A 287,500-nucleotide genomic window follows, 5' to 3' on the forward strand; every position below is an offset into this window, starting at 1 on the left:
AGAGAAAGAAGAGCGCCATGTGGCTATATTTTCAAGCCCAAAATGATACAACGGCAAGCTGTAGAAGTTGTAAAATGGCTGTAAGGTACTGTGGTAACACCTCAAATTTATATAAGTACATGAAAAATCATGCAACAGCGACCCACAGAAACTGAGCGAGGAGGAGAGAAATCCCACACCCAATTACCCTGCTGCCAGATCCCAAGCCAGACGCAAAGGTCATTGGCATGACAGAGAATATCCAGGTGTGGATAATAGTGTTGGAAGTAGTATTTTAATCTTTGGCATTAGTTAATGCTCAAAGTAAAACTTTTCATTTGTTACTTTATCCAACTTGAAAAGTAGAAATTATGTTAAGACTTTGCTGTAATGCATTGATCTCAATTAGATGTTATTTAAACGAATACATTTACTGGAATTGAAACAAATATACAGAATATAATACGGCTCAGAAATTATTGAATTTTATTACCCCTTTGTGTTAACTGTGAAAGAGATACTGTATGATTACTGTATTTAAACTACACATATGTAGATGTGCTACATTCTTATTTATTTTATTATTTTACTTTAATAATAATAAAAAGAAACATCATAAAAACACTTAAAGGTCATTTGGCTTGTGGTTAGTTTTGTTTCATGTTTCCTGTGTTCCATGTTGTTCATGTCGTGTGCTCATTTAGTTATTGTGTCCACCTGTTCTCGTCAACCTACCTTGTGTCGACCAATCAGCTCCCTCCAGCCACTCGCGTCTTGCCCAGGTGTTCCTCTTTGTCTCAATCAATCTGTTTGTACTTAGTTCCCTGGTTTCGTTCAGTTCTGATCGGTTCATTGTCAGGTGTCATTGTCTCTGTCTGTGCCGCGTCTTAGTTACCAATCATGTTTTGTTTTCTGTTTTAGTTTTTTTCAAGTGTTTCTTTGTTACTTTGGTTATCTGTTGTGGGATTTTGTTTAGTTTGCTTTATCCATGTTCCTTGTTTGCACTTTTTTGGAGATTAAGTATTATTGTTTTGAGACTCCTGCACTCCTCCCTTGCCTCCCTGCTTTACTGCACTTGGGTCCTCCACCTTTTTGCCTTGCCTTCCTCGCCGTCGAAAACCCTAATCGTGACATTCGTGATGCATCTATCTTACTTTTTGAGAAGTATTGGGAACGGCGATACTGGCCCTGTATTTACTTATCAGATCGATACCAAAATATGCAGTATCACACACCAGTAGTAGCAGATGTGGACTCTGTAATTATGTTTGATTAAAAGATGGCTGTGTGAATTGTAAATTATATAGGAGTTAGTCTATTTTTATTTATTTATTTTTTAAACATGCTGGACCAGGTCAGCCTGGAACGGACCTACCCCTTTGGAAGCTGTGCCGAAATTCCCATTTACCACCCTGCCCCTGGTGTGTGGTGTTTTTAAGTGCTTTTTAAAATAAGTATAACCACATCTCCTAGTGTTGTTAAACTTGTTTCTGAAATTTACAAGGTGGCGTTGTCTGACAAACCGTCATAGTTGCATGTACTGCCACAAATGCTAAACTGTAACAAAACTAAAATCTGTGCTCAGCTGCTCTCCCGGCATGACATTTTATACAGTAGATCAATGTTAATCCTAGGTATCATCTTCCTTATCTTAATATTGTTACATCTGCCAAGAATAGTTGTCTGTTTTTTTTTGTCTTATCTTCAGGCACTGCATTTTGTAGGTACAGCTTGGCAATTCGAATTTCATCTGTTCTGCCTTGGTCTCTACTTGTATGCCTGTTTTCAGTGCACCAAACGACCAGATAATTCTCTCTCTGTCTCTCTCTCTTTCTCATTTAATTGTATCATGTTCACACAAACTGCTATATTCTTCATATTAAATAGATAATCTCCGAGCTGTAAATATGCATATCAGTTTATCTTCATCATTCTATAATGCTACATTTATATTCTGTTCCAGGCAGCCACATCCATCATGTTTTCAAGCCACCATAGACAAAACAGGACTGACATGATACGTGACGTACGAGAAAATGTGACAGGCCAGATTTCTAAACTGTTCAAAATTTTCCACGTATTCATGGTGCGAATGAGAAACCTATTCCACCCTAATAAAGTTAGGTGAACGTGACAGTACGTAATAGCGCGTCACAAGGTCCTTTCAAGTTTTGTCACTTTCTGTCGTGTGTGATGGGTGTTTTTTCACAGTTTTCACAACAAGCTCAGGAGTATGGTAGCCATTTTGTCCAGTTCATTGACAGTGTGTCCTGGCCTGTGACGGTTTTCGGGCTTGGCGTGATACGTGTCATGATCTGTGCCCTGCGGAGCGTGGGTGGTGCTTTGTTTTTTCCCTCTCTCTCCAGCACTAATCACCTCCTGGCCTGCACACCTGGTTTCAATCAGCACTCATCACAGCCTGCACTTAACTTAAGCTTGCCAGTTTCAGTTTTCCAGCGCCAGAGTATTCTTGCACCTCTGCGGTACACCGTCTCCGGATTCCCAGATTACTTGTTTTTCTCTTCGTGCTCCAGTGCCTTCCTGTGCCTCCGTCTCAGTCTGCTTTTGGGTCCAGTCTAATACCATTTGGTTGCAAACCGTCACAATATGGCCAGTGTTGGGAAAGTTCATTTTCTACACGAACTGGTTCAAAGTTCAGTTCACTCTTTCACAAAAGGAACTAGTTCAGTTCATTGTTCACAATTCAAAATTTTAAGTTTAAATGAATATTTCAACCCCCCCCCCCCCCCCCCCCCCCCCTAATATGTTGCTGACGGGCTAGTTCCCTCAAAATACTGACATTTCATTTCCTAATTGTTGACACTCATTCAGTCCACACTATTAGCCAGCAGCAGCTTTTACCCTACAATCTCACAAACATGAGTCAAAACGTCATGCTGGAATTGTCTTTTTTTTTTTAATGAGGAAATATCATCGCCAAACTCTTCTCCTTCAAGCTTCCACATCTTAGCGTCTCGCCTGCCATCTGCCAGTGGATATATAGCTTCCTGACGGGCAGGACACAGCAGGTGAGGCCACCTCATCTCCACGCACCATCAGCACCGGGGCGCCCCAAGGTTGTGTCCTCCCTCCGCTTCTCTTCTCTCGCTACACAAACGACTGCACCTCAATGTTCCCGGCTGTCAAACTCCTGAAGTTTGCAGATGACACCACTGTCACCAGCCTCATCAAAGACGGTGATGAGTCTGCGTATCGACAGGAAGTGGAGTGGCTGGAGCTGTGGTGTGGCTGACACAACCTGGAGCTGAACACGGTAAAGACTGTAGAGATGATCGTGGACTTCAGGAGGCATCTTTCACCACAGCTGCCCCTCACGCTGTCCAGGTGCCTTGTGTCAACCGTCGAGACCGTCAAGTTCCTGGGAATTACAGTCTCTCAGGACAAAATTCAGCAGGACAACGCACTTCTGTGGCTGCCGAAGGGTGCACTAAAAGCGGCCACAGCAACGCGCGACGCACCGTTCCCCCTGGATGATTTTTTTTCCTCTTCTCCTCACCCTGCGACATTCAGCCAGCAACTGTGAGGCTGACGGCCATAACGCTGTTGTGTTGGACGCTGTTAACGCTGTTCCGCCAGCTTCTCTAACTGCTGTCAGGCTGGCGATGGGTAGTGTAGCGGCGAATCCCGTCCGATTTTCCACTGCCTCACAACCCAACGCATGTGGGACCAGACAGCAAGACACTTTAGCCCAAATAACACAAAACATATTACAATTTAGGAAAGATGTATTTTTTTGAGTTGGTTCAGGTTAAAAGGAATTACGAAGTGGGGGAGGGGACTCATGCCAGAAAGTATACACCCCAGCCTGTTGTCATCATGAGGCTAGTTTTTAGTGCCGCCAAAAAAAGTCAGGCCAAGAGATCAAGAAAAAGAGTCCTAAGCTGTATCTCAACAATTCCGTACTAAATTCTTCTCAGTCTTTTCACATTTTCAACATTTACCTTCAAACATATTTAATGTATTAAGAAACAAAACATGACAATGAGTTTATTTCAACTTTAAAAATGTATATTCTATAGCTAACAAACAGACATACATGTTTAAGACTGTAAGGAGTAAGCGGGAGTGCAACATGCAGCCTCACGTTAAAAAAAAAACCCAGCCCAGGATAAAAGCAGATACAATCTTGTCTTCCCTTTTGAATCTTAATTTTTGTTTTAGACTTTAATAAATGGTGACCTGCAAATACCATTCATCTCATTCCAAAGTCCTTAAACATGGATCTGTGGACAACGAAAACTATTTTTTATTCATGTTCAAACACCTAAAAAAATATTTTATTCATAAATGTTTGTTTATAAATGATTTTAATTAGAATAAGTCAGCATACTATGATAACAGGGTGACATAAGCATGGGAGGAGCCAGGTGGCAGCCATAGACTGAAGGGTGGACTAATAGTACGGTTTGTCTGATGAAGTGCACTGTGCTCTAAAAGTTCCCTTTTGTGATTCCACTCAACATTTGACATCAAGAGGTGAATATTAGACAGGAGATTAACATAATTATTTTTTTTGTCCTGTTTGGCTGTTAAGTCAAGCAAAACGGAAGATCTGCATCCCTTTTATGCCAGAACAGTTTTATTGTGTCACAGTGGAGTTTTTAAGCTGCCGCTGTGGTTTCTTAGTATTATCCATCCATCCATTTTCTGAGCCGCTTCTCCTCACTAGGGTCGCGGGCGTGCTGGAGCCTATCCCAGCTGTCATCGGGCAGGAGGCGGGGTACACCCTGAACTGGTTGCCAGCCAATCGGAGGGCACATAGAAACAAACAACCATTCGCACTCACAGTCATGCCTACGGGCAATTTAGAGTCTCCAATTAATGCATGTTTTTGGGATGTGGGAGGAAACCGGAGAAAACCCACGCAGGCACGGGGAGAACATGCAAACTCCACAGAGGCGGGGACGGGGATTGAACCCCGCACCTCAGAACTGTGAGGCTGACGCTCTAACCAGTCGGCCACCGTGCCGCTATTAGTATTATAATGGTTATTTATTGAGAATCAGAGTCGATCAGTCAAACAACAAAGCTTCTAGAGGGGAGTGAGAAAAGAAGACAAAATACAAAGCACTAATTGTAAACAAGATGAGAAAAGTAAATCATTACACATCTAGAACAATGAAACATTAGATATGAGTTTTGTATGGGGCAGTAGTGCCACACCCTGTGAGGGAAGGAGAGGACAAGATAGGACAGGACAAGGACAGGAGAAGAAGCATGGAGGACAAGGGTCGTGAACCTGGCTGTACAACTGAAGTGTGGTGGGAGTGACTATGTATATTACAAAAGTCTATAGGACGAGAGTGTGATTGAGGGGATACCCAAGCAATTCGCATATCTGAATCATAATCAGAATCATCTTTATTTGCCAAGTATGTCCAAAAAACACACAATAAAGACTGACAAAAAAACAGTCACTGAGCAATAAAGGGTTGCTAGTTATCTGGTAATGCCAGTACAATTTTTATTTATTTTTTGACAATTGTGCAAAAAGATGCAGAGTCCTCTAGCACTTAGAGCAGTTCGAATGACTAATATAGCAATAGTCCGATACAATGACCATTGTGCAAAGGGCGCCAAGACTTCAAGGAGTATATGCAGTTTAAAGTGACAAGTAGTGCAATAATCTGGGACAATGTTGACTGTGCAAATGTTGCAGATACTCCTCAGTCAGTGTGCAAATGGGGCCGATGCAACTTTGGCATGAGTGGCCAGTATTGGTCAACAACAGATATGCAAATAGTGCAGCGTGGCGAAACTACTACAGTGAGTGCACAAGTACTATATAATTGGCCCAACAGAAATGTGACAACAAACTCAGACAAAAGAAATTGGCAGCATGTTGCAATGGAATTGTAAGTTAGCTGTTTAAGAAGTTGGTTGCAAGAGGGAAGAAGCTGTTGGAATGTCTGCTAATTCTAATTTGCATTGATCGGTAGCGCCTACCTGAGGGAAGGAGCCGGAAGAGCCGGTGACCGGGATGTGGAGGGTCCGAGAGGATTTTGCACACTTGTCATTCGTGAGTTATTGTGAGTGGCCCCACACCAAGCGAAAAAGTGTGGCTGCGGAAACATACAAGTGAATTGACACCATTTCGCATACACAATGACTGACAGAAGTGTCCTGTAATTGCTGTGCCTGGTTTGGGTTGTGTTTAGTTTTGTTCCATGATTTCCTGTGTTCCATGTTTGTCGTGTGCTCATTAGGTTGTTGTGTCCACCTGTTCTCGTCTACCTTGTGTCGACCAATCAGCTCTCTCCAGCCACTCGTGTCTTGTCCAGGTGTTCCTCATTGTCTCGTCAATCTGTTTGTATTTAGTTCACTGGTTTCTTTCACTTCTTCTTGGTTCATTGTCGTTGTCACATGTCTTTGCCATGTCATAGTCGCCAGTTGTCATTATAGTATGTCATTGTGAGGTGTCATTGTCCCTATCTGTTCCACGTCTTACTCACAGGTCATAGTTTGTTTCCAGTTTTAGATATTCAAGTGTTTCTTTGTTACTTCGGTTTGGTTGTTATCTGTTGTGGGACTTCGTTTAGTTTTGCTTTATCCAATATCCTTGTTTGCCCTTTTTGAAAGATTAAATATTATTTTTTTGGAGACTCCCGCAATCCTGCCTTGCCTCCCTGCTTCCCTGCAATTGAGTCCACCATGTTCTTGCCTTGCGTTCCTCGCCTTCGCCCAAACCATGAACGTGACAGAGTGTGTGTAATTAGCTCATAAATGTGCTTCCCTTCCACAATTCTAATAGAATGAAATATTGATGCGTACCTGAGAGATGGGACTGACCACTCCCCCTGGAGAGGACTTGACCGCAGCTTCTTAAGTGCCCTTGCACCCTGAACTGGTCGCCAGTTATATATATAGGAAATATAAATGTTATATAAATAGCATGCAAGAGAAGACGTATATGTACAAAAAGTACTTTGCACAAAAGAGAAACCGAAATTATTATCCATTCATAAACTATTCAATTTTATCTATCAGTAATGTTTGTTTGCAAAAATGGAGTGTTGAGTTTCCATTTTGACATTTGAGAGCTGATTAATCTGCTTTAATCGACTCGCTTTGTTACCAGGATTGAAAACTAAATTGGCAAAATGTGAATTAATCCATAGACACAAATATTTTTGATAATGTTTTGGAGACAAAGTTAGAGAGAGCAGACTTTGATGGTTTGGACACATCCAGAGGAAAGATAATGAGGATGGCGCTGCCAGGCAAGAGAGCTAGAGGAGGACCAAAGAGAAGGTTGATAGATGTAGTGAGGGAAGACATGAGGACAGTTGGTGTAAGAAAGGAGGATGAAGGAGATAGGCTTGCATGGAAAAGGATGACACTCTGTGGCGACCCCATACTGGGACAAGCCAAAAGGATAAGAAGAAGAAGGTCGAAATGTCATATACTGGTACTTTGATTCAGGCTGCAACTGTGTCCGACATTACAAAGTTGATGTCATAAAAACATTAAACTGACAAATATTGAAGCAGTAATTTATTAACGATTATGATTATGACTGTTGCAAGGCAATGTTCCTCGACCAAATTTAGAAAATATGGAAAATCAGACAAATTTGGACAAATTGTCTAAAAATTTTATAGGTTGGCATCTCTGAATTCCCATTACGACATCGTCCACTGCAGGGGCAGTCATAATTTAGCCCATTTATCTCAGACTAGATGGCAATACACCGCCATGCAAACATCCAACAATTACACAGAAAAAGAATCAAGACTGTCCATTTACTGTGCCTCGTGAAAGGTTCAAATTCTATTTCAGTTGAGACATTTTATAATGAATCATGAATGACATTTTGCTGTGAAATCCATACACTGCCATTGAAAGCTAAATTTAAATGTTAAAGTACACGTAGCCTACGGGATTGGTGTGCCACCATTTAAAAAACAAAATTACAAATTACAGTAATACAAAAATACCACTGCCACTGTGTCAGCATTGCAATACAAAGACAAACCACAACAGATATTTTAAGGTTTCATAAAATCTATGTATTGGATGACAATTATGATTATTTGGCAGGTTGCAAGGTTGCTCCAACCCCCTTGTGGCAATCTTCGTTTTGCCCAAATTTTGCATACATTCACCTTTTTCATCTTCAAATGAGACTTGCTAGATTGTGCAATACTACCTGTATATTAAAACGTTTATCACACAAGGGCTGTGGGGTAAATGTCACTGCTTTAAAGCGTCATTGATACCTTGCCTGTTTCAGCAACTATCGTGTACTTAAATGCTTGGCATGTCCTTCACTGTTTCTTGTGCAGTAGTCCTCCACACAGCAGTTATTGGATTCACTGACTTTTTTGCTCACAGACCGGAAGGACTCAGAGGCACCTTCATGCTGTAAATAGTAGATGGTGAGTGGTTCTTTTGTTTAGTTTTTTACCATCTTGTGTAGGCAGATGTTAATTGCACTCTGACTCTATTGACATGTCTTGTGGTTAGGTCTATTGCTTTCACTAAACCAAGAGGAGATGTAAAGTGTTCATTAGAGGGTTTTATGGGTAGCGGTAGGTGGATTTTATGACCAATGTATGGTGTCAGGGGAGTTGTTTATCCTTGATTATGTAGTAGTAGACCATCACATCTGACATTGCCAACAGTGTGTGTGCCGGTTTCCTCCCACATCCCAATAACATAACATAGGGTCCAGCAGCCCGCGAACCTAGTGAGGCTCAGTGGTAAAGAAAATGGATGTATGGATGTATTCCAGAGGGGAGAACCTCAGCGATGTTATAGATTAGATTTTCAACTCCCCCACACTGCAGAAGACCATAAAAAGATTTTTGGGGGACATGTGACAGTTCTTCAGTAGTAAATCTGTGCCAAAAATGTCCTATTTTGATGGTGGTAGTTTTTTCTGTGAGCTTTACCATCATTTAAAAGGAAGTTTTATGTCAACAGCAGTTGGCAGTAGTGTCCATTTACTGGGCGTTAAATGTATACTTTGATAACGTGTCAGTCAAAAATAAAGAATATTTCTTATGCTTGAATTGTTTGAGTATCTGTGAACTGTTGCTGCATCGTTTGTGTTCAAATATCCGTTGCTTCTAAAACCGCAACTATCAGTGCTAACTGTGAGCATGTGAACGGCGTTTTGCATTGTTTGTTAGCATTAAGCTAAGTGGACTCTATTGTTTTAAATACACAACATGTAATTTTCTGTTTTGTTTAGTTTGAGAGTTAACTTCAATTGGTCGTGGCATTAAACACATTAAAGCCTCTTTTTAAAGAATTATTTACTGTTTGCCAAGCTACTGCTTATTGCAGAAAGAGTTGAATTGAGTTCAGTGCCACCCTACTGTGCTCTTATGTCAAGTTTGTACTTCTAAATCAAAGCAAAAAATCAGCCAAATGACGCCATATATCTTGAAAAACTCGTAAGTCAGATCACTCCTACTGTATCTCAAGGCACAGTTATACTGTATATTAAAACCAATTATGAAGTAAAACTACACACCTTTTGGAGATACCAGGAATACTGTTAGCTAGTGTTTTTATAGGTAGTGCTGAAATGAATAAGAATGGTATGGCCATCAAAAAAGATACAGAAATATTTAAACACACTTAAAGGGAACCGTGATTGTCATGACAAATACATCTTAAAATAAAACCACTGACATCTACTTTTGAAATACAGTGTTACATATAATTATTATTTTTTTTAAGTTAGAAAAATAGTTTTTGTTTGTGGCTGCCCTTTTTGCGTGGCCAAAGCTTTCTGGGATTGATGACATTTAATGGTTACTGTGTGCTGCCGTACATTGCTGCCCTCTCTTATTTAAATTTCTCTTAGTTAAATGTTTAAACTTGTACTGAATTTCCACACTTGTATTGTAAACCGTCATACATTGCAATGAAGTTTAAAAATTATTTTTTTTTAAAAGAATTGCTGCCCTCTGCCGAGCTAAACGTTGCCACACACCTAGGTCGCTTACAGCTAAATGCTATTTACTGTTCATGATTTTCGAAAGTTGTATCTTATTGTTCTGTTAAAGAGGTCATATCAACCAAACGTCATTACAATTGGATTTCTTTTTCATACTTTCTAGTCTTATTGAACTGAAGTCCCACTAAACTGGCTGATATAACATGATGAGGATTTGCACTCTAAACCATATTTTTTTCAGAATATTTTGCTATAACTGTCAATTTTGGGGCATTCAACACTTCGACACCACTGTATGTCCTTTTTTAAAGGATTTTTAAAGTATTTCACAGACGAACCAAAAGAGAGCAGATACTTAAATTGTTAAAAATTTCAAAAGAAAGCACTTCACAATATAAATTGCATGTAGAAATGAGATAATTTAGTTTTACATTCACTGCCTTGTTCAGTATAATTCACAGTAAATGTGTCACAAAAATGATAGCTGTACAAGTGCTATCACTGAGATTGTATTGACTGGATTTTAATGGCTTAGTTTCTTCGGGTGCAACAAAATTGTATTTATCTGAATTCAAAGCAGCAGCAGAATTATCTGTTTCAAAACTATAAGTGCCATTCTCTTTTCCCAGGGGCTTCTTTGTTCTGTTGGAAGACAAGTACAGTATAATGGAAAAATGTTTTTCTCCATTAGTCCATTTGGTAATGTGAAAAGCCTTGCCAGTGAATCATATCTTTATTATCATACAGTTTATTCTAAGAGTACATCTTTTACAGTGGTGGGAGATTCCTTGTAGTGAAGCGGAGGCAAAAACGCAAGTGGACCAAAGCACAGGAAAGCAGGCAAGGCAAGGTAGGAGGAGTGTGTGGTAGTCTAAAAATAAATAAATAAATAAAAAAAACATTCATTGCAAAACGGCAAACAAAAGTGGCAGGATCAGAAATCATACGGTAGACCCAAAAACTGAGATGACAAAACAAAAAACATGGGGCGACAAGACTCATCACCACCAAAGACAGGACCTATGACGAGCAACATACAGCGATGAGCAGAGATATCGTGCATGGAAACGGGGAACTAAGAACCCAATCTCACTGGCCTGGAGACTTGATGGCCACTCCAGTCCCCGCTGGTTGCAGAGAGGTCTCTGTGATGTCTCCTGGAGTCTCTATGTCAAGTCTGACTTTTGTTACCATGGTGACTGGGTGTGGAGCTAGAGGGATGTGACAAGAGGAGTGGCTAGCACTTGTGGAAGCAGCAGCCCAGAGCACTGACTCCCAACCACAGTACCATGCCATATTTGTCAGGTGTGCCACGGGAAAGTATCCAGTTTCACTTAGCCATGAATTATTTCCTTACTACAAATAATTTATCTTTGTTCATCTATCTATGCCAGCAATCTATATTGACAGGTAGAACAACTAAATGATATTCCATTAGATGGCAGAAGGTACAATTAACCTGTCCAATCAACTGTTGCCTTTCATGCAACAGAATATTAGCTCTGTGTTCAACTAAATGAGCCCTGATTTCACAGAAAGTAAATTTAAATGAGATTATTATTATTTCAGTTATGGTATATGTAAATGTTTTTGTGACATTTTTGTTTGGTGGTGTCAGTGGGGTGCAAAGGTTGTGTTGCAGAAAAAGTTGGTGATGCCCCTTGCTAAAAACAACTCTTCAACGGTGATGGGTGAGTACTGACAGTAAAAAAAATAAAAATAAATAAAAAACCAACAGGGGTTGGAGCGGTGGATATATATCCACTTTTAATGAGAATCCACATTCAAATGTTAAACAAGGTAAGTGTGGTACAAGAACAGAGCATATCGTTGCTGTCCAATCACTACCTCACAAATCCACTTTGACATTTGTTAATATACTAATTTAAAAAATTCCACACTAAATATTTTTGGGAAAAATCTCCCCTTTGTCCCAATGGAAGACACCTCCAAAAGGTGGTCCAGAACGGCCAAGCTAAGATCTAGTGGAACTTCCACACACACACACACACACACCGAGGAGCTATACACCCATGCATTCATTTTCACCCCTGACCAGTTTCTGGCCAATCTCAAGGACCATAGAGACATGACCGTTCACACTCACATTCACGCTGTCACTGAATGGGAACTGAACCCATGCTGCCTACACTGAAGACAGGCGATTGTACCACTACACCATCAGTGGCACCAAGGACCTAGTGAAGGTTAATAAACAGGACATTGTGGTGGCTGACAAGAATGCTGTTATAGTCAATGTAGCAATCACAAGCAGCGGCAACATCAAAAGTAAATGCAACAGTGGTGGTAATTGAAGCACTCGGGCAGGTGTCGACAACACAAAATTTTGAAAGAGCCATATTGGATGAAATCTGTGTGTGAAATCTGTCTGGAACTGCAAAAAATTAAAAGCCTTATATAAGCCTTATAATGAAGGCAACACATGCTGTGTCTATATTAGCCTACTATCCAAATGACATAATGAGCATTCATGAATAAATGCATATTTTTCCTGCAGCGCATCACCACGTGACTACTCTGCTGCACGATGGTGTTTTAAGTTTAACTTCCATTATTGATGTGTTATGTTTCGTTGCATTGATGCAATTATAGAAATATAATAAAGAAAACGGATTTTTTTTTAAATGTCATTTTTATTTTGAAGATTCAAAAAAACAAAATGGAACGTGACTCCTGTAATTTCAGACCTCCCCATGGAAATAAAATGCAATGTTCAATCCTCAATAATACAAACGGCTATCTATCGTTCTCTTTTTCCCTTTGCGATCCAGGGCCCATCACACATTTGTTTGCGACAGCCACCTGCCACGCCAAGCTCCAAAATGCGCCCGTCGCAGGCTATGATGCAAATCTTCGTTGACAGAAATGCTGAAATTTAATATTTATTCCACGCATTTTTACAGCATTGGAAAACGTTAAGAATGTCATGTTTGTCCTCCTACAGAAACCATATTATAACAAAAAAATATATTTTTTGTCATCTTTTTCCATTTTCATAAATTTTTTAAAAAGCTCCAGGGAGCCACTATGGTGGCGCTAAAGAGAGAGCCGCGGGTTGCCGACCCCCGCACTAAGCGCTGTGATTCCGTCACCGGTCGAGTAACTCCCAAAATTCCAGGAAGAATCAAAAAGCTGCACAGCTAAAATACTAAAAAACTCTCAGGCTCCCAGATCTCTGGTAGAGAAGACATGTTTTATCCTCAGTGGCGCCAGGCTTTGTTTTCTGTAGTGTCAGTCATGTTTCCTTCAAACACTTTACCACAATATATTTAAAATATTAGGCCATAAGCATTCAGCGATATCCTCGACTTCACCTTTTAATTCTACAGTAGGTGTTAAGACTTGTAATTGTGAGAAATGTAACAGTGGCAGAGCACAAGCAGCTGTCAGGATTTGCTGATAGAGTAGTTCGATGCAGCTGCGGCATTCAGCAGCCGATCCAGCTGCTTTTTTACCTTGTCCTCATGTGCCAACAAAGCCGTTCGTAAGTCTTTTAATATTTGATGGCTCAACGGAGGCTGCTGGAGCTTTGCCCAGTGCTGAGGTGCTTGATAGTGTAGAACTCACCAAAGGCTACTAGAGCATAGCTCCAACATCTGTTGAAATAAAGTTTGGAGCAAGAATTTCATTATGTGCACAGGCTACTGGGTTCAGTAGGATTGTACATGCATGAATATAACCAGCATTTTAATGTCTTTAGCATTCATCTCTTCTAAAATCCTCAAAAACAGACCACTGACTAACTTTATATTTACCATGGACATCACATGATCCGTTTCATTTATAACTATATTAACATTACAGTAATTTGTTAGCCTACCAGTAGTCTAAATTGAATGTCAGTGTGTTATGTGCTGTATATAACGAACAATAATAAGAGCCAAACATTTCATGGCAGTGAACCGATCAGGACCTTTCGGCAGAACAGCGACACAAAGCACAAAACACTGGACTGGATAATGTATTGAACTTTCAACTCCACATCACAAGATTGGATGGCAGTTTAGTTTCTTAACATAATTAATTTAATTTGTTACCATGAATATTGCAGTATCAATTTGCTTTTGATCGCTACAATTCCTTTACTTAACATTATCGTTGATGATCTTTGTTTTAGTTGTCATTGTAACCTTTATTAATAACTTCAAATACGGTTAGGCGTAAGATTATGAGAATGATATGAAGAGAGAATTCATTGACACGAGGAAACGTTCCCAATTTCAGGGCAGTACATAAGGTAATTTAGAGACAACACCTCCACACACAACAATCAACTCAGCATGGTGAATGTAGCAGGGGAAATAAATACATTCAAGATGAGGGTTCAAGTTATTGGGAGAAGAGCAAGTTCCCCAAAATACGTACCTGAGCCCCCACAAAGTGCCCTTGAGGCCCCATAAGGTGGGTACTTCCCCAGCTTTTCTACAATAGCAAAATTATTGAGCAGGCCAAAGCGTGCATAGCTAACATCCTTAAAGACAATTGGTCAATTTCAAACAATGCGCCATTTCATTTGTGGGAAAAGGGTTTTACGCCATACTCTTTTATGTAAAAGGTTATGATTTGCACATAAATTGACCATTTCCTTCCTCCCAATTCTTACTCTTGTAGTCTTAATTTATTTTGACCACTTCTGTATATCTGAATACTGTACATTTATCTGTTGCACCTTTGGGGTCATTGTCCATTGAGAGTTATTTCCACTGTAAAGCCCTGTTGGTCGCATGTGAGTTGCAGAATTCTTCCCAATTGGGTGGCAATAAACTGAGCATTCAAAATGCTTAAGTATGTGTTTGACTGGTGGATTTTATTGTCTTACAGATTGTGAATCCTAAATTACAGTCTGCTTAGATTTTGGACCAAGATGGACAATGACCCGCCAGACCAAGGAAATGGCACTGCAGTTAAAAATACAAAAAATCCTGTGGGTGAAACAGGAGAGTGCAGCGCTTTGTAAAGGAATATGGTCAAGTATATTAGTCATTCGAACTGCTCTAAGTGCTAGAGGACTCTGCATCTTTTTGCACAATTGTTTTTTGTCAATGTCTTTATGTCTCCAAAGTGTTCTGTAAATTGACTGTCTGTTGTACTAGAGCGGCTCCAACTACCGGAGACAAATTCCTTGTGTGTTTTGGACATACTTGGCAAATAAAGATGATTCTGATTCTGATTCTGATTATAGCATCGTATAGTAAGGAATACAGGTTTTGGAACGAGCAGGTTCAACATTGCAGGGAAATCAGTGGAATCTTAAAACACCATTGAATTTAGATGAGGATGTGCACATTGGAACACAAAAATGTTGATGGTATTGTTTGTGCTGCTTTTGGGGAAAAAAAGGATTGCTCTGTTTTAAGGCTTATACTCAGCTATTTACTCGAGACTGAATACATGAGTAAGCCGTATGATGCGCAACGGATGGGACGTCATGGCGTTGTGTACAAAGGGCCCATTTCCTTTGATTGGAGAAATGAGCGAGTACCCATATCTAAAAAAGAACCAGAGTGCAACAATACAAAACCACCATGGTACCGCTATTTTGTTTCCAAAGAATTTGAGCGATATGTCCACATACCTTTACATTTTACATGAAAATAAAATCCCGAATACAATATTCTGTGCTTTCCTATCAAATCAAATAAATGTGACTACATATTTTCGAGTGAGTCACATTAAAATGGGTTATTTGTGTGTGTGTGTGTGTGTGTGTGTGTGTGTGTGTGTGTGTGTGTGGACACTGCACACGTCTCTGTACTGGTGCCGAATATGTGACACTGCTGTGCCACTGACATGCTGCAGAATATAATATACTGTTTGTCAAACTCTGTGTCACTTTGCCAAATTAAATCACCGACATTGCATTGTGAAGTGGAAATTTAATTAATTACTGTTCCTACAAAAACAAGAGCTCATGTCTTTTTTCAAAAGTTACAAAATATTTATAACAGAAACCAGAAACATTTCAAAGTAATACTTGTAGAGTTATTTATTCATTTCTACCAGAAAATGCCTTCTCTTCTCATCATTCTACCCATTTTGTCAGATGCTTTTGTTTATCTCTAATTAGTATTTATTTCTAGGAAGAGTTTCCAGGAGCTGAGGACATGCAAGTCTCATAATTATGTGTGAACTTTGACTGTTGCGACAGTCTTTGATGCTTCTGTCAGCTATTTCTCTCTATTAAGGGTGAAATACTTACTTTCACAAGTGTCCAGAGGAGGAGAAAAATTACCAAGTAAGAGCTTACAACACACCACTTGATATAAAACTAAAATAAGTGAAGTGTTGCAGGCAACGCATTAATCTTGAGTTGCTCTTTGCGGGCAGGAAGTGTGAATATGTGGAATCATTCATAAGAAGTGGTAATAAAAAAAATGTTGAATCTAATGAAAGGCAGTTTTACCCTCTATAGATACTGTATTTGTTTAAAGCCCAGAATAGACATCGATAATCGGGTATATTTGAAGCCTAATTGCTCTCTTCAGACCAAAACCAGCAAATGCCAGACTATTTGATGCCTCTAGATCAGCGGTACTCAATAGGCCGCCCCCAGGCCACATCCGGCCCCCTCCCTATTTGTAGCCCCCAAACTGTTTCGGCCCGTTCCAAGATCAGATGACATCGGGCGTTCTCATAGTAGTGGGGTGTGCCAAACTTCGCTTTGCAGAGCTCAGTATGCAATTAACCAGCCCGTTCAACGAGTATGTGATGCTTGCATGCAGAGTTAGGCCCCAGGCGCATGATAGGTGCGCCTTAATTGAAAAATATTTCGGGACCTGTCTCCATGCCAATTATCAGGCTTGGTGAGTAACGGAATACATGTGCAGCATTATGTATTTAGGATTAACAAAAAGGTAACTATATTCCGCTGCAAAAAAAAAACATGTAATCAGATTACAGCAAACTTTGCCTTCATAAATTTAACTTTTCATTTTCGCTCATCATGACACACTTGGTCATGTTGACTCAGTCATGTTTCAAGAACACCATTATGAGCATGGTGGAATAGTGCTTCTGGATTCATGACAGGTCATATTTTGTTTCATTTAACCATTTATGCTCAATTTATGTCAAAATAGAAACCCAGTCCAAATTATTGGTGGGGTGGGGGGTAGAGGGGGTAACTCTTTCCAGTTTGGGGGCTGGAACAGCAAAGGCTCTGTCACTCCTGAGTTTCAAGCTTGTTCTTGGGTTGACAAGAAGTGATGTGTCGGCAGACCACAGAGACCGTGCTGTAATATACTTTATGGGTGTAAAGGTTTAGAAAGGTAAGTTAGAGCCAGCTCATTCAGTGCTTTATAAGCAAACAATAATATCCAACCATCCATTTTCTACACCGCTTTTCCTCACAAGGGTTGCACCTATGCTGTTTGAAATACTCCCTCTGCTTATTTTTATTTTTTTTTATTATTCTGACCAGTAGCTCAAGTTGAGCAGCAGCGCTCTGGATTGTAATCAATTGTAATCAAAAGAGCGAAGCCCGGCTAAGGCCAACGTAGAGAGCATTGCAATAATTAAGTTGATTAGAGACAATAAATGAATGACCCTCTCAAAATTACTGAAGGGAAGGAAAGGCTTGCCCTCAGATAAAATCCTCATTAGAGAAAAATCAACTGGATTTTATAACAGAATGTATCTGTTGATTCATTCCAGATTAGTAACAGTGGGTTTGACTTTTAGAGCAAGGGAACTCAGGTCAAAAGGGGCATTAGGGGTACCACAGGGTCCAAACATTATGACTTTACTGTCATTGAAATTGAAAATGTAAAGAGCCATCCAAGCTTTTATGTCCTTCAGGCACTCTAACAAGGGTGCAACACATTTAGAGACATTTGGTTTCAGATTTTGATGTTGTCTGCATAAAAATGGAAATAACATTTTATTTCAGTTTGAGTTGTTGTTGTTTGAAATGAAAATGACTTTGAATATTCCAGTATAGATAATCCATCCCTCCATCCATCCATATTCTGTACCGCTTATCCTCACTCGGGTTGCGGGCGTGCTGGAGCATGTCCCAGCTATCTTCAGGCGAGAGGCAGGGTCGTCAGCCAAAGTATAGATGATAATAATAATAATAATAATCAACCAGTAAATCAATTATTAAAATCATTGTTGCAGCCCTACACAAATATTTACACAATCAGCTCAAAGCACTGGTACAGATATCTTGTTGATGTTAGTACAGTATATTATTTTTTAAACATGTACAAGAATAACTTGACAAGCTCATCTACATTGTTCCACTCTCTTGCCCCCCCCCCCCCCCCCCCCACAAACTTTACTTATTTTTGTTAGCGGATGTATAGATATTAGTTATTGATATTCATTGTTAAGAGATGTACAGTGCGCATTACACATTTTTTATAAAAGCAGCACTCCTAATACTACTTTTTAAGTTTACAGCTTTTTTCGTCAAATATAAGACTTCATTCCAAGATTCCAAGATGGCCCCTACCAGTGTGGTCGCCTCGGTTACGCGCTCTCTGGTTCTGATTCTGATGCCTTACGGCAACAACTTTTTTTTACAACTTCTTCCTTGTAAGATTACAACGTTATACTTGCAGTGTAATTTTATTTGATTGTTGGGGGATTATACAAAACAGGAATTACATGCAATTTGACCATCCTTGTGAACATTGATGTCACATGTACTCAATCAATAAAAAGAAAATTGTAATCAAAGTAACATTAGGATCTATGCTCATTGTTAGATTAGAAGGGCGAAAGTATAACAGTGCATACTAATGGACTGCCAACATGGTCAGAGTTTTACCTGCTGAGCCATCATTGAGACCCCACCTGCACGAACAGACTGATGTGCTTATAAATACGTTTTCGGCTGCCACACATACAAGATGCCTATTGTTTTGTTGTTATTTTGTTCGAGAACAGGCAGCTTGTACACAGTGTGGTGGGTAATTAAATTGCTCGTAATTGTATATTGATCTGTATCTTTAATGTCAAAGATCTTGTGTTTAATCAGTGCATATCAGTCACTCATCTCATTTACAGTAGGAGAGAAAAAGAGAGGATAAAGAGTTGCTGCGTACATTCGTTGGATTCACCATTTACTGAATACCTCTTCAACAGTCGGAATGAATACTAATTTAATTTTAATTCATTGCACTTATTTGTGTCCCTGAAGGGGAAATTCATCTCTGACCCCGAAGTATACTTTGTGTTGCACACCACACATTAAACCAGTTCACACGCATGCAGGCATTCAAAGAGTGATTCCAAGTGAAAGAGGTGCAAGAGAGTACTGCGCCACTTGAGCTGTGGCGGTGGGGGACAATGTCTTGCCTAGGGGAACCTCGACAGTAGCCAGCAAGCAGACGAGCATCTCTCCAACAACTAGTTGCCATTTTTACTCTTTGTGTCCGTAGGAGTGGGACTTGAATCCATGTCCTCAGACTCCAAAGCCCAAGTCCCCAAAGACTGAGTTACTGCATTGGCATCGTTATAAAGGCAGGGTTTGATACAGGTACGGGTATTTCATGAGATCTCCTTTGGACAGGTGTACCGAATGCTGGTCTTGGTGAAGGCAGTTGTCCATGTTTTGCCATCCAGCCATCCATTTTCTGGATCGCTTATCCTCACTAGGGCTGACTCAGGGCGAGAAGTGGGGCACACATATACAAACAACCATTTGCATTAACATATACCTATAGGCAATTTAAAGTCTTCAATCAACCTAACATCAGACTCAGATAATAGACCTTTATCCTTGGGGTGGCCAAGGGGTGGCCAAGGCTATTTCAGGGGGTCCAGAGACTATGACAATTTATTTGTTTCTCGACCAATGAATTGCAATCAATCTCTAAATGTTGCAATGTACATACTAAGCACACGGAAGATGAGGTTTGTGTGCATAAATTAAAGTTTATTAACAATGTTTACAACGCAATGTACACACAAACACAACTTCAACAACTGCAACAATTCACACAGTTATCTAGTCACACACACAGACACCCTGCCGCTCTGTCTTTTCATTTCTCAACGGACCCTATGAAAAAAAAAGGCCAGTTTTGTAACTCTTAGCATGACTTACAATTACACAATGTTATCAAATCCCCACTTCAAGCCTAAAAAATGTCACTGTAGATGGAAGTTTCATATTCAAACTTTCAGCTACTCAGTGGTTCCCAACTGGTTTTGCCTCAGGAGACAAAATTTTACTTAGTCATTAAGTTGCAACCGACATTTTTGACATTCATTAGCAACTCAAATTTATTTCGTAAAAAAATAGCCCAGTAATACAAAAGCCTTTATGCACAGTTGAAAACATGAAAACAGTTGATATATATGAAACATGAACAAACATGACAAACATGAAATATGAAATAAAAAGGCATACTTTTTATGAATAAAAAGGCAGACTTCTTTTTTTTGTAGTTGAAAAAGGCAAACGTCTTGAATCAAATAATAAAATAAAACAGACAAAATACTTAAATAAAAAGGCATAATTCACTTTAATTACAGGTAGGCTATACCTATTTTAAACAAGCTAAATTGGTGATACTGGTGAAATTTCAGAAATCAAACAGAAATATAAATGTAGAATTAACTTGAATTACAGTATTTATGCTTTTTAAACAAGTTACACTTGTGAAGCTCATTAACAGCACTTTTGTGATGCCCTCAACGCCTGACGTTTTCTTTGAAAGCACTCTCCTAGTTTGTCTTTTTAGTGTTTTTAGCTAGCCTGTTCTGCAGTACGTTATGCATGAAATAAGATGCTGCATAGACGGAAAACAATGCAACAGCAACACTTTTGACACTGTAGCGGTGTAGTTTTAAAGCTTTTAAGCAAACGTATCAGTATACCAACAGTTTAGAGACATAACAAAGGGCAAAACGTGACGGATAATTCCCCACCCTCCTTCACGTTATATTTCATTTAAGGCAACAGAGCATAAAACAGCTAGTTGGCCGATTGTTTGCTAGTTTCATTCCTCTGAAATCATTGGAGAAACACGTAAATATAAGCAGCAACCCGAATGTACACGTTAATGCGGAGTGGCCGTTGGAAGCTGACACTGGTCATCTGGAGACGCCATGAGATGTAACTTGTCCATGTGCCCGCCGTGTTTGTGTGTGCACTGGCTGCTTATTGAAACACTGCATGCGCTGGGTGATACGTTTTCGTTTTTACCGCCATGAGATGTAACCTAATGTTAACTTTAGCTTGATACCCGTGGCTGCTAGCAAAACGTGCGGTGCCGTGATATGTCAATCTTCTGGTGTGGGGGCACCTGGGAGGTCCAATCAGATTTCAGGGGGGTCCAGTGCTACCCCGGCCTCGCCTCTGATTCCGCCCCTGCCTACCATGCATGTTTTTGGGACGTGAGAGGAAACCGGAGTACCCGGAGAAAACCCACACAGGCACAGGGACAACATGCAAACTCCGCACAGGCGAGGCCGGATTTGAACCCGAGTCCCCAGAACTGTGTGCCAGACATGCTAACCCTTAGAAAACGGAAGCCCTCGTGATCTATTTTAGATCATTTTTGTAGTCAGTTTGGATGCGTAATTTGCTCATTATGTCCACTTCAGTGTTTGACCTTAAATGTGCAGAATGGTGGAGTCAGCTACTGTTTGAAATTTGCTTCTTGTCCCCCTTCGTACTTGACTACAGAGAGAAAAAAAACATTCACATTCAGCAGAAAAGCTGTCATGCAGGAGATCGTGAGAGGTGTTGGTAAATCATGCAAAACCTAAATTTAGGAGGCATCAAAGGATTAACTCTGCTTAACCTGATTTTTATTTGGCTTTTTTACAAACCTATTCCAAATAAGGAAGGTCCGAACATGTGAGGGTGTATATGTATATGCAATAAAATAATGATACAAGAGAATGAATTCCAAATATTAATATAATGTATTATATTATATATTACAAGCATAAACGTGAATATAATAAATGTTTTTATTCAATATGATTAGAGTCAAAAACGGCTGTATAACTGCATAAAGATGAAGATAAACATACAAACTTTGAAATGTCAATTTTCTTTGGCATTTCACCTCCATCACAAGTATTAGCAGTTTAATGTGATGGTTTGCTTGTTTGTCTGTCGGACGATTCAAGTCAGGTGATTGGCTGGGCCATTCTAGCACCTTTATTAGCACGCCCACAACCCTTGTGAGGATAAGCAGCTCAGAAAATGGATGGATGGATGTTACGGCCCGACGTCAGCAATATAGTATTTAGAACCAAAACAGGAGCTTTCTGTCCTAAGCTGAGCTTGCCGTCACGAGCACGCTCTTCTTTTCTCCTGCCTTGCCATCCAATGTAGAAATGTTATTACTGTAGTACAATGCAGACAAACAACAAAGTCCTTGTCAAATGTTCATATTAGTCTATGCCACGGGCCGCTAAAAAAAGGATGGCCGCAGTTTGGATAACTCTGATTTAAACAATGCAAACTTTTTTTTTTTTTTTACCCTGACCCCTAATAGAATCAGGAATCAAGAATCATTTGGAAGTGGAGTTGAAACGGGGAACCTGAATCAGAACCGGAATCGTTCAAATTCGTTCATTCAAATGATGCCCAACCCACCCATAACCTCTGCTCAATGTGGATTCTGAAACATCCATCCATCCATCCATTTTCTGACCCGCTTATCCTCACAAGGGTCTCGGGCGTGCTGGAGCCCATCCCAGCTATCATCGGGCAGGAGGCGGGGTACGCCCTGAACTGGTTGGATTCTGAAACATTATATACTAAAATGTGTTAATTTTTTCGGTCTTGAGAGATAAGTGAAAGGTTTTGGAAAAGCCGATGAAAAGTCACAGAAAAATATGAATATACAATATGCATTTTTTTCTTTATAATTTTAAGGATTTTTTTCAGTATAAGGTTAGCTACTTGAGGCATGCTCACATTCAAAGAAGCAGGAAATTACTGTCACAATGTGCATCAACTTGTTATCAAAGTATTTTTTTTCCTAGAATTATTATTTTTTTTAACTTGTCAAACTAAACTTCGCTTGTCAGAATCAGAATCAGAATCAGAATCAGAATCATCTTTATTTGCCAAGTATGTCCAAAACACACAAGGAATTTGTCTCCGGTAGTTGGAGCCGCTCTAGTACAACAGACAGTCAATTTACAGAACACTTTGGAGACATAAAGACATTGACAAAAAACAACAACAAACAACAATTGTGCAAAAAGATGCAGAGTCCTCAGTTGGAATGGCTAATAACGCAATAGTCCGGTGCAATGACCATTGTGCAAAGGGCACTGAGACTTCAAGGAGTGTATGCGGTTTAAAGTGACGAGTACTGCGATAGTCTTCCATTTGTCTATTGCTTTGTCATCCACAAAGGACTTTCTCTTGCACCTAACATGTACATCTACGTATAATACATGCGACTATTGCTCCCACCAGTTATTCATGATAATGGTTACTTTGCATAGTAAAAATAATCCATGAAGTCAAAGCACACGGTGTGCTTGCTCATTCATGAACACACAGACACACACCGGCATGCAACAGGGACGTCACTAATAATTTATGCAATTATTTCTCATTATTAATGAGTTGCAGAAGTTGCCTTACAAAGTGATGGCACACACAAACAGGGGAGGGATACAATACGTTAGAGCTGACCTAATTTAAGTGCACTCAGAACAGGTCTAACATAATGATGAACATCTGGAAGCTTCTATCAGGGTTTCATTATCAAGTTCCACACCTGATTACAGTACACTTGTGAGTAACACAATGCCAAGCCTCTCACAAAAAAGTGCTAACCATTGAAAATGTTTAGTTGGCTACTGAAACAATATTTTTGTACAAAACTAACCGACCATTTGTTGAAAAAAAAGGACGAATGTGTTGTTCAGATGATAAGATTAGAGCAAGGTGTAACTAAAAATGTGTAAGCAACATTATGGTCTGTAATTTTGCATTTTAAGACTATCAAAAGAAAATAAATTACTTTGTAGTTAATTAAAAGTAACTAAAGCAACATCAACCCAACGCCACCAAGTCAGAGCAGAAATGTCTTACATCAATAATACAAATGCACACAGATTACAGCGGTGTGAGAAAACAGGAGCTAAAGTTGTTCATCAACAGATGGGCGACTTAATGGTCATATCTATGTTGCTAATAGATGACCCAATAAATGCAGGCACTATAACTGCAGAGGCTTTAAAATGTAAGCTATGACACAGTATAATCAATTTCCATATCCAAGGGACACATGTTGATCAAAATGTGTATTGGTTTCTACAGTAGGTGTGTTTAACTAATGAGGTTGATCCTGCCTGCACTATAGATGAGCAAGCTAGAAAGGTTGATTCATAACAGATCAGCATATTTTTTTATCAATACAGCCACTGCAGGCCTTGTCAGCATGCTGACTTTACAATGTAACGGCCAAATGTGATGAAAATGAATCTCGTTATAGCCGACCCTAGTGAGTAAAAGCGGTACAGAGGATGGATGGATGGATGGATTTGGAAACCATGCCATGCTTTGCTACAATTTGGGAGTGGTCCTGAAACTCCTTTCAGTATGTGGATAAGTGTGGTAATGGTAAAGGCAGTGCCCTCCAGCTGACTGGCGACCAGTTCAGGGGGTAGTCTGCCTTTCGTCCGAAATCAGCTGGGATAGGCTCCAGTACCCCGTGACACTGAACAGGTTAAGTGGTATTCAGAATGGATGGATGGATAGTAAATGCAGTGATCATGTGACAGGAGCTATAAAATATGTTACCCCGAAGGCACCAAAATTACCAAGAACTTTTAGTTCTGGGAAATAAAAAATCATGAGGCCCATTGTTGAGTTGCATTTATATAGTGACATTTTCGTATATCAGACAGATGACACATAAAATTCAACATATTCTTTGAATCAACATTCCAGAGGAGATTGAAGTGCATGCAGATTTTATGCCAAGCCTGTTCTGCACGTGTTACAACAGTGTGACTTAGTAGTAAAAGAGTGCGACGACTAGAATGGCCTGCCAGCAGTCCAGACCAGTCTTCCATTGAAAATGTGTGGTGCATTATAAAGCGCAAAACTCAACAACGGAGACCCCGGGATGTTCAGCAACTGAAGTGGTTCATCAAGAAAGAATGGGAAAGAATTCCACCTACAAAGCTTCAACAATTAGTGTCCTCAGTTCCCAAATGCTTAAGTATTGTTAAGAGTGGTCAACATGCCCCTGTCCCAGATTTTCTGGGAACGTGTTGCAGGCAAAAAAAAAAAAAAAAAAAAAGCCCCAAAAAATAAAAATAAAAAATCTAAATGAGTAAATATTTGCAAAAAAATACAAAAATATAATAATACTAAAATTTAAAAATTAAGGTTTATCAGCTGGAAAATTAAATATCTTGTCTTTGTAGTGTATTAAATTCAATACAGGTTGAAAGGATTTGCAAGTCATTTTATTCTGTTTTTTGTTTCACACAATGTGTAAACTTCATTGGAATTGTATGTATGTATGTGTATGTGTGTATATATATATATATATATATATATATATATCCATCCATCCATTTTCTGAGCCGCTTCTCCTCACTAGGGTCGCGGGCGTGCTGGAGCCTATCCCAGCTGTCATCGGGCAGGAGGCGGGGTACACCCTGAACTGGTTGCCAGCCAATCGCAGGGCACATACAAACAAACAACCATTCGCACTCACAGTCATGCCTACGGGCAATTTAGAGTCTCCAATTCATGCATGTTTTTGGGATGTGGGAGGAAACCGGAGTACCCGGAGAAAACCCACGCAGGCACGGGGAGAACATGCAAACTCCACACAGGCGGGGGCCGGGGATTGATTTAAAATGTAATATATATATATATATATATATATGTATATATATATATATATATATATATATATATATATGTAGGTTTGTACACTATATTGTCAAAAGTTATCGCTTACCTGGCTTGACTCAGATATGAATGTGAGTTACATCCCATTCTTAATCCATAGGGGTTAATATGACATCGGTCCAACCTCTACAGTTATAACAGTTTAAACTCCTTTGAGAAAGTTTTCCACAATGTTTAGGAATGTGTTTATGAGAATGTATGACAATTTTTCCAGAAGCGCATTTGTTAGGTCACACACTTTTGTTGAACGAGAAGGCCTGACTCTCAGTCTCCGTTCTAATTCATCCAATAGTATTCTATCGGGTTGAGGTCAGGATTGTGCATGCCAGTTAAAAGTTCATCCACATCAAACTCATCTGAGTCTTTATTAACCTTGATTTTTGCACTGATGCACATTCATGTTGGAACAGAAAGGGGCCATCTCCAAAGTGTTCCCACAAAGTTGGAAATGTCCAAAATATTAGCCCCTGAGCTCCAGTAAAAGGAACAGCATACCAAGAGATTTTGGTCAGTCAAACAGTTTGGGGATTACCCCTTCCTGTTCCAACATGTCTGTGCACTGGTGCACAAAGCAAAGTCCATAAAGACATGGATGAGACAATTTGATATGGGTGAACTTGACTGGCCTGTACAGAGTCCTGCCCTCAACCTGATAGAACACTTTTGGGTTGATTTTGAGTGGACAGTGAGCCGGGCCTTCTCATCCAACACCAGTGTGTGTCCTCACAAATATCCTCCAGGAAAAATGAGCATTAGTACTGATAAATCACTCCTAAACCTTGTTGAAAGCCCTCCCGCAAGTGTTGAAATTGTTAGAGGTGCAAAGGCTCGGCCAACATCATATTAAACCACATGGACTTAGGCTGAGATATCACTTAAAATCATATGTGAGTCAAGGCAGGTGAGTAAATACTTCTGTCAATATAGTGTATGTATGTATGTGTATGCATATTAATTCAAAAAAGCTAATCAATGTTGAATACAGTGTCGGTAACGCTACTACCCAAAACTGCCTAATCGGCTAATGCGCTCAACTTTCCACCAGTAGGGATGACAGCGGCTTGATCCCAGGGCTGCTGCGCACTGTATTTTATTTTATTTTATTAAAAAACATCAAATTATTTAGGTGTTTAGGAATATTTTAAGGGGGTTGAAGCCTAAAATAGGCCTAACAATGCCACTGCTAATATGCGACCATCATTCTAATATTTGTATCACATTTCAGATGCTCCCAGAATACACAGACTAGACAGCTATGATACTGTGACAGACTAAACTGTGTAACAATTTTAAAGATACTTCTCTAACCTTGCTTAGTTTGTTAATTTCTCTCCCTGTGTCACTCCTTTGAGCGGAACAAATTAACCATAACATGTTGTGCATACAACATTCTTAAAACACCATAAGACCATGGAGGTGAAGTTGTTTCAATTCTAAAATGTGAATGCAACATGCTTTTTCGATTTCTGTTGTGATGAAGTTCTACGATGTTATTTTGACTGCGTAGTCATCCCCACTATACGCTAAATAAAGCATCTGCCATCATTTACTGTATGTTAGCAGTTTATTTGATGATGATTCAAGTGTGGCTTGACATTAGGAGACCTACCAGTTAGATGTTATAATTTTTAATAAATGCAATCCTATATTACAACAGTCAGATAAAAATTACATGAGTGTCAGTCATTTTTCAGCCTTCTGACCATGAAATGGTTGAAATGAATACATCTATCACTCCAAGATGATTTTACACCCACCATTAAACATCACCTCATTGATTCGGATAGTAAAACCATTAGCTGGGGTAACCATAATGTCAAGTAGTATCACCTTTAATGTACTGATTTATTGCACATCACATTTTAGGACTATGTTATAAAAAGGTTTATTTCTGGTAGCCGTAGAGTTCCCTTCCCAGCAGTTTACAATCTGTCATGAACGGAACAGAGGATAGGACCCAAAAATGCACGACTCCAAAACAAATGGACAGTTTCCAAAAAGAGAGGTTTAATAGACGGGCATAGGTCGGTACACAGGCAGGGACTCCAGGAAAGGCAACAGTATCCCAAAACATGAGCCAAAGAGGCAAGGTCGATAATCGGAACAGGGTCAAGTCTTACTGTGAGCCTGGGACGCGGAAACAAGGAATGCTGGAACGCGACGACAAGGTACAACAAACTGGAATGTGACACGAGGTTAAATACAATAGGTAATTAGGGTGAACGAGGCACAGGTGGTGAAGATGCTCACAGTAGCAGGTGTGTGTGAAACAGGGGGGAAAACAAAACCCGGAACACACACACGACAACAAACTATATATAAACTTATATAAATGAGAAGCAAGATTGAATTGTTTACAAAAGAAAGAAAATCTAATTCGAGGGCTGTATTTGCCATATTTGAGTTTTAACATGGAAAAAAATGCTAAAATGCGTGTAAAATATTTTAACTAGTTTAGTTTGATAATAGCAATTCATTCAAGTATTTTTTTTATTCATAATTTAATTACAATGAATTAACCAGTGATTTAATAAAATGAATACCACATTATTAAAGGTACAGTATAGATAAAATAATGTTGTACTGCACTGTGTTTTTAGGCCACAAAAAGTGCTTCCGTTTAACAAACAATCTGATTTTATTCGTCTGTTAAAACGAGGTACCACTGAACACAGTATATTGTACTTTACCACATTACACCATAAAAAGGGAGTGGACGGAAAGAGGAATACGACAAGTTTCTGGAGTCTGGAACATGCTAAGTTTGGTACAGTAACAGTTTTTTTTTTTTTTTTTTTTTCAAGCCGTTCAGCTAAGCCACAAATGTCAAACTGGTGGCCCGGAGGCCAGATCCGGCCCGCCATGTCATTTTATGTGGCCCACAAGAGTGTGCATTGACTTTGTGTTTCTTAGGAAAATACCAAAATTGCAAATCAGCTTCACTTTTAAAAATGTTGAGATATTCTTAAGCAATTTTTTTTTTGTTACCAACCCCCTTTTTAAAATGAAATTTATTCATACTGTAGTTGAACAAACAGTTTTTACTGGCTTCTGATTTCAAACGTAATTGTCCATTAATTTGTGTATATGTAATAATATGAGGCAATCATATGGGTTTGCTGCCAGAACGGCCCTCCAAGTGGAACCATAACTGCAACAAAAATGATTTTGACACCCCTGATCTTGGAACCACTTATTCTTCTCAGTTTATGACAAGTATATCAAACAATGTCTACATAGAGCACACCGGCGCTAAGATTCGATACATTTTGAAACTTTTGAAACATTTTCAAACTTTTCTATATTTAATTACAATAACTATGTACTGTACTCTGTGTTTTACTCTATGAAAAAAAATACAAAACATTAAATTTGTACTGTACAATAATATAATGGCATATGGACAAAAAAAAAAAAAAGTCTGTGTTTGAATGTCACGGACAATCGGCTATAATGGACGACCCCGCTCCTATGAGTCCGTTTTATCAAAGTTCCACTGTATGTACCGCATGGACACATTTTGGTCACAGGTTTCACTTTTTTCACACACAGTCTCATTAGAAATTATAACTATAGTATTGTTGTAGAACACAATATTTCTTGCTTCATATACTGTATTCATATGGTTTGGGGATGGTGTGGCAGCCATTCTGTCTCGTTCATTTAAAACCCGGAAATCTATTTTTTGCATGAGTGAAAGTTTAAGTGCATTTGGATTGGCTGTAATCTGCGACGCTGCGTCTCTGTGATTAAAAATTTCAAATCACAGAAAAAACAGTGGCAGCCACTCATGAAAAAAGCCAAACCACGCACACTGTGCAGCAGTTCAGTCAGATTCGTCGCTCGGTGTGCGGCAGCCTTTCGGGTAGATGGAATCCTTGATGGCGGCACGGTGGACGACTGGTTAGAACATCTGCCTCACAGTTCTGATGACCTGGGTTCAAATAAGGCCTCACCTGTGTGGAGTTGGCAAGTTCTCCCGTGCCTGCGTGGGTTTTTGTCCGGGTAATCCGGTTTCCTCCCACATCCGAAAAACATGCGTGGTAGGTTGATTGAAGACTCTAAATTGCCCATAGAGGTGAATGTAAGTGCGAATGGTTGTTTGTTTATATGTGCGCTGCGATTTGCTGGCGACCAGTTCAGGGTGTACCACACCTCTCACCTGAAGATAGCTGGGATAGGCTCCAGCACGCCCGCGACCCTAGTGAGGAGAAGCAGAACGGAAAATGAATGAATGGATGGATGGAATCCTTGATTGTCCCCCTCTACACCACTAAGTGGTGGTTCATCATACTTTTGTAATTTGTGTATTGTTGGAATACAATAACTGTGCATTGCAGTACAGACAAAACACAGAAGTGCAAGCTTCAGACAAATATTCCTCTAACTACTTTAATTGTATGTGGTGAATATGAAACTTTGACAGTGGCCAAACATTCAGCAGGGTTATTGGGATATACGGCCAAGAGAACAACAGTTGCTACAGCTTTGTCAGCAGCATATTCATAAAACAAATGTCCTGCCCCATCATCCCAAAGGTTTTCTACTGGGTTTGCGATATTGCGGCAGTGGAGGCCATTTAAATACATTGAGCTCATTGTGGTGATCAGGAGACCAGTATGAGATTAGATGAGCTCTGCGACATTCTCTGCTATTATCCTTCAAGTAGCTATTAAAATATGAAATCTCTGAGGTCATTACGGGATGGGTATAGTCAGCAAAATTACTCAGTTGGGCAGTGGTGTTGAAAGTTATGTTCACTGAGTGCTAAGTACTCACATTATTATGTTAAAAACGCAAGTCAAATCAAATGTTATTACCAAGAAGAATGACAATTAAAACAAAGTCATAAATGCACAATTTGTTGTTAATGCCTATTGTGGAGCCAAGCATCTGCTGGCCAGATGAGATAAAAAGTTATTTTCTGGTCGGATCGCTCGCTTTCAACTCTGAATGTTGCTCAGAGTGCATTTGAAAAGAAGATCTAAACACAGATAAATGGCACAGAGGGCAACATAGGCACAGCAGTCATATCTCCAACCGTCAGCCCCCAGAGAAGGAAAGCCAAGAAAAGGAAGGAGCCTCCTGAATAAAAAGATCCTCGTGATCCCCTTTCTACTCACAAACACGACCAGGCATGATATTCCGCTCTATGTTGACACAGAAAAAATACAGTGCATTAACTTTGACTGGAGTCAACAAAAACAAGCAGCAACCACAGGCGAGAGCGACACCTCTTCTATCCCTTTCTTTTGTTCAGTAGGTGTATAACAAGATCACAGTTGGTTCAGCCGATTAGCAAATGCATTCTTTGTCATTTCATGCATTCATTCCCCTTGTCTGACATTGTACTAGTCTCCCACATGTAGCCTGGGGGTGATAACCCCAAGCAGAGATGAGCTAGAGGCTTGGACAACCACACTTTTATCAGAATCAGAAACAGAATCATCTTTATTTTTCCAAGTATGTCCAAAAAAAAAAAACACACAAAGAATTTGTCTCCGGTAGTTGGAGCCACTCAAGTACAACAAGAACACTTTTGAGACATAAAGACACTGAGAAAAACAGTCACTGAGCAATAAAGGGTAGCTAGTTATCTGGTAATGCCGGTACAACTTTTATTTGTTTTATTTTTTATTTTTTGGGGGAAAATTGTGCAAAAAGATGCAGAGTCCCCTTGCACTTAGAGCCGTTTGAAAATTAATATAGCAATGACCATTGTGCAAAGGTCGCCGAGACTTCAAGGAGTGAATGCAAGTTTAAAGTGACTGATAATCTGGAACAATGTTCATTGTGCAAATATTGCAGATACTCCTCAGTCAGTGTGCAAGTGGTACAGATGCCACTGTGGCATGAGTGGCCAGTATTGGTCAACAACAGATATGCAAATAGTGCAGCGTGGCGAGACTACAGTGAGTGCACGAGTAATGTACAACCCCAATTCCAATGAAGTTGGGACGTTGTGTTAAACATGAATAAAAACAGAGTTTTAATAAAAACAGTGAACAAGTGCATGAGAAAATAGTCGAACAGTTTAAGGACAATGTTCCTCAATGTGCAATTGCAAGGAATTTAGGGATTTCATCATCTACGGTCCATAATATCATCAAAAGGTTCAGAGAATCTGGAGAAATCACTGCATGTAAGCGGCAAGGCCAAAAATCAACAATGAATGCCCGTGACCTTCGATCCCTCAAGTGGCACTGCATCAAAAACTGACATCAATGTGTAAAGAATATCACCACACGGGCTCAGGAACACTTCAGAAAAGCAATGTCAGTAAATACAGTTCGACGCTACATCCGCAAGTGCAACTTGAAACTCTACTATGCAAAGCAAAATCCATTTATCAACAACACCGCCAGCTCCTCTGGGCCCGGGCTCATCTAAGATGGACTGATGCAAAGTGGAAAAGTCTTCTGTGGTCCGATGAGTCCACATTTCAAATTGTTTTTGGAAATTGTGGACGTCGTGTCCTCCGGGCCAGAGGAAAAGAGGCCACACCTAATTAAAAACGCATCAGCACATGCATGTACTATAGAGAGTGTGTGTATGTCATAAAACCAGGGGCATATGTTGATCAGAGTTTCGATTTACGGTTTTGGTGGGCCTTAGGATTTCAAATTGACTAACTGGGTCAGTGTTTCCAAACATGTCAGAAAATAGGCAATAATGTTGATCACTTTTCCAAAAGCTGAAGTCTTTGATTGTCTTGTTTTTTTTTTTAAACACAAAGGTAACTTGTTTGCTTTGACACACGACTAAGGTGATCAGAAAGTAGTCCAATTTGACAAAAACAAATCTGAGGATTTGAAATATTAATTTATACTTAAAAAGTGGTTCGATTCCTTTTCAATTCCCTTTCAATTCCTTTCCATCTCGTGTCATCATTGGACAGTTGTGATTTAACTTCACTGTATTTTAATTCTGTAGAAGTTGTACAATTTTCATTAATGCATTTTCCTTTTATGATAATGGTTTGGTAAATTCAGCCAAGATCAGGAGTGTATTGTTGAGACATTTTATTTACCGTCCTGCAGAAAGTGCTTAATTAATGTCAAATTTTACACTGTAAAAAGAAAAAGAAAAATCTATATAATTGCAAAGTAATTGAGGGCAGAGACGCAATGCTATGCTGTGGATGGAGAATGTGACGTGGACCACCTTCTAAAATTGTGTTTCATTGAAAACAATGAAACACGGTGGCACGGTGAATGACTGGTTAGCACATCGGCCTCACATTTCTGAGGACAGGGGTTCAAATCCCTGCCTCGCCTATGTGGAGTTTGCATGTTCTCCCCGTGCCTGCGTGGGTTTTCTCCGGGCACTCCGGTTTCCTGCCACATCCCCAAAACATGCACGGTAGGTTGATTGAAGACTCTAAATTGCCCGTAGGTGTGAATGTGAGTGCGGATGGTTGTTTGTTTCTATGTGCCCTGCGATTGGCTGGCGAGCAGTTCATGGTGTACCCCGCCTCTCTCCCAAAAATAGCTGGGATAGGCTCCAGCACGCCCGCGACCCTAGTGAGGAGAAGCAGAACGGAAAATGAATGAACGAATGATTGAAAACAAAAAGAGTTTGAGAGAATAAATCCACTAACATGTACAGAGCTCCAGACATGACATGGGAATTTTATTTTGGCCACAATATAGTAGTAAAAATTTTTAATATTTGACCCCAAAATAGGTGTAATTTGCACACAAAATACTAATTGGTGGGTTAGTTATCATTCCAATTAACAACTCAACAAATGGTACGCACCTTTGCTAGGAACTGCAGTTCCTGTCTTTTCGTATTCTGTTTTCATGAATAACATGCAATGCTCTGCTAAGGCGTTTCAAACTCTTGTTCCTTTTGACTTTGAGCACCTGCCCCTCCAAAACTCTGCATGCCCCTGGATTAAACCATTCTATTATTATTATTATTGTTATTATTATATTTTTGTTTCTTGACATTGTCTTTTATTATGATTAATGTTTTCGTATATTTTTTTGTGTATAGTACGTGTATGTATGTACGCACACACACACAGACACAAATGAGAGAGAGAGAGAGAGAGAGAGAGAGAGAGAGAGAGAGAGAGAGAGATTATATATTGTTGTTGGTAGTGGTGAAGAACTACTCCATCACACTGAGCGATATTAATATTTGTGACACTCTGGTAACGAATTAAGGCAACTAAAATATTGGAGAAACCAGTTGTCATTATGATGCAGTGCAGTTCAACACCACTGAAAACTATAAACCTAAACATGAAAGAAAACTATTGTTCAAATGTGGCTGACTGCGTTCTGAGCCGTTTCGGGGATAACTCTGTCTTCGTCTCATGCCGACTTGAACCTGTACTAAGGTTCATCGAGGGAAAAAAAAAAATGTGTGTTTTCAGGGAGCTGTTCGCCGAGTAGGCTACAACAGATAGTATACCTGATTGGCTACTTTGTCCCCGTGAATGCTAAATACCGCTAAGAAGACGCTAATCCGCGGTTGCTCCTTAATCTTCTGCGCACAGCACGACACTGCGGGCTGTGGAGCGTGCAACCGAGCCGTCTCCTTTACGCACAGTCACTGCGCACTCTCCCCGCCTCCGACAAGTATTTGCGTAAATGCGCTCCTGTGCGGACTGACCTGCCTGCGTGCCCGTCCTCCCAGCAGCTTCTGAGAAATTTCCCAGTGCTCCGCCTCGGTTTATCCGCCTCTACCATTGCAGCCAACTAACTTTTGCATTCTGTGGATCTAAAAGAGGGGGAGACCATTCCACGGACATGTTGTGCCCGTAGTATACTGCACCGCAAAGAGCTGCCATGTAGCAACCTTCCGAAATCACACCGACCATGTACTTCTTTTTACTTGAAGGGGAAACCACAAATGTAATGTGAAGCTCTCGGTCGCAGCTCGGCTCTCAGCAAGTGCAGCTTTTCAGAGCGTCACAGATCTTGCCGGTGACATCTTCTCTTTTTTTTTCTTTTTTTTGTTTTGTTTTTTTTTTCGATTGAGGAAGCCAATGTGCTGTCGGTGGTTCTGCAGTTCGGTTCGGATCTTGGATTGAGTAGATGGACGAAGGGAGCGGCTGGAGCCCCGAACCAGGGCAGCTGAATCCACATTCATAGAGCCTGCGGTGACATGTCACGGATAGTTGTCCGTCTCCAAAGGTAGGACAAAAAAAACCCAAAACCTGATGTCCGAGAGTTCTCTCATGCTGTCTTCACGCTGAAAAGGATTTGATATGTATTACTGTTTCGAATGCTGCATTCGACGTACACTCTTCAACTCGCTGATGGAAAACAGTATTATTATTTTTTTTCTTGCACGCAACGCATTTTGCATTGCCAGGCTTGTTTTGAAATGTGGCTCATGCTTGTTAATAATCACAAGTAACCCGATTGCAATGGGGACAGTCCAGCGGATCGTGCTGAGCCTGTCCGAGTGAGTTCCAGCGGGTCTTTTTTCGCCCCCCGAGTTCTCAATGTGGGGGGGGGGGAAAGGTGCTGCGTGGCTTTCGATCTATGCGATGATGCTTGCGCCCGACGCATACTAATTGCGGGTGCGCTTTGTGGGTCTGCAAAATGTGTGTGGACGTGAAAGAGGAAAGGAGGGCAGGGGCGGGTAACCCAATTGCTTTTTAATACCCCTCGTGTGATGAGAGTGACCGACTGTGTCTATTCAACGCATGCTCTCCTCGCAGTCTGCGTATGCGACCGGTTGATCGTGTTGACAAACTTGAGGTCCCAATGGAATCTCAGGCTAGTTGCGCGCAAGCATAATCGCTTCGACCGGATGCGAGCGTCTGATAATGGGATCGATAGCCACACCGAGGCTCCGTGGGGAGCCGTGTTACACGCACCCCCGCCCGCAGTAATCACCGCCTGGTGGATTACAAGCAGTTCCTTGAAGCTCCGAGCCCGGAGGTCTGCATGGTTTTACAGAACCATGGAGAGCACACAAAAGAGTGTGGGCTGCAGTGGGAGGCATAGCACCTGACTCCCTCAATGGGGCATTCATCTTTCCTACGTGTCGTCCCTCACCTAGGAAGAAAAAAAAAAAGTCTGTGTGAAGGGTTCGTTTCCTGAACAGATTTCCCGTCAAAGCAATTAAGGACCCACAAATTCATGACAACATAATCCGTATGACGCAAAATGACTCACTGACAAGTGCACTGCATGCAGCGGTTTAGTGGTCGTCGTTGTGATTTTGAGTCAGTAGATGCTGAAGTCAAACACGAAAAGGAATAGTCTTTTGCTACCTGTTCAGTGCAAGGCAGTGGGAGCAGAAGTCGCCGTCACGTGCGAAACTGCTACACATGTTCTGGGATGTGCAAATAAACTGATATTATTATTATGTCAGTGTGAAATCATTGGAGGTTTTAAAGCTATGTGTAATGTCACATTGTTGTGTTTGTTAACCAAGAAACCAGCAAATTTAGAAGAAAGCCGACCAACAGCTTTGTTGTTTGAATTAAAAATGTCAGCACTATAATTTGATAAATATTAGGGTACACAAAACAGGAAAATGTCAAGGCTGAACTGTTGACAAAAGAGGGGGAAACAAATCTTGCAGGTATTTGTGTTTGTTAGTTAGCATGTGACTTCCTTCTTCATGAAGGTTAGTGAACAGACTGGGGGCACAGTTGTGATTTTCAGGGGTGGGTGGTTCCATTGATGCCATAATGACCCATTTGTTCAAAATACTGTATTTTGATTTACTTTCACCTTTGTCCAGATCCTTACTAAATTTTGCTCTGTTCCTCCGAGCTCCATATGCCCCTACAATGTTTTTGAGGGATTGGTTTTACTGTATGTGTTTTGCGTAACATATTACAGCTGTGTATTCATTATGGACTTTAACTCTTTCAATGCACTGAAAAAAAATCATGGAAAGGATTGCCACATTTTTTTTTCTTTAAGTATTAAACAATTCTGTTGTTCCATCTTAAAGTAAATGTAATTTATTATGGATAATTGAACTTAATTACTAGCATTGGGGACAACTTAATTTACTTAAAGACATTTCAAGTATTCAGGGTAGTACAATTTATTTCGTAGGTATTGTCCTACTTAGTATAATGGGCTTGGCCGAACAGAAATTACACTATTAAAGCTAACCCAGATAAATTGAATTCACCCAATTATCGTAGATGGTTAATCAGCTACAATAAATTGATTGGACCCAACCCAAGAGCATTAAAGTTGGTCGAATTGTATTGCTTAAATGTTGAGAGAAGACCATTTACTCAAATGGAATTGCGTTCAATGACCAAGTTCAGTCAATGAGCTACTATCGAGTGTAAACATTAAAATAGAAATACGTGTCATGAAAATATTTACAATGAACAGTACCTGAAACATAATTTATGTTTTACACAGTCTAAAGCCCATTTGGTGTCAAGGATGAAAATATAACATAAAACAAACTTGAGTGCAATGAAATTGGATTGCTTTAAAGAGGCAATCATATTTAAACACTGATAGGCATTTAAGTGCTAACAGAAATATTGCAGCACTTTGTACTTTATCAACTGTTAAAAAAATAGGCCTAAATGTAAAAAACAAAAAAAACAAAAAAAAGTTAAAAACTGAACTCTAAGATGCAGTTTGGAAAGCAGGCTCTTTGTACTTCCATTTTAACATTTGCACAGCATTCATTTATTTTCCCTACCGCTTATCCTCACCTAGGTCGTGGGCGTGCAGGAGCCTATCCGAGCTACCGTTGGCCGAGAGGCGGGGTACACCCTCAACCGGTCGCCAGCCAATCGCACCTGCACTTTGGTTTAATGTGCTGGTGAACAACCCAAACTCCGGAGTTGACTAAAACCCTGTTTTCCACACCGCAAAAGACAAAAAAATGTTCCTGACTGTTTTTAAGCCACCTGTAGGCAGTCTCAAACACTGTCTTGTTGAGGACAGAAATTGAATTATGCTATAAATGTAAAAAAACAAACAACCCTCCCCCAAAAAACAAAAAACAAAGAGTCAGTGTAAATATTGTTTGTGATCGGACACCATCAGCTGGGTTCAGACATTTTTCTTCCTATGGTAAGATCCATCCATCCATTTTCTGAGCCGCTTCTCCTCATTCGGGTCGCGGGCGTGCTGGAGCCTATCCCAGCTGTCATCGGGCAGGAGGCGGGGTACACCCTGAACTGGTTGCCAGCCAATCGCAGGGCACATAGAAACAAACAACCATTCGCACTCACAGTCATGCTCACAGTCACAGGCATGACTGTGAGTGCCAGTCATGCCTACAGGCAATTTAGAGTCTCCAATTAATGCATGTTTTTGGGATGTGGGAGGAAACCGGAGTGCCCGGAGAAAACCCACGCAGGCACGGGGAGAACATGCAAACTCCACACAGGCGGGGCCGGGGATTGAACCCGGGTCCTCAGAACTGTGAGGCTGACGCTCTAACCAGTCGGCCACCGTGCCGCCCCTATGGTAAGATGATTCTCATTTAATTTACTAACATGATGGGAATGTTTTAATATCTGGCACTTTTGTGGCTAGTTTATTTCCATCTAGTTCCATCACAATCTTCTGCAGAGCTTCAAAGGTGTATTTCAGTTCTGGAGGGTAGCTCAGGTTTAAAATATCCATAATATCAAGCAACACTTCCACGGCTAAAGGCATGTCATCCAGTACTGCTCCCCCATCCAGAATGATTCCATCAGCAGCATCACTGGGTGCTACACCATTGTGTCGTATGACAAAGATTCCCAAGACAGTCTCTGTCATGGCCTCCGAAATGCTTTGATCAACGCTCTGTGAGGAATTTTTTTTTTTTAAATGAAATTATTTGTGGCGGCACGGTGGAAGACTGGTTAGCACATCCACCTCACAGTTCTGGGTTCAAATCCGGCTTTTCCTGTGTGGAGTTTGCATGTTCTCCCCGTGCCTGCGCGGGTTTTCTCCGGGTACTGCGGTTTCCTCCCACATCCCAAAAACATGCATGCTAGGTTAATTGAAGACTCTAAATTGCCAGTAGGTGTGAATGTGAGTGCGGATGGTTATTTGTTTCTATGTGCCCTGTGATTGCGTGGCGACCAGTTCAGGGTGTACCCCGCCTCTCGCCCGAAGATAGCTGGGATGGGCTCCACTATACCCGTGACGCTATAGTGAGGATAAGCGGTGTAGAAAATGGATGGAAACGATTTGTCACTGCTTGCTTTTTAACTACCTTACTTTCCTTTTTTATAGTATTACAGTTGAACAACTATTAAAAACGCAATTCCTGTAATACTGTAGGAAAAAACGATGATTGTTTTATATTGAATTCCCCCACTGAGCTACGGTGCACTTCTTTAAAATCTAAATTCTACCAGTGGCTCTTCTTTTTTGTCATGAGTTCAGTGGTTGCCATTCTATAATTACAATTCTGTGTTATCAAAATCTTTGCTCTGCACATTTAATTTCATTTTCCTTCATGATTTATCTCTTTGTCATTCCGACATAGGCGAGCAATATTACAGAGTGGGGTGCTTCTGCAACATGTGTCTCATGCTAGCATTTTGTATTGTTGGCATTTGATCTGAGTATTGGGCAAAACTTGTCTAAATCATACATGTAAATGCAGTGGTCTAATCTAAGGTTATTCCTTGAATGGAATACGGATTTTACTACCCAGTCAAACGTCACAAAGATTTATAAATGAAATGTGTTCATTCAATTCCATTCATGCTTTCTATCGACCTCTTAGTCCTCTATTCCCGGGTCGCTGTAGGCTCTGAGGAGGAGAGGCATCAGAGGAGAGGCAAAGCCTTGGATTGTAGTTAACAGCATTTTTTGTTTGCAGTTATTTTTATTTTTCAAGTCAGTGGCCGGAGTCTCGGTGTAGTAGTGAAATAAGGAGGTCAGATAGACCTGCAGCCTTTGTGACTTCCCTCCCATACTGGTGATTACATACATAATTACATAAATACATCATTACTTCTCGTATTGAACAGACGTTAAATAAACACACTGAAGTCTGTGATGCAAATAGAATTAAATTGTCATGCATTTGCAATTGTCAAGGCTATCGACTTAGTGAACTAGGCAGTTTGCAAACGCGTTACATCAAACCCAACCGCCTGAAACTCAGGCGAAAAAAAGAGCTCCAAGCTCAAACTTAGAGTGGCGAGTAGCAGCCAGAGTAGCGACAGTAAAATCAGGGAAAATAGTGGCAACCCATCTCCCACAAGCAGGAATATCGTGAAGAGCTCTAAAAAAATCATTTTCTCAGTGGATGGACTATAACGGTGCCCTAATAATAAAACTGTGACTATAAAAAACCCCACCCTCCCCCCAGAATATATATTCACACTCAACCAAATATCTGTACAGGATGATGCAAGTTGCATAAATATCAGTCAACAGAGCAGTACTACATTTGAAAACCAACATAAAACATTTCGATGAACTTACTTTTTTTGCAGTTTCTCTGTTGAAGGTGGCACAGAAGTAACTGTCGGTGGTCACAAAACTCGATTATAGTATTTAAAATCAACACAATAAAAATACATGCATTTTAATCCATCCATCCATTTTCTTATCCTCAATCGGGGATAACTCGCGGACTGCTGGAGCCTATCTTAGCCATCTTCGAGCGGGAGGCGGGGTACACCCTGAACCGGTTGCCAGCCAATCACAAGGCACAAACAACCATTCGCACTCACATTCACACCTACGGGCAATTTAGAGTCTTCAATCAACCTACCATGCATGCTTTTGGGATGTGGGAGGAAACCGGAGTATCCGGAGAAAATCCACCCAGGCACGGGGAGATCATGCAAACTCCACACAGGCGGGGCCGGGATATGAACCCAGGTCCCCAGAACTGTGAGGCAGATGTGCTAACCAGTCTTCCGCCGTGCCGGCTCCATGCATTTTCATTTAGTCCCAATTCACCCAAAAAGTACTGCTTACGTCGCTCAACAGATTATGGGCATACTAGCTTTTTGTTTCTGTTTGTTTTTGTTCTTCAAACTGCAAATTTTTGATAGTATAACTTTAATAGCAATGCCCTTGTAAAAAGGAAAAGAAAGGAAAGGCATCAGATAGTTTGATTCCTTCACATTCAGTGTGCTTGCATAGTTATTCGTTCATTGTCGCCAATGTTCGTCTGATATGTGGAGATCACGACTTTCAATGTATGATGCCAAAATGATGCTTCAGGGTTAATGCCCTGTGTTGAGGTTGCACAGTGAAATTGATAGGCCTGCGTTGACAGATGTGATAACCAGCTATCACAGGCAAATGCAATTTACGGGTGCGACAGATGGATGCAGAGGATGCTCTCTGAAGTAGGCCAATTTTACCTTGGGGAAGACTACATGCAAAGAAGGCTCTCAGATAATTTTACAAAGTTGTTGTTTCGCATGTGAAATTATGCGAGAGGGCAGAGACGAATGAGGACACCTACATTTTCCTAGCAGGCCATTTTGGTTCAGTTCTTGTATCGACAAAACTCAATAGACAATTATTCTATAGATATACATTGTAAAAACACCTAATGCTGTGTTCTGCACAATCTTTCCTTTTATTCTGCTTTGTGAGCAAAAGCAGAGCTTAGTTTATTTTTGCGAAATAAACTCCTACCCTTCCACCCACAACAAAATAAAAAAAAGGAAATGATTGGTTATAGGAAGCATGTGAAGGCATTCAGGTGTGTTTGATCAGTTGTAAAATAATGAATATATTGCAGGCTGCTTAGGAGCTCTGCTGCAGGGCATTTTTTGTGTATTTCCCTCCGCCGCAGATTGTTGTGCATTAGAGGGAGACATTTCCCTTAAGGAGACTAACTGAGCCTCCTGCCATCAATTGGTCATCAAAATAGAAGACTTTATGTTAGGAATGGCAGTTCTTAACGAAAAGCACCACCCACCCCACCCCGATAATTAATATTTTTTTAATCGTTTTTTTATATGCATTAATTTCTTTTATTCTGAAATAACAACATAAGATAGATAAAACTGTGTACATTACATATACGGTACATGTAAGGTCTTTTAAAAACAAATGCCTTATATTGGCAGTGATAATGAGAACAATTAGCTCAGTGCAATTGATTTTGAGTGGAAGGGGGTTCATACAGTATGTTAACCATGCATTTTCCAATGGCTTTTTTTTGGGGCATGTTATTGTAACATAATTGAAAGACACCTTCATGACATTGAATGAACCATGGCAAAGTGTTTGGATTTGACTTTACACCGATTTTATCGGGCTGATCGGTATCGGCTGATATTTAGCACTTTATGCTGATCGGCTTTAATGTCATAATACGAGAGAAAAGACATTTACTCCGCGTCGCCGCATGCACAGTATATTTGAATCCAAAAGCTAGTTTATTTTTAGCCTTGTTGCGTGTCTTTTGATATAGTACTGTAAATATCTGACGCCCGATGAAGTTATTTAAAAGAAAAAAAAAACATGTGGGACAGACAATATGTAATGCCCGGATCAAACTACAAGACAAATTTGCTCTTTCACGTCAGACTACTGCAATAAAATCTTGTATTCCGCATCCCGTTTTTTACGATCATTGGGCTTTATCTTGTCAACTCAAATGCGACCGGATACACTCGTAACCGTGGCGACGACAACAAGAGTGGAGCGAGCCCGCTCGACTGTAATATAAGGACAAATTGGGGGAAAACGTGTGTTGGTGGTCACCGGTGCTTAGGACAGGAGAGGACGTTCGTTTAAGGCTTGCTTGAGGTATGTTCACGTACTTTTAATATGATACGCCTCACAAGCAGGCAATATAATGTTATGTAGCCTAGCAAGCTACTGCTAGCACAAACGGTTGGACGTAAACATGCAGCCGTTCTGTCGAATCATGCTCTAAAATTTTGGTGTGAGTGAAGTCATTGAATTAAAAATAAAGTAATTTAATTACAGTATGTTAGCACCCATTATTTCTGTCATGTAATGTTGGTTTGAACTGACTGATTAGAATACACGATCTGACTAGAGCAGTGTTTTCCCACCTTAATGGAGCCAAGGAACATATTTTACAATTGAAAATCTCACGGAACACCAACAAATAAAAATGTCACAAAAAGTGGATACATTAATTACTGTATTTACTTCCTGTCATCTAATAGAAGACCATTCATTTGTTCTGTCTCTCACTATGCCTCACTGGTATAAATAGAGGAACAAAGCTACATTATTGTAAATATAACTTTTTGTAAATAAAATTATTATATTATTATTGTAAGTATATTTTTTTGAGCAATTAAGTACACAAGTATATACAGTAAATGAACAGGTAATTTAAATAGACACATTCCTCCATCTTGTGATCGGATCGGTGATCGGTTATAATTTTTTTAAACTCGCTGATCGGTGATCGGCCCCAAAAATCCTGATCGTGTAAATTCTAGTTTGGATATAATATAACTAATTTTCGAGATGGGAAAATCGGTCTGATGTCAGCAAAAAAAAAAAAAAAAAAATCGAGTATCGGATCGGCGGCACGGTGGCCCGACTGGTTAGAGCGTTAGCCTCACAGTTCTGAGGTGCGGGGTTCAATCCCCGTCCCCGCCTGTGTGGAGTTTGCATGTTCTCCCCGTGCCTGCGTGGGTTTTCTCCGGGCACTCCGGTTTCCTCCCACATCCCAAAAACATGCATTAATTGGAGACTCTAAATTGCCCGTAGGAATGACTGTGAGTGCGAATGGTTGTTAGTTTCTATGTGCCCTGCGATTGGCTGGCAACCAGTTCAAGGTGTACCCTGCCTCCTGCCCGATGACAGCTGGGATAGGCTCCAGCACGCCCGCGACCCTAGTGAGGAGAAGCGGCTCAGAAAATGGATGGATGGATGGAGTATCGGATCGGACTGGATCTAAAATCTCCGATTTGACCACTCTTATACAAGCAGTCCATTCCATTAGCCACTCCAGCACTTTTATCCAGCAGCACAAGGAGTACGAGTGAACATTGCTTGCCAAAAGTCGATTGACACTCCAGTTGAAGTTCACTGTAAAACTAAACACATAAAATTACACCTACTGAATATTCAAATACATAACAGACTTTTTTTCTTTCTTCGTTTTTTACTCACAAAAAGTTCAAGCTAACATACAATGGATGAAAAACACCATTGACAAGCTCACGAAAATTAGCATAGAACTTGCGGCACTTATATCTCCAAATATTAATATTGGTACACAAACGTATAAACACATACAAACAGGCAAAACAACACTACTCTACGGCATATATTCTTCAAATTCTGTGAAAAATGAGTTATATTGACAATATTCGATTGTGACTTGTTTTTGCAAGTTTGTGTGCGTGCACCACACTGCTCCTCAGAGGCCAGGACGTGCAGAGGAGGAACAGCAAACCCAACGAGGCACACCCTGATTGCTAAGCATCTCGAGCCTCACTACATGATTCCAAATTTCTGATCTGCCACAACATTTTCAAAAATTAAACCCCTGTTGTAACCAGTAGGTAAAAAGTGTATTGTCGCACCTGTGGAGAAAACAACTGAATAGAATTTTAATTGTTATTTTGCACTTTAAAAGTATAATTTGTGTTTATTATTTAGTGCGGTTATTTTTCATGGTTTTCAAATTTTTTTTTTGTCTGCTATATTTGAATGTAGAATATGCTTATGTTTAAGTTAAGCAGTGGTTATGTTGCAATTTTAAAATAGATTTTTGTTATTGGTTTTAGTAAAGTTATTTTAAGGATTTTCTGATATAATTTTAATTTATTTTATTCAATTGTAGTACATTCTAATTGTTAAAGTTACTTTATGTAAAAATGGGCCAGTTTTTCTTCATACCTACTGTTGCTGATTATTGTTCTCTGTTTGAGTAATATCACATGCACAAGCCTTTTCTAACCGCCCATATTACAAAATAAGCAAAGTGCGTATGATTATTGTTTATTGCTTGATGTTGCACATATAACCGGAGATTTTAGCAATGAATCTTGGGCAAATGGTTAATGCTGTTTATCTAAATTATACCTGCTAAATATCAGCGTTCTCTTGGTATGTAAAATCATTACTGGTGTTGAGTTGACCAGAGAAATAAAAAAATAAAAACAATGCAAGAAAGTTTAAAACACACTTCAGCAATTTTAACTGATGACTGAAGAACCCATACATTTATTTTTTCTCCAATTGTGTCTCATGTGAACTTTTACAATTGGCCAAAGGTAATACAAAATGGTAAATGGAGTGCACGTACTGTATATAGCTCTTTATCTACACCGTCACGGTGCCCAAAGCGCTTTACAGAGACTCACATTCATGTACACATTTATGTATTCATCCACCAATGAGCAGCTGCTGCCATGTAAGGTACTGCCAGGCCCACTGGGAGAAATGTAGGGTTCAGTGTGTAGCCCAAAAACACTTTGACAGCAGACAGTCGGAGCTGGAATTTTAATTAATTAATTAATTTATTTTATTTTATTTTCAGAGCTGGGATTTGAACTGTCGACCCTTCGGTCACAGGAAGATCAGTTCTACCAACAGCCAACTGAGCCATGGCCGCCACAAGATTTAACATTTATTTGATCTAACACATGGCTGGAGGGCGGCATGGTGGATGCCTGGTTAGAGCGTCTGCCTCACAGTTCTGAGGACTGGGATTCAAATCCCGGCCCCTGCCTGTGTGGAGTTTGCATGTTCTCCCCATGCCTGCGTGGGTTTTCTCCAGGTACTCCAGTTTCCTCCCACATCCCAAAAACATGCATGGTAGGTTGATTGAAGACTCTAAATTGCCCGTAGGTGTGAATGTGAGTGTGAATGGTTGTTTGTTTAAATGTGCCCTGCGAGTGGCTGGCAACCAGTTCAGAGTGTACCCCGCCTCCTGCCCGAAGATACCTGGGATAGGCTACAGCACTCCCCTGACTCTTGTGAGGATAAGCGGCTTGGAAAATGGATGGATGGACATGGCTGCAGCTTGATGTGGCTTTCAGTCTTCCCAAGAAGCACTTGACTCCAGAGTACTTTAAAGTGAGCAAGACACTCTTGAGGGCTAGGCTATTGTTGAACCCAGAGAAAAGACTGGGATGTTAAGGTAGGAGACCTCTCCCTTCCTGCGTGAAACTTCTTTCATATTCTCGCTAACCAGTATGACCACAGGGACACAGATATGCTGCCTCAGCCAGGATATGGAACTTGAGAACACGTAACGTAGAGTGTAGGGAACATGTTCTTGATCAATATTAATATGCCCTTAAAATTAAAAGCACAAGAAACTAAATTGTGTTTTCTTACTTTCTTTTATTTCCATGAGGTTCTTTTTTTCCAGATTCAATAGGTTTGTGAGAAGTGACAGCTATTGTTTAGCTTTTTCTTTGACCTATCAGGCTCTCCCACATGAATTCTGTTGTTCTTGTTACCGTTGGACCCCCGTTAAATTGGGGCTGAAAAAGGGTGATGGGAAAAGCATAGTTGGAGGGGACGAGTGAGGAAGGTAGCCTGAGCTTCTGCATGAGGTTCTCCGCAAAGGTTGAATCAACTTTATTGTTCTTGTTTGTTGAAGACCTTTCACATTTAGTCCAAAATGCTTCTTCAGTTCTAAAAATTTAGGCGTGGAGTCTCCCTAATAATGTCTCGGTGAGTTTTTTTCCTGGGGGTGGTCAATAATAGAGTGTTATTGTTGTTGGCCGGCTTGGTTAGTGAAACGATTTTTTTCTGTGCCTGCATTTCTGAAGCAGTTGATTTAATCTGTGTACACTGGTTTCATAGTTTCACATTGCTGGCAACTTTTACTGATCCCAGAAGATGCAGTTGAATATATAGCAACGAGGATGAGACTGATCACATCCATGACTCTCAGTTAGAAAATGGATTGGGTTGCACCCTCTGGATTGGGACTAAAGTTTTGCCTCAAGTGGATGTGTTTAATTATATGTGGTCTTGGAAAAACAAGTTGGGGAAAAAACGATTTGCATGATTGATAGACGCATTGGACGGGTGCCTGTGATGGGGGGGAAAAAACAGTTGAGGCCAGAAAACAGCCCTCAGTTTATCAGTCGATCCAAGTACCTGCTTTAACATATTCCCACAGGTTCTGGGAAGTGACAGAAATTACTTTTGATTCTACAGAGTGGCTGGCCTCATTTTCAAACATACTGCAGAGTGAGGAGCTTGGTAATCCAGGAGAGAGTTGCTAGAGATGCTGCTTCTGACTGTTGAGAGGAATAATTGGTTGTTTGTTTGGGCATCGATTTCCTGATGAGGTGTTCCAACTACTTTGAACCAGGATGAAGCATGTGAACAGGTATTCCCTCCCAATCCCTGCACATAAAAGCAGAGGACAATGGATGGATGCTTTGGATTTTAACACTGATTTTAACCCTGATTTTTCCACTCTCAAGGAAGCAAAGGAGTGGAGCAATAAAATCAAACCTCATATTACAAATTGTCAAAATAATCATGATCCATCCATCCATTTTCTATTGGGTTGCAGGTGGGCTCGAGCCTTATGCCAGCTGACTTTGGGCGAGCGGCAGAGTATATCCTGGACTAGTTGCGAGCCAATCACTTGACACGTGTAGACGTTCACATCACAATCACATTCACACTAGAGCCAATTAAGAGCCTTTAGTAAGGTAGGGGAGTATTTGGAGAAAACCCACAGAAGATTAGGAAGAACATGAATACTGAAGGCTGGAGCCCAGATTGGAACAAACATGAGGCAGAGGGACGAACAACTCTATCACTGTGCCATCCATCCGTCCATTGTCTTCCGCTTATCCGAGGTCGGGTCGCGGGGGCAACATAACATACCAATGTATTTCAAATCCACCAACACTCAGTGATCGAGGACCCTGCTGAGGGTGAAGAGCTGGTCCACTGTTCAACGGCCAGGACGAAAACCACACTGTAGTTGGAACACACGCTCCTTTCCCCCCTTCTTAAAATGGGGGACCACCACCCCAGTCTGCCAATCCAGAGACACGACCACAAAGTCGATCATTGAACGGCGACCGAGGGTGTCCTGGTGCCAAGTGCATGTGTGGACACCCTTATGCTTGAACATGGTGTTCGTTATGGACAATCCATGGTGATCACAGAAGTCCAATAACAGAACACCACTCGGGTTCTGATCGGGGGGCCTGTTCCTCCCAATCACGCCCTTCCAGGTCTCACTGTCATTGCCCACGTGAGCATTGAAGTCCCCCAGCAGAACGATGCAGTCCCCAGCGGGAGCGCTCTCCAGCACCCCCTCTAAGGACTCCAAAAAGGGTGGGTACTCTGAACTGCTGTTTGGTGCATAGGCACAAACAACAGTCAGCACCCATCCCCCCCACCCGAAGGCGGAGGGAGGCTACCCTCTCGTCCACCGGGGTGAACACCAACGTATCACCCTGCTGCCCTGTAAAAATCTATCCACCAATTTACAACACCGCTTATCATGGTTAGGGTCGCAGGGCGCTGGAGCCTATTTCAGCTGACTTCGGGCTGGTGGACTACACCCTGAACTGGCTGCCAGTCAGTCGCAGAGCACATATAGACGCAGACAACCATTCATACTCACATTCACACATCACTGAGTGGGAACTGAACCCATGCTGCCCGCACCAAAGTCAGGCGAGTGTACCACTACACCATCAGTGACATCTATCTATCTATCTATCTATCTATCTATCTATCTATCTATCTATCTATCTATCTATCTCTCTCTCTCTCTCTCTCTCTCTCTCTCTCTCTCTCTCTCTCTCTCTCTCTCTCTCTCTCTCTCTCTCTCTCTCTCTCTCTCTCTCCCAAAAAAATCCAGAGCTTTTCATGAGCTGTACTCTGAATTGCATGTTTTGGAGTGTCTTTTTATTGTGGGCAGTCTAAGGCACATCATGCTGTCTGATCATCGTCTTGATATACCAAACCTGAGGTGGATTATCTCCGCAAAGGAGAAGTGCTCACACACACAGATGTAGACAAATTTGACTGATATAGCAGGAGCAATCAAGTCACAGGAATTTAAAAAATATATATTTTAATATATTCAATATAACAGAAAGTGGTCCAATTTTCGTCACTGCTACTTAGTGATTACTTTGTGAGGCCAACACACTGTCATCTGTGACACTTTTTTTGCACTCCAAAAATTTCAGTAGCTATGACAAGTGTGTCCTACTGTGTGCTGACGTGTGAATTCATTTGCGAACTAGTCACAGATGAATACATTAACTGGGTACTTAACTCTGACACATTGCATGGATACTTTGGAAATAAATATCCTTTTTTTTAAACACCCAAGTAGCCACACGCACGCACGCACACATGCAGTTTAATGACTTTGTGTCCCAAACTAGACTAATTTGGAGACAAACAATGGATACTTGAAACTGTGCAATACTTTTTATATGCCTATTCATTGATTGCTCGGATCAAAGTCACACAAGAATGTATCCCTTTGGAGTTAAAACTACTACAACTACAACTGCATCTCACAATGCATGGCTTGCCTCGTTAGATCAGACATCCTATTTGGCTGTGGCAAATATTCTGTAGCTATGTACTTACACTAAATAATAAAAAAAACAATAAAAGGATATATTTCACCCATAATCCTTTACGGCAGCAATATTTAAAGCAACAGGACACCGACGAAAGTCTAAGGCATTCAAGATTTTCACGTTAGAGATTTATGTCAGCAATACTCGCCGTTGCATGATGACGTCCGTTAGGAAAAGGAGTTGAACAATACTGCCTTTTCCTATGTTCAAAAGGAAGCACCTTTTCACCTCACCTTGAAAATTAGACACATTTTAAAGTAATAGATTATTGGGTGGCAGAGTACAGACTTTACAAAATTCAAATTACAAATTAAAATTCCCACCTCATGGTCATGAGGTTGTGGGTTCAAATTTATTATACAGGATCTATTAACAACAAAATCTCAAGACAAAAAAAAGGAAAATTTTTCTCAATTTTATAGCGAATTAGACAGCCAAGTGGAGCTATATAATGTAGCAAAACTCACTGAAGAATGGAGGAAATTATGATTGCACATTTACCCCACTTGCATTAGTAAACCCACACATACAGCAGCAGCATTTTAGTTGTGCTCGTTTCCTTTTCATGCTGGTGATCACTGGGGCCCCAAGGTTAGAAAAAAAAATGCTTTCGCTCCAGCGATCTAAAATGAAGAGGTCGTCATGCCGCTGTGGAGTGATAAGATTCAGGCTCTGCTGGGGATGTCACGGCTGTGAAGAAGCTGTAATTTATAGAGGATTTGAAAAGCTTATCTTCTCAGACCCCTGGGCAAAATGAAGAAATATTGGGCAAAAGAGACAAATTCAATATGTCATTGTCTTTGGTGAAGAGCAGTGTAAACATGCTATGGATGAACGATCTGTAATGTCACAATGCTGCTTATTATTTTATATTTGAGACAGTGAGTGATTCTGTAGAAGTAGCACTACAATGGCAAGATGAATATAAATGTGAATTACCGTAATTTCTCGTGTATAATGCGCACCCATGTATAATACACACCCCCAAAGTTGACCTCAAAATTCTGGAAAACCCTTCTACCTATGTATAATGCATTTTTACAATGCATGATTTTGCTTCTACCCATGATCAAAACATGAAGTATTATCTGTATTTTGTTAGTTTTTTCAAAGAATTATTCTGAAGTTAAGCACTTTATTAGAACACATAATACCTTCTATTTACTTGCTCTTATGTTGAAATTCACAGCCCTACATTTATTTAGTAAATGAGAAAACACAAAGTTGTGCTCATATGTTTGATTATCCAGGCAAAATTTGTAAGATGTGTACCATTCTTTGAAGAAAACATGAAGGACCATGCGAAACACCATCCATTTTCTGAACCGCCTCTCCTCACTAGGTTCGCTGGAGCCTATCCCAGCAATCATCAGGCAGGAGGCGGGGTACACCCCGAACTGGTTGCCAGCCAATCGCAGGGCACATACAAACAAACAACCATTCGCACTCACATTCACACCTACGGGCAATTTAGAGTCTCCAATTCATGCATGTTTTTGGGATGTGGGAGGAAACCGGAGTGCCCGGAAAAAACCCACGCAGGCACGGAGAGAACATGCAAACTCCACGGGGCTGGGGATTGAACCCTGTTCCTCAGAACAGTGAGGCTGACGCTCAATGGGATTCAAATTGAACTGTAAATGATTTCAGAAAAGCATTGTCATTAAACAAAACATAACCATAAAGAAATTAATGATGGTTGTTGTTCAGTCATCAGTCGTATTAAAAAAGAAATAAATAAATATATAAAAATATTTCACAAATTCTGCCTGGTTATGTAAACATATGAGCACAATTTTACATATATGCAGTCATATTTACCCCTGTAATATTGGAATGAAATTGTAGGTTACACATTTTCATAACCTCTAGGTGGCATACTAGAATGAAAGTGTACAACTTTTTCATAACCTCTAGGGGGCGGTGGCACATTGGAATGAAAGCATAAAGCTTTATCATAACCTCTAGATGGCGGCATACACTTATAAAATGGGAAAGTCTTTTTCATTTTCTCCTATACCCATGTAAAATGCGTACTATTGACTTTTGACAATTTTTGGGGGAAAAAATGCACATTATACACGAGAAATTACGGTACTTGGTAGGTAAGTCAGAATGTATGTGTTCGCATGTGTGTGTGTGCGACTACTAAACATCCCAGAAAATGTTTGAGGTTGGGGCTTTTTGGTCAAAGGGTCAAGAGCCAAATATGCTGGGAAGAAGATGAAGCACATCTCTAACTCGAACCTCTATCTGTAGAGGGCCAAGGTCAGTAAATTCTCAGGTCAGGTCAATAAACAGCACTCATGTGACCTGAAGCTCTCAGACTGGTTGCTTGTATTTATAGGGGAAAATCTATGTTCAATTCCACCATTTAAGTTTTACACTACACAATTAGTAGGGTAAAATTAAAGTGGCAGATTTGTTCTTAAATATGTTGGTCCTTCCTCATTAGCCGCTTTAATTTCAATTAAGGGATACAAAAAAAAACAATTTTTTTCACAATTTAAAACAAAACAAATTGCGAGTGTGGCTTTGATTACCATGATAACTGCGCTTAGGGTGAAGTGAAAGCAACTCAGTGTTGCCACTGTGACTTTTCCTACCTCTTCAGCAGCTATTTTTTGAAACAGTGAACAGCAACAAATCAAGTGACTTTTGGTGTCGTTATTGGAGACTTGTAGAGACTCTGATACATTCTTCATAGCAGGGATGGTCACCCCTCTGGATCCAGACTGTAAATGAAATTTATCACCATTGGCAATTTTTTAAATTTGTATTTTCAATCATGGGGAACGCAATTCAGCAACAAGCCACCCAATTACATTTTGCCAATTTGTGTGTGGATCTGTGCATGTGGCCTAGCAGACATATTGTCAAAAACAAATAACCACACATGTAGACAACTTACCTGCAATTGGCTGACGACCAGTTCAGGGTGTATCCCGCCTCTCGCCCGAAGTCAGCTGAGATTGGCAACAGCACACCCGCGACCCTTGTGAGGATAAGTGTTTCAGAAAATGGATGGATGGATAGACAACACAGTCAGACATGAGTATGTGTCAATAACACTGTTAGTTAATCTAACACTGCAGTTTTGTTTAAGCATTCATTCATTCATCTTCCGTTCTGCTTATCCTCACTAGGGTCGCGGGTGTGCTAGAGCCTATCCCAGCACTCATTGGGCGGGAGGCGGGGTACACCCTGAACTGGTCGCCAGCCAATCGCACGGCAGTTTTGTTTAAGCATTAGGCTTTAATGTGATGGCCGTCGCTTGACAATGGAAGATCTTTGCCCATCCTAGCTACCAAGTCATGGGTGGAGAAACCTGATGTGGCATGTTTGTGATGACACAATTTGCCAAACTTAGAACGGGTGGGTCACAGACACCGCTTCAGAAATAGGCAGCTAACAAAAGATTTACTCGCTTCTTGAATTTCATACATGATGGGTGGTGGGGGGGGGGTCGTCTCAGCTCTAGTGCTTATCCTCACTACGGTCGCGGGCGTGCTGGAGCCTATCCCAGCTATCTTCCGGTGAGAGGCTGGGTACACCCTGAACTGGTCGCCAGCCAATCGCAGGGCACATATAAACAAACAACCATTCACACTCACATTCACACCTACGGGCAATTTAGAGCCTTCAATAAACCTACCTGCATGTTTTTGGGATGTGGGATGAAACCGGAGTACACGGAGTAAACCCACGCAGGCACGGGAAGAACATGCGAACTCCACACAGGCGGGACCGGGATTTGAACCCCGGTCCTCAGAACTGTGAAGCAGATGTGCTAACCAGTCGTCCACCGTGCCCCCCCCACCCAAAATCAATTAAATTAAATTACCCATAATATGATCACTTTTAATAGTTTTCAAATGCATTACAGATCATCCTGTTGGATGTATGTTCTGGATTTGGACAGTATCCATTTCCAACACTGCTGATATAATCTTTAATATATAAAAACGGCACCGGTTCGGCTTTGAGTGCTCAGTTTGGGTCTTAAAGTTCCAAATGCTTTTTAATAATTTGCCGTCGTTAGGAATAAAATGTTCCAATTCAGCTTTAAAGTTGAAGTACCCTCTCAGAAGCAGCATCTTTGATAAATTGATTGCAGCTCTTTTAATATCAGTGTGCTCTTCTCACAGTTTATCTGTGTTGTGTCATTGTCTCACATAAGCCAGTCTATGCACACACTGTTCTTCTGGTATCACTTTTCAACGACAACTTTATAATTGTACCCATTTATGGTCCATTTAGTTCAGGAACATTAAAATACATTAGATTTTGTCATCTGTTATAGGTTGTTGAACAAGCACACACAATTGCAGTTTAGTGTAATATATTAAACCTCAAATTCCACTGAAGTTAGGATATTGTGTAAAACGTAAATAAAAACAGAATACAGTGTTTTGCAAATATTTTTAAACCTATATTAAATTGAATACACTTTTGTTAAACATTAACAAAAGTTAATGTTTAAATTATTTTTTTTGCAAATATTCAAACATTTTGAATTTGATGCCTGCGACTCTTTCCAAAAACACTGGGACAGGGGCATGTTAACCACAGTGTTACATCACCTTTCCTTTTAACAACACTCAATAAGTGTTTAGGGAACCGAGGACATTAATTGTTGAAGCTTTGTAGGTGGACTTGTTTCCCATTCTTGCTTGATGTACACTTTAGTTGCTCAACAGTCCAGGGTCTCTGTTGTCGTAGTTTGTGCTTTATAATGCGCTAAACATTTTCAACGGGAGACAGGGGGGGGAATGCTGGCAGGACAGTCTAATGCTTGCACTCTTTTATGATCAAGCCACACAGTTGTAACATAAGCAGAATCTGGCTTGGCATTGTCCTGCTGAAAAATGCAGTGACGTCCATGAAAAGATATTGCTTGGATGGCAGCATATGTTGCTCCAAAAGCTGAATGTATCATTCAGCATTAATGGTGCCTTCACATATGTCCAAGTTAACCATGCCATGGGTACTAACAAACATACATACCGAGAAGAGGCGTTTCTCTGTGTTGTTGATTAATGGATTTCACTTTGCATGATAAGTTTTAACTTGCATTTGTAGATGTAGTGATGAATTGTGTAAACTCACAATGCTTTTCTGAAGTGTTCCTCAGCCCACGTGGAAATATCCTTTCCACTATGATGCCGTTTTTTTAAATACAATACCGTCTGTGGGATCGAAGGTCACGGGCATTCAATGTTGGTTTTCAGCCTTGCCGCAGAGATTTCTCCAGATTCTCTGAATCTTTTGATGATATTATGGACCGTAGATTATGTAATCCCTAAATTGAGAAATGTTGTTCTTAGTATTTGTTCACGCAGTTGTTCACAAAGTGGTGAACTTCGCGCCATCCTTGCTTGTGAACAACTGAGCCTTGCAGGGATGCTCCTTTTATAGCCTGTCATAAGACTCACCTGTTTCCAATGCACTGGTTCACCTGTGTTCGAAACAGGTGTTTTTTCTTTTTGTTTTTTTTTGCATTGCCAGTCTTTTGTTGCCCATCTGAGGTTTTTTGTGTCCCAGGCATCAAATTAAAAATGAGAGAATATTTCAAAAAAAAAAAAAACAATGTTCATCAGTTTGCACATTAAATATCTTGTCTTTGTAGTGTATTCAATAGAGTATAGGTTGACAAGGATTTGTCAATCATTCTATCCTGTTTTTCTTTACGTTTTACGCAACACCCCAACTTCATTGGAACTGGGGTTTGTATGTATGCATTTGTAACTAGTATTCCTCATATACTGCAACCTAAATTAGTCACTAGTGTGCACTGGTAGTGTGGTGGTACATGATGCGTCAGGAAGGGCATCCGGCATAAAAACTGTGCCATACAAATCATAGGAGTGACTTGCTGTGGCAACCCTTGATTGAAGGTTTGATGAAAGTTGCAATCGTCAATATTGCACTGACATACACAGCATCATATAAGATGAAGATGTGTCCAATGCTGACATGGTTTGTACTGTTTTAATCAATATACAGTTGTACATTAGAATATGATGTAATATACAGGGCGTTGAATATTTTTGTGGAAGATATGTTTTAAAGTTCAACTGAATCATATGTGATGTTGTCATACCATCATCATACTTTAGGAGACCAGTGATACCAGAAGAACAGTGTGTGCATAAGTGCTGTGTATACTACTGTTGTGAGCTGATGCCTGCTGCACCCCAGTCGACAAAATTTCGGCTAGCACCAAAGGATTAATTCTGGGGTTCAGGAAATTATGTAATGCCTACATCAGACTACAGGCGTTTAGCCCCGATATTGGCCCGATTAGCTATCGCAGCCTATTTTCCAGATCGGGCCCGACATATTTTGTCGGGAAGGACAAAAATTCTTGTAGTGTGACATAATCCACGACCAACGATTTGACCCTACAATAGCCCTACGACACCAAAATGAAAAGTCTAGCAAGTTAGATTTTTTTTTTTTAATATCTTCCGTGTAGTGTGAAATATCAGCGACAACTGTCCGACAGCGCACCTAGACGTCGACCAATAGTATTGTGCATTGTGACCGGCGGATCGCCTCCCGTGCTTGCCGTTGTCAACATACTTGCACGCCGCTGTCAACATTTATTCCCGCGCACAAACCGATGATTCGACGGAACGTCGGCATGTTTACGTACAAACGTATGTGTCAGCACTAGCTTGCTAGGCTACATAATGTTTTGTTGCCTGCTTGCGAGCCGTATCCTATTAAAAGTATGTGAACATACCTCAAGCAATCCTTGAATGATCGTTCTCTCCTGAGCACCAGTGACGAACACCACACGTTTTTCCTCATTTTGTCCCCCCACACTCACTCACACGCACACACACACAAACTATACATCGGTGCGGCGCATTGTTGTTTTCATCGCCATGGTAACCAGTGTATCCGGTTGCGTTGACCAGAGACACGGTTTCTGCTTCCACCTCTCTGACAGTGTTTGATTTGACAAGATAAAGCCCAGTGATAGTAAAACAGGATACGGTACTATCGGAATAAATGTTGTGTAGTGTTGCCACTGTCTGGCCGAGAAACGGAAAGATTTGATGGCCAGAGTCAGGAAAGACCCCCATTTGTCTTGTACTCTGATCCAGGCGTAATGTTTAAGGAGGAGCACAGTGAAGATGAAGACTGTGTCTCGTGCTAGCTTCTGTTGAGTGGTTAGCTGCCATATACTTGTCACTTGTGATCAAGAGGAATGTTAACATTGGATTAATGGTTTAGTTCATTTTATACCTTTGTGACAGTTGTGTTAAAGTAAGATGTGTGTGGTGTATCAATGACACTGCGATCAAGTTATGAGATTGCTTAAATTGTTTTTATTGTTAACATAATTATATTACAATGGTCAATATCTGTGTAGTATGCTGCAATCATAATCATGTTAGCATTACAGAAAACATGTGGAACAAATCATTGCTAATATAATTAATCTCAATGGGAAAATTCACGTCAGATGTTCTGTCAAATGTGAGCACAGAAGTCATTTTATTATGCTCCTTAAGTGAACCTAAGATGTGTTGTTCTACAATTCCACCATGATAAATTAAGTAGAATACTTTTGAAGCAATTACTGATAATAAACTCCACTGCAGTAAATCCTGGCATACTGGGGAATCTTCTAAAATTAGGAAAATTAAATTAAAAGAATGTTCCGCTGTATCCCTTAAATTCTATTATTATAAACACATTACAACGTATTTTAGGTGTACTGTAAAATTAGTTAGTAGATTATATTCTACAAAATCAAATGTCAAGTTTTATTGTGTGGAGGAAAAGCTGGGAAAAAGGAATGAGTCTTATCATCTTTCAATGTTGTAGTTTAACATATTACATAGGTGCTTCGTATTTGTTTAATGACTGCCATGTTGTGGCCACAGGCAATTAACATGCACTCTCAGATCCTTATTGCTTTCAAGTTGTCACGTATACAAATGAAATTTGCTAAAATCCTTGCTGCTGCAGTGTTTTATAGGACATCTGAAAGGCCATCATTCAAAATAAGTGAAAAGAAGCCATGACTTTACTGTATCATACCCCACTGTTGGCACCAGTTTCAAGGCTTGAAATATTTTTTTTTTCTTTGAGGAGCAGTTTTGCTAATCATTTCTTAATTTTGGAAGCAACTTTCTGATTTTGAGGAGCAATTCTTTTTACAGTTTAATCGCACAGGGAATTGAATGTAGGACTGCAGCTATCAATTATTTTAGTACTGCAGTATCCTCCAAAACCCTCTTCTGTTTGGGTACATAACCCATTTTACCCGTTATTCATCTCTGACCACATTTCTCCACGTCACCTACATGACTCAAAAGTGTACAGATGGTAGTACACTGGCCATATGTCACAGAGTGACTACACTGAGCAAAACCTTTAAGCACCCTGTACGTTAAGTAACGTCAGTGTTGGGAAAGTCCTTTTTCTGCACGAAGTAGTTCAAAGTTCAGTTTGCTGTTCCCAAAATAAACTAGTTCAGTTCATAATTTGTAATTCAAAACATTGACGTCATAATTTTAATTTTTTAATTTTAGTTTTGATTTTCAATGTGTTTTATGAGGCTCAAAATACAAAGTTTGACTAAAAAATAACGAGACCGCTTAATTTGAGCCCTGAGTTTAGTTGTCATACCTTCCTGTGAGAGCAAATATTTACTTTTCCCCAAAAAGATTGTCGATAATTCAGAGAACCAAAACAAATTTTACAAAATGTTACATATTTTGATCTGGCATTGCTTTTACGGGTCATGAATGCACATGCAATAGGACTGGGATGGCAGTAGTAGTAGTAGCAGCCCAAATTCCAGTTCATGGAATACTGTTGTTGTTGTGTGTACGTGTGTGTGCATATCTTGGATCTATACAAATGTAGCATTTTATAATGAAATGGGGTAAACTCCCCCTTGGGGCCAAGTAAGGGTCGTAATTCTTTAAAGTCAATTAAATATTGTATTTGTTTCTAACTCTGGCTAGCCTAGGGCTCAGCCTTTTCATTGTAAGGCGTGGTTTCATGACATTGCAGCTGAAGGGAATAATTATTGTGCTAAACTACGTATCCTTGGTTTGTAGTAGCTGCTCTTGTCATTGCGATTTTGTAATGTAAATTATAAAACGTTTCCCCCCTTAACAAAAATAGGAAAGGAGACCAATGGCCAAAGAATCCTTGTCTAAAATAACTACTGACGAAGTCATATGACCAAAATTTGGAACATACTATAATGGTTTAACCCAGGGTTCCCCAACCACCAGGCCACTCACCATTACCAGACCACAGGCCATTTGGTACTACACAAAGAGACTGAAAAAAATGTTTTTCTTCTTTCTTGGTTTATTTTATTTTATATATGTGCCTGCATGGGTTTTCTCCGGGCACTCCGGTTTCCTCCCACATCCCAAAAACATGCATGGTAGGTTGATTGAGCACTCTAAATTGCCCGTAGGTGTGAATGTGAGTGTGAATGATTGTTTGTTTATATTTGCCCTGCGATCGGCTGGCAACCAGTTCAGGGTGTACCTCGCCTCCTGCCCAATGATAGCTGGGATAGGCTCCAGCGCTCAGATAATGGATGGATGGATGGATATATATATATATATTTTTGTGGAACCTGAGACTGGGCTTAAGTAGTGTTGTGTCATTCGCAAATGATTTGTACACGCTGAATGAAATCATTTCATGAACTGATTTCTTCCTTTCACACTTAAGCTGAACTCAGCAGTGACACAAAAAACTTCGTGAAGTGAAAAAATATGGACAGGGGTTTAATTCGTGCGAATGACAACTGTGATTGCCTAATGTGTGAAAAGAGGTGGGTCTTGGGGTTACACACCGCAAGACTGCGCATTCAGAGGCCCATGATGGAAAACGTTTGAAAATGGGGAAGGCGGCATCTGCAGCAAAATCTGCAACTAGACATACGTCTCTTCTGGAAAGTTTTAGTAAAGGCAAAGTGTACCAGGGTACGATGTTTGAAACTGTTTTAAACACGTCACTGATGATGTGGTGCATTCGCCTGACTTGGATGCAGGCAGCGTGGCTTCAGTTCCCATTCAGCGACGGTGTGAATGTGAGTGTGAGTGGTTGTCTGTGTCTGGATGTGCTCTGCGACTGACTGGCGACCATTTCAGGGTGTAGTCCGCCTTTTGCCCGAAGTCAGCTGTGATAGGCTCGAGCACCCTCAACAGAGGAGTGGTATTGAGAATGGATGGATGGATGTTTGAAATGCAGACAGCTCATGAGCTATACTGCAACTTTAACATATAGTAGGCAGTGATGGACACGACAGCACCTTTTAAACCTTTCCACACACTAGATATTCACACACAATATATTATTTAAACAAAGTGTGTGTTTGTGTGTGTGTCTGTGTGTGTGTAGATGCGTGCGTGTGTGGCGTGAATAAAGAGAAAGGCATCATGCTCAGTGCCATTTTAGCAATATGATGAAGAGGCTCTTTAACTTTTTATTTGCATGACGCAAATAATGTAATATTATTTATGTAATGGAAATAAATGGCTAAAACTGATATTTTTTTATATTATTGGGGAAAAAAACATGACACAAAGTATCGGTCTCGGTATTGGTGTCACGGTCGGATGGAGGCTGGACCCAAGAGCGGGCGGAGGTGGAGAGGTTGTGATGAAACGTTTATTGAAAAAGGGGAGTGGAGATGGTCCTTGAGATATGCTGGCGGGTTGTTGAGGCATGGAACGTGTGGCAGGCGGTGGCGAGGTCAGACGGCTGGCTGCCGGTGTGGATGCAAGGAACACGGAGGGAACACTGAGGACAAAGAGAGACAGAGGGGTCAGAAAGGACACGAGGAATTGAGTATAGGCTTACGTGGAGACTGAGGAGCCGTGGTACCGCAAGAGAGCGTTAATACTCCAGCGAGAATTTCCGAGATCTGGCAGGCTTTTATGCAGGTGATGATGAGGGCTGATTGATGAAGGTGCTGATTACTGTGAAGAGAGAGAGAAATACAAGATTTTATTGTAGTAGTCTGACATAGTGCAATTGTGAAAGACCAAATTTGTTTCAATATTGTCGGTTAAAAAACAACGTCATTGGTGTGGGACTATTTTGCAGTGTCTCAGACAAACAACACGTAAGTTATTTGTAGTCTGTGCACAACTGAAGTACGTTGTGGGCAACGTCATCTAAATGCTTCAACACAAATGTGATCGGGCACCTGAAGAATGTACACAAGGAGGAGCATGCCGCGCTCAAGCAACGCAGCGTAAAAAAAAAAAAAAAAAAAAAAAAAAAAAAAAAGGCCAAATGGACGCAAACTCTGGACAACACCCGTCCATATAGCCGGGACAGTGAGAAAGTTAGAGTAAGCATGTAATGAACAGTATTTACTAAAGTAATTTTATTGTAATAAAATAATTTAATTACAGTAAGTTAGCACCCATTATTTCTGTCATGTTGTAATGTTGATCTGACCTGAACTTATGTCAGTGGCCAATCCTTGAATGCCCCATAGAGGTCATTGATGTTTTAACTTTTGTCTAAAGTGCTAGAGAATAATTTTGAGCTGGGATGGGCTCCAGGACGCCCGTGACCCTAGTGAGGATAAGCGGAACAGAAAATGGTTGCTGGGTGGATACAGTACTCAGTATATAGTACACAAGAATTTACAATAAATGAACAAGTCATGTAAATGGACACATTGCTCCATCTTGTGATCGGATCGGTGATCGGTTATGTTTTTTTTAAACTTGCTGATCGGTGATCGGCCCCAAAAATCCTGATCGTGTAAAGCCTAGTAACAAGGTACATTTTATCTTCCATTGTGTTGCATATGGCATACGAAACATACTAAAAACCAAAACCCGCTAATAAGTAAGGCATCATCTGTCATCCATTCAACACTAATGCTGAAATCTATCACAATAGCGAGCCATAACAGGCAGGCAAACAGAAAAAGCAAGATTCGGAATGATTCACTGAGGTCTTAGTTGGCACTGGCCAGTTCATGCTTTACAAATGCTAAGGTGGGACTGTGAAATAAAGAACACAACTCAAAGAGGGACTCCAGGAGTCACAAGGATGATAGTTGTAATATGTCCACTCTGTCTCTGTGGATGCTTTTTCACTATCTGAGTAAATAGAGCAACTGATCTCTGGCAGGTCAGTGCTTCAAAATGCTCGAGCCTTTTAGCTAGTATACATTAAATATAAGACATCGATTGTGGTTAAATGAACGGGTTTTTTCAGAGGCTGCAGCAAACCCAGACATCATGGATGACAACAACACAATCGCAAGATTGGTCACAACAAAGCTGTTGATGTACTTTAATGGCTGTCCTCGTGACATCTGCCAGAAGGCCTTGCAATGATCACATCTTTCACACGTCTTTGTGTTCAGGCATAAATAGATATGTTTAGTAATTTGACAAGAGTGACGTTCAGGGATTTTAAAGGCTCCTTTCTTTCAGTGAATCACCCCCTAGTGTCTAGCTTTGGTGCCTTTCAACACAAATGTGTTGTATTTTCTTTTTTATTTTATTTATTGAGGCTTGCTTTGATAGTAATGTGATTTCAGTCATAGAAAATTGTCCACCACCCCACATGAGCCTGGAATTTTTCAGTCATAAAGTTTATGAGTAGCACTCTTTAAAAGATGTTGTAAAAGCTCTTGAAGGAGCATGATGCACATTGTATTGCTTTATGAGGACATGAATACCAGGGCTCAATATAACATCCAGTTTATTGTCTTTATGTCAAAAGAAGAATATGCTTGAAACTATAGTTTCAAGCATATTACCTGTTTAAAAAATAAATAAAAATACTACAGGTTGCCCCTAAAAACCTCTCGACACCATTAGGACAAAACAACTTGTCTACCTATTGTCGTCATCCAGATGTCCATTAATCCATCCATTCTCAACACCGCTTATCCTGTTCAGGGTCGCAGGGTGCTGGAGCCTATCCCAGCTGACTTCGGGCAAAAGGTGCACTACACCCTGAACTGGTCGCCAGTCAGTCGCAGGGCACATATAGACACAGACAACCATTCACACTCACATTCACACCATCTCTGAGTGGGAACTGAACCCACACTGCCTGTGCCCAACTCAGGCGAGTGTACCACAACACCATCAGTGCTGGAAATGTCACAAGGCCAAAAGGTTACAGAGAGATCGTTTGAGCCGACTTAGGTGCGTGCTGTTTTTTACTGTACATGTGATGCCTGGCGGCACGGTGGCCGACTGGTTAGAGCGTCAACCTCACAGTTCTGAGGTGCGGGGTTCAATCCCCGTCGCCTCCTGTGTGGAGTTTGCATGTTCTCCCCGTGCCTGCGTGGGTTTTCTCCGGGCACTCTGGTTTCCTCCCACATCCCAAAAACATGCATTAATTGGAGACTCTAAATTGCCCGTAGGCATGACTGTGAGTGCGAATGGTTGTTTGTTTCTATGTGCCCTGCGATTGGCTGGCAACCAGTTCAGGGTGTACCCCGCCTCCTGCCCGATGACAGCTGGGATAGGCTCCAGCACGCCCGCGACCCTAGTGAGGAGAAGCGGCTCAGAAAATGGATGGATGGATGGATGTGATGCCTGATAATAAGAAATACGCCATATGCACCCTTGATTTTAATGAGCAGGTTCCATCCATGTCTACCCCTGCAGGACTACTCCTGTCTCCCCTTTTGAGAATCTGTCTGTTCTCTCACCTTTCCACTCCGCATGAAGATGTTATCACTTCAATGCTAGTTTGACGAAAGATTCTTGAAGTAGGATGTGAGAAATAGATGTAATGATAACTATATGCAACTGAAGCCTGCAATGTGGTCGTGGTTGTATCAACATAAACTCATGGATTGAGAATCATCACAACTACAATTAATTGATTGTTTTACTTACACTGAAGGAGATCATACAGCTGCTGTTTACAGCTGTGTGATATTTTTTTTCAGTGCAGTGCTCGAATTCCATCAACATTATGATGATGAATTTGGGTCAACATGATTGAAGGGGACCTCCATCCATCCATTTTCTGAGCCACTTCTCCTCACTAGGGTCGCGGGCGTGCTGGAGCCTATCCCAGCTGTCATCGGGCAGGAGGCGGGGTACACCCTGAACTGGTTGCCAGCCAATCGCAGGGCACATAGAAACAAACAACCATTCGCACTCACAGTCATGGGCAATTTAGAGTCTCCAATTCATGCATGTTTTTGGGATGTGGGAGGAAACCGGAGTGCCCGGAGAAAACCCACGCAGGCACGGGGAGAACATGCAAACTCCACACAGGCGGGGCCGGGGATTGAACCCGGGTCCTCAGAACTGTGAGGCTGACGCTCTAACCAGTCGTCCACCGTGCCGCTGAAGGTGACCTCTTGTGGAAAATGGACTTTAATTGTTTGTATACAAATAGTTGGGTCTCTGGAATGCCTGCCCACCCATCAAGTGTAAAATGAAACAACTAAGTAAATTTTATCTTAGCTGATTGTTTCTGAAAATGTGTAAATGTGTAATTGACAAGTATATTTTTATGGCTTGATGAAGTGCTGCCTCTATGAGTACAAATATTATATATAGCCCGCGACCCTAGGGAGGATAAGTGGTACAGAAAATGGATCTCATCTATATATATCTTTATAGTCGCTCATGTTATGCAGCAGTTCCCAACAGGAAGTTTTATGGGGTGTCATAACCTAGATTTGACAATTTTTAAATTTAGTATGAATTAAAAAGTTTTAGTCGAGTTTATTACAAATGTGACGTCATCTTCAAATGAAAATATACTTGTAGTGGGTGCAAAAACATTCAATGTTTTCTCAAGATGCAGGACACGGAAAAAGATTAGGAATGGCTGTTTTAATGGAATTGGGTTAAAATAGGGGAAATACAAAAGGACGAATGAAAGCTGCCATATTAGAATCAAATGCTCTAATCTAAAGATTCACAGGAACCTGGGTGTCTTTGTCGCAGCGTAGATACAGTAAATGAAGCAAGTTCCAATGTATGTTGATGCTGTTTGCTGATTAGGTGAAAGCTATTATGGGGCGAGACCGCAGTTGTTTAATGTTGCGCTTTGTCTTTCACTGTTTATTTTGCATATGCTTAACATGCATGGCGTTGTCTTTCTCAGTGTCAAAAAGCTTGGCACGCAGCAGGGCTTTGGATATTAGACGCATGCAAAGGCACTTATTTTGGTCCTGATATACTACAATACTAGATCAAGGTTGTCTGTTATAAAAATACAAAGCAAGCTGTGTGATTAAATTTTTTTATTGTTATTGGTCCATTTAAATTTGGTCCATGCACACACGCGTCCTTCAAAAAATATTACATTTTCAAGGTCACAGCTTACTCATGGGAATGTGCGATTCCTTCAGGTCAATAAGGTTCCATCATTTTCATCACAAAGCTGCACAGATGCCTTCCATGTTTGGCAGCATGCTGCTTGTAGCCCAGGGCTCTGTGTGGGGCCCACTTAACATGTCGGGACCACCTGGAATGGACAGCCCCTGTGGATCAACATCATGCCAGGCTCTCCAAAGTGGGGTAGGGTTGTTACAAATGCACCATGGAACAATGCTCCCAATCTGTGGTTCTCAACACCAAATACTACCCCCTTCCAAAAAAAATATTTAGCTCTCCAAGTCATGACCAAAATTAAAACGATCATCAAAAACAAAGGAGAGGTTTTATTTCTAACTAGTACGTTTATTATTGTAAGCCACTGTACCATTAACCAGTTTTAACATCAAAGTAAATAGGAAAATAAAAAACAGTATTTAATTAAAAAAAATTACAAAAAAGATTCAACTGTAACATATTGCACATATAAGTTAAGTAAAAAGTGTATCCAAATAAATGCATTGTCTACAATTTTAAATGCTCTGCACTGGTGGCGGGGGATGTAGCCTCAAAATTATATCACAATATTTCGAGGAAATGTGCAAAGAAAATATTTATGATGATTACACGATCAGGATTTTTGCGCCCGATTACCGATCACAAGAAGGAGGAATGTGTATATTTAAATGACCTGTTCATTTACTGCATATACTTGTGTACTTAATTGCTCAAAAAATTATATTTACAATAAATAATGTATCTTTGTTCCTCTATTTATGCCAGTGAGGCATAGTGACGGACAGAACAAATGAATGGTCTTCTATTAGATGCCAGGAAGTCCATCCATCCATTATCAGAGCCGCTTATCCTCACAAGGGTCGTGGGAGCGCTGGAGCCTATCCCAGCAATCATCGGGCAGGAGGCGGGGTACACCCTGAACTGGTTGCCAGCCAATCACAGGGCACATATAAACAAACAACCGTTCGCATTCACTCACATTCACACCTATGGGCAATTTAGAGTCTTCAATTAACCTACCATTAATGTTTTTGGGATGTGGGAGGAAACCGCCGTGCCCGAAGAACACCCACGCAGGCATGGGGAGAACATGCAAAGTCCACACAGGCGGGGCCGGGGATGGAACCCGAGTCCTCAAACTGAAAATAATACGTGACTAGAGGTCATTTTTCAACAAAAATTTGGGACGTAACCAGAATCGTTAATAAACCGGTTCATCTGTAACCCAAGGTTCCACTGTATTTTAGGTACATGAAATTTACGTTATGGAGATAACGTCCGTAGCATGGCAGTCTGGTCCATTTATTGAGGGAGATGACTTTGACAACATTGGCCCCGCCAGTTTTATCTGTGTGCACCCCTCTTTCCCTGTTAGCCTGCATACTGTACGACTAGTGCTACATGTACCACGCTTTCAGAATCACTGCTCTAAAGAATTACCCGCAGGCAGAAAAATTGCTAATGCAGACTAATTCCTGGCACTCTGAAACACATGCACATATTAAACCGTGCGTTTGCTTGCCAGTCATCATCAGACTTAACTTTAACAAAAACTTTGTGTATCCAAGAGAAGAAAATGCTGGAAGGTTACCTGTCAAAAGATGCTGTGGCTCCTTTAATTTTTTGCTGAATGCAATGAGGTGAGCAAAACACGCAATCCCAGCCTCTTGTTAGAAGGGGGCACTTGTCAGGTGCTATTATGAGCAGCAGTTATCGGGTCAAACACTAAGCCTGCTGCGGGCTAAATCAGTGTGCATGCTGGGACGATTGGCACACACCTCTCTTGGAGAATGGCTTTCTGTTTTTTTTTTGGTCTCCTTTGTCATGCAACAATCGAGAGCAGACAGGTGCACATACTGCTCATCATCAAGTTTTGACAACCTTTAGCAGAACTGCAGCATGAAAAGTAGTCTTTGAAGAAGTCTCCCACTGCACTTTCATTGAGGATATATGAGTCACAGTGAGACACAAGCATGGGGATGGGAAGAGACAGGATGAGATATTGAATGAAACCTTTCACATGGGGGAAAATATTCATGTAGTAACTCTACAGTAAGTGCATTGATGGCTAATTTATGACCTAATAGACTCATGAGCAGTACCTCTCAGTCCTTATTGCCCATGATTTAGTAGAGACACAATTATATTTGCTCATGCTTGGTTTTTTTTTTTGTATAAAAATGAGTGAGCTGAAAGGAATGAGACTAACCTAAGATCCAATATATCATTATAATAATATGGATCTAAGTTTGAAAGAGAAATGTTTTTGAACGTACATTCTGGTTATTCTCTAGGCAGTAAAGTAGACACACTGAAAATTTTAAAATGTTCTAATTAACGGCGGCATGGTGGACAACTGGTTAGCACATCTATCTCACAGTTCTGAGGACTGTGGTTCAAATCCCGGCCCCGCCTGTGTGGCGTTTGCATGTTCTCTCCGTGCCTGCGTTGGTTTTCTCCGGGCACTCCGGTTTCCTCCCACATCCCAAAAACATGCATAGTAGGTTAAATTGAAGACTCTAATTTGCCCATAGGTCTGAATGTGAGTGAATAGTTTGTTTATATGTGCCTTCCGATTGGCTGGTGACCAGTTCAGGGTGTACCCCGCCTCTCCCCCAACGATAGCTGGGATAGGCTCCAGCACACCCGCGACCCTAGTGAGGTTAAGCAGAACGGAAGATGAATGAATGAATGTTCTAATTAATTGTTCCCACAAGGAATAATTGAAACCAAATTAATATATTTCAGGGTTTTTTTCAGGAGTCAAACTTTCTCCATGGTAAACTTTTATTTACTGTTCAGGTAATATTTGTCCTAATACTGTTCGTAATGTTAGTACTACTACTATTTTTAGCATAGTTAATTATCATATAGATGCAAAACCAAATACAATATATTACAAATAACTTGTTAATATAGTAAACTTAAATAGTATAAAACATGCTAAGTTTTGCTTTGGGAGATCCTCTGATGGCAGCCTCTTTATTTAGTTTCTCACGGTCATGCCTCATTTTTGTTTAAAGTTTTAGGTTAGTTCTAAGTAGTTTGAATGTCAAACTTTTTACTGTATTTCTTAGAAATGGCGACAGCATTTAAGCACCTACTAAATAGGTTTCAAAGTGCTTACTATTAGGCAATAATGTCTCGTATAATGACTAAAAACATCCACATCATGATCAATTTGTCTAGTTGTAAATTTTACAGACCACATTTCACTGAACACCGTAAATATGCCAGTTTAAGATCATCTCCCTTCATAGCAATTATTTTAACTGGATTTTTGATGGCTTGTTGCCAGACAGTATTGTCTTCTCTGTTAGTGCTGCTCAATAAGTGGCAAAGTTAGACAGGAGGCACAAAGCTTCAGAGAGCATCCCATTAAAAGAAACTGCTGCTGAAAAAAAACCTTATTTGTCTCTTTATGGCAAATGATATATATAAAAAAGCATTTATACTGACTGGTGTAAATGTAAACTATTAAAATGTTTAGTCGAAATTAAGTGATAAATCTACAGTCTGAAATGAATGAAACAGAAAATTGGTCAGTCAGTCAAATTCATACAGTCTAAAGTTGAACATGCATGTTAGTAGAGGAAGGCACAGAAGTTAGAAGTTAGAACCCATTGAGAGCTCATGGACCCAAAGAAACATCGAACACTTCTGTAATAATGCTATTCCTGTTCAGAAGACACTGCATAGCACTTTGCACGGTAAACATTTCTGGTCAACTAACCGGATCCAGCCACCCCTAAAGGCCATGTTTTAAAAAAATCTATATATTTATCTCATCCCGAGTGCCCATCCTGCCCATCCACTGGGTTTAAAACTTGGGACAGCACACTAGAAAAACTGCTCAAGGAAAGGCAAGCTCAAGGCAATTTTCACAGTGAGCTGAAATGACCCAGATGCAAGGAAATGCAGAGGTGAGAGAAGTTTTGTCATAGGCTATGGCTTGACTCCTTGTCTGGCTCCACGTCAGCACTTAGATCATTCAGAAGCTCCAAATTGCATTGCTGAATAGGCCGATATGTTCCAATCATTTTTGTTTCTAGCCTTCTAAAATCCCTTACACCAGCGGAAAAGATCAACTCTCCCCTCTTCATGGTTTCGCACAGCAGTGCTGTTAGCACCTGCCTACCAGACATGGTAATTAATGACACAAAATCAGTTAGCAGCATAATGTTTGGTGGGAATCCACATTTATAATGACAAATTGATTTTATCCATTCATCTATCCATTTTCTACACTGCTTATTCTGTGCAGGGTTGGGGCCCTTGCCATTGAGTCACAGGGCACATATAGAGACAACCATTCAGTCGCACGTTCACACCATCACTGAGTGGCCTGCACTGAAGTCAGGTGAATGTACCACTAGGCCATCGTTGACTGCTCAAATTGATGATATCATACATCAAAATATCTCATTACATTTACAAATCAAATCAGTTAATAGACACACATTGGGGGAAAAAATAAAGCAGTGTGGTGGACCGGCGTGGGCAACGCGGTTTAGAGGATAAGTGTACCGCAACCGGCGGATGTCGTTGTTGTGTCCCTGAGCAAGACACTTAATCCACTTTGCGCATGAATGAATGTGGTGGGATGTTTGGTAGTGGTCGGAGGGGGTGGAGGCAATGACTGAAAAGCCATGCTTCCCTCAGACTGTCCCAGGGCAGCTCTAGCTACACAAGTAGGTTACCACCACAAGGGTGTGGTCAAATCTGCCAGGTCTGATCAAGATTGCATTTGTGGAAGCATGTGATTTTAACGTGGAAGATCCCATTTGTTCATGCGCTAGTATCAATCCATCCATCCATCCATCCGCTCTCTACACCCCTTATCCTATTTAGCGTCACGGGGCGCTGGAGCCTTTTCCAGCTTACTTCGGGCAATAGGCAGACTACACCGTTAACTGGTCTCCAGTCAGCCATAGGGCACGTATAGAGACAGACAACCATTCAGACTCACATTCACACCGTCACTGAGTGGATACTGAATCCACGCTGCCTGCACCGAAGTCAGGTGAATGTACCACTACACCATCACTGACTTCCTGAGCGAATATTCAAGTGAAATCTAAGGTTGTTCTTTGGTGTGCTTCCATTAGATGCAGGATTGCAATCAAAATTTAGCCACTTTTAGCTATTAAGGAGCTAGATCTCAGTGATTCACTTATTGATTTGGCAGGTGCCAAATGTCTCTGCCTTGGCAGAAGTCTGCGTTCTCCAAGTGCTCTTGTTTCCTATTGATTTTCGATGCGCTTCCATTTGTCAAGTTTTCTGACCTCTCCTTCGAATTCATACATGTAGTCACACACTGGGCCTCTGTGGCTAGGTTCTTTCAGTTTAATTAGTCCACTAGTGTACAAACCCCATTTTACACCAAGCCTTTCTGTCATGGGTGTGTGTTCTGGTTGTTGTCTTCCCTCTGTCTCGTACACACCTGCTCCTGAGAGCATCTTCGCTACCTGTGCCTCGTTTACGCTAATTACCCCTGCATTTAACCTCGTGTCTCCTTCTTTCTCGTCGCCAGTTCGTTGTACCTTGTTGTCACGTTCCAGCATTCCTTGTTTCCACGTCACCGACTCATAGTAAGACTAGACCCTGTTCTGATTATTGACCTTGCCTTTTTGCCTCACGTTTTTGGATACGGTTGCCTTTTTTGGATCGCCTGCCTGTGTACCGACCTCTACCCGTTTATTAAACCTCTCTTTTTTGAAACTGTCCATTTGAATTGGAGTCGTGCATTTTGGGTCCTGTACTTTGTTCCGTCCATGACACTTTCTAAAGTTCAACCCACAGATACAAACTTGTAACTTACCCAAACTTTCCATCAAGATATCCAGGATACACTCATTTGCTTAAATTCAGGTTGTGTCAATTTATCAATGCACATACTGTATTTGCAGTGTTTGTGCTGTTTACATTTGGTGTAATAAGTTGCGTTGCACTGGTGTCTCTGCAATAAAAATGTTATTCACTTGTCCTTCTGCTTCTCAGCATTGCATATGGCATGAAGAAAACCCCACCTCCTTCCTCAACAACCCACACTTCACCACCTCTTGCTTGACAACTGTCATCTGTCCGCTTTCCCAGCAAGCCCAGAACTGAAATATGCAGTCAGTTATTGCAGCCTGCACACAGGCCTTTATAAATAATTAAAGCTTTATAGATTGGGAAAACGTGTACCAAAGACAATGGAGAAGCCATACTGATTTGACAATGCCAAATTAACATCATATCATTACTCATGAATGAAAGCATTAGTTTTTCATGAGCATTGGCTCAGTTTTTGACACCGACATTTTCCTGAAGTTTTGAATTGACTGGAAGCTTTTCATTCTAAAGTGATTGAAAGCACAATAAAATGGTGAGTTGCTAGAATATGTAACCCATATGACTCCAGCTTGTTTGAAAATAAAGTGTACTGTCTACGTCGATCAGAAGATGGCAGTTTAATTTAATACCGATTTATAAAAAAGAGCTGATTCTACGCTTCAAAATATTTTACGTGACATCTAATATTTCACGAGATCTCAGGAAATAGTTGACTGCCTTAGCTTAACGTTTCAGTATTAAAAGGTCATCAAAGAACCTTTTCTGTGGTTGCAACTTGACTGGAGGGATAAAAGCTTCCTTTGTGACAGAGTGTCTTTCCTGTATTTACAAGCTGTACTTGATATAGTGAATAAATTCAGAGCACCATCTAGGCTCCAGCACGCACGCGACCCTCGTGAGGATAAGCGGTACAAGAAATGGATGGATGCATCTTCACTTGCATTATAATGTCATTTTATTATTATTATTTATTTATTTTTTTTTAAGGATTTTCTGTCAGCGGGTAAATTCTGGCTGCAAGTTGTCTCATCCGATTTTCTTTTTATGCTGTGATGGACATTAACTGGAATTTTGGGAACGTATTATTATTATTATTAATACTTCTTCCTGTGGTTGCTGTGGCAACCACAACTGGAAGCTCTGACATTTAAGGTGATATTGTATACTGGATGATACTATTTTTCTTGTAATGTTTTTATGAAATTTGTGATCAGAAGTATCCATACATGAATCATGAGCATGTATTGTATATAATTCATTTGGGGCTTTTAATCATTTGTTTGAACTGTTTTTTTTTAAAAGAGAAAAGAGAAAAAATACAAAATGAATTATTTGTTTTACAGCCCATTCTTATATTTAAGAAAATCATGAATGCAAATTTAACATGGAAATGTATATTGTACTTAAATGCAAAGCAGCCGCCTTTTGGCGAAATTCGTCATTTTGAACTCAAAATAGGCCATTTACGTGAATCGTATCGCGCCGATGAGATTTTCCTTTGGGGGTGGTGGCGCTGTCGCTGTGGTCATATGCTGGTCATAACACATCCACACGCGTCGTTTCTGAATTCTTGATTTCTGAATATTACTCCGTGGCGGACTAATATGCGAGCGCATTGGCCTGAGGTCCCGCCTGTACGCTCGGGACCTGCTTTGGATAAGTCACAGGAGTTGACGAGACCAGAAAAAAACACTTATGCCGCTTCTACTGTTAATAAATCGCGGTACTTTTACTCTGTTACAATGATCGAAATGTCGCTCGCTGCTTTTATTTATCAATTATTGCGTATTTATCAACTATTTTGTGCGCGAGACTACAACTTCGACTTCTGCATTGGGTGCTCCAATTTTAGCACTAGTGACGTTTAAGTCTAGTTCACCAATCAAATGACACAAGAAAGTCATATGACCTCACCCAACGTCTTCTATTGGGCTTCCCGGGCATAGGTATTAACACTAGATAAGCCAAACTCTTACTTGAGTACAATATTTGGCTACTCTACCCACCTCTGGACCGGACATCCTCTATTGCTACTCTTAGTTTAAGCAACATTTTTTGCTTGTCAGATCAGCCAGTGTCGTATTTGTTGCACTGGTCTTTTGTATTTTCGCGATCACCCCCCCCCCCAGACCCTGCTACAATGTTTTTGTTTTGTTTTGTTTTGATTGTGTTTTGTTTTTTGTCACCTTTCTCATGCCTTTGGTGTTTGCATGTCTGGTTGTATTCTACCATGAAAAAAAGATGAAATGAATAATTAAAAGTGCCAAGTTAAAATTGTGCCCATTCATTCATTCATCTTCCATACCACTTATCCTCACTAGGGTCACGGGCGTGTTGATAGCTGGGAGCCTATCCCAGCTATCTTCGAGCGAGAGGCGGGGTATGCCCTGCTAATTGCAGGGCGCATATAAACAAACAACCAGTCGCACTCACATTCACACCTGAGGAAAATTTAGAGTTTTCAATTAACGTAGCATGCATGTTTTTGGGATGTAGGAGGAAACCGGAGTACCCAGAGAAAACCCACGTAGGTACGGGGAGAACATGCAAACTCCACACAGGTGAGGCCGGGATTTGAATCCGGGTCCTCAGAACTGTGAGACAGTTGTGCTGACCAGCTGTCCACCGTGCCAAATTGTGCCCATAATGAGGTAAAAATATACAGATGAGCATAATCTATAGGTACAGTGTAAACTCAGTTCAATGAACACCCCTGTTCCCAAACAATCTGTTTCCGAACACATTTTTCAAAAAATATTGCCTCCATTCACAAACTATACTTCAGTTCACAACCAGTCACAGAATCCACATGGTACGCTTAGTTGTGCTTTCTCTCATACAGCATGAACCTCCGTGCATCATATACAGATATTTCACACACAGATATGTATGTTGCTTTTACTTAGCCCCTAGTATGGCTCCTAAGAAAGTGAAACGTGCAAGTCATTGTGCTATAAGGAAGCCCTGAAAAGATCCATGGTTCTGGTGGCGTCCAGTGAACTAATTTCCACTAATTTTAATGGAAACAATGTCATAAGTAATGTTCACACAGCCTCACAGTTCTGAGGACCCGGTTTCAAATACAGCCTCGCCTGTGTGGAGTTTGCATGTTCTCCCAGTGCCTGCGTGGGTTTTCTCCAGGTTTCCTCCCACATCACCAAAACATGTATGGTAGGTTAATTGAAATTCTAAATTCCCCGTAGCTGCGATTGGCTGGCGACAAGTTCAGGGTGAACCCCACCTTTCGCCCAGAATCGGCTGGGCTCCAGCACCCCTGCGACCCTTTTTAGGATAAGCGGTATGGGAAATGAATGAATGAATGAATGAAAGTTCACGTACAGAGATTTTGAACAAATTAAATTTGTGAAGTGAGGTTCCACTGTACATTCTAAAAGACAAAATAATCTCTTCCAGGTCAGATAATCATCTCATTTCTGAATGGCAAAAGTTTTTATTACTTATATATTTATTATTTATATACAGTATGTACAAAAATAATAAAAGGCATTGCAACATTATAACATTTTAACGACTCATATTTTAGTCTTGCTAAAAGGATTTAGAGAAAACATGCAGGCACAATGGAGGGTTAAGAGCAGCCACCCCTATTCATATATTAGTGAATAGGAAATCCCGGAAGAAAATACACTGTGTGATTTTTACTATGGCTATAGCAGACAGCTTGGCTCATTTATGGCCACTTGCGAGCTCTCTTACCGTCAGCAGATGTCAGAATGAGGTTAAAAGAATTATGGCTGAAAAAAAAACAGAACCTTCAGGGATACGCACATCGCTGGCCAGGCTTTTGCACTGATCTAATGTGCTTGTTGAATGCGAGTGAAAAGAAAAATACAGTACTTGCTTTTGGTTTCCACTGAGGAGGTCAAGTAAAGGATTCCCACTCCTGCAGTGGGTGATACAGGATTATAGAAATGTTTGCTTGTGCAACAATGGGATGAGCTTGTAAGCTAACAGTGTCACTCGGTGATTGTGTAATATGTGAGTCAGACCTAGGAACAAATTAAATGTACCTTGTGTGTTGCATACTGCTTGCATTCAGTGTTTCTCTGGAAGATGATGTATTTATCCTGTGAGCAAAATGTCAAGCTTGTTTAAACTCAGAAAATATTTCTTTTTTTCTTTTTCTGTCATCAGCTCAAACCAAACAAAAGCTCTACTTTTTGCTGTTTATATATAATGGATGAAACACAACAAAGCAAGAGATTGCTGCCTTGTTGCTGATAACATCCCGAAGAGCTCACTGGTGAAATCTTTTAAAGATGTAAAACAACAGAAAAGTGCTACAGAATAGTGAATGGGTTTGAATTGCATCATATTGCATATTGCATACTTTACACTGTAATGCATACTGAACCAGTTGTCGTCTAATGGCGCATTACTACAAGTGATTATCAGGGAAAGGATCCCTTGGGACTCCTATTACTTCTCAGCAACTAGAAGTATCTGTGCAGTTTTTGCACATTGCTTTTTAACAAACATGTTCTTGGGCACATGAAACAAACAACCATTCGCACTCACAGTCACACCTACGGGCAATTTAGAGTCTTCAATGAACCTACCATGCATGTTTTTGGGATGTGGGAGGAAACTGGAGTGCCCAGAGAAAACCCACCCAGGCTATATATATATATATATATATATATATATATATATATATATATATATATATATATATATATATATATATATATATATATATATATATATATATATATATATATATATATATATATATATTTATTTAGAGCGTCAGCCTCACAGTTCTGAGGACCCGGGTTCAATCCCCGGCCCCGCCTGTGTGGAATTTGCATGTTCTCCCCGTGCCTGCGTGGGTTTTCTCCGGTTTCCTCCCACATCCCAAAAACATGCATTAATTGGAGACTCTAAATTGCCCGTAGGCATGACTGTGAGTGTGAATGCTTGTTTGTTTCTATGTGCCCTGCGATTGGCTGGCAACCAGTTCTGGGTGTATCCCGCCTCCTGCCCGATGACAGCTGGGATAGGCTCCAGCACGCCCGCGACCCTAGTGAGGAGAAGCGGCTCAGAAAATGGATGGATGTATATATATATATATATATATATATATATATATATATATATATATATATGTATATTATGTGTGTTATTGTGTACTGTACGGAATGTTGTTTTCTAACGGACTATGAGTGTGCTTATTAGAAGTTGATTGTATTCTATTGTAATGTTTTGCAATAAAACAAAGAGGAAAACAGCAACTTATTGTCCATCCATCCATTTTCCGTACCACTTATCCTCACGGGGGTCGCAGGTGTGCTGGAGAGGCAAGGGACACCCTGAACTGGTCGCCAGTCAATTGCTGGGCACATATAAACAATCAATCATTCATTCATGCTCACATTCACACCTGCAGGCAATTCAGAGTTTTCAATTAACCTACCATGCGTGTTTTTGGGAGTATTCGGAGAAAACCCATGCAGTCCCAGGGAGAACATGCGAGGCCGGATTTGAACCCGGGTCCTCAGAAATGTGAGGCAGATGTGCTAACCAGTCGTGCACCGTGTCGCTGCAACTTATTGTTATTTATATTATTTCAGCTATGATTTTATTGTTGGGCCATTTTTTTCCCCCTAGAAAAGAGATCTTTAATTGATGTTAGAATTATGAGGGGGGTCTTGGAAAAATGTCTCCACAGTAAGGTGTCCCTTGCTGGACCAAACGTTTGAGAATCTCTGTTCTAAACAGCTAAGTACTAATGGCTAGAAATAAAGTACTGAGATTTTCATGAGGAAAATCTTTTAGGAATAGTGTTAATAATACAAAGAAAAGTGGCAGCACGGTGGTCGACTGGTTAGAATATCAGCCTCACAGTTCTGGGGACCGGGGTTCAAATCAAGTCTGTGTGGAGTTCTCCCTGTGCCTGCGTGGGTTTTCTCTGGGGACTCTGGTTTCCTCCCACATCCCAAAAACATGCATGGTAGGTTGATTGGAGACTCTAAATTGCCCGTAGGTGTGACTGTGAGTGCGAATGGTTGTTTGTTTATGTGTGCCCTGCGATTGGCTGGCAACCATTTCAGGGTGTACCCCGCCTCCTGCCCGATGATAGCTGGGATTGGCTCCAGCACTCCCTAGTGAGGATAAGCGGCTCAGAAAATGGATGGATGGATAGATAAACAAACCTCCTCTCTGGAGCACAAACGTAAGCCTGAAACAGCGTCCAGTAGTTGATTTTGTCGCTGTTTTCTTGTTCGCCCGGGTTTCCCCTCGAGTGTACTCTGCTATCGTTGTAAGCGGCTAGCAGGCGAAGCTAAGCAGCTTGAAAGGTTTCAAAGTGTCACACACATGAATCCTTAATGATAATTTTTCGCTAGCCTTCTCATCTGTCATCCACCAGACATCTCAAACTTAAACGGTGTCCTAAACTTAAAAACAAAAAGGCTCATCTAACCACTAGAGCCAATACGTAAAGGAGTGACTGGATATGGGGCATACAAAAATGAAGCAAAGAAGAAAAGAGATGAAGAATAAAGTGCTAACTGCTGTGTGCTAACTGAAAATTCAAGCGAAGTAAGAAGAATTACAAGCATTTTTCTTGGAAATACAAAACATACACACCTCCTCATGAAGCCTGCAGTGCTTCAATCCCAAACGTTTTTCTAGTATCGATACAATCGATTCATTAGCTTTTAAAATGATTTAAATTGATATATTTACGTCCGCAAGGCTAATTTGCCGCGCAAAGATCAATCCAGTTGGATCGTTGGAATCGATATAATATGAATGAATCATTATACCACTAATACAAATGTTAAGAATAAACACATTTACTGTAATTCAACACAAAGAACGCAACACTCAAATGTTCTAATCATATTCATTACTAGCTAGTAGTGGTTACTTAGCTCTGAGTAGCTTGAGATGTACACCTATGTCGTGTTATGCTGCAATATGTCCATCATATAAAGCAAAGCAGAGTTTCTTACGGATACACATTTTGCTGTATAGTTTACCTACCTAAAGCTGCCCTGACCTAGTTCTCAGGCAGACTTGTGAGTTTATCTGGTCTTTCCTACTTGGAGCATTTGCCTGCCAGCAGATTGAGCGTGGCACACAAGGGACATTTTATGTTATCACCTTAGTTACTCCACTCTTGCAATGCCAGAATGCCTTGTTACAGACTCCGCATTGAAAGATTTTGACAGCATCTTCCCAGCATGTTGCCTTTACAATCTCTCTTCTCTTTCTTTTAAAGTAATGTTTAATCCTCTTCATCAGCGGTGAGGAAGAGGTCACCATACTATAATGGCAGGAAAACTGGCAAGCGCTTCCCCATCATCCAAGATGCCGTGCCGCTGCAATATGATTGGCGGCTCCATCCAGGTACAGCATGCCCTATTGCTTCAGGGCAGGAAAATAAGTATCTGACTTCAGTGTGGCAGCGTTATTTTGAATCCCACTAACCTTAAGCCAACCTAACCCTGGAGGCAAAAAACTAGAAACAAAAGTCCAATACTTGGATTTGGAATTTGTGCTCACTGATTTGCACATACAGTATTTTTGAAAAGTTTTTTTTACTAAATTATAAAGAGTACTTGTGCTTTGCATGTGTCCCTTCTATTAAAAGGAATCATACATTTTTGACTGATTGCATATCTAAAATTCATGTTTTCAAAATACTGTATGTGTGGTAAATTGTCTGATCTAATGTCCAAATTTTCTTGTTCATACTGTATTTCAATAGGTTAATTTGTTAATGGATAAAAGCATGTCTTTACTTCAAAGTTCAGTGACTGATTATTAATTTTAATTTTTATATCTGCTGCGTGGCATAGTGGGCGACTGGTTAGCACATCTGCCTCACAGTCGCCTCTGTGGAGTTTGCATGTTCTCCCCGTGCCTGCCTGGGTTTTCTCCGGGTACTCCGGTTTCCTCCCACATCGCAAAAACATGCATGGTAGGTTAATTGAAGACTGAATTGCCCGTAGGTGATATTGTGAGTGCGAATGGTTGTTTGTTTATATGTGCCCTGCGATTGGCTGGTGACCAGTACAGTGTGTACCTTGGCTCTCGCCCAACGATAGCTGGGATAGGCTCCAATACGCCCGCGACCCTAGTGATGAAAGCAATACGGAAGATGGATGGATGGATATTCTGATGCTTACATACACATATTCTGGTTATGAAAACAATATACAGGTATTTGAAAATGTTGTATCCTCGTCTCATGTATTTAGGTTTTTTCCTGTGCTTCAGACTTTTCAGACTGCAAATACTCAAGTTTGGTAATGACTGGGGTAGTGTTTGATTCCAATTATGTAAAAAAAAAAGGCAATTTTAAAATGTTGATCAGTTTTCCAAGCTGATGTCGATGAATGCGATTTGTTTTTTAAAACAGCAAAACAATTTGTCTGCTTTCATAGAGGAATACGGTCGGTAAATCGTAAAATACAAACATTTGAGAGGCTAAAATCAGAGGACTTGTACTACCACTATGGAGAGGACCAGTTGAAAAAAAATTTGACTTACTCCTGAACAATTTCTCCCCCTTCTTAAATGACGGCTATTTTCCGGAATGTTAATACTTAAGTCTGTATTGTGCACCCATGCACCTTAGTGCTCATGCATGAGCAAGAACAGGTATTACATGTCCAAGCTCTACAGTCGTGTTGGGCCAGGGAAAAGGAACAGCCACATTGTCAAACAACCTGGGACCTCATTTTTAATGGAGGCTGAATGTTGGTATGCCAGTTCTTACGCCTACTATGAGTTTTATAAAAAAAAAAAAAAAAAAAAACTTGGTAGGAGAATTTACTTACTTGTATGGGGGCTATCGTACACACATTTTGGCACTTAAAACCGAGAACCCAAATGGGTACGTGGCGGCATTCATGAGGTGCTTTGCATTGACCACGTTAGTGGTTACATATACTATTTGTTATGGCTAACTCTTCTCAACTCTTTCCATTAGTTCTCAGAGCGAGATGGGTTCTTTATAGACGCACGAACCAAGTGTTTGGTTTATCCCTGCCGGCTGTCGTTGGCTGGGTCACCTGTTCCAGGTAGTCAGGTTTGGTCAGTGTGGTATTCTCAAGAAGCAGTCTTTTCGATTTTCTTGTTTATCACTTATTTCTTCTTCGTCTCTGATCTATTTGTACATCTCCTATCTACGTCCTCCATTTATCTAGTCCCCCTAGTGTTCGGACTAGGGCACCACAGTCGGGGAAGCAAGGGCCTTTGGAAAACAAGCCGACCAACTTGTGCTCCAAAAACCTAATCTATGAAACTTTTCATTTCCGAGCAATTTACTATAAAATTGAAGGCCCACTTTAATGTTACTTGAATAACTTTGTTATTGTATTCATTTCAATTCTTTGCACTTTATTCCGTTCCTTGAAAAGTATTGTTCCAGATATTTTGAATGTTATTTATTTGGCCACTGGATATTTGTGTGTTAATTTATTTGATTTAATCTTTTGTTCATTGTGCTGGGTTTTATATATAATATTTGTGTTTTATACATACATGGAAAAAAAGGTTAGAAAAAAATTGACATCCGTTTCATGTAATTTTAAGGAAAAATACTATATCCAGATTTACTGTGCATTGTTATCAGGATATAATATTTTCTCCATATTGCACAGGAGGCAATTTGTGTCCAGAACATTATGCAGGCTAGGGTTTATGTAAACGGAGCTTCCCAGCATGCCTTTTGGTTGTTTGGCTGTAATTGTGTTTGAATGTGTTCTTCCATCCATCCATTTTCTATACCACTTATCCTCATTAGGGTCACGGGAGAGCTGGAGCCTATCTCAGCTGACTTTGGACAAGACTGATTCACCAGCCACTAGTTTATTTAAATTGTGTTCTTTTGTGTCCTTGTAGAGTGGGAGTCAGTACTGTTTTAGCTCATTATTGCTTATTTTGTTATAGTGGGTGGTGCACAACGCGTGACAGTGTTCCTGAAGTTAATGACCCAAAGGTCTTTCTTAAGGCATTACAGAATGAACACAAATATATGTACCGCTATGTGCGATAATGTATGGTTTTGAGCAAATAATTGGTTATATTCTAAAGAAACACTTAAAAATTGATGAGAATTGCCTGTATATAGCATATGCCATCTATTGCAGAAATCTATTTTGAAAGGAAGTACTATTGTACACACCATGTAAAAACAAAAAACAAACAAATAAAACAACAACAAAAAACTTACCTTTTAGATTATTGACTGCAGAAAGCAAACCGGCACAACTCTAAAACACAAATCCAACATACTGTACTCAAATGGTACTAGTTGGTGCTAAGCAAATGTACAATGTATTTTCAACCTATGCCATATTGTAAAGTATGTTTATTTCTGCCCTTCACAAATGTAACGATCAGCTCATTTATGGGGAGCCTGTGGGGCAGCCCATGAAGTACATGATCCAGTTCAGAGTTCCTGCTAAGATTTAGAGTGAAACGGGCGCATGTTTGTCTTGGGCTGTTCCTCAAGCTACCTGATATAATAATACTCATAGTTTTAGGATGTCTTGAGATGCTAAACACTGTGGTTATAGGGAAATGTAGCAAAGGATGTTTATTTTTCTTGGGGTAGTTAGGCTTTGTCAAAATTAGCCCTTCCTCAACACAGAACTTAACCCCGGAACTGAAGGAACTTCTAGAGTATGAAGTCAGTTAGTGACAAAAGTGAATGGCAGCTGAAGTGTCTAGGTAAGACTCCTATCTCCATGCATCCATCCATTTTCTGTACCGCTTATCCTCACTAGGGTCGCGGGCGTGATGGAGCCTTTCCCAGCTATCTTCGGGCGAGAGGCGGGGTACACCCTGAACTGGTCACCAGCCAATCGCAGGGACATATAAACAAACAACCATTCACACTCACATTCACACCTACGGGCAATTTAGAGTCTTCAATCTCACTGGTTTGAAAACTAGTTGGCAACCTGATGGGGGCTCAAGTTTCCGTTGGTTGCAGAGACGTCTCCATGACGTCTCCTTGACATCTCCTGGAGTTTCCTGGAGACTAGCTGCGTGCCCAAGGAGTCGTAGTAAAATCGAACATGTTCGATTTCACTGGAGAGCTTTTAGCAACTCCTCTATATGCTCATTGTAGAAAAAAACCTTAACTTAGCTTAGTGTCAAAATAAAATTGTGACCATTCGCAACCAAGATGTACTGTATGTAGATGCTGACGAAACTTTGGGACAACAGCATTTGAGAGCTCAACAGCAGAAGAAAGTACTTTACTTAAGTCACTAATTAGTGACGTAAGTATTCTTTTATTTTCCTGTCAAACTCTCAAATGGGTGACGGACAGCACCTGCTGCTGCACCTGCATGCAACAAAAGCACTGTGCTTACTCAATTATGTTTTTATAATTGTGAGAATCCAAAATTGGAATTACAAAACACAATTAGATGAATTGTCCAGCCCATACGTTTCAAGTGTAAATGGTTTTGTCTGAATTGCAAGCTGTTATTAAGTCTTTGTGTCTGCATGAATAAATCACTGGAAACCTGTGTCTAGCTCGCTGTAGGCGAGCAATCAATATTAACTTTCAGTCTCCATATTTTACACACACGCACACACACACACACACGCAGACACACACAAAAACACAGATAGTATACTTTATATATTTATGTAAAGCAGCGACTTCTGGGAAAATTGAATGTGGAGTTGTCTGGAGACGTCTACCAGATCTCAGCCTGGTGAGAGCCCAAGCAACATTTTGGTCTTCCAGAATGGCAACCCTGCTTCGATCAGTCTGCCCCAGTGCAACTGTGGCTCCACAAGTAGCTTACCACCACTAGAGTGTGACTGTAGAGTTGAATATAACAATCCAACAAAACAGAACACTTATATACCGTAAATACATGATTAAAGCACACCCGTGTACAGAAAACAAAATACTGTAAACAAAGAAAAAGATAACTCCATCTGTAAGACCTGATGGAGCACAGCCTTGCTATTTGTCCCTTTTGCAAATTCACTATCACCTCAAGCAGGAACCAAGTGCTCATCCGTGTCGATGTTGGTCGTCGAAAAGAGGCCACTATTGTTGGAAACAGGACGCCACTCTCTACCTTCTTAATATAAATAGGTTAGCATGGCAGTGAAACTGTTGAGCAGCTTAGTGTGTGTGGACAAAGCTCCCTGCTTGCTACTTGGGGGTCCACATGCACGTACTGGATACAAAAGGAGAAGAAGTTCGTAAACTGCAACCACCCCCCAAAACAAATTTTGTCTTAGCTAGTAATAAAACAAGGCACATATGCACTTCCATTGCGCATATACGAAAATGTGGCCCCTCATGGAGGTTAAAGTCATACACACAGTGGGTGCTCTGCATTTAGGGAGGGGCGGCCCTGAGAATACCACATACTAAAAGCATATATCATGTAGAAGTAAAGCAAAGTATATATAAATATAAATACATTAATACAGTCGTGGGAAAGAATTTGACCATCAGTTTCCTTTTAATATAATGATGACAAGGCAAATAACTCATAAGAGCTGATATCTAGCCATTTTCCATGCTTTTTTTTTATAACATCCAAAATCCTATTTAATAATACAACAATAATATTCTTCAGGTAATATACCTTTAGCAGTACCATGTAGGCATTTAAATGAATAAATTGAAGAAACAAGGGTAGGCTAATAATTGTTTTCATCATACATACACTGTATATATACAATTTTACTACACACACACATATTTTAGTTTGTTTTAGATAAAATACCATCCAAACAACCTGGGCAGAAATCTTCTTCATAAACACTTTCATCCTAACGCCAACTCTGAACACTAACCCTCAAGATTGACATCATGCTTTGCATACAATTAGATCATTGCAACAATGTCTGAGTGGAAACAAAAACTAAAACTCATGTGCAAGAATAATAGGACAAATCCTTGCAAATCATGTAAACTGCCGCCCATGACCCCCTAACTAAAAGATCTCCAAAATATCACCCATCCACCCCTCAAGGACTAACAATTAAAAGCTATAGAGATAACGATTAAACAGAAGGAATTGAAAAGAGACCACCTGCTGATTAAAACAACAACAACAACAAAAAACACAAATCATGAACACCAACCTTAAATGTAGAAACAAAAGTGTCACAACACATACAGGAAAACAATCTAGTGCTAATAAAGTCCCACAATTGTCTCCAGGGTCTCCAAGGTCTACATCTGGAGAGGTGCAAACAGGAATGCCAATTTTGTCTCAAGCCTCAATTCCTAATCCATTCAATAGTTCTTTATTTTAGCCTTGTCCCAAGCCTTCGACTGTCACCTCAGGTCCATCAACTGCACAAGTTTGCAGAAGGCAGACCGAAGTCATGTTGGCAACATGCTGTTATTATGTAACAAAATTGATCCAGATATCCAGAAATTGGAGGTACTCTAACCAATCAGAGGGACCTATCAGATGGATGCACGTGCACCGCCGCACGGCCAGCACTTGCAGAACAATACAGTATAGTTTGCTAATTGCGACTCACTCACACACACAATAGTCTCCCTCCACACTTGAAAGGCATTTCTAACTTGTCGGAAGACAGGCAGTCATTGGCTGACCCCGTCGGCTTTTTGTGGACTGGCCTTTAAGACCTTTATAGCCTTTCTATATTTTATCGCTTTTATATATATATATTTGTGCACCCTGTAGCCTATTGGTAGCGTTTTCTGTCTCTGAAAAGGAAACTAGAGGATAATAGCAGCAGCCTGAGGACACACTACAGTTATACTAACAATGGCAGAATTATAGTCTTTGCAAAGCACATAAAAAAGCTAGAACAAATTTGTCCAATGTTAACTGGAGGAGGATCAAGAAAATTATTATAGAACAGAAGGAATAATAATAATAATATGATAATAATACTAATAATAATAATAATAATAACCATAACGTTTAACATTAACACTAATAACAGTTTTATATAGTTTTTCTCAAGTGACACAATGAAAAGTAAAAAGAAAATGTATGCATGCATACAGCATGAGTGTCAGAGTTACTGTAACATGCTGTAAATTAACAGTTTCCTATTTTCCTAATTGCATCTGTTGCAGCTGGTAGTACATTACAAACACAATGGCAAAAACTCTGCCATTGTCTTTCCAACCTCGGCTGGAGTAGACCTGGAAGATGTTCTTCACTGATTCATTAAATATCATGTCCAACAACCTTAGCCTACACTTTTTGTAATCCTAGAAATTGCTTCTATTACTGCCAAGCATGTCTCTTGTACCACTTGAGTAAAGACCTTAGAAAGGAACAGAAAAGAAAGTGCAGTTATTAGCCAGTAGTCTTTGGTCTGTGATCTAAGATGCCCCCTGTAAAATACAGTAATTGAAACATAAAGTTCAGGTTTCCCTGTCCTGGGTTAGTTCTCAAGAGAAACATTGAAACTGTGGCTTTACGAACATTTTTCAGGACAGATTAGATGTGATAAGAAGCTGCTTGTTGACTTCTGCGATCTATGTATCTACATACCTTCCTCCCTGTATACGTGCAATGTGTGGGCTGAGGGAACCCATTCTGAGGCATAACAAAGAAAATTCACCTCTTACCCCTGTCTACCACATAGTGCTCTTAAGCTTCGGATTTACAGCCTGTCACTCAGTAAAGCCTTGAATTAGCTTAATAAGGAGAGCTGGACACATGACTTAAACCTCACGTGGAGAGTGACAACAAGCCAATATGGAGACGCTCCAATGTGCTCTTTTAGTATGACTGGGATCTAGGCTGTTAACCTGCCACACCAGATGGTATGGTATTTAAATCCATTTGTCCAAGAGCCAATAGAAACGGTTCGAGAAAGAAAAGTCCAATCTTTGCTCTTTTGTTTATTGTGACATGTAGTGTAGTTCTTATTTAAACTGATTCTGACTATAAACACCCTCTCCTTGGACTTTACCATGGTGGAGGGGTTTATGTGTCCCTATAAGTTATCGGGGCTTTTTGCCTCTTGTTTGGTTCACCCAGGGAAATCAGGTGCGAGGTGAGAGACCAGACCAAGCATGGATGGCTCAGACCCCTCTATGATAACCAATAACTCAGGCTGTGACTATCAAATCTTTTTAGAACGGATTATCCGATTGACTATTGGTCGAATAATCGAATAATTATTACCCCGTCCCCACTATGATGATGATTATTATTATTTTATTTTTACCACTAACAGGCATATTATTCTCATTTATGCGGGATGGACTTCAATCCTTAAACTGCATATGTTGGTACTGAGTGTATGGGATAGATTTGGTGTACAGAATTTAGCATTAGCCCACTAGTAATTACCATTTTAGGTCAAAAAACACTAACTACCATTCGGATCACTTATAAATCATGTTATATGTAAATTACACATTGAACAGTGTCTTAAAACAATCACTTACAGATACAGAAGTTTATTAGTGGCCCAACACTGTGTCCGTCTGGAATAAATGTCCATGTGAAACATTGATCCCGGCGGTGCAAATATTGGTTCCGCACAGATATTTTATTATTTTTTTCGGTCCCCGAAGAGCTTCGAGGCAGAAACTTTGCATCGACCTACAGTATTTTTTAAGTCCACTTTGTCGTTTTTTTTGCCCTAGCCCTACTAATAACATTGAACAATGTTTTCTCTTGCCCAAATGTGGGTCACTGAGGCCCCTCTCTTGAACCAGGCCTCTAAGTGGAGCTAATTGCTGGTGGCCGGACCTGAACCTATGGGACCTGATGGGCACAGCCCAAGAGGGAACATGGATTCCCCTTCCCATAGGGTTACCACCTGTAGGAGTGGCCAAGGGGGTCGGGTGCGATGTGAGCTTGGTTGTTGCCGAAGGCGGGCACCATGGCGCTCCAATCCCGTGGAATGTCATCTCTTTTGCAGGGTAGGAGCCTGACCTGGTTTGCAAGGTGGCGAGGCTCTGGCTAGTTATAGGCAGGCTTGCCTTGACTCATGGCTTGGGCTCTGGGACCAGTCTTTGAGAGAACCTCTGGAAAGACTGTGTCTCATAGCTGGCCTGGGAAAACCTCAGTATCCCCTGGCAGTTGAGAGGGAAGTCTGAGCTTCCTGCTTAGGCTGCCACCCATGTGACCTGATCCTGAAGTGGTCAGGTCAATAGCGGTAGATGTTTCATGAATGATTATGGACATTTAATCTTTTGATTAATTGATCTGTTTGTTTCCATTTTAGTTGTCTTAAGTTTCAGTTAATTCAAACCCCTACAGGCCAGGTAGAAAGGTTACAGTGGTTGGCCTCTGATACCAATGAAGCCTTAAGAGTCATTGGCGCTGTGTTGAAAAGGCACCTCAACAGTGTTCTGAAAGCAGACTGGCAATGTGTCTCAATTGCTAAATTTGGGTCAGCAGAAGAATTTGATCAGTCAGACCTCTGATCTCAGAGCCCACAGTAAGTAAAACTGAACTACTGCCACAAAGAAAAAGGGTCATGTGCATGGTATTCTTGAATAGAAACATAGTCTACCTTATTGGATAATTAAGTTATAGGCACATTTGACCGAATAGAATCCTGCTCCTGAGATTCCCCTGGGAGGAAAACAGTTTCATATAAAACATTAACAAAGAGCGTTCAGCTAAGCCATCGATGGCTCAATGCTTTGTATCATTGATGTGACCTGTCAACAGTTTTCTGCTTAGGCTTGTGGAAGAACCATCCCTTAAGCCATTAGCACATGTTTGCAGCCATTGGAGCTGTCTGCACGCTTACACACTCCCCCCAGGTCTGTGGTATGCATGATCCAAATAGGTCCGTGTCTTTTTGGGAGGTAAGGCTGGCAAGACAAACATGGGAATCACATAAAGCTCACCATACATCTTTATCAAAGTGCATTTTGTGCAGGCTTGGTGGAGTCTATTAAACTTTATTGTGTCTATGCGTCAATGTGGAGAATAGGGAGCAGGATACAAATGCAAAAAAATGTCGCACAAAAAGGACCTCACCTAACTCTTAATGCTTTTGAACGTCTATGTGGTAAACATGCACACGTTGTACCTTCTACAAGGACCTACAGTAATGACACAATACAAAGACCACTGTTGGTAAAAATCTTTGATGACACAGTATCTTTGGCTCATTTTAGTATGTAGCATTTGGTAATCCAAAACAGCCCATCTGTTTTCTGTCTATTTGAACGAGACTGGCGTTAGAGTTTAGTATAAAATTAACCTGTTTATTCACTGAATTTTAAGCAAATATGTGCATAAAATCACTAGTATGTACCCGTTGTAGAACTGTGGCTGAGTGATACTTGAGTAGTGGCCACGCTGTGATGAAAATGAGAATCTATACAAATGCAAACTCATTGTTGATGTTGTGAAGCTGCAGTACAATGATTCAGTGGAAAATGGAAATGGAAGTGTAAAAATAGACTTGGCTTTCTTTACTTGTTCTCCGCACCAACTTCCATCATGTTGCTTGTGTTGTTTTGAATGCATAATGTGACTTGTGATTTTTGGTTAATGTTCACTGATCACACCTCAGCCTGATTACCTCCATACCTGTTAAATCAAGAAATCACTTAAACAGAATCTGTCCTGACAAAATCAAGTCGGACAAAAGATCTAAAAAAAGCTGCAACAAAATGACACGATCCTAAGAAATTCCAGAACAGTCAAGAAATTAAGTAATTGAGATCTAGCAGTTTGGAAAGGGTTACAAAAGCCATTTTTAAAGCTTTAGGATTCCAGCGAACCATAGGGAGAGCAATTATCCTCACATGGAGGAAACATGGAACAGTGCTGAACCTTCCCAAGAATGGCCGGCTTACAAAGATTACTCCAAAAGTACAGCAACGACTCATCCTGGAGACCACAAAGGAACTCAGGGCAACTTCTAAAGAACTGCAGGCCTCCCTCACCTCACTTAAGGTCAGTATTTATGACACAACAATAAGGAAGAGACTGGACAAAAAGGGCATCCATGGCAGAATTCCAAGCCGAAAACCACTGCTGACCAAAAACAACATAAAGGCTCGTCTTTCTTTTGCAAAAAAACAAAACAAAAAAAACATGAAAACATGATTTCCAAGACTTTTAGGAGCATATTATATGGACTGACAAGATGAAAGTTGAACTTTTTGGAAGGTGTGTGTCTCGTTACATCTGGCGTAAATGTAGCACAGCATTTCAGCAAAAGAACATCATACCAACAGTCAAATATGGTGGTGGTAGTGTGATGGTCTTGGGCTGTTTTGCTCCTTCAGGACCTGGACAACTTGCTGTGATTGAATGAATTCTGCTCTTTAACAGAAAATCCTGAAGGACAATGTTCAGCCATCAAGTTTGTGACCTCAAACTGAAGCGCACTTGGGTTCTACAGCAGGATAACAATCCAAAACACGCCAACAAGTCAATTTCTGAGTGGTTTAAAAAACAAAATGAAGGTTTTGGAGTGACCTGGTCAAAGTCCAGACTTGAATCCGATTGAAATGCGTTAAGAAGGCCCTCCATTTTTGCTGAATTCAAACAATTCTGCAAAATATCTCCACAGAGATGTGAAAGTCACATTGCCAGTTATAAAAAAAATAAATGCTTGATTTCAGTTGTTGCTGCTGAAGATGGCCCAATCATTTATTAGGTTTAGGGAGCCGTTACTTTTTCACACTGGGCCAGGTAACTGAATAGTTTTGTTGGGAATCACTGATATAGACAATACGTATTTGGACAGAGCATTTGTCAGTAAACTGAAACTAGTTTCACACTGAACAACCAGATATGGATTCTTATGGGAAGACTTTGTACACAATTTTGGAGTGTGTTTCCAGGATAGTTTGATAAGGATCCTGTTGCTTAAAATACTAAATACTCCTGACCAGACAATGGGGTTATTACTACATTATTTTTCTCAAAGCCCTCAATTTCTCATGCAGAACTATAAATGGTTATAGATAATGAAGTGATCACACAACATGTGTAATAATTGCATCAAGACAAGGAGCGATAAGGAAGGCTGTGTGATGCCAGAGGTGTTGTCCCACTTCAACACACAGACCGTATGATATAAAGGTGTGAAAGCGGTTCTACTCGGCCCATAAGGGTTGGAGGGATACACATGTGATTTGCTGCATTCCTGTGTTCAGCAAATATGACCCCCTATGTGTGGTACAACATCAACAGCAAAGTAGAGACAAAAAAGATTATTTGTGTTCAAATTGCATGTCCTTGGCAGAATTTGTGGTCAGCTGTGTTTACCTTGCTATTGCATGAAAACAATTTCTACCGAAACAACCCAGGACCATCACTCCACATTCTATCCTGTTCAGGGTCATAGGGAAATTAGAGCCTATCCCAGCTGACTCAGATGATGAAATAGTTCATTTGTCAATGACCGAGGTGTCAAAATAATCGTAGTTTTCTCAGATTCGCAATAATGTCTGGGGGAAAAAAAAAAAAAAAACTTATGTTGGTAATGTCACTTTGTAGTTAAACATAAACATATATAATCAGGTTTAAATGATTTGATGCAAAAAAAAACTGTATTGGTCACCGTGGTTGTACAGTAACTGTAGACTTTGTTGGGGACGCATTTCGCAATTTATTATATGGAGCAGCGCGAGTGTAACGAGCACTGTGGTCTGTTTTCAGTTTCAAAAATATTTTGTTTCTTGGCTATAAAACACTGTTGTGGTGAAAACAAAAGAGGCACCCTGAACTAACCTGTCAAAAACAGGGCTGATGCAGAGACAAACAACAGTTCACACTTATATTTTGATTGATAAACATAATTAATCCTGTCCTTACCAATGTACTTGATGAAATTGTAAATCAGTCTTGACAAATTGTCTTTCATTTGAAGGAAATGCAAGAGGACCACAATTGTTACACCATTTCTCGAATAATCTCTCATCGAAAGGCAAGGTGCTATAATTTGCCTTTTGGTTCTTTATGCAGTCATTCCTAGAGTTATTTTTCGGGCTGACACCAATTGTATTCATATGGTGAGGTATATAAAATTGTCCATCAACAAACATTTACACACATCGTTACGTAATGAGGCATTACTCTATCTAATGTACTGACCCATATGCAATTAACCTTTCATTAGGTGCTAGCTGACAACCTCAAGGCAGCTGAGAGTAATAGTGACACATAATTATAGTCAGGTTTCCATAATGGCCAAATTAATTTTTTGACCTTTTTTTTACTTATGGGCTAAATCATCTCCTCATGATGCTGGCCACCTCTGCTAAAATCACCTACATCTTCATTATTGAGCCAGGAAGCAACAATCTCTTAGATATAATAAAACAGAGGAGACAATGGAAGGATCATTGTGTGTCGCTGTACCAACACACCAACTATATGTGCAATCACCAAAACATGAGTTTTGAACTCTTATTATGAGCAATTTAATAGGATAGTTGCAGAGAACGTTTGGTAAACTTGGTTTCACGGTTTAAAAAATACTTCAGCACTTCTTCTTTTCCTTTCGGCTTGGTTTAGCGGTCGCCACAGCGCGTCATCCTTTTCCATGTAAGCCTATCTCCTGCATCCTCCTCTCGAACACCAACTGCCCTCATGTCTTCCCTCACTACATCCATCAACCTTTGGTCTTCCTCTAGCTTTCTTGCCTGGCATCTCCATCCTCATCATCCTTCTACCAATCCATCCATCCATCCATTTTCTGAGCCGCTTCTCCTCACTAGGGTCGCGGGCGTGCTGGAGCCTATCCCAGCTTTCATCGGGCAGGAGGCGGGGTACACCCTGAACTGGTTGCCAGCCAATCGCAGGGCAGCCAGCCAATCACAGGGCATTTCTACCTTCTACCAATATACTCACTATTTCTCCTCTGGACGTGTCCAAACAATCGACATCTGCTCTCTTTAACTTTGTCTCCAAAACATCTAACCTTAGCTGTACCTCTGATGAACTCATTTGTAATCTATCACAGCTACAGCACACCTCACCGATGCCCTGCTGCCCTCGTACATGTCCTGTATTATTCTAACATACTTCTCTGACACTCCAGACTTCCGCATGCAGTACCGCAGTTCCTCTCTGGGTACTCTGTCATACGCTTTCTCTAGATCTACAAAGATACAAGGTAGCTCCTTCTGACCGTCTCTGTACTTTTCCATCAATATCCTCAAGCACATTGCTTGTTATTTGCCAGTTTTCTGTCAAAGCTTCACACTTGCCCTTTTATGTGAAAGGATAAATGTCTCAACTCACCGATTGTCAGCTCATGCAGTTTGATGCATTAATGCAACTGCAGAAGAGCACTTGAAGAAAGTGGGCTTCAAAGAAACCACTGAGGTTGCAGCTGCCGAATCAGATTTCTCGAGTCGGATAATAGCATTCAGGTTCCTAGAGGCAAAAACAAGGATGTGTCATAAATTATGAATTTCTAGGAGAACAGCAATGGATGGTGGTGTCATGCAACTGTCTGAAGTAGTGCAACCCCCATCTTAAGGTAGGGATGACTCCTTAAGATGACTGAAGTGGCAAATAGAAGAAAAGAAATAGCTAAACAGATACTAGACACTCACAGTATTAGACACAATATAATGAGATAAAATGTATGGGTTTGATCAAAACGTGTGCCATAATAAGATAAGTGTGCCTAAAGAGGAATTTTAATGAGTTGATTCATTAGTATAATTTACATAGAAACCAGTATGTACAGAGGCACAGCAGGAGAGATGTAAATGGCCTCCATCAGTTAATGGTTGCGTGCCTTGCTCAAGGTTATTCTATTCATTAGTCAGAAGCATACTGGCATCATTCCAACAACCATACCCATCCATCCATCCAGCCATTTTCTGAGCCGCTTATCCTCACAAGGGTCGTGGGAGTGCTGGAGCCTATCCCAGATATACACCCTGAACTGGTTGCCAGCCAATCGCAGACAACCATACCCAATTTCCATAATTTGGTCATAAATGGTCTCCTGCTTTTTTTTAGTTCTCAGCGTGTTTTGTCTGTTGTCTGCAGCAGGTTTCTAATCTACAAGCTTCTGATCCCTATATATATATATATATATATATATATATATATATATATATATATATATCCATGGAGCCATCCATTTTCTGAGCCGCTTCTCCTCACTAGGGTCGGGGGCGTGCTGGAGCTTATCCCAGCTGTCATCGAGTAGAAGGCGGGGAATACCATGAACTGGTTGCCAGCCAATCGCAGGGCATAAACAAACAACCATTCGCAGTCACATTCACACCTACGGGCAATTTAGAGTCTTCAATCAACCTACCACGCATGTTTTGGGGATTTGGGAGGAAACCGGAGTGCCCGGAGAAAACCCACAAAGACACGGGGAGAAAATGCAAACACCACACAGGCGAGGCCGGGAATTGAACCCCGGTCCTCAGAACTGTGAGGCAGTCGTCCACCATGCCGCATATATATATATATATATATATATATATATATATATATATATATATATATATATATATATATATATATATATATATATATATGTGTGTGTGTGTGTGTGTGTGCGTGTGTGTGTGTGTGTATAATCTACAAGTCTTCAGTCTGATGCCTATGTGTTGTACCTTTTCCTTTGGCTTTTAACAGCAATTCTTCTGAAGGGTTGATGGTGTTAAGAAAAAAAATGTCCACTGGAAATTACTTTTCAGTAATAAAGCTGACACATATTGTAAGCAGAAAAGACTTGGCCTTCACCTAATACTTTTGTCCAGCATTTCAGAGTATGTAATTGCCATGATAGTTCATTATAATCCTTTATAGCCTCGTGGATGACTGAGAACAAGTCAAGTTTATTAATATAGCCCTTAAATCACAAAAGAGTCTCAAAGGGCCCACAGATTACAAAAATCAACAATATCCTCTGGTCTAAATCACACATTAGGGGCTGGGAAAAACTCAGAGCAAACCCAATGAGGGGAAAAAGGAAGGGGATCACTGATACTTTGTATACTCAGTATCAAGTAACTTTTTGTGAACAAAGGTCATTGCTGGAACTGGTCTTGTGCATTTCAGTCACATGTTTTTAATTGTCAATACATTTGACGAGAATGATCACTGAGTGAAGATGCAAACTTCATCAGCTTCATTTGGTAAAACATACACATGCAAACATGAACACAATTTCAATGGTCTTTCTAAATGTTATAGCTTGTAGACATACTTTCAAATGGTGACTTTATCCACATAAACAAGCCTGGCTCTTTCAACATAATGCTACCTGAGAGAAGGGGCTCTAACTGCAGTCTTCAGCCAAGGGTTGGTCATCCATACCTTGCATTCTCTCCTAAAGGAAGAGGATTAGATGTGACACGCTGGCCATTTCTCATTCTCTCCTGCTCTCCTCTCTCCTCGATGTGTTCTTGCAGGTTAGGGTGTGAACTGATGAGGTGGTTGACTTCTTCTTAAGCACACAGAGAGGAGAGACTCTTGTTTTCTGTCCACAGTGGGAATTCAAGGTCAGTGTGCGCACACATACAGTCAGTTTTATATATACACTATATGTGCAAGTTAACTGTTTATAAACCATAACCACAGCGTCACACGTTATCAATATTCAAGCAGTAGTTGAGTGAATTCATTTTCAACGTAATTTGACTGACAGGAGAAGGTCTCACATCACAGTCCAGCAGCTCGAGGCCGGTCCTTATTTGACATTTTATGTATCCTTTAATTAACCAGATAAAAGCTTATTGAGAGATAAAATCAGTTTTTTAAGAGCCATGCAGCAGAAATTATACAGTACATAACACGACAACATGTATACAATACATAAAAACTGAAAAATAACAATGACATTAAAATGTAAGGCATCTGATTTAAAAACAGTGACAAAGCCCAAATGCTTTCGAGTACATACATGGTGTTTTTTTCCATCCATACATCCATTTTCTGTACCATTTATCCTCACTAGGGTCGTGGGCGTGCTGGAGCCTATCCCAGCTATCTTCAGGCGAGGTACACCCTGAACTGGTCACCAGCCAATTGCAGGGCAAATATAAACAAACAACCATTCGCGCACATATTCACACCTACAGGCAATTTAGAGTCCAACCTACCACATGTTTTTGGAATGTGGGAGGAAACCGGAGTGCCCGGAGAAAACCCATGCAGGCACGGGGAGAACATGCAAACTCCACACAGGTGGGGCCGGGATTTGAACCCCTGTCCTCAGAACAGTGAGGCAGATGTGCTAAGCCGTCATTCACCTTGCCGTCTGGTGTTTTTTATTCATTCAAATTTGGGAGGCTTTAAGACATTTTTTGAGTCTATTTAGTGGGTTAAAGACTATATAGCTATGTGCCAAATGTTTATCCACTTTATAGTGAAATGCAAGGCTCGCACCCGTTCGTTGTAAGACGGACCTTTCTCTCCGCCAAGTATGATGCCGTGTCATTGGACCCGAGAGACAGAGGTGAAGTTAACATAGCGCAAATCAGTGAGCTTAACGTTAGTCCACTTTACCAACATAATGTTTGCACTACGGGCTGCGGAATGTCTCTTTTAATTATGAGTACCGTCGAATGTGTGGCTCGTTTTTTTTGTTTTTTGTTTTGTTTGTTTTTTTACAGTGAGAAGGACAGTAACCACAGTAATGCAGCCATGATGGTAGATACAGTACAATGTGCTTTTTGCTCGTTGTAGTCACTGTGTGACATACGGCCAGTCTGATGATCTGTAAGTGGCAAAACTGTGAGCCAAGTAGGTGAAAAACGTGCCAAATGTGGCCAGAAAGTAATAAGGGTAAAATGGATCATCATCATGTACCCAAACAGAGAAGGGTTTTGGTGAATGAGATGAAGGAAATATTTTTCTGTCGAGGTTTGTTCATTTTAGTTTGAACAAATTGAACAGTTCCAAAACTTGTAGTAGTACAATGAATATTTGTCTCATTCCTAGTCAGCTGGTATAAACTCATAAATGCACAGCCATTAATATGTCACAAAATGCTAAAATGCTAGATGTTTAAGTGAAGATGCACAAAACAATGCCTTATCTTTTCAGGACAGTGTGAACTGTTGGTTATATAAAAAAAGAAACCAATTAGTTGTACGTTATTCAGTGAAAGGTCTTATTATCTCTTTTGTATTCAAAATTGCTCTTTAACCAAGCAAAAATAGAGTTTATAGATTTTTTTATAGATTGTTTGATAGAATTTTCAGTAGGATACTCCAGCACTAAAATATTGGTTAGCTGCAGCCCTACATTCAACTCCCCTATTATAATTGTCATATTTATATTGTTTCAAAAACTCCTTGCTTCGGGTGCCTGTGGGATTAAGCTGCAAAAAATTGCACCTCGAAATTAGAAAGTTGCTCCTCAAATGAGGAAGTTATAAGCAAAATTGCCTCTCACAGGAAAAAATATATATATTGAGCCTTGTGTGTGTGTGTGTGTGTGTGTGTGTGTTGCAAGTGTTTCAGCAGAGACAGACAGAGACAAAGAGAGAGTGAGAGAACGTGTAAGTTGAGTTAAAGATGTAGAAAGATCAGAAAATTACCGACAAAGGAAGAGAACATTTGGGACATATGGCGCTTAAAATGGAACAGGGACTCATTTTTGTGTGTACTTCTTAGTGGGAAGGTCCCACTGGGAGCTCTTAAAAGTTAATATTTTAAAATTAAATTAAAGTGTATATATGTGACACGCCATTATGAAACAAACAAACTTTTTGACCAAACATAACCTCTAAAACGGTTCAGTTATTAAGATTCGTTAAATGAAAATATGTAAAATTGTTTGAGACTTTACTGTTGTGCCAAGTTGCCAAACAGAAAAGGGAAAACTCAAACTTTATTTTTCTTAAGTTCACGACTTTATTTGAACACGTATAACTTTCTCTTTGTATTTACTTGCAATGCAGAAATGCAGCCCTACTTTTATTTAGTAAACGAGAGAAAATTACACAGTTGTGCTCATATGTTTGATTACCAGAGCAGAATTTGTAAGATGTGAACAATTCTTTATTATGCTGTAATATCATTATATCAGTGGCATTAAAAATCATCAACGATACTATTGTATATCTTGAAAGTTTTTGGGAAAATATATTGTTCGAAACAATTTGCTGTCATGGCAGGCCCAAACACATTACATTGAGAGCAACGGATAACACAAAAATATTGTCCAAACAGTATAAAAGATTAAAGAATAACAACTGTATTAAAAATCTGCAATATAGCGGGACCGTGAAGCAAGAACTGCGATGTAATGGAGGATTACTGTATCTGTATTCCGTGAAGTTGCAGGGACTCATTGTTCCAGGGCTGGGACTCATTGTTTCCAAGACATGTGCATTGTTAAGGTGATACATTAATGGCATCCCTAAATGAAAAGTCCCTCAGTCCTTTAGTATATTATAATAACAATAAATACCTTGTTGGTGAACAAATGACGAAAATGGTAAATCACACAACTACTGAAGAAACATTTGACACTCTGCTTGCTTTTGTCCTTAATTTTTTACATCATCTTATGTATAATTAATTTTTTTCCGCCACTGTTTTTTTTTTGTTTGTTTTTTTTATTTTGGTTGATGCAGGGAAAGCATCAGACAAATGCCTACTTTTTATTTAATTTTATTTTTACTCCTGTGAAAACTGTACCATGGGAGGAGCACAGATTTTAATTGCTTCCCCACAGATGGCAGCCTAGCAAAGAAACTGGGTTAATTGCAAAAGAAGTGAGAGCCGATTGTGACCTTCACACAATACTGCCAATTATGCTCACTGCACCACGTAGCCCAGCGAGGAAAAATAGCAATAGCCTGACTGACGATTTAAATTATATAATTGTGTAATGTTAGGGTTATGAAGCAAAATGCTATTATTAAAATAGACATGCCTATTTACAGGGAAACTCTGCAGTCTGCATGTTTCATTCAAAGGGCATTAGCTGCATAGATGATACATGTGTTATGATTTCTTTGCTGGGTCAGTGAGCACCATGGCAGGTCAGTGGCATGGGGAATCAAATGCGAATCAATACTACAAACTCCACAGTACAGGCGAATTGTGATGAGATGGTCAGGTGAAACGGAAACCACTTGAGAAAACTGGGGTCATATTTTGACAGCTTTACTTTTACACTATAACTACAGAGTAATTGGCTAATAAGAAATAGCAAATTTCAAAACTGTTAATTGGTCTGATGGGAATGTGCTATCACACTGGCCATGTGTTGTCTGTGCTGAGCAAATCTTGCAGCGTTAACCACATTTGTGCTGAATTGTTGGCATTCCAGCTGTGTTATATATTTGTTGTTTATTTTTAGGACTCATTTATATCCGGGCACAAGAGACTGCAAGAAAGTATACTTTTTATTCATTCAGGAACATATCTCATGTCGTATGAATTTATCAGCTTTGAGAAGCTGGTTTAATCAAGGCTACAATAAACAACATACAAAAGCCAATTAATTCAACATTCTAAATATGAATTTTGAAGAAAGTTTATCTTGACATTTTTGTTATGGTTTGAAACCAAAGGTGTTAGATTGGACCCAAAATCAGACTGAGACAGAAGAAGTCGTGGGAAGGGGTTTTATTGTGAACTGTGCATGGTCCATAATCAGGAGACACAAGGGTAAATACGAGCACTGGAAGTTAAATAACTTTCTTCGATAGACAATACTCAAATGGCGAGTCGGCCGGTGTTCCACAGAGGTGCTGGAATACTCTGACGCTGGACTACTGGGACTGCCGGGCTTAAGGGGAGACTGTGATGAGTGCTAATTGAAACAAGGTGCGCAGGCGAGAAGGTGATCAGTCCTGGAGAGGGAGGGAGAGGAACAGAGCACCGCCCATGCTCTGCAGAGGAAGCTCAGAGTGCAAATCACCACAGTACGCTGGTGTCCTCCCAGGCTTGGGGCCCGGTTGGCTCCTCTGAGCCTCCTTAACTAACCAGTGCCTCCACTAGTTGGAATTCTATTAGTATTAACATTGAAATAGACACACTTAAATCCCATTCCATTCATTTATAATGCTTTGCATTGGAACCACAGTTATCAGTCGGTTTTATAAATGTGTTCCTTTATATAGTGCTTACAGGGTTCCTACGCACGTATGAAAATTATGGAAAAGTCTGTATTTTTATTGGATACATTTCCAGGTCTGGAAAAGTATGGAAAATGGAAACTATTGTCTGGAAAATTGTCTATTTTCTAAACCCCCCAAAAATATGAACAGCTAAAAAAATATATTGCTCGATCTGTGTTTTTTTTTATTATTATATATTTTTTTAAGATGCTTGGAAGCGCAGCTACAATGTTTGTGTGACAGCACACAGTATTATACCATGGTCTTGGGCAATAGATATAATGAGATAATAATAATGAGATACTGATTGGCTCAGAAAATTCCCTCGGTGTACATTATCAGGTGATAAGTACAGTACAGTACAATTCTTGTCATTCCTGTCAAAAAATCACCACTATGTTCCTAATTAAAGCACAGCACCCTTAGCCGTTAGATTAAACGAGCAAATGTAGCAACCTGACACAGTCAGATTTTCTGATAATTAAATGTAAAGTACTCTGAGGACAGAAAATAGTGAATTCAAATCAATAATGAGTGACTTAATAATTTACTTAATTTGGTGATTAGGACACCTTTGATAACTGGGATGCTGCTGAGGAATTGAGGGGAAAATGAAGAGAGAAAAGTGGCAAAAAGATTTACTGTAGATCAACTCGCAGACAAGAAGGATGAAAACAATGCGAAGAAAACAACAAAATAGGTGATTCAAATGCTGAGACACTTCCTGGCACAAAAACTAACATAAATAAATGGGATTAATAAACGACGTGGAGGCGTGAACTGACGCGCAGCGGAGGACGGTGGCCTCCGCGAAGTCCATTTATCCCTGATAATTGTCCACTTCGTCGGGCATTGATCCTTTCGTGTACGAGTCTGATCTTGTATGATCGATGTAACTCATAATGGCAAGATATAAGTTCTCTGATGACGGACTCATATATTTCTAATACAAAGACGAGTTGGCTAAGGTTCCCAAATGAATAACGAAATCTAAATGCACACTTTGTGCAAAATTGCTTGATATCACTAACAAGGTAGACGTGGCAGTTGTTAGTCATATGCAGGGGCAAAAGCATCAGCGTCATCTTGTCATCTGGGTTTGGTCTTTATTTGCATGAGCAACATTAACTAGCTAAAATCTTCCGTAAATGTTTTTGGTGACATAATGGCAAATGAAGAATCAGAATGAAATATCTATTTACTCAATTGTGACAAATGATTAGATTTGTATTTTTTTTTTTTCCTCACAATTCTGAGGACCGGGGTTCAATCCCCGGCCCCGCCTGTGTGAAGTTTGCATGCTCTACCCAGCCAATCGCAGGGCATGTATATATATATATATATATATATATATATATATATATATATATATATGCTAATGTATAATGTTTGTATTCATGTTTATTGTTGTTAAGGTGACACATTAACAGTTAACACAACAGTTCTGTTTGGGTAAATGATTTTCATGCCTTTCTGTCGTACGGATACTCTACAGACGAACACAAGCTCTGTCAATAGTCATTTTTATTACAACAGAAGAAAATAGGTCTTTGGGGACCAGCTGACTGGAGGTGTGTGTGGGTGCTGTGTTTAGCTCAGATGTTTTATTACCCCTTTTGTTTGCCAAGAAACAGTCTCGCCTGAAGGGAGGAAACTATCACATTAACACACGTGATACGCTAAACAAAAGATTGTCACTTGCTTCAGCTCTTCCCAACACATACAGTACCCATCATTCAAAATGTGCGAAATTGATAGCATCTTTAATATGTGACGTGCAAACATATTGAGAAAATAAATTGGATCCCTTAGTGGACTGATTTGTCTTACATTGTAACATTGGTTTGAGGATTAAGCGTGGCTGTCTCAGCATGGGAGACATTTACCCAGAAAAAAGGCATAAGAAATTGCATTAAAAAAAAGTGCCTTTACCTTTTATTACCCATTGATCAAATTATATGAAAATGACACAATATGCAAAAGCATACAGTGAAATTTATCTTATTCTGTACAGCGCTTCATGAACATACAGTATGCACGTCATCATTCACATGTGGAGCGTATTTTCCTTACTTGTTTTAAGGTACAATTTTGGAGTCACAGTGAAACACATAATGTATATAAAGGATTATTTTCTAAAATTTTTTTGCTTCCAATCATTAAAATGTGTAATTCTATTACTAAAAGGAATTGTGCTGCAACCGGTGGACATGACATGTTTCAACTTGCTGCCACGGTCTCAGTAAAATACATCTCAATAAAAGGTTTGGTTGCCTTGTTGAGTGCCAAATATAACTTTAATGTCAAGAGACAAAAGTCCTACAAACTGAAGCAGGAGAAAATAAACGTGAGACTCACTGTTATGAAACTAGATATGCCACCAATTTCTCTGAGCAAGGTAGAGATATTTTTTTCAGAGAAGGTGGCCTTCGAAGACAAGAGATCTGTTGAAAATGTGGAAAACATAAATATGATTTTTCAATTAGCCAATCACATCAAGCCACTCCAACTCAACCAAAGTAGGCAGACACAAAATCCGTAATGTACCACCGTTTTGCATATTATATAAAAAGTGCCTGATAAGACTGTCTGGGAATCTTATGTGCTGCATTTTGTGCCTCGTTTAACTGAGCTTTGATCAGAAAATGTCTGTATTCTATAATCCATGAATGCATACTGCAATCTCTTTTTATGAACATGTCCCAAAACTGTCATAGCGGCAGATGGAACAGTAGCAAAACTCCTGGGCATGAAAGTTCAGGTGCAGTTAAATTTCAGTCCCTGAGTCATCAAGAATGTTTTGTTGGTCCAGGTGGTCCTGTGAAAAATGTGCTCACCACCGGTGAGCTATTTCAATTTGTCCTGTTATTTCCTGCTTCAAATGATACTGAATGTCAGCACTTTAATGAAAGGTGTTATTTCTCATTCTTGCGTTGGCCCCGTTATGCTTCTCATGTGATAGCCAGAACTATTTTTGTCCCAGGCTGCAAATGAAGAGGCATTTGTGATTTTTTTTGTTCGTGTGATAAGTAATGAGACATGCACAAGGTTTGTTATGTATTCAATGTTGCTTGCGAGTGTGTGAGTATTTACCTCTGAAGAAACAAATCATGTTGAATCAACCATTAATCCATAATAATGATGGCAATTTGGTCCTAGTCCAATTGATCTACTCTGGCCACCATACGAATTTGGGATAAATGAGTTAAAATTAATACACCAATGTTTTCGTTCATTTTGTTCTATCACAGGATGAACACATTTTATATTATTTTTGGGCCATAACTATAAATATAATGAAGCATTTAAACTCACTCACCATATAGACACAAATAGGCACAGTTGCATAATGTAATACAAGAGCACTGGAAAAACATGCTTTGGTGGTCATCAATTGTATTTTGATGTGAAAATATGGTTTCAACAAAGTACTGTATGATTTTCCACCTTTCTATGTTGCTTAAAAAGGACCTACAGCATAAATGTTTTTTTTTTCTCTCACTAATTTTAGGGTTGCTTCAATACCCTCAAAATGGGCTCGAACCGCCCGTGCAAGAGCTGTATTTAAAATTCTCTACAAACAGAATGTTCAGTTTTGAATTCAGAGATGTTTGGGCTTTGGAAGTTTGAGGTCGCCATTTGAGTACTACATGAAAAAAAACAAGCAAAAAAAAAAAAAAAACTGAAAATATAGTTGTTGATGAAATGTTAGCCAATATACTGAATAATGAAAGCAGCAATATTAACAAACCAATCAGAAGAATTACAAAGAAATAATTATGCATATGAGAAACAATTATGCCCAAACACAGTTGGGCATAACAGTTGCTGGAACAACTGTAATAAAAATCTGCAATATAGCAGGACAACGAAGCAAGACCTGTGATGTCTCGGAGGATTACTGTATCTGTATTCTGTGATGATGAGTTGAAGGCTGGGACTCACTGTTTCAATGACATGTGCATGACATGTAAAATTATATATACTGTAAACAGTATACATATATGTGCAGCTAGCTTTTCCTCTGTAATTGCTTACACGTAAAATAATTGTAAATGTATGCATCTACATGCCTGATTTCACAAATTTATATAAATAGGAGGTGACGGTAATACAAATGTTACTGACACTGAAATCAGAGTACAAAAGGAGTTACTCTCTTCAAGCCAAGTGGATGCTTCATTATGCTTCAGTCAGACTGTAACACGAAGAATGTCATGTGGTCCATTATTAATTACTGCCCTTTCGGCCTTGAGATGGTGTAGTACTTCCACTTTTGTTTTTTATCTTTATCACCTTGTCAGGGCAAAGGATTATTGTGATGCAGAATTCTCCTTGCCAGTTGACTTAGAATGCAAAAAGCATTTACTGCCACTGCTCTGCTTCCTCAGAGGATTTCAGTAATTGAATATCCTTTGATGACGGCCCACTTAACAGTGAGGAAATGGCTTCAGGAGGTCAAAACGGAGAGGGAGGGCATGCATCGTCCCTCAAAACATAGAAGCATCGTTAAAGAGACCTCTGAGAAACTTCTAAATAATAATAATAATAATAATTATAACCTTATTTTTGTAGCACCTTTCAAAACAAAGTTCTTTGACAAACAATGCAACAATTGCCATGCTTATACTGTACTGTTGTATCATAGAAAAATGAAGGAAAAAAAAAGAGACCAGGAGCGCTGATGTGAGATCATAAAAATAGATCATTGTTTTTTAATACAAATATAAAATAGAAAAATAGATAAATACATTTTAAAAAAGGGGACAGATGACAACACATAAAATTAACATTATTCTGTAAAAGTTAAAAACCTATTTAAAACATGACTGATTTCGCGTGCCTCAGCTCCTCTGGCAGGTTGTTCCACAGTCAAGGCGCTCTGATGGAAAATGGTTTTAGTTTTGATCCTTGAAATATGACCTGGCAAAGATTCTTGCATCTGAGATCCTGCCCTACGCATCCATAGTGTCAACATGAGTATTCTTTTAATCAACCACAATCATCATCTGGACTTGAAACGGTCTTTTTTAGGCGTGTAGGATGTTCGCACTTTGTACTCTGGGCTTCGTTGAACAAAGTGGTGAGTACTGTCAGTGATTACTTGTATACATTCTGTAGTCATGCTGCAAAAAAATATCATTTTTAAAACACAAAACACAAAAATCTACAAAAATAAATTGTGTAGCTTGAATTTCAGAAATTTAACTGGTGTCCAGCGGACAGTCCTAAAAACAATCAATCAAACAAAACAATGTTAAAAGACAATACTGTACACAACTTTGTAGTGAAGAAGAACTGTAATGATGAAGCCTGTGCATGAAGCATTTCTCTGTCAGGGTTCTGGTGCAGACAGTGCTTTGCCAGATCTTACTAATAATCATTGATTGTAGGCTCTCCAATCATGTATGCGAAACTGAAGGAGAAAAAAAAAAAATTCTGGGGGGAAAAAGTGCATGATGGAGAGTGAATCTATAAATTAGAAATGAGCGACACGTTTCTTGTGTGCACAGTTTCTTGTGTGCACAGCTCTTCAAAAATTCACGTTACAAATCTTTGGTCTTGTGTTTGCATTATTCATTCCCTTTGACATGGGGGTTTGGTTTACTGCTGACCAAAGACTACACATGCTGCAAATTGATTCGCCTTGTTATTTTTCTTTCTTTCTTAAAATTGTTTATAAAATTATGAAATCCTTGCATCCATTATGTGTGTATTGCTATCCTTTACTGATTAACAGTGCGATAAATAAACATAGAGAGCAGTAAAAAAAAAACTAAACTCAACTGCACTGGCAAAAACACAAAATGTAGTCAATGTACTTATGAAATATTCGGCACGCCCCTCTATCAAATGCTAACATTGTAAAGAAAAAAAAAACATTAGATGCACTATGATTGTTTTATGTTGACGAAAACGTGACTTGGCACAACCGTGATGTCACTCCCTCAGATGGGAGAGCAATTCCATAAATATTTCCCTTTGTTCAAATAATGTACAGTTCGTCATTGCGTATCTTTTAGTAATAGTTAAGAATAGTGTGTTTCAGCCACCTCCTTTGTGTTATTATTTCGATCGTTTCAAAAAAAAAAGAGGCTGAAAGTTGGTCTAAACGTACGATGTACCGTCAGTGAATGATGTGTGCTGTTTATTGACCTGCCCTCCCCCCACGCCTGAGAGCAAAGAATTCCTTTCTTCGCGCTCCTCTGACTTGAAATATTATTGTGAACCTAATAATATTTATTTATTTATCTGTACAATCCACTGCGTGAGTCGCTGGCACCAGCATTCTGCATGCAATCACCTGATTATCAAATTAGGTTAAGATAAACATGAGCTGAAATAACATCTGCAACAACTTAAAGCAATTTCCAAATTTGCCTTACAAACTCAATTCGTAACATTGCCGCTTAGTTTGTGTAATTCTTAAAAAAAAAGAAAGAACAGTTTGAGCTTGTCATTTGTCAGCTTAATCAATTTATTGTTTTTTTAAAGCCATGATTTTTAAGCACTTTTTTTGTGTGCAAAATCTGCAACAATATTGCTTATGTTTTAGCTCATCAAAAGGGATGAAAGGTGCATAACATTAACAATAACCTTCCCTGAACATATTATCCAGAGTATTAATACTCCTTCGCGATCCTGTGAGTTTTTTTCGCACCTTGCAATGTGGTGGGGAACTTTGTATGAGGCTAACAGAGCTTTTTTATTCACTAACGCTGCACTCACACAATGACCCATCTGTGGATGATACTAACCAAGTTTTCAATGAAAAAAGTCCAGTGGCTTGTTCACATGTAAATAGGGTGTAAGGTCTTTGTTTGGGTTCATGCTGTTGGCTGCTAAAGTTTTTTAGGCATAGGACAAATACAGCTCTTTCCTCATTTCTGGGTAAACCCAAGGGCTATGTGGGCTTCATCATCATCATCATCATCATCATCATCATCATTTCCTGTACCTATTTCATAAGGTATATGCCAGGAATCTGTAAACATGCTCTTCCTCCATTTTTCTTTTCAGAAACTTCTCCATCTCTCCTCATCTGATAGCTCTGTGCATCGGCGTAGCTGTGTTCTTCTTCTATTGGGTTGAACAGGCAGCCTGTTGATTAGTTTGAGCACTGCTGCCACCGACTGACTGGAGGCTTGTTTATCATTTACGCATGAATAAAGGCAATGTTGTCCCCCCTGCCTCCATGCCTCCCCTGACACCTCACTGGTGCCCTTGTTGGGTTTCACCCCACTATTTGAGAAGTATTGGTTTAAATGAAATTGGTTTTCCCATTTCTAGTCACACAGAAAGCAGTGGCCTTTTGCTGAAATGTGACTACAAACAAAGCATGTTATGTTTTATAGATCAAAGAAGCCATTGATAGATTGATGGAGTTTTTTTCTGCACCTAATTAAATACTGACACACTTCATTGTTACACTACCAAACATCAGCTCATGCAAATGTGAAACAGCTTTTCATTCGCCTCATCAACGCAACCCACTGCGAGCTGATGCTAAAAATATAGTTGGCCCTGTTTCCTCATTCCCTCCTCCTTTTCGAGGTTTTGGGTATATAACAGACAGAATGCAAAGTGTACAGGAAACAAATAGACGTCTTTATCACTATTTTCACTCAAATAGTTGATAATGGATTGCCAGTAGCACTGCTTCAAAATTGCGCAACATCCATCTCCGAGTTATTTATTTATTTTATTTTTTATTTTTTTACTTGGATTTCATCAGTTTAGACTAAACTGGTGCAAAAGGTCATAAAGAATGGGTGTTGTTTGCAAACAAAAAAAAAAAGAAGAAAAAATTAAAACGGTATAGGACTGTGGCTCTGGAGGTTTCTCCTGTGGAAGGCCGCCCAAGTGCACTAAAAAAGCCGCAAAATGTATTTAATGGTTTTAGCAGCTAAAGAAGATCCTGCTTAGTCTCTGACCAATTACATTTTTGTTGCCTACAGCCTAATGATGCTGTGGTCTACCAATAAAAGGAGAGGTCCAAAACCAACTGAAGTTCAGCAATAACCAAAGAAGAAGATGACTATATTCGTCGGCATGCTCCGGAATGGTAGCCCTATGGTGTTATTCAGCCATCTGAGCCCAGCTCTCAGGTTGACAGACAGGAAGCACCAGCTAATCTGCACTGGTCGACCCATAAAAATAGAAGCACATCAACCACCTGAGCCAACCAGGAAACCCAGCCTCTTTACATGTACAGCAAGTCCTTCTTCATTTATTATCCAGCCATCCATTTTCCGTACTGCTTATCCTCACAAGGTTCGCGGGTGTGTTGGTGCCTATCTCAGCTAACTCTGGGCGAGAGGCGGGGTACAACCTCAACCGGTCACCAGCCAATTGCAGGGCACATGTAGACAAACCATCATTGACACTCACATTCACACCACCAGGCAATTTAGAGTCTTCAATTAGCCTACCATGCATGTTTTTTGGAATGTGGGAGTCCAGTGGCTTGTTCAAATGTTGTGCAAATGTATCTAATAAGGTGTGTCACTATATTTTTTATTTTGCAATTGAGGAACAATGCCTCGAGGAAACTGTAAATTGTAAATAACATTTTCTTGTACAGCATCATAACAGGACAAGGGTTTCCAGGAATTGTTCCAATAAGCCTTTGTTCATTTTAGAATCTGAATATGTTCTTTGTATAATAGAACAATACAGTGTGTCCTCAACAATACATGATGGCAGGCATAAAGGGACGCTGCATGGTGTTTGTTTAGAAAAGAAAAACAAATCTTGTGCCACATCCAGAGACAGCATAATTACCAAACACTATAATTAGAGGCACAATCATTATGACTGCTGGGCTGAAACCTTGAACTGTTTCTCCTCAAACATGTCCCGAGGGTATTATGTGCTGTTTTAAGTTTCAGTGTGAGGGTAAAATTTCACGAAGGCTTTCCACAATGTCCTTCTAGTTTCTGTTTTACACATTTTCTGCAATATTTGGATTTCCCAGTTACACAATTATTAGGGTACATTACAAGATAATGATTAATTGTGTGTGTAGGTGTGTGTGTGTGTCATGTCTGTCATGATACATTAGGAACATGTGTCATGCTATTGCAGCTATTCAGAATATTTGAAGTTTCAAGGTTGAGGTGGAAGAAATCGTTTTGACCCATACAGTTCTACAATAAATATTTAGAGATGTCAAGCGTACAAATGTGTCAAATTCCCTCATCTATTCTGATTAACCCTGACAAGAAGCACAATCGGGTGGCTGCCTGTCACACTGAAGCACTTAGCAGCAGAGATAAGGCCACTGGCATTGAGAAATCATGTTCAAGTTAACACCACATGTACAAACCCACACATCCATCCATCCATCCATCCATTTTCTGAGCCGCTTCTCCTCACTAGGGTCGCGGGCGTGCTGGAGCCTATCCCATCTGTCATCGGGCAGGAGGCGGGGTACACCTTGAACTGGTTGCCAGCCAATCGCAGGGCACATAGGAACAAACAACCAGTCGCACTCACAGTCATGCCTACGGGCAATTTAGAGTCTCCAATTCATGCATGTTTTTGGGATGTGGGAGGAAACCGGAGTACCCGGAGAAAACCCACGCAGGCATGGGGAGAACATGCAAACTCCACACAGGCAGGGCAGGGGATTGAACCCGGGTAACCCACACATCACTCAACAAAAAGTATGAAAAAAATATGACATTTTCAAAGAAAACTTATTATTGTTCAGGTTTAATTTACAGTGTTGTCATTATACAGTGACGAGTAACTGAAAGTGAAAGTAGAGCAAGACTATTGCATTTTATATATATATATATATATATATATATATATATATATATATATATATATATATATATATATCTTGACACAGTTCTTCGATGTTCTCCAAAGCAGTTAACAAGGTCTTGGCCAGGTCTTCTTTTGAACAAATGTTGTTTTCTGTGAAGTTATCCTGAGCACTTCTCACACTCCATTGTGACAGGTTTCAGTCTTATTGCTTGAAATGCGAGTCTACTTACTTTGTGTTACTTCTTGCGTATAATGTTGTTTTCTACACAAGTTGTTTCCTTTCCCATGTTAAGTCTGGACATTCTCTTGGAATAAGCGACACAAATAGCTAACGAAAAGGCAAAATGTATCATATGCTGATGCAGACACAGGAACAGTTTGACCTTTTGTGTGTGACCAGTGTGATTTTCGAGGCATATTTTTCCCAATAATTTGGTCCATTTCCAAAATGTATGACTTTTTGTTCGTGGTAAAACCTTGCTGCACAGATATAAATGATGTACTTCCTTCCTTGTCCAAGAATGGTTAAAATATTGTAGCATGCATCTTTGCACATTTTTCCGATTAGTGATTATGTCATTAAGCCTGTATTAGGGGTCTGTTTTAGATGTAATGTTTCTTAACTTTATAATCAAGTAAACAATCTGATCTTGAGGCTCAACTCCCAGTTTCTGTGTAAAACAATCTGAATATTTCCTCCCTGTGAAACATTCTATCACAAAAACATTCGAATTTCGTAAGTGTTATCATCCTTGCATATGTAATGCATTTTCCTCCCTTGTGTGCTTGTCTTGAAAATATTCAGTCTTGTGCTCAAGAGTGGGGGACATCTTACATAGTCAATTACGGTATTCCGCTTCATCACATATCTTCTATGGAAATGGGACTCTAAATACACAAACACATTTCTCAGATGTATGTTGTGCAATTCCAGACTGTGTTTAAGTGCTTCTCTGGGACTTAACAATCTGCTTTGAAAAGTGAACCTGTGACATTTAGCAGGATTTTTCTTTCAACCATCAAAGTTACTGAGACTCCATATATAGTGGATATCAGAAGTCTAACTGGGGATGTGGCTATGCTCATAATTAACCAATCACATTCAAACTAAATAACACATTTTTCCATATGGATATTTGTTTTCTTTTCTTTTTTTAAGGTAAGGCTTCCGTCTTGCCGCCCTACCCCATAGCCCAGGTATACTGGATGAGGAAGACGGGAAGTTACTGTCTCATGTACTAAACAGCCAGTACTTCTCAGAAATTCCTACAGCTCCTTCAATGTTACTGTCGGCCTCTTGGCAACCTCCCTGACCAGTTTTTTTCTCGTCTTTTCATCAATTTTAAAGGGATGTCCAGTTTGCCACAGTTGTTGTGGCATATTTCTCCACTTGATGATGACTGTCTCCACTGTGTTCCATGGAAAGTATTTTGTACCCTTCTCCTGACTGATATCGTTGAGCACTGAGATCCTTCTGATTCTGTCTGGGGAAGATCTCTGTGGACCGTGGTTTGTGGTGGAAGATGTGACGACAAAATTCTCAGGAAAAGGGCACTTGAAGAGCTAAACTTTATTTGGGGTTAATCAGCGCACTTGCAATAATGGCAGCTGACTCCCATTTAACATGTGATTGAATGTGGTTGGTTAATTCTGAACACAGACACCTCTTATTTATAACAGAACTACATTTGGAACCACATTATTTAGTTATTAGGTTATATAGGTCAGATTAATGGCAGAAAAGGATATGACATTATATATATTGGTCATTTGAACAGGGGTGTCTCAACATTTTTATATTGACTTTAAGTCTTCCTACCTATGACTAGACAACCCGAAAGAACCTAAAAATACTGAGTTAGTGAAGTATACACAATCATGGCAGCCACCTGTTCCCAATTAGCCTGTTCACCTGTGGGATGTTCCAAATGGGTGTTTGATGAGCAATCTTCACCTTTTTTGCCACCTGTCCCAGCTTTTTGTGGAACGTGTTGCAGCCATAAAATTCTAAGTTAATGATTATTTGCGGTCTGCACGGTAGGCGACTGGTTAGAGCGTCTGCCTCAGAGTTCTGAGGACCCGCCTTTGTGGAGTTTGCATGTTCTCTCCTTGCCTGCGTGGGTTTTTCTCCAGGCACTCCAGTTTCCTCCCACATCCCAAAAACATGCGTGGTAGGTTAATTGACAACTCTAAATTGCCCGTAGGTGTGACTGTGAGTGCGAATGGTTGTATGTTTGTATGTGCCCTGCGATTGGCTGGCAACCAGTTCAGGGTGTACCCCGGCCGCTGCCCGATGATAGTTGGGACAGTGAGAAGAAGTAGCACAGAAAATGGATGGATTAATGGATGATTACTTAACAATAAAGTTTATCAGTTTGAGCATCAAATATCTTGTATTTGTAGTGCATTTAATTAAATATAGGTTGAACATAATTTGCAAATCATTGTATTCTGTTTTTATTTATGTTTACCACAATCTCCCAACTTCATTGGAATTGGGTTGTACATCACGAATCCCCAACAATGGTTTCCACTAGCTGCTGCAGAGCTAAAGATAGTAACAACAACAGCACAGGCTCATCACCCCTCTTACTGTCTGCTGGTCTAAAAATAAGGAAAGTTCACAAGCTGCAAGAATGTAGTTTAATGGCTTTCTGAGCTGCGAAGCCTCTTACACAACATAGATTATGCATATAGCAATGCTATCCTGAAAACATCCATGTATATCCAAAAGAAGTGATGTTTGTTTAAAAATGTATGGCACCTTTAGACCACTGGTGCAGGGGGATAACAGAAGTTTAATTGGCAGACATAATATGTAAGTGAGAATGAGACCAGCATCTGGGGAAAGGTTTTATCTTTGAAAGTGTGCACCAAAGACTATGATTAACATGCGCTACATTTCATATAGAGTGTTCCCCGTAGTCACGATTTGTTACTTTCGAATTCACCTATTTGCTGTTTTTTTTTTTTTAAGAACCTATCGTTTGTTATTCTAGGAAAAACTCACATCTTCCCTGTTTTTGTGCTCAGGCCAAAGCCCTCATATAAAAGGGCATATATATTGCTCTGGCGCCATCTTATGCCATCTTGGTGCCAGGGAACTATGTTGAAGACAGGGGAGGAGCTTCATTCAGACAGGCCTTTGCCTGTTTGCCACCATCTTGCGGCATCCTTCCTCCCATCCATTTTCAGTCTTCAGTTAACCTACCATACATGTTTTTGGGATGTGGGAGGAAACCGGAGTACCCGGAGAAAACCCACGCAGGCACAGGGAGAACATGCAAACTCCACACAAGCAGGGCCGAGATTTGAACCCCGGGGCTCAGAACTGTGAGGCAGATGTGCTAACTGGTCGCCCACCGTGCCGCCATCTTCTGGCATATATAGGAATAATAAAGCTTTTTAAAGTTGCTTCAATTAGCTGTTTTTTTTCATATTATTGTTTATTGGGTTTTCACATTTAAGTAACAAATAAATAACAATGACTCAATAGTTGTTACAATGGACAAGCAATGGCATAGACTCATCGCTAATCACATGGTTTTTTTTTATTGCGGGGGTGTTAGGAGGAGGAGGCAGAGCGCTTCTGGCAACAGATGAGTCTGCTGAATGAAATTAGTTCATCACCTTAACTGATTTTAATTGTCTTCTATTTCTGAATGTGCAGCTTTGCATCAATCATCGACATTCAAAGAGATGCTCAACCCAAAACAAAGCAAACGTCACGGCTGAGGGATGTGTATAACATTTCCTCTGACCACCAGCCTTTGAGACACCTCATTTGCAGCCTGTGCCATGTGCAAATCCCATCTGATAGAGAGTGTCAAGGTATACAGAGCAACCAGTCACGTTATCATGATGAGTCTGTTTGCAGAGAGAGATTGGATCTGATTGAGAGGAACATTACACCAGTCCTTTAATGATCTGATGATTCAAGTTGCTCCACTCGTAGGCATAATAATGAAAAAATTAGAATATGCATGTCCGGTACTCGGCACAGTTGTGAAGGGCAAGACAAAGTCAGCCCTTGCTGCATATTAAATGGTATCTTTTAATAGTGCACCTCAGACTAATGAGGGGCACTCCACTGTTAAACTGTATGGGCAAAGGTTTTGGGACACCTGCCCACAGGAACTGAAAAATGAAGCATATACAATTTGTCTCCCATTTGTAGCGATACCAGCTTTAAATGGGGAAGACTTTTTGAAGATTTTGGAGTGTGTCAGTGGGACTAATTGTCCAGAAGAGCATGAGTTATTTCAAACATCACAAATGTTGAGGAAAGGGGCTCTCTACTGTAGGTCCTTTTCATGGGGTTAAGGTCAGGGCTCTCAGTTTCTATACTAAACTTACACGTTTATAGGCTACAGGAGTTTTTGTTTAGTTGAATTCACCCAGAGCTGTGCTCAACAGATTGAAAACACTACAATTTGAATGCCTCCAAAATATACTTTAATACTCTAAATCGCATGTATTTGGGTTGAGAATCTGAGTTGTGTAATAAATGTACACTGCTGGTGAAGTGTTATCAAGCTCAATATAGTGGCACATGCAACACCAGCCATGTTCTGCCAATCGTGAATGGATGTGACATCTGTTTTCGAAAGGATGCATTTACATGGGTAAGCATACAAGATAAATATTTCTTTTTTCATTAGACGAAAAACATGGTGAAATTGTCTCGACGAAAGTTAATTTCCCATGTCCTTTGTAGAACCGGGTCACTGTAAAATGTGTTAAAATAAAAAGCCGAGTTGAATCGCTGAACATGACGGGCGGCACACTGCAGTGTTGGCTGGAAAAGCTATACCTTTGGTCTTCAAAAAGTCAGAACTTGCGATGAAATGTCCACCTCGAAAAGTACGAGCACTGACCTTTTGACTATAATGTACCTATTACACAATATCACACATTTAAAGAATGAGGTTATTTTCCCCTCAGATGGCCTCCCAGTGGCTTGAAAGAAACGGACACAAGAAACTCGTACGCCACCTAATCTTTCCCCCGGAAATGCTTAATATGTTGTGGTGCAATGATCCATTAATTAAGCAATTAAGAGTTGTCTTACTACTTAATTTTTAAGTTCATTTAGTGAGTCCTGTATACCGTATGTATAGAATATATTCTCTGTAAACGGACCTCTTATAAGATGCCTGAAAGATCTCATGAATGTGAGCTTCTTTTGAAAATAAACATGGACATGCAATGAGAAGGAAGATTAGACACATTCAAAGAGCTTTTGACGCCTTCTGAAAGCAATCACATTTTACATTTTCACAGACACATTCATCTCGCTTATTTCAAATGCATATTGTGCGACGAACCTAAAGGTTGATGAGATTAAATCGAACCGCATTCAGGTGGATTGTAAACACACTGTTTTCATATAGCAAACGTTCACTGGTGGCTTTGAGTCTGAATCACTTCTCAGCAGTGGACCTATGATGACTTTTAAGACATTTTAAGAAATTGAAAGAAAGAAAATGGCTGGCGTTTAGCATAGGGCATTTTGGTAAGCTACATGCAGTTTATTATTATTGCAGAATGTATCTCCTGAGCCTATGGACAATTTAGAGTCTTCAATTAACCTACCATGCATGTTTTTGGGAGGTGGGAGGAAACCAGAAAGCTCGGAGACAACCCACGCAGGCAAGGAGAGAACATGCAAACTCCCCAAAGGCGGGACCGGGATTTGAAGCTGGGTCCTCAGAACTGTGAGGGAGATGTGCTAACCAACAACATTTGTAGGATATTGGTTGCATAACATAAAGCATGTTTCACCCTGCAGAGGTTCTTATGTTCATGTGAAAAAAAAGGAATCTGGCAACATTGTGTTCTTGCACAGTTGTGAAAATCCTTTTCCAATATGTGCCATGTTTCACTCCATCACACTGACCATAATCTAGGGTGACAGCTATTGATGACCTACAGTATGTGACTTGTGCGCCAACAGCTGTGTCTCAATTACACAGTGTGAAATTGTAACTGTCTGAATTGTGGTTTAACTTTTACAGCTTCATGCCTCTTTGCACTCAAACAATATCAGGCAGTGTAGGCACTCGCTTAGGTGCCAGGAGAAATTCAGCTTGCAGCCTGTGGAATCCCATTAAGCATCCTGTGTTTCTAACATAGACATAGAGGTGTATTTGGCAAAGGCTAACCGCTACAACCAAAGGAATCAGGAAATCTCTGTGGCTTAGAAACACACCGTACTCCAGACTGAGACTGTCACCTGATTCTCACTGGGATTTGGGGAGAATATTTTGGCGCGTGACAGGCCATAGGTCATACAAATGATGACAATTAAAATCAAAACTAATTTACGCACGGTATTTAACACAGCCATATTGCTTTGGTGCTGTGTCATCACTGGAATCTTACAATAACAACAATGGAACATCAATTACTTTTTTAAAAGAGTGTTTCCCAGATTTCAAAACGTTTGAGATGAGTTGAAGGAGCACATGCAACGACCGTGCTCTTTATTTTCGCCTCTTGATGGTGGATGAATTACGTTTGGAAAGGCAAAGAAGGTTTATACTGTGCATACTGTATGTACTTCATTCATTCATTCATTTTCCGTACCGCTTATCCTGTATGTACTACATTCCATACAAAAATCTGATTCAATGTGCTTTAGGGCTGCACGATTATGGCCAAAATAATAATAACGATTATTTTGATCAATTATTAATTATGATTATTCCTCGTTAAGGAAAAATCTATATTTTTATTGCACTACTTTTCAGCAAACAATATGTAACAGTTTTCAGTATAAAATGAATCTTTTAATAAGAGTAATTGATGAGATAAAAATAAAAATAAATAAATGTACCCCGCGGAAGGGTGGGCGACTGGTTAGCACATCTGCCTCACAGTTCAAATCCCGGCCCTGCCTGTGTGGCATTTGCATGTTCTCCCCGTGCCTGGGTGGGTTTTCTCCCACACTCCGGTTTCCTCCCACATCCCCAATACATGCATTAATTGAAGACTCTAAATTGCCCATAGGTGTGAATGTGAGTGCGAATGGTTGTTTGTTTCTATGTGCCCTGCGATTGGCTGGCGACCAGTTTAGGGTGTATCCCGCCTTTCCCGAAGATAGCTGGGATAGGCTCCAGCACGCCCGCGACCCTAGTGAGGAGAAGCGTGGGGGACGTGTCTGCTCTCGGTTGACCTCTGGGCCCGATCCCGCCCCTCGATTGATTGGGTGGGGTCCTTAGGCACACACCCCTGGTACTCTTTCACTGGGTTTGGGGCCACTCACTTATTGCGACAAATAACTCATGAATATGCGAATTGCTTGTGTATCCCTCATACTCTCGTCCTATAGACTTTTGTAATTTACATAGTCAATCCCATCACACTTCAGTTGTACAGCCGGGTTCACGACTAGCTTGTCCTGTCCTTCCCTCAAAGGGTGTAGCATTACAGCCCCATGCAACACTCATATTTAATGTTTCATTCTTGTAGATAATGTAATGACTTACTTTTCTCATCCTGTTTACAATTAGTGCTTTGTCTTTTGTCTTCGTGTCTCTCTCCCCTCTAGAAACTTTGTTCTGTTTGACTCTGATTCTCAATAAACTTCAATTATAATACTAAGAAACAAGAGCGGAAGCTTAAAAACTCCACAGTGACACAGTAAAACTGTTCTGATACAGATCTTCCATTCTGCTTGCCCTAACAGCCGAACAGGACAAAAAGAAAAAAAAAGTTGGGTCCTGGCCTGCTGAGTGACGTGGGAGTCAGCAAATGAGAATTTAGAGTTGGCTGTTGTTGGCTCGTGATAGCGGCTGGCTGTTAACTGGCTAACCGGTAGCCAGTCTGCTTGTTGTGTTCCACTGGTGTCAGTTGTGGCTGTGCAGCTAGTATATGAATGTGCTTGTTACGTGTTCATTTTGTTACTGTTTGTTCAATAAAACTATTCAAAGTGCACCACCAGCTGCGTCTATCCTTGACCACCTGTGGAGGGATTACAGTTCGTTTTAACGAGCGGTGGTAGTCTATTTTAAATTAGTTATCAATGTTTACGTTACTGTAGATGTGCATTTGTGTAAGCCAGTTATGCTTTGCAGTGGACAAGTGTCACTTTTGTGTGAAATGATTCCAAACTTTGGACGGTCTCTCTGTTAAGCACACTTTCCTCCTGGCTTGTGCCTACTCCTACATGAGTCGACAGTAACATTAGTCAATTCGGAAAACTGATCGACGCAAACATCCAGTTCTATAGCAAGAAATTAGCGATAGGAAATTAGATATGTATAAATATTTAAAAATCCACGATCCAGTGAGACTGAGTAAAAGTGAAGGGGTGACTGTATAACACATAAACATCAATATAATGCCATTTCATGCACACTTCTACTCAGCAGTTTGACGAATGCTGCTCCTTGCCAATTTGGCACACCAGTCTGCACCAAGCTTAGCTTTCCAGCACAGTGATGGTGTGTCCTTGGAGATGCGCCTGACACAGTGACAATTTGGTGACAGAAAGTTGGTCTAAAGTTTTGTCTGCTGAGACCACATCAAACCTCCGCCGCTGGCTATACCGCTGGTCTAATGTGATTTTCCTGGATTTGGTCATGGCACAGGCAGACAGATAATGAGCCCTGAGGACATATTTAAGTTGATAGCGATTATCACCAGCTCATTCTGTATACTTGCTCACATTGTCTGTTGCCACACCGGCCAGAGAAGTGACAATGCTCCATTCATGCACGGATCGCTGCGATTACGCATCGTCCTCTTCCACACTCAGAGATTTCTCCGTCGAGACTGTCAGATGCGCCACATTCTAGGAGAATGAGATGAGCTGCTTTGATTGCCGATGAGTGAAGTCGGCTGTAAACACTCCCACAGTGGTGCAGCCTTCCCACTGTCAGAGCCGCTGCCCTTGTCTATAAAATGAGTCTAACCCTCCTCTGGGGCACAATTGCACCACCTGCCGTGCTGGACTTACACCATTCACGAAACTAGCGCCCATAGTGGTACAATTCTACACTCCACTAAAGATAAGTCTTAGCTGACATAAATTAGTTAATTTACCTTCTAATTGAAAGATTCTTTTCGACAGGTCTCTGGAGAAACACACAGGATTTACAATACCTAAGGAAATACAAAGAATGGTCATTTTCATGGATCAAACAATCACATTTTTTCTTAATGCCAGAGCAGCACCTATCTTCACACTGACACAGTTTAATTTGGAGTCTGTTGTCCACTAGTATGAGACTGGGGCTTCTTTCCTTTCAGCTGGATTTTCTGTGTTTCACTGTTTTACCCCAACTGTCAGCTTTGGCAGAGACAGGCGTCTGGCAGAGGCGGACTTTATCTCGAGCCTTATTCTTAGCAGAAAGAAATATACATAGCGAACGCTTCTTGTTGTGAGACTTTTAAAAATGCCTTTATTTACTTAACTTGGTTGGCTCAGTTGAATTATTTATTTATTTATTTAAACCAAAATCAACATCATAAATCCTTGCAGTGCCTTAGTGTCTGTTTTTACATTGGCTCATTAATAGTGTGGACCATCATTGTGTTCTGTGAGACCATGTGCTCTCACATGGGGCCACAATTTAATGAGGGTGCAGCTTTGGCATTCTTAAAAAAATAAAACATCCTCCCATCCCATCCTTTAATTTTGTGACACGAGTAAAACAAACAAAATGCTCAAAACAAAGCACAAGTAGGAAAAGCCCATTTTGTAATACTGCAAAAGACCACTATTCAGATATACTGTAATATTTTCTGTTTTTTTGTTTCCTCGGAATTGCTTTGTTGCTTGATTAGATTCAGTGAGAAAGCTCATTGAAATTCTTATTTTCTCCACTGACCTTTTTCCTCTTTCAGGTAACCCAGCGGAGTGTGACTGCCCAAGACAAGGAACAGAATCTGCCGTCTACTTTAACATGACCAATATGTGTCTGCATACTTGAGTGGACCAACCAAGTCACGATCACTGTGAGTACCGTGCTGAGGCATTTTTTTTTCTCATGTTAAACTACTTAACGTTGAGGCAAAATGCACCGCATCCCGCAGTGCAGTGTTTCTATTATGTTTTGGTTACCTCATGTAGTATCTATGAGAAGGACAAGGTATTGGAAAGAACTCTCAGTATGATGCAGTCTAGTTCGATACAACAGCACAATATTGTATTACATGAAAAGACAAGTGGTTTGCAGTGATCATTTTTGGTAATGGCCAAATGGGTACATTGTTACCTCCACTTGATGTTTTGTCACACTTAATTATTATATACATTTATCATACCGTGTATAGCTATGTCTAAAGCTGGCATGGTGTTGCATTTGTTTACTTTTTAGTATTTGTTGTCTAATTAGGCTTTTGTCTGCCCATGGTAGTATAATTAACAGTGGTATCAAATTGCAGCATAAATTGGAAAGGGCAACCAAACACATTTTCTATCATTTCTTATTCCACAAAGTGTCTAATGTTGTTCAAAGATCTCCAGTCATTTTTTTTTTTATTATTGTAATTAGATTGGTGTTTGGATTGATAGTTTCTAAATGTAGAATAGTAAGGTCAAACAGTTTTTCATGTGGTATTTAATAACAGTTCAGTGAAAATATCATTGAAATCACTTGTTTAGTTCACTGTGTACCTGCTAATAATCTTTAATGGTACTATTATCAGAAAATGTCTTATTGCTCGTATCTTTACTATATGTTTATACAGTAAATACTCCCCCCAAAAACTCCCCCGGATAGTATACTGTATGTGTGGATAATTTTTTTTGTAAGGAATACGTACCTGTTTTATCCCCATCACAGAAAACAAGTTCGAACTTCACTAAAATTTTGACATTACTAAGCTAATCCTTTTACATGCCATTGTACTTTTGTGTAGCCTGATGAAATGATTCAAATCACTGAGTGGGTGGAAAATCTCTGCAAAACCCAACACATTCTGACATACAAAGTTGGATTATGGTTTTAAACCATCTACCCAGACTATTCCCCTTCCCGTTCTGTCCATCACCCTTTCTGTGAGGAAAATTGGCACCATTTACTGCTGTCACTGCAGGGCTTATTGTCTCCTTTTATCCCAGGGACAAAGCTGCCGTGACATTGAAATGATCCTTGCTTGTTTCAAATTTACTTTCGGAAAGAAGAAAAACAGATAAGGGGTTTGAGGAGGTGGTAGCAAGTAGGTGCTATACCTCAGGGGGGGAAAATGTATTACAACGAGTGGGACAGTTCATACAAAGATAAAATGTAATCTGCCAGAGAAATTGGGTTGGTTTTGTTCAAAAGTGTCAGGATGTTGTTGAGCGCTGCAGGGTTTTCCCCTCAGGGAGTGATAGAATATAGACTTGATTGCTTACCAGAAAGTCAGACAATAGGAGCGTCAACCCATATGTTCTCCTTTAGATTAGATGTTTAATTAATGTGTAAACTTCTGTCAGATTCACCTCAACCAGGGCTTTGACTATTACAATTGCATAGTAATTTGAGACTCACCTGATCTTATTAGCTTCCGCAAAATATGCAGTTATAGGAACATAACTATTGGCACATAAGGCCATTTCATCTACTGGACAAGACATTGGTACAACATATGAAGTTACTTAAAGACATTCTACAGAATTTAGGAATTTGTCTGTGGGAAAGCGCTTCTGTTCATCACATAAATAAAATATGTGTAAGGTCAGTGGTCACTGATGTTGGATAAGAGAGCCTGACTCACAATCTCACATCCGAGTGGTAACCCACCATTCCTCTGCCCAACCACACTGAACAAATTTGAATATGTTCTTAGACTCCAAACAAAACTATACATTTTTATTTACAATATTTGTGCATTACACCAAACTCATTTTTGAATGGCACGAATGAGCAAAAAACGTTTGTTGCTGTTTCTAGGCTATGATTTGTTCAGAAGTTGGTGCACTTTAATTATACTGATCCTCATGTCTCCCTGCGCACTCAGGTGATTTTCAAGTCTTCATTGACAAAGGAAAACAGACTTGACCAACATTACCAGATTCTTGTGGTCAAAAGTGTCAGAAACAACCTTGATTTTATTCTTACTGTGGGAATTCAGTTCCCTTACCTGAATTCTTATTCTTTTTTTATTATTATTATCCAGTTCCTCAGCATCAGTGACATAACTTTTAATCATCAATATTATATTACTCATTTTGGTAGCTTATGTGTGTGTAAACAATAATATTTCAGATTTATTTTAACAGTATACCGGTAGTTGAAATCCTATACTATAGCTACAACATAGCTCAGAGTAAAGAAATGCTCTACTGTAAACCAGGACCCTCCTGACTTTGTACACTAGGGGCACAATGCAGTAACAAAAAATGGTCTTCTCAAAATCTGTGATAGTGGAGTACTGGAGTGGAGTATCTCTGATAGTGGAGTATTAAGGATGTTGCAGGTCTGCGCCACACTAAAGGTATTACGATCCATCCATCCATCCATTCACTTTCCGTACCGCTTGTCCTCACTAGGGTCGCAGGCGTGCTGGAGCCTATCCCAGCTGACTCCGGGCAAGAGGCGGGTTACACCCTGAACTGGTCGCCAGCCAATCGCAGTATTACGATCAAAAGTTTGGAAATTATATTACTGTAACTGCTCTTCTGGTTTCTAATGAGACTGTTAAACTTACTGAATGTAATGACACTGGATAAGTTACTATGCCATTACTATCTGATTGACTGAGATCAGGGCACAATGTGAGACACACCTTGATCAGGTCGTTTTTATTGTACCACATCCTGATTCAAATGCATTCTTCATGCATTTTCAACACAGAGAGTGCATGATAATGCAAGTTGAAAATGGGGTCTGAACTAGTTCAAAGAGCTTTTGTGATCTTAATTATGATTCATTCATCTGCTAAAATAAGATTTGTATTGCTACATGTTATCCAACCCATTTTTACTATTCACAAGGCAGAGAAGATGTTTGTTGAAATTGTGATGTTTTTCCTGCATGCCTATTTAGTAACACCATGCAGTCTATCGATTGCACTTTTACAACATAGCTGCATCTTTGGGCAGTAACAATTTAAGAGTTTCCTAGAAACTGTGGTGAACTATTTCCTGATGAGGAGAAGAGATGCTCCTTCATCTTTCCAAGCCCCCCTTTCTACCAACCTCACCATTCTCCTCTAGCATCACACAAGAGGCCAATCACAAATAGGGGCTTCAGTGCTCTTGTTACTATAAATCTATTTTCACAGGCCTTGCACCAGACTTCAGTTTTGGCAGCAAGTACACATATCATGAGCCTAAGATTTCAAAGATTTTTTTAGTAAATAATCTATAATGTTAAACACAATACACGGCCTAACAAATTCTAACTTAATCAAATGTACAGCTCATTCGGTAAAGGTGAGGTATTGCTATTCTCGCCCCAAAGTTCTGAAGTGCTGTGATTCCCAGTTCATCACGGGAGTTACTTTCCAGACCCACCCATGATATATAAAATCCACAATACACTATAATTTTTTTTTCTTTAGTTAAAGCCTAGAGATACACCTCATACACACAAAAAATATATAAAAAACACTTTTAAAACACTGTTAATGTATTTTAACACCCCCAAATATTGCAAGCTTGTTGGCTTCGAGTGCAAGCGTGCAGCCAAGTCCTGTCACCTTCCCCCTTTGCCAGGTCACAGGAGGCTTGATTCCTCCATTATGCCAGCCCATTAAAAAAAAACACAATCACGATAAACTGCAGAATTACAGATTCATAGCAAATTTCCTTGATAGAAAATGAGATATGTTTAAGAGAGCAATTTGCAATATAGTGGGACCCAAGCTTATAATAGCTATGGATTTTCCATTATAGTTAGTTTTTATTTCATTTTGACTTTTCTTTTTTCAAATTTAGTTAGTTTTAATTTGTTCTGAGAGCAGGTTTGTTAGTTTTTATTAGTTTGTATTTTTTTTTATGCATAGTTTTAGTTTAGCTTTTATTAGTTTCAGAAAGGCGGCACAGTGGACGACTGCCTCACAGTTCTCAGGACCAGGGTTCAATCACACAGGGCCCGCCTGTGTGGAGATTGCATGTTCTCCCCGTGCCTGCGTGGCTTTTCTTCAGGTGCTCCGGTTTCCACCCACATCCCAGAAACAAGCGTGATAGGTTGATTGAATACTTTACATTGCCCGTAGGTGTGAATGTGAGTGCGAATGGTTGTTTGTCTATATGTGCCCTGCGATTGGCTGGTGACCAGTCCAGGGTGTACCCCACCTCTCGCACAGACTCAGCTGGGATAGGCTCCAGCACGCCCGCGACCCTAGTGAGGATAAGCAGTACGGAAAATGGATGGATGGACAGTGTCAGTATTAGTTTTAGTTTCTTCATACAGGGTATTTGTCGAGTGTGAGATAAAAAAAAATAATATACCACTTTAAAAAAATGTATTAACTTACTAACAGATTAAAAACCATCCACAAATTAACTATTGGTACTGCATAGCAGTCCACAAAATTTGAAGTGCAATAAGTGCAGTGCATAATACTGCTTCTAAGGTTATATTATGTATATTGCACATGCTGCAGTATGGCTTTTTTAAAAATGTCATATTTTTCATTTAAGTAGCCCTCTGTTTATTGGTGTAAAAAAATAAATAATACATAGTTTTGAGCGAGCATCTGCAACATGTAAAATTAATTCCGATTGAACATTGAGTTGATGCTCCTGTTATATTAAACCATGTGTGTTACATGTTAAGCCATCCTTGTCTGTGATTATTGCCTTGATGTGCATGTATCGTATTGCAATCTAGGTTGGTTGAGAACACCAGCGCTCTGCCCCAAGCTGCATAAAAGAACAACAATTTTTGGCTGGCCTGGTCATTGAACTCTGTAACCAGTGTGATGCCCTGTAATTATTCAGTCATATTTTTTTTATATAATTGAAATATTTTTAGAAGCATTAATGACAATAACCGTACCTTATCTTCTGCATACATGCTATTACAGTAATGTTGCTGGAAAATATTTCAGTTCCACCTTAATGTTAAAATTGACTGGTAAATTCTCATTGCAAGACATTAACATAGTAGATTACATATGCAATTACAGAGGTAAACATCAACAGATTTGAAGTGGAAACAAAGAGAGAGCCTAAGTAAAAGCAGTACAAGAGGATATTCAATAAAAATGCCTCAAATTCAATTTGGTGAAAGGCAGCAGGGCATCATCACTGAAACCTAACCGAGCTATTGGATCATTTCAATATTCCTACCTCCACTTCTTTTTTTCCAGTCTTTTTTTCTTGTCTCGCTGATAATGTGTGGGAGTTTCAGTGACCTTGAGAATCTGCCAAAAAGCAATTGTAAATAGTTTATTTTTCACTCATTTTATTACCCGTATAACACACCATGAGGGAACAACAGTCCACTATCAAGATTAAAAGTAGCCAGAGCTAAAATACATCATTAAACATTACATCATCTTTGCCTGTATACTGCTTTCTTAGTGCTTTCTGCTCAAACGTCCCTGGAGCCACCAGTGCCTAATATGACCAATTGGTTAATCGATTTGCCAGGACCACCGTTATTCTAAGTGCCATGTTCCATTGACTGTTAGTCTGTGTTTACGCACTAAATCCCCAGCGACTTAATCCTGCTGACAAAGACAGAGATGTGTAGTGCACAAACATGTCTTTTAGTTCTCTGGTCTGTGCTTTATGTTGATTTTCTTTTTGAATCAAATAATGTCTCTGTTTTCATAATCAAAATTGCTGAATTTGCATATTTCCTCTTGACATGGATGGGCAAGACAGCGAGCAGCTCAGATTGCACAAACCCTCACTAACTAGGTAGAGGAGACTTGTAATTGGAAAGCCCCTGTTTTCAATATAATGTTTGCAGACATGATTAATATGCACTCATTTTCCAACATCAGGCTAATGTATTCACTAATTGTGTGTTACCCATTTAGCGTAATTTCTCATGTATAAATACACTCTTGAGTATAATGCACCCCCCCAAAATTGACTTAAAAAATCAGGAAAAACCTTCCTATGTCTAATGCCCACACATGACTTTCTATCAATTGATATATTTATATGCAATAAATATTATTGGTGATCCCCTCCTGATTTGCTTTTCTAATTGTCTGATCGGTATTATTATTAATACTAAGGTTTGCTTGTTCTCTAGTAATGGATGTATTATTGTGGCGCACCTTAGTCTTTAGTATTAACACTGCAGCTTTACAGATATATTTTCCCCCTCTAACGTCACCATTGGCACATCAGCTGGCTTGCACAATGCACTGAAAGCTAGAGAAGTCATGAGCCCAGATAACACGTTCACACCTGGTGCAAGATAATACAAATATAATTAAGACACAGCAAAAGCTGCAGAGGGCGGATAAACACGCATAAACTGTATTAACATTCACATTACTACAACTATTTATGGTATTAGGGCAGTGATTTCCAACCTTTATGGAGCCAAGGCACATATTTTACAATTGCAAAATCTCACGGCACACCAACAAACAAAAATGTCATAAAAAGAGGATAATTACTGCATGTATTTCCTGCCATCTAATAGAAGAGCATTTATTTGTTCTGTCTGTCACTATGCCTCACTGGAATAAACAGATGAACAAAGATACATTATTGCTTGTAAATAAATAATTTTTTGAGCAATTACATAAAGTATGATAATTACCCACGGCACACATGAAGAGCGCTCACGGCACTCTAATGTGCCCCGGCACACTGGTTGAGAATCACTATATTAGGGGATTAACTGACATATAACAGCATTTTAACAACTATACAACGGCGCTAGGCACGTTAGGAAATCTTCTGAAGGAATATTGTCTTCTGGATAAAGAATAGGTACAGGGAAAGTACATGCAAATGTTATGCATTTTTCATCTCCTGATAAGCTAAAATATAAGCAATAATGTTGCCAATTTTTCACCCAAAAAATAAATGTTAAGAAGTCATACAAGTGCTTAAATTAATTTATTACCATATTACATGTAAAATGAATTACTAATTTTAAAAATGTTATAACGAATAGGCATTCTTTATATTGCTTACTTTTTTCACATTTTTAGAGTGCTACAAAAACAAACCGTACAAACACAAAGGACCATCAAAAAGGTGTAATATTTCTGTGTATTGTTGAATTGGAAATGTTGGAGCAGCAACACACTTGCAGATTCATCAACACCGGTATACTTGCTTGCCTTTTCTCCTCTAACTGAAGTTATGAGGGAACAGTACACATGCCTTGTGTAGGTTGTTTGTGCAGCCTGCCCGATGAATAAGTCTGCACTTTAAAATGTGACCAACTTCACTTTTTTTTTTTTTCTTTAAACGCAAATTTTTTAACTTTACCCGCGTGTATTCTCAGGGCATTGAATCGATCGCAACTGTCCCAGCTAAGCCTTGATGATCCAGTCTAGCCTGTCTGGCTAGTCTGTCCTAAGTAAGCCTTGTTGCATGAACTGGTGAAGCCTGCTCAGATGAGAGGTGAAACGTCTTCAAAGACAAACAGAACAGTCCAGTTGTGATCGATTCAATGCCCTTAAAATGAGATGAACTGGATGAATGAGAATATTCACAGGCATTCCCGCATGTAGTCTCTCCCTATATTTATTTGGAAACGGGCTCCTGCACCTCACACTTCCCCCCCTACTATTTTTGTTTATTGTTATCTGATTTGAATGAAGTGTCTTTGAGTATCATGAAAAAAAACTAGATTGATTAGTTTGATGTATTATTATTACTATTATTAAAATCTCAAGGTTTGCGCAACTAGCTTCAACTAAACATACCTCTTCTCAGTGGTAAGCTTATCAGAATTTGTTTGATTAAAATGGTAGAAATGCTGCTTGTGTGAAAGGACTTAAATCATGCTGTTTACAATGATACTACAGAAACAGCTTCGCGCAATGTGTTGTTCAATTTAAAGTAAAATAAGTCAGTTGCTGCCAATCAAAGTAGTTCGAGTCTCGATGGAGACAGCTCTGTGCGATAGAGGGCGATGCGTATAATCGCAGCCCTTCATGCGTGAGCATTGTCACTGCTTTTGGCCGATGTAGCAACAGACAATGTAAGCGGGCACCCTTACAGAATGAGGTGGTGATAACTGCTGCCAACTTAAATACATCTTCAGACTTCAGTATCTGTTTGCCTTTGCCTTGAACAAATTCACCAAAATCGCATTCTACTGGTCGTGGTCTACTTTGCGGCAAGATTTAGACATGGTCTGAGCAGGCGTCTGTTTAGACTGACTTTCGGACACCAAATTGTCACTCCACTGGGCGCATCTCCAAGGACACACTCACCCAGCTTGTAGCAGACTGGTCTGCCAAATTGGCAAACACATGCAGCGAGCCTTGCGCTTGCATGAAAATCAGAATCTGCCGGCATTTGCACTCCGCTGCAGATGTGCTGTGTATGGAAATAGAGCCCATAATATTGCTTGAAATAAACAATAACTGTTGTAAAGTCAATAACCAGAAATCAGTCATCCCCCAGCTTCCATGTCAGCAAGCCCTGTGTTATCTGCACTGTTCCCTGGATGCCGACAACTGTCTGTACTATCCGTTAATGCTCTCTGAGCCAGCCACTGGCTGCACAAGTGACCACAGATTCGGTGGTCAAGCCTGATGCGCAACATAATCACTGTGCGTGAATTCGATAAAGACTTTTCTCATGGGCACTAGCAACAGCCTTATGGAAAATGAGATTACACCTCTGCACAGCAGGTACAGTGTGTGACGTAGTTGCAGAATGATGCTCGTCACTAAGAACCTAATTTGTTTTTTCTCTGAGTGGGACCAGCATTGAATCATTTTTGTGGGTTTGAGGTTTGAGTGGGGGCATTTTTGAACAAACATATTTATGTCACTTTGTGTAGTAATCTTTCTGTAAACAAAATGTTATGTTAAAGGAATTCAAGTGTGGATAATACTGAAAAATTAACCTATGCATACTACAAAGCAGCCACAACATTGTGACCACTTGCACAATAGAATGATACAAAAGCGGTACAACTATTCTGGCTTTACAAAGATAATAATGTTCATTTTTAACTGACACTGTCTGAGATGTATTTTATTAACAATGTACATTACTGTGGTTGCAGTGTGCAGCTGTCTAGAACTACATTGTAAACTGATCCCAATATTTCTCTCATGGAACTAATTGAGGTAACCGACATGACCTGTCGTTATGATCCAGTAAAGTTCTGTGCTGGTGTAAACAACAGCCTCACTAACAGCGTTAAATCAACACCTCTCTGACATAGTCCAATTCATACTGAGCATTATTACCTCTGTAAAGGCTGAATATTTGCTTCTCTGCCAGCTCTTGTATTGGATAACAAAGTATATATTGTGAAATTTACATAATATTGTGGTTGGTTAGTGTAGGCAGTCAACAAGGTATGGTTTTCTGGGTTGTTGCGGTCGTAGCCAATCAAAGAAACTCCCTGTAAAAAACTACACATAAAAACAAAACAAAAACCAAACATATCCTACACAATGTTATATTTTGTATAAAAGTGGGTTCCCCAAATGGCAAGAAATATTTTCCAAAGCAAGACTTTTTTGATGATAACAGTCCCACCTCCGGTCCCTTCGCAAGCACTCGGGTAACATCCGAGCATACCTGGAAGTTTCTGCTCGTCTTAGTTTTGGTGAGATCACGTGTGGTCATGTGAGACTTGGAGATTGGCGGCAGAACTTAATCTTTGTGTGTGTGGTCACACACTTTGTCACAGATAAATCATATTTTAAGATTTGAAAAATCCTCATGTGTGTACCAGGCCTTAGATGAAGTCCGGAACACACCCTGCTCAATGAAGTCACAAAGACCCTACAATGTGTTGTTCTCTTTTTCCCACCGCAGCTTTAAAAAAAGCTTTCCTTTCTGCAAAGAAACTGTAATGTTGCTGAGGTGTCTTCATTGAACCTTCAAAGGCAGCGTGATGTTTACAGTGGTGTAACAGAGATAAAAAATATCCCCTTGTTTGGTCAGGCATTTAATATATTTCCTGCAGGTTTGTTGTCTTGTTTTATGCAGAGAGCATTTTTTTCACTCTGTTACTTGGGCCCTTATCGCTTCAGTCAAAGGTTATTTTTAAAAACATTGTGTCGAAGTAACGATTCAAAACTAGATGAAGACCAACCAATAAAAGTGGTCAGCGCTTGGATGCTATAGCTACTTATCCTTGGGATGTAATAATGGGAATTTGTCAGGTGACCAGCATCAAGTTTCTTCATTAGCTTATCCTTGCTATAATATTCCAGTCAGGGTTGTTTGATGTAGTGTTTTCGTCTCTGAGGTAATCATGCAGTGCATCCTGGGAACATTGGGATTGACAGCCTAAGAACAGTCAGGGACCCGTTAAAATTGAGGCTTAGATTGTTCTTTTGAAGGGCGCTACTGTCGACTGAAAACCACCAGATGAGCCAGATATGGCCCACAAATCAAAGCACTGCACATTGGCTCATCACACTGACATTCTCTGCAAGATCACTGGGGATAAAGGAGGGTGGGTAGGCGTCAAGACTGCGGCAAGTCTGAACGGAGAATTAGGTGTGTTATGACCCCCCTGAGTGAGGTATGAGAATGTGTTTAAAAGAGAGTCAGTTGACAGCAGCAAAATAAAAGGCTATATAATGTTATTCCATGGGAAGGGGGGGGGGGAATCATCAAATGTTATCAATGGTGGATTTGTCCTATTCAATCATATTCATTCACTTCAAGGTCACATTTCCATGGTTGTATATCACAATGAGTTCTTTTTGTCATGGTCTGTGTTTGTTTTGGGTTGTTTGATTTTTTTTCATGTTTTCCTGTGTTCAATGTTTTTCATGTCTTGTGTGCTGATTTAATTATTGTGTCCACCTGTTCTCGTCAATCTTCTACCTTGTGTCGACCAATCAGATCCTTCCAGCCACTCGTGTCTTGTCCAGGTGTTCCTCGTTGTCTCGTCAATCTGTTTGTATTTAGTTCCCTGGTTTCTTTCAGTTCTTGTCGGTTCATTGTCGTTGTAGTATGTCCTTGTTTCTGTCTGTGCCACTTCATAGTCGCCAGTTGTCGCGCAGTTATTTCATCAGTCGTGTTTTGTTTCTTGTTTTGGGTTTACTAGTGGTGGGCAATTGTGCCAGAAAAGATTTAAAACTTCAAGGCTTCAGTGATGGTGACATCTGGTGGACAACTGAAGCCATAGCAACCTCAAAAGCGCACAACTGAAGCACTGGCACTGTTTCCCATGACCACAATAAAAGTTGAGAAAAGTCTGTATGATCATGCAAGTGTTTTGTTCATTCATACTAAATAATGATTATATCATCATTACAATAAAATATGTAGATGCTCTCCCCCATACTCTCAAACGCATTCCAGATTAACGCAAAGAATAATAATAATAACATTTTGAAGCAATGAAGCGTGAAGCGGAACAGCGGTCACGTGACATTGGTGTTTTGATACAAGCTCCGACACAGCGTTTCGAATCACTCCGCTTCAGGAAGAGTGACACAATCTCCAAAGCCTCAGTATCATTTGCCCATCACTAGGGTTTACTCGTTTCCAGCGGGAAGAACACAGCGTCACCCTCCACGCCACCAGTCTGGCTCACAGCACCCTCAGCCTGCCAACCATACCTACCCTCCTCCAGTAAGCCCTATCGTAGTGTCTTCTCTGTTCTTTTCACCTGTGCCCCAAACTCTTCCTAGTTATTCACCATGCCCGACCATTTTACCTCCACATTGTTTTTTAGATTCAGATTTTTCTGATTGTGAAGATGGCCCCGATTTTGTTAAACTCCTGTCTGATTGTGAGCCCGACACCAATTTGGATTTTTCCGATTCCTTTCCTAGTTTTTCCCGTCCGAGTCAGTTTTTGTCAGGTCTCCCCTTTTCCAACCCCTGCGAGTCCAAGCCCAAGTCCTTTACCTCTGACCTTTACTTGGGCACCCGTTTGGTCATTTATCTGGGAGCGGCGCGTGGTGGCCAACGGAGGCGCCCAAGTAGAGGTCCTCCCGTTATTTTTTTCCCTGTTCCCTAGTCACTTAATTTTTCACGAGTTTCCACACCTTGTTAAACGCCTAAGTCACGTCCATCCCAACCTGCCCCCAAGTCACCTCGTTCCGTGCCTTTTTTGTCACCTCATTCCGTACCACCCGTTTTTTCCTAGTTCACCTTCCCAAGTTCCTATGCACTCTGCCCCTCTCGTTTCCTGTGCTCCCAAACCTCAATGGTGGCAGGCTGATGAGAAAGCAACTGCAGACCCCGTGCTGGTTCCCCGACAGCTGCGGCAGGCTCCGGCGGCGCTCATCCAGCGGCCGCCACCCACCCTTGCTCCGGCGGCGCTCGTCCAGCGGCCTCCACCCGACTCTATTGCCTGGCCCCTGCATTGCTATTGGGTCCGGCATCATGGCCGTCCGCCTGAATGACCCAGTAGAAACCCTCACCTCGGCTGGCCTAGACGGCCACCGGACTGACCCTGAAGGGCAGACTGTGGTTAGAAAGGCAAACAACTTGCAGGGATGATTGGCCATAAAAATAAAAAAATAAAAATAAAAAAACAGGCACACAATGAATGTTCAGTCATTCTGGAGATTGGGACGCTTGGGAGTCAAAAGGGCCTGCTGTGCATTCTTAATTTTCCGAACAATCTAACCTCCACTACCTCCTACAATGTGCTTTTAAGATATTTTCACAAGCTTTTGTTTGTGAAGCAGATAATTAATTCTAAATGTTGAAGGTTCATTGGTTAAGTAACATAATCATCTTCAAATATGTACTCTATTAAATAGCATGACTAATTCAAAATGGGCAATAAAATGCGGTGTTGCCAGGAATGTTGCAACAATTCAATTATGACAATGAAGTAAAATATACAAAATCTGTAGTGTGAGCTTTTTAGAAATATTTCTGTGTACGCAAGCTCTACTGTGGCAATGAGAACAGGGACAATGCCATACAAGCTTGATACACCTTTATTAAATTAATAAGTGTGAGACCTTGACAGAAATAAATACCACAACAAATTGGTCAGGTTTGCTCTTTTCTCTCTCTGCTTGTTTTAAACTGTATGCATGAAATGTATTTTAATTAATGCAGTGATAACTGACCTTTTACTCCAAGGACAATGAGCATATACCTATGTGGATTGTCCTCATAGTGTTAAAATTAAATGACAGTTACATTTACATTTTGTAACTGCATCAGACTCATCACTTAAAGAAGTGTCATCATCCTCTTGCACTCAACTGCTCCTCTCTATAGTGGCCAAAGAATTAAATACTTGACATGGAGGAGACTATGATAAATATAAATGCATTAAAAAGTCGACATCATCATAAAGGGATTTTCATCAGACGGTTTAAGTTTTTTTAGGAAGGAATTCAGCTACTCAGAATGTTGAGACTCAAACCCTTTTCTTTAGGGTTCTTTAATATTAATTGTTTTTGGTTATTTTTTCAATTTCCAGGCACTGTAGGAGACCCTGTTTGAAGCACTTAATTTTCAACTTTATTTAACATACCTGTAATGTGTTTAAAGGAACAAGCAACATTGAGATCATCTCAATGCTATGGCTGTCTCATCACATACATTCTTTGTGTAATTTGTTTTGCACTCACCATTTACAAATGATGCGTCCATCACTGTTCATGCTAATCAGAAACTATGGCTGACGCCGGAGGTCTACAGACGACTGAAGGTCCGCAATGCTGCTTTTAGATATGGGGATTATGAGGGCCTGAGGAGAGCTAGGGCCAATCTGCCTCGTGGCATCAGGGAGGCCAAGAGGGAGTACTCCAGGAGGATCGCCCATCGCTTCAGTAAGACCAGTGACATCATGAGTCTATGGCGAGGTATTCAGACCGTTACGGACTCCAAATCCTCACCACAGCCCTGTGACAGCACCACCTCCCAGCTGAATGAGCTAAATAATTTCTTTGCTTGCTTTGAGGCACACAACAGCACACCTGCATACAAACCATCACAGTTAGACACCTTGGGCCTCATGTACAAAAGGTGCGTACGCACAAAAACGTAGCGTACGTTCTTTTTCACGGCATAGTTCAGATGTATCAAGAGTGAAATGACCGTGGCAATGTGCGGTGCCTCACGCCTACTTCAGCTGTTGGTGCTTTGGCGACAGAGGTGATGCTGGAAAATGTATAATACATCTGCACATCAGAGACACATGAACAATTAGCACTGATGAACAATTCATGCCTGACAACATTTGATTTCAACAATGTAAAAGAAGCAAGGACTCGGAATTCACTTGTTGTCAAGTGTATTTAATGAATCACTGATATTTGTGAGGACACCTATAAATTGATCTCATGACATGTCGTGACTCCAGCACAGCACGGGTGAGGACACAGCCAGTCGGGCGGGCAGCAGCAGCCGGTTGTTGGCGTGTAATTGCGTCTGAGACGTTGGGGATGCCGGAGGAGACGCAAAGGAACGGTGGACAAATTCCCCAAACATGTAGCACGTGGCTGCGACTGCAGGGCCTCTCCTATTTAATAAAATAATAAATTGAGTACTAAAACAGGAGTCACAGTTTTTGATATCCTCTTTGATATGCTGATGTGCTTCAAATTGAATTCAAAAGATTTATTACAAATACCATACATACAACATTTATGCCCCCTCCTTGAGCCGTCACCTTGTCGTGGTGGAGGGGTTTGTGTGTCCCAGTGATCCTAGGAGCTAAGTTGTCTGGAGCTTTATGCCCCTGGCAGGGTCACCCATGACAAACAGGTCCTAGGTGAGGGACCAGACAAAGCACGGCTCAAAGACCCCTAATGATGACGACAAACAATGGACTTCGTTTTCCCTTGCCCGGACGCGGGCCACCGGGGCCCCCCACTGGAGCCAGGCCTGGTGGTGGGGCTCGAAGGCGAGCGCCTGGTGGCCGGCCCTGCACCCATGGGGCCCGGCCGGGCACAGCCCGAAAGGGTAACGTGGGTCCCCCTTCCCATGGGCTCACCACCTGTGGGAGGGGCCATAGGGGTCGGGTGCAGTGTGAGCTGGGCGGTGGCCGAAGGCGGGGACCTTGGCGATCCGATCGCCGGCTACAGAAGCTGGCTCTAGGGACGTGGAATGTCACCTCTCTGGCAGGGAAGGAGCCCGAGCTGGTGTGTGAGGTCGAGAAGTTCCGACTCGATATAGTCGGACTCGCCTCCACACACACCTGGGGCTCTGGTACCAGTCCTCTCGAGAGGGGTTGGACTCTCTTCCACTCTGGAGTTGCCCATGGTGAGAGGCGCCGAGCAGGTGTGGGTATACGTATTGCCCCCCGGCTCGGCGCCTGTACGTTGGGGTTCACCCCGGTGGACGAGAGGGTAGCCTCCCTCCGCCTTCGGGTGGGGGGACGGGTCCTGACTGTTGTTTGTGCCTATGCACCAAACAGCAGTTCAGAGTACCCACCCTTTTTGGAGTCCTTGGAGAGGGTGCTGGAGAGCGCTCCCGCTGGGGACTCCATTGTTCTGTTGGGGGACTTCAATGCTCACGTGGGCAATGACAGTGAGACCTGGAAGGGCGCGATTGGGAGGAACGGCCCCCCCGATCAGAACCCAAGCGGTGTTCTGTTATTGGACTTCTGTGCTCGTCACGGATTGTCCATAACGAACACCATGTTCAAGCATAAGGGTGTCCACACGTGCACTTGGCACCAGGACACCCTAGGTCGCAGTTCGATGATCGACTTTGTGGTCGTGTCATCGGACTTGCGGCCGCATGTCTTGGACACTCGGGTGAAGAGAGGGGCGGAGCTGTCAACTGATCACCACCTGGTGGTGAGTTGGCTCCGATGGTGGGGGAAGATGCCGGTCCGACGTGGCAGGCCCAAACGTATTGTGAGGGTCTGCTGGGAACGTCTGGCAGAATCCCCTGTCAGAAGGAGTTTCAACTCCCACCTCCGACAGAACTTTGCTCATGTTCCGGGGGAGGCGGGGGACATCGAGTCCGAGTGGACCATGTTCCGCGCCTCCATTGCTGAGGCGGCCGACCGGAGCTGTGGCCGTAAGGTGGTCGGTGCCTGTCGTGGCGGCAATCCCCGAACCCGTTGGTGGACACCAACGGTGAGGGATGCCGTCAAGCTGAAGAAGGAGTCCTATCGGGCCTTTTTGGCCTGTGGGACTCCTGAGGCAGCTGATGGGTACCGGCTGGCCAAGCGGAATGCAGCTCTGGTGGTCGCTGAAGCAAAAACCCGGGCATGGGAGGAGTTCGGTGAGGCCATGGAGAAAGACTTCCGGACGGCTTCGAGGAAATTCTGGTCCACCATCCGACGTCTCAGGAGAGGAAAGCAGTGCACCACCAACACTGTGTATAGTGGGGATGGGGCGCTGCTGACCTCGACTCGGGACGTTGTGAGTCGGTGGGGAGAATACTTCGAAGACCTCCTCAATTCCACCGACACGCCTTCCCATGGGGAAGCAGAGTGTGGGTTCTCTGAGGCGGGCTCTCCTATCTCTGGGTTTGAGGTCACCGAGGTAGTTAAAAAGCTCCTCGGTGGCAGGGCCCCGGGGGTGGATGAGATTCGCCCGGAGTTCCTAAAGGCTCTGGATGTTGTGGGGCTGTCCTGGTTGACACGCCTCTGCAACATCGCGTGGACATCGGGGACAGTGCCTCTGGATTGGCAGACTGGGGTGGTGGTCCCCCTTTTTAAGAAGGGGGACCGGAGGGTGTGTTCCAACTACAGGGGGATCACACTGCTCAGCCTCCCTGGTAAGGTCTATTCAGGGGTGCTGGAGAGGAGGGTCCGTCGGGAAGTCGAATCTCAGATTCAGGAGGAGCAGTGTGGTTTTCGTCCTGGCCGTGGAACAGTGGACCAGCTCTACACCCTCGGCAGGGTCCTCGAGGGTGCATGGGAGTTCGCCCAACCAGTCTACATGTGTTTTGTGGACTTGGAGAAGGCGTTCGACCGTGTCCCTCTGGGAGTCCTGTGGAGAGTGCTTCGGGAGTATGGGGTACCGAACCCCCTGATACGGGCTGTTCGGTCCCTGTACGACCGGAGTCAGAGTTTGGTCCGCATATCCGGCAGTAAGTCGGACTCGTTCCCGGTGAGGGTTGGACTCCGCCAAGGCTGCCCTTTGTCGCCGATTCTGTTCATAACTTTTATAGACAGAATTTCTAGGCGCAGCCGAGGCGTAGAGGGGGTCCGGTTTGGTGGCCTCAGTATTGCATCTCTGCTTTTTGCAGATGATGTGGTTCTGTTGGCTTCATCATGCCGTGACCTCCAACTCTCATTGGAGCAGTTCGCAGCCGAGTGTGAAGCGGCTGGGATGAGAATCAGCACCTCCAAATCTGAGACCATGGTCCTCAGTCGGGAAAGGGTGGCATGCCATCTCCAGGTCGGGGATGAGATCCTGCCCCAAGTGGAGGAATTCAAGTATCTTGGGGTCTTGTTCACGAGTGAGGGAAGAATGGAACGGGAGATCGACAGGCGGATCGGTGCAGCGTCTGCAGTGATGCGGACTTTGTATCGGTCCGTTGTGGTAAAGAAAGAGTTAAGCCGAAAGGCGAAGCTCTCAATTTACCGGTCGATCTTCGTTCCTACCCTCACCTATGGTCATGAGCTGTGGGTCTTGACCGAAAGAACAAGATCCCGGATACAAGCGGCCGAAATGAGTTTCCTCCGCAGGGTGTCCGGGCTCTCCCTTAGAGATAGGGTGAGAAGCTCGGTCATCCGGGAGGATCTCAGAGTAGAGCCCCTACTCCTCCGCATTGAGAGGAGCCAGATGAGGTGGCTGGGGCATCTGATTCGGATGCCTCCCGGACGCCTCCCTGGTGAGGTGTTCCGGGCATGTCCCACCGGGAGGAGACCCCGGGGACGACCCAGGACGCGCTGGAGAGACTACATCCTTCGGCTGGCCTGGGAACGCCTCGGGATCCCCCTGGAAGAGCTGGATGAAGTGGCTGGGAGAGGGTAGTCTGGGCGTCCCTGCTGAAGCTACTGCCCCCGCGACCCGACCCGGATAAGCGGTAGAGAATGGATGGATGGATGGATAGATGGACAACATTTACGCATGAACCTTAATCTCATAGGGCTGAGTCTAGGTTACTGTATGAACAAATTTTTTTATGAGTTATAAAAATACATGGTATTTACCTTGTGAGGTAATCAGAGTCAGGCGGCACGGTGGGCGACTGGTTAGAGCGTCAGCCTCACAGTTCTGAGGACCCGGGTTCAATCCCCGGCCCCCGCCTGTGTGGAGTTTGCATGTTCTCCCCGTGCCTGCGTGGGTTTTCTCCGGGCACTCCGGTTTCTTCCCACATCCCAAAAACATGCATTAATTGGAGACTCTAAATTACCCGTAGGCATGACTGTGAGTGCGAATGGTTGTTTGTTCCTATGTGCCCTGCGATTGGCTGGCAACCAGTTCAGGGTGTACCCCGCCTCCTGCCCGATGACAGCTGGGATAGGCTCCAGCACGCCCGTGACCCTAGTGAGGAGAAGCGGCTCAGAAAATGGATGGATGGATGGTAATCAGAGTCAGCCACATGTGCTCCCACGACCCCTGAGAGAGTAGTGTCACGCATGACTCTTTCCTCGAACAGCGTGAGACGGTCCGCGCTGATTCCGCCACCTGTTTTGGCCACACTTTGGAGGTAGGGAGCTGTCTTCCGCTTCACATCCACCTTAATGTCTGACCACTTCTTTTTTAGTGCAAAAGAAGACTGAATGGAACAGTATGTGTGCGCTGTTCTGACTCCACAGCATTGGCAGCCGCACACACGCTGTTCCATTCACTCTTCTTTCGCTTGTTGTTAACGCAGGAGGACAGCGTACCAAAGAGGATTTTCTTGCGCACCTTCACTTCATTGAGCTAATTCGTATTCAGAAAAAAAATGTCTTCATTACCTTGCTCATTTTCCTTTTTTCCTGATCATGCAGCGATCGGAATCTCGGGCGCAGGTTTCATTGAAATATGATTTGCATACTAAAATAATCAACGTTACTTTGCGGAGGGATCTGTCATTGGTCGAGCAAGAACCCATTACCTTTCCTGTAGATCTAGAAGGCTTCAGCATTTATCAATGTTTTTTCCTGTCATTGTGCTAGTGCCTATATTGTTGAAAGTTGTCAACAAACTTGTCAAACATGCCAACCTTGGGCATATTTATTGAGGAACTCAATAACAAGGCCATACACACACTATCATTGTAAGTTTTCTTTTTTCTTCATGCTGTGGTATGCTCCTCTCATGAAACTTACAGCTATGGTTGGAATGAAATTCATGAATAACTTGCATGCTGTGAAAACTTATTTTTTCACAGGATTTGAATTCACTAATGTAAGACAGACGATTTAACTGAAAGCAGTGTTTGAGTTATAACATGATCTCGTGCACTCTTGTTCTCTCTCGTGCACGTTGTTTAGAGTTTTACAATCTAAACTGGTAGTGATTGTGGTGGGCCTGGATCTGCACACCCACATCCATCAATCAATTTTCAATACTGCTTGTCCTCATTAGGGTCACAGGTGAGCTGGAGTCTATCCCAGCTGAGTTTTTCCAAGAGGTGCGCACACGTTATTAATGGTGGCTTGGTGTTGAAGTGCAGCCAATGTTATCCACAAGGGAAAATAGTGTCTCATTAGGGTCTCTTTAGATTAAATAGTAATGTGCAGTACCTTTGGAAACACTTTGGATTACCATACAGAGCTCTGGTGCACATCATGGGTGACTGGCTGTCATTGGCTGCAGTCAAATGGGCCAGGGTCTACTGCGGTTTTAAAAAGTCACAGCTTCAAAAAAGTCACAGTTGTAAAAACCACTAAAACTTTACATTAGTGGTATGAGGTGTTTTGTTTTTGTTTTGTTTTTTGTCATCAAGTGCAGACAATGTGTACACGATCCCTCCCCTTCTTGTTGTTGGTGCGAGCAGTCACTGATCCCTACGACTTTACCCCTTGTTGAAAATGCATTTACAGTGTCTTTTTGTTCAGTATACTTGCCCAATAAAGATGATTCAGACTCTGATTAAGCTACTTCCAGACAGAAAAATATACTTGTTCTTTATTTACACTGAGTGTTGTTCACAGAATGACTGTTTGACGTAGTCCATCCATCCATTTTCTGAGCCGCTTCTCCTCACTAGGGTCGCGGGCGTGCTAGAGCCTATCCCAGCTGTCATCGAGCAGGAGGCGGGGTACACCCTGAACTGGTTGCCAGCCAATCGCAGGGCACATAGGAACAAACAACCATTCGCACTCACAGTCATGCCTACGGGCAATTTAGAGTCTCCAATGAATGCATGTTTTTGGGATGAGGGAGGAAACCGGAGTGCCCGGAGAAAACCCACACAGGCACGGGATTGAACCCGGGTCCTCAGAACTGTGAGGCTGACGCTCTAACCAATCGCCACCGTGCCGAGTTCTAGTATATGAACTCTTAAAAACAAGGTGGTCTACAATTCTTTGCAATAATAACACACTCACACTCACATTTAAAATTCCAAGGAAAAGAGAAGTATTGATTTTGGCTAAACCGTGTTCCCTGTTCTTAATCCATCCAGCATACCAAAACCAGAGTGAAACTCATACTGTTGAAAAGCCACATACTTTTTTCTTCTCTTTGATGCCATTTTATGCATTTTACCTGGAGTGGAAAGTATTTATATATTTTTTTTTTTGACAGCCAGTTTGCAGCTTAAAGTTGAAAAGTTTTCTCATTATTTCATGCTGCTGTCAACCAAAAGAAGATTAGTTTCACTTTTTTTTATTTTTACTATATCAAGCATGAAGCTTTGGATGAAAGGTATTTCATTTAGTTCTGCACATTCCACACAATCATATTGCATTAGCATTAGTTTAATCTCACAGTGTTTTAGAAATTCATCTGCGTAACTCTTTTTTTATTGTTGAAATATGTTTTTATTAGCTTGTAGGCAGTGAGGTTAAAGTGGAACAGAAAATGGATGGATGTGAATGTGAGTGCAAATAGTTGTTTGTTTCTATGTGCCCTGCGATTGGCTGGCGATCGGTTCAGGGTGTACCCCGTCTCCCGCCCGAAAATAGCTGGGATAGGCTCCTGCCTAGTGAGGATAAGCGGTAAAGGAAATGGATAGATGGATATATATACATATACATACATACACACACACGTATGTATGTATATACAGTATATATATTTATATGTGTGTGTGTGTGTGTGAATTATGTATTATCTTTTTTATATTGCAGCCATTTGCAAAAATCATTTAAGTTAATTTTTTTCCTCATTAATGTACACACAGCACCCCATAATGAATTGTGGGGTTACAAATTGTTACAATTTTTGCAGATTTCTGAGCACTCTAGAGAAGGTTTTTGTCCATGATATCCCTGTACTTGGTCGCATTCATCTTTTCTTCTATTGCAACCAGTCTCCCTGTCCCTGCAGCTGAAAAACACCCCCACAGCATGATGCTGCCACCACCATGCTTCACTGTTGGACAGGTGATGAGCAGTGCCTGGTTTTCTCCACACATACCGCTTAGAATTAAGGCCAACAATTTCGATCTTGGTCTCATCAGACCAGAGAATCTTATTTCTCACCATCTTGGAGTCCTTCAGGTGTTTTTTTCAGCAAACTCCATGCAGGCTTTCATGTGTCTTGCACTGAGCAGAGGCTTCTGTCTGGCAACTCTGCCGTAAAGCCCCCACTGGTGGAGGGCTGCAGTGATGGTTGACTTTCTAGAACTTTCTCCCATCTCCCAACCGCATCTCTGGAGCTCAGCCGCAGTGATCTTTGGGTTCTTCTTTACCTCTCTCACTAAGGCTCTTCTCCCCCAATTGCTCAGTTTGGCCGGACGGCCAGGTCTAGAAAGGGTTCTGATTGTCCCAAACATCTTCCATTTCAGGATTATGGAGGCCACTGTGCTCTTAGGAACCTTAAGTGCAGCAGAAGATTTTTTGTAACCTTGGCCTGTGCCTTGCCACAATTATGTCTCTGAGCTCTTCAGGCAGTTCCTTTGACCTCATGATTGTCATTTGCGCTGACATGCACTGTGAGCTGTAAGGTCTTATATAGACTTTCCTGATCAAGTCCAATCAGTATAATCAAACACAGTTGGACTCCAATGAAGGTGTCGAACCATCTCAAGGATGATCAGAAGAAATGGACAGCACCCGCGTTAAATATATGAGTGTCACAGCAAAGGGTGTGAATACTTATGGCTGTGTGATATTTCAGTTTTTCTTTTATAATAAATCAGCAAAAATGTCAACAATTCCGTTTTTTTCTGTCAATATTGGGTGCCGTGTGTAAATTAATGAGGATAAAAATTAACTTAAATGATTTTAACAAATGGCTGCAAGATAAAAAATTTAAAGGGGTCTGAAAACCTTCCGTACCCACTGTATATGTGTGTTTGTGTGGGTGTGTGAAATATTTCACTTTTACCTTGGCTGGACTGAGATTTGAAATATTGGATTTTTGAAGTGCAGTGCTTTAGCAATGTTCTTTTGAAAATCTCACCTTGTCAAAGTAAGTAGCGAGGGGCCGATGAAGATCAATACATGAATTTCAGGAGCCTGCAGTCCCACGACTTTGACAAGACACACATACACACTCCTACTAACACACTTCCCGAGATTGTTAGGTTTCAATTGGTGTCAAATTCAATGAAATTGAACAAACAAGTTGAACAAGTTCATAAAAATGCATTCTGAGAAATATTAAGAGACATGTTTTATAGAATAGTCATGTAGTCAAGTTCATAAAAATGCATTCTGAGAAATATTAAGAGAAATATTTTATAGAATAGTCGGTTGGTTGCTTCATGAAAACAATATTCTTCCAAAGATACCATTAAAGTTGTGTGGTCTCTATAATCCCACAAACCTCTGGCTACTAACCTTAAGTGGTAACCTCGACATGCACAACATACTTAAATTATTCATTAACCATTCCTCTACTCTGTCACTTAAATGTTTGCAGCGCACACAATATTCTGAGGTTTATATCAATTTGAGTTCCTTAACCTTTTTTTTTTCTTTGCTAAAACAGATCAAAATAGACTTAAATCAGCCTTTGAAAACAAATCACTCTACCTATTGCATCAAAGAAAAGTTTATCTTATTACTGGGACTGGGATATTGACGAATGAATTGCATATATTTATTCATTTTTGCTTGATTTGAATTCAATACAAGGGAAGCTTCACAAATCATGTATCATTTATTTCCATTTTCCTACTTTTGACGTAACAAAAATGTGAATGAAAATTTTATTTGTCAAACAAAAAAACATGCCAATCTATTTGTATTTAAATTTTAGGCTCAGATCAAAATTAATAGATGGAAAAATGGACACCAGGACTGAATTTTATTTTAATATGACATTTCTGCGTTTGCATAACCCGGAAGTGCAGTAAAGATACGTTAGCTTTTTTTTTTTTTTAACTTATCTTTTTTTATTTAATATTGTTTATTATACTCATTATAATCTCACAGGGTTAGTCACCACAACCAGTGAAGACCAGGACGACGATCCATCAGCCATACGCACAGCATTGTTAGATGAACAAAATGTGTGACTCGTAAGGAGGAAGACATGACAATTGCTTTCAGTGCTGTTTGACCGATCGCATTGGTTTAAACTCATTCATGTCCACCCGGAACTTGTAGACTTAGGGCAAATAACTTCAACACCTTTTTTTTTTTTTTTAATTATTATTCTTTCTACCATTGTGCAATGATATGCAAGTAACTGTGTGTCTAGGTCTCAGTTAGTGGGATGACACAGGAAAGTCAGTACAGTTATGTTCACAATCTGGTTCCGACATCAGCAAATGTATATCTCCCGTGTCAGTTGTAATGCATGTAGTCGATTACAGTAATGTGATGATGGATCATGGTCATGGTCGTCACTGGTTGTGCCGGTTAACAAGCTAACCTTGCTTTACTAACGCTCATTACAAAAGTTCTAGGTTATGTTTTATAACACAACCAATTAAATACTCAACCTCATTTCTCTGGCCCCTTTTTCAATTTTGTATTTTTGATGTGAGCCCAAAATTGAATTCTGAAAAAATCTGTAAATACTTTTGTTTTGTGTTTTGATTGCCAATTTAGATTGGAAAGCATGATTGATATAGTATGTGGATTCTTCACATCTGACATTTTTTGTTTGATTGGAAAGAAACCAAAAACCTTTTCCTTCATGTTATGTACAGTAACCCCGCTCCGCTTGGACCCAGATCTCCCATTGCCTGCCATGTGGTCGGCATTTTTTCAACACGCAGAGGAACGCATACATTAGCAATATTTAAGAGATGCCACATGGCTGTTGTTGTCTAACTCTGAGAGTATGATGAATTATATACGAGTACCCATGAGGATAGCTCTGTAAATAGATAATGTATGACACTATCTTTGTAAGCTGTCTTTCATCATGGATAAATTAGGCGTGATATTTTATTCGATAATAATTCCTTTTGTGTTATTTGGTCCATACATGAAAAAGTTACATGTATCTCTAACAGATTGTGTGTGCTGTAGGCTTTACACGATCAGGATTTTTGGGGCATATCACCGATCAGCAAGTTTAAAAAAATAAAGATAACTGATCACAAAATGTAGCATTGTGTCTATTTAAATGACTTTTCCATCAACATCCTCAAGGCAAATAATGCATCTGTGGTACTCTTTTTAGGCATGAAACCATACTGTTACTCGCAAATACTCACTTTTGTCCTGAGTCTAGCCTCCACTACTTTTTCCCTAACTAACTTTATTGTGTGGCTCATCAATTTTATTCCTCTATAGTTACCACAGCTCTGCACATCACCCTCGTTCTTAAAAAATGGCACCAGCACACTTTTCCTCCATTCCTCAGGCATCTTCTATCTGCTAGAATTCTATTGAACAAGCTGGTCAAAAACTCCACAGCCACCTCTCCGAGATACTTCCATACCTCCACAGGAATGTCATCAGGACTGACTGCCTTTCCATTTTTCATCCTCTTTAATGCCTTTCTAACTTCCCCCTCACTAATAATTGCCACTTCCTGGTCCACCACACTTGCCTCTTCTACTCTCCCTTCTCACTCATTTTCCTCATTCATCAACTCCTCGAAGTATTCTTTCCATCTAGTTCGCACACTGCTGGCACCAGTCAACATATTTCCATCTCTAACCTTAATCACCCTAACCTGCTGCACATCCTTCCCATCTCTATCCCTCTGTCTGGCCAAACTATATAGATCCTTTTCTCCTTCTTTAGAGTCCAACCTGCCATACATGTCATCATATGCCTCTTGTTTGGCCTTTGCCACCTCTACCTTTGTCCTGTGTCGCATCTTAATGTATTTATTTCGCCTCTCCTCGGTCCTCTCAGTGTCCCACTTCTTCTTAGCTAACCTTTTTCCTTGTATGATTTCCTGTACTGTGAGGTTCCACCACCAAGTCTCCTTCTCTCCTTTCCAGCCAGAAGATACACCAAGTACTCTCGTGCCAGCCACTAATCACATTATACATAACACCCTCAATTTCAAGTTTCAGCTACTATTTTCACCTCCAAGACATTCTTAGCCAACTCTTTCTTCTAGAATAACCCAGACTCCATTTCTCTTCCCATCTACACCATGGTAAAATAATTTAAAACCTGCCCCTAAACTTCTAGCCTTACTGCCTTTCCACCTGGTGTCCTGGACACACAATATATCAACCTTTCTCCTAATCATCATGTCCACCAACTCGCGAGATTTTCCTGTCATATTCCCAACATTCAAAGTCCCCACATTCAGTTCTAGGCTCTATGCTTTCCTCTTCTCTTTCTGCCAAAGAACCCGCTTTCCACCTCCTCTTCTTCTTCAACTTCAACCCACAGTAGCTGAATTTCCAACGGCGCCTGCAGGTAGACGGCGCCGGTGGCGGACGTTGTTAACCCGGGCCACGACCGATCCGGTATAAAATTCTTTGGATGAACACTCATATTTGTTTGGCAAAGTTTGAAGCTGGATGCCCTTCCCGATGCAACGCTCTGCATTTATCCGTGCTTGGGACCAGCCTACAGTTTGGATTGGCTTGTGCCCCCTATTGGTGCTGCATTGCCAGCACCAATTGTCACAGTGTGTGGAAATCCTTCAATCAAATCAAACCTATATTTCTATCGCACTTTCATACTTCAAAAGCAATACAAAGTTATTCACAAGGCAAATGATAAAAAACAAACACATTCCTCCCACCCAGTGAGTCTCTGACTCACTCTGACGCACAACACCCGTGAGTCAAAGTAGTTACAGGAAAAACGATGATTAAATACATAGCATAGCTTTTGAGACATAGCTTAGCATAGAAGAAAACATCACAGAGAAAGAAGGAAATGCCAAGTTGAAAGGATTTTTGACGGGTTATATAGCATGACTCCTTGTGACAAGCTTGCATCACTCACGAGACAGTATGGTGCAAAATCTCTGTTTCTGGCATTTCAAAAATGTTTGCATGAGTGGAAAACTTCTCCTCGCCACCTCATTTTGTCTGAGTTGAGAGAGACACAATCAGCCATCGCAATTTGTCTCAGGTTTGATAAATCAGATTGCATGTGCTAGTCATATATTTGCATAAACTCTATGTGGGAATTCTCTAAAATTGTTTATTTTTTATTTCAATTTAGTTGTATAGGTTATACAGTTACATTGGTTTAGAAATGATTTATCATGGTGTAATTTTTTTATATCACAATAACCTGTGGCGACATGGTGGACGACTGGTTAGAGCGTCTGCCTCACAGTTCTGTGGACCGGGGTTCAATCCCGGCCCCGCCTGTGTGGAGTTTGCATGTTCTCCCTGTGCCTGCGTGGGTTTTCTCCGGGCACTCCGGTTTCCTCCCACATCCCAAAAACATGTATGGTAGGTTAATTTATGACTCTAAATTGCCCGTAGGTGTGAATGTGAGTGTGAAAGGTTGTTTGTTTTTATGTGCCCTGTGATTGGCTGGCAACCAGTTCAGGGTGTACCCCGCCTCCTGTCCGATGATAGCTGGAATAGGCTCCAGCACGCCCGCGACCCTAGTGAGGAGAAGCGGCTCAGAAAATGGACGGATGGACAATAACCTGTTGATTTAGAAACATGTTAAAACATTTCTTTATATCTCTAGAAGCCCTTTATAAACCACATCTGCCATTTGCCATTTATATAGCAGATATACAGCAGTTAAACTGATAAATGTGATGCAGAATGCGCCTGCTTTTTCCATCCAGCGCCTTCCGGTCTTCGGCTCTATCCCGCGCTGTGACGTAAAACTAGCCAAACAGCCTGTTCATTCGGCGTTGCTTACTATTGCTCCATGCTGTTGTTCCCTTCCTTGTATATTTGTTGTTGTATGATTTAGCGATGTCACGATGGTTTATTGTGTGGCATTTGGTTGTACAAATGGTGCAGGCAGTGGACAGAGTTTTTTCATGGCTTTATAAGTAAAAAAGGAATACGTGACCAGTGGATAGGGAAAGTCAATCGACAGGGGAAGAAACGTGGTCAGCTATGGGTGCTTAGCGAGCATTCCAAACTCTGAGAAAGAATCAGCAGAAAGCATTGGACACAGAAGTAGAGGCTGAAACCAGCTAGGGTGCCAACTATTTTTTCTACGGCCATCGGGACCTCAACCCCCAGCAAGAGAACTAAATCTTGCAGCCGCCACGGTCCCGCAGAGAAGCGGCGTAGACAAGAGGTGAGGATTTCCTTGTACAGTATATACTTACGACTCTATTATGATTACTATACACTCGGCAGTAGGAAAAAAAGACCCATGCAGTACTTTTCGGTACTGCCATCTGTACTTTTGGCTATATGACAAGCCAACAGACACGGCAAAGACTTTCGGTGCAGCGTGTTATACCGCTACTCGAGCAAGGGGCACACAATATATAGGAATACTGCATACTATATAAAAGCTTGTGCCGTGTCACTGAACTGTCACTTCGGGGAGTGAGCAATAAGCGTAAATAAAAACCTCATTTTTAGCTAAACTATATATAAACTATAAACTTGCTGGAGGCGGCACGGTGGACGACTGGTTAGAGCGTCAGCCTCACAGTTCTGAGGACCCGGGTTCAATCCCCGGCCCCGCCTGTGTGGAGTTTGCATATTCTCCCCGTGCCTGCGAGGGTTTTCTCCGGGCACTCCGGTTTCCTCCCACATCCCAAAGACATGCATGAATTGGAGACTCTAAATTGCCCGAAGGCATGACTGTGAGTGCGAATGGTTGTTTATTCCTATGTGCCCTGCGATTGGCTGGCAACCAGTTCAGGGTGTACCCCGCCTCCTGCCCGATGACAGCTGGGATAGGCTCCAGCACGCCCGCGACCCTAGTGAGGAGAAGCGGCTCAGAAAATGGATGGATGGATGGAAACTTGCTGGAAGTTACGTGGATGTATTACATAACATATAAACAATGTAAATATGAATTTTAAGTGACCCATCTTTGTCATCTGACCTTTCATAGGGGTGTGGAGACTTTTTATATCCACTGTACATGTTTTTTTTTTTTTTAAACACTGGGAAGAAAATTGCCATTGTCACACCAAGCAAAGTTAAACAAGCAAACCGCTGCCATGACATGCAAATTATAAATTGTAATCCAGAACCTTCATGTTAATTGTATACCCAAAACATACTGCTACTATCCACTAATCGTGCATAAAATGGTAACTCAACAGTAATTGTGCAACAAAACGTGTCAAGCATTACAAAAACAGTATAATAATCAGTCGTAAAGTTTTTTTCGAAAGTTGGAAAAGAGAATCGAAGCAGATAATTCATCTAAATATGAACAACTACCTTGAGATTTGATACCAGTGACAGCCGTGCGATGAAGTAGTGTAGCACTGAGGTGGACTTTGCTGTTTTTTTGAGTGGTCAGCAGGAGTTTTTCCACTTATGCCTTCTGTCTATTTAAGCACTTGTAGGACTAGCATTTACTTTAACGTATTTGTATAATTATAAGTCAAGAATAAATACAAATCTGCTATTGTACCTTGAGTCTGCAGAGCAGCCAGGCAAAGATACACCACCGTACTGAAGTCTTCCACGTCACATACCCTTCACACTGTTACGACAATTGGTGAATTTCATATGGCAAGCTATTACCACTGTTCCACCACAATTTCACAATTTATGGCACAAAACTCAAAGTTATAATGTTAAGTCTTGATGTTGACTTTCAAACTATTTAAGGCCCAATATTGCAACTACTGTTCACTGCCCGGATATCCTGAAATGACAATCAAAAAAGATTGGTGTCACAATTGGTTTATTCTCAGCTCAGAACAGATTCTCCTCAGTGAAGAGAAAAGGGTGTCACATGTCTCCAAGTGCATCGCATGCCAAATGAATTAAATGTGGGTGACATTAACAACCGGAGACAGAAGATGTTAAAGCAAGTTGATGTGTAACGTAACAATAAATGAATTGTTTTCAACCAGTGGAGAGCCGCGTTGAGTCGGCAGCATGACTAAAAGAAAGCATCCTTATCCGAAACTTTGTTTCTCCTACGGGATTATTCATCTATTCATTTTCTAAACTTCTTATCCACACTACGGCCGTGGGTGAACTGGAGCCTATCCCAGCTGACTTTGGGTGAGAGTACAGTTGGTACATCTTGGACTGGTTGTCAGGCAATCACAGGGCACAAGTAGACACTCACATTCACACATAACATGAATGTTTTTGCCATGTGGGAGGAAGCCAAATAACCCGGAGAAAACTCATACAAGCATGGGGAGAACATGCAAACTTAGCACAGGAAGGGTGGAGCATGGATTCAAACCTCAGAACTGTGAGGCTGATTTGTCAACCAATCGTCCACCAGACCACCTACAGGATTATTTCCCTGCATGATTAGACTGAAGGCTCTCTTTTCATAGAGGCGCATCTGTGGTTGGCGCAAATGCCAGTGGATTTTGATTTTCGTGAAAGCGCTTGTGCATGTTTGCCAATTTGAGCTGGGCATTCCAAGGAGCGAGGGTGTGTCATTGGACATGCGCTTGGTGGAAGACAATTTGGTGGCAAAAATTGGTCTAAACTTACACCTGCTCAGACGTCGTCTATCTGCCGGCACAGCTGGTCGAACGCGATTTTGGTGAATTTGATCGGGCACGGGCAGACAGCTCGATACTGAGGTCTGCGGGGTCAGTGTAAGAGCGTTTCAGTACTGTGTATGAGTAAATGTAGTCGTCTGTATGAGAGTGTTTCAGTATTGCGTATGAGAGCGTTTCACTTGTGTTTATAAGAGTGTTTCACAAGTGTTTTTGAGTTAAACATTTTCAGTATTGTCTACAAGAGCATTTCAGTCATGTCAATGACAGTGTTTCAATTGTAAGTTTGAGAGGTCATCCTGAATTATGTCCCTAATGGCCGCTCATAGATATGAGTATGTTATTTCTGTTCTTGCCAGCATGTAACATTTAGTAGTACCACATTTTTCTCACAGTCCACGGTGTCCCAAAATAACAAAATAACTTTCGTAGATGAAATAATTTCACTCCCATACTGTGACTCTTTTCCCACCTGCGAGGGCTTTACAGTAAGCAAGTGTACAGTAAAAACCTGTAAAAATTAATCGCTTGAAAAATGTGACATAGTGGGGGAACACTGTACTCACATCAGGTTCTCCATCTAGTTTGGGCTCTTTCTGCCTTTCCACTTTCAATACGCTGTCAAATCGAATCACAGGTGTCGTGGTCAGACAGTTTGCCTTCTGCAGATAAAATTAGGAAAGCTTCCACGCACAGTGAAAGACAGCCTGTTCGCTTTTGCATAAAGCGTGTGCTTTACCGCAAGGCTTGTGCTATATTTTGGCACTGCAACTACAGTGATAGCTGAAGCTTGTTACTCACTAGTGATTTGCATCCTTCCCACCGTTGCCACAAATATGGCGTGGGAAACCATCACAAACCCATTTTTTCTGCTTTTTCACAGTAACAAATCACATTCTGTCAGAAGCTACTGTATCTGAAGTTTCATTCATTCTTAGCCTCTCAGGCATAGTGGCAGAAAAAAGTCTTGACGCTAGCGATCCACTTTCACTCGGCCTCCCTCTGCTCCAATCGACCTTCCTCTGCAGTGTGATCCATTTTCCCTCCTGGATGTTCCCAGTCTGTACCTCTCCTTTTCCCCTTCTTTTCCTCCTCCCTTTCTCTCTACTATATCCCAGTCTCTCTCCCCCCCCTAATGCATGACTGCGTGTTGCGTTGCCCCTTCAGGCTATGTGTGGGATGGTGTTGTAGGCTGGCAGTCTCTGATAAGAGGGTGAGTGAGCTGGTGCTATATTTCTTCTGAAATTATTTCTTTATTTAATTATTTTATTTGATATATATTTTTTTGGGTCATTCAGTAAGACTTTTTTATATTTAGTTAAGAAAAAAGAAATGGATATCAAAAAGTTAATGCAAAGCTGTGGGTGCCTTCCAGTTAAAACATTTCTCACAGCTAAGCGCTAACTTGCTAGGTTAGAATTTTACACTCTTTTTCTAAAAATATGGCAAATTTTCTGTAAACGAATGAACAGTGCAGCATTTACGAATCCAGGGGTAGCCAAAGTGTTGCCTTTGAGTGCCTGGTTGCCCGCAGAGAGCCAATGTGTCGCCTGCTGAGGATTTTATCATGCACCAGCACAAACGTGAGCGCTCAATTTACAACTAATTCCAATGAAGTTAGGACGTTGTGTTAAACATAAATAAAAACAGAATACAATGATTTGCAAATCATGTTCAACCTATATTTAATTGAATACACTACAAAGACAAGATATTTAATGTTCAAACTGATAGTAATCAAATAATCATTAACTTAGAATTTGATGGCTGCAACACGTTCCAAAAAAGCTGGGACAGGGTCATGTTTACCACTGTGTTATATCACCTTTTCTTTTAACAACATTCAAACGTTTGGGAACTGAAGACACTAATTGTTGAAGCTTTGTAGGTGGAATTCTTTCCCATTCTTGCTTGATGTACAGCATACATGTCAAACTCAGGTCCGGGGGTCAAATTTGGCCCACGATGTAATTATATTTGGCCCGCAAGACCATATCAAATGTGTATTAGAGCTGGCCTGCCAGTATATAGCACATGCGCCACTAATATTACAAATCCCAGAATGCTTTGCTCGTGTGTGTAGTTTGCTAGGGGTTTGAGTTAATTTCGTTGAATGGAAGTTAATTCCTTTTAATGGAAGACCATGTCTTTTTATTGGCAGGAGGTTGTCAATTACAAATAATTGGTTTGTTACCCCTCTCAATTGGGCAAACATGCTGTACATTAATCAGTTTTGTCAGTGTGGCTTCATTTGTCTTGATGACAAAGTTGTTGTTGTTTTGCTATGCTAGTGTTCCCTTTCTGTTCCCTTTCTGTTGCAGTCATTAGCAACTATGCTACCGGTCTCCTCAAGCAAATTTACACTTCCCCTTTCCAAAAATGGCCAAACAAAAGATGGAAAATTGTTAACTTCCAAGACAGGTGGGAGGTAGATTGTCTGTTCACTAAAGTAAAGTTTGTCATGTGCGGGGCAACGTGGCTGTAACAAAGACTATAACATAATTGAATTGTTGTTGTTTTTTTAATGCCCTTTATCAACTCCTAGGCAGGGACTGTTAATAGTTTGAAGTTTGGATTTTTATTGAAGGACATTCTTATTTTTTTGGGTTGTTTTGTTGTTGGCCTTTGAAAATAGATTTACATCAAAAATAAAGGTTGTTGGAGATAGATAGAGAGAGAAGAATTCATGTTATTTATTTAAATACAAAACAACAAATACCACTGATTTGATTTCTCGTGTTTATAATATTAAAGTTTGTTTATTCCAGATTCAGTGTTTAAGTGTTTCAGTGTTGTTGTCATAAGATAAACTTTAACGCTACATTTCTGTAGAGAAGGGAAACATGCACATCACAGTGATTTTTCATTAAATATTGAGTTGTCCCAGTTTTTAATATTGGCCCACCGTGAATTTGAGTTTGACACCCCTGATGTACAGCTTCAGCTGTTCAACAGTGCGGGGTCTCCGTTGTCGTATTTCACACTTCATAATGCGCCACACATTTTCAATGGGAGACAGGTCTGGACTGCAGGCAGGCCAGTCTAGTACCCGCACTCTTTTACTACGAAGCCACGCTGTTGTAACACGTGCATAATGTGGTTGGGCATTGTCTTGCTGAAATAAGCATAACCATGAACAACAACAGTGGATTAAAACCATAGATCATTACTTTCGAAATAACCACATATTTGTTCCGGACACAAATAATAAAATGATAACAAAACATGATGAAATGTAAATACATTATTAAAAATGTGTTTGTTGCGTTTTATGTGTACAGAATATGGAAAACATGATACCATGTTGACCTAATGACAAATGTCCACAATTTAGACAATATCGTATTCATAAAATAAGCGACTGTTCCGTAAAACGGCCAAAATTTCAAGATGAAACTATTCAAAAGTCGATATTCTTGTATGTGTTCAAAAATGTAACTATGAGTCTTACCTTTTCAAAATCTCAAGCAAAACTAACAGATTGCACCACAAAGTGGCGTTTCACAGTCATATTTGAAATGTTTAAGACTATGACATATGACCCGAGAGAGCCGATAAGAAGCGTCGGCTTTAGAAGGCGTATAAGATAGAAAGAATGATTCAGATCTCCTGTCCATTTAGTCCTCTCTCTCTCACTTCTCTTTACGTCATTTTAGTGGTCGCGCTCATCCCTCTTCATTTCTCCTGCAAGATGCATTCCTTGCCGAAGCTCCTTGCTATTGTACCCTTGTAAACAAAGGGTGGAAAAAAACGTCCAAGAGTGCCAATAATTTCCGCCCAAAAATATACAATATATCATAAATAAACGTTGAAAAGTACAAGTGAAGGAGAAAGTTAGCGCAGCCCTTGTAACAGGCTACCAGTAGATTCGGTTATGAGCTTAGTTCACAGAAAAATTTAACTCATAAGTTAAGGTATCACTGTATTATGAAGTGATGGCACATAAACTGATGCTGAAGTGTGGATGAGGAAAGCGCAGCGGACAAGAGAGAGTGGAGTCGTCATGCAAGTCAGACTGAAGCTCGAAAAATGTTATCGCATATGAACAGATTTGTGTAGTCCTTTGTATAAAATAATACAAAAACAAATGCAACAGATTCAGCTCAACATTTGACAGTCGTTTGTTTTAAAAATGTTGCTTTGTGACATTCAAAATTGCTACCCCTTACTGTTTACATTTAAATACCTTTAAGAAAACCTGTACAACTTTAGGATAGACATGTTTATGACAGCAGCACGGTGGACGACTGGTTAGAGCGTCAGCCTCACAGTTCTGAGGACCCGGGTTCAATCCCCGGCCCCGCCTGTGTGGAGTTTGCATGTTCTCCCCGTGCCTGTGTGGGTTTTCTCCGGGCACTCCGGTTTCCTCCCAGATCCCAAAAACATGCATTAATTGGAGACTCTAAATTGCCCGTAGGTGTGAATGTGAGTGCGGATGGTTGTTTGTTTCTATGTGCCCTGCGATTGGGTGGCAACCAGTTCAGGGTGTACCCCGCCTCCTGCCCGATGACAGCTGGGATAGGCTCCAGCACACCCGCGACACTAGTGAGGAGAAGTGGCTCAGAAAATGGATGGATGGATGTTTATGACATTTTGTCTTAAAGATGACTCTGTTATAGGGCTAAGCTTTTCTATGATAATACTGTAGGTCTCTCTCCAGTAAAGCCTGGCTTCGTACTTTACTTTTATCACTTTTATCACAGTGACAGTACAGTACAGCAAATCTCAGCCAGAGGCCTTCCTACAACTCTCTTTTTTGGAACACTGGAATTAAAAGCTTTCTTCAGTGGACAAACTCTGCAAAGATATATAGAAGGTTTAATCTGACTCCTGGGCCCTCTTAAGAAATAGAATGTAATCCCTTATTGATGAAAATATCACCCAAGTTACTCTTTTTACTGTCTTAATTTAATGTTTGACTTGGCGTTGTGAGTTTAGGGTATAGGGAATAAAAAATAAGAGTATTTTTCATTGCACAATTAATTCCATATGTGACTCAGGGGAAAGGACCATGCTCACTAATAACTGTAATCATCTCTGTGTTTGGCTCCCCATGGGAGGGTGAGGCATCATGAACCACCCATTGATCGAGTCTTTGCTAATAGTGGAAGAGGAGGAATGCCAGACTGGCTGGCTACATCATTCCTCTTATATGGATCCATTGCCCTACCAAAGTCGCTTCGAAACACCCACAAAACCCTACACTTATACTAAATATACAAATAACTAAATGACAAAACGGTCAAACTCTGATGGAGTTAATAAATAATGACAGGGAAGCATAGGTAGCTAGATTACTTACGACACTAAACACAAAAAAATCACTAAAAACATTGTTCTTGCCACCAAGCTTATTGCTCACAAAATGGAAGTTTTTAACCATTTTTCTTATTACAGTGGAACCTCAATAGAACGGACTAATAGGGGCAGATATATATAGCCAATATAGCAGATTGTCCGTTACATTGAAGCACTGTGCTTCCTAGCTCCAAATCTGTTGTTAAAGGTGAACGACTTCACAAAAAAAAACTGTAACTATACCAAAAATAGCATGTTCTAGACTCCAGAGACTGATATTTGAATTCTTCAGAGTTAAAACTGCCGCCATGCTACTCTCTCTCTCTCTCTCTCTGCGCTGCGAGTCTATGTACAATAGACAATAAATATATCCATCATGACATGGCCACCACGTCCATGCCCCACATTCAACATGGCCACCACTGAGCCATGGGAGGCACGTCTTTTGGAATTGGATCTATTTATGACATTTTTTTAATGTCTGTGACCTGGAAATACATCAGTCCCATTCTCTGCCTGCATTGTGCCACAGCACCAGTCAACAATAGCGGCCAATTCTGGAGCTAACAGATTATGGCAATGGCAGTTTAATTTACAAATGGAAACTATTTTTTGATAAATTGTTTCATCCCGATGGTCCGTTGTATCGATATCCGTTATGTCGTGGTACGTTTTATCGAGGTTCCACTGTTTAAATATTATCTAATTTTAACACGTTGCCCATGTTATCACAGTGTTTATATGACGACAGGAAGTTAACATCACCTTTACACTGAACGTGTTGCATGTTTTGAGCCCCTTGAGCAATACAGTACTTGGTAAAGGAAATACTTTTTAATTAAGTAAGTTAAGGTTTTCCCATAACACAACATAGTATTTTAGAGTACATAAGCAAGTCTATAACGGCACACATTACTGACACGGAAACGCGAAGTGTAAAAAACAAAAAAAATAAAATAAAAAAAAACGATAATTATCTTGGCTGGTATATACACTTATCATTTTTATTAGGTCTTTGTATTCAGTAAGCCTCTGTACTATACAGAGTTCACAGACAACATTTTTATATTTATGGAACATGTTGGGAAAAGGACGAGAAGGGAGCGATCAGCATCAAGATATACGTAATGTAAGTACAGTTGGTCAATTGTGATATTTAATTTTACTACATTCATTTCTATACATAAAGTTGTCATGGTCATTCTCAGTTTCTTAATAAGGAGCTCTAAAAGGCACTTTGAACATGCAGGCACTACAATGTATGTATAGTTATGTTTAAACCTATGATACATGTGTTTATAAGGCTCTTCTTTAACAATACATTTTCTTTACTGCTCTTAACTTTAAAAAAGCAAAACAGGAAAATGCAGGTTGCAAGGTGACAACGGTTGAGAACCACTGATTTACACTTTTACGGTGTATAAGTAATACAAATAAAATGTTATTATAGTGGGAGCCTGTACAGTAAATATAGATTGAGACAGTATATTAACCCATCCAAAAATTAATTACAATGTAGAAACAAGTGAAAGTATGAACCATGTTTACTACTTTGGTGCACTGAGGACAGAAACAGTAAGAGAAATTGTTTTAATCTGCTACAATCTTCTGAGCAGTCGTGCCTGTCTAATTCTAAGATGAACAGAGAGGCCCAGCCATGATAGATGTCTTAACTGCAAATGACCTCACTCTTCAAGGGGAGGTGAATGTGCTCTCGCACCTTGCTACAAATCTAATCTAAAAGATGAAGCAATATCTTCAATAATGCCTAAATAATCATAGGTAGAAACATTTTCAATTGAGGTTGGTCGAGGATGAAAGTAACAATTCGTGAAAGTATTTTTTTTTTTTTTTAATTACAAAGCCTACATTGATACATCTGTTTGTATTTTTGGTGATGAACAGAGTGAGGATGTACTGTATGCTGCTATGCTAGGTTCTTGCGCTAGCTAGCCAACTAGTTAACTGCAATAAGCTTCTAATTTGATAGGTAATCAAAAGGGACAGTGTTTTATGTGTCTTGCATAACGCTTTACATTACAGTAGTCATTCATTTAATTTTATAATTGTCTGACAGTTTAAAAAAAAAAAAAAAAAAAAGTAGTGAGCGCATGCAAGGATGAAGTCTGTCATGTCCATCCATCCATTTTCTACTGCTTATCCAAGGTCGGGTCGCGGGAGCAGTAGCTTTAGCAGGGATGCCCAGACTTCCCTCTCCCCAGCCACTTCATCCAGCTCTTCCGAGGATCCCGAGGCCAGCTGGGAGACATAGTCTCTCCAGCGTGTCCAGGGTCGTCCTCGGGGTCTCCTCTCGGTGGGACGTGCCTGGAACACCTCACCAGGGAGGCGTACAGGAGGCATCCTTATCAAATGCCCGAGCCACCTCGTCTAGCTCCTCTCAATGTGGAGGAGCAGCGGCTCGACTCTGAGCTCCTCCCGGATGACAGAGCTTCTCTCCCTATCTCTAAGGGAGAGCCCGGACACCCTGCAGAGGAAACTCATTTCGGTCGCTTGTATCCGGGATCTTGTTCTTTCAGTCATGACCCACAGCTCGTAACCATAGGTGAGGGTAGGAACATAGATCGACTGGTAAATAGAGAGCTTCGTCTTTCGGCTTAGCTCCTTCTTTACCACAACGGACCGATACAAAGTCCGCATCACTGCAGACGCTGCATCGATCCGCCTGTCGATCTCCCGTTCCATTCTTCCCTCACTCGTGAACAAGACCCCAAGATACTTGAACTCTTTCACTTAGGGCAGGATCTCATCCCCGACGTGGAGAGGGCACGCACCCTTTTCCAACTGAGGACCGTGGTCTCAGATTTGGAGGTGCTGATTTTCATCCCAGCCGCTTCACACTCCGCTGCAAACCGCTCCAGTGAGAATTGGAGATCACGGCTTGATGAAGCCAACAGAACCATATCATCTGCAAAAAGCAGAGATGCAATACTGAGGCCACCAAACTGGACCCCCTCTATGCCTTGGCTGCGCCTTGAAATTCTGTCCATAAAAGTTATGAACAGAATCGGTGACAAAAGGCAGCCTTGGCGGAGTTCAACCCTCACCGTGAACGAGTCTGACTTACTGCCGGCAATGTGGACCAAACTCTGACACTGGTCGTACAGGGACCGAACAGCCCGTATCAGGGGGTTCGGTACCTCATACACCCGAAGCACCCCCCACAGGACTCCCCGAGGGACACGGTTGAACACCATCTCCAAGTCCACAATACACATGTAGACTGGTTGGGAGAAATCCCATGCACCTTCGAAGACCCTGCCGAGAGTGTAGAGCTGGTCCAGTGTTCCACGGCCAGGACGAAAACCACACTGCTCCTCCTGAATCTGAGATTCGACTTCCCAACGGACCCTCCTCTCCAGCACCCCTGAATAAACCTTACCAGGGAGGCTGAGGAGTATGATCCCTCTGTAGTTGGAACGCACCCCCTTCTTAAAAAGAGGGGCCACCACCCCAATTTGCCAATCCAGAGGCACTGTCACCCGATGTTGCACAGGTGTCTCAACCAGAACAGCCCTACAACAACCAGAGCCTTTAGGAACTCCGGGCGAATCTCATCCACCTCTTTTTCACCACCTCGGTGACCTCAACCCCAGAGATAGGAGAGCCCGCCTCAGAGAACCCAGACTGCTCCCTCATGGGAAGGCGTGTCAGTGGAATTGAGGAGGTCTTCGAAGTATTCACACCACCGCTTAACAAGGTCCCGAGTCGAGGTCAGCAGCGCCCCATCCCCACTATACATAGTGTTGATGGTGCAATGCCACGACAGGCACCAACCACCTTACGGCCCAACCACCTTACGGCCACAGCTCCGGTCGACCGCAATGGAGGCGCGGAACATGGTCCACTCGGACTCAATGTCCCCTACCTACCCCGGAACATGAGCAAAGTTCTGTCGGTGGTGGGAGTTGAAACTCCTTCTGACAGATATTGCCAGCAGACCCTCGCATTACGTTTGGGCCTGCCACGTCAGACCGGCATCTTTGCCCACCATCGGTGCTAAGTCACCACCAGGTGGTGATCAGTTGACAACTCTGCCCCTCTCTTCACCCTAGTGTCCAAGACAAGCGGCTGCAAGTCCGATGACACGGCCACAAAGTCGATCATCGAACTGCGACCTAGGGTGTCCCGGTGCCAAGTGCACGTGTGGACACACTTATGCTTGAACAGGGTGTTCGTTATGGACAATCCATGATGAGCACAGAAGTCCAATATCAGAACACCGCTCAGGTTCTGATCGGGAGGCCCGTGCCTCCAGCACCCCCTCCAAGGACTCCAAAAAGGGTGGGAACTCTGAACTGCTGTTTGGTGCATAGGCACAAACAACAGTCAGGATCCGTCCCCGCATCCAAAGGCGTAGGGAGGCTAAACTCTCGTCCACCGGACTATATCTAGTCGGAACTTCTCGACCTCACAAACCAGCTTGGGCAGAGAGGTGACATTCCACGTCGCTCGAGCCAGGTTCTGTAGCCGGGGATCGGATCGGCAAGGTCCCTGTCACGGGGAGAACATGCAAACTCCACACAGGCGGGGCAGAACCCCGGTCCTCAGAACTGTGAGGCAGACACTCTAACCAGTCGCCCAACGTGCCACCTGAAAGATTCCTGACTTTGCCAAAATAAAAACATAAGCAAAAACAATTGCCACGAGAGACTAAAAGGATATTATTTTCCATTTGAAGCTTTGGATTCATTTATCATGTGAGTGTTGCCACCGAGGGATGAGGAAGCTCTCAAAGAACACATCTCCCACATGGTGAACACTATATATAGAGCACTTGGATTGTTGTTTCAAAGAGGTTAATGTAGCTTTCCAGGCCTGATTTCATTCGCAATACTGTGAGCACACTGTGCTTTTGACAAACAGAAATTCCCAGCAAGACCTTTGCAGATTAACGGCATGTAGTTTTTTTTTTTTCTTTGGCTGAGTGAAATAAACATATGTAAACTGTTATTTTATTTATGTCCAATGACAAACATGTCATGTTTCCATTTTATTTTTCAGGAGAAATTTAATATTGTATATTTCATAAAAGTTTGAATAAATATTCTTAGAAAAACAAAACAACTTTTGACTGATTTATCATCAGAATTATAAATCTGGCTTTATACAGCTATCACTGTATGTGTGTGTATGTTTGTTTTAAAAGGTTTAAGCAGACAAGAAGCTCCATGTCCAAACAAGGGCATGTGTATACCAGTTTTAATGGTTACTTATGAAAGCGGGTATTTAAAAACCACAAGGTCTTTTCATCTTCCTCTCATTTTCTCAGAATATCATCAAATCATTGCATTTATATTTTACTGTGAATAGAAATTAGCCTAATTTATAGTAAATTATCCAATTTAGCCACCTGATTTTGACTGACATTCAAAAATCAGACCCGGTTCAGCGGAAATATAAATTTATTGTCAATAATATGCTTTAAACTTTTTTCCAAGACGGACGGCACTTGGTCGATAGAAATTTCAGTGAACAAATGGAGATACTTGGAACATGGTGTTATACAACATGTTTTCATTGGTGGGTGAGTTGCAAAGTTCTAACAGTACATGCATGAGTACAATACAATATGATTCAGTCAGTCAAAAGAAAGTGAACATCGGTCATCAATGATGTATTTTACTGTATAGAGTTATTCTATAAACACTACCCTATAAAGATGTCACATTATATGACAAACTGGCCAATTTTGACCAATTAATTTCCATCCGAGGTTGATAACATTCATTCTATAAGTTCAATGAATACGTTACATTCTATACATTTCAGGAAATGGATAATGAAAACGTATCAGACTCATCTAGTTTCTCAGTTCTGTAGTGGAAAATGAAAAATCTCAAACTGTAACGTCGCGCAAAAAGCTTTCTACCCTGACCCATTCACACGATGATTGGAGGTCACCATTGTGCAATGCACCAACAATATCACAAGGAGCAAGCAAAAAAAGCATGATGTTAAAGTTGAGTGTCATACTACATGTCCCCAGTACATTAGTATTTATGTTCAATATTTCACATCATGAAGGTTTTTAGGAAAAGGAGAATTTTGTCTAAGGCCAAGTGTGGCAAAAATGTTTTGTTGATTGGACGCCTTATATAATTGTCCATTTAACAGTATAGTTTAAATCAAGCACTCAATACAAAAATGTATAATGACAGCGTGACATCTCGTGTTTGATAAAGCTCATTGTCAAGAATTTCAGTATAACTTTTGCATTCACAGACAGTGTTATCAAATTTGTGGTAAAACAATAATTAGCTCAAAATCATGGGTGTGCACAATATCTACATAGACATGTCTGATGTTTACTATTTCAGCACTCTTTGATACCAGTGTCACAGTGAGTGGTGTTTTTAGATGCACAAAAGCAGCTGCATTTTATGAGACTTAGTCTGCACGATGTTCTGTCAGTCCACTGGCAGTTTGCACTTATCTAAGTGGCAGTGTAACTTTGCCATGTAATTAGCTCTCTTTATTTCTCTGGATGGAAACAAACAGCCATGAAATTTAGGGCCTGATTTACTCAAGACTTCTGCCCAATTTTACCATCAGAGCTACTTAAAGCACGAAACCTTTTAAATACTGCAGGCTCCACCACATTTACATGTTGCCACCAGAGGACACAATCTGTTAGAGTGAGTGAACACGTAATTTAGAGCACACACAACACGCCCACCAACAGGACATGCAATCTGTTCGAGTGAACACGCAATTTAGTACCTGCTATTTGGGATCTTGGTAAATCAGGCTCCTAATGTACAAACAGTCACTGTGGGTTTGTACAATTTTCATTTGCAAATAATACATATCCCCGGACAGTTTTTTTTTCTCAGTGATTGTTCCTATTAAATGACTGTATATTCACTTAGCTCCATTTGAAGTAATCATGACCATAAATATTGTTAATATTAGTAAGTGTTCAGTATATTGCATGCCATAACTAAAGTTTTATGCAAAATGCAAAAGCGTATTTCATACATCTGTAAATGCATCTGTAAACTACGATATGCCATGTAATGCCACGTACGCAGACCTTAAGCACAGAGAAAACACACATATGTGCTCATATGCTCACGTTTGCTTGCCCAGGCAGAACTTGTAAGATGTGTACAATTCTTTAAAGAAAACATTAAGGACCAGGCGAAGCACATTTAATTGTATTTTAATGAGATTCAAATTAAACTGTCAAGCATTTCAAAAAAGCATTATCATTAAACAAAACATAACAATAAAGAAATTAATGATGGTTGTTGTTCAGTCATCAGTCGTATTTAAAAAAAAACAAAATGTCACAAATTCTGCCTGGGTATGTAAACTTATGAGCACAATTGCACATATATGCAGTCATATGTACCCCCTGTCATATTGGAATGAAAGTGTAGGCTACACCTTTTTCATAACCTCTAGGTGGCATACTAGAATAAAAGTGTACAACTTTTTCATAACCTCTAGGGGGCGGTGGCATACTGGAACGAAAGTGTACAGTTTTTTCATAACCTCTAGATGACGGCATACATTTATAAAATGTGAAAGTCTTTCATTTTCTCATATACCTATCTGTAATGCGCACTATTGATGTTTGACAATTTTTGGGGAGGAAAAATGCACATTATACATGAGAAATACCTATGTTTTTTATTACATTTGTATGTCTTCATAAGAATTCATAATATTGCATTGCTATTAAATAACCTAACAGTTGGTCTCATTTTATGAATAATATGTTTTGGATAATGCATGACAGCTGTTTTACATTCTTCTACTACTGTATTCCCCCCGTGTGATAATTTTTTTTTGAACTGACGTTATGCATCATTAGTAATCCAGTAGCACATTTTGTAATATAAACATGCTTAATTGTGATTTATTGAAGAAGACTCTGGTTGAGGAAACAATTGCAATCGCTTTCAAGTGTATTAAGAATCAATTATCCAAATCTTGGGTTTAATTAAAACAATGTTGGGAGAAGCCTAAGACATGTCGACATGTAGCTTTACATTGTTTTTCCTCTGTACTTCCATACAGTAGTTTCATTTACATAGAGATACGTAGCTAGATGACAAGTTAGTACTTAAAGCTTCCTCAGGTATCATAGCAAACACCATGTCAGTGAATCTTTAACATTGCTTACATGTGCCCAACACTTATTTCCAAGCCATAAATCATCACAGCTTTCTAAATATCTACTAAGCATATGCATCGTTGCACTTCAGATGCATTCAAACTATCCTCATGTGATTTCCAACTCCTCCATTGCATTGCAAATGTCAGTGCATGCAAATCTTTGAATCAAGTTTGTTAATTAGAAAAAAAGATGATAATGTGATTAGCTCATCAAAACAACTCTGTTTGTCTACATAGGCTAAGCTTGTTAGTTTGTGTATTGGTGTTTCTACCTACGAGCCCACAAGTGCAGCTGTCTGTCTGTATTTTTGTGTGAAGTATTGTTTAGGTGTTTTTTTGTATTTGTTGTTGTTACGAACTGAACTAAATAGATTCGGAAATATCCATCCTACATGTTTACTGTCATAGAGGATCCAAATTGATACTTTTTTAATTGTCATTTCTGCAGGTCCCCTTTGTGTGAAGTAACATGGACAAAGTGGTCATCAGTCTCCTGCTTCTGGGATTCACACTTACAATGGTCCATGCATGTCCGAAATACTGTGTGTGCCAGAACCTCTCAGAATCTCTGGGGACGCTTTGCCCCTCCAAAGGTCTCCTCTTTGTCCCACCGGACATTGATCGGCACACTGTGGAGCTACGATTGGGCGGCAACTTTATCCTCAAGATAACAACTCAGGACTTTGCCAACATGACAGGTCTAGTGGACCTCACCTTGTCCCGCAACACCATCAGCGCTATCCAGCCTTTCTCCTTCATAGACCTTGAGACCCTGAGATCCCTTCACCTTGACACCAACAGATTGACTGAGCTTGGGCCCAGATGACCTCCGAGGTCTGATCAACCTGCAGCACCTGATCCTCAACAACAATCAGCTAAGTCGCATCTCCAAAGCGGCCTTTGATGACCTGTTGCTGACACTGGAAGATTTGGATTTGTCTTATAACAATCTACACAGTGTGCCTTGGGAAGCGATCCGCAAGATGGTCAACGTTCATCAGATGAGTCTTGACCATAATCTCATCTCTTTCATTGCTGAGGGGACTTTTACCGATCTGGAAAAATTGGCTCGTTTGGACCTTACTTCCAATCGTCTGCAGAAGCTCCCACCGGATCCTATCTTTGCACGTTCCCAAACCAGCACTGGCATGAGTACTCCATACATACCTCCATTATCTCTAAGCTTTGGTGGAAACCCATTGCATTGTAACTGTGAGGTGCTTTGGCTTCGGAGGCTCGAACGAGAGGATGAGATGGAAACGTGTGCTTCTCCAACAAGTGTAAAGGGACGCTACTTTTGGTCTGTCCGCGAGGAGGAATTTGTTTGTGAGCCTCCCCTCATCACACAGCATACACACAAATTGCTAGTGCTAGAAGGCCAAACTGCTAGTCTGCGCTGCAAGGCAGTTGGTGATCCAATGCCAACTGTGCACTGGGTTGCTCCTGATGACCGACTGATCAGCAATTCCTCTAGAGCAACTTTGTATGAAAATGGTACCCTTGATATTACAATCACAACATCCAAGGATTATGGAACCTTTACATGCATAGCTGCAAATGCTGCTGGGGAATCCACAGCTTCCATAGAGTTGTCAATCATTCAGCTCCCTCACCTTACAAACGCTACAAACCGCACCACCCAGTCTAAGTCTGGTCTTTCAGACATAACTAGCTCAACCAAGATCAGTAAAGGGGAGCCTAAAACGTTGCCTGAGAATGTGGTATCTGTGTCAGAAGTGTCCGCAGCTTCAGCCCTGATTAAGTGGACTGTAGGCAACTCAACTCCAAAGGTCAAAATGTATCAGCTTCAGTACAATTGCTCTGAGGATGAAGTTCTCATTTACAGGTAAGAATTATTAATACAATTACATGATGTCTGAGCATCTTTTGGAACCTTTGTCAAATTAGCAAATGGAATAGGCTAAAAGTAGTTTTTACCCTGGCATAAAATAATGTTCAGTCTCAGTTTAAACCTGCATTGGTATTTGAGTGTTTTTCTTCATTATTCTTCTCAATTATTAATTTTCCACTTTGGCCTTTTTTCGCCCAAAACCATTCATTAAAAATCAAACAAGGAAGGATTACAGACATCCACTTTAATAGTCCTTTTAACATTAGCATGGAAACTGTTTCTGGAGATCCTTGAGCTCTGCGAAATATATTTTATATGACAAATGAGACAGGAAAAGCAAGAAAATTAAGCAAAGATAATTGAGCTGGAAAATAGAAAACAGATACAGTGGGTACGGAAAGTATTCAGACCCCCTTAAATTTTTCACTCTTTTTTATATTGCAGCAATTTGCTAAAATCATTTAAGTTCATTTTTTCCCACATTAATATACACACAGCACTCCATATTGACAGAAAAAAACATAGTTGTTGAAATTTTTTTAATCTTAGATTAATCTAAGATTAAGTGTGTATTCAGACCCTTTCCTCAGTATTTAGTAGAAGCTCCCTTTTGAGCTAATACAGCCATGAGTCTTTTTGGGAATGATGCAACAAGTTTTTCACACCTGGATTTGGGGATCGTCTGCCATTCCTCCTTGCAGATCCTCTCGAGTTCTGTCAGGTTGGATGGTGAACGTTGGTGGGCAGCCACTTTCAGGTCTTTCCAGAGATGCTCAATTGCATTTAAGTCAGGGCTCTGGCTTGGCCATTCAAGAACAGTCACAGAGTTGTTCTGAAGCCACTCCTTCGGTATTTTAGCTGTGTGTTTAGGGTCATTGTCTTGTTTGAAGGTGAACCTTTGGCCCAGTCTGAGGTTCTGACCACTCTGGAGAAGGTTTTCATCCAGGATATCCCTGTACTTGGCCGCATTCATCTTTCCTTCGATTGCAACAAGTCGCCCTGTCCCTGCAGCTGAAAAACACCCCCACAGCAAGATGCTGCCACCACCATGCTTCACTGTTGGGACTGTATTGGACAGCTGATGAGCAGTGCCTGGTTTTCTCCACACACGGCACTTAGAATTAAGGCCAACAATTTCGGTCTTGGTCTCATCAAACCAGAGAATCTTATTTCTCACCATCTTGGAGTCCTTCAGGTCTTTTTTTACCAAACTCCATGTGGACTTTTATGTGTCTTGCACTAAGGAGAGGCTTCCGTCGGGCCAGTCTGCCATAAAGCCCCGACTGGTGGAGGGCTGCAGTGATGGTTGACTTTCTAGAACTTTCTCCCATCTCCCGACTGCATCTCTGGAGCTCAGCCACAGTGATCTTTGGGTACTTCTTTACCTTTCTCACTAAGGCTCTTCTCCCCCAGTTGCTCAGTTTGGCCGGATGGCCAGCTTCAAGGAAAGGTTCCCGTCGTCCCAAACGTCTTCCATTTAAGGATTATGGAAGCTACTGTGTTCTTAGGAAGCTTAAGTGCAGCAGAATTTTTTGTAACCTTGGCCAAATCTGTGCCTTGCCACAATTCTGTCTCTGAGCTATTCAGGAAGTTCCTTTGACCTCATGATTCTCATTTGCTCTGACATGCACTGTGAGCTGTAAGGTCTTATATAGACAGGGGTGTGGCTTTCCTAATCAAGTCCAATCAGTATAATCAAACACAGCTGGACTCCAATGAAGGTGTAGAAATCATCTTAAGGATGAGCAGAAGAAATGGACTGCACCCGAGTTAAATTTATGAGTGTGACAGCAAAGGGTCTGAATACTTATGGCTGTGTGATATTTCAGTTTTTCTTTTTTAATAATTTTTTTGCTGTCAATATGGGGTGCTGTGTGTACATACATTATGCTCTAACCAGTCGTCCACCGTGCCGCCTAGTATTCCCTAATTGGACAACAAAATCTTACATGCAATAATCATTTGTTTCCTGCTCTTCTGATGTTTGATTTGACAAATCCACCTCATCATCAGAACCTTTCAAAATATTTAAAGAAATGTTCATCATTGGCGGTACGGTGGAAGACTGTTTAGCACATCTGCCTCACAGTTCTGAGGACCGGGGTTCAAATCCCGGCCCCACCTTTGTGGAGTTTGCATGTTCTCCCCGTGCGTGCGTGGATTTTCTCCAGGTACTCCGGTTTATCCCACATCCCAAAAATATGCGTGGTAGGTTAACTGAAGACTCTAAATTGCCTGCAGGTGTGAATGTGAGTGTGAATGGTTGTTTGTTTTCTATGTGGCCTGTGATTGGCTAGTGACCAGTTCAGGGTGTATCTTGCCCGAAAATAGCTGGGATAGGGTCCAGCACGCCCGCGGCCCCAGTGAGGATAAGCAGTACAGAAAATAGATGGATGGATGTCCATCATTAAGACAATGATGGTACTGTTAGCTGGACAACTACCTTTAAAATTGTTGAAATGTTATGTGGTTTAATTCTTTCATGGGGCTACTTGCTTTACATGAACTATAAAAGACTAATATGTACACAGTATGTTTGCATAAAAATATTTTTTTTTTAAATTGAACACTGATTGGACATGACAAAAAAGTTGCATTGTAGTTTTACTAATGAATTTTCATGGGACATTTTTGGTAACACAAAAGCCTAATGTGCTCCTTAGTTGGTCGTACATTTTGCCAGGGCAATGTCTGCATTCTTGCAATGACAGGATTGTATATCAATCATAGGCTTGTGGGGGAAGGAAAAGATTGCATGAGTTATTTCATGCATGAGCAAAAGTAGTGTCTTCCAAATTATGGAAAAAGGCAATTAATGATGAATAATGAACTGCAGGAGCAATGTCATGTGTGTGGTGGAGTGAGTTCAGAAGGATTAAAGCAAAGAATAGAGATGGATAAACAGCAATATTGCCTATTTATAGAGAATTATTGCAGTTCTTACTCCATAATGGCAAAATACAAATGGAAGTTTTTTGCAAATTTGAGAACTAAAACGTCATACTGACACAAAACTTTTGCTTTTGAATTAGGTCCTTTAATTTTTTATGACATGAATGATGCCACCTGTCTATTTGGCTGTAAGGCTCTGTAGCTGACATAGCCTATTCTATCAAAGTATAAACCAAAATCTGAAGAATCAGAATCAGAATCATCTTTATTTGCCAAGTATGTCCAAAACACACAAGGAATTTGTCTCCGGTAGTTGGAGCCGCTCTAGTACAACAGACAGTCAATTTACAGAACACTTTGGAGACATAAAGACATTGACAAAAAAACAATTGTGCAAAAAGATGCAGAGTCCTCTAGCACTTAGAGCAGTTCGAATGACTAATATTGCAATAGTCCGGTGCAATGACCATTGTGCAAAGGGCGCTGAGACTTCAAGGAGTGTATGCGGTTTAAAGTGACGAGTAGTGCGATAATCTGGGACAATGGTTGTGCAAATGTTACAGATACTCCTCAATCAGTGTGCAAATGGAGCAGATGCTACTCTGGCATGAGTGGCCAGTATGAGTGGCCACGAGGAATGTATAATTGGCCCCAAAGAAATGTGACAACGAACTCAAGTCAAAAAATTGCCAGCATGTTGTAATGGAATTTTAGGTTAGCTGTTTAAGAAGTTGATTGCAAGAGGGAAGAAGCTGTTGGAATGTCTACTAGTTCTAGTTTGCATTGATCGGTAGCGCCTACCCGAGGGAAGGAGCTGGAAGAGCTGGTGACCGGGGTGCGGAGGGACCGAGAAGATTTTGCACGCCCTTGTCTTAGTTCTGGCAGCGTACAAGTCCTCAAGGGTGGGTAGGGGGGTACCGACAATCCTTTCAGCAGTTTTGATTGTCCATTGCAGTTGGAGTTTGTCCTTTTTTGTAGCAGCACCAAACCAGACTGTGATGGAAGAACACAGGACTGATTCGATGACCGCTGTGTAGAACTGTCTCAGCAGCTCCGGTAGCAGGCCGTGCTTTCTCAGAAGCCGCAGGAAGTACATCCTCTGCTGGGCCTTTTTGAGGACGGAGTTGATGTTGGTCGTCCACTTCAGGTCATGAGAGATTGTAATTCCCAGGAACTTGAAGGTCTCGACGGTTGACACAAGTCAGCTGGACAACGTGAGGGGCAGCTGTGGCGAAGGATGCTTCCTGAAGTCCACGATCATCTCTACAGTCTTGAGCGTGTTCAGCTCCAGGTTGTGTCGGCCGCACCACAGCTCCAGCCGCTCCGCTTCCTGTCGATATGCAGACTCGTCACCATCCTTGATGAGGCCGATGACAGTGGTGTCATCTGCAAACTTCAGGAGTTTGACAGTCGGGTTCGCTGAGGTGCAGTCGTTCGTGTAGAGCAGCGGAGAGAGGACACAACCTTGGGGCGCCCCAGTGCTGATGCTGCGTGTGGATGAGGTGGCCGCCCCCAGCCTGACCTGCTGTGTCCTGCCCGTCAGAAAGCTGTAAATCCACTGGCAGATGGCAGGTGAGACGCTGAGCTGGAGAAGCTTGGATGAAAGGAGTTCAGGGATGATGGTGTTGAACGCTGAGCTTAAGTCTACGAACAGGATCCTCGCGTAGGTCCCTGCACTGTCGAGGTGTTCTAGGATGAAGTGCAGTCCCATGTTGACTGCATCATCTGCAGATCTGTTCGCTTGGTAGGCAAACTGCAGGGGGTCCAGCAGGGGACCTGTGACACTCTTGAGGTGGTCCAGCACGAGACATTCAAAGGACTTCATGACCACAGATGTCAAAGCGACAGGCCTGTAGTAATTCAGACCCGAGATTGCAGGTTTCTTGGGGACTGGAATGATGGTGGAGCGTTTGAAACAGGATGGAACTTCGCACATTTCCAGAGATCTATTGACGATCTGAGTGAAGACTGGAGCGAGCTGGTCCGCACAGACTTTGAGGCAGGATGGGGACACGTGGTCCGGGCCTGCCGCTTTGTTAATCTTTTGTTGTTTGCGTCTCACATCCTGTTCATGGATGGTTAACGCAGAGGTCAGAGGTGTGATTGTGGTCGCGGGTGCGGCCGGGTGGGTGTGTGGTGTGAAACTGTCCTTTTCAAATCTGCAGTAGAAGGTATTCAAGTCGTTGGCTAGTGTGCTATTGTTCTCAGCTTGGGGGGATCGTCGCTTGTAATTGGTCAAAAGAACTGCCTGGAAAGCCAAGAAACAGGATTTCAGCAAAACACAGATCTGAGCAAAACTAAATGTTCGACAGTAGCCTCTATAATTTACACATGGCAGAGGTTTAGGACAACCAAGAGCAATCTGGCAGAAAATACTTGCAAAATACTGTTTCTTTCTGAGTCAGCTGTTTAAGCAGTCAGTCTGGTTGAGCTGCAGAGATCCTTGGGGAAGACAGAAGAAAGTTTTAGATAGCGTTAATTGCAAACCTCCGCTGACCTGGGCTTTATGGCCCAGTGGGTCAGAGGAAACCTCATGAAGGCCACAAAACAGTTTGTAAAAAACATCTCAGGGACTCTCAGAATGTGAAAAACAAGCTTTTAGGTCAAATGGAACTAAGATTAAACTTTCTCGCCCACCACATGCCAAGTGACGAGGCCAAACACGGCTGAACTGGACAATTCCAGACACTCGGCGACTCGTGCACACGTGGCAGTTGACCGTTGCACATATACCAACTAGCTGCAATGAGAAAACTGTGACCCCTGGTGTTCTTATTCATTTTGAGGCTTATTACATTTTTAGGCTTATAACTTATTAGCACAGCTTGGCGGCAGCCACCTGGATCTCACTTTGTACCCTGAAACGTCCTTTTCTGTTGTGAAAGCACAAGTGATTTGACGTGGCATTTTTTAATGACCATTAAATCTGCGACGTTCGGACACCATGAATCTGGCATTAAAATTTCACATAGCAGCAAAACTAGTTGTCAATGGTTGGGCACTCATTAAAACTAGGTGTAGTGCACGGCAGTTCAGTTAAATCACATTTGGCTGCGTTGCTCGGTGTGCAGCTGACCTTTGGCCTCAATTTTAAGCACTCAATCCTAAGCAAAGTGTATGGAAGGAATTAGGCACTGCTCATTACCTGGATGGTTGTCATTCTAGAACATTCTCCCATTTTCACAAAGTGAATACTCTGAATACTTTTGGAATGCACAGAACATCACATGAAAAAAAAAATTTCATTTACCAATCCACAACAAAATTCAATGAATCCAAGATGATTTTAGAGTACCTGACAGTTTACATAAATTTGAAGCGTCTGCATCACAGTTCTGAGGACCGGGGTTCAATCCCCGGCCCCGCCTGTGTGGAGTTTGCATGTTCTCCCTGTGCCTACATGGGTTTTCTCCGGGCACTCCGGTTTCCTCCCACATCCCAAAAACATGCGTGGTAGGTTGATTGAAGACTCAAAATTTCCCGTAGGTGTGAATGTGAGTGCGACTGGTTGTTTGTTTGTATGTGCTTTGCGATTGGCTGGCAACCAGTTCAGGTTGTACCCCGAAGATAGCTGGGATAGGCTCCAGCAGGCCTGTGACCCTATTGGAAATAAGCTGTACAGAAAATTGATGTTTAAAGTCAACTGACCCACGACTATTGGGGATAAGTGGTACAGAGGATAGATGGATGGATGGATGAATGGATGGATGGCTGGATGGAAAAATCAACACAGTCCATCTTGATGGTGCTGGCGATAAATGATTCTCAATGTCCTACAGGCTCAATTTCCTTCAAGTTCAAACTTAACCAATAGTGGCTGGCTGTTAGTCATCTGTGAGATCAGGGATGCTTAAACCTTTTGTTTATTTTCTAGAAAATGACAGCCTTAACACATCTTGTCATATACTGTATGTTTTTAATCTTTTACACAATTGCAAGTAACTTGGTTTCTCAAAAAAATCTGTCAATAGAAATCCCATACAGCATTCGAAAAGAGGGTGGCGTCCATTGTGGACATTTACAAGACTATTAGACTGCAGTTTTTCACTGCTGCAACCATCCAACAACAGTCAAACCTGTCTTATTGACTGAATATTTTCAAGTGACATAATTTTGTTGTAATAAAAAGTGATAGGCTGCCTGTAAATTGACTTGATGAAAAATACCAAGTCACTTTATGCTCATATGACGTTTTTTTGAATTACTCAAAAACAGGGAACTTGATCCCCCCGACCGAGACCCCGATCATAGACTCTTAGCATTTGATAGCTGTGTAATTTCTCTTCATGGTAAAATGTAACAAACCCCATGTGTACCTTAATTCATTTCCTAGACTGATATTTCATTAAATACTGCTTAACATTTCCAATAGCATTTTTGTCTCTGAAATTGCATCATGAAGAATTACCTTTCTACTTTAAAGGCACCAAATGCCAGTTTATTCCACTATATTTAGATGTTTTTAGTATCCATTTATTGTTGATTAAATTGAATGTATGCAAATCATATCAAACACAGTATCCAAACCATGATTCTTGTGTCACGCATTATACAATTAAGCTAGCTCATCGATTACTATTTGCATTGTGCAATGTTTAACGATGTCTTTATTTTTCATCTGTGTGTTTATAGGATGATTCCAATGACTAACAGAGCCTTCATAGTCACCAATCTTGTCCCAGGGATGCAGTATGATCTGTGCGTATTGGCCATCTGGGATGACAGTGCCACCACCCTTACAGCCACCAACATTGTAGGTTGTGTCCAGTTCATGACCATTGACGACTATCCCCAATGCCAGTCTCTTCACAGTGGTTTCTTGGGTGGCACCATGATCTTGGTCATTGGCGGTATCATTGTGGCCACGCTACTTGTGTTTATCATCATCCTCATGGTGCGCTATAAGGTGACCAGTGGCATCCAGACTATAAAGTTACCCACTGTAAGCAATACGTACTCACAGACCAACGGGGGTATGAACAGGTTCAACGGTGCCCCGCCACAAGTCAAATCAGCTGTGGTGGTCATGCGTGAGGAAATGGTCGAGTTTAAATGTGGATCCCTTCAGAGCAGTATCTCCTCATCGTCATCCTCCTCCAACTCACTGGATAGTCAAACAGGAAGAAGGGTTGGTGACTGCTACAGTATGCAAGGAGCTGAATGCAGCACCCTGCCCAGCAGCAAGTTCCGTAGGCAGAGGCACAGCCACAAACCACAACCAAACCTGGACCACCTTTTAGGAGCCTTCACCACAATGGAGCTTCGTGGGATAACCAGGGACCATCAACCTGGCCCCTCCACAGCTACCAATACTATGATTACAGGAGCTATTGCGCCCCTTTCCGACAAAGAACCTCTACTTGGAAGAGCAGAGTCCACCACCATGCTGGGCCGTCTCCTAGGGCTACCCCAGGAAGGTAAACCTAAAAGGAGCCATTCCTTTGACATGGGGCATGTGGGAGCAACACAGTGCCGTGGCAGCTATCCTCGCAGGATCAGTAACATTTGGACTAAACGCAGTTTGTCAGTTAATGGCATGCTACTACAGTATGATGACAATGAGGATGATAAGCCTAGTTTTGAGGGTTCTGAGTGGGTGATGGAGAGCACAGTCTGAGTACTATTGGGCCAATTATACTGGACCACAATATACTTTTCCTAAATCATAAACTAAAGAAATATAAGCTCAGAAGGGATGGATGTTCCACAGGGGACCAGTGTTTGTGTATTACAAGTCCAACAATGTCATTTTTCAACAACAAATTTAACTCAGACAGTCTTCGACTTTATATACAAAATATTTCACCTTTCGTGAGTCTTGGATTGCACAGCAATGACCTGGAATACTCTCCCTCTATTTGGCACATGAGAGTATCACAAGCAAAGAGGGAAAAGAGAGGATAAATTCTGAGTGGATTTACTGGGTCTTTATCAAATGAATTGACTGCCAAGTGGATTTGCCGCAGCTATGGTGAATGGGAAGTACTTTTGTGTGACCCACTGCGTGAAATAAGACTACTGCCGCAGTTGATCGAAGGACCTCAGGATCACAATTGTGGGGGAAAAAATGATTGAAATTTTACTTTTATCATTTATAATATTTATTATTTTGAGTATTACACCGAGTGACTGATGTGCAACTCGGTTATCACTGTTATCCAGCAGAATCAAAATATCACAAAAGGTACGATTCATAGAGCCATTTCATACCACATTATGTACACCCACTGCAATTTTTAGTCGCATACAGTAATAGACAAAGCACAATATTTACCAAATGGCCCCATTGTCAAGATAAAGTACAAGATTGTAACACATCAAACCTTGCTTTATACTTTGGTAATGTATGCTTTGTGGGTTTTAACAGGAAAATAATTAAACTGAAACTGCACTCCCAATAGACAAGGTCATAAATGGGTCGAAGTAGGACAGATAATAACTTGTTTGCACACGATTCAAAGAAATGTAGCACAAAACAGGTCAAAACATTTGTATCTAATCTGTATTGACATTCATTTGCTTTGTATTCCACGAATAATGCTGGTGACAATGGTCAGATGAATCAGAGTAACAACATTTTACACGGTTTATTTTTGGTAATGCAAAGATGGGGATATTGCAGTCTGGCTAGGTTAAAAATTAGCCCTGCATTACAATAACTGGAGCAAAAATAAAATAAAATAAAAATAAAAACAAACTTTCAGATCATGGGCAAAGGTTCTCGAAACTGTTAAACCAGATGGCATGGAACAAAAAGGCAAAGAAAGAGTTGCTGTGTTATACATTGTTTGAGTTCGTTTATCCAGCTGAGCTACAGTATTTATCAATCATTCTCTTTCATTCAGAGCTGTAAATTACACCTTCTTGTAATCGGTGGTTATTCAGAATTACAGTCTGAGATATATCCACTTCCCATTTTGATGCCTTTCTTAATATCCTATGGTTTTTGCTGCATCTGGTTCTGTTGGGTGTTTATACATTTGTTTTTATTGTTTTGATCCCTAGGTGTAGCATTCTGTATATTGGCATATTTTCTACAAATAACTGGGTGGAATGTAAAAGTGAGGATGTCATTTGGTCGTGTTTTTATTTTCACTGCAAGTAAACAGTGAAGGTGCTTTACTGTGGTGTACTATTGGTTGTTTCTAGCTGGCTCAGTGAAACAAGACAAGCGGGAAACTACATGATCCATTTAAAAAAAATCACCCAAATGGTAAAAACAAATAAAAACATAAATAATTCTTGCTGACAGACATTGTCTTTTTTCCCCCTTAATTAATAGTCATAAAATTGTATGTTACGGTACCTCTTGCCTCCACTGAGTTGGTGTCACCAAAAAGACAAGAAGTGACACCAATGTTGATACGTTTGTATTTTGTGAATGGACAATTTAACTTACTAGTTCTATTTGTGTCATCTTGTAACATACCGTTTCACGCTGCTAAGAATACAGTTGTGTGCGTGACATGGCTTAGTCATGATTCTAAGAATCAAGGATTTAAAAAAAACAAGAACAAATGTGTGAAAACATTTTTGCTAAAAAGAAAAAAATATATAAAATGTTCATAAAATCCCATGGCTATTGTGTTTTTACTGCAACATCATACCGGTATTCTATATGCCTTGAATTTCATTACTCATTGCACGTGTAGTTCAGATCTTTAGTGTTGCCTGGATGTTCTTCCCCTCTCACTAGCTTTGTTTATTATTAGTATTATTGTTTATTGTGTTTATTATATGTTTTTGCCAAGGCATTTCTTTCTGAGGTCCAGCTGCTGTATTCAGGCCAGTTGCTGCTGACTCATCTCAGCACTACACTTATTACATGAGTACTAGTACACGTAGTTCCTTGCCAGGGCCCATTATAAGGCCCTAATTCATAATCTCCCACAGAAGATGCTTACACCAGCACATAGTAAGTATAATTTCATCGTAAATATAATCTTATTAGTGCGTGTTGACTAAGGCTAGTGTACCTGATGAAGGTTTGATGAACATGGCCATTGGGAGTTTGACTTTGAGGTTATTGATCATTTTGCGCTCTGGAAAATATAATACCACATAGACGCAGGCTGTTTGAAAAGACTAGCATAGTGTGCTGTACGCTGCAGACCACTGCCATCCTTGAGCTTCGGGTATGTTCGGGGAGGGCTCAATATGCGTCATAAAAACCTAATTTATAGGTAAACTATGGTTGAAAACTTTCTGGAAGTTACGTGCATGTATTACATAACATATAAACAATGCAAATATGAATTTTAACTGACCCCATAACATCTTTGTCGTCTGATCTTTAAATAAATACCTGGACAGTGCAGGTGTAATATCCTAAATTCCTTTTGTTTCTTGTAAAGGTTTAAGGTAAAATTTATGATGGAATTACAATAACCACCAATGGCAAATGCATTCACACTTTATTTGAAGACAGTGAAACTAACATTTCTTGCATTAACAGTAGGTTTACCTGCTACTTCTGATGTTGTTTTCCAACATAGAAATGAAATACAAATGTTAACCAAAAGTATTCGCTCATTTGCCTTGACTCAGATAAGAATATAAGTGACATCCCATTCTTAATCCATAGGGTTTAATATGACATTGGTCCACCCTCTGCAATTATAACATTTTAAACACTTCTGGGAAGGTTTTCCACAAGGTTTAGGAGTGTGTTTATGGGAATTTCCGACCCTTTTTCCAGAAGCACATTTGTGAGGCCACGCACTGATGTTGGACGAGAAGGCCTGGCTCTCAGTCTCCGCTCTAATTCATCCAAAAATGTTCTGTAGGGTTGAGGTCAGGATTGTGCAGGCCAGTCAAATTCATCCACATCAAACTCTCTCATCCATGTCTTGATGACTCACTCCTGACTACAGACTGACTACAGAAACTACAGGGTACAGCGCTATGAAAGTGTACAGTCAACAATAAAATGACAAACGTAAAAATCTGTAGCTAATTGGCCAGCATAATAGCAGAAAGGCGCAGCTTGTCAGACCAAAAGAAGAAGCACACATTGTCACAAATTCATCCATCCATTTTCCGAAAGTACTTTAAAATATGAATGTACATCAGACAACTGTTATTAGTTTTCTTTAGTGTGAGCATGGCTCTAGACTCTCTTCTAATATAAATTGCCTCAATATAATGTCTCATGGCGGCACGGTGGGCGACTGGTTAGAGCGTCAGCCTCACAGTTCTGAGGACCGGGGTTCAAATCCCAGCCCCACCTGTGTGGAGTTTGCATGTTCTCCCCGTGCCTGAGTGGGTTTTCTCCGGGCACTCCGTTTTTTTCCCACATCCCAAAAACATGCATGAATTGGAGACTCTAAATTGCCCGTAGGTGTGGATGTGAGTGCGAATAGTTGTTTGTGTGTGCCCTGCGATTGGCTGGCAACCAGTTCAGGGTGTACCCCGCCTACTGCCCGTTGATAGCTGGGATAGGCTCCAGCACGCCCCCGACCCTAGTGAGGAGAAGCGGCTCAGAAAATGGATGGATGGATAATGTCTCATGAACCGGGACTATATAAATAAAACTGTCTTGGTTTTAAAAAATCACCTGTGAAAAAAGAAAAAAACGTGAATGAACATCAACTACATATATGACCATGACCACAAGATGATCAGCAGGACAGTTGAGTCAAAGAAGGATGTCGTTCAGGGCCCATCCCCTTTGCGGAACAGTGTAACTACTATATTACTCCTTAAATAAAGCACGGATCAGATCTGCTGTTGCGCCAAGTTAGTTGTTGCTTGCTATGTGACTGTCTTCCTCTGTGTCACACAGCTTGGAGGGACGATAAATTAGATTATATCATTATGCCCAAGTGTAACAGGTATGTGTGCAAAGCTCATGCATAACAATTGCTGGTGTAATTGAGAAACAGACACCCCCCCTCTCAAATATTATGAATATTTTATGGCAAGCTTTCAAGTCACATATATTGGAGAAGTTCCAGAAATTATAAGATCTAAATTATATTTTCGCAGACATATCTGACAGGTCATCAGTCATCAACTGATAGTATCTATTTGGCTTGCCTTTACAAGTGTGGAAATGGGATGAAGACCAATGACGATTCCAATTTTAGTGTTTTTACATAATTCCCGAAGAGGAAAAGTAATTTGAACCAAGTTGAGTCTCAGGGAAGATGAGACCAATATAATGAATACACTCTCCTCTTCCTTACTGCTTCAGTTTCATTACACATTTTAGAATCAGAATGTTTTTCTTAAATGATTGTAAAACCAATCTGAGATGTCCAAAATACCTTGATATTACAACATGGGATGAACATCCATCCATCCGCTACATCTATCGCCTGAGCCACTGAGCGGGAGCCTATACCAGCTGACATTGGGCGAGAGGCGGGGTACATCATGAACTGGTCGCCAGCTAATCATAGGTCACATCTAGACTAACAATTATTCACACTTACCTGTATGGAAAAATACATTAACCTTACATACATGTTATTGGAATGCAGTGCACCCAGAGAAAACCCATAAAGCAAAGGGAGAACATGCAAGCATCACACATGAAGGCCTGAGCCCAGATTCCTCAGACACTATGCCTGGGATGAACATACAAAGTCTAATTTACATGCTGCAAGGTGTAGTGACTATGGCTCGGTTGTCATAGCAACCCCCCCAACAACTTGATAAACTGCTTTCTTCCAAGTTGTATTGAACAATAAGTTAATCTGACCAAAGTGTAAACAATCATTCTATATGCTTGACCGATGAGTAAGAGTACAAAGATGGGAGTATTTTATATTAATATATGATTTTTACACCATTTTTTTGTTTTTTTTAACAGCAAAATTCAAGTCGATGGGCGTGGTCTTCTCCAGTTTCTCTGTCCCTTAGACACACCCCCTGGGTATTTAACCTTTGACTCCCGCCTCTTCTCGCTCTCTTGTGCCTTTCTTCTTGGCTCTTCCTGGCTAACCTCCCTATCGCTGCGGGGCTGGCCTCGCGTAGCCCCTCCCCCTTTCCCTTTTCTTTGGTCGAACATGAGGTTCGGCCAACGCGAACCTGGGATGGAAAGTTGGCTTCCCGGCCTACGTGGGTCACCGCTAGGCAATTGTGATTCGTTATTCATTACTGTCAATGCGAATAGCGATTGGGGATTTAGAACGTCAAAGTGTAAACTTTATCATGATGATCTCTTGGCTTGTCTTTAAATCACATACTGTACTTCCGTGTTAGCCCACACATCCCACATTGACTTTGTATTGAAGATGAAAGATGACAGTGACTGAGGACCCGGGTTCAATCCCCGGCCCCGCCTGCGTGGGTTTTCTCCGGGCACTCCGGTTCCCAAAAACATGCATTAATTGAAGACTCTAAATTGCCCGTAGGTGTGACTGTGCGTGTGAATGGTTGTTTGTTTGTATGTGCCCTGCGATTGGCTGGCAACCAGTTCAGGGTGTACCCCGCCTCCTGCCCGATGATAGCTGGGATAGGCTCCAGCACGCCCGCGACCCTAGTGAGGAGAAGCGACTCAGATAATGGATGGATGGATGGATGTTAAAAAGAAGGAAAATAGGTGTACGAAAAGGGAAATAGAACATTGTGTGTTGGACTAATGTTGAAAACACAAGCGTTTAACACATCCCTTCCGGACGAGAGAGAGACAGAGGACAAAGTTGAGATTTTGTTTGAATCTAGTAATTTCCCCGAAATTATTAGGCACTAATATTGTACAGTCTGGCAAACACTTGCAGTGTCTACTCACAAATGTAGATCAGCTGGTCTCTCTGGGCGTGGTCTCTCTGGGCGCGTCTCAGGAGGCGAGGAGGTAGGTTTGGTTAAAGAAAAAGATGCACAAAAATGAAACAAAAACAAAAGAGGCGGAAGCAGAAAACTTTTGTTCGTCACGCCTCGTTGGAAAAATATGACCGTCTTGCTCACGCTTGGCTGGAAGCGTACCTGGTACTTTAGTAGCAGCTGCTCCGATCACCTAGCGGTGGCCCACGGATAGGCTGGGAAGCCGAGTCTCCATCCCCAAGGCCAGCAGTTACCGAGCCGCGTGCCTGAACAAAGAAAGGAGAGGGGTTGCCGAGGTTAGCCAGCCAGGACACCAAGAGAGAAAAAAAACACAAGAGAAGCAAGACGGCGGGAGTCAAGAGTTAAATACCCCGGGGGCGTGTCGAAGACGACCGAGGACCAGACAAGACCACACCCATCAGCTTGAATCTAGTTTACAATTTTGACCTATAAAGTGGGTTTAAAATCATATATTAATATAGAATAATCTCAACTTTGTACTCTGTACTCACAGGTCAAGCATATAGAGTGACTGTTTAAACTTTAGTCTTGGCAAATCAACTGCTTATGGATCAAATAACATTTCATGCTGCTTGGAGTCTAATCAAGATAAACCGTTCTCAAAATCTCGCCTTGCGTGCACGTTTGAATATTAAGCAAATAGTTTGTTGCTGTATTTGCATTCCATTGTCGATCGGTCCCTTTTGGGCTGCTGTCAGTCCAAACGAAGCCAAGGACTCTTTGATGACTGCAAACCAAGATTTCGAGGCGATCTGCTAATTACTTTAGGGTCCACTCCAGCACGCCAGGCGTCCTCTTAGCGACTGTCTCACAGCAGGGCGGCTTGGAAGAAGCCGTGGGGAGTCACTGTGTCACTTCAGGTTGCCGGGAGCATGTCCGCTACAACAGTAAGCTTAAGAGGAAAACCTTTCACTGTTACACACCAATTGCAGAGAGCTTCAGATGATTAACGATAAAAGAATATATGAATCCGGTGGCCAAATTAGCCGCTATTAGGAACCACGCTGATTTCAACATAAATACATTGCTTTGATGACATGCTTTTCACATAATCACTTGGGACTTGGTGAAACGTGTTGCTTGATGGACAGCCCACTGTGGGGTCGCCAGGTCAAAGTCCGGGTGAGGAGGGCCCGCCAACAAGGCAACAGGCTCCGTGGGAGGACGGCTGAGTCGGACGGAATGTCTCATTATGGCGTGCAAAAGCCAAGGAGGCGCGGTTTCTGTTTAATTTCGTCCAAATGGAAGTGGAACAGGAAAAGGTTGACTCTTATTGGCTGTTGTCATGCATATTTCCACTATGTTAGATCAAGGAAATACACACAAAACTGATCATCATGATGGACCTGAAATTTATGATGATTGCTAATTGCGATCATTTAATCACCCAGCCCTACCTCAACAACAATTTTAAAACTACTCCACAAATGCATTTATGAATGCCTTGGGAGCAGACATGGACACAAACAGTGGTGGCGATCTCGTGTTTGATGTCCGAGTAGTCGAAATACGAGCACCTAATTTAGCAAACACAGCACCATAGGGCAACAGGATTGCCCCATGTCTGTTTGAATTACAAAATAGGGGCTGAAGGCACTGTGCCCCTGGACATACAGTAGAGCAGACGTCAAGCATACACTGAGAAAATTACAGACACTTATTTCAGTTTTTAAGTGTTAACTTCACAACTGAATAACTGCTCTGTATTACATAAAAATGCATATCAAAGCAGAAAGATGACACCATCTGGTGGACACTGCCCCGCATGCAAAGTCACCACTGCTAAGTACAGTATGTACAATAAAGCACAACTGACAAAAAAAATTGATGGAGGGAAATAGCATGGTCCAAAGAAGAAATGATTATTTTTTTGTTGTGGTACTATAATGCCATTTTGGTTCACGAACCGATCTGGTTTTTGGCATAAAACTTACTGCGTACTATCCTCTCAGCACCAAAAAGCAACCACTCAAACAGTATCTAGCTGGTGAACTTATTAAAGCAATTGATTTGATGGTTGGCGAGGCAAAAGGTGGAAGCAGATGGACCAGAATGCAGGGAAACAGCCAATGATGCAGGTAAGACTCACCCACATTTATCTAACCCAAGAACAAACAAAATGACAGAAATTAAAGAATTCCAGGAAAAAGCATAAATTTTATGTCTTTCTATCAATAAAAAAATGAAAAAGTGGGCCTTTCGTCAAAGTTTTGACACGTCAGGTATTGACAGTTTTATGGCTTTGACCTATGACCTTTATCGGCTTTGTTTTGATCACATGATGTCACTATGGCTCCCTCTAACGACCATAAAACAATAAAACTGCCACTTCAAATGGTCATAAAACAATAAAAGAAATTCTTCAAAGGGTTCTTAATAAAACTCCTACTTCAAATGGTCATAAAACAATAAAAATTATACTTCAAAGGGTTCTTAAACTAATACTGCCACTTCAAAGAGTTATTAAACAATAAAATCGGTACTTCATAGGGTCATGAGTGGCCTCCTGGCACTCCAAAGGGTTATTAAACAATATGACTGGTACTTCAAAGAGTTATTAAAAAATAAAACTGCCACTTAAAAGTGTCATGAGTGGCCACCTGGCACTTTAAAGTGTTACAAAACAATAAAAATCTGGCACGTCAAAGGATCACGCACTGCCCAGGCTACATCAATGCCTATCGTCAAGTCACAAAGTGGTAGCATGAATGAGGAAGGTAACAGCAGGGGGGCTAGAGGGTTCGCACAAGTTCATCTATCTCTATGTGAGAGCAAGGTGGGGGTGAATAGGGGGGTTATCTTAAACTGTAGAAGAAGTATCTTTAAAAAAAACTCCTAAATAAAAGCATAGCAAAGCATCTTTTCATCTTTAAAACTATTGAATAGTAGTTAGAAAGTCAGAGAACGTCTTACCATGTCAGTGCTTGAGATAGGAATAAATAGGATGGATGGGGGCAAACATACATCTGTAGTGGGAGGGGCGAGGGGCTTGACCATAGAAGAAGGGCAGTTACGCACATTTCTAAAGTGTTTCAGTGTTTCTAACATACACGGCACACCCTCTCTAAATTTAAACAGAGGAAACAGTCATTACAAGGGGTCATATAACTGTATGATGGACCACTCTATATAGGATAGACAAGGCTTACACACCCAGCATTTTTTTAAAACGAGGGTTTTTTTCTGTAAGTTTGATAGGTCAATGAAGAAGTCAATCAATTCTGTATTAAGACCAATATACATAGCTATACAGGTTTAAAACACTAAAAAACACCATTTACAAACAATGTTTTAGTTACTATCCTAGCACCTGAAAGCTGGGAGACCTAGGTGTGCATAGGTCCGTAAGTCTAAAGACTATATCAAATATCTTCTAAGTAGCATTTTGCAAAAGCCATACGAGAATAAAAAAAATTAAACCCTAGCAAAAGTAAAAGAAAATGACTCGCCATTCACTGATGCGTGTTATAGATATCGGGAATGCATTAAGTTAGGAGTAACTTTTTTAACATTTTTAACTGTCATACATGCAGAGGTGAGTAGTAATGCATTGCATTTACTCCGTTACGTATACTCAAGAAACATTTTGGATAAATTGTACTTAATGAAGCATACTTTGTACTTTTACTTGAGTATTTATGTGAAGAAGAATATGTGCTTTTACTCTGTTACAATAATCTACATGCAGGTCGTTACTTTATTTATAATTGCGTGCGTTATCTATTTTTAGAGTTTAGTTTTCGACTTTGTCGGGCGCCGTTGGCTTCAATCCACTGTGATTACCACAGTGATGAAACGACACAAGAAATTCACGTCAGCACACAGTCTTCTATTGGGCTTCGCAGGCCAATCAAAGTGAGTTGTGACAGTTGCGACTCGTGTTTACATTACAGACTACGAAAAACAACAGCTTTAACATGCAGCGTACTTTTGTCACTGCCCAAACTTGGAAATTTCAGCCCACTTCTAACTTGAGAAAACACCTTGCGTTAAGTTGGAATGTTTTTGCTGTTGTTTTGGCTGTGCATCTGGCAACTTTAGCACTATTTTATGGTCACAAGTAACTGTAAAACATGCATCTTCTCTGACACGTTCTGTGCTCTCTCTCTCTCTCTCTCTTTCTCTCTCGCACACACACACACACTTTATCATAAGTCAGGTCAGCAAACAGCTTCTTCATTCACTCATTTCAGTGGATAAAGCAAATAATGTTTCTGTAAGGCCCTCTGCATGTGTTGTTTTTTTTCCGCTTACAAATTGAAATGGTGGCAGGTATGTGTGGACTCCCATTGAACATGAGTTTGAATGTGACCTGTAACTTCTGAACACAGCCACGTGCCAGTTATTAGAGGGAGTACATCCTTGTGCAGTGTGTGTTTTTACTTTTACTTGAGTCATATTTTTCAAAAGTAACAGTACTCTTACTTGAGTAGAATATTTGGCTACTCTACCCAGCTCTGCGTACATGTGTATAAAGAAGTTAAACCACACTAAACCAGAGCTGGGCCCGCCACAAGTTCGATCGGCAGGAAAGTTACGAGCGCACAACGACGGGACAACTTCTCCTTTTTCCGCCTGTTTTTGTTTTATTTTTGTACATCCTTTTTCTTCAACCAAACCTGCCTCCGTGCATCCCAAGACGACTGAAACAGACTAACCCAAAGACCCACACATCTACAGTCGTGAGTAGGACACCACAATTGTTGCCAGAATGGACAAAATTAGTGCCTTATAATTTGGGGGAAAATACTACCTTCAAACAAGTTCCAACTTTGTACTCGCTCCACACAGTGCAACCTATTCACGCTAATTTTTAGTCCAGCAACACACAATCTCCTATCTTCCCTTTTCGTTTACCCTGAGTGTTATTTTCTTTTTGTAGTTAGACCCCTGTGTTTGTTTCCCTATAGATCAATCATAGATTTTATTAAATATTCGGAAAATTCCACTCATTTTTGTGTTTTGTGTGTGTTTTGAGTTTAATAATGAAACCTCTGTAATTTAGAATTTATATTTCCTAAATGTAGCAACTGTAGTGGGTTCAGTTCCCACACAGTGACGGTGTGAATGTGAGTGTGAATGGTTGTCCGTGTCTATATGTGCCCTGCGACTGACTGGCGACCAGTTCAGGGTGTAGTCCGCCATTCGCCTGAAGTCAGCTGGGATAGGCTCCAGCGTCCCGCGACCCTAACCAGGATAAGCGGTGTTGAAAATGGATGGATGGAAATGTAGCAACCTTGAGATTATGAGATTGATAAGAGTTTTTTTGTCACGTTTCCCCAATTCTACACATAAAAAAGGAGACCTGGTGCCCTTTACGAGACAAAAATAGCTTGATTGTGACGTTAAAACGTAAATCAAACTAACCCGGAAGTGAACGCAGCCGTTCACGTTCGACAAATGTATTCCTTAAATAAATTACGTTTTAGCCCAATATACGCTACAATTGACAGCACTAATGGTTCACATTGAAATGCGCATATACAGTAGAATATATTGCACATCTTCCATTTTCGTCTCCATTGGGACATGACGGACAGCACTCTTGCAACTAAGCTTGACTGATGCATACTTTGAAAACAATGACGCAAGCGTCTTAACTACTCCGGTCTGTGGCACTGTGCATGCGCCACATTTGTGTGTGTGTCATCCATCATCACTCAACAGCATAAAGCATGATGCTATGAGTGTACTTGTGATATATTGGGTACCATTTTGACAGTTTTCAGCAATACATAAAGTAGGAGAATTCATATTATTATTATTATTTCCTATTACATTTTTATGCAGTTTTAAAACACTGCACCTACATTATGTTATCAAATAAAAAGTTCCACAGTGCCTTGGACAGCATTACTGGGACAGATAAATGAATACTGTGAGCTATCATCCAAAACTAAAATAACCCAGGAAAGGCAAACTAAAGCACATCTTCCCAATGATGCTACTTAGCTCATTCAGTCTTTAGCAAAGATCCATTGTAACATTAATTTGAGCAAATCAATAGCAAATTAGCATGTCTTTAGATTTGTTGAAGAAAACAATCAATTCTTCAATCAGGCAGTCGGAGAGTGCTCAAAAGGCAAATAAGAAGCGCTAATGAGCAATGAATCTGTAATTCAATTGGCAATCAGGCGTCGTCTGTCTCTGTGTTTATCAAATCAAGCTCTAAATAAACAAACCAGAGGGATAATATAATGTCGTATACAATACCCAAGTAAAACTAGAAAATGAACTTTACACGTTGAAACCTTGGAATGATGACAATTTTGCCACACACAAGTTATTGAATTTTCCCTCTTTTTCAATTCCTCTATTCATGAATACCATTGCTTTTGGAGAGTCACTGTTAGTACCGGTAATTTATTTAAGGCATGCTGGAGCCTATCCCAGCTAACTGCGGGCGAGACGCCAGGACTAGCCGACTCAAAGACAAGTTCTATCCATCAGGCTGTCAGGAATCTAAACTCTCTGCCCGCTCTGCCTCCTCTACCTCTTCTGTCCTCTGTACCCCTGAACTCTGACACCCCACAAACATGTAGATGTACACACACTCACACACACACAAGCACACGCACACACACATCCCGTAATTTCAATCCTCTGTATGTTTTACGCATATTGAAGAATTGACAATAAAAGCACCTTGTACCTCAATAGTACATTCAGCTCATTTCTCCGCCGCCTGCTTGGTGCTGCCTGATGCTGTCTGCTCATTCGTCATTTGCCGAAGTGAATGACAACACTGGCGAATCGCAAATCACATGGCAGTACAATTAATGAAGTCCCCCCCCTCAACCCCACCCACATGCTGGGTGCTCATTAGTCATTCAGCGAAGATTCAGAAGTGAGTGACAGAACGCTACAGCAGTTCCGTTTACACTCCCAGCCGACTCGCTCACGGCAGTGGCCAAGCTCAAAGAATGAATCATTTCATAAACTGATTCAGTTCAATACGGTCAGTAAAAAGATTAGTTTTTTTTTTTTTAACGAAATGTTCGCGGGCGAAAAAACACTACACTCTCATCCACCGGGGTGAACCCCAATGTACAGGCACTGAGACATCAGTCTACCCATACCTGATTGGTGACTCTCACCATGGGCAACTCCAGAGTGGAAGAGAGTCCAACCCTTCTCGAGAAGACTGGCTCCAGAGGGGGGCCCCGGTGACCCACGTCTAGGCGAGAGAAAACTAGTTTTACTTTTCATAAGGGGTCTTGCCTACCGAGCAAACAGTTCCAGAGATCTATTGAAGATCAGTGTGAAGACTGGAGCGAGCTGATCCGCGCTAACTTTGAGGTAGGTTGGGGACGCTTTGTTGATCTTTTGTAGTTTGAAGATGTGTCTCACATCCTGTTCATGGTGGGTATGGGGTGTGAAAGTGTCCTTTTGAAATATGCAGTAGAAGGTGTTCAAGTGGTCAACTAGCCCTTTATTGCTCTCCGCTTGGGGGATGGTCGCTTGTCATCGGTTAGCGATTTTAATACTCTCCAGGCGATTTTAATACTCTCCAGACTGACTTAGGGTCATTGTTAGTAAACTGTTCCAGCTTTTCTGCATAATTTCTCTTCACGATGTGAATTTCTGATTTCTAGCGTAAACGCAAGAAAACGCATGTCAACACTTCGATAGGTGTCCTCTTTAGCCTGGAGAAGTTGCTGAAGTTTAGCAGTGAACCACGGCTTGTTTTTATTGAACGTGCAAAATGTATTTTTTGGTATACAGACATCTTTGATATAGGATGTGACACTATCTGCAGTATTCATCCAGGCTGTCAGTTGAAATTTCAAAGACACTCCAGTCTCTGCAGTCTAAACAACCTTGAAGTTCTATCTTTGCTTCATTTGTCCACTTCTTCACTGTTTTCACCATAGGCTTCGCACATTTAAGTTTGTGCCTGTATGTTGCTATTAAGTAAATTAAGTAGACAAGCCCAGAGCTGCACGGGGGATAGCACAGTATACGTCATTTAGCGTGGTATAGCAATGGTCTAGAATGTTGTTTTCCCTGGTAGGACAGTCAAAATGCTGCTTGTATTTAGGGAGTTCATGGTTGAGCGAGTGTTAGCAGTGATTTTTTTTTTTTTGCAGTTTGTGTTTGCCTTGGGAGGAATGTAGTCACCGGCGAGGATGAAAGAGGCGAACTCATGCGATGAGTAGAATGGCTTACAGTTCAAAAACAGGAACTAAGTCCATGCTCCAGTGTGTGTTGAGCTCCGAGACATCGGTACAACATTTTTTGTTGATATACAACCCTGATTCCAATGAAGTTGAGACGTTGTATTTAACATAAATAAAAACAGAATACAATGATTTGAAAATCATGTTCAACCTATATTTAATTGAATACACTACAAAGACAATATATTTAATGTTCAAACTGATAAACTTTATTGTTTTTTAGAAAATAATAATTAACTTAGAATTTTATGACTGCAACACATTCCATAAAAGCTGGGACAGGGTCATGTTTACCACTGTGCAAATCATTGTATTCTGTTTTTATTTATGTTTAACACGTCCCAACTTCATTGGAATTGGGGTTGTAGAAGCATATTCCGCCACCTTTTGTTTTCCCTGATAGCTCCGTGATGCGGTCCGCTCAGTGTAGCATTACGCCGCCATCTGGGACGCATTCACAAATCCATGTCTCCGTGAAGCACAGGATGTCCAAAGTCTTGACTTTTCTTTGTGAGAAAATGAAGCTCGTTCATTTTGTTGGGTAAAGAGCGTAGATTTGGTTAATCGACGGGAGCAGCATTCGGAATCTTCTCTTGCGGAGCGTGAGCTGCACTCCTGCTCGCTTCCCCCTGTGGCATCGCCTCCATGCGCCATAGATCACAGCCACTCCACCGGTAAGTAACTCAGAGAGAGAATTTGTGAAAGTTGGTGAAAGAAAGTAGACTCTCTAATGTTTAGCAAGTCTTCCCTTGTGTAAGTAAGTCATGTGACGTCTCCAAAGACGAACAAAAAACACAAAAACATAGACTAGAGTACAAGTCTAGTACTAGTACTAGAGAGCTCATTACCGAGGCAGCCACACTGTTAGGCGCCATGTTGGAAAATAAAAAATATATAATAATAGTAATAATAAATCAGATTTTTTGGATAAACTTTCTCGTAAATTCCATGTTCCATGTCTGTGAAACAAAGACAAAATCATAAAGATACAGATTTTACATTATGCAGCAACACATATTTCAATAAATTATCAAGCTATAGTATTATGTGTTACAGTCACATTATGGAGCCTATTCTAGCTGACTTCAGTTGAGAGGCGGGGTACACTCTAGACTAGTTGCTAGACAATCGCAGGGCACATAATGTATAGAAAATCATTCACACTCACATTCACACTTATGGACAATTTAAAATGTTCAATGAACCTAAAATACACGCTTTCGAAATGTGGAAGGAAGCCAGAGTACCTAAAAAAAACCTATGTGAACACGGGGTGAACATGCAATCTTGGAAGAGCCTGAGCAGAGATTAGAACCCAGAACCTCTCAGCCGTGAGGCAGACTTGCTAACAACTACATCCACAATGCTGCTCCAATTAAATCATTGAACCTGAAATGTTGAGCAGCTCAAACACCTTTTATGAAGTGTATCAACTGCACACTTCCCTCTATATGCACCATTCTACATCAGCATTTCTTTGGTGATCAAGTACACTGTTTACAGAAGGCCACTAGTCGAGCCATTGTTGCAGTGAAAACAGTGCATCAAATACAAATTGTGGGGGAAGGGTCCTAGTTCTCTGCTCATAACCCACACAGCGTTGAATCTCCAATCAAGCGGAATGAGTGTTTTTCCCGCATCCTCCAAGGTTCCCCCCTGCCACCACTGCTCTTTATAAAATAAGAATAAACTGAACTGCAGGCTAAAGCCCTTTCTCAGCCAAGCCTAAATATGGTGACTGCAGGGAACCACATATTGCATCTTCCATATTGAAACTCCCAGGGGTATTACTTAACTTGCTATGGAAAGGTCAACTCTCAAAGGGGTTGAAATGTAAGGACAGCAAAGAGAGAAATGTTTCAGTGAATGGCAAATAACAGTGTTTTCTGTGCAGATGAAGAAATGAATCTGTGGTGGATTATGGAACCAGAAAAATATTAAAGACTAGCTAGATGACAGCACCAAAATGTACTGGAAATAATAGTAAAAGGCAAGAAATATTCCTGCTTTTTTTATATATAGCTGTACTTTGAATACAAGAATTGATTCCCTGAAGAACCATGGCAAAAACAATAAAGTGGTATGCTCAAAATATTCTCATCAAGCATCTACTAAATGGACGTAGAAGTTAACTTGAAGTCAACACGATACACAATAGTAGTTGCAGATAGTCATGGCCTGCTAGAGCTTCTCTGCTTGTCTCAAGACTATCAGAAGCACTAACATTTAAGCATTTAAAACTTGATTCAACATTTCTTCTATGAAATTGCATTAATTTATTCTCACCAGTCTATTGTCTTCATTTCGTTGCGTTTCTCTTGGCTCCACAGCTTCCTGTACTGAATGTGGGTGTAAGATTAAACAAGGAGTTTGGTGAAATTGATCACAAATTTGAACTTCACAATATGATTGAGAAGTGCCTGGAATACAGGATAATGTATCCCTGTAGCTCAAATTCTGTGACTTCAGAAGGGAATCTGACCACATTCACAAAGAAAGCCTGTAGGACCCACGGAATGGGGAGCGATTCAAGTGCAGTGTGTTTTCAAGATAACGCAATGAGACAACAGTTCAAAGTCAGAGCTCTAGCAAGACAGGGGTGTATTCTCTCTAATCCTGAGTCCAAATACCATCAACTGGGCTGTATGTGACATTCAAAGGAATTTGTAGTTGTAGGACCTTAATATTGCTAATAATGTAAATGTGTCAGAGAGATTTCCAAGGAAGAATCACAGACTGTCCAGCTTTGAAGAAGACCAAAGTGTCCTAATGCAACAACAGACCCACCAGTAATGGTAAAGGTTTGGTGACTATTGAGGACTAAGCAGTGACAGTGAGGGTCATTAGGACACTATGGCCTGGTTATAAAAGATAAACTTGTACTGTCTTCCAGACTGCTGTAAAGAAGCAAATATCCCATTTTACCTTCGACAGGATAGCTCAATGGGAAGAGAGATGAAAAAGAGATTGCAAGCAGGTTGGAGCAGGTTCAGGAAAGCGTCAGGGCTAAACCTTGACGGAAAAGCACCAGCTAAAGTGAAAAGAAAAACTGAAAGGATGTTAGTGAGACCAGCAGTGTTGGAGGCAAAGAGGAAGACCGAAGTGGAAATTTATGCATGTGATGAAAGAAGATTTGCAGAGTTACAGCAGAGGATGCAGAGGACAAGGAGAGACGGAAGATTAATATCATTTGACATACATTAGACCTGATTGTTGATGCTGAAAAGTATAGGTTCATACCTTTCCCAAGAGCAGTCAAAGAAAGATCAACAGGCCAGACAATATACACAGACTTTAAGAACATTGTTTGACAGATCAAGATAAGAAGGATCTGCAAGCTTGGTCATACATTGTGGATGATTGGTAATGAGATCTGATAATGAGGTAATGGTAATGAGGGCTGTGCAACAATAAACCTGGTGGAGGAAAAACTGAGCTATTGAGAAAATGAGTTTAACATGGGATAATGTAAGACATAATTAAGAACATGATGAGCAATTTATATAACATTCATTTGATGAGGAGAAAAAGAAAAAAAGTGAATTCAGTATCTTGAACTGGCATGAAAAATGAAAATACGCAGATCCCTGAAGCTTGCCAAAATACAGCGGCATTATTTTTAGACTGCAGCCCTGGCTGTGTCCTCCTTTCTGTCTATTTCATAACTCCCAACAGTTTCCTTCTAAAGCACTAGCAACTCTTTGTTTGTGAACTAAAAAAACATTCTTGTCTCCCTGCATTCTTCTGTGTTAGTCTCGGTCTTCTGAACCATGATCATGCCTCACTCCAGCTGCTTTCTCCACTTCCTCACTACACCACCACCTTTCCTCATAGTAAGAGACAATAAATCGATATCCATGTCTTAGTGATCAAAGTTCTATTGACTTTGTTTTCCTGAAGACCCCACAAAGAGCCATTGGGGAGGACATGTCCATGCTGGTAGCATCCTCTGCCAATTTCTAGAAGTACAAGACATGTTTCATCTCCGTGCATAACGAGTAGAGTATCGAACAAGATTCTAACAGTGGTTCTAATTACTGTGGGGCGCAGCACGGCAATGTTTTATACCTGTTTGTGTGTGTGTGTGTGTGTGTACATGTATATATCCATCCATCCATTTTCTGAGCCGCTTCTCCTCACTAGGGTCGCGGGCGTGCTGGCGCCTATCCCAGCTATCGTCTGGCAGGAGGCGGGGTACACCCTGAACTGGTTGCCAGCCAATCGCAGGGCACATACAAACAAACAACCATTCGCACTCACGGTCACACCTTCGGGCAATTTAGAGTTGTCAATTAACCTACCATGCTTGTTTTTGGGATGTGGTAGGAAACCGGAGTGCCCGGAGAAAACCCACGCAAGCACGGGGAGAACATGCAAACTCCACACAGGCGGGGCCGGGGATTGAACCCTGGTCCTCAGAACTGTGAGGCAGACGCTATAACCAGTCGGTCACCGTTTATATATATTAAAGACATAATTATCCATCCATTTTCTATACTGTTTATCCTCACTAGGGTCATGGGCGTTCTGGAGCCTATCCCAGCTATCTTCGGGTGAGAGGCGGGGTACACCCTGAACTGGTCACCAGGCAATTGCAGGGCACATATAAACAAACAACCATTCACACCTACGGGCAAGTTAGAGTCTTCAATCAACCTACCACACTTGTTTTTGGGATGTGGGAGGAAACCGGAGTACCCGGATAAAACCCACGCAGGCACGGGGAAAACATGCAAACTCCTCACAGGCGGGGCCGGGATTTGAACCCCGGTCATCAGAACTGTGAGGCAGATGTGCTAACCATGCCGCCTACACACATATATATATAAAAGCGTGTAATGGTTTGGATAAAAAAATTATTAATTTGGGAAAAGATACGAAGGAAGGTAAACGCCTGTGTTCACTTCTTAGTTCGATTTACGCTTCAACGTTAAAATCAAACTAATTTCTCTCGTAAAGGGGCACCACGCCACTTTTTATATGTATAAATATTTAGGAGAAAGTGACAACAACAGTCTCATCAGAATCAGAATCAGAATCATCTTTATTTGCCAAGTATGTCCAAAAACAGGTTGCTACATTTTTTTCTGTCATCTAGAACTCCTCTGTCATCTAGAACAGGAGTTCTAGATGACAGAGGCTTACTTAAAGTCATAACACACACAAAACATAATCAAGAGTGGAATTTTATAGAATATTTAATGAAATGTACAAAGGATCTATAGGGAAACACAAAGAGGTAGAAAATAACACTATTTAACCGTTTCGCAAGATAGAGTTATCGCAAGCATATCTTCAAATGCATTTGGAGCACGTGTCACAGGAATCGCTCACTATTGTGACTCACAAAGGAATATACCGGTACCAGAAGCTCCCTTTTGGGATTACCTCCAGCATAATTTTTAAGGGCAATGGACCAGACCCGAAGTGACCTTTCGGGGGTTCAGTGTTACCCGGATGACTTGCTCATTACAGGACCAGATGAGCAGTCCCACTTATGGAATCTGGTTGCGACTCTACAACGTCTGGGAGAATATGGGTTGAAGGTCCGACAAGACAAATGTGAGTTTTTCCAGCCTTCTGTTGAATACTTGGGACATGTGATTGAAAGCATAGGTCTCCACAAGGCACCGTCTAAGGTGAAGGCTATTGTTGAAGCGCCATCTCCCAAAAACATGAGTCAGTTGAGGTCCTTTCTTGGATTGTTGACCTACTATGCAAAATATATGCCCAACTTGACTAACATGTAAAAAAACATTACATGTACTGCTCAACAAAGCAACAACATGGAAATGAACTGACAAATGTGATTTTGCATTCAAAGACGTAAAGGCAGCTGTTGTCAACCCGGGGGCCCTGGCCCAGTTTGACCCAAAAATACCACTACAGCTGGCATGTGATGCCTCACCTTATGGGGTGGGTGCAGTTGTGTCACACATCATCCCAACTGGGGAAAAGAGACTTATCGCCTTTGCATCAAGAATACTGAGGAAAGTAATAGCACCTTTGGAAATATGTGTCATGAGAAAAATGGTGACGTGTTAAATTCTTCCTTCAGCCGCTCTGTGTGTGTGTGTGTGTGCATGTGTGTGTGTGTGTGTGTGTGTGTGCAGGCACGGTGGTCGACTGGTTAGAGCATCTGTCTCACAGTTCTGAGGACCGGGAGTTTGCATGTTCTCCTCGTGCCTGCGTGGGTTTTCTCCGGGCACTCCGGTTTCCTCCCACATCCCAAACGCATGCATGGTAGGTTAATTGAAGTCTCTAAATTGCCCCATGCCTGAGTGGGTTTTCTCCGGGCACTCCGGTTTCCACCCACATCCCAAAAACATGCATGAATTGGAGACTCTAAATTGCCTGTAGGTGTGGATGTGAGTGTGAATGGTTGTTTGTTTGTGTGTGCCCTGCGATTGGCTGGCAACCAGTTCAGGGTATAGCCTGCCTCATGCCCGATGATAGCTGGGATAGGCTCCAGCACTCCCGCGACCCTTGTGAGGAGAAGCGGCTCAGAAAATGGATATGTGTGTGTGTGTGTGTGTGTGTGTGTGTGTGTGTGTGTGTGTGTGGTCACAGAGCAAACAGACAAGATAATTCCCATCACCCTACCGATCACCTACAGTGAACATTTATTTATTGTGTGTTTGTTTTGCGGTCACATAATGGATGGTGCACAGACAATAACAGAGGAAATACATGGACAGGCGGCTCTCAACAAGATGATCACATTCAATGTTCAATGATACACTATATATTTGACCATGAGTGAAAATAGCTTGGCCAGGACTAAACAAGCTTTCTTTAAAGGTGAACAGGTTAGTTTTAACTATGAAAACATTTAACCAAAGGTTTTTGTTTTCTTTCAAGTTGGTAGCAGTCCACTAAGCTGTTAACACAGCCATTGACAGGGATGTGAGGTGTCCCGCTGCAAGCACAGTCAAAAAGAAAAATCTACTGTAATTTCTCGTGTGTAATGCGCACCCCCAAAGATGACCTCAAAATTCTGGAAAACCCTTTTACCTATGTATAATGCATTTTTACAATGCATGATTTTTCTTCTACCCATATGATCAAAACATGAAGCATTATCTATATTTTGTTCGTTTTTTGGCGGCACGGTGGACGACTGGTTAGAGCGTCAGCCTCACAGTTCTGAGGTGTGGGGTTCAATCCCCGTCCCCGCCTGTGTGGAGTTTGCATGTTCTCCCCGTGCCTGCGTGGGTTTTCTCCGGGCACTCCGGTTTCCTCCCACATCCCAAAAACATGCATGCTAGGTTAATTGACGACTCTAAATTGCCCGTAGGTGTGAATGTGAGTGCGAATGGTTGTTTGTTTGTATGTGCCCTGCGATTGGCTGGCAACCAGTTCAGGGTGTACCCCGCCTCCTGCCCGATGACAGCTGGGATAGGCTCCAGCACGCCCGCAACCCTAGTGAGGAGAAGCGGCTCAGAAAATGGATGGATGGATGGATATATATACACACACACACAGTATATAGTAGCAATAAGCATATATGTAATATGCATAGAGCATCAATGATGCAGACAGATGTGGTCACAGAGAAAACAGACAAGATCATTCCCACCAGCCTACACATCACCTATCGTGAACATGTAGTGTAATCCCATTAGAGGGAGCTATGATGATGGAATAGCCCAGGTGACAAAGCTTTGAGGATAAGAGAGGATCATGCTAATTTGCTTTAGCACATGATGCAGTGAATACACAGAAACCTTTGAAGGATTCCTTTACTCCCCTAAAACACAGAGCATGATTCATCAGTAGGAAGTGTAGGTGTGTGCTCAGAGGAGTGCTTCACACTGTTGGCTGCGTATGAATGTCTTTATCTTACAGTAATGAAGCCTCATGCTGTCAGCCAAGCAGCTGGTATAACTCTTCATGCTGATGTGCACCTCAGGATATCACTTTTGACTACCTATATTTATCATCTGTCAGACCTAATTTTCCTGCACCACTATCTCATAATTTCACGCTCGATAACTATGCAAAGATTTCAGATTTCTAATGCAAAAAAATCGAAATAAATAAATACCAATATAGTACAGTATATAACCAGTAAGCTATGGTGATGGTTACTACAAAAAAATCTAAACCTTATTGAATAAATATGTTTTCCATTTGTCATATTTTAAACTGGTGTTTGACTTTCACTGGAGCTCAGGGGCTAATATTTTAGAAACTAGAGATGGCTTCTTCCTGTTCCAACATTAATGTGCATCAATGCACAAATCAAGGTTCATAAAGACATGGATGAGAGTTTAAAGTGGACGAACTTGACTGGCCTGCACAATCCTGACCCCAACCCTATAGAACACTTTTGAATGAATTAGAGCAGAGACTGGGAGCCAGACTTTCTTGTTCAAGATCAGTGTGTAACCGCACAAATGCACTTCTGGAAAAATGGTCATAAATTGCCATGCACACACTCCTAAACCTTGTAGAAGGCCTTTCCAGAAGAGTTTGTGATGTTATAATTGCAGAGGGTGGACCAATGTCATATTAAACCCTATGGATTAAGAATGGGCGGCACGGTGGACGACTGGTTAGAGCGTCTGCCTCACAAACTAACAACCATTCGCACTCACATTCACACCTACGGGCAATTTAGAGGTGCCAATTAACCTCGCATGCATGTTTTTCGGAATGTGGGAGGAAACAGGAGTGCCTGGAGAAAACCCACGCAGGCACGGGGAGAACATGCAAACTCCACACAGGCGGGGCCGGGGGATTGAACCCGGGTGTGTGTATATATGTATATATATTTATATATGTATATATATATATATATATATATATATATATATATATATATATATATATATATATATATATATATATATATATAATATTAATCACACTTTTAAATGTTGATAAATCACGATTAATAACTGGCTGCAGAATTTAAAGTAACTTTTAAAAAATGTCATACAAGAACATGTTTGAAATATTTTACTTGATTGCGTGCAACCTATTTGCTAAAAACACGGTCACAGCCTGCCCTGCGACTGACTGGCAACTACTTAAAAGTCAGCTGGGATAGGGTCTTGCTCCCCGTGACCCTGAACAGGATAGGCGGTATTGAAAATGGATGGATGGATTGGTAACAGCCTAGTAAGAACTAAGTGGAATTTTTCAACAATTCTGCAATGATATTGCAAAGAAAGTGCTGATGAACACCAATAGGTAATTACTAAACACATCCATAAACATTTGTCATCGATTAGATGAGCAGTTACCCCAAGATCATTGTGATTACTCACTGCAGTCCAATAGTTCCCGGTAAGCAAAAAGAATTCAGCATCAGCCAGCAGTTGTACATTGGTCGTCTTATTTGTGCAGTAGTGTTCGTTTATCCTTGTTGTAATTGTCCCCCTTGAAGGTAGTTTGTATGATGGGTCACCTATCCCGATATACATAATGTTTTGCAGACCCTGGTCTTTTTAAATCATGTTCATTGACCTACATGGTGTGGCTATCCATTTTGCAAAAGTGTTTGCTGACAACATTGCCATGGGTACAGTCATCCAGAATTGTTTGTTGTCATTGTAGTGGGGTTCTTGCTAGCGGCTGCCTCACAACACGTTTCGCTTTGAGACGGTATTTCAAACTTGCTGTGCTTCGATGAAAAGAAAATTCAGTGCTGCAATATATGCAAATTACCTTTGTTTTATCTAAAGTGCCATCGGGGTGACTTTTGAAGTGAAATTTGCCCCCGAGCACACCAGTTGGAGTCTTTTCACTTTGCACTACCGCAAGTATTGACCTGATCACTGACCTTATAGCAATCTGCGCCGCCTTTCAGATAGCAGTCCACAGCTAAGATAAAGGAGTGTGTGCAGTCAAAGTAAATTTGACAATTTAACAAGAGTGAAAGATGGCATATTAAAGGAAATCATAGATATTTTAGTCTGCCACTAAAGATAGTGTATGTGGTGCAGCTCAAACACGATACCCTACATTGTCATGGTCTGTGTTTTGGTTTGGGTTGTGTTTAGTTTTGTTCCATGTTTTCCTGTGTTCCATGTTTGTCGTGTGCTCATTAGGTTGTCGTGTCCACCTGTTCTCGTCTACTTTGTGTCGACCAATCAGCTCTCTCCAGCCACTCGTGTCTTGTTCAGGTTTGTTTGTATTTAGTTCCCTAGTTTCTTTCAGTTCTTGTCGGTTCATTGTCGTTGTCACATGTCTTGCCATGTCATAGTCGCCAGTTGTTTTTATCATTGTGATTAAATATTATTATTTTGAGATTCCCGCACTCCTGCCTTGCCTCCCTGCTTCCCTGCAATTGGGTCCACCATGTTCTTGCCTTGCGTTCCTCGCCTTCGCCCTAACCACGTACGTGACATACATGAGCTTGACCATACAGTGTTGCCTTGAGATAAGAGTTGAATTCGTTCCGTGACCACGCTCATACAGTAGTTCACAACACTCATATCTCAAATTATCTTTCCCCATTAAAATGAACGGAAAAGCAATTAATCCGTTCCAGCCAAAACACCCAAAACTTATTTTTAAAACTTTTTTTCATAAGAAAAAATGCACTCAACAGTAATGTACTGGATAAAAACACATATTTGCTATCCACATAACCTGCAAATAGACAAAACATGACTGTATCTAATGTATTATCGCTTCTTCTTCTGAGGGGTCTATTGGCATTTGGTAAAGCAACTTAATGGCGCATGATTACCACCAACTGATATTGTCCTTCCACTGCAAGGAAACCAATGTGACTTGAATTCAATTAACCTACCATGCATGTTTTTGGGATGTGGGAGGAAACCGGACTGCAGAGAGAAAACCCACGCAGGCACGGGGGGAACATACAAACTCCACACAGGAGGGGCCAGGGATTGAACCCCAGTCCTCAGAACTGTGAGGGAGACACTCTAACCAGTCGTTCACCATGCCTATATATATATATATATTATATATATATTTTATATATATATATATATTTTTTTTTACAAAACACCCGCTCACAGTGGAGCAAACCAATTCGTCATCCAACTGGGTTGCCAGTTTTTTATGCAACCAGCAATCAGGGCGAGCAAGTGATGACGATCCTAAGACCCTGTGACTGACAGTAGAAGATTAGTAAATTTTCTGAAGGTGCACAAAGAATTAGTTTTTTTTCACATAGCCCCAAATCCCTTGCCGCACTCATGTCTCCAGTGGTAACTACATAGCATGATGTTGGCAATTTTGACACGATGTATGATTTTGTGGTCCTCCTAATGGCTGTGGAGCCCTAAGCAGTTGCTTAGTTTGCTTAAAGGCTGGCCCTGTGTTCATTCAACTAACTTCAAGCTGTCTTTCTGTTTTCAAAAGCATGAATTTGTCCAATCATCTGCTTGTGTAGTTGTCAACAAACACCACCTAGCCACCCAAATCACGAGACAACATTTGTACGAACAATTCTTCAACCTGCCTTCATGGTCCTAAACATATAGCTAATTTAAAAAAGACCACAGATTCATTAGTAATAAAGCACATAAAAAACACAAACCTTCTCACCGTCTCATCCCACTGCTTCCCTTCAGAATTGTGCCAACAACCATTCCTCGGGCTCTATTATCGTCCCCCTCTGATATAAAGAATCAAGAAGCTCCTGGAGAGCAAACAGATGGCCTGAGCTCCATGTAACCCAAGGTCCCTTTGCCCACAAACCACTTTTCTTTTGTAATTGTGCCTTAAGGGGGGACAAGCCCATGAGGCTTTACTAAATAAAGTGCTGTCCTAGAAGAGAAGGTTATCATGGGAGAGATCTTGTGGCACATATCTTGCGGTCGGTGTGACAAAGACAACTTTAGAAAAATACACTAAATGAGCATTTGAGCATTCCCAAAAATGACTGCATGACGTTGATTAATCATAGTTCTTTTCTTCTGTTGTCTGCACAATGACTAAAAACAATCCAATAATGCAGTGTTCATATGTTTATAGATTTCGTCATGTGATGTTTAAAATGTGTGTTTAAAAACATTTAACCAATATATTAAATGTTAAAAATGAAGTATTCTATTGTAATTGTGGCGGCACGGTGTAAAAACTGGTTGGAGCGTCTGCCTCACAGTTTTGAGGACCGGGGTTCAATCCCCAGCCCCGCTTTTGTGGAGTTTGCATGTTCTCCCTGTGCCTGCGTGGGTTTTCTCCAAGCACTCCGGTTTCCTCCCACATCCCCAAAACATGCATGGTAGGTTAATTGAAGACTCTAAATTGCCCGTAGGTGTGAATGTGAGTGCGGATGTTTGTTTGCTTGTATGTTCCCTGCGATTGGCTGGCAACCAGTTCAGGGTGTACCCCGCCTCCTGCCCGAAGATAGCTGGGATAGGCTCCAGCACTCCCGCGAGGATAAGCGGCTCAGAAAATGGATGGATGGATGGATGGATTGTAATTGTTATAGTCTGAAATGTACCATGAGGGACCAACAGGGGAAAATTTAAAGTTGTAAAAGTAAAGAGTTGAAAAGTGTATTGTTTTCTTCTTGTTTTGTCACACATCTGTGACCAGTGTGTGGGTGCTAAGAAAATTAGAGCAGCAGCAGTGTGTACATGTGCACCCACAGACCCAAAAAAGGAAGAAACTAATTTACCTTGACCAAAGGGCATTATTCTCTATGATAAGGGAGGAACATTGTATTTTGTGACATTCATCAAAGAAAGTTGCAGGAATAACTAAAAACGTTGTTGTCAATAGTTATGTGGTGGGTTTATTGTGATGGCATACAGACAAAAGGTACGTGGACCCAAGCACAGGTAAGTAGGCAAACCAATGCAGGAGTTCAGGTGAATGTGTATATATCAGATTTATTACCAAAAGGCAAACAAAAGGTACTGCATCAGGGATACAAACTGAGTGAATGAAAGCATGTTGTTCTATGGGCTAGCCAGACGACAGGGGAAAGAGGCCAATCGGGGGAAGTCTGGTAGGCGTTCAGGACGCTAGACATATGGTGCTCGGCATACTGTACAAAAACAGGTCATGACAAAAAAATATAGCTCATGAAAAGTTGACTCTCATCTATTTAACACCAAAAGAAAGGATTGCCAAATGTTTACTATAAACAGTGATTTATTTGATAATTGAGCAGAAACTTCTGTTTTTACAGAAAATCTTTTTTTCACCAGTAAATTTTGAATTTTGCACAGTTGAGAATCAAATTCTCATTAAATCTTCCTGAGGTTTTTCCTGGTCAAAATACTGTACATTCGTCAACAGGGGAGTTGACAGAACATTTTCATGATGGAAATACAATCCGCAAAAGTGGCTCGTGGGAGTGGCGGCGTTACCCGCCACTGCTGAAATTCACCCACATTTGGTGGGTTGGTGGGTGTTTCTGTCAAGCCCTGTCTCTAACCAGTTGCCCACCGTGCCGCCCATGTTGGACCCAGTTCAGCGCAAATATCTAAGAGCACAGCTCTCAGGAATCTCAGTCGGCTTATGAGCCAGTCATCATTATGGGCAAGGAAATCTTTGCAGTGCCTGAACACTTCTACCCTCCTTGTTCTTACATCTCTTCGATCTACAACATCTTGGAGCAGTACCACGAGTGCCATAATGCAACATTATGCACGAATGTCAGTATGTATTGGCTTATACTTATTTCTATTTACTGATTTATTTATCCAACCTTTATTTATCCAGGTTAGACGATTCAGAACAGATTCTCGTTTGTAGCCTAGTTGCATCCATCCATCCATTCATTTTCCATACCGCTTATCCTCACTAGGGTCGCGAGCGTGCTGGAGCCTATCCCAGCTATCTTTGGGCAAGAGGCGGGGTACACCCTGAATTGGTCGCCAGCCAATCACAGGGCACATATACAACCCCAATTCCAAAGAAGTTGGGATGTTGTGTTTAACATAAATAAAAACAGAATACAAAGATTTGCTAATTATGTTCAACCTATATTTAATTGAATACACTACAAAGACAAAATATTTGATGTTCAAACTGATAAACTTTATTGTTTTTAGCAAATAATCATTTGAATTTTATGGTTGCAACACGTTCCAAAAAAGCTGTGACAGGTTGCAAAAAAGACCGAGAAAGTTGAGGAATGCTCATCAAACACCTGTTTGGAACATCCCACAGGTGAACAGGCTAATTGGGAACAGGTGGGTGCCATGATTGGCTATAAAAGGAGCTTCCCTGAATTGCTCAGTCATTCACAAGCAAAGATGGGGCGAGGTTCACCTCTTTGCGAACAAGTGCGTGAGAAAATAGTCGAACAGTTTAAGGAACACTTCAGAAAACCAATGACAGCAAATACAGTTTGGCGCTACATCCGTAAGTCCAACTTGAAACTCTACTATGCAAAGCAAAAGCCATTTATCAACAACACCCAGAAACGCCGCTGGCTCCTCTGGGCCCGATCTCATCTAAGATGGACTGATGCAAAGTGGAAAAGTGTTCTGTGGTCCGACGAGTGCATATTTCCAATTGTTTTTGGAAATTGTGGATGTCGTGTCCTCCGGGCCAAAAAGGAAAATAACCTGTTATGGACACAAAGTACAAAAGCCAGTATCTGGGATGGTATGGGGCTGTGTTAGTGCCAATGGCATGGCTAACTTACACATCTGTGAAGGCACCATGAATGCTGAAAGGTACATACAGGTTTTGGAGAAACATATGCTGCCATCCAAGCAACGTCTTTTCTTGGATTGCTTATTTCAGCAAGACAATGCCAAACCACATTCTGCACGTGTTACAACAGCGTGTCTTCAAAGTAAAAGAGTGCGGGTACTAGACTGGCCTGGCTGCAGTCAGTTTGAACATTAAATAGCTTGTCTTTGTAGTGTATTCAATTAAATATAGGTTGAACATGATTTGCAAATCTTTGTATTCTGTTTTTATTTATGTTTAACACAACGTCCCAACTTAATTGGAATTGGGGTTGTAAACAAATAACCATTTGCACTCACATTCACACCTATGGGCAATTTAAAGTCTTCAATCAACCTATCATGCATGTTCTTGGGATGTGGGAGGAAACCGGAATGCCCGGAGAAAACCCACGCAGGCACGGCGAGAACATGCAAACTCCACACAGGCGAGGCCGGATTTGAACCCAGTTCCTCAGAACTGTGAGGCAGATGTGCCAGTTGGTCACCATGCCGCCATACAATGTGATATAGTTATATATTTACATAATATTACATGTATTACAAAACAATAAATGTAATATACCAAGGGTTTGGGGGGGTCACTTTAAAGTGCCCTTCCAGGTCGAAATGTCATTTTCCAGAATTGAAGTCCCCCAGAAGAACGAGGGAGTCCCCAGTGGGAAGCGCTCTCGATCACCCTTTCCAAGGACTCCAAAAAGGGTGGGTACTCTGAGCTGCTGTTCAGTGCATAGACACAAACAACAGTCAGGACCAGTCCCCCCATCCGAAGGCAGAGGGAGGCTACCCTCAGGTTCATTGGGGTCAACCCCAATCTACAGGCACGGAGCCGTGGAGCAATAAGTATGCCCACACCTGCTCGGCGCCTCTCACCGTTGGCAACTCCAGGGTGAAACAGAGTCCAACCCATCTTAATAGGACTGGTATCAGAGCCCGAGCTGTGTGTTGAGGTGAGCCTGACTATATCTTGTCTGGATTTCTCACCCTCACACACCAGCTCGGCTCCTACGATGCCAGAGAGGTGACATTCTACATTCCAAGAGCCAGCTTCTGTAGCCGGGGATCGGGATGCCTTTGGCCGCCACCCAGCTCTCTGTGCACCGACCACCTTGGCCCCCTCCACAGGTGGTGAGCCCATGGGAAGAGGGATCCACATTGCCTATTCGGGCCCTGCCAGTGGCATAAAGCCCCAGACAACTCAGCTCCTAGCATCATTGGGACACACTAACCTCTCCACCACGATAAGGTGACGGTTCAGGGAGGGGTGTATGACCATGCGGTGTGTGTGTGTGTGTGTGTGCGTGTGTGGGTGTGTGTCACACACCCACACACACACAAACACAACATATCACATATACCTGATCAACACTAGTCATACATGATGAAACTTGTCTGGAATACTCATCACACACCAAAACTTCATGCCAATTGCAAAAAAAGTTTTATTTTAAAATTTGTGTGTGAAGTGTATTTTAAAGAACAACACATTTACATAAATAAAACATAATTTGGCGGCATGGTGTACGACTGGTTAGCACGTCCGTCTCACAGTTCTGAGGACCCAGGTTCAAATCCGGCCTCGCCTGCGTGGAGTTTGCATGGTCTCCCCGTGCCTGCGTGGGTTTTCTCCAGGTACTCCGATTTCCTCCCACATAGGTTAATTGAAAACTCTAAATTGCCTGTTGGTGTGAATGTGAGTGCGAATGGTTGTTTGTTTATACGTGCCCTGCAATTGGGTGGCGACCAGTTCATCCCAGTTCAGGGTGTACCCCGCCTCTTGCCCAGTGTCAGCACGCCCCTAGTGAGGATAAGCAGTACGGGAGATGAACGAAACATAAGGTAAACTGTACATGAAATTCACATTCTAAATAACAGAAGTAGTATTATTAAGGTTTCCTTATATTGCATACAGCATAAAAACATTTTTGTACATGAAAAAAGGCTGTAAATGTTTTTTAGTAGGCCGCAGTTGTGTGCTCTCAGCGCTTCTCAGCCTTACAAACGTACAAACAAACATGTAACTATATAGGTAGTGTTATACGTGAGAAGCAGATACTATGAGTTCCATGTTGGGGAGTTGGAGATCCGACTTCAGGAAGAGGAGGTAATTAAAAAACTGGGGTGGACGGCTCGATGTCATGTCATTATGAATCCGAGTGAGTACTAGAACTATCAGTGCCCTTTTCAGTGGCACTTTCTCACACGACGATGCAGGGGACCGCTTTGCCATGTGAGGCCCGCTCTAGCCGTGGCAAAGGGGCCGTTGGCTGTTCGCAGTTACGAGAAGGCGCTCTCTCCACCACCAAAAATATCAAGAAGACAGCGACTTTCAACCATTTCAACCAGTCTTATATAATGAGACTGTGTTAAGGAAGAATTAAAACATACACTTGTGGAAGTGCGACCACATGAAATCTTTTCTCGCACACACTGAAAGAAGGATTGCATATGCAACCAATTTGGTCGCATCCTCGAGCCCTGTGATTTCTCGCACATGGCCATAAAGGCATCAAATGTGAGGTCAAGTTTGAAAGCATTCAGCTCACTCGACATCATCATCAGATATGCGCATAAAGTATTTTTATAGGATGTTACATGACCGTATGCAAATGAACAACAGTTTTTTTAATTATTTTTTTTATTTTTGTTTTTGTCTCACTGTTAGTGACTTAAATAAATAGATTCACACATGGATAAATAAAAAAAAGTATCGAATGTGGCACAAAAAAGCTACACTGCAGGGGGCGGGGTCAAGGGGGGCACAGTAACTCATTTGGGGACTATGTCCACGAATGCCCTCCCATGACGTCGACACAGAGTCAAATCTCTTTGCTTTCGGGTGTCACTCATAGTTATAGAGCGGTTGAAGGAGTGATTTCAGAGTACTAACAGCAATACACAGACATGAATAGAAGACTAGATATGCCAGCGCCCTCGAAAAGCCCAGCTAAGAGACGTGCCTATGTGGCGGTCACGTTGGTTTGTTTTCCAGTTAGGAAAAATTCCATGAAAGCGCGTATGAAACCCGCGGGGTTCAATACTTCCAACAAGGTTCAACCACTGCAACAGAGAGACAGAGGAGAGTGACAGAGGGCAGAAAGAGAGAGAGTATAAGTTTTATAGTCATTGTATACATTGCCTAATGTATTTGTGCATGTTTTGTGTACATAGACTATCATTTTCAGTGTTGAAACAGAAATGACACCAAGACCAAAACAGTTAGTTTAAGGCTTACTTAATATCTGCCACTAATACAATCTGGCCCATGAGCCACAGTCCACCAAGAATCCATTGTCTTCTCCTTTTATATCCGGTCATCCATTGACTGTTGTTTTGAAAATGGTCCTCTCATACAGTATCCCATAAATGGTAGCTGTGATCTTGCAGCTACAGGTTTTTAACCATGTCCAAGACATCAATACATGCCAAGTGGCATTTAATTGCAGGGAACAATAACTCATTTTCCTTGTAGTCTCTTGATTATAATTAATCTTGGGCCTTCCTTCACCAGGACATTGGTGGCCCAATTAATCTAGCCTATAATAGACTGTGATAATATATCACTTAACTGGAAGGTTCAGACACCAGTTAGTAATAGCTTCAACGACTTCAGCCACATCACTGTCTACTAATTAAATTTTACTGTTTTGATATCGTCATCACCGAGACCCAATTATTGATCAAATGTAACTGACATTCAACTGGAGAGGGGCCCTAGTATACTGACACTTGATTACAGCTTTTTCTAATGAACACAGACAGAAATACTATCGACCTACTCGCTGTCCTTCCATGGAAAACAGAGAATCAAGTAGCTCAACAATTCAGCACTGTGTTGTTACTTTGTTTATGTCGGACACCCTGCAATTTATAATGAGCAAGAATAAAAAACAATATCTGCGATTTAAGCAAACAATCGGTGTGTATGCAGTTTCAGTTACTATACGGATGGGGGCATGGTCCCAAATGAACTTCAGCTGAAACATCCATCCATCCATCCATTTTCTGTACCGCTTATCCTCACTAAGATCGACGGCGTGCTAGAGCCTATTCCAGCTTTCTCTGGGTGAGAAGTGGGGTACACCCTGAACTGGTCGGCAGCCAATCGCAGGGCACATATAAACAAACAACCATTCGCACTCACATTCACAACAACAGGCAATTTAGAGTCTTCAATCAACCGACCACGCATGTTTTTGGGATGTGGGAGAAGACCAGTGTACCTGGAGAAAATGATGACCGACTGGTTAGCACATCTGCCTCACAGTTCTGAGGACAGTGGTTCAATTCCCGGCCCCGCCTGTGTGGAGTTTGCATGTTCTCCCCGTGCCTGCGTGGGTTTTCTCCGGGTAGTCCGGTTTCCTCCCACGTCCCAAAAACATGCGTGGTAGGTTGATTGAAGACTCTGAATTGCCCGTAGGTGTGAATGTGAGTGCGAATGGCTGTTTGTTTCTATGTATCCTGCGATTGGCTGGCGACCAGTTCAGGGTGTACTCCGCCTCTCGCCCGAAGATAGCTCGGATAGGCTCCAGCACGCCCATGACCCTAGTGACGATAAGCTTTACAGAAAATGGATGGATGGACGTTAATTGTCGTCGTTTCCGTGTACGGTATGTTACCATTACTTTGTGGAATGAGTACCTTATGTAACTGCCACATTGTTGATTTATGTTGCACTGTTTGTGTGTGTGTGGGGGTTTTTTTTCTCAATGAAACCATTACTTTAGAAAGTGTCTGAAAGGGTTACCTCCTGAATGTGCCCAACAAGGTGTTCGCTGTTGAAAGAAATAAGCTGTAATAAAGCTTAGGTATGGTGCGACACTTCCACATGAGGGATACAGGCTGGCTTTGAGTGATCAGTTGAGAACATCAACCTTATGGTTGCATCATTCTGACATTCCTGTAAAAAAAAAAAAAAAAACTGTGTGTGTTGAGCTATTGAGAACTGCAGGGTGTTCTTGTTTTAATACTTTGGTCAAGGCAGATCTGTCCAGGTAAATGGCCTTGAGTCTGAGTGAAGTCACAAGTCATTGCTGTTCAAGTCCAAGTCGAATTTCAAGTCTTGACATTTTGTCAAGTCAAGCTCTTTTTATAAGGATCAGCCGCATGGGAGCTAACTAAGGAGCAATCAGGTGAACTCTTTCAGTTTCTAATTGCATCCCAAGGGTCTACATCAGGGGTGTCAAGCTAATTTTTGTCACAGGCATTGTAGTTAAGTTTTCCTTCAGAGGGCTGTCATGGCTGTCAATGTAAAATCGTAAATGTAATTATTACATACAGTATACACAACAAATTGATGGATAACTAATTTTGAAATCATAGGTCAAGGCGTTTGTTCAACTATTGTTCAATATATTACAAGTGGGTTACTTTATTAAAAGTGAAGACAAATTGTGAAATAAGCAGATGGATGTATAGATAAATAGATAGATTTTGCAAATCATGAAACTTCATTTGGGACACATCAGTGGAATTAGTAATTTTAGTAATTGATTTTCAAGGTGAAATTCAGTGGGGTATTTTCTTTCTTTGGGATATTGATCAAATTGTTCAAATGAAAATGACCCTTGACTTTGAACTACTGATTTTGCCCACATAAAGTAGAAGGTTGGGGAGTTTTAAGGCACAGGGTATTATTTAATAGCAAAGGAGCAGCCTCAACACACTCAAGTTTATTTTGCCGGAAGACTGCACTTGTCACAAGAGAGCTTATATTATTACACAGAAAAGCAATAATGTTAGTACATTATTCAATCTGCTTTCTTTCATTTCAAATGGCAATCAATACACAATGTAATATAATTCAAACCCAAAAAAATCCCAGACATTGAAATACCAAGCTCACAGTCTCCTGGACAAGTATTCATTTTACAAATTAGTAAATGTTTTTTTTGTTGTTGTTTTGTTTCTTTTGTTTTACAGCAGAACTATTTTATAGTAGTGCTGAACCAGAGAGGCAAACAAAGGTAAAACAAGTCAAACTGCTGTGTTTGAGGAATTGTATACAGAAGATATGCACAAAGCTTTTGGTACACAGTATTGCTGCTGCAAACAGCATGCACAAGTCAGCACACTGTAAGCTAAATGATGCACTGAGAAGCTTTGGTGCTGGGCCTGAAGACAGCAAATTCACACCAATCATATTTAGAATCAAGTACTGTCAATCTTTGACTTTGACTAAGTTAGCAACCCACTTCAAAACAGCTCTGGTGTGTCAGCCTGGACTCCAGTATAGCTACAAATATGTGTCTCCTGACAAAAAGGTTGCATCAAAGTATAACAATGAAAACAATTACAATAATAGAAAGGTTACCATCAGACACAACATTGCATGCTGCACACTCACACTTGTTTACCCTTCTAAAATGATTCCATTGCGTGCATGTACAGTTTGATGAAGCGTTTTTATAAACATCCGAGTCTACCGGTCGCAGAACATTATTATAACATTCATTATAGGGATGATCTGAGAATCTTAGCTTTGGGAATTCAATGCTTTCTCAGTCGCATGCTTAAATGGTTCTGCTGAGCCACCCGATCACATCCCTCTGCTTTCCACTTGCTTAAATGGACTCATTGGGCCTTTCAACAATGAGCAATGTGTGACAAAAGCTATGGACAATGTTGTTCACAAAGGGAACAAACACAATTGCAATAGCCTGTGCTGTCACATAAAGCTCAAAGACAACTACCCTTAAATGAGCAGATCCATTATGCACATAAAGCTTCTTTTTTAAAATGTTATTTCTTTACGACCGTACGTGCAACATGGCTGAACTCTGGGCCACATTTAAATATATGCTCATGTCTCCTGGAGCACCCGCCCCTGTTCCCCTTGATGCCCTTTTACCCAGACATGACATGGATATAACATGCACACAAAGAGCCACGAATTAGATATAACGTGCACAAGAAATACTAATTTGTGACTTTAATATAATTCCAATGAACAACTTTGACGTCTGTATAAGCAAATGGCACACCTTCGCTATAAACGACAATACCAAATTTCCTTAAGGCAAGGGTCTTGCTTCTCTTATTCTGTTCTCACTAATAGCCTGCAATGCCAGCTTTTCAGTGTCTTTGTAGTTCATCCCCAGCGTAAAGAAAATTCAATCATACTACTGTATAGCTGTCCATTCTCTTCAGCCCCGTCTCTACCGTCACCTTATCGTCTCTTGGGAAGGAGCTCAAGATTTACTTACCCAATTTTCCAGTACGGATCCACAGCGACTTCATGGCCACAAATTAGTATTTTGTAAACTGCTCTAAAATCATTTACTTCACTAACTTCGGTCTTGCTCAAAACTACCAAACATAAAAAATATTAATTATTTTAAACTAATCTTATTTTAAATGCAAGTTTTTGTATTTGAGTTATTGATTTTTATTTTATTTTTTTCAAAAAAAGTGAAGTGGGGGAATAGTGCAGCTACAGGGAGAATAGATAGCAAGGGTGGAGGACTTTAAATACTTGGGGTCAACCGTCCAGAGCAATGGTGAGTGTGGTGAGGAAGTGAAGAAACGGGTCCAAGCAGGTTGGAATGGGTGGAGGAAGGTGTCAGGTGTGTTATGTGACAGAAGAGTCTCTGCTAGGATGAAGGGAAAGGTTTATAAAACAGTAGTGAGGCCAGCCATGATGTACGGATTAGAGACAGTGGCACTGAAAAGACAACAGGAAGCAGAGCTGGAGTGGCAGACATGAAGATGCTGAGGTTCTCTCTAGGAGTGACCAGGTTGGATAAAATTAGAAATGAACTCATCAGAGGGACAGCCAAGGTTCAATGTTTTGGAGACAAAGTTAGCGAGAGCAGACTTCGATGGTTTGGACACGTCCAGAGGAGAAATAGTGAGTATATTGGTAGAAGGATGATGAGGATGGAGCTGCCAGGCAAGAGAGCTAGAGGAAGACCAAAGAGAAGGTTGATGGATGTCATGAGGGAAGACATGAGGGCAGTTGGTGTTCAAGAGGAGGATGCAGGAGATAGGCTTACATGGAAATTATGGTGGTGGCGACCCCTAAAGGTACAAGCTGAAAGGAAAAGAAGAATGCCTTGATGTCTGTGTCATTTTTTTTTCAGCTTTACAGGTCCAGCTGCGAGACTTCGAGAACTGCGCGTCTTGATTTGAAATGAAACAGTACGAAATTTTCTATTGAACAATAAGCAGTCGATCTGCCAAGACTAAAGTTTAAACAACCATTTTATATGCTTAATCTATGAGTAAGAGTACAACGTTGGGAGTATTTTATATTAATATATGATTTTTACCCAATTTTTATGGCTAAATTGTAGACCGGAATTCAACTCGATGGGCGTGGTCTTCTTCAGTTTCCCCTGTTTCTTAGACTCCCGCCTCCTCTTGGCTTTTTGGTTCTTCTCGCTCTTGGGTCTTCATGATGAAAGGTTACCTAGCCACGGCTCAGCCGTGCTTCCAATCCCCTCCCCCTTCCCTTTGTCCTTTTTGTGCCACCACGTGCACGAGCGACCACTGAACTAAGACGGCGGCGCTGCCCGAGGAAAGAAGCCGGCCATGCGACTTTGATCCGTTTTCCTAGCCATGATCTGTTGGCGGAGCCTCAGTAAGCAACTACCGGCATCTGTACCGGTCACGCACGCAGCTGAGAGCAAGAGCTAGCCCGCCACAAGCTCAAACGGCATGAAAAGTTACTAGCGCACCCCGCTGGGAAAACAACTGTTCTTTTGGCATCTCATTTTGTTTTTACTTCTTGGTGCTTCTTCTTCAACTAAACCTGCTTCGTTTGCCTCCTGAGATGCGCGGAGGGACACCTGATCTACGGTCATGAGTAGCACAGCAATTATTGCAAAAATTTACAAGATTAGTGCCTAATAATTTTGGGGAAAATACTAGGTTCACACAAATCCCAACTTTGCTCTCTCTTGCTATGACGCATTAAACGCTCACATTTTAATTTTTAGCCCAGCAACACACAACGTCCGATTTCCCTTTTCGTACGCCTATTTTTCTTTCTTTCACCATTATTCGTGTTTCCTTTTTGTAGTTAGACCCCTCTGTGTGGTTCCCTTTAGATCCCTCGTAGATTTAATTAAATATTCGATAAGATTCCACTCCTTGTTGTGTTTTGTGTGTGTTTTGAGTTTAATAATGAAACCTCTGTAATGGAGAACTCTTATCACATAAAATGTAGGAACTTTCAGATTATGAGACTGATAAGAGGTTTGTCGTCACTTTTCCTAAATTTTACACGTAAAAAAGAGACGTGGTGCCCTTTACGAGACAGATAGTTTAATTGTGAGTCTCAGTCTTTGCATGTTTTCAGTAACTATCTTCAAAAATATACAGTGCATTTTGAAAGAAATCTCTGAATTCACTACCTGGGACTTTCATATTTTGCCGCTTTAATTTGGTAGTATTTTTTTAATCTCATTTGGGATCATTTTGAGAAACAAGACATTCCTGACATGCAATATTGGGGGGAAAAAGATTAATTCATGAATATTTTTTTTTTGTATGCATATTCAAATGCTGTGCCTTGCGATCTGATAAATAAGTCATTTTTGAAAATTTTTGGGAAACAGAAAAATAAATAAATAAATTCAACAAGCAAAAAGAGTCCATTTGTCACGATTCAGTTTTTGTGGATTAACATGACTTGGATGACTGACAATCTACACACACACATTAATAAAAATCATAATATTTAGCAAACACGTTTTATTGACATCGTGACAGTACATTGCCATTCGGTTGATAATATATATTTTCAGAATGGCTGGGATTACTTGTAATCTTCAAAAGTACGGGATTGTACTGTATATATGAAGCCCTTCTTTAACTTCTTATTTTTTTTGCTAAATTCTACCTGAGAAAGTTTGTCACTTCCTCCTCAGCAATACATACATACTTTATATGAAACACTTTTCGAAGAGAAATGTAAAAAATGCAACAAATATTTTTTGATGAAGTATTGTGACTTTTTATTGATTCACAGTCTGCAGTACAATGGAAGTGATAACTGATGAGCAGGCAGCTTCAAATATGTAGAACGTTAGTAATTTTGTGAAAAACCTAGCAGGCATGAAGCAGCAGTCATTAAGAGTGGCCTCTCCATGCCAATGAAGCTATTACTGGCAGCACGAGCTGTCAACTATTGACCTGTCTGTTTAAAATAAAACATTGGGAGACTGCACCGCAAAAAGAGAGTTTATAGATGAATATTGTGAAACGTATCCCTGCCTTTTCTTGTGCTTCAATGTTGCTTTTGGTTGAATCTAATAACAATCATAGTTGCCACTGATTGACCAAGAGGGTACATATGAACATTTGAACCCCAGTGTGGACCAAAAAAATGAAAACCGGGATTTATTGAGATGGTCATTTTGGCACCTGGGAACTGTTAAAAGTTTCCTTTGAGCATGCCTCAAAAACTTTGTGTCTGTGTGTTTCAGTTTCTAGTGTATTTTTATTTTATTTAATTTTTTTATAATTCACTTTTTCATTGTATGAAAAATTCAGTCCTGCAAGGTCTTTTACAGACAGGCGTACAATTAACACTAACACAAGATTAGAAGTGTCTTGGCTGGTCCACCAGGTAGGTAAATGACATGGCAGGGACAAAAATATGAATACTATTTTAATGTAAGAAGAAATTTGAGTGTAGTCACTGTGCAAAGATTGCTTTCATAGATTAAATACTCAAAATCACTGTACAATCTAATAGGATGTGAGGTCAGAAAAGCATTTCCAACAATTTGTTGCTCATAGGCGGCACGGTGGTTGACTGGTTAGCACATGTGCCTCACAGTCCTGAAGACCGGGGTTCAAATCCTGGCCCCGCCTGTGTGGAGTTTGCATGTTCTCCCCGTGCCTGCGTGGGTTTTCGCCGGGCACTCCGGTTTCCTCCTAAAGCCCAAAAACATGCGTGGTGGGTTGATTGAAGACTCTAAATTGCCCTTAGGTGTGAATCAGAATCAGAATCAGAATCAGAATCATCTTTATTTGCCAAGTATGTCCAAAAGACACAAGGAATTTGTCTCCGGTAGTTGGAGCCGCTCTAGTACAACAGACAGTCAATTTACAGAACACTTTGGAGACAAAGACATTGACAAAAAACAAAAACAAAAAGATGCAGAGTCCTCTAGCACTTAGAGCAGTTCGAATGACTAATATCGCAATACTCCGTTGCAATGACCATTGTGCAAAGGGCGCTGAGACTTCAAGGAGTGTATGCGGTTTAAAGTGACGAGTAGTGCGATAATCTGGGACAATGGTTGTGCAAATGTTACAGATACTCAATCATTGTGCAAATGGAGCAGATGCTACTCTGGCATGAGTGGCCACTATATGCAAATAGTGCAGCACGGCGAGACAACTACAGTGAGTGCAGGAGTAATACATAATTGGCCCCACAGAAATGTGACAACGAACTCAAGTCAAAAAATTGCCAGCTTGTTGTAATGGAATTATAAGTTAGCTGTTTAAGAAGTTGATTGCAAGAGGGAAGAAGCTGTTGGAATGTCTACTAGTTCTAGTTTGCATTGATCGGAAGCGCCTACCTGAGGGAAGGAGCTGGAAGAGCTGGTGACCGGGGTGGGGAGGGTCCGAGAGGATTTTGCACGCCCTTGTCTTAGTTCTGGCAGCGTGCAAGTCCTCAAGGGTGGGTAGGGGGGTACCGACAATCCTTTCAGCAGTTTTGATTGTCCGTTGCAGTCGGAGTTTGTCCTTTTTTGTAGCAGCACCAAACCAGACTGTGATGGAAGAACACAGGACTGATTCGATGACCGCTGTGTAGAACTGTCTCAGCAGCTCCGGTGGCAGGCCGTGCTTTCTCAGAAGCCGCAGGAAGTACATCCTCTGCTGGGCCTTTTTGAGGACGGAGTTGATGTTGGTCGCCCACTTCTGGTCCTGGGAGATTGTAATTCCCAGGAACTTGAAGGTCTTGACGGTTGACACAAGGCAGCTGGACAACGTGAGGGGCAGCTGTGGCGAAGGATGCCTCCTGAAGTCCACGATCATCTCTACAGTCTTGAGCGTGTTCAGCTCCAGGTTGTGTCGGCCGCACCACAGCTCCAGCCGCTCCGCTTCCTGTCGATATGCAGACTCGTCACCGTCCTTGATGAGGCCGATGACAGTGGTGTCATCTGCAAACTTCAGGAGTTTGACAGTCGGGTTCGCTGAGGTGCAGTCGTTCGTGTAGAGAGAGAAGAGCAGCGGAGAGAGGACACAACCTTGGGGCGCCCCAGTGCTGATGCTGCGTGTGGATGAGGTGGCCGCCCCCAGCCTGACCTGCTGTGTCCTGCCCGTCAGAAAGCTGTAAATCCACTGGCAGATGGCAGGTGAGACGCTGAGCTGGAGAAGCTTGGATGAAAGGAGTTCAGGGATGATGGTGTTGAACGCTGAGCTGAAGTCCACGAACAGGATCCTCGCGTAGGTCCCTGCACTGTCGAGGTGTTCTAGGATGAAGTGCAGTCCCATGTTGACTGCATCATCCGCAGATCTGTTCGCTTGGTAGGCAAACTGCAGGGGGTCCAGCAGGGGACCTGTGACACTCTTGAGGTGGTCCAGCACAAGACGTTCAAAGGACTTCATGACCACAGATGTCAAAGTGACAGGCCTGTAGTCATTCAGACCCGAGATTGCAGGTTTCTTGGGGACTGGGATGATGGTGGAGCGTTTGAAACAGGATGGAACTTCGCACATTTCCAGTGATCTGTTGAAGGTCTGAGTGAAGACTGGCGCGAGCTGGTCCGCACAGACTTTGAGGCAGGATGGGGACACGTGGTCCGGGTCTGCCGCTTTGTTAATCTTTTGTTGTTTGAAGATGCGTCTCACATCCTGTTCATGGATGGTTAACGCAGAGGTCAGAGGTGTGATTGTGGTCGCGGGTGCGGCCGGGTTGGTGTGTGGTGTGAAACTGTCCTTTTCAAATCTGCAGTAGAAGGTATTCAAGTCGTTGGCTAGTGTGCTATTGTTCTCAGCTTGGGGGGATCGTCGCTTGTAATTAGTCAGCGACTGGAATGCATGCCAGACTGATTTAGAGTCGTTTGCGCTACACTGTTTTTCCAACTTTGCTGTATAGATCCTCTTTGCAATGTTAATTTCTTTGGTCAGCTGCTTTCTAGCTCGATTATACAGGGCCCTGTCCCCGCTCTGATATGCGTCCTCCTTAGCTTGGCGAAGCTGCTTAAGTTTAGCAGTGAACCACGGCTTATTGTTGTTGAATGTGCGAAATGATTTTGTTGGTACACAGACCTCTTCACAGAAACTGATATAGTGTCCGTATATTCATCCAGGCTGCCAGCTGAATTTTCAAAGACACTCCAGTCTGTGCAGTCTAAGCAGCTTTGAAGTTCCATCTTGGCTTCATTTGTCCACTTTTTGACTGTTTTCACTGTAGGCTTCGCACATTTAAGTTCTTGCCTGTACGTCAGTATTAAGTGAATTAAGCAGTGATCAGACGAGCCCAAGGCTGCACGAGGTATAGCACGGTATGCGTTTTTTTACCATGGTGTAGCAGTGGTCTAAAGTATTATTTTCCCTGGTAGGACAGTCGATGTGCTGCTTGTATTTAGGGAGTTCGTGGTTGAGTTTAGCTTTGTTAAAGTCCCCAAGAATAATGAGGGGTGAGTCGGGGTGTTTTTTTTCAATTTCGTTGACTTGATCGGCGAGCATTAGCAATGCGGCGTTCGTGTTAGCTTGAGGCGGAATATAGACGCCAGCGAGAATGAATGATGCGAACTCACGTGGCGAGTAGAATGGTTTACAGTTTAAAAATAGCGACTCCAAATGCGGGCTGCAGTGTGTGCTGAGCACCGTGACGTCCGTACACCATTTTTCGTTGATATAGAGGCATATCCCGCCGCCCTTTGTTTTCCCCGATGATTCCATGTCGCGGTCCGCTCGATGAATGTGGAAACCGGGAAGCATAACGGCGCCATCGGGTACAGCGTCGCATACAGGTCTCCGTGAAGCACATGGCCGCGGAACGTCCGAAGTCTTTAAAAAAACTGAGCGGATATTCGAAAGTTGGTGACAGAAAGTCCGGAGTAGACTCCTTGATGGTTAGCAGGTCTCCCCTTGTGTAAGTGAGTCGTGTAAGGTCTCCAAAGACGGACGAAAAACACAAAAACAAAGACAATACTAGAGAGCGTGTTACCGAGGCGACCACACTGGTAGGCGCCATCTCTGTGCGCGAATGGTTGTTTGTTGATATGTGCCCTGCGATTGACTGGCGACCAGTTCAGGGTGTACCCTGCCTCTCGCCCGACGATAGCTGGGATAGGCTCCAGCACGCCCGCCGCCCTTGTGAGGATAAAACTGTACAGAAAAAAATGGATGGATGGATTGTTCCTCATAGAAAATCTAGACATAAATAGAACTTGACAAATTCCTTGTGTGTTTTTTGGACATACTTGACAAATAAAGATGATTCTGATTCAGATTCTGATTGGACATAACGCATGCGGATATAACATGAGTAAATAAGTGGCTAAATTAGTCACAGAAAGTAATGAAGTGGAATGAGGTTGACAGAGGGAGTTAAGGGAGCAGATGGCAAATGAAACAAAGCTGTTTTTGAGTCCTACTTTAGTGGGAATAGAATGCAAGCTATCGAAGTGTTGATGATTTCATCATTAACTGCTGTAGTTTGGGGAAGGTGTGATACTTTATGATGTCAGTGTGCAAGAGGTGGATTCTGTTGTTTGTGTCAGTTTGTGAGCTTGACTGGCCTGTACGCAGTCCTGCCCTCAACCTGATAGAACACCTTTGGGTTGATTTCGTGTGGACAGTGAGCCAGGCCTTTTCGTCCAACATCAATGTGTGACTTCTCAAATATGCTTCTGGAAGAATGGGCAAAAATGCCCATAAACTCACTCCTAAGCCATATTGAAGGCCAACCCAGAAAAGTTTAAGCTGTTACAGCTGCAAAGGGGAGACCAACATCATATTAATCCATATGGATTTAGAATCCATCCATCCATTTTCTGAGCCGCTTCTCCTCACTAGGGTCGCGGGTGTGCTGGAGCCTATCCCAGCTATCATCGGGCAGGAGGCGGGGTACACCCTGAACTGGTTGCCAGCCAATTGCAGGGCACATAGAAACAAACAACCATTCGCACTCACAGTCATGCCTACGGGCAATTTAGAGTCTCCAATTCATGCATGTTTTTGGGATGTAGGAGGAAACCGGAGTGCCCCGGAGAAAACCCACGCAGGCACGGGGAGAACATGCAAACTCCACACAGGCGGGGCCGGGGATTGAACCCGGGTCCTCAGAACTGTGAGGCTGACGCTCTAACCAGTCGGCCACCGTGCCGCCTGGATTTAGAATATCACTTAAAATCATTTGTGAGTCAAGGCAGGTGAGCGATACTTTTGGCAACATGGTGTAGGTTGAAAAGGATTTGCAAATCAATGTATCGTTTATTATTTACATTTTACACAACGTCCCAACTTCATTGGAATTGGGGTTTGTAGGATTATCAATCAATTTTATATTGCTTATTCTGTTTCGTAGCTGCAGAAAAACCAGAGCCCAGCGCTTTGACTAACCGTATGCAGACAAAAGGCAGAAAACACCCTGGATTGGCCACTCACACGGTCCATAGAGACAGAAAACAATTCATACTCCTCCTCACAGTTACGGTCAATGAGCAGGAATCGATCCCACACTAGTTCCATGAAAATCCCCAATATGAACCTCTATCAACAAGGATTATGTCATTGAGAATCTGCCAAACACAAATATAACCAAAAGCTATAATAGGGAACCAAAATATCTACTTATTGTTATGAACTCCAAACAAATAAATAAAATTATCTTTGAAACGGTTGAAATAATCGCTGCGGTGTTGTAGTGATTAGCAAGTTTGCCTCGCAGTCAGGCTCGGCTCTTGCGTGGAGTTGCGTGTTCTCCCAGTGCTGGCGTGGGTTTTCTCCTGGTGCTTTACAAAACAAATTACATTACTACAACTTGGTATGATCGTATAGTGTATGGTGTAAACTAAAATAATCTGATACATGCATATGTACAGAGATTAATACAATTGCAAATTCATTTTGGTTATGCATTTTGTAATACAAGAGGAAATGAAGAACAGACTCACATTTATTTTACGAGGTGTCTCTGAACGCACCTCATGCAGCCTTTACATGGCTCCTATGTAAACACAATAGGGTGCTGCAGTAAACTGCAGCCCAGCCGAGCCAGCATTAATTACGTCTACATGACCAAGCAGGTGAAAAATTGCAGCGTAGAAATACAGTAAATATGACACAATGAAAGTGATACATGTATACATGTTACCTGCAACACAGTATCACAGTTGATGAAAGGCAGGTTTCGATCCTGGGATATTTCTTCAGAACACATGAACAATTGTGAATCAGTTAAACATGGAAAGAGTGTATTTTTGTCTGCAAAATGTTACTTTGTAGATGCCATGAATCAGTCTGGGCTCATAAAAATTAGCAGAAGTTGTTACAAGTACATTACGTGGTAAAATACAAATTATGAAAATAAGATAGCTGACTCACCACAGTGCATTCCTCACAGCTGTGTGTTTACTGGGGCACTCTGCACGTTACTCTGTAAAAGTGACAGCGCAGTTGCGCCACTTCTGTAGTAATTTCACCAATTACTGGATTTGATTCTTAACTCTGTTACAGCTGCATAGAAAACTGGCATGGTGAACCTGTGGGTTCTGGACTCACACTTATGTGTACTATCTTCCTCACTTTGCACTTTTTCTTATCTGCAGTTTTATGCAATAAGCAAAATTAAATATCCACTTTCCATATCCTCACTAGCGTCGAAGGGGAGCTGAAGCCTATCCCAACTGACTCTGTGTGAGAGGCGGGGTACACTCTGAACTGGTCGCCAGCCAGTCGCAGGGCACATATAAACAAACAACCCTTCACACTCACATATACACCCACGGGCAATTTAGAGTCTTCAATCAACCAACCACGCATGTTTTTGGAATGTGGGAGGAAACCGGAGTACCCGGAGAAAACCCACGCATGCACGGGAAGAACATGCAAACTCCAATCAGTCGAAGCCGGATTTGAACCCAGGTCCTCAGAAATGTGCTAACCAGTCGTCCACCGTGCCGAGATGAGTACTAGATTAAAATAAATATTTAATAATTATTTATTTTTTGCCCTGCATGATGCAGGTGGGCGGCACGGTGGCCGACTGGTTAGAGCGTCAGCCTCATAGTTCTGAGGTGCGGGGTTCAATCCTCATCCCCGCCTGTGTGGAGTTTGCATGTTCTCCCCGTGCCTGCGTGGGTTTTCTCCGTGCACTCTGGTTTCCTCCCACATCCCAAAAACATGCATTAATTGGAGACTCTAAATTGCCCGTAGGCATGACTGTGAGTGCGAATGGTTGTTAGTTTCTATGTGCCCTGCGATTGGCTGGCAACCAGTTCAGGGTGTACCCTGCCTCCTGCCCGATGACAGCTGGGATAGGCTCCAGCACGCCCGCGACCCTAGTGAGGAGAAGCGGCTCAGAAAATGGATGGATGGATGATGCAGGTGAGGCGGCACGGGGACCAACTGGTTAGAGCGTCAGCCTCACAGTTCTGAGGACCGGGGTTCAATCCCCGGCCCTGCCTGTGTGGAGTTTGCATGTTCTCCCCGTGCCTGCGTGGGTTTTCTCCGGGTACTCCGGTTTCCTCCCACATCCCAAAAACATGCATGAATTGGAGACTCTAAATTGCCCGTAGGCATGACTGTGAGCGCGAATGGTTGTTTGTTCCTATGTGCCCTGCGATTGGCTGGCAACCAGTTCAGGGTGTAGCCCGCCTCCTGCCCGATGACAGCTGGGATAGGCTCCAGCACGCCCGCGACCCTAGTGAGGAGAAGCGGCTCAGAAAATGGATGGATGGATGGATGATGCAGGTGAGAATCTGCCTCCCCTAACCACATATCCCTGCTCCTGCTAATTACTGTACACATCTGTTTTTCTTTGTGTGCACATTATTATCTGAGCTTCATTTAATAACACTATCTCCTCTGTTCCACAATGATCCACACTGAGCGATGATGTCTGATGCTGCTGCAAACTGTGTTTTTAAAAACAATCAAGAGCAAGGCTTTGGCTATTGCTTCAGCTTAAATTGTTTATGATTGTATTAACTGGCCATCTCAATCTAAGCAGAAGGCAAGGAAACAATAATAATATAGAGCTGTTATTTCTGATGGAAGACGAGACAACTTCATGGGCAGACCGCAAGATACAGTAGGTCAGATTGGTCAGAGAAGCTGCAGGTAACATCATACCCACACCTTTTGGCATTATCTCACTGAAATAAGCATGGACGTCTCTGAAAAACACGTTGCTTGGATGGCAGCACATGTTGCTCCAAAACCTTTTCATCATTAATGGGGGCCTTCGCAGATGTGCAAGTTACCCATACCATGAGCACTAACACACCCCATACCATCACAGATGCTGGCTTTTTAACTTTGCGCTGATAACAATCCGGATTGTCCTTTTTCTCTTTGGACCAAAGGACACGTGGTCCATGACTTCCAAAAACAATGAAATGTGGACTCGTCAGACGACAGCACACTTTTCCACTTTGCATCAATCCATCTCAGATGAGCTTGGTGGTGTTTCCGGGTGTTGTGGATGCAGTATATGGCTTACGCTTTCCATGGTAGAGTCTTAACTTGCTTTTGTAGTTGTGGGGACGAACTGTGTTAACTGACCTGACCTACTCATGCACCAGTCTTCCGCACGCTGCCTGCTCCTCCGTACCCAGCTCAAGCCTTATAATTCTTAACCTTGCGCTTCACCCGAAATAAACCCCTTCCAACTGCTTCCTCAGTCTCAGTCTGCTTTGGGTCCAGTCCAAAATTGTTTGGTTACCAACTGTGACAGTACTCAATTGACTATATATTGTAAAGGATTTGCAAATCATATTTTGTTGTTTTTTTACATTTTACACAATGTCGCAGCTTCATTGGAATTGGGGCTTGCAGTAACATTTTGTTTTTCCAAAATCAATGACTCTTTTAGACAGTGATAAAAATGTATGACTATAGAGATGAAGCACTTTTATCAGTGCCGAGCTTTTTATTATTTATTCCTTTAAAGTATTGCATCATTTTCATGTGAGGAGTGTGTTTTATTGATGTTACTGTGTTTTAAGATTTTTGTGTTTTTAGATTTACTGGAGAAGCGCTCCAATTTCGTTGTAGTTAATGAAATGACAATAAAGGAATTCTGATTCTGATACACCGACATGGGAGGGAGGTGGAGCTCAGGATCCAGAGACAGTCGACGTTACAGTACCCCGCCTCCTACGGACGACACCTGGGGCACGATTCAGGAACCAGGGTGTCGAAGATGAAATTAATAATTATTGATTATTATTAATAATGTATTATTATTAATAATAATCATTTTACCTGTACCAAATTATCAAGTTGAATAACTTTGACAGAAATGAGTAAAGCAAAAGTCAAATGTGTCAAATATGTATGTCATCACTAAATGTAAACAATGTATAAGAAAATATGTACATAAAACTACATATATTTGTGTAGCACAACCTTAAATGCAGAACTTTTATGTCTGAGCACACCTCTGACCAAATTTCTTTAATTTCTTGACTTTTCTGTGCTTAATCACTCCAGTAGAATCGACTTCTGCAATTTTAAGTGCTAAGATGGGCAGCTCAATAGTGGGTTCTTGCAATTTCATGCACTGCTGGATTTGTCCTTGGCCTGCATAGTTGAAGCTTTTCTGAACTCTACAATGTTTGGCCAAATAGGAGCCATGTTTTGCTTGGATGGCATAATGGTGAGCAACACATGAGCTGGACCCCTGGTGTTCAGTTTTCCTTTTTGAAACACTGAATTGTGGCAAGCACAGGATCATCATCAGATTTCTTACAGCTGCAATGACTGAGCAGTAAAAAATAAGTAAGTAAGTTAATTAAGAATGAAAAATTAACTGTTTACCAGATCTAATTTCTTTTGAGTCAATGAAAGGCAGTTTTAGTAGCCTTTGGAATTCATAACGGTTCAGTGTCCAATGTAAAGACAGCTTATAATTAAATGTGACAAATTACGCTTGTCCATGTTATGTATTTCTTTCCTTGCACTACTTACAAATTTGGTCCTGTAATACCTAAGAAAAATCCTAAAGTAGTTATATTTAAACAATGACTATTGCGAATGATTCATTTCTTTATTCAAGTTCATGAAGGGTGGAGAAGAAGAAACAGGATTTCTGGATAGTTGAGGATATTTATTTTATTTATAACGCTACACTGCAAATGACGACGATTTATTAAATAATTATCACCTATCTCACACCCTCAACCAAAATTGAGAATTATCACCTCATTCAAGTCTAGAACTGGATCACAGTTGTTTTTTTTCACAGGACTATACAAGAACTCCATAACTAATTGAGGCAAAACATTGCTGAACGGACATTCAGAAAATTGTCTTCAACAATTTATCAGGTTGTTTCCAAATTAATCTATTCAGTGGCTTGAATGTCACAGATGACCTTCTATCCTGTCTTTTTTCATACACTCACCCTAGGTGGTATAATTTTCTTCAAACCACAACTCTTCTTCACCTTCATTGAAAGGTTTATCTCTCAGTGCCCTGTGATAGACTGGGGCCCATTCCAGGGTGTAACTACCTTTCCCACATGGAATGAATAAAATTTGTGTGTGTGTGTGTGTGTGTGTGTGTGTGTGTGTGTGTGTGTGTGTGTGAGTGAGTGATGGATGGATGGAACTATCCATCCTATCTACCAAGTCTGCCCAAATCAACTCGGCTAGGCTCGCAATACCCGCAACCCCTTGATATACAAACCAATGATGTTGGGACATTGAGTAAAATAACATAAATCATTTTTTAATTTGCAAAACATACTCAACGAACTAACTTGGCTGAAATATAAGAGAGTGAAAAATTTAAGGGGGTCTGAATACTTTCTGTACCCACTGTAGATGTTACTCAATTTTCTTGGTCACACTTTTTACTGTTGTCAAATGTTAGTGTAAGTAAAATGTACCCTTTATTTTAGGATACCTTCCCTATCTAATATAATAATGTAATTTTTAGAGGATTTTCATGGATTATATTTACCACTCTCCAAAATTGTTTTTTTAGTGTTGGGTCACACGTTTTGGATATCATTCCACAAGCTTCTCACAATAGTTGGCAAGCATTTTTGCTCATTCTTCCTGACAGAACTTGTGTAACTGAGCCATGTTTGTAGGCCACCTTGGACGCACATGCCTTTTCAGGTCTGCCCATAGATTTGCAATAGGATTGAGTTCAGGGCTTTGTTATTGGCCATTCCAAAACATTGACTTTGTTATCCTTAAGCCACTTTATAACCAATTTGGCAGTATGCTTCGAGTCATTGTCCATTTGGAAGACCCATCTGCGCCCAGGCTTTGAGTTCCTGGCTGAGCCTGCAATGGTCAGGCCACTACATACTTGGTGGACCTGGTGTCATTTTATTAGTTTAGGTCATTGCAGTATGCTGACCGGCTTTTACTTCCTCTCCCTCACACAAAATTAAAAACTATAGGTTAATGAATGCACTACATTTCAGCTATGAGCTGCCTCTGTCATGAACGGGACAAAGCTCAGGACCCAAAATGCTTGACTCCAATTCAAGTGGACAGTTTAAAAAAGAGAGGTTTAATAAACGGGCAGAGGTCGGTACACAGGCAGGCAATATGAAAAGGCAACGGTATCCAAAAAACGTGAGGCCAAAAGGCAAGGTCAGTAATCAGAACAGGGTTTAGTCTTACTATGAGTCGGTGACGTGGAAACAAGTGTAGCCCTCACTGGCAGTACTCACAAAACCGTTGAACCCTCAGTTCACTGGGGAAAAGAAACCGAAACCGATTGGCGTAGGAACGCGCCCTCAAAACGCTTCAGTAGGCACAGCGACTGGATCCCGTAGCGTCGAAGCGGCAGCCCGGTGGCGTTGAGCAGGCAGGACCCGTGGCGTTGAGCAGGCAGGACCCGTGGCGTTGAGCAGGCAGGACCCGTGGCGTTGAAAGAGTAAATCTGTTCGCGTTGAAACAGTAAATCCGTTCGCGTGGAAAAACCAGGTCAAGAACCCCAAAAAACAACTCTTCTCTCCCGCCGCATCTCCCGCTCTCCCCACACGACCCACCTCCTTCCCCCAATCCCATTGGACGCACCACCCATTCAATCAATCATTAAAAAAAAAAACCTGAAATGTTCACAGACCCCTCGGAACGCAGGACACCCCAGTATCCATCCACACAAAGAACCAAACAAACTTTTAACTAGTTTTCACAACAGCAATTCAAACAAATACAGTTCAACACATTTTAGTCAGTACACTACACTCTCCCTCCACAAAAAAAAAAAATGGTCATGCCCTCATGACATGTATAACAACATAACCTTTTATGAACAGGATAAACACTCCCCTCTCAAACCAATCCACTTATAAAAAGTGCTCTTGTACCTCAAAGGTTATCATCAACCTTAGCTAGAGAGACAGTATGAGTACTAACTGCCACAGAGCTTGGACTCCCTAACAAGTCATAGGTTAGTCGGGTAGGAACCCTTTTCAGTCTTTGAGGCCGTCGTGCCTCGTATGAACTCTGTAACACTGTCTTGTCTCGCAGTCGTTACATTGAATGTCTGTGCTTCAGTGTCCCTTCCAGTATCAACGGTACTTTCAAAAGTCTCATCTTGTACTACGGATCCATCGTCATCTGTTGCCGCAGGTGCCTCAACTGTAACCTCATCCATCTCTTGGTTAATTGGAGGGACAACTTGATCCAAATCCAGGCTGACAGGTTCTGATTGAACAGTTTCCTGAGCTTCCGGTTGTCTTGACTCACATATGGAGTGATAATCATACCACACACCCATTTCATCCTCTTCTGAGTCAGATGCAGACTCAATCTTTTCAACATGATCAAGCGCTGGTACACCAGAAAGATTACAGTTTTCAGCCCTCTTTGCTTTGAGTCTTTTGCTGGCTCTCCTTTTGCGTTGAAGTGTATCTTCGTTCTTTTCCACATTCAATTTCACTTACTGTCCAATGGGCCTTGTCCGTTCTCTGGCTTCAACTTGAACGCAGGCAAACCAGGGAGTTGACTCTCCACAACGTATGGTGTAGCTTTCCAACAATCAGCTAGCTTGTGTTTTCCTTGCAGTCCAAGATTTCTGATTAACACCCTGTCACCAGAGACTAATGGACAGAAACGAACTCTCTGATCGTAGCGTTGTTTGTTCCCTTCATTTTTTTTTCTAGCCATGCTCTCGACGAGCTGGTAGGCAGTCTGTAATTCTCGTTTCATGTTTTTGACGTAGTTCAGATAGGAGTTGGTGGATGTACCATCACTTGAGACTCTAAATGCCACATCTACTGGCAGTCTAGCCTCTCGACCGAACATGAGAAAATATGGCGAGTGGCCTGTTGACTCATTTAGCGTGCAGTTGTATGCATGCACCAGCTGACTGATGTATTTACTCCATTTACTTTTGTCCTGTGCATCAAGAGTACCGAGCATGTTGAGAAGAGTTCTATTGAAACGCTCAGGTTGCGGGTCACCCTGCGGGTGGTAGGGTGTGGTTCTAGACTTCTTTATACCAAGCATACTCAACAGTTCATGAATGAAGTGGCTCTCGAAATCTCTGCCTTGATCCGAGTGTACTCGCTTCGGTAGACCATAGTGGACAAAATATTGTTCCCACAGGACCTTAGCAACTGTTGACGCCTTTTGATCCAAAAGCTTGAGCATAACGTGTGTAGTGATCTGTAACTACAAGCACATTAAAAATGTTTCTGGAGTCAGGCTCAATTGTCAAGAAATCCATACAGACAAGATCCATCGGCCCCTCACTGGTAAGATGTGACAACACAGCAGCTCTCTTGGGCAGCGTTTTCCTCTGAATACACCTTGGACAATTTTTACAATACGTCTCAACCTGTGTTTTCATACGAGGCCAGTAAAATCTCTCTCGCACCAACCCATAGGTTTTGTCAAACCCAAGGTGACCTGACTGGTCATGCAAAGACTGAAGAACAGTTTCTCTGAACTTCTGTGGGAGTAAGAGTTGTTGTCGAACTGGTTTGTTGGGAGGCTTACTGATTCGGTACAGTACAGAGTCCTTGACCTTTAACTTTTCCCACTCTTTTAACAACAATGACACATCCGGATGTTTTCGTTTGTTAGCCCGGTCCGCAAAGTTCTGCACAACAGCACACGACACTTCTCCAATGCATGGGTCTTCCTGCTGAGAATGTGAGATGTCAGCTAAAGACATTTGGGGCAGTGGCTGAGTGCTTACAGAAGACACACTACAATCAGCTCTGGCTACAGCATGCTTGGAGGAGCCCAGGAGATCCACAGCTCTGCAACGGTGAGGATGAGGTGTTCTAATTGACGACATGTGACAGACAGCTTGGACGCTGGTAGGAGACATGGACACTTCCTCTTCACCAGACACATCGCTGTCAGCATGAGGACGCCGTGACAATAAATCTGCATCAATGTTTTGTTTTCCAGAGCGATATTTCAGGCTGAAATCATACATTGATAGCTCCGCTAACCATCTACGTCCTGTTGCGTCCAACTTAGCGGTGGTTAAGACATATGTTAACGGATTATTGTCTGTGTGAACCTCAAACTTGACTCCGTAGAGATAATCATGCAGCTTGGTAGTGACAGCCCATTTTAAAGCCAGAAATTCAAGTTTATGCGTGGGATAATTTTTTTCTGACCGAGAGAGGCTCCTACTTACAAATGCAACCGGGCGCAAACCTTCTCCTTGGTCCTGATAGAGGACACCTCCTAAGCCTTCTCTACTTGCATCAACATGCAGAACATAAACCAGATTAGGGTTTGAGATTGCTAGGACAGGTGATTCTGTAAGACTGACCTTTAATGTCTCAAAAGCTTTCTCACAGTCTTCATTCCACCTTGCCCCAAACGGCTCTGAGGGGTGGTACCACTCTGTTATCTTCATGTCTGTTTTTGAGTTCTCTTTCTCTTTGTTGTTCTTTTCCATTTTAGTCTTTCCTCCTGGCCTTCCAGTCACAATGCAGCCCTGCAGTAGCTGATTGAGCGGATGACAGACTCTGGAAAAATCTTTCACAAACCGTCGGTAGTATCCGCAAAACCCAAGAAAAGAACGGAGAGCAGTGATGTTCTCTGGGCGTGGCCACGACTTCACAGCTTCGATCTTTGAAGGATCAGTAGCAATGCCATTGCTAGAAACGACATGCCCAAGATAGGTTACAGAGGGACAGCAGAACTGACATTTATCCAAAGATAATTTAAGTCCCTCTTCCTTTAATCTGTCAAGCACTTTAAGAAGGCACTGCTCATGTTCCTCCAATGTTCTCCCGAAAACAATGACATCACCAACGTACACTAACACTTCCAGCAGATTCATATCACCAACCGTCCTTTCCATGATACGCTGAAACATGGCTGGTGCTCCGCATATGCCTTGTGGCATTCTCTCAAATTGATAAAATCCTGCCGCACAGGTAAATGCCGTTTTTTCTTTGTCAGCATCACATAGAGGGATCTGATAGTCGCCACTTCGGAGATCAAGCACGCTGAACCATTTGCTACCACTCAGGCATGTCAGGGCATCCTCCACACGTGGGACTGTATACTGGTCAGGAATTGTTCTCCTATTTAATGTCCTGTAATCCACGCACATACGTATGGTCCCATTTTTCTTGCGGACCACAACGATAGGTGACGCATAGGGGCTTCTAGACTCGGAAATTATTCCAGCTTCTTTCAAATCATTTAAATGTTTTCTCACATCCTCCAAATCCTTTGGAGGTAAGCGTCTAGAGCGTTCTCTGAATGGTTTGTCCTCCGTCACTCGAATGCTGTGTTGTGTGCTCTTTGCACAACCAATGTCAAACTCACTACATGAGAAAACCTCTTTCCTTTCCATCATTCTCTGACACAGCCACTCCTTCCACTCAGGAGGCACAGGAGAATCTGCGAAGTTGAAAGACGAGGGGGATAGTTGAGATGTGGACGGCTTAGATGACTTATTTTCAGGGACTGCATTTATTACATTCACCCTGTGCAAATGAGCAATTTGCATACCACATTTCAATGTCACAGAATGATTTGATACATTTCTCAATGTTGCTGTGATACGACGACAATGAACAGCGCTTGCTTTATCAACAACAGGCATCACTAGCAGTTCTTCAGGGAAGTAACCCTCCTCTGGGCGTTCTACAAGAACAGCCTGACCAGAAAACCCCCCCGCAAATTTTGGCACGCCAACCACTTTTGCAACGCCACCAGGAGACAGCACTAAGGGCTTCTCTCGAGTGAACCAGACTGTTCCTCTTTTTAGGTCAGCTGTGTCATCTGGGGTGCTCCAAAACTTCTCATAAGCCTCTTTTATTGCTGGGTGAACAGACATGTTATGTAAGAAATTATCTCCGTTTTGTGTCTTGCAGGACTGAAATAAGCTCCGAACTATGGAGGTATTTGTGCCAACCACAATAGAAATCTCACCTTTCATGGCTGGGTCTGGACACACAAGCACAAGTGTTTCTATGGTCTTAGCTACACCCACTACATCTCCAGCAAAGTCAAGTTTCAAACACATATAACCATCATATGGATATCGGTCTGCACTGAGGCCCCAAATCTCCAAGCACTCAATAGGGGTCAAGGGCAGGTGTTTCAGATACTTGTCATAAAAGGAGCAGTACAGCAGGGTAACTTGGGACCCACTATCAAGCAAAGCTTTGGCGTAGGTGCCCTCAACTTGTACAGGAACAACAGAACTAGGTCCAATTAAACCCTCTGGCAAATCAGCCTTGCTTTCTTTTAGCGTATCACACTTTCTGGAACGTGTTCTCTCCAGAGCATCAGGCCTTTCCTTTACTGAGCTCCTGGGAAGTTTCCCATCAGCTGTTTTGCTTTCAGGAGACGCTTATTCACTTTTCGGAGATTCTCTGGGTTTTCACACTCCCGCTGAAAGTGACCATCTTCACCACATTTGTAGCAAAAAACATCTGCACCATATTGAAATCTGGGAGTTCTCTCTTTCCCACTTGCATATTTTACAGCAGCTTTTTGAGTGTGGTTCTGGATTGCATGCTGTGGTGGACTTTCTGATGTGGCGACAGAGACAGATAGCAGACGTGCAATATCACTTTTAAGCCCCTGAAGTTCCTTCTTCAGACTCTCTATGGCATGGTCGGTCTCCACTCCAACAGCTACTGATGGTGCAGACTCTGGTTGTTTTGACACCACTGACGCCGTAGCACAACCTGCACACTTAACCGCAGATGAAGAAACAACATTCTTCACTCTTTCTCTTTCAAGAACCATCCCCTGTTCTTCTCTTACCTCACGAAGGAGCTCTGTGAAGCTTGGAGCGGGCTTTAGCTTGTAAGTCATCCTTATACGAAGTGCAGCAAGATCATGAGTGAGAGCACCTCTAGCAATTTGCTCGATGCGTGTCCTGTTCATGTCAGTGACGTCGATCCCACCTTTCCGATGAACAGCGTGCAGCAGTTTGTCTAACCTGAGTAAGTATCCTGACAACTTCTCAGTTTCTTGCTGGAATGTGTTATGGAACTTTACCATGAGATCAGCTGCACTATCTGTGGTCCCAAAAGCTGTTTCTAGGGCCTTAAGATACTCATTGGCAGTGGGACTGGGGTTAGTGGCTCTTAAACCCTGGACAATATCTGCTGCAGGCCCTTTGAGACTTTCAGCGATTCTCTGTTTCTTGACAACATCAGAACATTGCCACTCATCCAGCAGGTGGGTGGTCTGTTCCGCCCAAGAGTCATACTCCTCTTCTCCAGGTAGCGTTGGCTTTATGCCCGAGAAGAAGCGAAGTTTATGATAGCCTTGTCCGTCCATAGGCGGGGCTTGACATTTTTCCACAAGCAAAGAGATGGCATTGACAAGCTCTGTGTTCAAGTCAGGAACAGTGGGTGGGGCAGGCGTGGTCTTAAGCAAACCTGTCACATCATCTAAAGTCTTTCCTTCACTGGCTAAGAATGATACTAGCTTGGATTGGAAACCTCTTTTGTCACTAGTCACATGGAAAGTCTGAAAATCAGGGACACTTACTACCCACAATTCTGACGGCTCCCCAGCAACCAACTGCTCAGGTAAGTCAGTTTTAGTCATGTCATCTGTGGTCTCAACTAATACGGACTGATTGTTGTTTGTGCGTGTTAGACACCGTCCTCTGATTTTAGTGCGACCAAAAATTTTAGCTTCATCAAGTACCTTATAAATGTTCTCATCAGTAACATCAAGCGAAACCCCACTAAGCACAATAGAATTCTTAACACCTTTGTCGTCACACCATTTGATTATTTGTTCGGACTCCATGTTTTGTTTTGAGTTTTTTTTTTTTTTTTTTTTTTTTAAACCAGTCACACAAAACACTCAGTATTGTGATTACAGTGCTATTACAACCCCGGTCAACATTGACTGAATTTCTTCTTTTTTTTTTTTTTTTTTTTTCCTTTGGTCACAAATACACTAGTGAACAATAACAATCCCGGACGAGCCCCCACATGTAGCCCTCACTGGCAGTACTCACAAAACCGTTGAACCCTCAGTTCACTGGGGAAAAGAAACCGAAACCGATTGGCGTAGGAACACGCCCTCAAAACGCTTCAGTAGGCACAGCGACTGGATCCCGTGGCGTTGAAACAGTAAATCCGTTCGCGTGGAAAAACCAGGTCAAGAACCCCAAAAAACAACTCTTCTCTCCCGCCGCATCTCCCGCTCTCCCCACACGACCCACCTCGTTCCCCCAATCCCATTGGACGCACCACCCATTCAATCAATCATTAAAAAAAAAAACCCTGAAATGTTCACAGACCCCTCGGAACGCAGGACACCCCAGTATCCATCCACACAAAGAACCAAACAAACTTTTAACTCGTTTTCACAACAGCAATTCAAACAAATACAGTTCAACACATTTTAGTCAGTACACTACACAAGGAATGCTGGAACGTGACAACAAGGTACAACGAACTGGCGACCAGAAAGAATGAGACACGAGGTTAAATGCAGGGGTAATTAGGGTATATGAGGCACAGGTGCGGAAGATGCTCTCAGGAGCAGGTGTGTACGAGACAGGGGGAAGACAACAACCAGAACACACACCCATGACAGTAACCCCCCCTTAACGGCCGGCCCCAGACGACCCCGGAGCCCCAGGATGTGGAAGTCCCGAATGAGTGAGTCATCCACAATAAACCCAGATGGCACCCATGAACGTTCCTCAGGCCCGTAGCCCCCCCCCCCCCAGTCCACCAGATATTGAAACCCCTTCACCCTCATCTTCTGTATACATTTTATTAATCAGTAAAACATGGATTTTGCAGTTTATTGTTTTGAGCCATCCTGTAGTTTTTGTTTTCTCACTTCATTGACTGTCAAAGTAGGACCAGATAGCCTGAGGTGCCAGTCTTACGAGAACAGAAATATATGGAAAATGTGTAAACTGGGAATGGTTGATGTAGAGTTGCTAGTCTGATTAACAAGCAGTTAAAGTGCCCTTGAACAAGGCAGTGAATCCCCAGCCCCAAAATCAGCTCAGTGGCGCAGCACCATTGTCTCACCTCTTAACACTGACATTTCTCCCTTGCCTGCTTGTCTGCAAGTGATTGTGTGAAATGGTTCTACATGCAATCATTTTAACTTTCACCCTAGCCACCCCCATAGATGGTCTTGTGAACAAATTTGGGTGCGATGCAACAGACTCATTAACTTTAATTGCTCTTTGTATTCCGTCTGGTGGTGCTGCGACGTGATGCAACTTTAAAAAAAAAAAAAAAAGAAAAGGTAAAGATACTAGTTCGTGATGCTCAGTGAACCAACACCAAATAAACCCACAATGTAATACTTGTCCTTTAGTCCAGACTAGAGAACCAAATTATATGTCCGAACACACAGTGTGCTTGTGTGGATAAAAGAAGATACACACCTAGTCCAGCATAATTTTCTCTGGCCGCCATACTTCCCATCTTTTGCTTTATTGTAAATCTGCTGTCTTGACTGTGCTGATCTGAGTCTATCGGAGTCTTGAAAGATGTTTTGAGTAAGATTTGGAATCACCTGTTTCTTCTGTATTTTACTTCTTACCAGTGGATGTTATTTGACATAATATGTCGCCCTCGAGGTTTCTGTTGCTGTGGCAATAAGATAGTGTGCGTGTGTTCGTGCGTGCATGTGTGTACGTGCTTGCGTGCGTACTGACTCTGACAAAGGGAGGGATGAGAAAAAGGACCATCTCCCCATCTTACTCTTACTCTTCTGCACCCAGCCTCTCTCCTCCGATGCAATTCATTCCATTACGATGATAATGGGATTTGGAGGGCTATTGGAGGGTGTTAGTTCTTCAGTCTGAGCTGGGAAATGTGATATTCCTGTTTGCAATGCTTTCCTCTGACTTGCATGTTAGTTTCCTGATTCATTCTCTGGTTGCACAGGCCTCCATTAAAAACTAGGGGGGGACTCATTTGGATCAGGATTGTTATAGCCCTCTGCTATATGGACTGCTGAGTTTTATTCTTAGCAGAGTGAATGCAGAACAAAACTGATCTGAGCTACGGAGGACTTTACGACCTTAATAGCTCCACGACAGTGGCCCCCAGCGGAGCTTCTTTATCCAGACAGAGTTTATGTTTATGGACATTCATGGGGGCACTTTTGCAACCAATAATTTCTAGCAATCTTTTGGGTTATGTGCTCATATCTAGTTGATATATGGAGTGGAAACACCAAGGGCAGAATTGCAGCCAATTCCTCAAAGAAGTCAGCAGGCAACACTCTGCTGCAGAATATCAGGATAGCCACTTGTAAACCTTTTTCTCAGCACTTTGGTTTGATAATGGTTTACTCATTTTTTCAGAAAAGTTAAGCTTGTCAATTTTCAAAGTACTATGGTGCCTTCAGATACTAATTTAATTCGAAAATCATCTTTCCTTATTGGAATGAATGGAAATGGGGAATGGAAATCACTGTTAGTAGGCAGTATCCAACTTCAAATCCTATCAATAAAAGAAATGACAATAAATACTGTTAAATAAGTGAACAGACAATTTATCAATGTACAGTTTTGTTATTGTGATTATAGCATTATTGCTGCAGCAATAATGTTTTGGAGGTACAGTATACGAATGAAAACATTGGATGAATGGGGATAGAAGAGTTCTTTTGCAGGAAAAGCTGTGGAAAATTGCAAATAAACTACTCAAGCCTATCGAGAAGAACTCGGCCAGCAAGAAAAAGAGAGGTTGTCCTGCGTTCGCCTCTTGGCTTCAGCTGTACCGTGAACCTACCTGCAATACATTGAGTCTTATGGCAATACCGTGAGCTTTCCCATGACATTGCAATATCGTAGATTGATACCGTGCTAAAACTAAACCGAGAGCTATAAATATGGTTACATCCCTAGTGAGGAGTTCTTTGAGGTATGGTGGGGCATTTCCATAGATACACTGATAGGCGAAATGTGCGAACTTACAAGTTATTCTAGCTAGTGGTGTGTTGTAAGGGCCTTCAGAGACTTCTCTGCTGGCCTAAACACCATCAAAAGCACTGAACTACAATTACAACTCCATTAAATTATGAATAATATTCATTATAATATATAATACAATAAACATATATCCATCCATTTTCTTTACCGCTTGTCCTCACTAGGGTAACGGGCGTGCCGGAACCTATCCCAGATATCTTTGGGGTTAGGTTAAATTGGGTACACCCTGAACTGGTTGCCAGCCAATCACAGGGCACACACCAGATTAAGTTGCGTATCTAAACACAGTCAGTGATGACGCAACAACAGAAAAACAGGACCAAGTGGTGTTATGTGTCTTACCCAGGGGTAGCTTGACAGGGGAGAGCCAAAAACAGGCCCCAAACCAAGAACTTTCCAAAAGCAGCCAAGCCACAATACGTAAACCAAGCAATGTACCATGACATTTAGACTTTTACTGAGAAATCTCTTATGAGGACTCTCATGCTGAAGCCCAACCAGAGGTGGGTAGAGTAGCCAAATGTTGTACTCAAGTAAGAATACTGTTACTTTAGAATATTATGACTCAAGTAAATGTAAAAAGTAGTCTTCCAAATATTTACTTGCGTAAGAGTACGAAATTACTCAATGAAAAAACTACTCTCGTAAAGAGTCATTTGTGAGTAACATTTGATTATTATTCATTCATACACCTGCGACCATTTCAATTTTTCAGTGCCCAAAAACCAACAACACATGCATTGGGCCCTACAGAAACATTATTTGCTTTATTCACTTAAATAACTTCATGAAGAAGCTGTTTTCTGACTAGACTTAGTGATTGGGTGTGCGTGTGCCACACCATAGGTATAGTGCAAATTTTGCCATAAATAAAAGTAGCGAACGGCATGTCGATCATTGTAACGGAGGAAAAGTATCGATCCTTCTTCACATAAATACTCAAGTAAAAGTCAAAAGTACAGTGCATTTAAAGTACTCTGACAAGTACAGTTTATCGAAAATGTTACTTGAGTAAATGTAACGGAGTAAATGTAATGTGTTACTACCCACCTCTGACTCCAACCTACAGAGATGGCTTCTTAAATTATCTGCGCAGAGGAAATATTGTCTTAACCCCACCCGCTCCCCACCCCAACCCCCACCCCCATCTCTGTAGTATTTGGCATTTCTTGGAGCCATTACTCAGAAAACTGCATTTGTGGTTTGTCTGCCAGTGAGATATGGGCCACCAGTCGGACCTATAGTCCGTTGCACACACAAAAATGTGCTTGCCGTTAAATCCTTATTGATGATGCAAATGAAGCTATCATTTACTAATTCTCCATGTCCCTCTGAGGATTGTGGAATTTGTATTTTGTTTGCATTATCCATTATTTGCAGTTTGAAAATAAATTACATGATACAACAGTTTCACTAAAATAGTCTCTCCAGCCTCCCTTTAAATCATAAAATTTGATGAGCTTCTCTTATCACCACACTGTATTTTCTATAATTGCCTCATTTTTATATGTTGTCTGTTGCCTGCCATAGATTGTGTGAATTATTTCAGAACCATTATTTAATCAAACGCAATTTATGCAAACTGATAATGATTTTGTTCCAGGAGATAATCAACTGGACCAAGTCTGAGAAAATATAATTACATTAGACATGACAATGATTTAAGGTAAAGAGCCCACCTTGTTTTCCTCAAGATGTGTAAAGGTCATTCACTTACCTTTTAAATCAATTATATTCTCTCACAGGCTAAAATATGTGACATAAATGTAAACATGTGTACAGGGTGGCAGGTTTTATTTAATTTAAACAGATGTGCAAAGGTTTTGGCTCGTGAATACCCAATACCCGACTCACACCACCACTATATACTGTTTCTGTCATGTGTGTGTGTGTGTGTTCCGGGTTTTGTCTTCCCCCCTGTTTCACACACACCTGCTCCTGTGAGCATCTTCACCACCTGTGCCTCGTTCACCCTAATTACCCCTTGTATTTAACCTCGTGTCTCATTCTCTCTCGTTGCCAGTTCGTTGTACCTTGTCGTCGCGTTCCAGCATTCCTTGTTTCCACGTCACAGATTCACAGTAAGACTTGACCCTGTTCCGATTATCGACCTTGCCTCTTTGCCTCATGTTTTTGGATACTGTTGCCTTTCTTGGATTGCCTGCCTGTGTACCGACCTATGCCCGTCTTTTAAACCTCTCTTTTTGGAAACTGTCCATTTGTTTTGGAGTCGTGCATTTTTGGGTCCTATCCTCTGTTCCGTTCATGACAGAACGAACTGGCCATAACATGGACCCAGCAGACTCAGACCCGGTGCGCAAAGCCCTTCAAGCGCAGGGTCAACGCCTCACGAAGCAGGATGAGCAGATTGCTGCCCTCCACCTTCATCTAGAGGGACTGTCAAGGCATCAGGACAATATGATGAGACGGGTGGCCTCGCAGTTTGAACTTCTTCTGAAATTTTTTCAAGAGAAGGAACCAGTTGGCACCACACCCAATACCGCCACGGTATTTCCATGTGAAGTAGTCACCATGCAACCACCTGCCACCTCCGCTGCGGTCTGCCCACAGCTCTCTCGACCGGAGAGGTTCTCTGGAAATTCTGGGAACATTAAGCCGTTCATCACGCAGTGCGAACTCCACTTTGAGCTGCACCTGACTGGTCGTGCGGAGGCGTGGCCTACTGCTGAATGGAGCCGCAATTCCGCCGCGTGTCAGTCATGGGCTTTTTTCATAAAGACTATGGAGCAAATTTTTTAATTTTCCACTCCTGATCGTGAGGCAGCTCGCTCCCTTGTCACCTTACAACAAGGCAAGCGCAGGGAGCCAAGATTTTCACCAAACTGGACTTAAGAAATGCATATCATCTAGTCAGGATAAGGGAGGGGGATGAATGGAAAACAGCATTCAATACACCAACGGGACATTATGAATATTTGGTAATCCCTTTTGGGCTTACTAACGCTCCAGCTGTTTTCCAGAACCTTGTCAACGATGTCCTGCGTGACATGTTGAATGTTTATATTTTTGTTTATTTAGATGACATCTTGATATTCTCCCCGGATGAGGAGACTCACATTATTCATGTCCGCTCTGGTTTGCAGCAGTTACTGCAGAATCAACTCTATGTCAAGGCTGAGAAATGTGAGTTCCACAAGGCGTCCGTTTCTTTTCTGGGTTTCGTCCTGGCTCAAGGTGAAGTCAAGATGGACCCTTGCAAAGTCGACGCAGTTATTAATTGGCCTACTCCCACGTCACGCAAAGGTTCTTGGGGTTCGCAAACTTCTACAGAAAATTCATCAGAAATTTCAGTTCTATAGCCTCTCCTTTGCATGATCTTACCTCGCCACACAAACCTTTTGTATGGAACCCGCTTTGTCAGGCAGCTTTTCAAAAACTTAAGTCGAGCTTTACCTCCGCCCCATCCTTACTTTGCCAGATCTCAAACAGCAGTTTGTGGTAGAAGTCGATGCGTCTGATGCCGGAATAGGAGCAGTGCTCTCCCAGAAATCTCTCAAGGATGATAAATTATATCCTTGTGCTTTTCTCTCCAAAAAACTGACCCCTGCTGAGAAAAATTATGACATTGGTGACCGTGAACTGTTGGCAGTCAAGGTGGCTTTGATGGAGTGGAGGCACTGGCTAGAGGGGGCACAGACTCCGTTTTTAGTATGGACAGATCACAAGAACCTTGAGTATATTAAAACTGCTAAAAGATTAAATGCGAGGCAGGCTAGATGGGCTCTGTTCGTCACTAGATATAATTTTACATTATCCTACCGACCTGGTTCTAAAAATGGTAAGCCAGATGCTTTGTCACGCATTTTCTCCAAGAATTCTTTGTCCGACCCTAAGACTATTTTGCCTAAGTCATGTTTCATTTCCGCTTTTGTTTGGGACATTGAAACTGTGGTTAAAGGGGCTCTGAAAGACACTCCTAGCCCTGTAGATTGCCCTGAAAACAGGCTTTATGTGGTTCCGACCTTAAGGGGAAGAGTCATCCACTGGGCTCACACCAACTGAACTGTATGTCACCCAGGCATTGCCAAGACGCAATCAGTGGTCGAACAGCGCTTTTGGTGGCCTAATGTTAGGAGGGATTTTATCGATTACGTCAATGCTTGCCAGGTATGTGCTGCTAACAAGCCCTCTCATCAACATCCTTCTGGGGAGTTGCGACCCCTGCCAATACCACAACGTCCTTGGTCAGACATTTCCGTAGACTTTGTGACAGGATTACCGGCCTCTAAAGGCAATACCACCATTCTTACAGTTGTTGACAGGTTCTCTAAGATGGCATACTTCATTGCACTTCCAAAACTCCCCATTCTAAAGACACTGCCGAGCTAATGATTAATCAGGTTTTTAAGTTCCATGGTTTCCCCAAGAATGTGGTGTCTGATAGGGGTCCCCAATTCATTTCGCAATTTTGGAAGGAGTTTTGCAATCTCATAGGTGCTACCGTCAGTCTGTCATCTGGGTTTCATCCTGAAACCAACGGCCAAACCGAGAGGCTGAACCAGGACCTGGAGACGGGTCGCCGATGTCTCTCTTCACAGGAGCCGCGATCCTGTTCTCAGAAACTGGTTTGGGTCGAATTCTCCCACAATTCCCTCCCCTCTGCATCCACTGGTCTATCGCCTTTTCACGTTGTGCATGGTTACCAACCATCTCTGTTTCGTGCCATAGCCCCAGAATCCACAGTTCCAGCGGCATTAACCTTGGTGAGACGCTGCAGGAGGACCTGGGAGCGAGCCCGCCAGATGCTGCTGCGCCAGGGACGGTCCTACAAAGCCGCTGCTGACCATCGGAGGACACCGGCCCCGAACTACAAAGTGGGTCAGCGAGTTTGGCTCTCGACCAAACATATTCCACTCCGGGTGGAGTCCAAGAAGCTCGCTCCCAGGTTCGTTGGGCCCTTCCCCATCACAAAGATCATCAACCCTGTCACCGTGAAGCTGAGGCTCCCAAGGTCGATGCGGCTCCACCCTACTTTTCACGTCAGCCTACTCAAGCCAGCCCGGGAGTCCCCTCTGGTCCCGCCTTCCAGGCCCCCTCCTCCCCCCGGTTTGTGGATGTCTTCTCTGTGAAGCGGCTGTTGTCGTCTCGTCGGAGGGGCAGGGGGTTTCAATATCTGGTGGACTGGGAGGGCTATGGGCCAGAGGAACGCATAGGTACGGTCTGCATTTATCATGGATGATTCGCTCATTCGGGACTTCCACGTTGCGCATCCAGGGGCCCCAGGGCCGTCTGGGGCCGGCCGTTAAGGGGGGGGTACTGTCGTGTGTGTGTGTTCCGGGTTTTGTCTTTCCCCCCCTGTTTCACACACACCTGCTCCTGTGAGCATCTTCACCACCTGTGCCTCGTTCACCCTAATTACCCCTTGTATTTAACCTCGTGTCTCATTCCCTTTCGTTGTACCTTGTCGTCGCGTTCCAGCATTCCTTGTTTCCACGTCACAGATTCACAGTAAGACTTGACCCTGTTCCGATTATCGACCTTGCCTCTTTGCCTCATGTTTTTGGATACTGTTGCCTTTCTTGGATTGCCTGCCTGTGTACCAACCTATGCCCGTCTATTAAACCTCTCTTTTTGGAAACTGTCCATTTGTTTTGGAGTCGTGCATTTTTGGGTCCTATCCTCTGTTCCGTTCATGACAGTTTCTTGTGTAAATATTGTTCCTTCGTAAGCAGGCATGTTCTTTTTTTTAAGAGATGTTAGGTTAGCGGACAGTTCACTCAAGAAAAGCTGCTCTGCTGTTGGTCTTCTAGGCGCCCTATATCACCAATGAAAATACAAGCTATAAGCATTTCAGCAGGCCTTGTGTATTTATTCATTTTATCTCCATTACTAAAGTTATTTGTAGAGATACCATGGGCACATGGATTATAAAGGTTGATGCACGATATGCACATGCGAGAATATTAATTTTTATCATAAAAAAAATCCAAGCCTTTTATTCCACCCTTTTCCCAAAAACTGTAATTTACCCATGGCAGCATTTGAAAGATATGGTGGGTGGGTGTTTGTGAGGAGTGGGGGGAGCGGGGATGGGCAGAGTAAATTTGATGCCGACTCATGGTTGGTTCCCCTTTGGTGGTTTCCTTAAGTGACAAGCCCCGAGGGCTGAGGAAGTGTGAGTTAATCCTAAAGTGCATCCGGCAATATAGAAAGGTGGTCCAGGACCGAATGAGGCAGCTTTGCATCAATATGCTGTGGCACGAGTCTTTCGATTAAAAGTAATGACAGTTTTGCTTTGTATTTTGTAAAAAAATACATTAACCAAAACCCGTATACTGTCCGTAGGTACAGATAAAGTGTTAAGGTATGGGACAGTATTTCAAAGGTTGTGCCCGTATACCCTTTTGGGCCAATAACACCATCACTTTCTCCCTTTTACTCAGCAGGTTGAGAAAAGACCAAACCTCCTGAGGCAAAGGGTTAAACATCTTGTGACCCCCCCCCCCTCACACATCATTTCGCACTACCCACACTCACCCAGCTCAACTCAGCTATCTATCTGTGTGATAATAGTTGGTGGGCGACACAGTACATCACCCCGTTGGCTGTCTCTCATGACTCAACCGTCCCTACAAGCGCTCTCCGACCCCATTCTCAGCACAGATATATGTAATTCAGCAGCTGAGCCACAAGCATTGCTTTAACTTGTCAAGATGCGGAGTGAGTTTCACACATGCGCATAGTATACTATGTGCATGCGCGTGTGTGTGTGCCTGATTTAGCTAGATTATAAACTTGACTCGTGTGTTATACAGAGTTGTCACATCCTCAGATTAATTCTACTTTCTCACTCTATTGGCTTCCTGTGAATTAGCCTTTCAAGTAAAAATTGTTCAATTTATAATTAATTCAAGTGAAGCTACCAAATCCAACAACTTTATTGGGAAGATCTCTGCACACTCCCAAAATCTCTTCTCTACCGCCAACCACATGTTTTACTTGCGCTAGTAACGAACCCATGTTGTTTTTAAGTGGTTACTGTGTATGCATAGCCCAAATTTTACGTTATTCCTGGGACACTACCCCTTTGGACAGTCTATGAGCATCGCTGAGTGTTATGGGCCATGTGTGTCCCGCACCGTCGGCACGAGTCAGCCGTCGCCGGGTTGTCGCCGGCCGTCGGCAGCAGTTACTTGAAGCAAATGCAATATGATGTTTCACCTTCACGGGGCGCTGCACTTAATACACCCTCTGCAGAGTGGAAGCAGAAAAGTGCTTAAATCCACAGGAGAATGCGCGCGGCATGCATGCAGGGCCAGATTTGAGGAAACACCCACATTTTCGAGTTGCTGCACCCAGAGTGCATACCTGGCTTCAAAATGTATCTAATTTTACTAAATTGATCCAAAAGTTATTATTATTTATTATTATTATTTTTGCAGGACCCATTTCGACAGCTGATGCAGTGGACCTCGTTATACTTTGGAGATGCTTTCTAAATATGTGGCTGGTGAGAGTGTCAGGGTCACCTTCACAAGGCAAGGTAAGACTGGATTTTCACTACATGGTCCAAGTGATTGACACAATTGGAAAATAAGTCATGGCAGTGTATGGTTGTGTGGGGGATTGGGGCGAAAATGATCTAACAAATGTGTATTAAAAATCCGATATCAGCCAGTGCGACTGCAGTGCGAACTAACAGATCAGATACACCCAGTCACACCAAACCTGGCATCATTGAAACACATTGAACAGTGACATATTGTACACAAACGATACATAACTGTGTCACAACGCAAATGAACATATTTAAAACACACATATAGTAAATCTAAACCATTAAATATGGTACCATTAGAGGTATATTGATCATTCAGGAAACCAAATGCAAAAACGTTGCCAGTGGAGTAATGGTTAGCTTCATTTAAACCAACTAAATGATAGGTTTAATAATTGTGTATGTATAATGTATTCTTTACTTCCCTGTTGTGGCTATCCGGTATAGACATTCATTCTGAATGTTTGCACGGCGATTGTTTCATGTCTGGAGTGTCAAACTAATTTTTGCCGCTGATCGCATCATCGTGATGGTTACCCTCGAAGGGCTGTTCTGATGGTGAACTAGGGATGGGTGAAAACAGGGATCTTACCGGCCTTATTTCAAAGTCTCGGGTATGTGTGAAGGCTACCAATACTTAAGACAAACAAAATCTGACATTGAGAAAGTCCACCTCACCAGTAGTTGCCGCCACACTGCTGTTTGACACATCAGTGAATCATCATGTGTGCCAGTAAGAAAGAAAGGTCTTTGTTCACAAATATCTGTCATTGTGTTAATTGCAATTTTATGTATCAAAAGTAAATGGTATTGGTACTAGCTACTCTGTATCAGCGAGTACACAAGGGGTGAATACTCGTAATGGTATCAGTCTAAAAAAAGTGCCATTGAACACCCCTACTGTAGATATGCACACCAAATTGATGGATAACTGGTTTTGAAATCAGAAGCCAGTAAAAAAAAATTTGTTCAACTATCCATCCATCCATCTATTTTCTGAGCCGCTTATCCTCACAAGGGTCGCGGGAGTGCTGGAGCCTATCCCAGCTATCATCAGGCAGGAGGCGGGGTACGCCCTGAACTGGTTGCCAGCCAATCGCAGGGCACATACAAACAAACAACCATACGCACTCACATTCACACCTACGGGCAATTTAAAGTCTTCAATTAACCTACCAAGCATGTTTTTGGGATGTGGGAGGAAACCGGGGTGCCCGGAGAAAACCCACACAGGCACGGGGAGAACATGCAAACTCCACACAGGTGGGGCCAGGGATTGTACCCCGGTCCTCAGAACTGTGAGGCAGACGCTCTAACCAGTCGGTCACCGTGCCGCCTTGTTCAACTATTATTTCATTTATTTTAACAGACGGAACAAAGAAATGTTTGCAATATCTCAGTGTGATTAAAAGTGAACATAATCTGAAATGTTGGTATATTAGCAAGAGACATGAAGTTCATGCACATGCTTTGCTGTCACATGCCACATAAATTGATGTGGCGGGCTGGATCAGGACCCCTGCCCATGAGTTTGACACCTGTGTGTTAAATGAATGTACTGTAAACACAGTAATATCAAATATGGGTCACTTGAATTGTACAAATAAAGTACCTGTGGATTCAAATGGGAATTTAGCACTTAAACCATCACTATGAATCAAGTCTCAAGCGCCAATGATCATTTTAAAATGTAAAATAGTTAATAACTGTAGTTTCAATGCAGTTTTAGAGAGCAACAATGCAAGAAATGGGTCCCAAAGGGGACAAATCTTTGAAAATGTTGGCATTCTGGTTCCCGTATAAACACTGGACGATGTGTCTTTTCTAAAACAGAGAATGTGTGCATGCAAAAGCAGTTGAACAGTCGCGGTATGCAAATTGTCTGTTGGCAGCTTATTCCATTTCTGTGCAGCATAATAGCTAAATGCTGCTTCACCATGTTTGCTTTGGACTCTCTGCTCCACTATTTGACCTGAGTCTCAGAGCCCTACTGGGTTTATATTCATGTATTCAGGACCTAAACCGTTTAGTGATTTATAGACCAGTAGTATAACTTTAAAATCTATTCTAAAGCTGACTGGAAACCAGTGTAAAGACTTTAGAAATGGAGTAATATACTCTGACCTCTTTGCTGTGGTCAGAACCCGAGCTGCAACATTCTGAATAAGCTGCAGCTGTTTAATGCTCTTTTTAGGCAGTCCAGTCAGAAGACCATTACAATAGTCAAGTCTCCTTGAGATAAAAGCATGGATGAGCTTCTCCTGGTCTGCTTGACACATGGAAGCCTTCACTCTGGATATGTACTTCAGATGGTAGAAGGCAGTTTTAGTAATTGATTTGATATGACTGTTGAAAGTCAGGTCGGAATGTATTAAAACACCAAGGTTTTGGACTTGGTCTTTGGTTTTTAAAGAGAGTGACTCCAGGTATTTACTAACAGCAATCCTCTTTTCTTTATTGCAAAAAAACAGTTATCTCAGTTTTATTGTGGTTTAATTGAAGAAATTTTTGGCTCATCCAGTTATTTATCTGTTTGAGACAGTGACACAACACCTCAATTGAACTGTAGTCATCTGGCGAGACTACTAGATAATAACTGTGTGTCATCTGCATAGCTATGATAGTCAAAATTAAAGTTCTGAAGAATTTTACCCAAGGGTAGCATATATAGGCTGAATAGGAGAAGTCCAATAACTGATCCTTGAGGGACCCCATAGGTCATTGCCATTTGATAAGATTGAACACTTCTAATGGTTACAAAATAACTCCCTTCCTCCAGGTAGGACCTGAACCATTTAAGGACTGTTCCATTTAATAGTACCCACGTTTTCAACCTGTTCAGCAGTATATTATAATCTACCGTTTCAAAAGCCACACTGAGGTTCAATAAGATCAGAATTGCCACCTTGCCCGAGTCAGTATTCAACCTTATATCATTTAACACTTTGATAAGAGCACACTCTGTACTGTGATGAGTTCGGAAACCTGATTGAAATTTGTCAAAAAGTCAATTTAAGTTGAATGATTTAAGTCAATTTAAGAGTGTTAAGTTCTATTTTTTAGCATAGGCTTAATGGCAGCTACTTTTAGAACTTTAGGAAACTCGCCTGACTGAAGTGAGCAATTGATTATTTGCTCCAAATCAGTTGGCACAGACTTCGCAATAGCTTTGAAAAAGTCAGATGGTATTGAGTCAAGACAGCTCGTTGATGGTTTCAGCTGCGGAACCGTTTTCTCTACAGTTTTTTGGTCAACTATGAAATTCTGACATGATAATAAAGTTTTTCCTGGGTGGCTTCAGATGTAGTATAATTTTATCATTTTGCTGATTTGTGCTAATATTTAACCTGATGGATTGTATTTTTTCACTAAAAAAACAAGCAAATACATTGCATTTATCTGCTGTTAGGAGTTCTGGAGCTATCTGATTCGGGAGGGTTGTAAGCTTGTCAACCACAGCAAACAGAGTATTGTTGAAGTTCTTACTGATGATTTCAGAAAAGTGTTGTTGTCTAGCCGTAACACTTGGTGAAAATTACAAAGACTTTGTCTGTAGAGGTCATCGTCAATTTGGAGTTTAGCTTTTCTCCACTTACGTTCTGCTTTCCGACACTTTGATTTGATTTAACATTTCTCTCAAATTCCCCTTTTATGACAAACATATGTACTTGATTTTTGCCAAAGTACTCAGTCTACTCAAGTACATCCAGAGGTCATTCATTTCTGTTTAGGACATCCTGCTGACCCATCTGCACCTCTTTCTACATCCATTATTCCTTTCCTGAAACCACTGCTCAACCCTCTGACAGCTACCATTCACTCCTCCTTGAAACCAAGGGCAAAACATCTGTCCCTCCTTAAATCGGACACTACTCCGAAGAAATCTATTTTCAACCAACACCCCATTCTCCTCAGTTTAGGTTATTTCTACAGTGGTTTATCTCACCTCATCTCTCTCTTCCAAAAGCAGTGCAATTTCATCACTTCTGTAAATGTCACAACGTCCTCCAAAAGAGCTCTGGCTTCAAGAGGCTCAACTGTAGCCCTCTTTCACACAAAGTTGTTCAGACTGGGGATGTGGGGCCACTGTTATCTTTTTCTTTTATCATAATGGGTGGGTCTTTGACATGTAGTTGTAGCGTATATTAGTTAAATAAAAATGTAATTAATTTCGGAGAAAATAATAAGACAGAAGCGACGACCTGGAGAAGACCACGCCCATCAGCTTTAATATCAGAATCAGAATCAGAATCAGAATCATCTTTATTTGCCAAGTATGTCCAAAACACACAAGGAATTTGTCTCCGGTAGTTGGAGCCGCTCTAGTACAACAGACAGTCAATTTACAGAACACTTTGGAGACATAAAGACATTAACAAAAAACAACAACAAACAACAATTGTGCAAAAAGATGCAGAGTCCTCAGTTCGAATGGCTAATATTGCAATAGTCCGGTGCAATGACCATTGTGCAAAGGGCACTGAGACTTCAAGGAGTGTATGCGGTTTAAAGTGACGAGTACTGCGATAATATGGGACAATGGTTGTGCAAATGTTACAGATACTCCTCAATCAGTGTGCAAATGGAGCAGATACTACTCTGGCATGAGTGGCCACTATATGCAAATAGTGCAGCACGGCGAGACAACTACAGTGAGTGCACGAGTAATACATAATACAGAAATGTGACAACGAACTCAAGTCAAAAAATTGCCAGCTTGTTGTAATGGAATTGTAAGTTAGCTGTTCAAGAAGTTGATTGCAAGAGGGAAGAAGCTGTTGGAATGTCTACTAGTTCTAGTTTGCATTGATCGGTAGCGCCTACCTGAGGGAAGGAGCTGGAAGAGCTGGTGACCAGGGTGGGGAGGGTCCGAGAGGATTTTGCACGCCCTTGTCTTAGTTCTGGCAGCGTGCAAGTCCTCAAGGGTGGGTAGGGGGGTACCGACAATCCTTTCAGCAGTTTTGATTGTCCGTTGCAGTCGGAGTTTGTCCTTTTTTGTAGCAGCACCAAACCAGACTGTGATGGAAGAACACAGGACTGATTCGATGACCGCTGTGTAGAACTGTCTCAGCAGCTCCGGTGGCAGGCCATGCTTTCTCAGAAGCCGCAGGAAGTACATCCTCTGCTGGGCCTTTTTGAGGACGGAGTTGATGTTGGTCGCCCACTTCAAGTCCTGGGAGATTGTAATTCCCAGGAACTTGAAGGTCTCGACGGTTGACACAAGGCAGCTGGACAGCGTGAGGGGCAGCTGTGGCGAAGGATGCCTCCTGAAGTCCACGATCATCTCTACAGTCTTGAGCGTGTTCAGCTCCAGGTTGTGTCGGCCGCACCACAGCTCCAGCCGCTCCGCTTCCTGTCGATATGCAGACTCGTCACCGTCCTTGATGAGGCCGATGACAGTGGTGTCATCTGCAAACTTCAGGAGTTTGACAGTCGGGTTCGCTGAGGTGCAGTCGTTCGTGTAGAGAGAGAAGAGCAGCGGAGAGAGGACACAACCTTGGGGCGCCCCAGTGCTGATGCTGCGTGTGGATGAGGTGGCCTCCCCCAGCCTGACCTGCTGTGTCCTGCCCGTCAGAAAGCTGTAAATCCACTGGCAGATGGCAGGTGAGACACTGAGCTGGAGAAGCTTGGATGAAAGGAGTTCAGGGATGATGGTGTTGAACGCTGAGCTGAAGTCCACGAACAGGATCCTCGCGTAGGTCCCTGCACTGTCGAGGTGTTCTAGGATGAAGTGCAGTCCCATGTTGACTGCATCATCCGCAGATCTGTTCGCTTGGTAGGCAAACTGCAGGGGGTCCAGCAGGGGACCTGTGACACTCTTGAGGTGGTCCAGCACAAGACGTTCAAAGGACTTCATGACCACAGATGTCAAAGCGACAGGCCTGTAGTCATTCAGACCCGAGATTGCAGGTTTCTTGGGGACTGGGATGATGGTGGAGCGTTTGAAGCAGGATGGAACTTCGCACATTTCCAGTGATCTGTTGAAGATCTGAGTGAAGACTGGCGCGAGCTGGTCCGCGCAGACTTTGAGGCAGGATGGGGACACGTGGTCCGGGCCTGCCGCTTTGTTAATCTTTTGTTGTTTGAAGATGCGTCTCACATCCTGTTCATGGATGGTTAACGCAGAGGTCAGTGGTGTGATTGTGGTCGCGGGTGCGGCCGGGTTGGTGTGTGGTGTGAAACTGTCCTTTTCAAATCTGCAGTAGAAGGTATTCAAGTCGTTGGCTAGTGTGCTATTTTTCTCAGCTTGGGGGGATCGTCGCTTGTAATTAGTCAGCGACTGGAATGCATGCCAGACTGATTTAGAGTCGTTTGCGCTAAACTGTTTTTCCAACTTTGCTGTATAGATCCTCTTTGCAATGTTAATTTCTTTGGTCAGCTGGTTTCTAGCTCGATTATACAGGGCCCTGTCCCCGCTCTGATATGCGTCCTCCTTAGCTTGGCGAAGCTGCTTAAGTTTAGCAGTGAACCACGGCTTATTGTTGTTGAATGTGCGAAATGATTTTGTTGGAACACAGACCTCTTCACAGAAACTGATATAGGATGTAACAGTGTCCGTATATTCATCCAGGCTGCCAGCTGAATTTTCAAAGACACTCCAGTCTGTGCAGTCTAAGCAGCTTTGAAGTTCCATCTTGGCTTCATTTGTCCACTTTTTGACTGTTTTCACTGTAGGCTTCGCACATTTAAGTTCTTGCCTGTACGTCGGTATTAAGTGAATTAAGCAGTGATCAGACGAGCCCAAGGCTGCACGAGGTATAGCACGGTATGCGTTTTTTACCGTGGTGTAGCAGTGGTCTAAAGTATTATTTTCCCTGGTAGGACAGTCGATGTGCTGCTTGTATTTAGGGAGTTCGTGGTTGAGTTTAGCTTTGTTAAAGTCCCCGAGAATAATGAGGGGTGAGTCGGGGTGTTTTTTTTCAATTTCGTTGACTTGATCGGCGAGCGTTAGCAATGCGGCGTTCGTGTTAGCTTGAGGCGGAATATAGACGCCAGCGAGAATGAATGATGCGAACTCACGTGGCGAGTAGAATGGTTTACAATTTAAGAATAGCGACTCCAAATGCGGGCTGCAGTGTGTGCTGATCACCGTGACGTCCGTACACCATTTTTCGTTGATATAGAGGCATATCCCACCGCCCTTTGTTTTCCCCGATGATTCCATGTCGCGGTCCGCTCGATGAATGTGGAAACCGGGAAGCATAATGCCGGCATCGGGTACAGCGTCGCAAAGCCAGGTCTCCGTGAAGCACATGGCCGCGGAACGTCCGAAGTCTTTACGTGTCTTTAACAGAAGATGAAGCTCGTCCATTTTGTTGGGTAGGGAGCGTACGTTCGCGAGGTGGATCGACGGGAACGCCAATCTGTGTCCTCTCTTGCGGAGTTTCACCTGAATGCCGGCTCGCTTCCCTCTGTGGCGCCGCTTCCGTCTCCATGCGCCGAAAACCGCGGACGCCGCTCCGGTGAGTAACTCTGGGAAAAAACTGAGCGGATATTCGAAAGTTGGTGACAGAAAGTCTTTAGTAGACTCCTTGATGGTTAGCAGGTCTCCCCTTGTGTAAGTGAGTCGTGTAAGGTCTCCAAAGACGGACGAAAAACACAAAAACAAAGACAATACTAGAGAGCGCGTTACCGAGGCGACCACACTGGTAGGCGCCATCTTGATAGACTACAAATTTGATCAAATGGGTTTAAAATCATACATTAATATAAAATAACCTCAACTTGGTACTCTCTTTACTCAGAGGTCAAGCATATCAGACTGACTGTTTATAATTTGGTTTTGTCAAATCAACTGCTTATGGTTCAAATCACATTTCATGCTGCTTGGAATCAAATCAAGACAAACAATTGTGAAAACCGCGCACTTGCACTTGTAAAGTTGACACACTGACACAGACATTGAGACATATATTTGGAAAATTTCGTGAAATGTCAAAACAGACATTTATCCTTGGTTAAACATCAAATGAGAGTCCCCTGCGGCTCGACTTTGCAGTTTCTCTCGACGCCTGCGGGTGTCGCCTTGTCCCAGCAATTGTTCCTATTCCCACATAGGTGGACCAGTGGAAACATCTGGCCTTTGATGCTTGGGAGTTCAGACTATGAGGGTAGATGTTAATTAGTTTAGGGTCCACGAGGAGTCTCCTTGGGGACAGTCTCACAGCAGGACTGCTTGGAAAAATGTAGTTTATCAAGGTGGGGAGTCACTGTGTCACCTCAGTTTGTGGGGAACATGTCCGCTACATAGTGCAGGATAAATATGGAAGTTATGTACTGTATAGCGATACCATAAATTCCAATGCACTTTAACTAATAACCAGTGGAGCCTATCAAGACTGAAAAGAAGATTAAGGGATTTGGGACTTCTAGTCTAGTCTTCTTCTTTGAGTGTGCTCAAAAAACACACAAAAAGTTGTCTAAGGTATTATTATTCCAGTGATTAAAAGTAAGCGCCTAAGTATGTGAGGCATGAGTCACGACAAACACAAAAGTGCTGGGGGCATTCAGTAAAAGACGACACTACATTATGTAAATATTAAAGGTTGTTGTGCTACAGCCTGAAAGCACTGAGCATTGTAGGTCATAAGATAAGCGTGAAGGACAGAAAATTAATCAAGACTATTAGACCAAAGGGAGCAGCAAAAGCATAGGAGTGGATAAAGGTCAGTGGCATATGAAGAGGTTTGACCAATCAGTGCTCTTAGAGTCCTAAATTGGATTCTGTCAGGAACAGGGAGCTGGTGATGAAATGTGGAGAAGTGACGTTTTATGGAAATAGTAAACATCTTAAAGAAGGATTCTGCATTGCTAGCAGATGATGGAGCACAGCAAATATAAGTTTAACCATGGCAGCAAGTGGCAACTCAATAATGCTGCTTGAAATGCAATGATTATATAAAAGCTCAGAAATGACCATTACATTGTCACTAACAGTGAGGTAAGTGCACCCAAATCTAATCATGCCTAAAAAAGACAAAGTTTGGCCGTACACACGCGTGACAGCGCAGTTTGTTTTTTAAAGGGTCAGTTTTCTTTGTTGGCTCTATAATTTCAGTGTGGCAGCAATAACTCACATTAAGTCAATTGGGCACTTTTTCTTCATAGAAAAATAAACCTCAGTAATCTCAATTGATACATCTGGTAAGTCAGCAAATTGCTGAACAGCCACAGTCAGAGTTGTATGATATAAATTCACAAATACCAATCTTAGCATGATGAATAGCTAATGCACACACTCATAACAATATTGAAAGGAACAAATGCAGGTGCGGCACGGTGGGCGACTGGTTAGAGCGTCAGCCTCACAGTTCTGAGGACCCAGGTTCAATCCCCGGCCCCGCCTGTGTGGAGTTTGCATGTTCTCCCCGTGCCTGCGTGGGTTTTCTCCGGGTACTCCGGTTTCCTCCCACATCCCAAAAACATGCATGAATTGGAGACTCTAAATTGCCCTTAGGCATGACTGTGAGTGCGAATGGTTGTTTGTTCCTATGTGCACTGCGATTGGCTGGCAACCAGTTCAGGGTGTACCCCGCCTCCTGCCCGATGACAGCTGGGATAGGCTCCAGCACGCCCGCGACCCTAGTGAGGAGAAGCGGCTCAGAAAATGGATGGATGGGTGGACAAATGCAGGTCAAGAGCAACATTTAGCTTGATTTTCTACAACTACAGTACTGTAGTTGAAAACATCATCGCAATGAATTCTGGGTTTCCATAATGCGCTAAACTGGCTACATTGCCAGGACCCTCAGTGTGGGAAACAGCGCCAATGCTTAAGGCAGGAAATCGCCTGTTCAGACCATGTTACGATATGGTTCGCAATCAGGCATCATAATGACGTGTAGCCTAGCAAGCTAAGCTAGTGCTAGCACTACATTTGCACCTAAACATGCTGGCGTTCTGTCCAGTCAGGCTCTAAAGCTTCGATAAACATTGGTTCATGTGCATTAATGTATGTTGACAAAGGAGAGCAAGTATGTTGACAAAGGAGCGCAAGGGAAGCTAAGCGCAATCCTATTGGCCAACGTCAAGGTGCGCATTCGGAGTGTTGTCATTGATATGTCACACTACACAGAAAGTATTAAAAAAACAATCAAATATGCTCGCCTTTTCATTTTGTCCTCATAGGGCTGTCATAGGGCCAAATCGTTGGTTGGATTATGTCACACTACAAGAAGTTGTGTCATAGCCGACAAACTATGTCGGGCACGATCCGGGAACTTGGCCGCGATAGCTAATTGGGCCAATATCGGGACTAAAATCCCATAGTCTGATCAAGGCATTTCATACAGTATATGAAATGTATAAATTGATGTAATAATATAATAAATAATTGGTTGGCTACGTCACGGTTTTCACTTATTGCGGGTGTTTTATGGCACATATCACAGAACTCCACCTTTTCGTTTTGCCACCAAAACCACGAACCAAGACAGCCACATTGGCAAGGGCCAGCCCTGACTATAGTACACAAATACAAATCTTAAAGAGCCACAATTTTGTTTTTTTTTCAAAGAATCAAATTTCCATAGATTGTGGTCACGGAGGCCACACACTAACATTCAAAACAACAACAAAATATAAGATTAAATGAAATGTCATCTTCATTTTGACATCAGTTAAAATAATTGAATAAAGCCTATATCATGAATTCAAAAGAAATACGGTAAATCAGGAGGTGGTTAAGAGCACTTAACACATAAAAAAAGAGATGACAAAATATATTTTTATCTTACTCCTGTAATTTATTAGTCAGACAATTTCTGCATTATATTAGTGTAGTCAATGCTTTAAGCATCGAGTTAAGGGAACTACAAGAGGCAGACACTTTTAAATCAAAGTGGCACATTATTACAGATAGAGAGCCTGAGGTGAGAAGTGTTATGTACCTAACTCAAATAGTTGTGATTGTTATGCTTTTATTCATTTAAAAAAAAGGTTTCATAATTTACTTAAGTCCATGAGAGAGAAATAATAATAGACCAGCATGTTTGGTCGCATAAATTCCATCTGCACTCCACAGTATTATGGACAGTAGATCAGGGTTTTATATATATATATATATATATATATATATATATATATATATATATATATATATACGCAATGATACAGAACAAAACAGAAATTATTTTGTGTATTTATGACAACATAAATTAAAAGCCCTTTCACATTAAATGTGTGCATCTTAACTAAGTAGTCTGGGCTCTCTATACTTTTCGGTCATTTCCCTCTTTGACATTCAAGCACCACTTATTAGGAGTACCTGATGTGGACTGTGAGTGTATTTTATTTTGATATCCCACAATAATTTACTGATTAGCACCAAAACAGAAGGCTGCGTCTTTAAGTGTTTCCATTTACTTCAGCACTACCAAATGTGTTTGCTATTTTTGACATTTTAGATACTCAACTTCAATTGACACTTAAGCTAATTAACAACAGAAAATGAACTTCCATGTTGATCTTGTCGTCAGATTGCTTGGCTTCTTTCAGAACAATACTTAAGACAACGCCCTCAAGACTGGACTCATATGACCAGGCTTCATCAGGTTTATGAACACTAGCCTGAGTGTTGGTGTGGAAACCCAAGTATTTATCCTCTCGGTTCGCGACATGCCCCAACCTAGAATGGTATCTCGATTAGGATGCGAATGATGGTCGTTAAGATGCCTTGCAGAGAGGCCACTGTCCGTCCAACAGTAGTCGTTGGATGGAAACTCCCTCTTTAATATTCCATTCATCTGTAAAAATGTTGTGGCGCTGTCTGAAGTCCAAAAGAGATTGTGTTTTTTCTTTGTTATTTGTTGGGGGCAGAATTATTGAGTGTCTTTGGAATGGACAAAATCTTATGTGGGAGATAGGTGGTGTCCTAACTCACCTCCTCTGTTTAGAGATGGTCTTTCCACCTTCACGTAGATGGCTTTCCTCACTCTTCTTTCAAACTATCTCTCTTATCTGTCCAGAATAGGCATATTTTTGTCCTCAAAAGAGGGCTGTCTTTTTGAGGTGCAGGTAGATAGCTGAGTCTTGAACTGTCTCTGGGGCTACTTTGCACAGCCTGCATCTTGGGTCCACTCTGATGTAGTAGACCCGGCTTCTATTGATCTTTTGTTTAGGGCTTGTTCTTGTGCTGCAATGATTAGTAAGGCTTTCAGTCCAGCCTTTTTCAGCCACTCGGTGTAGCCACTTCTTCAATTTGTTGGTGGTACATGCAATGCAGGTGCTTGTCTTTCCATGACACACCATCTGGCTCCTTCTCCTTACTGGTCTTCTGTTGCTTGACACATTCACTTGAGGCACACTGGCCGACTGGTTTGCACATCCACCTCACAGTTCTGAGGTTGTCGATTCAGATTTGGGCTTTGGCCTTCCTGCGTAGAGTTTGCTTGTTCTTCCTGTGCCTGTGAGGGTTTTCTCCGGGTACTCCAGTTCCCTCCCATCCATCCATCCATCCATTTTCTGAGCCGCTTCTCCTCACTAGGGTCGCGGGCGTGCTGGAGCCTATCCCAGCTGTCATTGGGCAGGAGGCGGGGTACACCCTGAACTGGTTGCCAGCCAATCGCAGAGCACAGAGAAACAAACAACCATTCGCACTCACAGTCATGCCTACGGGCAATTTAGAGTCTCCAATTAATGCATGTTTTTGGGATGTGGGAGGAAACCGGAGTGCCCGGAGAAAACCCACGCAGGCACGGGGAGAACATGCAAACTCCACACAGGCGGGGCCGGGGATTGAACCCGGGTCCTCAGAACTGTGAGGCTGACGCTCTAACCAGTCGGCCACCGTGCCGCCCAGTTTCCTCGCATTTTCTAAAATCATGCATAGTAGGTTAATTGAATACTCTAAATTGTCCTCAGGGGTGGATGTGAGTGTGAATGGTTGTTTGTTTTTACAGTATGTGCCCTGCGAATCTGCGATTGGCTGGCAACCAGTTCTGGGTGTACCCCGCCTCCTGCCCGATGACAGCTGGGATAGGCTCCAGCACGCCCGCGACCCTAGTGAGGAGAAGCGGCCTCAGAAAATGGATGGATGGATGGATGCCCTGCGAATGGCTGGCGACCAGTTCAGGGTGTACCCCGCCTCTCACCCAAAGTCAGCTGGGACAGGCTTCACCACACCCGTGACCCAAGTGAGGATAATGGTTACAGAGAATGGATGGATGTAATAATTTGGTTAAAAAGAAATAAACTCCACCAGACACCACTGAGCTAGAGCTGTCCTACGGAGCCTATGGGCATGAACTGATTAAGCCTGCTTGGATGTGAGGCAAAACGACTTCTAAGATAACCAGAAAAGTCCAGTTGCAATTATGAAAAAGATGCTCTTGTAAAAGAGAGAGACAGAGAGAGAGAAAGAGAGAAAGAGAATGAGATAGAGAGAGAGAGAGAGAGAGACAGAATATGCCTAAAGCCTAGTTTCAATTTGCTTGTGCTCTATATTGTACTGTGTGTGGCGTGAATTGTGATAAGTGTAACACTTTTCTTCTGATATCCTACTAAATTGACACGCAGGATTTACAACACTGTAACAATTATTAATAGGCTTACATTGATTGGCTCCTTATAGAAATGTATAAAATATATTAAAATGTATCCTCCCTATACCATGCTCAACAAATGTATTAGAACACGTCATAAAAAAAAACACAATATATTCAAAGACAATCCAATATTATCAAGTGTTTCAACAAAGACTTTCAATTTCAGTGAGCAGGGAAACATTTTGGACACGTGTTCTTGGAGCACAAACATATGTCCAAATCGTCCTTAGAGCATTAGAGAGACCTGTTAATTTACCTCCATTAATAAACTTCATTTTCAAAACGTGAATACACATTATCTAAATTCCACATTCCGCACTCAAACCTGATCAACAAGATAACATGTTAAAGACGATCAACAAGATAACGTGGTCAAAAAACGATATGCTTGTTCCATTTCACATACCTGTCACTCATTACCTGGAGTTTACCTGGATACCTTTTTGACGCATATGCTTCACCTTGTGTTGGAACTAATAAAATACATGCAAAACATGGAAAAACCTGAAATATTGTAATATGGCTCTAACACAGTGCAACAGGGGAGTTTGAAAATATTCCCCTGTGGTTGTTTGTATTGGGATGTTTAATGAAAATGCAGCCGTATGGAACACGTTTTGTGAGGGGACAGGAGAAGGGGAAGAGCAGAGGTGTGCACAGATAGACTTTTGCTGGTGCTTGGGCATTGGCCCTTTTGCCCTGAATGAGAAACATGCCCCTTTGGCCTAAAGCCCATTTTTTTCCTTTATTCATCAATATTAAAAAAAAAATTGCAAAATAATCCCCCCGGAAGAGCTGGATGAGGTGGCTGGAGAGAGGGAAGTCTGGGCGTCCCTGCTAAAGCTACTGCCCCTTGCGACCCGACCTCGGATAAGCGGTAGAAAATGGATGGATATATAAACTAAAAATCTGTCATCAATTTCCCCCAGAAGTGTTTTGATATCTGGTGGGCATTTATTTGAGTACTTGAGAGACGTGCCCCTTGCTGATCTGCACCGCACATATTCTCCCGCCTTTCCCCTCCCGCCAGTCTCCTCTTCGCTCTCACATTTATGGCTACCTCCTGCGACACAGTCAGATGCACAGGAAGGAATGTTTATGCATTCCCTAACTTATTTAAGTGTCAACCACAAAACTAAACAAAAGATATTTGAATCAAAAGATTGTTGCACCGTTAAAAACGCTACTGGACCAACATTTACTAAACGCAGCCAATAAAATGGAAGGGGAGGGGCAAATGTCATACAGCACTCATCAAGCATCAATCCTCGCTAATAGAATGCTTATTTATTTTATAAAGCGCCTTTCATGAAACCTATACAAGGTTTCGCGCTAATGAAATCCATGATTTCAAAGCCTCATCTTACTGTTAGGGCGGCACGGTGGACAACTGGTTAGAGCGTCAGCCTCACAGTTCTGAGGAACCGGGTTCAATCCCCGGCCCCGCCTGTGTGGAGTTTGCATGTTCTCCCCGTGCCTGCGTGGGTTTTCTCCGGGCACTCCGGTTTCCTCCCACATCCCAAAAAAACATGCATTCATTGGAGACTCTAAATTGCCCGTAGGCATGACTGTGAGTGCGAATGGTTGTTTGTTCCTATGTGCCCTGCGATTGGCTGGCAACCAGTTCAGGGTGTACCCCGCCTCCTGCCCGATGACAGCTGGGATAGGCTCCAGCACGCCCGCGACCCTAGTGAGGAGAAGCTGCTCAGAAAATGGATGGATGGATGGATCTTACTGTTAACTGTCATGTTGTCATGCTAATGAAGAGAGAAGTGTGCTGCACGTGCGAATTGCACACGTTTTTGGAGTGGTAAAATGTGCCCCCCGACCAAATGTCCTCCCATCGGGCATGCTCTGGCACTGACACCGATCTCAACCCAAAACCCGACCAGCCCCCAAGACCAACTCCCCACCCAGCACACCCTACCGGCAACCCCTGAAAATCTACCAGGAGAACAAGGGGGCCCATCAACGGAGGCTGATGCGAAGGCCAGCCACCATCTGAGAGGGCGACAGCTCAAGACCAGTGAGCCAGTGACCCACGCCAGCTGGAAATGAGGGTGAGCGGGGGCGCAGGATTAAGAGAAGACTGCATGGGACCAAAAGCGTGGGAGGACCATTCCCCTATCTCATGAAAAGTGTGGTGTGGTGTCATTCATGAAAAGGGGAGAGGTGCGTGGATGAGGCCGGATGGCCCCCTGACCCAGCCCACCCAGCTCCCCAAGGGATGGTAATAATTTGACAGCCTAAACGAGAAATAATAATGTACTTACCATTTATTTGGTTAGATTGAATTAGAAAATTAATGAATAATAATTATATTTAATTAATTTTGGATAAAGATATTATTGTATTAAGCATTATAGAAACATACACAAATATTGGGGTAATTAACCAATGTTGTTAATTTATGGCAACATTGGTATAAACCTTACATTGGTTGGTGGTTTAATGAATGTGTTAAGTACTGTAAATCTGTGAAGGTAAGTGTTGCCAGACACGCTTCCGTGTTTGCCAAGAGTTGCTCTCGTAAATTCACACCGGGAGTCATTTTGCAGCTCTCGCCATCAGTCCTTGGCAGTCCTTGACCACAGCGCCGAAATCAGAATTGAAGCACCTTATCTGTAATTAATATTGCCCATCTCAACTTGGGGATTGTCCGACATCCCAGTCTGGACTCTGGGCTGCGGTCCAGCCACAACACACACGCACGCACGCACACCCACACACCCTCATCCACGCACATGCACACACACCTACACAAACACAAACACACACACACAAACATATATATATATATATATATATATATATATATATACTACAATGAACTACATACATATTTATTTGGAATAGATCGCCATTTAACACAACAAATTACATTTGGAAGCCCCTAGTAGGATCGTTCCCACTTGTCCTATTCCATAGTCTCGAATGTTGGGATTCTGTACACCAAAGTAACAACTGGTACTAATTAGCATAAATACCAGCATTTTTCCCTATTCATCACTATTATGCGTTTTTTCCTTTAAGCAAATCCTTCAGAGAGCAATTAAACACACACAATGGCGATATACTGTAGTTAAGTACAACAATTGGTTATTGTCCTTGCTGTGATTGTAATCATTACAAGTTGAACCTGATTCACATGATATCCAACTAGTTGCGGGCCACACTGAGTGGTTATGTGTGATTAGTCTTGAAAATTGGCAGTTTATGTTCCCCAAGACAAAAAAAAATAATAATAAAACAAGAAAACACTAAAGTAAAACCTCACAGAGACCTTAAATTATACAGGGGGTTCGAAGATTACAATGGTACCGACTACTTTTTGCAAAGTCTACCACCATCTGTCCCTCCAAGTTCCTTTCCTGGTTGCTGTACTTACCCATCACTTCTTCATCACCCCTGTTTCCCTCACCAACATGTCCATTACAATCTGCACCAATCACGACTCTCTCTCTGTCTGGGACGCTCAGAACTACTTCATCTAGCTCCTTCCTGAATTTCTCTTTCACCTCTAGGTCACATCCTACCTGTGGGGCATAGCCGTTAATCACATTATACATAACACCCTCAATTTCAAGTTTCAGCCTCATCACTCGATCTGATACTCTTTTCACCTCCAAGACATTCTTCCCATCTACACCATGGTAAAATAATTTCAACCCTGCCCCTAAACCTCTTTCCTTACTTCCTTTCCACCTGGTCTCCTGGACACACAATATATCAACCTTTCTCCTAATCATCATGCCAACCAACTCCCGAGATTTTCCTGTCATAGTCCCAACATTCAAAGTCCCCACACTCAATTCTAGGCTCTGTGCTGTCCTCTTCTCTTTCTGCCAAAGAACCCGCTTTCAACCTCTCCTTAGTCTTCGAACCACAGTAGCTGAATTTCCACCGGCCCCCTGCAGGTTGATGGCGCCGGTGGCGGACGTTGTTAACCCTGGCCACGACCGATGTGGTATGGAATTCTGTAGATGAACGCTCATATTTGTTTGGCAAAGTTTTAAGACGGATGCCCTTTCTGACGCAACCCTCTTCATGTATCCGGGCTTGGGACCGGCCTACAATTTGCACTGGCTTGTGCCCCCCATAGGGCTACATTGGATTTCAATTACTTACATTTTGTAATTAAATTACATCATCTTGTTTTATGTAATTAGTTGCTTTCCAACACTGGCAACTGTTGTTTGGTGTACTCCGCCTCTGGCCTAGACTTGGCTCGATTAGTCTCCAGCTCATATGGATCTTGACTGATTTTACATTTAACCTCATTTTGGAGTTATTTTTTTTATGAAGAGAGACATTACCATATGAATATAGTGTATTTACATGTTTTTTAAAAACAGGAACATACTGTAACTAATGGGAACAAATTTGACAAGGTTCTAGCCAAGTGCTAATTAGATTATATTACAAGTGAGCATTTCTGCTGCAAGAGCAGTCAGTTGTTATTAGCTGTATCAAAGCACGCTGTGCATGACCTTCACAGCACCATATGAGTCAGCAAAAATTTTCAATTAACTGGAGAGCATACGTATTGGATCATTTATAAAACATACAACAGATGGAGGTAAAGATGACTTCATACATACTGTTGTATTTATACAGCTGTTCCATATCAGATACCCCATGCTGAGCACTGAATTTACTCCATTACAATGTAATTGCACATGGAACCACTTCTTTCTTTAAAAAAAAACAAGACAACACAAATGTAGAGTTTTTGGAATAAATTGACCTAATTTATTTCTTCCTTCTGGTTTTCCCTTTATTAATTTTTTTATATTCCCTGTGCTGAACATTGCACAGGTCCACAGAAATATGTCATGAAAGTGCACAGGAGAGTAGTCGTAGTAAAAGTTCCCAGCAATAGGGTAATTCCTTTAATGGTGACAACAGGTAAGAGGGAATAAAAGTAGCATTAATGGCTCACAGCTACATCATGGCTGAAACGGGAAAAACAATTTGGTGGGCTAGCTGGAGCTGACTACAACCATTGTTCATTATTTTTGCTAGTTTTGAAAGCAACATTAATTTAATTAATTTTCCCCATTGGACAAAATTTCAATATAATCTGTCCCAGGGGTCAAACTCTTGCCATCATAAAACAATTAATTACTACACTGGTTAAAAAAAAATCTGCAACTTTGCAGCATTGTTTATTGGTATAAATTCATCCATCCATCCATCCATTATCTGAGCCGCTTCTCCTCACTAGGGTCACGGGCGTGCTGGAGCCTATCCCAGCTGTCATCGGGCAGGAGGCGGGGTACACCCTGAACTGGTTGCCAGCCAATCGCAGGGCACATGGAAACAAAGAACCATTCGCACACACAGTCATGCCTACGGGCAATTTAGAGTCTCCAATTCATGCATGTTTTTGGGATGTGGGAGGAAACCGGAGTGCCCGGGGAAAACCCACGCAGGCACGGGGAGAACATGCAAACTCCACACAGGCGGGGACGGGGATTGAACCCCGCACCTCAGAAGTGTGAGGCTGACGCTCTAACCAGTCGCCCACCGTGCCGCGGTATAAATTCATTAAAAAAAAATTATAATAAATAAATAAATAATAATAATAATTTCCACAACTGTTGAAAACAATAAAACCTGTTAGCGAGCCGTGACCCTTATCTTTGATGAGTATTGCTTTTGGCAATACAATATGTTGTTTTTTAAAAAATTATTATTAGTTCTGTTGCGATCATTACCATATTACATCAGGGATATTCTAAAGCTATACACATATATAAATAGTCAAATAAACAGCCATAATTATTTGTATTGTTACGTTCTTATTAGCCATTTTTGTTTGGGTTGTAGCTTCTTGTTCTCTTTGGGATCATCACATATTCTGATTTATTCAACCGGGGTCCACGGTGTTACATTTTCACATTACTTCTGTTGTTCAAGTTCACCAGGAATTTTAAAGACAGAATGAAAATCTAGTGAAAATGCATTTGGGGCAGACTCCATTAAACACATGATAATGAAATCATTTTCAGCCACAACTCCCCCAGGGATTATCAATTTTGCATACTGAATAAAAAGATAATGACCAGCAAATCTCATTTCATTGGAGCTTTCAGAGCTTGTTCCTGTCAAAATTCAGACGTCATGGGGGAACAACAATATTTTGAATTACCATGAGGGAACAAGGATTACTGGTAGTAACAGACAATAGTTTGAATTAAGCATGACAAGTAAGCAAATACTAGTTAGTTTCAACAATTAATCATGTACGTTTTAATATTTGTGTTATGGTTAATGTTTCATGCATAAAGTCTTATTAGAGGTGGGTCAAGTGACGCTTAAATTGTTACAGTACTGCTTGCACTGTATACAATGTTTGCATGTGTATCATGTGTTTTTAAGTATGTGAAATTGACTTTCCCCTTGTTGTTACAATTAGTATCAATACATGTGAAAATGTATTGTCAAATCAAATTTGTCGCAGCATGACGGCAATGTATGTGTGAGCGACAGTATGTAAGCAATGTGAAATCATAGCAGCTGAAGGGAGTTTTAAAATATCAACAATTAAGAACTCTACATGATGAACCAAGGGCAAATAGAATGGTGCTCACTCAGAAGATCAACACCTTGGCAAAACAGTTAACAGAGAAAAACAAAACACAGAGTGCCTTGTTTGTGTTTACTTTTCTATCTGTTTGTTAGTTAGCAGGTTGATGTTTATGAGATGAGATGTTACCAAGTGCCCCTAAATTGTGGCATTATCCGCCGAAAATTTGAAAGAGTCCGAGTACATTTTTCATCTCCTTGCACATGGGCAACCAGTACATTTGTAAAAAATAATATATGATGATATTGATGATGATGATAATGATGACGATGATGATGATGATGATTACTTTTTGTTGACAAATTTCTGCTCCACACTTCAGCCCAGCTCCTGGCGATCATGCCAACTAACATTAACTCCAACAGAAGAAGAATGGAGACAAACGTCAAAGAAGAAGAAGGCAGGCCAATGTGCGTGAGAGCGAGGTGTGACTGAACATTGTCATTGGCTAATGGGTGAAAAGAGGAGGGTCTTGGGGTTGTCGTAGGAGACAAATCCTGTTAATAAGTCCATAAGTCGTTTTGTGAGGAAATGGAAAAAAAAATGCAGGAAATTCTATATAAGGGTTGAGTGACTGTGCAAGTTCACCTGGCTGAGGTATTACACGGAGACAAATTCAATGAACTGCAAATTCTGCTCTCAGTACTCACAGCATGTGCGTAACAACTATTTTGCTGATAATACTGCCACTAGTTTCACAGTTCAAGGACAGTTTCTGCGTACATTGCCAAAGTATTTATCAGTAATGCTGTGAAAATAAGAGGAAATGTGAATATTTACTTTGCAAGGAGATTTACAGTGCATGCACCCCTACATTTTTTACATGTGCCCCTAAAATTTCAAGTTAGAGGTCACTATGCTCCTAGTGAATAAAGCAAAGCTTGTTTGGAACCCTGCCATCACACAAAGTTTTTGGAATACCAATTTTGTAGCTTTTGTGTAAGTGGGCCAACTAACAAACCAACAAACAATACATAACTCTTACTTGCTTGACAATAGATGCCATCTAGAGTTTTACGTGCCTTTTTCTTAGCATTTTGCAGTTTACTCCAAGAACAAGACAAGTGACTAATTTATGTCAAACAGACAACAGGCTATGGCATCGATATTCATAGAATGTGCATCGTGCGCCGAAGCGCAAATGTTGCGCAGGTTGACATTCGCACCAGCGCTTCGAAGGCATGTTTTCCTATTTGACAGACATGTAGGGCCCTGTGTGTTTATCACCACTCATTTGGTAATGTGCCTCTGCAGGTGAGTACCTATAAGTCGTTATTTAGACACCATTTGCAACATTTGACAACAGTAATGTAAACAGTGCATATAGTGCTTAGTGATTGGAACCACATTATAAAACTAGACCAAATGGTGGAAATTGGTATAACTGACCACTCCATCATGATACCTTAAAGCCACCGCCACCAGTAAGCCTTTGCACTGTTCTCCACCACTTGTTATCCCACCAGATAAGGTCTCTTGTCTGCCAGATCCACCTGAGACATTGTGACATTTAGTGAGCCGAACAATATCACAGCTGCTTATCTGACCTTTCACAAAGGCTCCACCGACACTGACTGGGAAAAGCGTCAGAGTTCCTCCCAATAGTATTTGTAAACAATATAAGCAACGTGTGCTTGTCACATACAGTGTAGTCATGCCATTTCCATGTTCATTTTACACCTCTGCTTTGCAGCCTTGTCACTTCCCCCATCAAATATGTCCAGATATAGCCATTAGTATCAAGAAAAATAAACAGAACTATAGAGTCGTATGTAAATATCACTGGAGCTTCAACTGTAGTTGTACATTATTATTATTTTTTTTTAAATGTAATAATCACCAACAGGTAAGAGAGGAGCGCCATAGGAAATATACATTTGCTAACACTGCCACCCTGTGTACATACATTTTATTACACTTTTTTTTTCATCGCAAGATCACATCAAAATGAAAATGAACTCAATGGAGATACTATTAACTTATCACTATAGTCTCTGCCAAGAGAAGAGTTATTAAAGTTAGTATCCTAAACTGACACATGTGAGTGAACCACTGTATTAAATATATGTGTGTCTAATTTAGTCTGCTTTTAGTTTTCCTGTTTTGGTCCAACAGAATGTACAGACCTTGAATTTTAATGGTTTCATTGAGATGCAGAGCAGACCACAGCTGTGCAGGGACTTCAGTCTTCGTCTCGTTAGTAGAAAGGCCAGAAATGCATGCACATGGTCTGAACTAATAGCTTAGTCTTTACAACACAAACAGACAATTCATGTTTATGGATTAGAATTTGGATATGATTGCCTCTCTAAGTGTAACAATCCAAATCCTTATACAGTAGGTTGATTCATTCAGTTAAAATGTAGCCCACCACTTAAGCACCCTATTGTTTGTAGATACTGTACCTTCCCATTCTATTATTTTATAGGTATTATTAAATTACTGTCACATAACAAGACAGAAATTAATTTATTTTAAAACCTCTAGTCTGCCTGCTTTGGATTATGGCATTTCATTTTCACCACAGTTTTGACACTGCTGCATTGGATTCCTGAATATATGTATTTTCTGTACCTTGTATTAAATGTGGTCGCAAATGCAAAGCTGCAGAACGTGCTTGGAAGATAGTGTGCCCTCTCTCAGGAATGAAATGACATAGAGAAAAAAAAACACATTTAAATATATGCAACAACATATATATTGCAATTTTATACTTGTATATATTCTTCCAGAATACCGGTATCTTAAATTATGTAAACAAAATGATATGAACGAAACAACAATGTATACATAAATAATAATGCGTGATTGGTGTTTTTCCCTTTTTCCATTTTCCCTGGTGAATGAAAAATGTATACAGTAAGGAGAAGTTTTTGTATATGTTTAGTCTGTAATTTGTTGATGCTTATCAGACGTAACCCTCCTGCTACTGTACTATATGTTGCGGGTCAAATTAACCCTGCTTTGCGTAAATTTAAATCAACATACACACTCTACCTTACATAATAGCTCATTTTTTTAAAATACAAATGCAAATTGATCATCTCAATACAGTAATGACATACAAACCATGTTTACAAGATTTTTTTTTTTTTCCCACTTCTAACTTGGGTCAGATTAACTCCAGGAATATCATAGCTGTTCCTGAGAAACAATGACAGGAGGGCTAATGAATTGAATTGATTGATGTTTTTTCAACTATTATTATTGAGCTGCATGCTTGTTGTGTGAGTTTGTGTTATTCGGAGTAAATTTGACCCTAGTCTGTTGAAGATGTATTAAACATCCATCCATCCATCCATTTTTGTATACTACTTGTCCTTATCGGGGAGCCTAACCCTGCTGACTTTGAGTGAGCAGAGGGGTATACTTCTTTTTTCCTCAACAAACCAATCAAAGTCACTGACACATAAACTTAGGTTAAAAAAATATAGATTTTTCAGTACGTTTAAATTACTAAATAACATTGTTTCCAGTAAATTTGGAGGTAGCGAGGCTTAAGAATTAAGGCAGTCATACATTTGGATCCATAAAAAAAAAAAAAAATATTCAATATCTTTCAAAGAGCAAACCCTGACCTCCGAATACGTATGTGCTAATGGGATTCTTAAAGGAATAATAAGTACTGCTGATTGCAAAATTCAAGTCTGAAATGTACATTGCAAAATGTCTGGTGCATCCATGACCTTATGTGAATGGTTTAAAAAAAAAAGAAAAAAAGAAAACAATAGCTGCAGTAACAATACAAAAAAACAACTTTTCAAAACACATGCCACAATAAAAACGTGACATTTAATTATATACGAACTCGAAGCTTAATTATAGTACTGACTAAAGGATGCAATACTGTATTTTAAATGTCAGCCCATTTGGATGGGCATTTCAATTTAATTTCATTGATGCGTTGCAATCTTGACATTTATGGCCAGATTCTTACAATGTAGTAAGATAATAGTCAAAAGTGAATACTAGCTGAGGGAAGAGTTAATAATGACCAGAAGCAAAAACAGTAAACAGCTTAAGTCAAATGTGTCCATTGAAGAGATAAGACTCTGGCTAAGCTGATTGTGGCGCTCCATGATGTTCACAACTGCAGTGGGAAAAGGGTTTCAATTTGCTTCAGCTTAATTTTGGTGCCATTTTTTTTTTCACCTCGGCAAACAAAAAACAGCCAACGAGAGGAGGCAGGAAATACCTTTTAGATTACCTTAAATAGAAATGAATGACTTATTTGACTTTGCGGGATATAGTTTGCCAAAAACTGCTGCATGTACAATATTCCACAAACAACAAGTATTGCTGTTTATTTTGTTTGTATTTTTACACAAATTTGCACAACTCCATGTTGACAGTGACGTGAGCCACATCTTCCATGACGGCATAGCAATTTTTTATATGAAAATAATAACCCACTGTGCAATCATTGTAATAAGAGACCACAGTCACGATAAAATTTTATCAGTTCAGACTGGACCCAGAAGCAGGCGGAGGCTGAAGAAGTTTGTGGAGAATGGTTTATTGAGATTGTATTTGGAGTGGACCTCTGGGGCGTAATGTCTGGCCGTCGAGACAGGGAACGTGCGGGAGGCGGTGGATAATGAAATTGGATCTTAGAGTGAGGAGGGCTCGTCCCGGGCTGCGAGCTCCTCCTTGAGCTGCTCCGACAGCCTGCTTTAAAAAAAAAAAATGTCACATAACCCGGTTGCCCATTTAGTAGTTAGTATCGCAGGCTGCGGGCTCGGAAGGAGTACTTAACGGAGGGTGGTCGGACTTCAATTTGGGAGAAAGTAGGGAAACATGTTGTGTGAGAGTGGTCAAAGATTCCATAATCTCCTGTAGAGTTTTATCCTGTTTTCCTGTATGGGTGGCTTGGAGGGTGAGTGCTTGTCTTAACGCCTCCGGAGTTGCTGGATCCATGGTGGCCAGAGTATTCTGTCACGATGTGATTTTAACTGGACCCAGAAGCAGGCGGAGGCTGAAGAAGTTATGTGGAGAATGGTTTATTGAGAAGGGATTCTGAGGTGGATCTTTGAGGCGTACTGGCGGGTCGTCGAAACAGGGATTGTGCGACAGTTGGATGGCTTGACGACATGGTGGAAGAGGTCAGCAAGGCGCGGAACACGGAAGGAGCACTGAAGGCAAGGAAGAACATGGAGATCAGAAATATTGAGAGGACTAGCGTACCTTACCTGTAAGTAGAGACCCTTAAATGCAGGTGATGAAGGCTGATTGACAACAGGTGCACGGCTGAAGTGGTGCTGATTACTGGGAAGAGAGAGAAAGAGAAAGAGGGAGGGAGAGAGGACGAGAAGCGCGCAAAGCTCCACCCAAGCTCTAACAACGGAACTGCAGGACACAGCTCATGACAACCACCTCAAAGTCTTAACTTATTGATATGCTTGACGTCTTAGAATAGTCATGTTCATCGCATATGGCTTTGCAATAATATTACAAGTCGATGTCATTTCTGACCTCTGACCTACAGAAAAAGGAATTTTAAGTCAAAGAATCAATGGCCAGTGACTGAATAAGACTTAGATTATCTCCATCCATCCATTTTCTGTACCGCTTCTCCTCACTAGGGTTGCGGGCGTGCTTGAGCCTATCCCAGCTATCTTGGTGAGGCGGGGTAGCTTATGTAATATATATTAAAAAAAATAATTTGCAATGAGAGAAAGCATGGTCTGCCTCACAGTTCTGAGGACCGGGGTTCAAATCCCGGCCCCGCCTGTGTGGAGTTTATGTTCTCCCTGTGCCTGCGTGGGTTTTCTCTGGGCACTCCGGTTTCCTCCCACATCCCAAAAACATGCATTAATTGTAGACTCTAAATTGCCCGTAGGTGTGAATGTGTGCGCAAATGGTTGTTTGTTTATATGTGCCCTGCGATTGGCTGGCGACCATTTCAGGGTGTACCCCCCCTCTCGCCCGAAGATAGCTGGGATAGGCTCCAGCAAGCCCGTGACCCTTGTGAGGACAGAAAATGGATGGATGAGAGAAAGATAAATCTTAACTTTATAACTACTGTAATGTATCCATGCACTCACACGGACACTAACTTACAAATGTTGAACTAATTTGCCTTATGCGTGAGGGAAGGGGATGTTTTATCTGTTATTAAGAATATAAACATTAAATAATTTTTCACACACACAAACCTCTCAAAATATGTTTAGACCTCATGCCATGCCGGTTTTCAGCAAGTCTGCAGGTGCACCAATGCAGCTCAGTTGAAGCTCACCTTGAAAGTTGGGGGCACTGCACACAGAAAATAGTATTATCTGGGAGCTGCCATGTCCAAACCAGCGCTGGGCTCGGTGTCTTGATAAAAATAAAGGAAAAAAAAAAAAGATCAATTGCAGCTGGTGGGTCATATTTTTTTTTATCTGTCCCAGTGGACCTAGGAGATCAATAACTTTCAGCCATCCAGAGGAGTCAGGCTGTGTAAATGGAATCAAATGAAGTCATAAATAAAATGTGGGCCCAGCATCGGGAGATGGAAAGCTTATATGTGAGATTTTGATTGATCTGTGGAGTTCAGTTGCTGCTGTCATACTGCAGAATTTGTTCTGTGCCGAACAGATGCTAATGTCGTGCCATTGTCATTCCAATACAATTTAAGTGATCTACCTATTTTAACTTGCTTGAATCTTACCCAAGAAAAGCAAACAAAACAATGTTTGTTCAAAATTGCCCACATTGGTTATTCAGACCACCTCAGTTTTGAATGTTTTGGATTTATCTGTCTTTGCATTTTCTTTTCAAGGACATGCATTATGCATTACCGCCTGAGCCACACAGAATAATGGTTGTGTCAGACAAATTTGTAGCTGTAAATTTGACACCTGCCTGCAATTGTAAACAAACTGATGTGCTCTGTGGAGTTCCTAACGACAAATCCAGTTGTTGTTATACGTGCTCTGAAATGCTGCCGCGAATGGAACAATTGCTGGTTGAACAAACATGGGCAATTTTTGTCTGTTTTGCCAACAATAAAGTCAACCCATTGAATGCATAGCAATTATACTGTATATATTTATAAACTATTCGGTTCACCTGCACAATTGACAATTTACATTGAAATAGATATTTTTTTATTTTACACTACTGCATTTTTATGTTTGTAGAGGACGTTGGACTACGCTTATACAAACAAAGCAAGATACAAGGCAAACAAACATTTCCAACTCATAATAAATTATTTGGAACAGCTGTGCACTTATTCAAAACTCTTTTTTTTCAGACTGTGAGAATAATTGTGGGATACAGAATACATAGGGAATATAAGCATCAGCTTTTTTGGGGAAAATGGTTGATGTCATCATACCTGCAAAAACATGAACTTTATTTTGCTACGTAACCTGTTCACCCAAGGGAGGAGGAAGTGCCTTTACCTCATTTGCCGAATGCGGAAGTATGTTGTGCATATACCGAAGACAAATTCCTTGTGTGTTTTTTGGACATACTTGGCAAATAAAGATGATTCTGATTCTGATACAAGCGAGGCGAGACAGACCAGCACACAACACGACGTTTAAAAACTTAAGAACCTGGCTGATTTTCATGGTGATCAGGCGTGTACGAGGCAACTACTAACGACTTGACTACTTAACTTGATATGAGCATTAGTCACACAACGGTGGTGTGTGTGTGTGTGTGTGTGTGTGAGGAGGGGGTAAAAGGGTGGGGCTTCATACGTGTGTTTTGTTTGTAACTTGGAAATGAATAAAAATAACGTTGAAAGAAAGAAACAATTGCAGAGTAAAAAAAATAGCAATTTAAATAGTTATTCTGATTAATTTGGTGGTTGAAAATAATATGTATAGAGAGCAGGGGTAATATGAATTGCAACAGATAAAGTTGTTTGCAGACATTTTATTGATAAATACAGTACAAAAAGACTCACGATGACCAGTAAAATAAAATAAGACTATTGTTGAATGTGAAAGTAATTAGATGCATTATTTTGGGTAGTTAAAAACAAGTCAATTAATTAGAACTCTTGAATCTGTTTTGACAAATATTTCAGAAAATTAGGCAGTTTTCCTCAGAAAATTCAAACCGTATCAACAACTGTTTTCCGTTTTTAAAAAAAAAAAAAAAAACAAAGGTAAGAGCTGAGTTTAAACTGGATTTCTAAATTACTTGTTCCTGTATCAAGTGCTAAACAGAGGTGCTGATAAATAGTATATAGCATTTATATATATGTATATATATATATATATATATATATATATATAATACAGAAAGATCAGGTCATATTAACAGATCACGTTTATTTTTTTCAAATAGTGCAACTGTTTAAACAATCATTGTAAAGGTGTCATACAGCAGCAAGGTGAAAAGAGTTAGTTACTCCTTTTGGACCAGTGAAGCGCCATCACCTTAAATCCCCTCTAAAACCTCTTAATCCATAATCCCACTGGTAATTCATTGGTCAGTTGAATCTCTGTGCAAGGCCTGTCCAACAACATAAAGATCCGGGTGGGATGCCGAACGTTGAGTCACTCTGAGGTCTGATTGGCTACCCCATGATTCCTCTTTTCTGGCTGGTTCATCATCAAGTCTATAACAAGAAGAAGAAAATAAATGTATAATTGTAAGATAAAATGTTGAATTGGGGGGAAAAGAATAGTCTTCTGGGTAATTTATGTAATGTTTTTCAGTTTTTATATTGGCAGTTTTAAGAAAATGAACAAAAATCAAAAATAAAATAAAATAATTTATTGAGTGAAATTTACAAATTGGAATTTCCTTTTCCTTCTAATGGTCTGTGCTCATCGCTGGTGTTGGGATGAAATTCTCTATGTCCAAATATGTCAGTTTTATATTTTTTTTCACAAATCAATACTACTGATCAGGCCCCTCCATCCACTCCCAAAATTAATGACCAATAAAAAGCATTGAAAATAAGTCACTGATGGTGTAGTGGTACACTTGCCTGACTTTGGTGCGGGCAGCGTGGGTTCAGTTCCCACTCAGTGACGGTGTGAATGTGAGTGCAAATGGTTGTCCGTGTCTATATGTGCCCTGCGACTGTCTGGCGACCAGTTCAGTGTGTAGTCCGCCTTTGCTGCGAAGTCAGCTGGGATAGGCTCCAGTGCCCCGCGACCCTAACCAGGATAAGTGGTGTTGAAAATGGATGGACGGATCGAAAATAGGTTACCCTTTTTAACAATGCATTGTTAGTGGCTCAACAAACATGCTGAGTTTTTGGTTTCCTGAAAAGTGAAGGTTTTGGAGATACGGAGATTCCGGTCGACGCCAGTGACATGTAATACAGAATGTCATATTTAGACTATCAATATTTTAGCTCTAGTTTTAACTTAATGGGAAAGTTTTCATGCGTGCAATATATTATTTGTGTTGTTTGGGTAGCGCAAGTATATGTCACTGAGCGCCATGTTTTTTTTTCTTTTTTATGTCAGGCTATCCTGATGACTTTAGGTGAGCTTGGACTGTTCATCCATCCATCCATCCATTTTCTGAGCCGCTTCTCCTCACTAGGGTCGCGGGCGTGCTGGAGCCTAACCCAGCTATCATCGGGCAGGAGGCGGGGTAGACCCTGAACTGGTTGCCAGCCAATCGCAGGGCATATACAAACAAACGACCATTCGTACTCACAGTCACACCTACAGGCAATTTTAGAGTCTCCAATTAATGCATGTTTTTGGGATGTGGGAGGAAACCGGAGTGCCCGGAGAAAACCCACGCAGCCACGGGGAGAACATGCAAACTCCACACAGGTGGGGCCTGGGATTGAACCCGGGTCCTCAGAACTGTGAGGCTGACGCTCTAACCAGTCGTCACCGTGCCGCCCTGTTCATCCATAGGGATGGGAATTGATAAAAATGTTGCGATTCTGATTCTATTATCTACACTGCTTATCGATCCGATTCCTCATCAATTCTCTCATTGATTCACAAAGGGAGAGGTAAAGAAAAAAAACTAATGATATACTGTATGATATCATTGATGTCATTTTATACTGTGTGTGTGTGTATACATGTGTGTGTATATATATATATATATATATATATATATATATATATATATGATAATACAGAAGACATTTCTGCCTAGTGCAGTGTGATATAGACAAGACTATATATATTTTTCTTTAAAATGACATGAAATTAATGGCAACTCTGATCTTTTCACCTTGTTTATAAAACACATATTGTTACCATCTCAGACACCACATTAGTGTAGCAACAGAGCTTAACCAATACCCACACATCAAAATATTTGTATAAATGAAAGAGGGTTTTTTTATATGGTAGACTTTTTATATCACACTACAATATCTATCGTTATGTCACACAGGTCTGTATTGGAAGTACAGTGGACCCCCGCATACTTGCGGTTCGGCACCCGCGGATGCAACTGTCTGGATTTTTCTTTTTTCAATTTTTTTTCAGTTTTTTTTTTTTTTTCATTTTTGGGGGGACCCAACCCCCAAAACGCATATTGTTGACTTATCCTCGGTTATTCAACATTTCTTTTGGTTTAAAAAAAATAAAATCAGTGCTATTATAATAGATGTCAATTAGCCATGATTTCTCACAATTTACGGTCCAGACCGGTCCCTATCTCCTGCGAATAACAGGGGTCCACTGTATTCCCATCCTTTGGCAAAATTAAAGTCTTGCAAGTAGCCTTGGTATCATCTTTTTGCGTGAAATAAACCCTAACTTTCAAGTGATTCTGACTTGACACCATGTTTGGAAAATTCAGAACAAAAATACACCTCTTGCTTGTAATGTCATCACTCATTTGCAATGTAAGAGGAATTGATTACAAGACTGATCAGGCAAGCAAACAAACGATTCCTAGGAATCGAATTACCGGGAACCGGTTGTTTTCAATTCTCATCCCCAATCATCAGTCAATCACAGGTCACATATGAACATATTCCCACTCACATTCACATCTATGGACAATTTAAAGTGCTCAATTGACCTACCATTAATGTTTCTGGAATGTGGGAGGTAACGAGAGGACTCAGAGAAAACCCATGCAATTAACGAGGGAGAACAATCAATTGTGAGGCTGACGGACTAACCACTATACTGCCAGATTTGGGATGTGTAACAAAACAACAAAGCATTTTTAAAAAAAAAATCTCACCCCTGTGTGCATATTGCAGGCTCACTTCCACAGGTCTCGGCCACTGAGAGGACTGGGGATCGAGGTTGAAGGTTTAAACTTGTTCTTCTTTCTGAAAGACTTTGACAGATAAAAGGTTGAGGTCGATGGACTGACACAGAGCTCCTGCCACGAATCCCACGAGTATTTGATAGAAAAGAGCCTCCAACAGAGGTCCAGGCTTGAGACATTTGGGCAGCTTTACAGGGCTGGGCCTCAAACAAGGATGGAGAAATTGGGCAGAAAACAGAACGCGCATTACTGATCAACCGAGCAGATTCTTCCGTGCTGTTCTCTCTTGACCATCGTTGTACTTTTGGTGAAGCAGGTGGAGATGGTGCTTTCAAAGGGTATGGAGAGTTTAAAATGCTATGCCTCATAACCGGTGGGCTGGGGAGTCTACTTTGACCTTCTAGTGGACTGGTGAGTTTTCTATTAACTGGGGGACTAGCTGAAGAGGGCGGTGTTGGTGATTTTTTAAATTTGGAAGGACTAGGAAGTCTTCTATGGGAAGACTTTGAAGTAGAAGGTGTAGATGGCAATATTCGCCCCTTAGACAGCAGTGAAGTGGCAAGTGAATTACTACTGGCTTCAGATGAAGGAGGCACTTTAGAGACTGTAGTGTTTATTCCAGGCATTAAGAGGTTCTCATTCTCCTGTATATTTGTAGAGTCCTCGTGACTGGCAGAATTTGTTAAAGATTTTTCAGACTGTGACTCTGAGGAATGTTTAAGGTATCTGTTTTTTCTGAATTGCTGCAACAGAGTGGAATTGATTTCCTTTATTGGGTCAATATCTGTTTTAACATCTGGTTGACTGAGAGTTGCCTCAGCTGTTGTGACTTGATAATCCACTTTAACAGGAAAAAATCCCTTACGACAATGAGCCACACCGCCTTTACTGGGTAATACTGGTCCAGAGTGAACTGACGCCCGTAGTCGCTGTGACAGTCCAGCCCTCTTTACCATAGGTGATTTCACAGGTTTTATTGCCCCTTCAGCTGCTACACCAACTGAAAGGGCACTTTCAAATGAATTGTCCATTATCACTTCTAATGGGGGTGGAGGAAGACTATCCAGGTCTAAATAATCAGTCTTTTCACCTGAAGTGCTTTGAGATCTACAACTAGTTTTCCCAGTACTAAGGACAGTTGTGACATTTCCTAAACCTGGTAACACTGGAACACCACATTTCCGTACACCCCTAAGTGGCCCCAGAACATTATGGCTGTCCATCTCTTCTATACCTTGACTAAAGGTATCGATGAGCTTTTTCACAGAATTCCTGCCTCTCAAGAGCGCTGAAGATGGTCTTGGTGATTGAGGAGGGCTGGGAGGTGGTGTTGCTTTCACAAGGCCTGTCAATGATTCCTTATCTTTTTGTTTATCATCTTCCTCCATATTAGTGCACTTTGTAAGGGGTACCCTTTCGCGTAGATTGCCAGCCTTCTCCAAAGATGGGTGTATTTGGTTTATCTTTGGAGAATCAGAAAGTGAAGTTTTCCGGTTTTGCTTAGAAGATGTAGACTTTGTGTTTCCTTTTGTGTTTTCCTTGCTTTTGTTATTTTTCTGTAATCTCTGACCTATTTTTTTCTGGGACTTTTCCAGTTCAAGTAAAGTAGGATTCTCCCCTTTGCCCTGCAAGGATTCTACGGAACGGGAGCGCCTCTCTTTCACCGTTGGGGTTGTTTTAACCACACTTCTTCGAACAGTTGTTTGAGATCTCTTTAGAGATGGTCCCTTTCCATCAGCCCATTGGGCACCACCAGTTTTTGGACTGCCTGCTATCCTTGGTTTGGCACCAGCACTTGGTGGCTGAACAAACTGCACTTTGCCACTCATAGCATTTTTCATTTCGATTGTCATTTCTACATTTTTAGGATTTTCAATGCGTTTGGAGGGTAAGCGCCGTGGCTTCTGTAGTTCACAATTTACAGGTGAATAATTTAATTGCTTTTTCCTCCCTACTTGCCCATTTCTAGTCTCTCTATCCATCTTATAATTCTCATCATCATCTTCCTCGCCATCATCTAAAGAGACTGATCCTAGTAACGAGTCCCCCTGTACACTTGCCATCATTGTACACATAGAAGCTAATGAGTTCAATGAAGTAAGGGAAACAGTTGGACTTATTTGACATGCAAGATTTTTCGTTGACACTCCTGTCATGGAGGTGTATTCCATAGGACTGAAGGGAGTAGTTCTATTTGTTCCGCTAGATTCACAACTCACACGTCTATGGTGCTTTTCCGATCCAGCAAGGGATTCACTCTCAGCCCCAATACCACTGTCCTCACTAAAGAGTGCAGAGTCCTCAGGCCCAAGTTTGCGAAGAGATGCCAATTCAATGCGAGATGTGAGTCGCATTATCCTAGTCCCAACTAAACGTTTGACTTTCAGCTTCTCCTCTAAAAGTTCTGAGACTGAAGAAAAGTATTCCACTGCCTCCTCCAGGGCAGAGTCCCCAATTCCTCCAACTGTCTGACTCAAATTCTGCATTCGCTGCGTGGTGTATTGAAGCAGCTGCTGCAACAAATCAGGTGGGGGTTCTATAGCTGAGCCAGATTTGAAAGGTGCAGCAGATGAGAGATTTTTCATTTGACTTGGCCAAGCAAGATGTTCGCCATTTTCTTTTAGCATTTTTTCTCCTTCATCAACAATTTCTTCCAGTGCCCGAATTATTTCTTCATAACGCAAAGCCATAAAAGAAATCATTGGCTGCAGAGATACTTGAGTTTGAGTTGCTTGTTCCAGCAGACCAAGTACAACATCATATTTGTTTATGCTAGGATTTAAAAAGGCGTAAGCAGCTTGGTGAGCTTTTACCAGAGGCTCTGGGAAATCAATTTTTGGCATTTCCTTTTCTTTCTTTTTCAGTACTTTCATACCTCTGGAACTTCTTGTTTTTTTCCCTGACTTTTTCTCTGTTACTTCCTGCTTGTCCCTGTTTTTGTCTTTTTTCTGTATCACAGTGCTGTTGTCCATTCTTTGACTCTTCATTGTATCCCTGTCATTTACCTCTGGGGCAGGCACAGTTGCACATGTATCTTCTTCTGGTGGCATATTTACATCCCTTTGAAATATCAGTTTTTGTCCGCTTGTATTTTTGTCTTTAGTATCACCATCAGTAGCTCCACTACACATATGATTGTCTCCATCTGTAAAATGAACTTCTCTGGGCTGCTCTTGAGGTGCAGGGGGCAACATTCTTCCCCTCCTCAAGGAGCCCAGAGTCACCAAATTGTTACCTTTGGATGGTGAGCATCCCATTCTTGATATTTACAATGATCAGCTTATACATCCATCATCTTGGTGATGTCATAACAGTACATTAAGTGGTGAATGATGCAAAGAATATCCAGTGTCCTTAGCCACCCGCTGTATCCGTTATCTTCAGAAGGCAGAGACATCTGATGAATCTGTCGAATGCTCTTTCCATGAAGATGCAACCAAACCCAAATGCTAATAAATCCATTTAGACATAACCCTTCCAGGTGTCATAGATGGGAAAAATAAATCCACAGATTGCTGGTCATGTTTGTAGAAATGTCTTGTTGCGTGCGTTTGAACGGATCTCTGTGTATCTGACAAAAGACAAGCAGCTGAAAGGATTAGTGAGGCTTTCAGCGAACCCCTCGGCAAGTACATATGTCATGTTAAAGCATATAAAACTCGCCTACTTGTAAGCACATAAGCTCATTTGAGTAATGAGGGTTGGCCTCAGCTGGCTTTTTATAGTTGGCACAAATATATCTCTCACAGTGGAGCATTTGCACAGTAAAATGAAATAAATCAAGTAAATAATCTTAATTAAGAGGTTGTGACTGAGATGCTATAAATCGCTAAGGATTTTCCCCGATGCCCTGTCACTGGCTGGCGATCAGTTCTCGGGTATACCCTGGCTCTCGCACAAAGTCAGCTGGTATAGGCTGTGGCACACCCGCGACCCTGAGTGTGGAGAAGTGGTATAGAAAATGGATGGAGGGATTTTCCCAGAGTTCTTATTGCATGATTCTCTCTTTGCAGTTGGCAAATATTTTACAGTAGTTATGGAGGCACCAAGGAAAACACATGATTTATTATTATGTATGTAGTGTATTTATCATTATTATTAAGAGACATTGGTGGTGTCGTAATTCACATTCTTCACTCTTACGCACAATTTCCGGTCAATGCCCGTTTACAAAAGCCCTGTGATTAAAAAGCAGTAAACTACAATAAAATTTCAGATGGTCAGTTTTGGCTTTTGTATTATAGTTTGTTAACCAACTGCACTATAAAAGTAAGACACAAAAAATAAGATGTTGGTTGCACACGTGTTACTGTGCAATGCATTTTATTTTTCTACACGAAACATGGGGGAAGACGTAAGATCAAGATAGTTTTGTACTTACAAAAAAGGGCTAGGGCTCAAGTGAAGGGATCATTCGGGTTCATTTTATTTGTTTTATTGTTTTCATATAAATACAAAGAACGTGCAACAATATTGTGATGATATTGGTCACAATAATTATAGCTGGTTTGATTCCCTGACTAACATGAGGATTTTGGCGTGGATTTGTACAAGCATGAGGATCTCCAATTATGTGTTTTGTAGTTCGGGGGCCACATCCGGACAGATTTGATTTTACATATAGTATTGAATTTCTTGAATTTCCCCAACAGGATTAACAAAGTATCTGTCTGTCTGTTGTTAAGCAATGGTGTTGGAACTCTCATTCGTCTGGGAGTAAACACGTTCATTTGCGCTTAAGCCCCAAAGCCATATTTACTGTTTTCTGTAACTTGGAACAGAAAAACAATGTTATACATTTGTAGTTACAGTAGTCACAAAAGTCAATTTGCGTTAATGTGTTTCACATGTTGTACATTGTATTTCATATTTCAAGTCCAAGTCCCAAAAGTAACGCTAAGGTCCATTTTTTGTATTTTTAGCACTCACTATAGCGGGCTGGTTTACTCCAGGAAAAATGGATACTGTTCAAGTGTATGTAGGTGCTCCTGTATCAAAATGTTCCTAAAAATCAAAACAATTCCAGGAATTAGTAGACAAACATACATAAACAACAAATACAAGAATAAATAACCCAAAAGAAAATAAAAACATGCCAGGGGTCACAGTTCAAATTAAATAACACTGAGGACATTGAAATGGGAACACAATTTGAACGTTTTGACAACGTTATTGTTTTTAGCAGCAGATATTTGATCTTAAATACAATTCCAATACGTACAAAGACACAAATTTACATTTGTGAAAATAAAGCTCACTTCGCAAGCTATATAATGAGATTCATTAGTATTCTATGTTTAAATGAGACGACACATTTTACAAAGTACATTCTTGCAAGGTAAACTCAAAGTTACAATATATATATAAATATATATAATTCAAGATAAAGCTATCTTGTCACAGTTTACGGCCAAGTGTCCATTTCCAGAAGAAACGGATAACAGTCTGAGGAGGAGCTGTCAGAAAGCTCAAAGGGAGGCAAGATGAGCGAGCCATCGCTCTGCTCGAGTCCCAAAGCTGCGTGGCAACCAAAGAAGGCGACGCGCGCGGCCGCGTCCTCGTCCTCGTCATCCTATTGGCACGCGGCACTGCGCGCGCACGGCCGATGTCACTAACTCAGCGTTGAAGGTAGAGGGGAGTGTTGCTCTCAACATTTGCTCAACAAACTAGCATCTTTCCGCTCTCCTCACTATTTGTCTTTTGGGGGAATATGGCTTCAGAACCGGTCTCTGACTGGCACTAAACCTAAAGCGACACCTGGAATTTCTGGTTGCTTCAAGCTAACGTTAGCTGCTAAAATCCCTCGGGAGTATTTCAGCAGTACCACCGCGGTGAGAAATGGATTTGACGTGACGTTTGTAATGGCATTATACACAATTAGATGTCTTCTGCTATCTAGTTGTGCGGCCATATTCAGGTCATTCAGGACATTTTGGAGAGCAGCTGACAGACTAAAAAGTCACCATGTCAAATACAGTCATGAGCCCCGCTTGAACTTACTTACTTTTCCAACTGAATCTGGCATAAACTGCTTGTTCTGAACGAGTCTTTCACAAATCGCAATCCGATGAAATAGCTAGCGTCTTGAATTTAGATGTGGTCAAAGACAAATTGAATAAGTACTTAAGCATATTGCATTCACTTGGATATATATATATATATATATATATACATTTTGGATTTTTTTGTTTTGTTTTTTGTTGTGTTTTTTTTGGCGGCACGGTGGTCGACTGGTTAGACCCGGGTTCAATCCCCGGCCCCGCCTGTGTGGAGTTTGCATGTTCTCCCCGTGCCTGCGTGGGTTTTCTCCGGGCACTCCGGTTTCCTCCCACATCCCAAAAACTTGCATTAATTAGAGACTCTAAATTGCCCGTAGGCATGACTGTGAGTGCGAATGGTTGTTTGTTTCTATGTGCCCTGTGATTGGCTGGCAACCAGTTCAGGGTGTACCCCGCCTCCTGCCCGATGACTGCTGGGATAGGCTCCAGCACGCCCGTGACCCTAGTGAGGAGAAGCGGCTCAGAAAATGGATGGATGGATATATGTTTTTCTCAGTAATTTTTTTGAGGGCTTTGTTTTTTTGAATATTTTTTTTATGTTTTCTGTGTATTTTTTTTCTATATTTTTCTTCTGACTAATTATTTTTCTCAGTTCTTCTGTCTAATTATTCAGAAAAACAGGGGGGAAATAGACAGAAAAACAGAAAAAAATACTCGGAAAAACAGAAAGAAATATGAAAAACACAAAGCCCTCCAAAAAAAATTACTCAGAAAAACAGTTTTTGTTTTCATCCAAGTGAATGCAATACGCTTCCGTAAATAAATGATGTATGACTTAAAAAAAAAAAAAAATCCTTTAACTGTCGCTCAAACTTTGATACCTCACTCATTTTTTTTTATTTTTATCATGTTTCATGTTTACAGTGATTTTAGTGTTACAATTATGGATGCTATTCTTCCATGTTCACATTGCTACTGTTCTGTAAGGCTGTATTCTTCATAATTGTTTGTTTTATATATATTGTTCTGTACGATTTTGTTATTGAAATTAAGAAGGTATGACTTGGGGCATGAACTTGTGGAAACAACCTTATTCTTTCGTCACCCTCTGTTGTAAAACTGAAATTGGTTTTACAAAATCATAAAATATGACGTCAACAATAAATGCCTATGAATATTACTGTAAATGTCATTTTTCACAGTTTCAGGTTTCAAGAATGGCTTAAATTGTATTGAATCTGAAAAGGTTTTTATTTCATTTTACTGTGTGTAAAAAAAAAAAATGTTATCTTGTGAGTGAATCACAATTGAATACAACTGAACCGCTCATCATTTAAATTGAGGTCACAGATTTCCTCTCCTTATCACACCAGGCTGCCTTTCATCTCGAGTGTGCCAGACAGCAGCATGATGAAACGGACAGCCCAGTGGTGCCGAACCCCGAATCCCTGTGTGGTAACCTCCAGAGAGACCTCCTTCCAGGCCAGGAGAGGACTCAAGCTTAAAAGAACTGGCAACATCCAGGAAGAACAGGGTCAACCGGGGAAGAGATGCTGCAGGAATGAGATGTATTGTCGTAGAAGCACTCTGCCACCAACAATTGCCATTCAGCAAGAGGAAATGGCATCATACTTTAAACTTTTTGGTGAGAAAAATCAACATCCCTATCCATTGCATTATTTAAGCATACCCTCAAATTAATCATGATGAACTTCATTTCAGATGATGACCTAATCTATGACTTTTTGTTGATGGACTGTTGCTGTAAAATGACTGACAAGGTAATCATTTACCTTTCGGATAATTATTAATGTTAATGCTCCAACTCATGTCTTGTCAAATCTAATTTGCAGTATCTTCTGGCCATGGTTTTTGTCTACTTCAAAAGGTCACATTTGACCATTCCAGAATACACAAAGAAGAACTTTTTCATTGCACTGTAAGTTCACAGAACGTTTGTACTCTCCAGACACAAAATTGGGTACAACTGCATAAAGTTTTGCCTTACAGTGATTATATATGTAGAAGTCGTACATCTACAATATTTTAGTAAGCTCAGCTGAGTTGATTAGTTAGTTAGAGCGAGTTGAGGTGGGCGGGAGAATCTGATAGATTCGTACATATGCTTATATTTTCTCACAAACATTTGCACGGTCAGCTGCTTAATTTCACTCCGGACAAAGGTCGCACAATATTATAACAGTATACAGTACATATTGGCATTAAAAACTGTGAATGCAATATACAATAGAATATGATGTAAATTTTCCACAATGTAATATAATGAAAATATGACATTTAGTTGCAAATTATCGTTTTAAGCTCTTGATATGTACCTCAATTATTCAGATATAGCTAATATTTTGGCTGTTGTTTAATATAGCCTTATTATTTTAATGTATGAACTGCATGCCACAATCTTGTCACAATTCAATTACTTATTAGCAAGCTGGAACCCCTGCAATCAACTAATATGCTCACAATGTAGGTATCTTGCCAACACCATGGAGGAAGAAGAGGAGGAGAGTAAATATGAGATTTTTCCCTGGGCACTGGGTAAGACCTGGAGGAAGAAACTTCCACAATTTCTCAAGCAGCGGGACAAGTTTTGGGTGCGCATTGATTACAGAGCGGCTGTCAGCAGGCGCTGCTGTGAAGAGGTAAACAAACAGAATTGCCTGTTCAGACTCAAAAATTATGTTTCCATGGATTGCTTTTACTTTGGTGTCATACCATAAGCTGTGTCAATTGCTTTTTTCGACTGGCGCCTTAGCACTCTTTCTTTTCTCTTGTGTCTAGTTGATGATGGTTTCTGTGCTTACAGGTGATGGCCATCATGCCATCTCACTTTGTGTGGAAACGAGAGCGCTCAGAGCAACACAGTGGCGCTCAGAGGCATTATGAGGAAAGAGACACAGCCCGTCTTCCACGCGGGCCGACAGCCTCTCCAGTCCCTTGTGCCCACTGCAGCTGCAAGAGCACATTCAATCAGCAGCTGTACCTCCCCTCTATACCCAGAAGCTCCTCCGTGCAAAGCTGCAACCCTACACTCCCTCTCAGCACTCACCTGAGTTTGGAGGAAACCCTTCCCAGGGCCACTGCCACTCGCACGGGGAGAATTGAGACCAGGGACCAAAACCAGCATTCTTCCCAATGCAGTGAGGCAGTTGGTAGGTGCCATAACTGGATCCACGACATGCATTATTTGTATTAAAATAAGGCTCGCGTAGTATGACAAGGGCTTCCTACTGTGATACAACTTAAAAGCATTGAGCAACCTTTATTCGTGAAGGACCTAAAATACCCCTTGCTCCCTGGCCAGAAACAAAGGGTGGGGTTAACTTTGTTATTCTTAAACTGGGAATTGACAGCTGCCATATATTAGTTCTGTTTGTTATTGTATATACTATACATATAGAAACCAGTCAGTTTAGGGTGTACCCCATCTCTCATCCTAATGCCACGGAAATAGGCTCAAGCTTTGCTTTGATCCTGAACAGGATTAACAGTGGTATTTATTCAGTTACAACATTAGGTACATCAGTACCTAATGAGGTCCAATACAAGAGTGGGGTGCAGACCTGTACTTATTGATGCAGATACAGTATATCACCAAAAGTATGCTTAATTAGCATGGGTGGATAAGGAACACAACAGCACTTTACTTGCTATTATATGATTAGTTCTAATGGTATTTTGCGAAGAGCGAAACTTGAACATCCTCGGTTTAATATTGCCCTGCTTCTTGGGCTACTTGTTTCTTATTGTTCAGTGGTATACTCCTTACCTTAAACAACACTCCTGACAAAAATCATCCACATTAAATATACAGTGTAATTCAGTACGACAGTTACAGTAAGTGTAATAAAAACTGGAAAACACTCATTACCTGACTTTGATAGCATTTACACTTGACACGGTTGACCCAAAGCAAAATAAAGCAGAACAACTAGAAATGACCAAGTCTTTGATTTGTTATTTATAATCAATCATTAGTTGACATTTTTCTGTCTTCTCTGGTAGGCAACGAGTCTTCCAACTCGTCCATTTACGACGCTTCCATGGAGTGGATCAACAGATAGTAGAGTGTCTCATCACATCTGCGTCGTTCCCATCGTCCTGTTTCAATTTCCCACCTTGTTTTAGCAAATGTCTTTTATACAAACAACACCTATCGCCTTCAGTGGCTGTATTGCTAATGGGACTGTTCACATTCAAGATTAGTGTTGTCTGTAAAACACCAAAGAATATGGTTGAAAAGCTTATTTATCTCACACACCCTTCTTGGTATTTATATATTTAAATACTTGCAGCATAACCACCACCTGTAATTAAACTTAATTAATGCACAATGTTTAACATAATTTAATCCTAATTGCTTAATTTGGTGGTACATACTCACGTTGGTGTTTTGAATTGTCAATAAAGACTATCTTTGTGAAATTCCAATTTTTTTTATTTTGCTTGAAATTGCAAGCAGCATCACACACATACCCGAAAAAAAACCTTAACTGGGCCGGAAGAGATTCCTCCTTGCTTTTTTTTTTCCGGGTTTGTTGACATTGTGAGATAGGACAAGTTTTTACAGAACTGTTGAATAATGAATCAATAAGAAGAGGGTGGGGGGTGCACATGCATGAGGTTAGTAATCTACGAAGGTGTACAATTTGGGGCTGATTGAAATTGCTATTTTTCAGCCTTGGAGAATGTCTCCATTGTGCGTGGTATTCTAGTTAAGTGTTTGACCAACTGTATGTGTTCTTGGTTGATTTTTCTCCTTTCTCCAGTTTCAATTTCATCCTTGTGTCGCTTGAAAGGCATATATATATAAATATATATATAATATATATATAAATACAAGTTATTAATTTTGCAATTATTAAAATCTAGGTAGTTTGACATACAGTTATGTGACAATAACCAAAAAGCATTGTCTTTTGTTCTTTATTTTACACATTACATGTTTACAAAAGAACAAAAACGAAGTGTGCAATCTTTTCTTCATCAGGCTGAGCAGCTATCTCACAAACTTCCTCAGCTTCACCAGGAATGCTGAAATGTAAGATTATGAACACTTCCATAAAAATAAAAAAACTTAAAACAAAATTTTTATTCTGCTAAAACTGACTAACCTGTGTGGCTCCACTGTGCTGGGTGAGGTCTGGCAATGTATGGGACACTCCCAAAAGCTGGATGTTCCTCTGGAACTAAATACAGGTAGTATAATTTAACTTGTTGAGATTTCCAAAAGATGCAAACACAGTAAACTCACCTTGTTCCGGACCATCTGAAGTGGTCTCTTCTCTCTGGGTTTCATTGAGGTTCAATGCTTTCTTCGAGCAATAACCCCCATCTTTAAGAAGGGCAGGGCCAACAAGCCAGTCCCGGGTGGGAACTTCGAAGATGCGTTCGCACAGCAGAGGGAGCGCTGAGCATCGAAGCCCTTCCAGTAGGTCAATCACCTGTGTTATACTGAAGGGGGGGTTGGGGGGCAGGAACAGAAAATGTGAACAAAGTGTGAATATCTTTCCGACAGCTGCAGAGGGTGAACTACAAGGAACTAAGAAAGTGACGTTTGGTGGGGTTCAGACAAAATCAAAATAAATATTGCTATAATGGCTACACAGTTAGGCTAATAGAGAAAGGGGTGCATCACCGTAGTTTAGTGGTTAGCACTTCTGTCTCACACTTCTGGGTTTGGAATCTTGGTTACAGCTTTCCTGTGTGGAGTTCACATGATCTCCCCAAGATTGCATGCAGTTTTCTCCTCCCACATTCCAAAAATAAGCATGTTAGGTTCTTTGAAGACAGAAGATAAATTGCCCAGAGGTGTGAATGTGATAGTGAATGGTTGTTCCCTGCAATTGGCTGTCGACTAGTCCGGGTGTACCCCACCCCTCGCCCAATATCAGCTGGGATAGGTCCCAGGTCACCCATGCCGTGACCCTAATGGGGACAAGCAGTACTGTAGAGGAAATGGATGGCTGATGGAGAATGGAGTTCAGTTCATAGTTTGATTAGAATTGTATCTTTAGATAAAAGTATTACTTTAAATAAACATCCTTCCTCCTGCCACCTAAATTATTGTTTCGGTGGCTGTCTATTGTTGTTGTTGTTTTTTGTAAAAAAATATACAAAAATTAACAACTAATTAATAATTATGTGAAAGAGCATTCTTTATGGGGAATAGGTTACACACTTTGCGAGGTAGACAGCACATACAGCTCCGGGGTGCAGATGTGGAATCACAGTGGGCAAAACAAGGTGTGGGTTTATCAGATCAAGAGCAACCTGCAATCGACATAATCCAATCAGTAAAACACCTTCCGTCACCAAATCTACCGCCCCCAGCATTGCCTCGAAAACACTGCTGCGACTTCAAACCCAAAAACTGACCGCAGTGAATGCCCGACGGGCGAGAAGAGATGAAGCCGTACAAAGGTCAGCGTTATGAAACTCTACATTGTCAGGCCACTCTTCCCCTTGACGCGCTCTCCATGAGGCCCTCCAACGCTGGTAGTTTAGCATTGCTCTTCTGAGGTGATCCTCTCTGATGTCAACACTCAGCACGCTGCCCCTGGAGCCCACTGAAGAAAATACATAAACATTTTACCAGGACAGCAGTACTTAAACATTTTATGCCAAATACGATCTAACCAAATACAGTATGTTGCTCTCCGAGTACAACCATAATGACCAACATTAAAATACAGCGTTTTTGTCAAAAACAAGACAGGTTTTATTCCTAAAAAGTATATTTAATATTGTAGTAAGTCATTGTAATGTTATGCTTTTTGCACATTAACACTGCACTTAAATATAGGACAATTTAAAAAAGCGACTTAACAATTGAATAAAAATGTATGGCACATAAGGTAAACAGAAATAGTATCTTTAAAAAAGTTTAAAAACTAACAATTTTTAAAGCTCAAACCCAAATATACTAAAAAGTAAAATAGAACACAATTGTAAAGGTGCATCTCAATAAAATTAGACTATTGTAGGTAACATTTTAAAATGTATTTCAGTAACTAAATTGAAAAATCTTAACTCATAATTATTATTCAAAACCCAGAGTTAAACATTTCATGATTTTATAATGTTGATGATCTTACAACTAATGAAAACTGCAAATTCACCATCAGAATCATCTTTATTTGCCAAGTATGTCCAAAACAAACAAGGAATTTGTCTCCGGTAGTTGGAGCCGCTCTAGTTCGACAAGACAGTCAATTGACAGAGAATACTTTTGAGACAAAAATACATAAAAAAACACAGTCACTGAGCAATAAAAAATAATGTGGTAATGCCGGTACAATTTTAATTTTACATTCATGACAATTGTGCAAAAACATGCAGAGCCAACAAGATATTTGAATGTCATGTTGGAATGAAAGTGTAGTCTACACCTTTTTCATAACCGCTAGGTGGCGGTGGCATATTGGAATGAATGTGTACAGCTTTTTTATAACCTCTAAATGGGGGCATACATTTATAAAATGTGGAGGTTTTTTCCATTTTCCCCTATACTTATGTGTAATGCACACTATTGACTTTTGACAATTATTAGGGAGAAAGAAATGCACATTACACAAGAAATTACGGTAGATGCACCTATATTTGTGCATGTGAGTCTTTTTTACTACCACTAGAGAGAGCCCGCGTACCGTACCAAACTCTGACAATCACTGCACTGGGACATGCAAAAATGCACTCCGTGGCCACTCCAGTACACTTGGACATTACACAAGTATATATACTATCTATCATGTCAAGTCATGTCATGATATGATGGTGGGTCCATACCTGCCCGAGACAAAAACAGAGACATGGCCCCAGACCCAGAGCCTGACTCCAGTACATAGTCTCCCTCTGTGACGTCCATCATCAGCAGCATTGTGCTGGCGTCCTGAGTGATAGAAAAAGATTGCACCAAATGTGTGAGCACTTTGATCTGCAATTTAATGACAACACATCATCATCAAATACAGTGGAGTGGATAAAAAAGTCTTCATATAATCCTGTTCAAATTCCAGGTTTTTATGATGTAAAAAAATTGGACAGATCGATGAGTTAAATTTTTTTTCTTTAACGTGACCTATAACTTGCACATCTCAATTGATAAATATTTTAAAGGGGGAAAATATAAACCATAACCTGGTTATAAACATTTAAACCGGCACGGTGGCCGACTGATGGGGACCGGGGTTCAAATCCCAGCCCCGCCTGTGTGGAGTTTGTATGTTCTCCCTGTGCCTGGGTGGGTTTTCTCCGGGCAATCTAGTTTCCTCCCACATCCCAAACACATGCAGGGTAGGTTGATTGAAGACTCTAAATTGCCCGTAGGTGTGAATGTGAGTGCTAATGGTTGTTGGTTTCTATGTGCCCTGTGATAGGCTGGCGACCGGTTTGGGGTGTAACCCGCCTCCCGCCCGAAGATAGCTGGGATAGGCTCCAGCAGCCCGCGACCCTAGTGAAGATAAGCGGTAAAGAAAATGGATGGATGGATTTCATTTTCATTATTTAATTTTTGTCTTATTCAAGGTGAGTCAATTGAGTGGGCAGCGCCCTAGCGCCCTCTCTTGACCATTCATTTTTGGTATGATGTTATACACTATTGAAGAGTTGCCACTGGTATAATAAAAATTAACACAATGTGTTTGCCATTTGTTGTATATACCTTTGGGTAGGAGATAGCAGGGCCCCTCTTCATATGCAGCACATAATCATCCAAACTGGCACGTCGTATGAAGATGGGAACCCCTCTGCTTGTCTTCTGGAAGTGACCTGCCAGCTGCCCAGCTACATCATCATGCAGGATAATCCCCCAGCTGGTCTGGAGACGTGTTCCAATCTGAAGCTGGAACATCTTCCTGAACTCCACATGCCTTTTCCTATGATACTCGGCTACTAGCACCTCCCCATATGCAAGTGTAGTCTTCCGCAAGCGAGTAGGTGACATCGATTGTGTTCCATTGAACTGGTACTTTGATGTGTCGAACTGTGCATCCACATCATTGCTTGTGTCAGAATTATATTCTTTCAAAGATGCTGCATCATTTGTGTCTAAACCTGTATTTTGTTCTTGCTTGGACAGAGTGGCCAAAGACTCAGAGTAGCTCAGTTCTTCTTGCATACATGTATCCTCTTCATGTGGTTGGTTCTGCTCTCTCAGCTGCGTCACCGCAGGGCTCAATGCATCTTGTGGAAGCAGGCTACTAATCCTCTCGAGGGGAGACAGGGATCGCCTCCCGGACAACAGCGATTGTCTAGCTATCGGCTTGGTGTTCAGGAGTGATGTTTTTGAGCTATCTCTGTCATCATTGCTACATTTCACACAGCTTGTTGAAAAAGGTTTCATTTCCAGCCTACTTGAATTTAATTTTACAACAATGTGTCTGTGTCTGCGATGACCAAGAGTGGACGTGTAAATACGTACCAGTCTAGACAAAATAAAAAATCCAGCACAAGGCATTTCTACTATCATTAAGTCACACGATTTTAATTTAAAAACTAGAAGGGACAATGTGGGTTTGGTCTCGCCTAAATGACTAAACAAGAGGTAAATGAAACATTTAAAAAATAAACACAACGACGTACCTTGCTAAACTCTCATTTATCAGAGAGGAAATAAACAATTTTGTCAGCAGCATTACTCCGAAGCATATTTGTTGTATTACTGGGAGGTAACCATGCTTGAAAACGCAGGTATATGACGTCATAATTGCGCGACAGTTGTGATTAAACATTTCCTGCAGAGAGCGGTGTTGCAACTGAGCGAAAGCCTTTTCGCACCATGCTTGAAAACGCAGGTATATGACGTTATAATTGCGCGACATTTGTAATTCAACATTTCCTGCAAAGAGCGCTGTTGCAACTGAGCGAAAGCCTTTTCGCACCAGGATATAACACAGTCAATCCATCCATGTTTACCATCTGATATCGTGTGAAAGGCAGACTACATCCTTGATTTGTAGCCAGTCATACACAGAGACAGACGTGGTTACTGAATCTACACGGCTTGCACGGAAGTCAGGCGAATGTTCCACTCCCCCATCAGGACCTCAAATTATACATCCATCCATCTTTTGTACCGCTTTTTATTCTTCATATATAGTTTTTTGTCTTTAAA

The 287,500-nt window shown here is 41.4% G+C and overlaps 4 protein-coding genes across 5 annotated transcripts; 2 read left to right on the forward strand and 2 right to left on the reverse strand.

Annotated features, from left to right (window-relative positions):
• Window positions 1-34,103: 34,103 nt before the first annotated feature.
• On the forward strand, window positions 34,104-173,986 carry LOC133488169 (leucine-rich repeat and fibronectin type-III domain-containing protein 2). The gene is given in 6 exon segments (XM_061795736.1): window positions 34,104-34,942; window positions 93,772-93,861; window positions 118,068-118,178; window positions 162,120-162,482; window positions 162,484-163,517; window positions 171,048-173,986. Coding segments are annotated over 3 exon segments (2,361 nt in total). The 5' UTR covers window positions 34,104-34,942; window positions 93,772-93,861; window positions 118,068-118,178; window positions 162,120-162,140; the 3' UTR covers window positions 172,033-173,986.
• A 90,668-nt stretch (window positions 173,987-264,654) lies between these two features.
• On the reverse strand, window positions 264,655-274,983 carry pcare1 (photoreceptor cilium actin regulator 1). The gene is made up of 3 exons (XM_061795917.1): window positions 271,340-274,983; window positions 266,368-268,775; window positions 264,655-265,344 (listed from the first exon to the last, which is right to left on the reverse strand). Exons 1-2 carry the CDS (start codon window positions 274,624-274,626, stop codon window positions 268,640-268,642), a joined length of 3,423 nt encoding a protein of 1,140 aa, XP_061651901.1. The 5' UTR covers window positions 274,627-274,983; the 3' UTR covers window positions 264,655-265,344; window positions 266,368-268,639.
• Window positions 274,984-276,945: 1,962 nt separating this feature from the next.
• Window positions 276,946-281,765, forward strand: spdya (speedy/RINGO cell cycle regulator family member A). 2 transcript variants are annotated; one of them, XM_061795128.1, is made up of 7 exons: window positions 276,946-276,997; window positions 278,742-279,013; window positions 279,091-279,149; window positions 279,222-279,307; window positions 279,857-280,028; window positions 280,193-280,538; window positions 281,392-281,765. In XM_061795128.1, the coding sequence occupies exons 2-7, from the start codon at window positions 278,776-278,778 to the stop codon at window positions 281,448-281,450; spliced, it is 960 nt and encodes a 319-aa protein (XP_061651112.1). In that variant the 5' UTR covers window positions 276,946-276,997; window positions 278,742-278,775; the 3' UTR covers window positions 281,451-281,765. The 2 variants fall into 2 exon arrangements, with proteins under 2 accessions (XP_061651112.1, XP_061651111.1); XM_061795127.1 differs by lacking the exon at window positions 276,946-276,997 and adding an exon at window positions 277,004-277,200.
• A 531-nt stretch (window positions 281,766-282,296) lies between these two features.
• trmt61b (tRNA methyltransferase 61B) lies at window positions 282,297-287,118 on the reverse strand. The gene is made up of 7 exons (XM_061795075.1): window positions 286,049-287,118; window positions 285,175-285,277; window positions 283,765-283,955; window positions 283,568-283,659; window positions 282,641-282,840; window positions 282,501-282,575; window positions 282,297-282,420 (listed from the first exon to the last, which is right to left on the reverse strand). Exons 1-7 carry the CDS (start codon window positions 286,853-286,855, stop codon window positions 282,386-282,388), a joined length of 1,503 nt encoding a protein of 500 aa, XP_061651059.1. The 5' UTR covers window positions 286,856-287,118; the 3' UTR covers window positions 282,297-282,385.
• Window positions 287,119-287,500: the final 382 nt, after the last annotated feature.

This window comes from Phyllopteryx taeniolatus, chromosome 13 (genome assembly GCF_024500385.1).
Source record: "Phyllopteryx taeniolatus isolate TA_2022b chromosome 13, UOR_Ptae_1.2, whole genome shotgun sequence".
Classification (NCBI taxonomy): Eukaryota; Metazoa; Chordata; class Actinopteri; order Syngnathiformes; family Syngnathidae; genus Phyllopteryx; species Phyllopteryx taeniolatus.

Coding starts and splice junctions, on each gene's coding strand:
- pcare1 (XM_061795917.1), bottom strand. CDS start 274,626: ATGGGATGCTCACCATCCAAAGGTAACAATTTGGTGACTCTGGGCTCC. Junction 268,776..271,339: donor CCTGCAATATGCACACAGGG/GTGAGATTTTTT, acceptor TTCTTGTTATAG/ACTTGATGATGAACCAGCCA.
- spdya (XM_061795128.1), top strand. CDS start 278,776: ATGATGAAACGGACAGCCCAGTGGTGCCGAACCCCGAATCCCTGTGTG. Junction 279,014..279,090: donor ATCATACTTTAAACTTTTTG/GTGAGAAAAATC, acceptor ACTTCATTTCAG/ATGATGACCTAATCTATGAC. Junction 280,539..281,391: donor CCAATGCAGTGAGGCAGTTG/GTAGGTGCCATA, acceptor CTTCTCTGGTAG/GCAACGAGTCTTCCAACTCG.
- trmt61b (XM_061795075.1), bottom strand. CDS start 286,855: ATGATAGTAGAAATGCCTTGTGCTGGATTTTTTATTTTGTCTAGACTG. Junction 283,660..283,764: donor CCCGTCGGGCATTCACTGCG/GTCAGTTTTTGG, acceptor TGTCGATTGCAG/GTTGCTCTTGATCTGATAAA. Junction 282,421..282,500: donor AGCACAGTGGAGCCACACAG/GTTAGTCAGTTT, acceptor CTTACATTTCAG/CATTCCTGGTGAAGCTGAGG.